The 243,793-nt window shown below is 41.7% G+C and overlaps 3 protein-coding genes across 4 annotated transcripts; 1 reads left to right on the top strand and 2 right to left on the bottom strand.

Moving 5' to 3' along the window:
- Nucleotides 1–12,589: 12,589 nt before the first annotated feature.
- BMP10 (bone morphogenetic protein 10) lies at nt 12,590–65,491 on the top strand. Its single transcript, XM_007970391.3, has 2 exons — nt 12,590–22,090; nt 26,548–65,491. Exons 1-2 carry the CDS (start codon nt 21,757–21,759, stop codon nt 27,486–27,488), a joined length of 1,275 nt encoding a protein of 424 aa, XP_007968582.2. The 5' UTR covers nt 12,590–21,756; the 3' UTR covers nt 27,489–65,491.
- A 111-nt stretch (nt 65,492–65,602) lies between these two features.
- ARHGAP25 (Rho GTPase activating protein 25) lies at nt 65,603–157,562 on the bottom strand. 2 transcript variants are annotated; one of them, XM_073023047.1, is made up of 11 exons: nt 156,801–157,562; nt 117,033–117,232; nt 110,138–110,225; nt 103,903–104,019; nt 84,627–84,834; nt 78,701–78,833; nt 75,765–75,838; nt 74,123–74,244; nt 72,806–73,002; nt 68,947–69,479; nt 65,603–66,450 (listed from the first exon to the last, which is right to left on the bottom strand). In XM_073023047.1, exons 2-11 carry the CDS (start codon nt 117,213–117,215, stop codon nt 66,243–66,245), a joined length of 1,863 nt encoding a protein of 620 aa, XP_072879148.1. In that variant the 5' UTR covers nt 117,216–117,232; nt 156,801–157,562; the 3' UTR covers nt 65,603–66,242. The 2 variants fall into 2 exon arrangements, with proteins under 2 accessions (XP_072879148.1, XP_007968584.3); XM_007970393.3 differs by having other exon boundaries at nt 157,083–157,562.
- A 73,574-nt stretch (nt 157,563–231,136) lies between these two features.
- On the bottom strand, nt 231,137–240,737 carry PROKR1 (prokineticin receptor 1). The gene is made up of 2 exons (XM_007970395.3): nt 240,245–240,737; nt 231,137–231,833 (listed from the first exon to the last, which is right to left on the bottom strand). The coding sequence occupies exons 1-2, from the start codon at nt 240,727–240,729 to the stop codon at nt 231,137–231,139; spliced, it is 1,182 nt and encodes a 393-aa protein (XP_007968586.2). The 5' UTR covers nt 240,730–240,737.
- Nucleotides 240,738–243,793: the final 3,056 nt, after the last annotated feature.

Raw genomic sequence — 243,793 nt, 5'->3', positions numbered from 1 at the left:
AATCCAACAATGTATCAAAAAGATAATCCACCATGACCAAGTGGGTTTCAAACAAGAGATGCAGGGATGGTTTAATATACACAAGTCAGTAAATGTGATACACCACATAAACAGAATTTAAACAAAAATCACATGATCATCTCAACAGATGCAGAAAAAGCGTAAGACAAAATCTGGCATCCCTTTACAATTAAACTCTCTGCCAAATAGGCATACAAGGGACATATCTTAATGTAATAAAAGACATCTATGACAAACCCACAGCCAACATAATACTGAAAGAGGAAAAGTTGAAAGCATTCCCTCCGAGAACTGGAACAAGACAAGGATGCCCATTTTTACCACTCCTCTTCAACATAGTACTGCAAGTCCTAGCCAGAGCAGTCAGACAAGAGAAAGAAATAAACGGCATCCAAATCCGTAAACAGGAAGTTAAACTGTCACTGTTTGCTGACGACATGATCATTTACCTTGGAAACACTAAGGACTCCTCCAGAAAGCTCCTAGAACTGATAAAATAATTCAGCAAAGTTTCCAGATACAAGATTAATGTACACAAATCAGTAGCTCTTCTATATACCAACAACGACCAAGCAAAGAATCAAACCCTTTTATAATAGCTGCAAAAAAAAAAAAATAAATAAAATACTTAGGAATATACCTAACCAAGGAATTGAAATACCTCTATGAGGAAAACTGTGAAACACTGCTGAAAGAAATCATAGATGACACGAACAAATGGAAACACATAACATGCTCATGGGTGGGTAGAATCAATATTTTGAAAATGACCATGCTGCCAAAAGCAGTCTACAAATTCAATGCAATCCCCATCCAAATACCACTATCATTCTTCACAGAATTAGAAAAAAACATTCTAAAATTCATACGGAACCAATAAAGAGCCCGCATAGCCAAAGCAATACTAACCAAAAAGAACAAATCTGGAGGCATCACACTACCTGATTTCAAACTACACTCTAAGGCCATAGTCACCAAAACAGCATGGTACTGGTATAAAAATAGGCTCATAGATCAATGGAACATAATAGAGAACCCAGAAATAAATCCAAATGCTTACATCCAACTGATCCTTGACAAAGCAAACAAAAACGTAAAGTGGAGAAAGGACACCATTTTCAACAAATGGTGCTGGGATAATTGACTAGCCACATGTAGGAGAATGAAACTGGATCCTCATCTCTTACATCACACAACAATCAACTGAAGATGGATTAAGGACTTAAACCTAAAACCTGAAACTGTAAAAATTCTAGAAGATAGCGTTGGAAAAACCCTTCTAGACATTGGCTTAGGCAAGGATTTCATGACCAAGAACCCAAAAGCAACTGCAATAAAAACAAAGGTAAATAGCTGGGACCTAATTAATTAATTGCTTTTGCATGGCAAGAGGAACAGTCAGCAGAGTAAACAGGCAACCCACAGAGTGGGAGAAAATCTTCATGATCTATATGTCTGACAAAGGATTAATATCCAGAATCTACAATGAACTCAAACAATTAATATCCAGAATCTACAATGAACTCAAACAAATCAGTAAGAAATAAACAAACAATCCCATCCAAAAGTGGACTAAAGACATGAATAGACTATTCTGAAAATAAGATATGCAAATGGCCAACAAACATAAAAAATGCTCAGAATCACTAATGATCAGGGAATGCAAATCAAAACCACAATGTGATACCATCTTACTCCTGCAAGAATGGCCATAATCAAAAAAAGAAAAAAAAATACCAAACCGGTAGATGTTGGCATGGATGTAGTGAACAGGGAACACTTCTACACTGCTGGCGGAAATGTACAGTCACTATGGAAAACAGTGTGGAGATTCCTTAAAGAGCTAAAAGTAGGTCTACCATTTGATCCAGCAATCCCACTACTGGGTATCTACCCAGAGGAAAAAAGTCATTATTAGAAAAAGATACTTGCACATGCATGTTTATAGCAGCACAATTCACAACTGCAAAACTGTGGAACCAACCCAAATGTCCATCAATCAACGAGTGATAAAGAAACTGTGAGGTATATATATATGATGGAATACTATGTAGCCACAAAAAGGAATGAATTGACAGCATTTGCAGTGACCTGGATGACATTGGAGTCTATTATTCTAAGTGAAGTAATTCAGATATGGAAAACCAAACATCGTATGTTCTCATTGATATGTGGGAGCTAAACTGTGAGGTTGCAAAGGCATAAGAATGATACAATGGACTTCAGGGACTTGGGGGAAAGAGTGGGAGTCGGGTGAGGGATAAAAGACTACAAATACGGTGCAGTGTATACTGCTCAGGTGATGGGTCCACCAAAATCTCACCAATCACCACTAAAGAAGCTGCTCATGTAACCAAATACCTCCTGTACCCCAATAACCTATGGAAAAAAATGACAGAAGCAATCTGTGAATAAGAACCCTGTGAAAATCTCTCTTTGTGATTTGTTCCTCAACCTTCAGGGGACAGTGGGGAGTTCGGACAGTGGGGAGTATGGGAATCAGTTCGCGGTTCCAATCTTGGCTGCATAACCCATTCGTGGAGGGCCATGGCACAAATCATTTACCTGCCGAATGTCAGCCCTCTTGCAAGTCAAACCTGATAATCCCTGGCTCTTCTTAGAGTTGGACGGCTCATTCCCACAGCACTCTGTACGTTCTTCACATTGTTCCTCTTGCTTTCCTTCAGGGCAAAGATCAGGCCTCACTCACCGTTTCCCGTGTGCCAGTCCAGGTCTAGCAAATATGGGCATCGAATAGGCCTTTGTGGGTAAACGGATGCATGACTAAGTGGGTTTCTGCTTGTCAGGTCTCCCTCCCTCTTTGGAAGCATGCGCCCTTAGCACATATTACAGTTCACTCTCAGATTGCATTGCCAAGAAGTCATGCTTATTAGGACCGCTGGTGCACTGGAAGGGCTTACATCCCCCCGCCCTCATAAAAATCCCCGATTCCCAGATAAGGTGAGGAAGTGGCTGCCGCAGGAATTTGATCTGAGATAACCCGTTCCACCACGCTTGGCGGACTGTGGTGTGCATCTGCAATGCGCGGCCACTTGTTGCACGAGGCAGCGGCCGCCACAGGCTCTAAAGGAATGTGTGTCCAATATTGGGTGCTGAAAGGCTGGAAGGAGAAGCAGATCTCAGGACGTGTCAGGGCGGCTGATTCGCTGTGATGGAAAGGGTGTGATCTTCCCTGGGTAGCAAGAGGGGGACAGGGTCGTGGGGAAGAATGTGGAGGGGATTAGAAGGGCTTGCTTCCATTTTCTAACATTTCGTATCTATTTCCCTTTAATCTTTTGACCTGGCCTTTTCTAAACTAAAAGGGGACAACGCCTCTTGTGCTCATTTATGGAGTTTATAAAGAGCCCATCCCCTTGGAGATGAGGAAACATGTAAGACAGCAGTCGCAGCAGCCCAGATTCTTCAGCTTCACAGTGGTGGTGACGGGGGCAGCAAATTTGCACAAGAGCCAACTGGTTGACCCCTATTCTTGGAGGAAGAAGGGATAATTGACACTTTCCAAAAATACCTTGACAGACATCCCATCCGTTTAACTGGATAATTTATTATTGGAAAGATCTCCGGATTTATGACCAAGGATCTGGGTGTCTACTCCAGCTTTGCCACTTACTGGTTCTGTCAGGGAAAAGAAGACTCGCCGTGAGCCTTAGCGTCTCCATCTGTACAGTTAACATCCTACTATCGTGCAGCTCCAATATGAAAGTGGCTTTATAAAAGGCAAAGAGCTACAAATATGCAAAAATAGTTATTATTATGGACTTCTTCTCTTTTAAAACACACACGTTCCTTGGAGGATAAAACCTACTCTCATTCACTCCTTACTGTTAATTGCTTTCTTAAAACTCCTAACTGTAACTAGTGGAAAAATGAGATTTTTTTTTCCGCTGAGCTCACACCACAAGCTGATGGGGGAGGGGTTTTGGAGTGGGGCAGTTGCAAGGAAGGTGTTATAGAGAGATTTGCTATTGGATGCTAGTGTGGTATGGTGGAAATGCTATGGACTCACCCAGAGTTGTGTTCAGATCTTAGTTCTGTTAGATTCTGACTATGTCAGAATCACTAAACATCCTCAGGCCTAAGGTTTTTCATTTTTCCTAAGGGAAAAGTCATTAAACATCCTCAGGCCTAAGGTTTTTCATTAACAATAAAATGATGCAGGGCTTCAGTAAATGATCTGTCAGCACTAATATACTTGGATTTTGTGCTTAGGTTGTGACAGTAAAATACACGTTGGAAAATCCACTACTGTCTAGTTTATGATACACTATTATCTGGAATTATTACCTAAAAATAGTTAAGAATGTTGCCCGTGAAGTGATAATTCAGGCCTGAGCTAGGGACAGATAATTTCTGTCATTTGTAGAATCCCCAGCACAAAGTGCAGTACCTGGGGCACAGTAGGTGTTTATGTGTCATACAGACTATTTACACAGTGCAAACCCTTATTTTAATGGAAGGAAGTCAACTCTTGCACCACCGACAGTGTTTTTAGTTAATTCAGTCCGGTTTTCAGGGATTGCCCCTGCTAATTCTTCTTTTTGTAGATACAAAGGAGTATTTTAATAATAATAAAAAAATTTGAATATCTAACAATAAGAGATTCACTAAGCAAGTCTAGGGATATGCAAATAACTAGAATGTTATGCAACCGTTTAATGAAGATTACATAAATTTACATTGGCATAAAAAGATATTTGGGTTATATTGGTAAATTTAAAATGTAGTTGACTAAACAGCTCCCAAAGCATGGGAAAAAGTCCAGAAGGTTACACATCAAAATGCTTAAAGAAGTTATATATATATATTCATGGAAAGATTAAAGGTTTTCAAAATGAATTTTTTCTTCTTCTTTTCTTCTGTTATTTTTAAAATCTTAATTGAGATATAATTTGCATACCCTACAACACACCATTTAAAATGTATAATTTAATACTTTTAGTATATTCCCAGGGTTGTGCAACCATCATCATAGTCAATTTTAGAACGTTTTCATTACCACAAAAAGAAACTTCATACCACTTAGCAATCAACCCCTGCCCCACCTCCCCCACAGCATCCCGTTGGCAACCTTCAATCTACTTTCGGTCTCTATAGATTTGCAAACGTCCTCCTAATTTATGTTTTACATTCAAATTTACAACAATCAAGTTTCATTTTCAGTAGACTTTGCCAGAGAGCCCATCCAGTGATCGTGCACCAAAACGACTATCACTTCACTGTCTCCTCTGGACCAAAACCAGGGAGCAGAGTCACATCTACAATTAAGGGTGGTTTTTAGACCTGGTAGTAATGTTGCTTAGTGTATGGGTTGAGGTGTGGGGATCCCAAATTTCTTTTCACTTCTCATGGTGCTCTCATCCCTAACTGGAGAGACAGTTTTGTACCTTATAGCTCCTTTTATTTCTAATCGAAGATATCTTTTCATTTTTTGAAGAGAGGCAGAGATATAAGGGAAATCCTCACCCTTAACACCCATTGCCATGTTATGATTTTCACAGCTTTGTTTTTCATCAAGAATCACTGGTTTGAAGTCAGATGGTTTATATATGACAGATCTAGTTCCCAAACTCAACCAGGCCAGCTCATAAATACTTACTATTCATGTTTTTAAAATGATTCTGTCAACTTGCTCTTAGGTATCAGAAATGAAATTTTATAGCCAATGAAAATGGAGTGATTAAAAATAGTTGCCTGTTTCCCGAAGTCCAAATATCTCACACATATGAATTCATTATTCTAATAATCATTTACTAGCTCCTATGTAGACAGCCTCAAGTTTAGTGCTTAATTACACAAAGTATGATCCTGGCTTACATAAACATATAATTTGGAGGCTTGGTTGCAGTCTTTGGACACTATGGTTCTTTTCTCATTTACACTGTAAAGGAGATTTATGATGACAATCAACATAAACCCATCTAGAAAATAAAGCATATGTTAAGTTGATCCATGTGAAGTTATCAATATTCTACCATTTTTGACATCCAAAAATGGCAATTTCAGAAGTTTCAGTCCAATAAAAAAAAAACTTGCACTAAATAATGATAGAGATTACTTATAATTTTTCAGCAGTTGGACCTAAAATATGTTATAATCACTATTTGATTTGGTCTCACAACAACCCCATGAGGCAGGAAATATTCTGATCTCCATTTTTTGGAAAACAGAGTCTCAGAAAGATTCAGTCACCGTTTGAGTTCATATGGTCAATAAGTGGTCTTATTGTGTGTTATATCAAAAGGTTTGTGTGATGCGAAAAGACCGTGCTCTTAAATATTGTATTAAATAAAGCATCAAAAGGAGTTGGAGAGAAAATAAGGGCTACGAAGAAGTCCTTATTCAAGTTTCTAGCACACAGTATATGCTTAATAAATGTTAGCAGCATATATGAGCAAGAAAGCAGAGAAAGGAATGGTTAATGCTAATAAAAGCCCGATGAAATCCTTCCCATATCCTTTCTTGTATTCCAAAGGGTACAGAACAATCTCCCTCATGCAGTAACATCTCCCAGCGGGCCCCATCTCCACCCCTTTTGTCAGTTATCTCTGATCCCTGTCAAGAATTTTCAACCTATTGGACAAGAATCTCATTTCCACATTAAACTCCTGCCTTTCCAATGGTGGCCCAAACAAGTCCTAGATTTCCAATCATAAACCAATTAGGAGATAAGATATAAACTCAAGAAAATTGAATAGCAGTATGGAACATCAGGAGAAGACATGTATATGAAATATGAGTGGGTCCTGCCCTCATACACTCCCGTCAGAATGCTACTGCATCGGTGATTCAGGCAGTCTTTGGGCAGAGGCAATCTGCCTGGTAGGATGCTTCTGAGTTTACTAACAACAGTCACCAACTGGGAAAATACCAACGTGTGAACCACTTGATTCCATCTTGTGACGAATACTCTTCCCCAAAGTTCTGTCATTCTAATCCGCCACGCTGTAAGTTTTGCTTGCAAAATGTGTGCTGGCAGCGGCTTCTGCAGCTATTTCAGAATCCTGACATCTATCGATGCCCTTTGGGCAATGGAATGATACAAGTCGTTCTCATAAGTCATTGGTATCAAAGGGCAATGCTAAGTTTTTACAGAACATTTTGGGAAGAGCATCATGAAGACACCCATAAATGCTATCGGGCACTGCCTGCAGCATGAGCAGACCGTTCGGTGAGAGGCGAGATAGAGAGGAGCGTGACAGGGGGTGAGCATGTGCAGCATGACTAAAATTAGTTTCCAATCTGAGATCTTCATTTCTGCCATCTCTGGAACAGCCATCATCATCCACATTTTTCCCCATACATGGCCCATTCCGAAATAATCCTCATTCAGAGGTCTAAATGTCAACTGCTCTTGAAAAAGGTTCTGAAATGATGATGATGAATGAATGTGTAACATTTCAAGCAGATACTCTGTGGAATCTTATCACCACTGCCAGAAAGCAGCCAGCAAGAGAACCATGGCCATATACTGAAGCACAGCCTGGTTTCTGGCCTTGTAAAGCGATGTCTCGAATGTGTATCTGCAGGTTGATACCTCATCTCATTGACAGCTTTCCGTCCTGACCTGAAGTTCTCCAGGTTTCCCAGTGTTGCATGTAGGTAGCCCCATTCCCCAGGACGGTCAGAGATTGGACTGTTTAACCCAAGGGGAAAAACTGTCTCCTGGAGACACAGAGCACAACGCTCTTCATCTGTTGTACAGACCCAAGGATTTCCCCCAAAGTTCTACTGGAGAAAGGCAAGGATTTCCCCCAAAATTCTACTGCAGACAAGAGAAGTCATTGTATATTTAAGGCCTTACAAAGTCTTACGTTACAATTATAAGAGGATACAGTCTAGAAGTTATACTAAATGACTCAAAAAATGACTGATGTGATAACACTCTGAGATTCATTTGAAGAATTTGAAGGAAGTTTTAAAAGAAAATGTGAAAGTAGAAAAATTCTGATTTTTAATTTTATTTTATATAACATCAAAAATATATGTGTAGTAAAATTATTAAGTAAAATAAATAAACATTTGACTCTTTCATCTACATCCTTAAATGGGATATATATATATATGTGTGTGTGTGTGTATATATATATATATATATATAATTCCACAAAATCTCTCTCTTTTTTTAATCTTTTATTGGGAAAATGAGGGAATCATCTTATTTGGGGGTATATATGGAACTTAAGAAATATTTGTAGAGTAGTATAGGGAAGAGTCAGGTGTCATTTATATGAGAGAGAATTGGATGTTTTGGTGTCTCATTTTGCCTGATTATAGATTTTAATTTTAAAAATACTGTCAGCAAAAATTCTATAGAATATTAAAAACTGCATTAAATGTCTGAAATTATTAAAACCATTAACCAACCTACTAAGTCTAATGTTCTGATGCTACCCAGCATGTTTTCCATTTGAAAATAATCCCTTGCCTATTTCCTCATTTGCTTTAGCTTAGACCTAGTTTAATTGTAAGACCTTAGCCCCAATTCTCATGACAACTGGAAGAGGTATTTGACAAGCGTGTTATCTAGGAAGAATCATTTCAGCATTTGGGGTTTGGTTTCCCAATTTATATAAAAGATGATTTTTGTCTGCCTCACCTATTCTTTTGATTACTGTGAGGGTCAGATGACATGAACGTGAACTCTTCAAAGAGTGGTGTACTAACCAAGATTTCTTTCCATATGTGTGTGTGTGTGTGTGTGTATAATATATACATATATATTAAACATATAAAACATATAACATACATTTTAATAACCTGAAACACTCCAAGCATATATTTAGAAAGGGAGGGAGAGAAGGTGGAAGGAAGGAGGTAAGGGAAGAAAGGAGAAAGAAAGGGAGAAAGGAAAGGAGAATAGGAGGAAGAGAGGACACAGCAAATAAACTATTCATAATCCCATATTATCGAGGTTGTAAATTCCCATACTCTTTCTCCTTTACCGTGTCTTTGTTGACTATGGTCATTTCATTCACATCCACATATCCATGAGAGGACAGGCTGCAGGATATCTCAGATTTCTTCTGCTTTTGCAAGGTGCAGTTTTTTATTAACCTTATTTTATAGTGTTTTCCTTTGGCAAACACAGGTGCAAAAGGAATGGGGATTTAGCTGGAGTTCAGGATTCGAACTTCTCTTCTACAGTGTATTTTTTTTTGAGAAAATATAATAAGCTTTATTTATAATATTTAACAATGATATTTAAGTGATAATGTTTAAAATTTCTATATAAGAGACTCAGCATGTTTCAAATATACAACCTTATTTGATCCTCAGTAATCTCTGTTAGTTTCTAGCTGTTACATTCCACAGCGGCATTGGTATTGTATGCTTCAACCTTATTGTCGTTAAAATATACTTTTGTGAACTTGCCTGAGAATCCAACCACCAGTATAATAACGTAATGAGAAAATGTGTTCTGAGTTCCAAACAGCTGGCTAACAAATGAGTACCCAGAAGTCAAAAGTTGTATGGCATTTTCTAATAGCTACATTAGCCAACATAAATCAATTGACCTATTCCAATGAATAGAATTCTTTCATTAAATGCAAATTAGCTGTGTATTCATTTAATTGTTTAAATGACTTTTTCTAAGCAGTTTTCAAGAGCATCTGAATCACTTACAGATGAGTGCACGATAAAAGACACAGTAGATACTAAATTGCAAAACCAGATGCCATTTAAAAGGAGAATAAACAATTTAAAAGCCTGGAGCTGAATGAATGTGCACATTCATAATAATGATTATTAGAACTAAAGCTTTTTATGCCAATCACTGTTATCCCCACTTCTCATAATAACGATTATTAGAACTAAGGTATTTTATGCCAACCACTGTTATCCCCACTTCATAGATGATAAAAATACAAGTTTTGAGGGGTTAAGAAAAACCACCTAATCAGAGCAAGGTTCAAGTTTTCTGACCACAGAGTAACACTGTGAAGAGTAGAAAACCCTAGGTTAGATTGTGTCTGATTCTGACCGTACATTTTAAATGATATTTTTGGGTTATGAAGGTGAAAAGATAAATATTCAAAGTTTAAAAAAATTTTCCTGAGAATAAAAAGAATAGAAATTTCTCTACAGATTTCATTCACAGCTGAAGTGGGAACACCACTTTGCTGCGTGGATAATAAGTATTGAAGTTGCTGTAAAGGAGACCCCCCAAAGATTGACAGCCTGTTGAGAGCCCTGTGGGTGAAGTTACCTTCCTTGGAACATGGAAACAAGTGGACTGTGTGTGCACAGTAAGAGAGTTTACGGGCTTGGTCGATGATGGCACAGGGTTGACAGAGGGTCCTGGAGAGGAACAGATGGAAGAAGTCTGAGAAGTGCCAGTTAAAAAAGAGGGGAGACAACGTTAAAACATTTGGCCAAGGAACCTGAGACCTTCATTACTCTAGAAAAACTCTTGAGTGGGTGACACTGGAACCTGGCATCTTCTACAGTAACAATTCAGCAATGAAAGAACTCTTTTCTACAGAGAAATTGATCTCTCATTGGCTCTATACCAAGAAAAGAGTAGCAAGTAGCAAAGGAAATAAAGCAGGAACCAATCTTTACATTTTCCCTGCAAGAACCACTGTCTGTCCAAGGCCCCCTCTCTCTGGTCCTCGGTAGCCTCCTTCCCAGCTGTCCTCCCCCTCTTCTCACCATTTAACTCACTGTAAGGACCTTGTCATCTGGGAACTTGACTGCTTCCAGTGCTACAGATCATCTATTTTCTTCCTTCAGATGCTCAGCTTATGGACAAGCAGCTCACAGCACTTGCTATCGTCCCTTTGATCCTTTAGGCACAGTTTATTTTACTACTCAGTTTTACAATATTTCTTCAGTGTTGCTGAAATTCAAAGTAGAATTGACTTCAATAATTATGGAAATGACTCTAGTCCTTGTATAGACTGGTTAAGATTCTTAAAGAGTTGCTTAAAATTTATGCAATGTTTCACTGAATTTTAAGGGGGAAATGATATGTTTTAGTGCTATTTATAAATGTTGGGATTTATACATGTCTTGAACTGTATCACTAAGTAAAAATTTTGGTGCTAATAATAAAGTATAAATATATATGGTATATTGTTACTATTAAAACTCTATACTAATTTCTCTCTAGAACTTTTATTTTCAGCATATTTATCTCCTTCACATATTGACCTAGCTGTTCCATTTTCAATTCAAACATGCTAAGCCAAAAATTTCCTCCAACCACCTCTTAGACCACCACTTTTCAAATTTTTATATTTTAAATGAAAAGTAAATTAAAAGCTATGTTTTTACGCATTTCTAATCCATTTACTCACCCTCTCCTTAGCAACTTGGCCTCTGGAGTCAGACTTCCTGGGTTAAAATCCCAGATCTACTATTTAGTAAGTGTTCTGCAACGTGTATATTATTTTATTTCCTTGAGCCTCGGTTTCCTTAGGTGTGAAATACTGTTTGACTTACTGAATTGTGAGAATTAAAATACAATTTTTAGGCACATAGTAATTTATTTTTGCTGCTATCATTACTATAATTATCATCATTATTACTGTTACCTCTACCCCATTCTTGCTTTTTTTTTTTTTTTTTTTTTTGCTTTGTTTTGTTTTGTTACAAGGTCTCACTGTCTTCTGGGCCGGAGTGCAGTGGCGCGGTCACAGCTCACAGTGGCCTCAACCTCCTGTGCCCAAGCAATCCTCCCACCTCAGCCTCTCAAGTAGCTGGGACCACAGGCATGTGGCACAATGCCTGGCTAATTTGTGTGTGTGTGTGTGTCGACAGAGTCTCACTATGTTGTCCAGGCTGGGCACTTTTTTTTTTCAACCAAATGACTTTGCCTTTTAATTCACAGAGGAAATTGAGAATGTTAAGAATGATGTTTCTCAACTTCTTCCTCTACCACTTCATCTATCTTTTCTTCTCTTCCGCAATTACAGACAAAGGTGCTCCCCTTCTTCCGGCTTATCCTCTTCCCCCAACTGTATTCTCTCTGCCATGTCTTCACTCTATCAAATCAGGCCCTCTTGGGGAAGTAGAGTATGTTTAACTGAAAGACTGGGCTTAGGGATTGAACAGAGCTGGTGTCGATCTTGGATCTTCCTCTTTCTGGCTCTCTGACCAGCACCCTCATTTGTAAAACAGAGATGATGATAGCACCTATGTTGTAGGGTTTAGGGGAGAATTGGATGAGATAATGACCATAAAGAATGGGGCTTAGTGCCTGGCATAGAGTAGGACTTGAATAAATGGTAGCTTTTTATTGTTATTTTGGTTAGTATTGTAGACCCTTCCTTGCTAGCCTAGTGCCACTGTGCTTTACACAGGGTAGGTGCTTAATAAACATTTGTTCTAGTGGTGGTGAAGGATGAATTATTAGCCATGATAAGTTGCCCCTGGCTGGGGCTCAAGATTCCTGGCTCCTCTCAGAGCTGCCTGATATCACCACCACAAGTTCCAGAGAATAGTATTTATGTAGAAAGGGGACACTCCAGAAAAAGTCATTTTATTTCTATGAGGATTTTGCCCCAAACCCAATATGGTCTCCTGATGAGGAACTAGACTTTTTCTTTGGCTATAAGCAGATTCAAAGTGTAGAACCCAAGGACAGCAGCTGTTTACTTATCTCTTTTCTCTAGGACAATACTCCAATCCATTTAATAAGAAAGACAACTTTAAAGTAAGCACAGTAAGAAAAAAAGAAACAGTACAAAGAAGTTCCTCTTAAAGGCTTTGGGGCAGGACCATTGGGATGGGGAAGGGATGAGCCTTCTTAACTGAAGGATGCCCTGACCATCTTTGTTTCATCAGCCACTTGGAGGATCAGGATTCCCATGGGTCAAGTCCTGGCCAGTATTCCCCACTGTCCCAAAAAGAAATAGCCAGAGAAAGAACCTTGATATTTTCAAAGGGAGGATGGTGAGTGGGTGTGGAGTGGGGCAGAAGATGGATGGCAAGAGGCAAGAGATGCAAGTTCCTTAGGGATGAGAATGCACCTGCAGTTTTGGGGAAGATTGTGACATTTAGGAAGGCTAATATCCTGTATTTAAATGTAGATTCCCTTGGTTATAGTTAAGCTTAATTCTCTGTGGAGTACCTTGGAAAACTGAAAGCAGACAAATATGCCATAGTGCCATTTGCAAAGGTGCACTTTTGTTTATTGATTTGTTGAGCATGTGCTATGTCTCAAGCCTTAGTTTGCAGGGATACATGAGTGGAACACAGCCCCTGCCCTTAAGTTGTCCATGGTATTTGAGAAGACGGACATTCTAACCTTATCTCAGGGAAGCTGATAAAACTCAGAAGTATGTCAACCATGCAACAGAGAATGACCATTCTTGTGCCTGGAATAACAGCTTGGGGATGCAGATTTTGGAATTCTTTTTATCACAGGTTTGGTCATTTGGCTTTATTACAAAATTCACTTGGGTGTTTTATCTTAGCTAGGGCGATGATTGCTGTGTGACAAGAATGGTACAATAGAATCAAGGTAACTGCAAAAATCTTCTGGAAAAAAAACTCTACATTTTCTGAGAATTCAGCTATCCAAGTTCCATTTAGCTGTCTGGTTGGCTATTTAAAGAATTCTGTTGTTATCCTTCACTAGAATCCCTTTTAGGTGCTGTTATCCTAACTGCACAAAATCCCCAGGGATAATTAACCAATGAATCCTAAACAAATAGGCCTGACAGATAATTCACTAATTTTGGAGGGCATGTGAAGGGCCACATAAACGGCTTTGGTTCCCTGGACTTCCACACAATGTAAATTGCACCAGAACAAGCTTAATTGATGGCACTTATCTAAAGTTCACTTTGTCATTTTCCAGTCATATATTCACAATGCTTTGTAAGGTTTTCTTAAGCAAAATTGCAGTCTTATGACATCATATGATTAGAATGGGACTTGACTCTTGTAATCTGACTTTTTCCCATTGAATGGAAGAAAGAAAAAGAGATTTTCTTGGGGGATAACTTAGCCTTTTAAGGCAGACGTGACCATCTCTTTCTTTTTAGGAACCAGAAGGCTGTTTCTGTAAATAGATTTACCAACATTACCTAAAGCTGAAGATGGCCCATGGCTTCAAGTTTTTTTCCCTTTCTTCTACTCATGGCATTTAAGGAAGATGTGTCACATGTAGACACTGGTTTCACAAAGAAATGTATGATGCCCAGCAACAGGGCTGTCACGACACACTTAAGCTATCACTCTGATGCAGAAGATCTTCTCCAAGAAACCCTTTTGGCGTGCAACTTTCTGAACTTGTCAAGTGAAAGTCAGCAGAAAAGTGGCTGCCCATTGATAAGACAGGTCCCAGTTATTTCTCCCTCCTTCCTTCCCTCTTCCTGCAGCATGTCAAAGGCCAGCCCGGCTGAACTCTGACAGTCCTTTCATATTTGCAAGTTGATAATTCTAAGGTATAGGGTTTGACTTAGTGGGTCATGAAACTGGGGAGGAAGGGGTTACTTCTGTAACATTCCACACGGCCTACAGTCTCAGACTGGCACAGACATTTGCAGACTGATTTGACTGAGATGAATCTTTTTTATAAAAACACATTTATTTTTCTTTCAGGTGTATTCATCTTCATGTAGTAGTCACTTTCCAAGTTCATTACCATGAGTGTGATTTGCCTTGACCTTCCAGCTCTCTAGACACTGTCCTGGGGGTGATCATTTGAAGAGGGGATGTGTGTTTTTTCTTTGAAATGTATGTACGCTGAGTTCTACTGACAAGGTAATTTTATTTTCTTAATGAAAAAAAAAAAGAACAAAAAAGAAAAGGGACTCATGTGTTGCCTATTCTTCTGGGGAAATAGGACAGAACACTTGAAATTGGATCTGTCCTAGGAAATCTCAAAACGTTAGAGAGTTCGTTCAACTTTCAGGGAAACCACTGTTAATAGCTAGTACAGAGAGGCCCACCAACACACCCAAATTATGTGACAATCGTAATATGGTCAAGGATTATGCCATGCCTATTCACCTTCTCAGAGTCCAACCCAATGGACTGTAAGTCTAACAAACGCTATTTAGAGAACTAGGAATGAGTGATGGCAAGAATATGAATTTGGATCCCCAAGTTTCCCCAGCAGTGCGAATTGAGGCAACTCATTTAATCCTTTGTACTTCAGTTTCATCTGTAAAATGGAGAAACAAATGCCTTCTTACACAGTGAAGCGCAGACAGTGAGTGTGAAAGGCAGACACATGGTGCAATTCACTGTAGGGCCCTGGGGTTAGTCCTCTCTCCTAGTCCACACGAACATGCTAGGAAAAGCCGATATTCCAAGGAACATGGCTTTTGATGGCTGTTCATGGGAGTGAAATCAAACAATATGAAATCTGTTAATTTCTTTGCTGAAATAATTGCACTTATTCACATCTCTTACTTTTTCCTCTAGGCTGCTTTCCAGATCTGAGTGTCTTGTGAGGCGTGAATGGCAGCTTATCTTGCTGAGAGTGTGGAATAAACCCTTAGCAGCCTCTGGTGTTAAAGGGCTTGACTTATCTCGGTGTGGTGGCAGAGTGCCCTGGCTGGGTTTACTTCTTTGTCTTTGCACTCTGTGTTGTTGCTTAGCACAGCTGTCAAACACCTCTAGTGATTCTAAGAGCACACTGACGGACAGTCGATTCCACTCCGGGATATCCTAGGTCAGTGGGCATTTTCATTTTTAGCATTTACTTCTTAAGAAGCACGTGCAAAAAAGATTTTGTTAGCTTTAAGAACTATGAATATATTACTTAAAATACAGATAATATAATCATAATCTTGTCTGTACCATGTAAAAGTTGCCTCACTCTGTGCTTTAAATGTGTTTCTGAAAGGAGGGTAAGTGAAATGATCATGATTTAAAATGTAATTAGAAGCTGGGTGTGGTGGCTCACGCCTATAATCCCACCTTTGGGAGGCTGAGGTGGGCGGATCACTTGAGGTCAGGAGCTCGAGACCAGCCTAGCCAACATGCTGAAACCCTGTCTCTACCAAAAAGTACAAAAATTAGCAGGGCATGGTGGCACATGACTGTAGTCCCAGCTACTTGGGTGGCTGAGATGCGAGGATGATTTGAACCCAGGAAATGGAGGTTGCAGTGAGCTGAGATAGCACCACTGCACTCCAGCCTGGATGACAGACTGAGACCCTGCCTCAAAAAAAAAAAAAAAAAAAGTAATTGGAGAACTCACTATTTCAGGAAACTCTTGGTGAAGTTTTTTGTGAAGCTAGTAATAATATTATTTTTGCTACCTTGGAATTTGATAGATAATATCAGTGTACCTACTTTTTCTAATGTGCACTGTCCTTTTCTCTCTCTCTCTCTCTTTTTTTTTTTTCTGTGTGTGTGTGTGTAAATGGAGATAGGATAATCATTTATTTCCTTGTTAACCTCTATGGTTGGAGATAGTACATGCGGTACCTATTCTCAGGCAAAAGAAACACTTCTCCCAGGATTTCTCCAAGACAAAGTTTCAAAGTTATTCTTTCATATGAAGTCCCAAATCTATCTGGATTTGATTTTTGCATAAAGTACAAAGTAGTCAATTGATATTTCCCATAAATGATCCCCACATTATTCATGAAATCATCTTTTTCCCACTGATATGCAATGTCAGGTATTCTATGTCAATTTTTTGTATTTATGTGAGTCCTTTTCCAGGTTCTTTTTTATTTTATTGATCTATTCCTACATCGAAGCCACACTATCTTGATCATTACTGATTTTTAATAGATTTTAATATTTGGTAAGAAAATTCTCCTATTAATTCTTCTCTAAGAGTACCCTTACTTAATTTTAATCCTTTGTTCCTTCATATAGCTTTTAGAATCATCTTTTCAAGTTCTATAAAAAGTCCTGTTAGGATTGTGATTGACATTGTATTGAATTTATATATTGACTAGGGGATTTTTTACATCTTTATTATATTGTCTTCTTATCCATTGAGTTGGAATATTGTTACATTCATGCAAGTCTCCTTTCCTGTCCTTCAATAAATGTTTTTGCTCTTGGACACCGTGCTTTACATGGGCTGAGTCATTTCATATAGTGTGTGGGAGCCAACACAATACTAAAACAGTGTTTCCCAGCCCAAACTATGCCTTTTCTCAAGGTGATAATCTACATGCTCTGTTGCATCTCTCAGGAATGAGTCGCAGAGAACAGCAGAAGAGAGAGCCTCCAAGGCTCAACCACAGTCCCTAGAGTCAACCAGCACAAGCATTCGCAAGGATGTGGAACAACACAAACTCTTGCTGGGAGACACAGGATTGGGAAAACCATTTTTGAAAACAATTTGGCATTATGTAAAATTGTTGGAGTCTTTTCTGACTACCAACCAGTAATTCTGTTCTGATATTTACTCTTACTAAATAAAGTCTAGACTTGCACTATCCAAAATGGTGGTTACTAGCTACTTGTGGCTATTTAAATATATATATAAATTAATTAAAATTAAAAGAAATTTAAAAATTCAGTTCCTCAGTTGTACTATCCACATTAAAATGCTCAATATCCACATGGAGTTCCAGTGGCTGCTGCATTGGACAACTTAAATAGTGGATATTTCTTTTATAATAGAATGTTCCATTGGATTACGTCTCCTAGAGAATCTCTCTCTCTTTTGTTTTTTTTTTTGTTTGTTTGTTTTTTTTTGAGATGGAATCTCACTCTGTTGCACAGGTTGGAGTACAGTAGCATGATCTTGGCTCACTGCAACCTCCGCCTCCCGGGTTCAAGTGATTTTCCTGTCTCAGCCTCCTGAGTCACTGGGATTACAAGCATGCGCCACCACACCTGGCTAATTTTTGTGTTTTAGTAGAGACGGGGTTTCACTATGTTGGTCAGGTTGGTCTTGGACTCCTGACTTCATGATCCGTCCACCTCGGTCTCCCAAAGTGCTGGTATTAGGCGTGACCCACCGTGCCTGGCCGAGAATCTCTTAACTAGAAAATAACAGTAAGATTATTCACTGTAGTACCGTATATAATGAGAAAAAAAGAAACAATGTCTCTATCAACAGTATAATGTACAAATAAATTTTTATGTATTTATAAAGCTGACCACTATTCAGTGAAAATCAATGAACTCCACTACACGCATCAACACGTGTGCATTGGAAAAATCCTGTGGAGTGCAAAAAAGTAAGTCTTGGAAAAAAACATATAACATGACTCAATTCATATATAAGTTAAATGGGCAAAACCTGTCATATAGCTTGTTAAATTTTTTTTTTTATTATTATCACACCTGATCCTGAGATGGTAGCAGGAGTAATGTAATGCTTCTGAAGTGAGATCCAAGGTAGAGAGGGTTCCAGGAAACTAGAGTCATGTTCAAAGACCTCCTGACTTCATTGGCCTACTTTTCATTCAGGATAATTTTATTGGTTGCATTTATTGAGGGGCTGTGCACTACTCACAGGAAACAGCAGAATTCACCAGGATGCTGTCCAGTGACTCTGACCATGTCTGGATCCCAGATTCCTTTGAGAATCCAATGAAGTTCAATGTTAGATTCTTTACGTTTGTACAGTTATGGAACTAGTTTTAAAAACTGGCCCAGAACTTTGCAAATCAGAGGTTCTGGAGCATTTTGCAGTGTGGTTGAAAATCATGATGTGTAGTTAATATTTTGCTTTCCACATGTATGGGTTCTTTTAAAACATCTAAACATACCTTTTACATATTTGGCTCACGAAACTGTAATCCCCGTCCACTCTGAATGAACCGTAACACATTCCAAATGAGAAGGATACAAAATAATGAGATAAGTGCAAAAGAATAGAAGGAATTGCATCCAGAAAGATCAAAATAGGGGTAGGAATGTAGAGACATTTGGATCTTTTAGGGTCAGATGAGAGTCATCAGAAAAAGCCTCTAGACAAAAACATGGGGATAAAGAGACTCTGCAGCTAAGATGTGAGATGTCCCAGGCCTGGAAGTGGGAGGGAGCTTATGTCCCCTTCCTCCAAGCATGAAGCCAGCCTCCTTCCTTGTCCACCCAGCACAGGTATGAGTTTAAGAACCTTCACCAAGCATGCGTCTCAAGACACTCCGATATCTTGAGATATCTGAGATATGGCTATAGTCATTTTCCTACTGTATCTCTTAATCATCCCTAAATATAAACATGGATCCAAATATTTAACCCTATAGTTTTTCTAACACCAAGTACAGGGAAGCCAGTGAAGTCTCTGTTAATACTTTTATGCCCAAGAATGTAAAGAACTAGAACTCTGCAACATGGGATGCATCTCTCTCCCTGTGACCTTTGAAACCAGTGTGCTCAGGGGTTACAAGTACCACCACTTACACTGCTGTCCTGTGGCAGTTACACGCACATGCCTGCCATTCAGAGTTTTGGAGTGTGCGCTGACATCTGTGTGTGTGTGAAGATAAATGGGTGCTTGTTTGGATGCAGGACATGATACAGGGCATTGCTGGTATGCTGTCAGAAACCTCATGTTAAAACGAGCCACCCGAAGGACGGCTTCTGGCCCTTGGAGTCACTCACTCACTTGTGGGACTGTGTCTCCAGTCTACAATTGTCTTTTTACTATGGGAGCAGAAAGTTTGAATCAAAAGAGAACATTGAATCAAAATCAACAACTGTTAAAAAAAATGGACAATTAACAACTGCTAAACAAAATATGGTTCCTTCTATGGTAATTTTAAAAAATGACTGTAATATTGTACACATTTTAGGAGGAAAAAGAATCAAAAGATGACTAGAAACCTAAGTGAGCCTGGAGAAAAAGCTAAGTGGAGACATTGTAGCTAGTCGATGAGAATGAACATAGGAAAATTTAACTTAGAAACTGAGAAAGGATTCCAGTGAACCAAATATCTCGACACAGCCCTCGGAACACAGCACCAGGACGCGTGAGTAATGGCGTGCGCTGAGCAAGTCAGAAAGATGCCGGGACTACCGCCTCAGTGGGAAAAACATCCCCTGGGCTTGTCCGCAGGGCCTCTCTGGCTGCACCACGGCTGCTACTGTCACTAGTTAGGATGGAAAATGTGATGAAACTGATTTGTCTTTCCTAATCTGGACACACACTCGATTCTACCATCTTTATTTTCAGGACCAAGGCATTTGGCGTTTTTCGTGTGCATGGTAATGTTGTTTGCCAAGTATATTAGTCAGGGTTCTCTAGAGGGACAGAACTAACAGGGGATGGAGATATATATATGAGTTTGTTTATTAAGTATTAATTCACGCCATCACAAGGTCCCACAATAGGCCATCTGCAAGCTGAGGGGCAAGGAGAGCCAGTCCAAGTCCCCAGACTGAAGAACTTGGAGTCCCATGTTCAAGGGCAGGAAGCATCCAGCATGGGAGAAAGGTATAGGCTGCGACTCTAGGTCAGTCTAGTCTTTTCACGTTTTTCTGCCTGCTTTATATTCTAGCCATGCTGGCAGCTGATTAGATGGTGCCTACCTAGATTAAGGGTGGGTTTGCCTTTCCCAGCCCACTGACTCAAATGTTAATCTCGTTTGGCAACACCTTCACAGACACACCCAGGATCAATACTTTGCATCCTGCAATCCAATCACGTTGACACTCAGTATTAACCATCACACCAAACTTTTGCTGGAGCCTCTTGATGACAATTTTGATTGAGTCAGAAGGATGAATTTGGCAGAGATGCTGGTCATATTAACGATTCATTGCACAGGTGGAGGACCTGAGGTCCATATCCAACTACAAATTTCTGCCTGCCTCCTGCCTCCAGGATGATCTGGGGATGTGCTGGCCTCTCAGCATTATTGCCCATGCCCTAGTCTGGTGGAATTGTGTTTAAAAGTGTGACGGTTTTATTCTTCATAAGAATCAGACTGCCTTGGTTCAAATCGTGACTCCATCACTTTGCAGGTTTGTGGCCTCTGGCAAGCTATGGAACTTCACTGACCCATATATGTGATAGAGATAATGATAGGGTTATTACAGGAGCACACCTGATGATAGATGTAAAGCACTCAGTACAATGCCTGTTTGTAGGAAGCATCTAATACATTTTAGTTGCCGCTATAACTAAGCACTTGCCTCTTTTTCACATGCCATTTTAGCCAGATCAAATAGGTAGGAAAAAAGGCTATCAATCATGAAGTTTATACTTTCCTGTTTCTAAAAAGGTACACTTCTAAAAACTTATATAATCCATTTATAGCTATTAACTTAAACTTGGAAAGTTTGGATACTTGGTCTGTCTTCAGAAGTGTTTATCTGAGGATGTAAGCCCTACCACTCAAATTACTATGTATCACCACTGATGTGCATTATGTTGATTCTTATACCTATTATATGCATGTGTGAAACTAAGCCCCATAAAAACAGAATTGAGGCATTCCTGCTGAAAGGAAGTGAATTGAAGGGAAGAGAAGCAGAGCCTTTGCAAAGAGAAAATTGTCCTATCTCTCAACCAGTGTCAGAATGTGGAAATGTTTACAAAATGCTCATTAAAAGAAATAGGGATTGCAAGATAGAAACAAATTCTGGTGCACAAGTTTACACTAGAGAGATAAGAAAGGCTAGGCCCCTATAGGGGATTTTGTTATCCAATTACTGCAACCTGACTTTTAGGGGGAGAGGAAGAGTGGTAGGGGGAGGGAGAGAGAGAGGAAGAGTTTCCAAACTTGTCTCCAGTGACAGGAGACATTTACGCTCCACAAGATAAAACTGCCACTTAGAGCCCAGGAGAGCTAAACCTTCCTGGCTTGGCCTAGGGGCTCGAGCGGAGTCATGGGCTCTCTGGTCCTCACACTGTGTGCTCTTTTCTGCCTGGCAGCTCACTTGGTTTCTGGGAGCCCCATCATGAGCCTAGAGCAGTCTCCTCTGGAAGAAGATATGCCCCTTTTTGATGATGTTTTCTCAGAGCAAGATGGTGTCGACTTTAACACACTGCTCCAGAGCATGAAGGATGAGTTTCTCAAGACACTAAACCTCTCTGACATCCCCACGCAGGATTCAGCCAAGGTGGACCCACCAGAGTACATGTTGGAACTCTACAACAAATTTGCAACGGATCGGACCTCCATGCCCTCTGCCAACATCATTAGGAGTTTCAAGAATGAAGGTAAGTTTTTGCTGATGAAATTTGGCTTGGATTTTTTTCAAGACATGATAAGTAAATTTACAATGCATGGGAATGATATAGGTAAGGCTAAATACATCTATACAAGGTTGTTAAATACATACGGATACACAAAAACAAGGCACATTTTGGTCTATACCATTTATATAGTCATTTCAGAACCTCAATAAATACTTACAAACATCTTTTAATCCAAAGTCACAAAATATCTATCAATTTGACATCATCTTTGGGTCCTGTTAAAAATGTTAATTTGAACAGCAAGTAACACAAAGAATTAATGTTGGTCTACTGCTGTATCTTTGTCATTTTCCAAATAGGCCTTGATTGCCATTTGGGCTTTGAATTAACTAAAAAATTTCTCAACGTCTACTTAGAATACCAAGGGTAAAATCAGTCAAAAAACATCAAGTTGTGATTTGTGTTTTGTTCAAACTTTTGATAAGTTTTTATTTTGTGACCTTATTTAAGAACTATTCAAACAGGATGGAAATATATTTTAAAGATTCTTCCTAAGGCTGTGTTGTTTGATGTGTCATGTACATCCTTAAAGCACTGTTTACAGTTTCCAGGAAGTGTGGATGGCCCATTAATCATCCAGCTCATCATTTCCGTCTTTATAAAGAGCAACGTACAAGCTTTGAATTACTGGTGGGAAAAGTGTGTTTTCTTCTCCTCAGTCTTTAAATTTGGTAACTAAATCTAATGAGCTAGCAAGTTATTTATTTTCTATTTTTTTATTTTTTGCTTAATATGGTCCTGGTAGGAAAAAAAAAACCCTGATATCTAAATATCCATGGTAGAAGCTGACAGTTCAAATGAACTAATTTAATATTTGCCAATTATGTTTTTATAGTCACTAAACAGGTATAAAAGAAGCTTCCCATCAATGTTGGCCAGATGTTCTCGAAAGAAGAAAGGTAATAGTGAAGAAAAAGCTCAGGGCTTGGAATTTTAAGGACTGGTTGGCTTGTAATGTAGTGGTTGTAAATAATTAGCTGATGACTCAGAGCCTCAATTTCCTCATCTGTAAAGTGGGGGTAATAATACCTAGTAACATAGTTGAGTGACTCAAAAGAGGTTACAGATAAGAAAGCACTCCATTTACTATGAAGTGCTGATCCAACTTCAGTGATTACTAATGAGTTACTTAATATTCTAGGTGCTGGAATAAATGTTGAGTAGGTATTCCTTAGTCTCTAAGATATTATCTGCCTTTAAAATTGAGTTGGCTGACAAAATTTCTATTTCATAACATCTTTCTCATGGAAATGGCAAGATGAGATTACAGATTCCTTTCGGAGGGGAGTCTGAATTGAAAATGAACAACCTCCTCCTGTAAGAACCCTCCCTAATACTTCTCAGCACTGAGCCCTAAGTGTCTGGCTGCGGGTGCCGGTGAGAAAATGTTGTTTGCATCCCCCGGAAAAGTAGAAATGTTTTCCGTTCTCACTTCTCTCATAGAGTATCTGGATGATCCAGGTCAGGATGTGGAGTTTACTGTGCTTATTATTACTGGAGATTATTGAAGGCAGGAACACACATCTCTCAGTAAACAACCCAGCCGCCAGCACCTCGGCCCGTCTGCAGGAAATGTGCAGCCTGAGGACAGAAATCGCACAGGGCACGCCCTGTTGGCTACTATTGCCTCTCTTCTGACTCTTTGGATCTGCTTAGTGCAGCTCCCTAGGAGACAAAGACCAAAAAAAACTCCAAACCTACATCATCTTGGGAAAAAAAGTGCCACCTCCAAGGTGAAAAAAGCATGCCCTCAATTCCTAGCACTGCTCCTTTATCACCTTGTCAGGGGAAGTCAGTTCTCTGCATCGAGGCTTGATTTCTTCTGGTGCAAAATGAGCAGAGAATCAATACCTGCATTATGGGGTCATTGTGAGAACCAGAGAAGATCATGGTTGCAAAGCATCTGGAAAGAGAAATTTGTCAACAAACATTAGTTCTCTTGCCCTGAAATGTAACTCTTAAGTCTATTGCTTACTGCATTTGCACATGCACAGAACTTCACAGCGAACTTACTTTTTCAAAACAGTCTTATTGAGGTATATTTGACTTACAAAAATATTGGTGTATAAAAGTATAATTTCATATATTTAAAGTGTATAATTTGAAAGGTTTTGACATAGGTAACATTCATTGAAACCATCACCACAATGAAGATCATGAATATCTCCATTAACACCAAAAGCTTCCTTCTATGCTTTGTAATGCCTTCTTCCCACTACAGCCAGCTCTTATTTTATACTTTTCTCCTGGGTAGAGCAGCCAGGCTACTCCTCCATGTTCCCTGTCCATGGGGAGTCAAGTCTCCTCCTTTCTAAGAGTGGGAGAATAATTCCCAAGCCCAACCCAGGAGCTTGATGATCGATTAAGGTCATATGTCACACCTATAAATCAATTTAGTCTGATGCCTAGAATCATCAACTAATCAATATTTTTAAAGCACTACCTCTGTTTAAGCCATCATAGTAGGACAGAGACATACAAGGGAGTTTTGAGCCATTCAAACCAGGAGGATGGCAATCTAGTTGGGAAAATTCATTCATAAAAAGATGGCTGAAATATAAGGACGTAAATGACAAAGATCAAAGGAGATGTAAAGTGCTCAAGTGATTTCAGAGGGGAGGGGAGGGAACTTTCAGATAAAGAAGTAAGGGAGCCTTTTACAGGAGATGTCAGAGCTGGATAGGTGGAGGTGAGGTGAAAGGGCTTTCCAAGGGTCAGAAGAACAAGTGAAAATGTGAAAATTACGGAGGAAAAAGAGTGTTTTGGCAGGTGGTAAAGATATCAATGTAGTTGAGACAGAAGGGTTTACAAATCCATTCAATTGTTCACAAATATTATTGAGTAATCACAGTGTTCCGTGCACTGTCGAGGATGTAAGGAAGCTATGTCTGATCAGGAGGCTAAGACCCCTGTATAGCTGGTCTTGAAAGCCATGCCAGGGAGTTTAAATTCATTCTGTAGGTCAGCATTTCCCATTGGCAGTGTGTAAGATGATTTTAGATGGTTCCCATAGAAAGCTATGAATCATGTGAAATAATTGTAAATTTTATTAATATGGATTTTTAGCAAACATACATAAATATCACTTCAAATCTCTCCTTTCATGAATGATGTTGCTTAGGAACATCATTCTAAAGTCTAAAATAGATAACAAGTGTAAAATAATTAAATCAAGTTAAAGAAAAATATTAAAAGATTATAATCTGGAACAGGGACTCACTGAGATCACGAATTAAGTATATACTTGGAGAAATGTTGCCAATGATGAGGGAGAACCCCCAGTTGGTGGTCCTTAGCATCTTCAGTGCCATGGAGCCCTTTGATAATCTGATGGCAAATGCCTTCAGGGCTTCCTTGTAGACTCATTACTTGAGGCAAGTGTGAAGGAGATTTGGGCTAACTGTAAAATATTCAGATAGGAAGTCAATATGATAGTATTTGGAGGTGTCCTTCTAAGACTAAAGGACTTTTACAGAGTTGATTCATAAACATTACTGAGTGAGTTATATGTGCCATGCTCCATGCTAGGTGCTAGGGGTACAAGACTAAGGCAACCAATCTAGTCCCAGGATTCACTTTCTCCCATTACTCTTTATAGAGGACCATATGACCAAAAGTCAATTGCTGTGACCCTCTTGGTTTATGGCTGTCTTATTGACCTTGTCAGGCTTTGTTGCCTAGAACAGAAGTCAGCAAGTTTCTTCTGTAAAGGTCCAGACAGATAATAACGATTTTAAGCTTTGCAGGCTGTATATTCTCTGTTGCGTCTATTTAACTCTGCCATTATAGTGCAAAAGCAGCCACAGACAATACAAAAACAATGGATGAGGCTGTGTTCCAATAAAACTTTATTTCCCAAAGCAGGTAGCAGGCCCATTTTGGCCCATAGGCTATAATTTACCAACCTCTGATCTAAATGGAGGTCTTTTAGGAAGAACAGTGCCCAGCCAACTGTGTGGGGATCTCCACCCACTACAAACACAAATATTAAAAAACCATGAAGTCCTCATCCCTGAAAAGCTTCAAGAAAAGAATAATCACATGTCCCATTTGATGGCTCTTTGTTGGTCAGGAAATTTGGGGACTTGCCCACATAATCTCCAAGTTCCCTCCCAGTTCTGTAATTCTGTGTCTGATGAGCTATTCAAGCAAGGCTGGCTGAGTTTTATCCCATCCATTAGACCCCCATTTTCCATTTTAGTCTTGGCAACTGAACTCTTTTGGGCATCCTACCGCTGACCTTTCGGGATTTCCTGTGTCACAGAATGCTGACATTGTGTTTGTCCTCATTGATCTTCTCCCTTCATTCTTTCTGCATTAGGCTTTATGCATGGGAAGGCCTTCTTATTACATAAATAAGCATCTGTTTTTCCCTGAGACCCACTGCAAACCTGATTTTTGCAAATTTCTTTTTTCAGATCTGTTTTCCCAGCCAGTCAGTTTTAACGGACTCCGAAAATACCCCCTCCTCTTCAATGTGTCCATTCCTCACCATGAAGAGGTCATCATGGCTGAACTTAGGCTGTACACACTGGTGCAAAGGGATCGTATGATATACGATGGAGTAGACCGGAAAATTACCATTTTTGAAGTGCTGGAGAGCAAAGGGGATAATGAGGGAGAAAGAAACATGCTGGTCTTGGTGTCAGGGGAGATCTATGGAACCAACAGTGAGTGGGAGACTTTTGATGTCACAGATGCCATCAGACATTGGCAAAAGTCAGGCTCATCCACCCACCAGCTGGAGGTTCACATTGAGAGCAAACACGATGAAGCTGAGGATGCCAGCAGTGGACGACTGGAAATAGACACCAGTGCCCAGAATAAGCATAACCCTTTGCTCATAGTGTTTTCTGATGACCAAAGCAGTGACAAGGAGAGGAAGGAGGAACTAAATGAAATGATTTCCCATGAGCAACTTCCGGAGCTAGACAACTTGGGCCTGGATGGCTTTTCTGGTGGACCTGGGGAAGAGGCTTTGTTGCAGATGAGATCAAACATCATCTACGACTCCACTGCCCGAATCAGAAGGAATGCCAAAGGAAACTACTGTAAGAGGACCCCGCTCTACATCGACTTCAAGGAGATTGGGTGGGACTCCTGGATCATCGCTCCGCCTGGATACGAAGCCTATGAATGTCGTGGTGTTTGTAACTATCCCCTGGCAGAACATCTCACACCCACAAAGCATGCAATTATCCAGGCCTTGGTCCACCTCAAGAATTCCCAGAAAGCTTCCAAAGCCTGCTGTGTGCCCACAAAGCTAGAGCCCATCTCCATCCTCTATTTAGACAAAGGCGTCGTCACCTACAAGTTTAAATACGAAGGCATGGCCGTCTCCGAATGTGGCTGTAGATAGAAGAAGAGTCCTGTGGGCTTATTTAATAACTGTAAATGTGTATATTTGGTGTTCCTATTTAATGAGATTATTTAATAAGGGTGTACAGTAATAGAGGCTTGCTGCCTTCAGGAAATGGGACAGGTCGGTTTGTTGTAGGAAATGCATATTTTCCTCTCCAGTTAAGTCCCTTTCAATCTGTTTTCTCTTTGGACTTGCCATTTCCTGGCAATGCCACCTCCACGTTGATTTGAAAACAACTCCTAGGCAAAATACAGTGTCAAAAGACACATACTTGTGTATGTATATTTGTACATACATGAACTTACAGAAATCTTTTGGTTCTATGCAGGCAGATTATACTCATCTACATGCATGATTCACTCAAAAGTGTGCATATTAAAGGCCAATGGTATGTTCTCTGTTACCTCTTCTCTGAGTAGGATTTAAGTCAAGATAATTTGCATCAGGGTTTTAATCATCCTAGGAAGTATTACAATTCCTAAATACTCTGGAAATGTAAGTGTAGCTTTTGTCAGTTGAGTTTCTGTGGTTGCTCAGAGAGGCGGGGCCTGGCAAAGGATGCTTGAAAGGAAGGGTTAATTGATACAGAAACCAAATGGACTCAAGAGGTCTTAGAGGTACAACAAGAAAAACTGAACCCGTTGGGGACCAGTGTGCTCCAGAGGGCAGCTCCTGGTCAAGGCAGGAAAACAGAAGAAACCAGCATGAAATCTGTTCCTGAGACAATAGGAAAGCAAGGCCATGAGTACTGGCTGTTGCTGCTGCAGAGAGTAGAGGGGTCGAGAGGGCACTTGAAGGGGAGAAAGGGAGAAAGGGAAGAGGATATTCCTGCTATCCTCAGAGGCTATCCTCAGATGTGTCTGTAAAATCATAAGCGATTCTATTTAAAGAATTAAATCTTTTGGACAAAATAGAAGTATCAAAGACTAACAGGAGGAAAATCAGAAGGGATCTGTGTGTTAGAAGAAAGGATGTTAATATCTTTCTTCACCTATTAATGCTGTTCCCTTGTCTCCACACCCCTGCTTTCCTCTGCTCCATCTTCTTTCTTCCCTCTTTCTTCTTTGCTCTAGTGCCTCATGCCTTCCGCCCATCCCTGTGTCCCTGCTCTTCCCTGGCCTTCATGACGCATGCTGTGAACTGGAAAGGGACACCTAAGTGCCTTTGCTCTCAGGGTGAAAGGAGTTAGTGTTCTAATTTCTAAATCTTGCCCTGATATTTAATTTGATTTTATTTTAATAATATCCTTTATCAAATGTTGAATACTTAGGTATAAGAAAAAAAGAAAACCAGAATAAGTAAGTATAAGAAAAAGAAAATCAGAGTCCAAATGAACGGATTTCAATAAACGAATTTATGGATAGACACAACCAAATGACTCAAAAGCCAAGCCTGAATTTGGAAATTATGTTTGCTTCATGGTAGAAACTCAGTAACTTTCTCATCTTCTCATCTTACCATCTTCCCATTTTGTAACTGGCCAGGACTGAAAGTGGTGGGGAAGTGTTCTGCACAGTAAGGGTCCCGTGGGTTTTCCTGGCCGGTGGCAGGCTCCAGTCTTAACCCCTACCATTTCCCTCTACCTGGCAAGCATATCCTGGATTTTGTGCAGGAGGAACCAGAGCAGAGCAGTTTCCACACTGTTCCAGCATCTCCAGGCAGGGAACATGGACGGTTCCTGTTAGAACCAGGAATGTGGTTTCCAGTACATCGTCCCCCATTCACTGCTACTTATCTTAAGGAATGCTTTTTAAGAGGTCTGACACTTTTTTCTTTTTTTTACCCTGGAAAACAATCAGCTGCCTTTTACGAATCTCTTAAGATTATAAACTCAAACTGCGCTAGACAACAGAGGCAAGGAAAACCATTTTGAAGAACTTTTGCCCAATTTGAACCTCAGCTCGCTAGATCTATTGTCCGCTGGGTGAATCCTGGGGAATTCATTGCTCCTGGAAGAGTGGTATTTTGACCATCAGTGGGTATACGGTGATTGATATTTTGAGAAAGCCACGCAACTCAGAATCACTATTTGTGGAACAGCCTCCATATAACATGATGTGTGTATGTGTGTGATGTATAGTTGGCTTTGAACAACCACACTTAACACCCTCAGTGGAACATGGTACATCCTTCATACTCCATGGTACACAATATATACTCACATACTCCAAGGTACTTCTTATCCTTTCTAAAGGACACAGTAATAGATATACAGTAAAACCTCAGCTGACTAGGATAGTCCTGGTTAGATAAAAATTAAGCAAAATTTTCTTTATGTCTAATACATATGACAGTGGTGTGCTGGTAAATCCCTTACAACCAGCAATCCAGGGGGAGAAAAAGCCCTGATTTGTGGATTTCAATGCTGTAAATGCTCCTACATGGTCTATCTTGAGCTACCAAGGTGACGTCAACTGGCTTGCAAAACGTCTAAAACCTAAGTCAGCTCTTGGGAGCTGTGCACTGGCACTGGCACACCGCTGACATTTAGTATTCCGCTGACATTAGCACACTGCTGACATTAGCACCCTGATACTAGAATGTTAAGGATGTGCCAGCCCTGCTTTCCACTGTGTGCACTGCTGGCTCTGGGCTTCTGGAGAAATCTTGTCTCGAGCACTTATAGTCACTCTTCTGTTAAAGAGATATGAAAATATAGGCTGTTGGCAATTAGGCTGCATAGCCCAGTTTCTCTTTTTGGCTGTCCGGATGTAAACCTGCATTTCTACGATTTTTCTGCTTCGCTGTGGAAAGGGAGTGCAGAGAGCAACATACTGGCTTTTCAAATGTTGCTAGTTGTATTTTTTTGGCTTTCTTTTTATGAGAAAGTGAAAACACACAGCCCGTAGAGTTCTCCCAACTCCTACCGGATGCCTGGCAGCACACTGGCGTCATCTCCAACTCCTGCATTGACAGGAAGTCAGAACATTGTCAGATCCTTCAAAAGGTAGAATCTCAGTAATGTTTCTCTGGTCATAGACCTTCTGCTAGGTCCCATGCTAGTTTTTTTTTCCCTTTTATGGCAGAATTATCATCACCGAAGTTGATATAGCTAAACAACTCTTGAGGAGAATTACAGCAGAGGGACTTGGGCAGCCCACAGCCAAAATATTCATGTAAGAGTTTCTAGGCTTCCCACTATTTATTGATTGATATATTTATTTTTGTAAAATATTGTAGAATACCAAATATTTTATTTTTATGTCTGTGATTCCCTTTTGGATAAAGAGTCTTCTGGGCTTCAGAATATGGCTCACATATAATATATGGCCTGTATTTCCATCTCTCTCTTTTTGCATCAGAATGTTCTATTGGTTTAAGGAATCTTCCACAGCTTGCCATAATTTTGTATTTTTGTGTCTTGTAGGCGTGCTGTGCCTCCAAGCATGCTTTGTAGTATATTTTCTGATTTGTAAATAGTACAGTTTTAACTGAAGTGTAGATGTTCCAGGAAATATTTAACAAATACATTGTCATGCAGTTTCATAAAGTGATGTTGTCAGTTTATCATGAAAGGCAAATATTGTCAGGCTGTGAGAGAATGTGATTGCTATTCAGTAAATGGAGACGCTATTTAAATGAATCTTTTCATCCCGCAAAGCTGGTACTTCTCCTCTGGAATTTACCTATTGCCTTCACTGACCCAGAAATTCAGAGATGTGATTGGTCAAATTCATTTGTAATTGAACCAATTACTTTGTAAATGTTAAAGATGTTAGCTTAGTGGTTTCCAAAAGAGTCAGCCCCAAAGTGCCCAATTCTTTCCTGATGTGTAAATTTTGGTCTGGGGAATTAATGACAAAAACTTTTTTTTTCCAGAACTGTTACTGAATGTTTCAGTATTTGTTATGATTTACAGTCTTCAAGTAAAAGATATTCTCATGTAAGAGAATTTTATGTATTCTTCTTACTTGATTCATCAACAGATTATGAAGCCCAGCAGTGTTCCGGCAAAACCTTTATAACTTGTCTAGAACACAGAAGGGGTGTTGTCCTTTTTAAGGACTGTAGATCTTTTCAGAGTACTGTGGGTCATTCTTAACCCTCTGCAGTTCTGCAAGCTCACATATGGTGCAAGAGGAAATGCTGGTATGACTCTGTGCATTTTCTTGCCCCCAAACAAGAATAGTTGATTTCATATGTTAAATGGAAGGTAGATGTGACTATGCAAAAGAAGTATGCAGGGGTGTTTCTGCATGTGGAACATTTTTCATAAGTTAAAAACCCATCATGGAATAACTGTTTGTTGTGATCAGCATGTTTTTATCACACACGAGCACTGGTTTTGTGAGCACCTGGCTTGGTAGTGATAGGGCGGCCAATGTGCCAGCACCTGTCTACTGAGCATTCGTGGACATTGGAAATCAGTGAACGCCACAGACACACCGAATCAGCTGGTGCACGGTCATGTTCTCAGGTAAAACCTGTTCATTATCCATGTCCAGATTTGTATAGTTATCACTAGACTAAAATGAAGATGGAAATAAATATTTTACCCTGTGTTCATGAACCAAATGTGTACATTCAGAGTCTTTTTAAGTAAAATAAAAAAAATTATTTTGGTGATAATTATTTGCAGCTTATTTTTCCTTGAGGTGAGATATTTAGTTTTGCACACACCCCACTTTTTCCTGTTTCTATTTGATAACATGTCCAGAGGGAACAAAACTAATTGCTATATTAATAGAGAATGGTCTGAAGAAAGCATAAGTTATTTTGGGCTTGTAACTGCCCTCAGTAGAGAGTGGGATGTTGTGGCTCCATGGTTCTCCCACTTTATATGACTTTGTGTAATTCCCATTAATGCCACAGGCATTCATAGAAAATACAATTGGTTCCCTTTTGTCAGTAGCTGGGAAATATTTCTTCTTCGAACACCAAAGGAGGCAGATTAGAGGTAACAGTCCTGGCCAACAGAGAAACCCTGCTGCTTGTTCAAGAAGGAAATTCATTCTTATGGCAGAATGTGGAATTTGAAGGGCAGAGGGACAGCCCCAGGTAGAATAAAATCTCTTCCATCAGAAAATCATCCTGCATCTCATTTTTGAGGGGAAGCCTCCAGTGTCTCAGCTGGCAGTCTGAATCTGGCAAGTGTGTTGGAGGGAAGCAAGCCCTCAGCCCTGGATGAGCACTGATAAGGTGAGACAGGGCTCTCCCATGGAGGAAAGGGAGCTGACAGCCCAAGATGGCGCTGAGCCCAGGACTGGACTAAACAGGCCTGAAAAGCCAGTCCTGTAACTTGATTTTGAATTCTTTAGCAACCTATTCATTTTCTTCTTTAAATAAGCCCATTTATGAAAGTCTGTCACAATGTGGGGTCTGGAACCCATCTCTGCAATTGGTTTGACCTGAGCACAGCTATGCTGGACCAGCCGCCTTGTTCTGGGATTTCTTTCCTACTGATACAGCCTGGAATTGCACTGGGCAGACACACAGCCTCAAGTTATTTGGGGGGTAGTTTGTTTACAAAGTAAGACAAAAAATTATTTTCAAAGCTCGCATTACACATTTGCAGTATGTTACAGGTTCTAATAGTACTCCTGATGTGAACTGAGCTTTGTGGTGTGGGGAAATCATGCCACGAGATCGCTGTGTGTGACTCTAGTCACATGAATGAGAACCCACTTTCATATAGAAGTGACTATTTGTAAATAAGGGGCCTATTTGGAGAAGGTGAGAGCTTGTTAACTTGGGTGGTTATAAATGGATTATGTGATTATCTCCGACTCACTCTCCTGAACTGTCAGTTTACAAGAAACAGTTCCTGCCCTCTCTTAACCTTCCTCAGACCATTCACACAGATCTAAAGTAGCTCATCTCGTTCCAAGAAAGAAAGCCCAGAAATACATGGACACCGCAATACATTTTTACCCTTCAATGTGATTCTGAGAATCTTATTAAAAATTTAGGCACTCAGTTCAAATTAAGATTGATGGGAGGTGTGAATTACACTGTCAACTCAAGATTTGCTAGAAAGTTTTCACACACAAATCACTGAGCCCACTTCCTTGCACAGCATGAGAATGGTTTTAGAAAATTTAGTTCTAACTCTTTATTAGTATCTCTGCCTAAAATGCGTACCATAACCTTACTAATTATGAGGAAACATCAGGTGAACCTATTTTAAGAAGATTCTGCACTCTTAAAAAGTCAATGAAAGGCAAAGACAGTTTGAGAAACTGTTATAGATTAAAACAGACTACAGAAGCCTGACAACTAAGTGCAGTATGTGGTCCTGAATTGGGTCCTAGACAACTCAAAAACTGGCCAAAAGCACATTATCTTTTTGTTAAGTTCACTGCTGCCACAGCTGGTAGAGTCCAACTTCATCCATTGTATACTCTCAAATGGCATTCATTTGTAAAAATCTTCTGCAAGGTTATTGCTCTTTTTCTGAAGCTGTGAGAAGCTGTACAGGAGTAACTAGGCTGTTGCTTAATGCCATGTCCAAGAAGCAGGAAGACAACATTAAAAATGAAACCTTTCTCTGCCCAGTAGCCAAACTCGATGCAAGGAACAGAGCTGAAGGGAAAGTGTTCATCACATGGCAAACCTGACGTTAATAAATGAGCTGCAATAAAACATTTTCCTGAAATAACCAAGCTCAACATGCTTTTCAGGCAATAAGCCATCTGTTTCAAGTGTTTAGAAAGTGGATCTCCAATCACTGGTAATTTAAACTTCCTTATACCCCAGTTCAATGTTTGATAAGGAAAGAGTGCTAACAGGATGGGAACGGAGTTACTATATTAAGAAACCCAGCAAGAACAAAAACCAGCCCCCTGCAGCTATTTTGTTTATGCTCCAGACCCATCTGTTTTAATTAACATAATATTTACATGAGACCAGATCCTGTTACATCTTTTGCTGCAAATATCGTATGTTTTATTCTTTGTTGTTGTTGTTGTTGTTCTTGCTTTTAAAGAGACCCTGCAAAAGCACAGTTGCAGACTACGCCGGAAAGAGGTGTACGCCGTGGAATTACACCTACATTCTAGCTCCCTAGGACCAGGCTCACCTGCTTTGTGCAGTTTGGGGTCAGATATCAGGTTGCCAGATGAAATACAGGATGCCCAATTAAATATGAATCTAAGATCAAACCATGAGTAGTTTGTTTAGTATGTCTGTCTTAAATATTGCACAGAACATACTTATACTAAATAACGTTTGTTGACTACCTGAAATTCAAATTTTGTTGGATGTTTTTATCTGCTAAATCCGGCTTAAATCAGGTATTGCTCAGAAGATTACATGAGTGGAAAGAGCCACAGAAAGATGAAGTAGTTTGCCTTTTCATGCCTAGAAGGGCTATTCAGAAGATGACTAATCACAAAGCATTAGTTTGTTTACACTAAACAAATTATTCTAGTAAGGTTCATCACTGAGATTTGAAGTGGAAATCCACTTGACCATGTCTGCCAATGCCAGAAACAGTAGTAACACCCCAGAATCATCATTCCCAGTTTTATACGTGAAGAAACTGAGTCACAGTGAAGGAGGCATACTCTTAGAGGTCATTCAACGAGCCAGAAGCAGAACTGGGATTGCGAACCCAAGCAGCTCACTTCCAGTAGCCAAGCCCTTTCCTGCTCTGCCACGCTGCCTTCTACTTAAAACCACGAAAGTAGTGAACTTTCATATCCATTTTCCTACAAAATCTGTCAACAAACTGGAAACCCCCAAGCTTTAGCAAGACGACACTGAATGGACCTCATACCTCAGGATCCAGGCTGCCTACCATCCTTCCATCACTCCCCTGGGGCTCCTTCCTGTCTCTTGCTTTCCTTCCCTCTTTGGAGCTGTTCTTCACTACTACATCTTTGAGAGTTTTCTCCCTTCAATACAGGTGCTTCCTTTTCCTGACCTTTCTCAGTATATGGGTTCCATAGGTTAAGAGCTCACTGAGCATTCTGCAGAGATAGGCATGGAGTGATGACAAGGACAGAGCAGAGTCACATGCACAGGTTGGATAACCCTATAGAGACCCTGGGGCACTCATTTGGTCTCTGAGTCCTCTCGGCTCATCATCAGAATTGCCCAGACATTTCTCTAAAGGCTGGGAGCCTAGAAGGTGTTGGGTATGAGACCAGGATGCTAAGCCCACAGCCCAAGGAGGAATCAGGCTGACACTGCTGGCTGATCTCATGCCCCAAAGATTCTGCCAGGGTCCTGGCTAGCTGTGTCTTTGCAGGATTTTCCCCTCCCACTCTTATGAAATCTATCTGTCAACTAACTGGAAACTCCCAACTCTTAGTGAGGAGATACGACGTGAACCTGAGAGGTTTTTCTTTCCTCCTCGACTCCCACTGGGGAAGAGGCATGTTTCCCCAGAACTTCAGAAGATTCCCAACTGAACTAACCGACCTTTTCACTACCTTTCCCGGGAGTCTCTCCAACACCAAGTCCTGAAAACCCTACCCTCAAAGATTCTCTTTTTTTATGTGGACTTCACCTATTTTAGATTTTGCTATATTCACTAAAAGTGAAATTCCTGGAGAAAAGGCTATGCACATTTAAAATACACGATTCTGAGAGATACTACCAAAAACGACTCTCCAAAACTTTACATCAAATTATAATCCATCAGCTGTGTATAAGAGGGTTATTTCTATAGTTTCCAATATTCAATACTATTGCTTTTCTCAATGGACCCCGTTATGGATTGAATTGTGTCCCCCAGAAAGATATGTTGAAGCCCTAACCCCACATACCTTAGGAATAGGATCTTCATAGAGGTAATCAAGTTAAAATGACATCCTTAGGGTAGACTGTAACTCAATATGACTGTTGTCCGTATAGGAAGGGCAAATTTGGACACAGAGACAGTCATAACACAGGGAGAATGCCATTGAACATGAAGGTAAGGATTGCAGTGATGCTCCTACAAGTCAAAGAACACCAGAGATTGCCAGTAAATCACCAGAAACTATGGGCAAAGCATAGAACAGATTCCCCCTCACGACTATTAGAAGGAACCAACCCAGGCTACACCTTGATCTTGGACTTCTAGCTTCTGAAACTGAGAGATGAATAAATTTCTGTTGTGTAGACCAATTTGTGATACATTGTTACAGCAGGCCTAGAAAATTACTACAGATGCTAAGTACAATAATTCCTTGTTATACATTTATTTCTTTAATGATTTAAATTGGCTTAAAATTAAAATTTATTTCTTTAATGATTGGTGAGTTTGAACATATTTTGACGTATTTCCTGACCAGTTTTCTTTATTCCGTAAGTAAGCTTTTCCTTTTACCAAGTGTTCACATTTTTCTAGTTAATTTATTGGAATTCTGTATATTATATGCAATTAATCTTTTGTTATATTCTATGAATAGTTTTCCCAGTTTGTTGCTCTTTTAACTTTTTAAAAATGTTACATTTTGTTGTTAAAAAAGTTTACATTTTTATTTGGTCAAATCTGTCAGTCTTTTCCTTTGTGGCTTCTTCACTTACGTGCATCATACTTAGAAGTGGTTTCTCCATCTCAAAATTATTACAAGGTTTTGTTGGCAAAATAACCGTCATTTTTGGCCTGGCCTAATGAAACTGCCAAGGGAAAGAGAAAAGGTAGAGGGAAAGGAAAGTGTTTTCTATTTCTGTCTCTTCCTTGGACTATCCTAGACCAAGTTTACATCATCTGAGCCTGGAAGAAGCTTAAAGCCTTCCTTTCTCTTGGGAGAGTTCTTGGAAAACCTCTCAATCTGCAGTTCCTGTGCCTTGAGGGCTGGGTGCTTATTCCTTCAAAGTCCAGAGAACCTGCAGACCAGCCAGGCTCCTCTGTGCTAATGTCCCCTTATGCCTCCAGGCAGTCTTATCGGATGGTGCCACGATATCATTATCTATCACTGTGTAACAAACCACATCCAAACAGTGCTTTAGACAATAACAATCATTTATTTTGCTCATGAATCTGAGGGTTGATTCAGATGGGCTTAAGGAGAAGATTCTCCCTTGAGATCTCATATCATCTGATGGTAACAGGGACGTCATCATTTTGAAGGCACCTGGGTTGGGGCTTCTTAGGTCTCTCTGTCTGTTCCCTCCATGCTGTCTTTCTACATGTCTACCTCAGGGTAACCAGACTTTCTGTTCAGGGGGGAGAGAGAGAGAGAGAGAGAGAGAGAGAGAGAGAGAGAGAGAGAGAGATATTGCCTTTTATGACCTAACCTTGAGAGGCATGCGGTGATACTTTCTCCTCACCCCATATGGTAGGAGTGAGTCACAAGACCAGCTTATAATCAAGGGGAGGAGAATTAGACTCCACCTCCTGATGGGAGGTGTCCTGATGAATTTTCAGATATCTTTAAAAACTCTCACAGATAAATTGTAAGACTCCTCCAAATGGATTGTCTCTCTTCTGTGCACTGCCTGTGCGGGGTCTATAAGAAATACCCCTGTCTTCCTTGCCTTGATGAACCCTAAGGGTGCAAGTTAGCCCCTTCTCAACAATAGCTTCTCGGCTCCTCCACAGACCAGGCTGCCAGGCTCTCTCTTGACTTCAGATTTCTGGGTGGGCTCAGACTTGAGTCCTCCCTGTCCCCCACCCCCAAATGTAGAAACACCTATCAAGTTATCCCAAGGGTACCATTTGAACAACTCTTCCTGTACCTGAAGTGAAGGACAGACATTCCTCCTTCCCTCCCATAAATCCCAACTATCAGAACTTGGCTAAGTAAATTAAGATTCAGCCAGAAATGAGTGTGTTGACTAAAATCAAGTTTTGAAGAATACTTTTAGGCATGGCAAATATTCCTTAATGGGATAACAATTTTTCTTAAGTCAAATCATGACAGGTTTTTAAAACTTGGTGCCCCAAGGTGGCTAAATGATGTATTTAAACTAGAGTTAAAGGCCCCTTTCAGTTCTTTTGGTTTACTAGTGTATTTTAAAGCTATATTTGGAATTCTTGCACTTTGAGCAGAGGAATCACAGAAAAATTAAGTAACTTAACTGAAGTCATTTTATCAGTCAGCAAAAGGATTGTCCACAAGATCTAGGTGTCTCAATTTCTACTATTAAGACTCAACCTTTCGTAATGAAGATGTTTTCAGTGAATTTTTTTCTGACATTTACCTCAATGCTCTTTTTTTGTTTCAATGAGGCAGAAAATAAATAACAAAGAAAAAATTTCAGATTCTATTAGACAATATTCTGCATGTTCTGAACTTTCAGGAATATACTTGAACAAAAGCCAGATTTTAATAAATAAATGCTGCCAAGAAATATGATTGAATAAGTTGAGATCCACGTGATGCAGCAGAGTGTTATTAGCTTGAGGAGTTGCAAAGTGAGAAGCAAAGTGCTTTTGATGCATGCCAGGGCATGGTGTTGAAAAGCTGCGTGTGGAGTTCAGTAAAGGGTGAAGGCAGTGCGGATTTACACGGCAAGTACAGTAACCGAGTCCCATGATCTATCACCTTTAGGTTTGTTGTTTTTTTGCCATGACAACTGCTTATCTTTGGTAGATGTTTTTGGATCCACAGCTGTCACTTGAGGAAGTGACTTTCCTTAACTGGCTTGACAAACAAAGACCAAACACGAAAATTCAGCACCAGAACGAGAGATTTCCATATGGGGGTTATTATGAGATTTGTTAGTTCTGCTCTTTTCATGGGTACACAACTGATACAGAAAAAGACACAGTGGCAAATACTGGTTACTCTGATATTCACCAAAAAGATGCAGTTAATCAACCACCTACAGCTAATTTGAATCCTTTAGAGCTATTACTAGTGCTATTACTGATGTGACAACTTAAAATCAGTAATAGGAAGATTGGAATGTTTGCCTGTAACTCTTGTGCTCCAGGCAAATTAAACCAACCTGAAGTTGCAATGCCAGATTATAGACTATTCTGTCATCTCATCCTGTATGGCCATCTTGCTGTCCACCAGAACAGCCCTAGTTCCTGTCTTCTTCTCAGACAATCCAAGGATCCCAGGATTCTCTTTGAGCTCCCTAGAACAGAATGGCAACCCCAGGGCCAAGCAAGTAACATAAAAAAGGAAAATCGCCCAGGGACCATTGGACAGCTCAGGACTCAGCTGTTGGGAGCAGCAGCTATGCAGCTCCAGACAATTGTTACCATAATGGAGTTTAGACCTGTGTGTGCCAGATATTCCAATTTTTAAGATAAATTGGAAATATGGAACTTAAAAGTTTTTGAATTTTTCCATCTGGTTACAGAAACTGTTTATATTCTTGGAAGTATAAATAATGCACATTTCTGAGTCAAATTTGGTTCCAAAGCTATCTCTTTATCCTCTCTGGCCTTGAGGTTAGTACAAATACTGGGAGAATCACATTCCTCTTGACTGAGACTATGGCCTTTCCCACAAAGCCCATAGTCCTGCCAATAATGCCCATAATTGGAACTGTTCCTTTTTGGCTCAGCCTTCCATTCGATGTGCAGCTACCTTTCTTGGTTAAGACTGATCAAAAGTTGGGTTGGGTGCTTCTTTCTTTCCTCATTCTGGGGGGATGTATCTCTGTTTCCTGTTGACACAGAGCCAACAGCATCCTTGAAGTTCTCAAAGAACTGCCCTTGATCCTAACATTGTTCCTATAGCCCAACATTAGAATGGGACTTTCTTGAACAAAGATGCACTCTGTTTCAATGGTTTTCAAGCTAGTTTGTGCATCAGAATTTTCTGAAGAATAAGTTAAAAAACAGATTCCCTGGTCTCACCCAGGAGAATGAGATTTAGTCAAATGGGTATGATATAGAGCAGCAGTTCCCAAATGTTTTATTCTCAGAAGCTCTTTATCCCCTTAAAAATCACTGACTCCAAAGGGCTTGTGTTTATGTGGGTTGTATCTATTGATATTTACCGTATTAGGAATTAAAACTGAAAATTAAAATATATATGTATTAATTCATTCTAAAACTAACAAACTCATCGGACATTAATATAAATAACAGTTTTGTGAAAAATAAATATGTTTTTCAAAACAAAATTAGTTTCATGAGAAGACTGGCATTGCTTTACATTTTTGTAAATCTCATCAGTGTCTGACTTAATATAAAACATCTGGGGGCCAGGCGCCGTGGCTCATGCCTGTAATCCCAGCACCTTGGGAGGCTGAGGTGAGCAGATCATGAGGTCAGGAGTTTGAGACCAGCCTGGCCAGCATGGTGAAACCTTGTCTCTACTAAAAATACAAAAAATTAGCCAGGCATGGTGGTGCATGCTTGTAGGCCCAGTTACTCGGGAGACTGAGGCAGGAGAATTGCTTGAACCCAGGAGGCGAATGTTGCAGTGAGCTGAGATCATGCCACTGCACTCCAGCCTGTGCAACAGAGCGAGACTCTATCACCAAAAAAAAAAAAAAAAAAAAAAAGACACCTGGATTCCCCTATCTGCTTTGCATTCAATCCATTGTAATATGTCATTTTGGTTGAGGTATGTGAAAAACACTTGGCTTCACACAGATTTGTAGTTGAAAAAGGAAAACATATTTTAATCGTCTGTTCAGATCTTTTGCCTATTCTTCGACACTACGCCAAAACGTAATGAATGGTAGTTTCTTCAATGTTACTTACAAGGGAAAATCTTAAATCTTTTAGTAAACTCTTTGTATTTAGTTATATTAAAAGCCATTTGTCTTGTACTTTTAATGGATCTTTTACCCAAGTATAATTCTGTAACATGATATATTTGTTATTTGGAGACTATTTGTCATCAGACCTTCTAAATGTTGACATATTTCATTAAACAATATATTCACATATTATGTGGCTTCTGGAAAACTGTTGTACACTCAGTGAGAGAATGATATTGATACAAACAAATAATGTCCTGGTGTTATTATGTAAATAGTTTTGACCTCTATGGACTTTCTGGTCCACAGAGCCTTCTCTAGGAAAAAACAACAGCAACAGCAACAACACAGTTCTTTCCTAGAGATGTATAAAACTAGATTCAGCTTCAGGCTGTGCTATTAACTAGCTAAGAGACCTTAAGAAAGATTCTTTATCTTTCTATGACTAATTTTCTCAACTGTAAAATAAAAGTGTTGAACCTCAGTTGGTGTTTATTAAGGGAGTACAACTAGCAATTGAGGCTGAAAAAGTTGCTGTTGTGAGGGACTGTCCCTCACGTTGCATTATATATATTAGTCCTGGCCTCCCTAAATATGAGTAGCACCATACTCCACCCTCAGCCATTGTAAAAACCCAGAGCCCTCGAGAGAACCCTTTGGGGGGAGCTATTGCCACTAGTTGAGACCTATTGTACAAAAGGAATTTTAAGTTTCTTTTCAATTCTGAAGCCAATTCTATTAAAATAGGGTAAATGACTACTTTTGAAACTATTGAATACACTTTGAATTTCTCTTTTGCCGTGTGTGTGTGTGTGTGTGTGTGTGTGTGTGTGTGTGTGTACATCTACTTAGGTATTATAGATGTCCTTAAATATGTTTGATTAGACTAATGTTTGTGACCACATGGAGAAATTAGAAGAGCTGGGGTTTGGAACAGGGAAAACAAAACAGACATAGGAAACAACTCTCACATTTTCCTGGCCACCTTCTTGCAAATTAAGAATTCTTGAAATCTTTACTAGTTGATAGTGCTTTGCACATTCCCTTGTTCAGCTGACCAGAGGTGCAGAAAGGAAGAACTAAGGTCTCCCTAGCCCACCAAGCTTCAGGAAACCTGGATGGTCATGAGCTGGTCCCTCAGCCCTGGTTCCTCCTGCTCCTGAAGGGGTTGTGTAGCTCAGAGGGTAAAAGCCTGAGCTGGACCCAGCCTGCCTGGGTTTGAATTCCAGCTTTGCCCCTTCCTGGCTACATTTCCTTAGAATGTCACTTCCCGTTTCTGTGTCTGAGTTCCCTCATTTACCTACTGAAAAGAACAAAAGCACTGGCCTTATGAGTTACTATGAAGATTAAATGTGTTGATGCATTCAAGGTACTTGGAACAATGTGTGTCAATGGGTAAGGAAGCAATAAATGTCAACGAATAGCATTCCTAAGTGAAGGTGGGAAGCCCTGCCCCCCTCCACTGAAAACCCTGGTTCACCTTTCCCTGGTACGTATTTCACTTCTTTTCCCATAAGGCTGAATATGAGGTTGATTTTTACTTTACTCTTATATGTACGCATGAGATGCGGGGAAGCATCATTTTACAATCCTGCAGGGCTTCAGCAAAGAGTTCTCAGGGAGCCCTCCTGAAGCCATTCCCAGTGAAGGCAAAGACATTTCCCAAAGCCTAGTAGCGTCCAACAGAGCTGGCACACCAGAAATTTGGAAGGTTGGAACACACATTATTAAATGTGGTTTGTCTGAAATGTTCTCCTCTGGCAATGAGTGCCCCACAGTAAAAGGCCAAAATGAAATTCCCAAGATTTTTAGTTTGGCAATAACCAGTGAGAAAATAATTCATAATTAAAAAAATAAGACCATCCTTGACAAGACTCTTCCACAGGAAGCATTCGAAAAAATTTGGAGGTGAATCCTGGAGAAGTGCTGCCTCTTCTAAATGTGGTAGTTCCCACAAATGTCATATCTTCTGTCTTGTCGTAAAAAAAAAAAAAAGATTGCTTTACATTTGTGCATTCTGCCCTTTGCAGAACCTCCTTCTGAGCTCCAAAGAATTTTCACTTTCACATCACCAGAAAAATGAGGGTGGTAGGAAGATAAGAAAGCAAAGGCTCCTACTTCTTGAGTTAATTGTGGACCTATTTGTGACTTGGCTTCCGGCTGACTCACAGACTCTGAGAGAAGAATTCCAACAAATGTGTATAGTCCATCAGCAGTGCAGAGATAAGCGGAGGTGACCTCATGGCAAAGCTTCCGTATGTTTGTGTGTCTCTGAATAAACACTCTCCAGTGGGCCTTCTTGGTCTGAGTTTCTCATTTTTCTTCCTAAGTGTTTCTGACACTTGCTGCTCTTTCCTTAAGATTCTACTAATGACTGATTTAGGGGCTTAATGTACTTGGCAAGATGGCTTTAGGGTTGCTTCCAACCATGTGAGTGTACACATTTATATATGTGTAGAACTGGAAATGGCTTCAGAATTCATCTAGTTCAGCCCTCTTATTTTCAGAAACCAGAGAAGCTAAATGAACTTCTGAGATCAGAAAACACTTTCAGGCAGGACTAGGTTGAGAACTCACAAACCATAACCCTTTCCGTGACTTACTCTAAGGTTCTTGAAATTGGGGTCCATGTGCTCCCCTGGATTGGCCATGTATACAAAGCACACAAAAATAACAGGACACAATTGGAGGCATGTTCTTAACAGCTTCCATTTTATACTAAGGCCAGTGCTCAGATAATTTTCATATCACACGTAGCATTGATTCCCTAGCTCCCAGAACAGTACCTGGCATAGTAGGTAATCAATACATATTTATTGAATGAATGAATAAACGAGTGATAAAAATAAAATATGATGATTTCATCAAAGACTTTAGCTTGCAATGGGATATTCTGCCATTAGAGATATTAGCAGATATATTTGAGAAAATCATGATGGTGCTAAAACAAGGGGTCTCCAAGAAGCAGCTATACTGTGGCCATGTGCCTCATTTGAAAATCTCTCTACACATTTCCAAGAACCAATATATTCTGAAATTGGATAAATAGTAAAATTGCATCTTCTGTTTCTCTCTCTGGAACACAATTCCTCCCCTTCCCATCCATTGTGGACATTCCCTACTTGCATAATCTTTTCTTTTTTAAATTATTTTATTTTATTTTTCCATCAATTATTGGGATACAAGAGGCATTTGGTTACATGAGTAAGTTCTTTAGTGGTGATTTGTGAGATTTTGGTGTACCCATCACCCAAGCAGTATACACTGCACTATATTGATAGACTTTTATCCCTCACCCTCTCCCTTTCCTCCCCCAAACCTCCAAAGTCCATTGTATCATTCTTATGCCTTCACATCCTCATAGCTTAGCTCCCACATATCAGTGAGAATATATGCTGTTTTGTTATCCATACCTGAGTTACTTCACTTAGAATAATAGTCTCCAGTCTCATCCGGGTCACTGCAAATGCTGATAATTCATTCTTTTTTAACTACTTGCATAATCCTTTCTTATCACTTCCACAGGGAAGCCTTCCTTGAACCCCTAGACTAGGTTAAGTCTTCCAGGTATATGCTCCACTGGACCCTGACTTTCTTCTTCATAACACTCAACACACTTGATTAATATCTGTCTTCCCAGCTAGACTGTAAGTTTCCTTCATGAGGCATAGCACATGCTGTTCTCATGCATTGCCTGATATCCCTATGGTCTTGACCAGGACCTGAAATATGGTAGGTACTCAATGAATAGCATTTAATAAAACAGAATTTAATCTCCTGAGCTATTACAGTAGCAATTGGAGGGACCTGATGGATCCTGCTGCGGTCTGCAAACAATGGTGCTCTGCCTGCCGGAGTATCAGCAGCTCACTTCATACCAGATACTAGACAATATCTCTCACTGCCTTATTTCCAGGAGCTAAAACAGCTACAGGTCCCTGAGTCTTCTGATCAGTGACCACTCACTGTCACTCAGGTTTTTTGTCCACCTCCTTCCACCAGAGTCACTGTTTTCCAGAGTTGTCCTGTTTCCTTGTTCAGAGCTATTGGAGGTAGGAAGTTCATCAGGGAAGTTGATACTGGTCTGAGTAAATATAAATGCTTGAGGTTGGCAGAGGATGGGTTAGAGATATTTTCAGAAATAGAATTGCCTGAGCTTGGTGAGAAAACAGATGTGACAAAAACAGAGTGGAGGGCATGGAAAAATCCAGATGATTCTGTGTTTTCTAGCAACAGTGACTGGTTGAACGGCGACATATTACCTAAGAATTGCAAAGGAGAGGAGCATGACTGAGGGGAAAAACCAAAGATTCTAGTTTGAAAATACTGAGTGTGAGATGTCCACTCCCATGGTGGATGTGTCCGGCAGTTAGAAATATGAATATGCAGATGGGAGAAAGGTCAGAGATGAAGACCCATACTGGGAAGATGGTAGCTGGCCGTGGTCTGCCAGTCACCACCAGAAGACTGCCCTCTTCACAGGACTACCCATCTCTCTACCCAAGATCCTACTGAATCTACCCTTTCTCTGAGTAAGTGGCCAGCATAGCTGTTGCCTTTGGATCACCATGACAAAGTGGCAGTGGCTGTGGCAGCCACCATGGGAGACATGGGTCAAGGCACTAGGATTGTCCCAGCCCTGGTTGAATGTTCACCCCTGGGCATGATCTCAGAGGAGGCAGGGAAGTCTTGTGAGCACTGTGGGTCTTGGCTCCACTGGGGATGCTTTGGGAGATAGAACATATCAGTAGAAGTCTAAGAGAAATATGTGGGAGTTTGAAAATCTTGACAGAAAAATAGAAACTTGGGAACAATTTTGTGGAAACATATGTCAAACCTATGGGTAGACCTGTGATGTTGGGTACAGGCAGACAGGAATAGATTTATTCAGTCATCATTTTGCAAGTTTCTCCTCTTCTGGCTCTCTCTTCACTCTCACTGACTGTACCAGTCATTTGACTTAAAAAGACTTGGTCCCTTGACCAGTCTCTTGATTTTTATCCTAATTTATCAGCCCCTCCTAGTTTCACTCCCATGTCTATCTGTCATGGATCCACTATCCATCAGTCTATCCACTCTCTGGCTTGTGTTCTCAAGTCTCCTTGTCCTTTCAGCTCATCCACAAAGCAAAACTCCAAGCCTGGATTTGTATTACTTCCTGCCGTCTTCACTCCTGTTCTGGGACTGCTTTGGGGGAAACCATGTAGCCAAGAGATTGATGCAGATTCTTTCTAGTTTCATAGTGTCCAGACCACAGACTGCCTAACAACACTTCCAAGTGTCACCACTGGTCTCCATGCTCCATTTGGTTAAAGAGTATTCTAGACTCCAAACTCTCTTTCCTTGCTCTGCGCCCCTGTCCTTCCCATGGATCTCAGCTACCACTTTAGCTTCACCCATAAACATGAGCTGCGTTTGTCTATACTGCATACAACACAGGTGTGCACACCTCAGAGTGAATGTGAAATGGCTGCACATAAGACTCCAGATTGCTACAGCAAGGGGTGATGAGGCAGAATCAAAAATAATTAAGATAAAAGTAAAAAATAGTAGCTAACACTTACTAAGCTCTTACTAAGTCCCAGGCAGTGTTCCAAGGATGTCACCTCATTTAATCCTCATGACAACATTGTGAAGTGGGTAAAAACAGATCCCTGTTTACTCATGCTTCTTTGCTAAGAGAACCACAATTTCGTTCACACCCATGGTGTGGCTCATAATTGACCTGAATGCACCACTGTGTTCTGCCCATCTTTGCCAGATAGGCACATCCTTAGCTGCCTGTCCAGCAAGGGATGGCCACGTGGCTATGTTCTGAGCAACGGGAGGTCAGTGGAAGCTTTCTGGGATGCTTATTTTTGCAGATGAAAGAACAGTGCCTCAAAAAGTAGAAGGCACTTGTCCTCTACTCCTTGACTTTGAAAGTGGTCAAATGGCCTGGGACTGTGGGGGTCACCTTAGAAATATGAGGTGACCAGCATGACCAGCATGAGACAAGCCAGGGACAAAGGATGGTGGAGGGAGAGCTGAAGAAGAGGAGTCTGTGCCTCTAAGACATTGTGGAGCTGCCCTTCCGCATCTGTACCTCCTATTTTCAGATTTCTCATTAGGAGAGAGAGTTGCCCATCTGTACTGCCTGGTTCACATTTAGTTCAGTGTCCTATTATTTGCAGTCAAACATTCTTTACTGAATCAGGTCATTACCATCATTAGCCCCCTTTTGTTGAAGCAACTAAGACTTGAAGAAGGTAAGTGACTTTGCCAAGGCTGGTCCGTGGAGAGGGAGTCTCACATGAAACACACACAGCCTGATTCTAAGGCCTGCTTTCTGGGTTCTGTCTCTGCCTGCCAGGTTCCAGGTAGTAAACTTTGGTGATGTACAGCTGGATGATGGGCAAAGGAAGACAGAACCAGATAGAGGGGAGTAACACAGAGAGGACAAAGTAAGAGAAGCTAGACCTATGTAAGAGAAACGGCAGGGAGACCAAGATTAAACACACAAATCAACAGAACATCTGGGGTGAGGGTGGAGAAAATGACTTTGACACTCCAGTGAGAGTGGTATGTAAAGGGGCTAAGGAAAGTTCCAGCTGAGAGTGTTTCAAAAGACACAAGTAAAATACAAGAATCCATCTCTTAAAAAAAAAAAAAGTTCTGATCTCTCTGTGCTGTCTTTGATACTATACAATGACTAGGGGAGTTACACAGAATGGCCCACGTGGGCCCAGAGCTATAGGTTATTATGAAATAATAAATACCTCATAGCTTCCGTACAACAGGTGAACCTTTCTTAGGTTACACCGTATACTTCAGCATTCCTAGTCTGACTGTGTAACTCTTCCAACTGCCACCCTGTGAAGCTGAATGAAGAGACGACAATGGAGTCAAAGAAAGAAAGAGATGAGAAACAGCTGCCACCAGGTGAATTTGCCGGATATTTATTAAAGGATAGGCAAGTTCTTCAATTCTTGAGTTGCACCAATGTGCTCAGCAGCAAATTTTTAAAAGTTTGGACTGGAGCTAAGAGCATACAATTGTTAAAAGCAATATTCATAGCTGTGAACTTTGAGCAATTAGTATAAAATCTTGCCACCTTTCATTTCAATCCTATCTTTTCTAACCTATTCTGGGACCTGGTTCCATTTAGCCAGATTGATTATGGGCTTCTGAATTATTGATGGCTCCACTTCGCACGTGCTCCCTCCTCTGCTCTGAACCATTTTCCTCACTCCTCAGAATCATCTCCTGACCAGTTCCCACTCACCATAGTACTGCTCAAGTGCCATCTTTTCCACGTAGCTCCCCCTACATTTGGTACTGAGTGGTCCTTTTTTGTGTTCTGATAGTAACCTGTACATGCCCCTATTACAGCACTGGTTTCATTGATCTGGAAGTATCTACTTACAAGGACTGTGTTTTAAATAATTTAATCCCCATACCTACTAGGAACATTGCCTCTGCCATTCCCTCTGCCAAAATATTCTTCTTAGGGCTCTTGTTCTCATTCTCTAGCAAAGCTCCTTATTTATTTCTTAGTAGTATTAATCACAATCTATAGGTCTTTTATTTATTTGCTTTCTCATATCTGTCTGCCACTCTAGAAGAACCATTGTGTGAAGGCAATGACTATTGCTTTCTTGTCTCTATCATAGAACCTGACATTCACTAGGTGCTCTAAAAATATTTGTTATAAGAAATAATATGTCTGACACAAAATAGTAAGATCTAGTACCTAAAATTGAACCTGGGGCTGCTTTACTGCATATGTTTCCAAAAGCTAATTATCTCTATATTTGGTTGTTGAAAATTGTTATTTTATGAGGACATATATTATTAATACAATACATGCAAAAAACAAAATGTGTAGGTAGAAACCATACAAAAGGATTTTTTTTCCCCTGTGGGATAGTGTCTCCTTGTGACAAGGACTTCGTCCTTCTCTGGAGACTGTTGGTTCTTTACGAACTTTAGCCAACACATATTCGCTTTTAAAACTGTTCCTTTTGAAACTGCTGGTAGCACTCTTCAACATTCCCTTGCAAGTAGTAACAGGGCAGGGGCCAGACCAGAAGGGCCTGCCCTGTAGCCAGTGTTGGATACACGTGACATTAGCTCCAGCCCAGAATTCTGGTCTCTATCACTTGTTATCAACTCAACTTACTTATTCAGGTGAGGTGATAAATTCAGAAAATACTGTCTCCTCCACAATTCATGCAAAAAAGAGAAATTCTGGGGTCTGCAAAAGTTCATAGAAAATGTATATTATGAAAAAACTATACATGGATTTCAGAAATTTTTCTGCACCAAAATAAACTCATACTAACTTATTATAATATGTATGAACAGCATCTAGCTTGAGTCAATAAGAAGGATACGACATCAGTTTGAAAAGAGCCCCTATCAGAGCAACACGAATTCTGATAAAATTGAAGCAAAGACTAATATTGAATTTATGAAGCTTGGGTGGCAGAATGGTGAAGTCATTAATGCATTACAAAACATTTATGAGGACAACACCCAAAGAAATCAGCAGTTTACAGATAGATAACTCATTTTAAGAAGAAACAAGATGACGTTCAAGATGACGACCACAGCAGAGATCATCCACATCAATTTGCAAGGAAAAAATTTCAACTTGTTTGTGCCCTAACTGAAAAGGACAGAAGATGAACAGCACACACAATAAGCAACATCACAGACATCTTAATTTGTTCAGCATACGTAATTCTGACTGGAAAATTAAAGCTCATCAAATGTTCCTTTTGATGGGTGCCAAAACCATTGCACCCAGATCAGCTGCAGACAAGAGTAGAAATTTCCATGGAAACTAAGTAAGTGGGATCAAAATCCTGAAGCACTTCTCTGAAGAATTTAACAGTAGATGAAACATGGCTTTATCAGTATGACCCTGCAGACAAAGCACAACCAAAGTAATGGCTACCAAGAGGTGAAAGTGGTCCAGTCAAAGCAAAAGTGGACCATTCAAGAGCAAAGGTCATGGCAACAGTTTTTGGGAATGCTCAAGGCATTTTGCTTGCTGACTTTCTGAAGAGCCAGAGAGTAATAAAATCTGCTTATTATGAAAGTATTTTGAGAGAGCCAAAGCATTAGCAGAAAAATATCAGGGAAATCTTCAACCAGAGAGTCTTTCTCCACCAGGACAATGCTCCTGCTCATTCCTTTCACACAACAATGGCAATTTTGCAAGAGTTTCAGTGAGATTTGGCATTCATCTTACTGTCTTGATTTGGCTCTTCCTGACTTCCTTTTATCTTCTAATTAAAAAAAAAATCTTTAAAGGGTAGCCATTTTTCTTTAGTTAATAATGTAAAAAAGACTGCAACGACAAGGTTAAATTCCCAGGACCCTCAGTTCTTTAGGGATGGACTAACTAAATGGCTGGTACCATGACTTACAAAAGTGTCTTGAACTTGATGGAGTCCATGTTGAGAAATAAAGATTATCTTTTCCATGTTATCTTTTAACGTCATTTTTTTCATGAACTTTTAGAAGTCTCCTTGTATTGTTTGTCACCATAACATAGAGAAGATATGATCTTCTTTTTCTTTGTATTAGTTTTCCTTGCATATCTGACCTTCAGTGTACCTTCAGTACAGGTGATTGCAGAAGAGAAAGTCAAATTGGGTAGGGGCACCGAGAATGCCTGATCCACTGTTCACCTGGCCACCCCATCACTTGAACACTATCACTCTCCAAGAGCAATTACATCTCTACTTAGAACAAGTACCCTAAATCTCAGAGGCCCAACTTCCCCCCATGGGTACACTTCTGTAAAAAGAGCTACTGACTCTTCAGAAGAGAAGTTTGGCTGTCCGTCCCTTTGCATTTCTTGAAACTTCCAGCTCACTCAGAACTGGAGCACACTGAACTACACAAAACACCCCAGAATGTAATGAGCCTTCTCTACCCCTAATTTTCACATCAGTAACAAGTCATTTCTGTCTAGTAACCAAGTAATTACTAGTAACCAAGTAGCTTCTCATATTTTGCAGGCATTATTAGCATGGAGCATGGTCAATTCAAAACCTGTTTTTCCCACCAGTAGCAGTGAGACTTTGGGCTAGTCATGTGACCTTGCCAAACCTTTATTTGCTTGTTTACTTATTTCATGAAATAGGAGTCATCATCCTAAAAACACCTACTTCTTTAAGATTTTACTCTCATTTAATAAACTCGCCCAAGTAAACTGCTTATACAATGTCTGGCAGGTTGTTAAAGCTTAAACTTTAGCAATAGTAATAAAGATATGATTTGTTAAAATTACAACTAATCATAACGGATTATTAAAATGTATCATCATCATGAAGAGAATGGTTGTTAGAATTAAAGCAATTAAAACAAGCCTCCTTTGACTCTCGTGTTAAAAATAAATAAATAACTACAAGCTTAGACCACCTTATTGAAGTGGGGAGAAAAGAGGGTAAAAAGCCAAGCCCAAGGCCTGGCTAATACAACGTATTCAGCAAACAGTAAATGATAAGTCTTCAAAAAGAGAGCTCAGTGGTAGAGCTCTCCTCTCCTCTGTGAGGAAAAGCAAAGATCCAGTGATGTTTTTTCTCTAAGGGTGCATTTTGGTTTATTCTGAATTATAATATTTTGTGGGTAAAGTGATCAAGGACATAATTAAGGGCAAGGGATCTTGAGTCCATCAATCAATCAACAAGTATTGACTAGGCCAGAAGCTCCCAAACCTCAGTTCAAGGTGCCCTTAGTTTCTCAGTGAATATTTCACAGTGCCCCTGGGCCAAAAGAAATACCTAACTGCGCCATTTATTAGGTAAATCCCACACGATTTGCTAAGCATTTCTGTCTCAATGACTTAGTAGTGGTTTGAAAAAGAATACACATAAATAGGAAGAAAAACAATACTCCTTTTTTGTCATTTGTAAATAACCACAATTACTAATGGGATATGTGCTTTTATTGGGTACTGCCTGGTTTCTTCAACCTTGGAATCAGATTGGACACCACCAGGCTCCTTTGCTGTTTCACATTCATTTCTGTGAGACGCTTGCATTTTATCACAGCAACAACCGGAGGCCCAGTTTCAAAAGCCTTGACACAATTGACAGGAATGTGGATGAACTGATGTTGAAGTTACAAACTACCTGAAACTGGTCATCTGCTCTGCATCCCCAAGATATTGAGGATCGCTGTGCTTTTACTTAAAAAATGTAAAATATCATGGTGCCCTTCTGAGTTTGCTGCAGCTCCTGGTATGGGGTACCTCGACACATAGTTTGAGAATCACCAGGCTGTCAATTTTTGTGTACCAAGAATTCTGCTAGGCATGTGGTCTAATGCAGTGAAGCAGAAGGACACAGTCTGTTCTCCATGAGTCTAACAGGTTAGTGGATGAGACCAATATTAATAAAATAATCGTACCAATAAATTCATTATCACAAACTATGATAAATGCAGGGAACTTAAGCCAGGGTGTTGCCAGATGGGCCTTTTCTTAGGCCTCAGAGAAGAATCTATCTTCATTTGGTTCTCAGAAGGTGTTTCTTTTGGCAGAAGCAAACCTATGATTGTACTCAACACCATCCTTCCTAAAATAATGACTTGGATAGAGAAGAAAACTGGTAGGTACAGAACCGTGGAATTAAAACTAACAATGTTTGTCTTAATAAGATGATCTCTGCTCACTACAACCTCCACCTCCCGTGTTCCAATGATTCTCCTGCCTCAGCCTCCCGAGTAGCTGGGAATACAGGTGCAGCCAGCACCATGTCCAGCTAATTTTCGTATTTGTAGTGGAGACGGAGTTTCACCATGTTGGCCAGGCTGGTCTCAAACTCCTGACCTCAAGTGACCCGCCTAACTCGGCCTCCCAATGTGCTGGGATTACAGGTGTGAGCCACCATGCCCAGTCCAACACCTGGGGCTTTTAGGATGGATGCCTTTTGTCCAGGTCCCAGGCTGCTTACAACCTGGAAGCAGGCTTCCTGGCTTCTTGAACCTCTGTCCCTTGGGGCCCCACCTTCATCTCTAGAGCCCTGTTTTTCAAACTCACACTGGGGCTCAAGAGGTAGGGAAAGGTCCTAGGCCTCTCTTGCCAAACTAGTTGTGTGGAGTAACCGGACTCTGGAAAGATAATATTGCAGGGGAGAGTTTTGACCTCAGTCTCTTATCCCCTAGTCCCAGGCTCCATCCCCACCTTGTATTCTACCCCATCCTTGGGTTGATGGAGTGGCATGAACCTACAGCTCCCACTGGTGGCAGGGAGTGGGCCACCAACATTTTCTGCCTGTTCATTTGTTTCTTCACTTCCACATACCAGATCAACAGCCAGGCTTATGGTATACCAGAAGTATCCCAAAATGCTATCTCCACATTGCAGGGGCATTTCTCCATACACTGGAAATTTTCCACAGACTTGCAGGGAGCCACGGAAGCCTCCAGGCCTTAGGAACATCTTTTCCTTGTTGGCACCCACAGCCTCAGTTAGCAGGAAGGAAGTTTAAAGCTGGATAGGAAGACTGGGAAGGTCTGGAGTTGGCTTAGAAAAGCTCCACAGCAAGAATTAAGAAAAGCATGCTCTTCTTTTCCCATCCTCAGTGATGCTTCCTTAGTGTCAGAATGGTGAGACTAGGGGAGCCCAACATGAAGGGGCAGGAGAGGCCGCTCAGCCTTCCTGGAGTGTGTGCTGCAGATCCACCTGGAGCCCAGGTGCAATGGGCCCCTGTGCTAGGCCCCTCGTGGTCCAGTCCAGGTCCTGGGAGAATTGAACTGTCATTGGGAGCAAAATAATTACAGTAACAAGGAATGTGCTTGTCTGGCATATCTCTGCAAACTCATCATAGTAACAGCTGGATGAGTGTAGAATCAGGCAGTCAGGGCTGCCGGGTTGACTTAAATACTGCCTCATCACACCCAACTCATACAAATATTGTTGTTAATAATAATAGCTGAATAAATAATCTCATAATTAACAATTACAAAGAAAAGCCAGGTTTTCCGACCCTGATCCAGAGCCTTTCTCATGACATCCATGGGTTAGCAAGACTTTTGAGTTCGGATCTTATTTATCTTCTGTGATAGAAAATTTAAAACAAAATGAAACAACCACCTGTGGTTTCTAGTTATGAAGACACTAAGATGTTTACTCAGCTGCAGGGGAGATTCTAAAAGATTCTGAAAGTTCTGCCTTTTCACTAGAGAAATAAGTGACAGTCTTAAAAGGGTTACTGTTATGGGCTGAACTGTGTTACCCAAAAATTCATATGTTGAAGTCCTAACCCCCAATACCTCAGAATGTGACTGTATTTAGACATAGAGTCTTCAGAGACAATTAAGGTAAAATGTGGTCATGATCTCATTAGTGAGCTCCAATCCAGTATGACTGGTGCCCTTACAAGAAGAGATTGGGATTCAGATGTACATAGTGATTTGACCATGTGAACACACAGGCAGAGGTCAACTATGCTTCTTCTGCAAGCCAAGGAGAGAGGCCTCAGAAGAAACCAATCCTGCTAACACCCTGATCTCAGACTTCTAGCCTTAGAATCACAAGGAAATAAATTTCTATTGTTCAAGCCACGGAATCTGTGATACTTCATTATGACAGTCCTAGAAAACTAATCCCCTGAGGTTGAGAGTTTTTCTGAAAATTTTAATGATGATACAGAATGCAACCTGATACCAATAGAGTAGAACTGGGTTTCCAACTCAGGTAATTCCTACTCCAGAGTCTTCACATAAATCGAAAATATTAATCGTTCACTACCTTGAACTTTTTTGAAACAATGGCTTTTAAAGGGCTGTTAAAGAACACTTTGGAGGAAGTTTTTTTTTAGTGAAGACTGCTTTCCAATTGCGTTAAGGGCCACTCCACGCCTACGTCCTGGTGCAGTAAGCTTCCGGCAGAGGGCGCACATCTGGACTCTGCCTTGACTCCAGGTGCTTCCTCCAAAACTGAGTGCTGGTGTGAACATGGGTCCTGAAAGGCAAAATGGAAGGTCCAGGTTCTCAGGCCGCCACGATTTGTGTCAGCTCATTGCTGCACCGGAAGCTCGGAATGTGCACATTGGGTCAAGGGCTTGAGACTTCCCATAGTGGCTTTGTGTGGTCACAGACCATTTTCTCAAGTCTGTGTCAGAGGGCCAGAGGCTCTCGCTGTGGCATGAGCCCTCACCCTCGAACTCCACTACTCAGATGAGCTGGGAAGAATTTCCACCCTTCCTAGTGGCAAGTCTCACTGTGAGAGCAGAGTGCCACCAGGAAAACAGGACAGAAAGCCTACTTTAAGGAGAATCCTTATACTGGGGGTTATGAAGTGCAATATACCTTATCTTAATGCTAACACTGGTACCATGTAGCCCACGCTTGTCTAACCTGCAGCCCACGGGCTGTCTATAGCCCAGAATGGCTTTGAATGTGGCCTATCACAAATTTGTAAACTTTCTTAAAACATTATGATATATATATTTTTTTCTCATTAGCTATCGTCAGTGTTAGTGTATTTTATGTTTGACTCAAGACAATTCTTCTTTTCCAATGTGGCCCAGGGAAGCCAAAAGATTGGACACCCCTGATGTAGCCCTTTCATCCATACTAGCCTATTTTGTTCTAAAGACGGTCTTGTGCAGTAAGCATGCCAGGCCTCCCCACTACCACAGTTTGCAGGCAAGGAATGTAATATCTCATAGGATGGCCCTAACTGGCACCTACATTGCTAGCCAAAGAATGGCACAAAGACGTGTACAGAAGAGACAACCTTAAGCAGCTGACTGCTGGCTCCTGCAACAGTGTTGTCATGACATTTGTCCTAGGGTCCCAAGGAAAGAATACAGATCTGCAGCTGAGGAACAGGTTGAGTTGACAAAGCAGCTCCCACAGTAACACAAGGACAAAGGGTGTATGTAGATGTGCACATGTGGTAGCAGGTTCTACTAAAGGAACCTGGACCGACCATTCTGTAAGTACCCACTACACTCAGGGAAGGTATCTGAGCTTGTATTGTTGGCAGGCAAAGGTTTATAAGGCAGAGAGCAGTGTGGTAGTTCTATGAGATGTATAGTACACCTGGAAGTAGACAATTAAAAACCTGGAACAGTTCTCACAAGGTAATACAGTGTTTAAACTTAACCAGCACCACCCTCCACCTAGAGTAGACAAAGGAAGTCATTTTAGAACTGGAAGTCTGACCTTATAAATTTGCAGCCTACTGAATCTGTCCACTACTAAATCTTTCTGATGTTGACTTCTTTATCTACAAAAATATCTTCTCATCTAGTATTAGTAATAAAAACAATAATAGTAGTTTCATATACTAATCAAGAGATTTTTTTAGGTGGGCGTCTTTGAAATCTCTGGGAAGCTAAGACTCCCCTAAACTCCTATGTCTCTCAGTTTTTACTTAGGTTCCGTTAACAACTGTGGCACACCTAAACTTCCTCATTGTCAATGTGCTACGCTGCCATTTCTACTCTACTGAGACTATCTGTTGGAGAGTCAATCAGCTGCCTCTCTGGCTCCTCGGTGCGAGCTGAAAATAGTGCCTACTCTGGACCGATGCGGCCTTGCAGGCTTAGGAAGCTGACTGTGCTTTGGCAGGGAAGAAAAGGCACCCTTTCCCTGGCTGAACCATCAGGGTGAAAGGCTTCAAGAAGAGACTGCAGGCTGGCCTGGAGCTGCTTTGTTTCTTTTTTTTTTTTTTTTTTTGACAGAGTCTCACTCTGTTGCTCAGGCTGGAGTACAGCGGCACAATCTTGGCTCACTGCAAACTTCGCCTGCCAGGTTCAAGTGATTCTCCTGCCTCAGCCTCCTGAGTAGTTGGGATTACAGACATGTGCCACCATGCCCAGCTAATTTTTGTATTTTTAGTAGAGATGGGGTTTCACCATGTTGGCTGGTCTCAAACTCCTGACCTCAAGTGATCCGCCCGTCTTGGCCTCCCAAAGTGCTGGGATTACAGGCGTGAGCCACCGCGCCCGGCAGGAGCAGCTCATTGTCCCTAGCCTTACAGCTGTACCTGGGACCTAGAGGCCCTCATTCCCATGAAATTCCACATGACGCACTCCCTCTGCCTCCAGCTTCCCTCTGATTCTCTCTGTGGGGTTTCTAACGTCTGGGCCACTCTACCTCACTGCTGGCAGTGCCCTTCAGTTGAGTGGTCCAGGAAGTGCCTCTGCCTTACCTGGTATGCTCTGCATAGCTCTCTTTTGCTGCCAGGTGGGAATTTCAATTCTGCTCTTGCCTCTCTCTTCATTTCACTGTGATTTCCAGTAAATCTCCATATTTCAAGTTGGCCGAGCTTTGCTATCAATATGTGCACGCAGACTAATTTCTCAAAAAGCCAATTTGTCAGATGAGCAATTTACTCAATTACTGGAGATTTTTTTGAAGTGTTAACTTCGCCCTAAATCTGCCCCAGCTCAGAAGCTTTCAGAAAAATGTTTCCTCTGGGCACAAGACAGTTTGCAGAGTCACTGTGTTGCCAAAAGCAGGAGTAAAAGCAGAAGCAAGTGACTTTGTTGTAAAAAGGGAATCTAGCGCTAAAGTTTTTGTTCAAATTAACTCAGTTCATACAAATAAAGCACTTAGAGCAGTCTGGCAGGCAATAGTCAGCCCCCAATAAATGTCCGTGATTATTACTATTATTAGTACTATAATAATTATTACTTTTAATTTAATGTATGCATTTAAATTCTATGAATCAAACTATACACTAGATGAAAAATAAAAATAACAATTTAAATGAGGATGCCAGGGAAAGGAAATAGCAATCCTAGTGGTCTGTATTCTTATTCTCATCATTTACAGTACTTTATAACTACACTTACACCTTAGTGACCAGGGTGTACACATAAAGCTATAAATTGGGAGGACTTATATACAATTTCTGATGATTTTCAAGGATAATTTTGACCACAAGGGATTTTTATCTATCGACTTATAAATTAGACTCCCAATATGATGTGGTTGCCCTGACTTCTGAACCTTTGAGGGGAAGAGGGTTTTAAAAACTTATTTGAGCATGGAATCCATTGTTCAAAGAGTATATCTTGTAAAGAAAAGGCTTCCAAGGAGAAGCCTTGGGAAGCACTTCTGTAATGAATTACATTGAGATCTTCAGAGGATAGAAACTTAATCTCGAGTTAGAGATGTGCTGTCATTACCAAAACCACATATGGAGTACCTCTCCCCAGTCAGACAAGAACCAAAGGCAACTGACGTGACTGCTCTCTCCTTGGAAGGATGGCAGGAGCCATGGCACTGTGCACTCAAGCTTCAGGGAGCTTCAGACCCTCCTGCCTGTTACTGTACCCATGCCTGGGCTCTTTACTATGTAAATGTGTTTTGAAACAACTCTCACTATAGAAATGAAAAGCCTGAAGCTTTCTCAGCCAAAAAGGTTCAACTGATGATACTCTACAAAGAATAAATAGATCAATCTAATTGAACTGACCAAACCAGTCAATTTTTCTAATAGAGTAAATAGGATCAAATAGGTAGGAAGAATATGAGCCATATCTTATGGCTCATACTGGGTGGGGTGGCCCAGAGGTTAGAAGATTTAACTGATGATACTCTACAAAGAATGAATAGATCAATCTAACGGAACCAACCAAACCAGTCGATTTTTCTAACAGAGTAAGTAGTATCAAATAGGTAGGAAGAATATGAGTCATAATCCTCAATGTGAATGTGGACTAGTTATTATTTTTATGGTCATTACTTAGGCACAGGTTGAGTGTTTCCTTTGACACTCAAGTCACTGTGGTTGGATGACCCAATACTAGAATCGGATAGATGTGGTTTTGATGCTTGCTTCTGTCACTTATATTTTTTCAGTTCTAAGTAGCCATCAATTTGTAAGATGTTCCATTTTAAATGCACCAATCAACTGTAAAATACATACTGAATTTCAAAAGTATTGGAATGCAAAAAAAATGTCTTTTAGAAATAGGATATGAACTGTGAGCCTGAGCAGATTACTTAACCTCTTTAAGCCTCGGTTTTCTCATCTGTAAAATGGGGATGATACTAGCTGCTACATCATAGTTTTCTGTGAAAATTAATTAAGACATTGCAGGTAAAGCCGAAAACACCATGCTTAGGGAATTGAAAGCACTCAATATTTACATTTTTAAAAAACATGGCTTTAGTCAAGCATAACTCTTCTAAAATACCATTAACTGTAGGAGGAAGAATCAGTGTTGTAACATTTTGCTACACCTTGAGTGCAGTCTAGGTATACTAAGTAAAGACATCATTGGCAACACACTACCAAGATTATCTAGGTATCAACTATCTCAAGATAGGCATAGCAACTGCTGGATGCCATATGATTTCCATGTATTTTATTTCTCCAGTAGCACTCACATTCTTTGGGAGTTGTATTCTAATACTTTCAGAAGAGCCAAGGGAACACACCAGAGTGACTGCTTGAGTAAATAAGTAGCATAAACAGCAAGCCAAACCATTGATGTACACATCATTGGGCCCGATACTAGGAAATCCCACATGAGAAACTTGAAAGTGAAAGCTGGAATTCTGAGGATATTGGTTTTGCTTAATAAAAAGCATTTCAACAGGTGAGTCAACTTAGTATTGCGGAGTGTGGTTTTGGCTTTTTCCGATTGGGGCTGGTTTTTCATTAAAGGCAATATCTAGCACTGAATAGAAATAGACACAGTACCTAGTCCCAGCCACTTGCTTCCTGGTGAGTCAGTTCAAGTTCTCACAATTGTGTCTGTGTCCAGCCCCAGAGCAGCTAAGCTGGGTTATGTTCTCACCCAGATCTTTCCTTAAAAGAGAACTGACAGGGAAACCACTGCCCTCTTTCACATCCAGGGAAGGAGCAACTTCTAAGAGAAATAGGGTTTTGTATCCTCGCCAAAGTGTCAGCAATGATCAAACGTGAAAAACAGAGGGCAAATCTGTGTTCGTGCATCATTAGGTGGGTGTTGTTTCTAAAGTTGTCACACGGTAACACTTCCTCTGCTCGCTGACCCACCAGGAGTGTTTTGGAAACAGACCGTGTGAAATGGGCTGAAGACACCCCAGTGCTCTCCTCTCAGTAGCTGTGAGCCCCCAGTCAGGATGGGTTATTTTAGCCTTTAAACGTCCACAGGGCCAGAGCCTATATTTAACTGATGACACATCTTACGAGGGGGAAGGGATGGGGAATGCGTGACCCTGTTTCCTCCCACCAACACCAGCCCATTCACACAGGGCCTCTGGAAGGTCTCACCGGCAGTACTCCTTGAAACTTACCCAATATGCCCCACTCAAGGGCCCTCCCAGGCTTGTGGGAACAGAAAAGATTTCTTGAAATGGAAAGGAGGGTTGCAAATGAGTGAGGAAATTCAGCATGGAGATATGAGAGGCTCACTTCTTAGCCACACGGAACCAGGGACTCCGAGGCAACCCTGTTCCCAGAGTTCTTTCGAGGGCAGAGCTAATGACATGGGACCCAGAATTGACTCCAGGAAAGGGCTTGGTGATGTGTGGTCTCCCAGACAGCCTCAGAGCAAGCAGGTGGATTTGACTTGGGCAGTGGGGAAGGCAACAGCCTCTAGATATGTTTCCATCTTGATGCTGAGTCAGACAAGGCAGTTAGTGGTTCTTTCCAGAACCCCTGCCGGCCTTCTCTTTTTTTCAAAAAAAAAATTCTTTGCAAATTTTGCTTTAGTGCATTTCTGCCAAGGGGTCATTTTCTATGTTGTACTTCCTCCCTGTGTGAGGGCAAGGATAATATAGCCTTGTGTAGATTGTACATATGCTTCAGTTCCTAGCTATGCCACATTGAGACCTCAATAAAAGAGGTTTGATTGCAATCAGAGAAGAGTTGATTTGAGATTTAAAGGAAATGACATGGGTACAGTGCTCACCAGAAAGTATTAAAATGGCATTTGTTGCTTATTATTGGTAGTTATTGTCATGATATTGCTACTGATGCTGAACCAGGACCCAAGACCCAGGGTGAGGTTTAGCATGGGCTGGCCTCAGCAGAACTGAGAGGACATCAATAAAGGGGAGAACAGAGAGAAGGAAGGAGGACAAGTGCCAATTTTGAGCAGGTATCAGGTGTGTGTGTGTGGGGGGGCAGACCATTTCTCCATCCACCCTGAGAATGAGTCCCCCTTTCCCTTTTTAAGGCCTGATTTTTGCACCCTCCCCTATCTCAGGCGACCAGGGCCCCACACTGCAATACTCCTAGGCGACATCCATACTGTTTTTTGGTTTTTTTTTTTTTTGAGATGGAGTCTCGCACTGTCACCCAGGCTGGAGTGCAATGGCAAGATCTCGGCTCACTGCAACCTCCGGCTCCTAGGTTCACGAGATTCTCCTGCTTCAGCCTCCCGAGTAACTGGGATTACAGGCACACACCACCACACCCGGCTAATTTTTTGTATTTTTAGTAGAGACAGGGTTTCATTATATTGGCCAGACTGGCCTCGAACTCCTGACCTCGTGATCTGCCTGCCTTGGCGTCCCAAAGTGCTGGGATTACAGGTGTGAGCCACCGTACCTGGCTGACATCCATACTCTTGATCTGTTCTTCCACCCACAGTACAACTTATCTGGCCAGGCTCTCATTCCTTCATTACACAGCTTTCTGCTAGGAATCAGATAACTACTATAAGGATGATACTAATGATTAATGGAAGCTTCATGGAGCCTCCCAGAAAGATCACGTTTGTGGTTAATATTCCAAAGGCTACTGGTAGGGATTTCTCAATCTAACTTGAGTCTGAAAGGGAGATGATTTTCATCAGAGCTATTCTCAGGACTCTTTAAATCAGGCCCTTAAGCTCTTATCTTCTTTGCCTGTGTATAGAGTCAACCCTTAAAGCAAGTAAACAGTGTCCCCATATATTTAGGAATTCTCAAAATCCTTGGATTTGTTCATACTAAGCTACCATTATACTGATTTTTTAAAAACATCTTTGGGCTCACTTTTCTCCATCTGCAAAATGGATATATAACATAAATCCATTCTGTATCTTTAATCGTGTCTTATCCTAGATGAATAAACATATGAAAAATCAGCCTGTAAATCAGAGAATGTAGCTGTGTTAACTGGAGATGGGAAAGGGGAACAGGTAGAATTTATATTATCATTAGTCATGACTAAAGTCAAACTTAGCAGTTTTAAAATTATTTAACCATCCTGATTGCATATGGGAATCAAATGGGAATTTTTCTTTTCAGTACCAATTCTTAGGCCCCATCCCCAAAGATTCTGATTCAATCGTCATGATGTAAGATCTGAGCATCAGAATTTGTTTAAAGTTCCTAAGGTAATTCTCTTGGGCCACCAAGACTAAGAACCAGTGTTTTACACTAGTATTGGGAATACACAGTAGGTGAAAAACTGGCATCATATTAGATGGGTCTTGGTTGTGATCATGAGCTGAGGAGAGCTCTATATTCTGGAAGTACTCAGCAAAGGGGTTCAATGGGGTTCACACCATGGTTGCAGTTTAGGGGAAAGAACCCTTGGAGAGAAAGCAAGAATCACAAGAATCACTGAATCATGGGTTAGAGGAGCCCTCCAAAATCTCCTCCTTCAATCCTCTTCCTAATTTCTGTGTGAGCACTGGCCATTTAATTTATGTTTCTGGCCCTCGGTTCCCCTGTCCATTAAATAAACAGGTTGAATTAAATACAATCGGAGCGTTTTCCAGTTTTTATCCTGTGATTCTAAGAGAGTTTCCAGCATCAGAAGGAAAACAAGCTACAGTGACACAGCTGTGTTGATATTCTCTGCTTATTCCCAGTTGCCCTGGGACATCGTCTGAGCCACAGGCCCCCTGGCTCCAGCTTCTCCGCTGCCGCCAGCCAGATACCAGCCTGAGCTTCTGAGTGGCAGCTGGAGCTCCACCCTCAGGTCCTCCCTCCCAGCCTTCTCTGGCAGGATGAAAGGTTTTGTGTAATTCTTGTAAATGCAGCCTATTTTAATTGCAGAAGCAGCCTCCAAGTGTTTTTTCTGCTCTCCGGCAAGCACGTGACCTGACCACTGCTGCTATCTGGAAAGGAAGTGGTGGAATGTGGAAGTTTACAGGGCGTTCGTGTACACACATCTTCTGGTCCAGAGCCTGTGGAATCCAGCCAGCTGTTGCTGTGCCACTGTGTTCTCTGGCCTCCTCTCAGTGGCCTTGGGCAGCCTGGGAGTCTCCTGCTTCGTGCTTTTCTGAAGGGACAGGCCTTTGAGCAGAGTTTTAGGAAGTTGGTCAAAACAGCAACAACAACAAAATGTTTATAGTTTACATCCTATGCAGCTGTCTCTGCACTAAGAGTGCCACACGTGGTCTCTCCAGACTGCAGGCTCTGACCAGAATCCACTGGAAGGGGAATCATCCCAGCCAATAGCCTAGTACAAATTGTCCTATCCAGTGTACAGACTTACTGGAAAAGCATCACATCTGCCCCAAACTTAAGATAAGAGTACCCTGATAAGGGACAGGCTTGAGGCTCTGACAGAAAAGGAGTTTGGGAGGGAAGAGGGCAACAGGTTTTCAAATGCACATTGAAGACCTTTCTAGGTTCTCAGCCCATGAGCAAAGAGGAGAGTGGGTAACATAGAGGTGAGGGTGTGGCTGGGAAAAAGGCAAATTTGATGGAGTCCTTTCCATGGAAGGGCTCTGAAAGTACAGGTAGTTGCTGCAGAGTCCAACAGCACACCCAACACAGGTCAATCTCCAGGTATTGCCTTCTAGAACCTGGCCCTTTGGTCCATCTGAGGCCTGGAGCTACCCGGTCACACAATCACATGCATGCCTTTTGAGGGCATTAAAACAGACTCCAGATCTTCTTTTCTGGCCCTCAGGGGTCAGCCTTTTCCAGCAGGATGAAGAGGTTTGTGTGACCCTTGCACTCATAAGGTCCCAGGGTCCTAAAACACCCCGTTTCTCGTCTTCTCCTTGTATGCAAGGTGGCACAGGAGCAAATAGTGGCAACTGAAGCGAGCCAGACTCTGCTCTTGATTGTGAAGAGGGATTGACACTTGCAGGTTGTCTAGTGCTTCTGAGGCCAACATCTGCTTTGTTGCCTCATAATACTGGTGGAAAAAAATAGAAAGAGAGACATTGCCAGATCAGGAGGTAGTTGGAATTCAAACGTGGCACTTCCACTCAGCATGAACTCTGGCTTCCGGACCCAGCAAGGTCCAATGACATGGGCCTCAAAACAGACTTGAGAGCCTCCGCTTTGTACCTTCAGACAAATGTTTCCTTTGGAAATTGTGACAGCAGCCACTTCCATATCCAACTCTGTTTTAGCTCCCAAAGAGTCAGTGTGAGGAATCCGTGGGAGAACACAAGGAGATGTGCCTGGCAGAAATGCAGGCGCTCACTAACGTCAATCAGGTGGTCAGTAAGTGTTTCCGTGTTTGCTATTCCGTGTTTGCTATACCTACAGCTCAGGAATCCTAACACTTTATTGCTTTTCTTACGAATGTTGTAGATGAATTTCCCCTCAATCTTCTGCAAGCAAGCCTAGATGGGAATGCTGTAAGAGTTGCCCACCCTCTCCATCAATCTGGTCCTCAAAGGGGCTGGTGTTGGTGAAGCAGGCCTTGAGTAGTGGGACCAAGAAACACTGATGCTCCTGTCTGTACTTTCACTCTGTGGGTAATAAGTCATGGCCATAGGAAGGCAGGACTAACCAGAATGAAGAAGACAGAAAAAGGAATGACAGAGGAGGCCCACGTGCTGGGGAAGGCTAAACTCTCACTGAGGCAACCATAGATTCCAAAACACTAATTAAGCCATGGGGCTTCAAGAGTTCAAGCACATTTATGGGAGCAATGGGATGAAAGACGTAAATCTGATACAGGTAATACCTGCTGGGCAACTGGGTCAGGGGTCTCCAGACCTGAAAGCACACTTGGGAATATCTATTGATCTTTGTTTTTATCTCATTATTATTCAATTCCTGTTCTGTGTGTTTTATAATATATATTATGGAGTACTATAGTAGTACATGTATATAATTTATAAATAAATATATTGGGGGAGTGTATGCTCAAACATTTTCTGTTGATGAGGTACCCAGTCAAAAGAGCTTGGAGACCATCTAATTAGAATGGTAACAACAAAAAAGGACTCAACCAACCTACCTAGAGGTCCGGGGCCTGACCAGGGCCTCTGCCAGGCTGGCTTGACATAGAAGGGGAAGAATCAACTGTCTGCTGGGAAAGCCCCACTCCCACCATCATCCAGTGCCTGTTGTCCCTTTGAAGGGTAAAATCATTTGCATTTTGGTGAAACAGGAAGAAAGAAACTATTATCATGACAATTAATGTCCAAACCCACAACAAATCGTATCATAGTAGGAAGCCTTTGTTCCCAGGCCCTCCATCCACAATTAAAAAGCAAGTAGGGACTAGATTGTATCTTCTCATGTAATCCCCACAGCAATTGTGTGAAATACAGAAGAAATGGGGGCTCAGGAAGTATAGAAACACCTGTCCCTGAAAGGCAAGTCGGGACTGAAATGCAGTCCATGCCCTGCTCAGCAAGCCATCTACTCCAGGGGAGCAGTGTCTTGTGCTAATTCTCACAAAGGTGCTGTACGGATTAGCAATAGCCTTGCTTTTTAATTTTTGCTTTATTTGAATATAATTTTCTCATCAATTTTGCTTGTATAAATACAGTTTGTTGCTTGTTCTGGTTTAGCCTAATAATAAGTTGGAGAAGACCTGGAGAACGGGCATCATGGTGGGGTGGAAAAATGGGGTTCTCGCTTCAGCAGATGTAGCCCCTCAAACACAGCACTCCGTGGATGAGGACTCAAAAGATGAATGTCATTTTCTGCCCCTGTGTCTCAGAGATGCCCTGAGGCTGTCTGACAAGGTGAGCTGTTCCACACAAAAAACAAAGAATTAATCACACCTCAGCTCAGCCTGTGTTGGGGCCAGTCTATTGCCTGGGTCCTGAAATGTGCTGCCTTGAATGTCTTCGTTGGACATGGTCATGCCTGAGACCCGGAGTGGAATAACAAAATCCATTTGAATACAGCGATGGATGGTCAGAGATGTCCACACACATCTCTGTTCACCCTCACCTTCCTGCAAACTCTATTCATTTATTTATGGAGAAATTTAATGTTTCCCTCAAAATATCCTTTCCCTCTCAGAGAGTAATTTTGTATCCCCGTCATCAGGTAGCACTGAGAAAGGGGTCAGAGTTAGGCCTCTCTCGGGCTGTCCTTGCAGTACTCCTGGGATCCTTAAGCCTCGGTCTTGGGTTCCTTCATGGATTTGACAAATTCCTTGACTTCTTCTTCCAAGACCTTGTTCCTCTTCTCAACATCCTCCCGGGAGCGCTCCATGTTGCGGAGGCTGATCTCTAGGGCTGCAAACTTCTTCTTTTCATTCTCCAGTTCTTCATTGAGCCTCACCACCTTAGCCCAAACGTCATAATTCTCCTTCTCAAGGCTACAGGGAAGGAAAGAAAAGAATGAAAGAATATGGCAATTCATTCTAGGCTCTTCCTTCCCCCTTGCTCACAACCTGCTGTTCATTTTACTTTTCAAATCACAAGACCCTTATCCAACCTCTCAGCTATGTCCCGATGATGAAGATGTCCCAGGAAACCTGAATCCCCACAGCACTTCTGAGCCCCTCCTTTGTTATTTAACACCATCTTGTGACATCTATTGTGTGTGTTTTTTTTTTTTTTTCATGTCATTTTGTTTTGTATCTTCAACCGGATAACAAAGTCTTTGAAAGAAGAGACCAGCTCTAATAGATCTACATATTTACTCCCATAGCACCTTGTATCAATCCTGGAAGCCCCATCCATATTCCAGATCTCTCACACCTCTTTTTCATGAGTGCCTCCTCATCCTGTGTCAATGGAGAGCACAGACCAGCACCCTGTCTTATTAAGGATCTCCTGGGGACCAAGATTTGGAGAAACAGAGAGAACTGCCCTTTGGGGAGCCGTGATCCTGGCAGTCTCACCCTCTCTTCTGAATCCCACGCCAGGTGAAAAATCTGCAGGATTCCTGAATTGCCAGGATTTTCATCGTTACTGGCCAAAATCCTAATGTAGTGGCCCCCTGCCAGGCTGTGCTGAATTAACTCTTAGCAATGAGTATACATATGCTGATTGTGTGACTGGAAATCTGTTTCAGAATTTTATTCTGTAGAGTGTGCCTCCCTTCTCCCCAAATGGCCTGCCCACTTGCACAAGGGAGACTTGAGCTTCCATGTGAGCCCAAAACTTGGGTTCTACCTTCAAGGGCTTTGGTCTATTCTGTGGGTAACAATCCATCTTCACAACTTTGCCTACCCCCGCCTATCTCTTCTTAAAGCTAAATTGGTCTCATTCCTTCTGACCCTCTCATTACAAATCTACTTTTCTTCTCCAAGTTCTCTGTACCCCTCTGGTTCTGGAAGAAATTCCAAGTAAGACACTGTGCTAGATCCTGACCATGGGTTCCAGTGGGAGGTGGAATCTGTGTGGGCTCAGGAGCCTGGGATGGGAGGCTTCCTCGACTGGTGGATTCAGAGGACTCTGTTCCATTCAGAAGGGGCAGCCACCTCTGTGGCAGCCAGTTCTTTTCCTACCCTGTTGAAGATATTCATGTTTGAGTGCAGCATGAGTTTTCTATGGGACTGCTTTGATCACTGCCGAGATGTCACAGAAGTCTTTAATTCTACAAATGATTGGTTTCAGGTTCTTAGATAAACAAGCTACATTTTGCTTCTGGATGGCAGCTCTCTGTGTGGAACAATGAATGAAGGCTCACAGAAGTCTTCCCTTCAGATACCCGAGTCTGCACGGACTAAGACGTAACCATAAATCTAAGAGCCCACGAATTCACATTTCACTGCCTCATGACTAGTGCTGATATGGGCACAGCTGGATCAAGGTTTTCTCTCCTGAAAACAAATTTGCTGGCCAATCAGTAGTGTGAAAAATATTTCAAGAAAATACTCTACTTACCCAAGAGAACAAATTGTGTGCACGGATCTTGGGAATTTGCATGTGACAGAGGCAATAGCTGCCTAACTGGCCTCCCACCTCTGTTTGCCCCCTGCAGCCTGTGCTCAGTGGGAAGCCAGTGAGCCAATGAAGCATAAACCAGGTTGAAACCACCCAGACTCAGGCTTTCCAGTGGCTGACAAATCCCTACTGCGTCCTGGCCTCCTGTACTTCTCTACCCTCATCTGCTAATCACTCTTCCTGGCCTCAGGCGGCTTCCGTTCTTCCTGGGTGGGACCATGGGGGCCTGCTCCTTTCTCACAGCCTCAGCACTGGCCATAGTCATCTCCCATCTACGCACCTGACTTGCTCCTCATCTCCTTCAGGCCTTCACTCACCTGCTGCCTTCTCAGGGAGGCCTTCCCTGATCCCCCTATTTTACATCGGAACCCGTTCCTTGAACTTTCCAATCTCCTGACCCACTTTATTTTTCTCCACAGCACTTGCCATCAGCTGACATAACATATATTTTATTATATATTTGTATTGTCCATCTGTCCCCACTAGAAGAAGTTCTGTAAGTGCAGGGACTTTTGTCTCTTTTGTTCAGTGCTATACCCTAACAACTAGAATGTGCCTGGCACAGAGGAGGGGCTCGAGGAATGTTTGCAGAATCCACGAATGACCTTAACATAAAAAAAATTATTTCCTTTAAATTAATTAAAGCATGTTGATTCTTAAAGAACCACTGTTTGGAGATTATTGATTAAGCTACTTAAGCTAGATATTGACGTTTCCTAAATCTAGTCTAAAGTTTAGAGTGTTCACCAATTTAGTCATCTCGTTGTTCCCTTTACTCTTTCCTTCCTAGACCTGCTATAGATTACTGTCTTCCCCAAACTGAAGCTCTATGATGTGATTTCTCTGGTGGGTGGGAACAATCCCTCTTATCTCCAAAGATGGAAGCCAAGTGCCTCTCAGTGCCCCTCTGTCTGACTTACTTTTTAATCTGTTCCTCATACATTTGCTTCTGTGTTTCTATTTCCTTTTGTAGCTCTTGGACTGTCCTCTGCAAAGAATCAAGTTCCTCTTCTCCAGAGTTCTTTTTTCCAGGCCCAGTTTCAGAGTTTGGACTGGCAAGAGTATCTCCCTTGGAGTCACAGGCTTGGGAAGAGAGTGCACTGGCTTCCTCCCGAGGGGACCCTGGCAGGGAAGGGACGTTATCGTAGGTGGAAGTCCGCTGGGAGTCAGAAAGTTGGCGCAAGTCTTGAGACATCGTTCTCCTGTGCCCTTCCCCTGCCTTAGCCTCTGAGGAAGGCGACCAGAATTCATTTTTAAAGATCTCCATTTTGCTGCTGTTGGCACCTTGAAAAGCTGATGTCAAGAAACATTTCCGGTTAGGGAGAGTTTGAGTCCTTTTACGAGGCTGCATCTTCCAATCTCCTGGCTTCTCCCTGGGTACTTTGCTGCTGTCCTCCGGAAATCCATCGCTCGGCTGCTGTCCAGTAGGGCTGGTTGTATCAGAGTCGCTTGTCTAGAAAAGAAACAGACATGGATGTCACATGGGGTTTTCACCTCTGTGTATCATGCTCCCAAGGTAAGGATTAGAGACCTCAAAACAAATGTTCCCTGGGAGCATACTATGAAATTCTTAATGTATCACATTAGTTGATTATCTGCACTGGCATTTTTTTCCAAAAGGATATTGCACTAAAGGAACCATGTTCTAGAGACGAAGTGCTCACCAAACTCAAGTGTTTGTTTGTGGTTAAAGAGTCCTAAAGTAGGATCCTTATGTAATCTTAGAATGGGTGGTCTCTGTAACTATGACTGAAAACCCGGAAGCCATAAAAGATTGATAAATTTGACCTTTTGATTTCCATGACCTAAAAAATTAAAAAGAACAAAAATAAAAACAAAGTAACAAATCACCACATACCAAACCAAAAAAAAAAAAAAAACTGGCAAAAAGTATTTGCTATGCATATCAGACAATTGGTTACTCTCCTTAATAGATAAACTTCATAAAAGTTGTGACGGAAGAGATCAACAAGCAATATAATTATGGGCAAAGGGCAAGATCAGGCAGTTCACAGAGGAAAAAATGAAGCTAGTCCTTGTACATAAGAAAAGATGTTCAGCCTCTCTAATAATAAGAGAAACTCAAATTAAAATTAAAATTACTGAAATGCCAGTTCTCACTTATTAGATGAGCAAGCCCCCAAAATTTGACAACACACTCTGTTGGTGAAACTGTAGGAAAACAGCTCTTTCATGCATTGCTTCTGGAAGTGTAAAAAGACACAAACTCCAATAATTTCTTTCAAAATCACACAATCAAATCTATTTACCTTCTGACCCATCAAGCCCACTTCTGAAAATTTATTTGAGAAATACATCTGCCTGAGTACAAAAGGAGGTCCCAAGGTTATTCATTATAGCTTTGTTTGTAGTATGAAGAACTGAAAGGCTGGGTGCAGTGGCTGACGCCTGTAATCCCAGCACTTTGGGAGGCTGAGGAGGGTGGATCGCTTGAGCTCAGGAGTTTGAGGCCAGTCTGGGTAACATGGTGAAACCCTGTCTCTACAAAAAATATGCCAAAAAAATTAGCCCAGCATGGTAGTATGCACCTGTAGTCCCAGCTACTTGGGAAACTAAGGCCGAAGGATTGCCTCAGCAGGAGGTCAAAGCTGCAGTAAATTGTGATCATACCACTGCACTCCAGCTTAGGCAATAAAGTGAGACCCTGTCTCAAAAAAAAAAAAAAAAAAAAAAGAAAAAGAAAAAGAAAAAGAAAAGAAAAGAACCGAAGGCAGTCTGTTCATCTATAGGGACTGGTACATCTACAGAATGGGACACTATACACCTCCCGAAAACATGAGGTCATATGAGGTAGCTGTCTATGTATTGACATGAAAAAGTCTCCAGGATACACTGCTAAGTACAAAAATGCAAGATACAGAGTTGTGTGTAAGACTGTGTGTATGGTAGGCCGGGCGCGGTGGCTCACGCCTGTAATCCCAGCACTTTGGGAGGCCGAGGGGGGCGGATCACAAGGTCAGGAGATCGAGACCATGGTGAAACCCCGTCTCTACTAAAAAATAGAAAAAATTAGCCGGGCGCAGTGGCGGGCGCCTGTAGTCCCAGCTACTCGGGAGGCTGAGGTAGGAGAATGGCGTGAACCCGGGAGGCGGAGCTTGCAGTGAGCCGAGATTGCGCCACTGCACTCCAGCCTGGGCGACAGAGCGAGACTACGTCTCAAAAAAAAAAAAAAAAAAAAAAGAGTGTGTGTATGACTGTATGTGTATGCGTGTGACTGTAGAGAGAGAGAGAATTATAATACATTTTGTGTAAAAAAAGAGGTAAATCATTTACACTCATGTCGTCTTATATTTTCATAAAGGAACGTTGGAAGGATAAATAAGAAACTAAGGCAGAGAGGGATGGGGTGGGTGGGAGGGAGCAGAACTTCTCAACGTATACCTTTTCCTATCTTTTTGATTACTTGAACTATGTGCATACATTATATATTTTTTAATGAAATTATAAAGAAAAAGGAGACAGAATATGAGACCTAAACGTAAAATCAATCATTTTTTGGCCTTTTGGCTAAGATCAAGTGAGACCTAAACATAAAATCAGACAATCGGGTTCAAGCCCGCCCTTTACCTTTGTAGCCAATCACTTGCTTCAGAAACCCCACCTGGAGTTAGAGGCACCTGGGTCCTGAAGGGAGAACTGGATCTGAGTCCTCCTCTATAACAAGCTAGTGCTACTACATTGGGCCAGCTGCTCAACCTCTCTGAGTTTCTGCTCCTCAATAACACAATATGAATGACAAATTCTGCCTTACAATGTTATGTAACATGAGGACTCTAGAGGTGAGCAGCGTAAATTTCCCAGCATAGTGCCTACCCACAGAAATCAATAAATGGCAGAAACCTATTAAATGAGGACAATAATAGCTATTCTCAAGGACTGTGGGATGATCTTGTTACATGAAGTATGAGCGTTTTTAAATTTTATTTTAGTTTTAGAGTGTTAGTAGAATGCATTGCATCCAGAAAGACCTATCCTAAGAAAAATCACAACTACCACCTACTACCTGCCTTTTAAACAAATCTTCAGGGTTAACAGTACTGTAGGTAACTTGAATCATCTGGTCAACTAGAAATCTGAAATCCATTTTTTGGCCACACATAAAGATCAAGCTACTACATAAAGTCCACATGTTCTTTGTAAAACTATTTGTTCCTATAAATATATAAAAATATTTGACCTTTGTAAATTATTGCCCTCACATAGTCTACATTTCAGAGTCAGCAGAGCTTTTGGACATTGGGAACGTGAGTTTCAACCCTTCAGCACAAACGTGGGGGCTGACATGGCTGAGACGGCTTATCGAGGAATGAGAAATATTACACAAACACATCACATACTCTGAGAAAGGAATCACGTTTCATGGGTTAGCAGGAAGCCAGTTTTCTCTGGACATTCACCCGGAATTTTCAACAATTCCCACCAAAACATTTACAATGTGGTATACATTTTTTCCCATTGAACTTCTCTGGACTGATTTGAGCCTCTCTATTAGAGTGGGCTTCAGTGAGGACCCTCATTGCTCAGTCATTGGGCGACTGGCACACTTGTCACTCACCCCCCTCAAAGATGCCAGTAGAAACTAGATTTGAAAAGAGGCCAGGCTTTCAAGGTGTGTTCAGATGAGTCTGTACCAGCTGTGCCCACTGACATTGCATCACCTAAAACTCCCCAAATTGCCATCCCAGAGCGGACCTTACGTGGGATGGCCTGGACTAAAGGAAGAACCCAATGGAAGCAGAAAGGTTCTCGGTGCCTTACCATGCTACTGAAGCTGTCTGTCCTAGAAATTCGGAGGTCTTCAGTGGCATCCCAGCCCACAGAGCTTCGGGCCACTGGAGCTTTCTTGGGGTCGTTTTTCTGGGCAGGGGGTGATAGGGGTATATCCTTGGACTTGGGGAAGAGGACTTCATGGTCTCTGATCATCATAGTCATCACTCTTTGGATCTGAGGAGTCCCTGAAAGAAAGAAGAAAAAGATCTATAGTGTAGTGTAGGAGGCAGGTAGTCAGTCCTCAAGGACCCCTACCCGTGGATGTCTCCAAACTCGGTTCTAAAACTACAAGGCCCAGAAGGGTCTCATTTTTCTCCTCAAAAGACCCTTTTTAATTGCTTGGAGTTGGAGATTATGTTGAAAGGGGATGGAATAGAAGGACATGGGAGTAGAATGAAAGAGGGAGCTGTTTCAGAGGGAGCCAATAGTCCACTGGATTAGTTTTTGATCAGGAAAGTAGGCAATAAAACAGCAGAGAAAATAAAGACATCTTTCTCTCCTGATGTGGTCCTCAATATGATCTATGGTTTCTTATCAGACACACAGCAAATATGTGCCAGGTTTTCTGCCCCCACGCCCATGGCAGATATCGGTACTCTGTGTCAGGACACAGCTTCAGAAGCCTGCACAGCACAGCTTTATAAGCAGCCTTTTTGTGGGCTGGCTCATAAAATGAAACCTGGCTGGGCACGGTGGCTCACACCTGTAATCTCAGCACTTTGGGAGGCCAAGGCGGGAAGATCACTTGAGGTCAGGAGCTTGAAACCAGCCTGGCCAACATGGTGAAACTCTGTCTCTACTAAAATTACAAAAATTATCTGGGTGTGGGGGTGTATGCTTGTAGTCCCAGCTACTCGAGAGGCTGAGGCAGGAGAATCACTTGAACCCAGGAGGCAGAGGTTATAGTGAGCTAAGGTCGCACCACTGCACTCCAGCCTACGCAACAGAGTGAGGCTCCAACTCAATAAATAAATAAAAATAAAATAAAATGAAACCTGCTTGCTCAATCTGGCTTAGGGTATGTAAAAGTAATAAAAGACTAAGAAACACTGGCTAGCTATTTTTGTGCTAGTCTACTGTACTGTGGGACTGTTGGGCAAACCCTTGACCTCTGTCCTTTGTTGTGATCTGAAAAATAGACACAATTCCTGCCCTGCCTACCTCACAAGGCTATTGCATGATTCAGATGAGATAGATAACCGGCTGAAAATGCTTGGCAAACTGCAGAGCAGTGCACAAATATCAGGGGGAGTGTTGTAATTGTTACTTCCTGTGTACCTGCTTTCACTATGGGACCAGCCATACCTCTCATGATCACGGCAGGGTCTTCGACCTTCGACCTGATGAGATTCACACCAATCACAGTAGCCAGGTTGTCCACGCTCATCTTGTTAACAGCACAGTTCAGCTGTATTTCATGTAGAAACCTGCAGGCAGCCAAGAAATCCCATGGTAGAAAGCAGGAAGTAGCCAGGAGGAAGCACTACAGGGTTCCAGCGAGAACTCAGGGATGGATCTAACGCTTTCCTCCCAGTCTCAGGAATGAGACCAGCCTGCTCTGCCCACAAGAATTTAGCCTCATCCTGAAAGACCCAAGACCAAGGAAGGAAGAGAAACCAGGGGGGTCCTGCCCAGCTGCTGGGGTGGGGGTTGTGGGAGGTGGGTGGAATCACATAAGCAAGAGACAAGATCCACTTCCAGGACCTCAGAGTGGACTAGAAAAGGTAAAATGGGTATCTGACCATACCCATGTCTTGCCCCGATAGGCTTATCTCCCAGCTCTCAGCACCCATCCCACCCAAGTCTCCAGAGAGGAAAACTTTATTGGTAAGAAGATTTCAGGGCCAGGGAATCCATGGTGCCTCCTTGTTCTCATCCTCTGATTGGAGCACAAGCATTGCTAATTCTCAGCAGGTGCTCCATAACTGATACTGAATTTTTGCTAAAATTCTACCCCTTTTGAGGCACAAAGCTCTCAGATTCACTGTAAAAATAGGGAATTTCTAAATACACTCTCTAAAAGCCATTTAAAAATGGATAGAATGAAGCAACACAATTTCAAATACAGAGCAATTATTAAATAAATGGTGATGTGTCCAAATGATGAAACATTATGAAATATTACAAAGTTATTCATAATCCAATTTTATGACATAGAGAAATGCTCATAATAAAACATTAAACCAAAAAAGCAGGATACAATCCTTTATATAATTTTGATTTAGAATAAAATATTATTCCCCTATATTTATATTAAGGTGTGAAAAGATCTATCATGGAGAGAAAACACCCAGAAGGGAAAATGCCTGAGTGTTAACAGTACTTATTGCTGGTGAAGGGATCATGGGTCCTTTTTATTTCTCGTTTACCGTTTGCTGTATCTTCCTGGTTTCCAAGTCAAGCAAGTATGACTTTTATTATCTAGGAACTACAACAAATTACTTTTTAAAAATAAAAGACAAAATTCAGATCAGTCTGAGATGAAGATCCCAGTTCCCAGTCCAGCCCAGCCAGATCTGGGTCAATCCACAGCTAGAGTTGCCACAGGGGTGGTGCACAGCAGGTCCCAAGAAAGGGCTGAAGGAAAATAACCAGGGTGGCCCAGAATGAATGTCTCCCTGGAGCTAAGCTATGGCTCAGAGTCACAAAGATGGGAGATCATTCTAGAATCATTATAAGGATTCTGGGTTCTCTTGCATGTCCCAGGACTCTGAGCAGTGCTGAGGCAGGCCTAAAGGGGGGAGCACGTTCATTTTTTGGGTCAACCAGGTTTTCAGAATCCTTGAAATTATACAGGAAGCTACTTCAGTGCTACATGAATACAGCTGATCTTCCAAAGTGCTGGACCAGAATCTCTGTGTTCACAGAGGTGGTCCCTCCTCTTCTAACTAGGAGCTTCTTTCTGATGGGGTTGAAAACTGTAGAGTTGATACCAGGGGCCTCTCACCTGCAGATGTAGCTCAGGAGACTATAGTTGTCACGAGGAAGGATAGAGAGCTGCTTCATCAACTCCTGCTGAGCCTGGGAAGAGATTTACACCAGTAAATCATTTACCAGTAAATGAGCCTGCCCACATGCCAGCAAGGAGACCCTGGAACAGAATTGGTATATCTGTGAAGAAACAACACTTTGGCAGTCATTCGTGTCCCTGTAGTTTTGTGGGTTTTTTTAAAAAAAGGAAATAACTCCAAATTCTCTTATAATTTTTTTAAAAGGGTCATAGTTTTTGTTATGTATACTTTTTACTTATCTGTAACTATGACACTGCACCCCACCTTTGACTGTGAGCTACTCTAAGGAAGGACTGTTGAACAACTCATACGTTAATTGTTTGCTTAAGAATGCTTGAGAGGTAACAATCCAATAAAGAATAAGACCACAATAAGATATCTCAGAATCACTTTAAGACTGGTGAGAAATGGAGGATTCTTCTGAGAAGGATTTCAAGCACTATGGCCTAGCTGAGACCTGCTGGCTCACAGAGACAGGCAGACCAGGCTGGAGGACGGTGCAAGGTCACACTGTTCAAGCTCTGCAATGGATGGCCATGGATGTCAGACAAGGTCTACCAGGAATGCACGAGCCAAAGAGAAGAGGGACAGCGAGCTTTTCCGTGTTCTTTTCAACCACAGCTGCCTGTAGGGTCTGTAGTCACCATATGCAACATGGTGCTTGTGAGAGTACACAATTCACTAGCCGGACATGGTGACGTGCACCTGTAATCCAAGCTACTCGGGAGGCTGAGGCAGGAGAATCGCTTGAAACCAGAAGGCAGAGATTGCAGTGACCAGAGAACGCGCCACCGCACTCCAGCCTGGGTGAAAGAGCAAAACTCCATCTCAAAAAATAAAAATAAAAAAATAGAGAGAGTACACAATTCACATGTGGTATGCAGGCACTCCTCAAACCTGAGCGGTTCTCCTGCAGAAAATGCACCCTCCAGCCTTGTCAGCCTACACGGAGCAGCTTCTGTAGATGTTGACCTTCTTAGCGTAGCGTCAGCTTCATGCTAAGATCCCTTCGTCAGTTGAGTCAAGTAAATTCATTGCAAAGGTTGCTACAGGCTCACCCCTCCTAGCTGCCACCTCTGCCATGTTTTCACCAGTGAGAAGGACCTTGGTCCCTGTGTGTAGATATGCATTGCCACAGATGTGGAAACTCTCAAAGATACTGAGGTTGAGAAAAGCTGGGAGATGCAAGTCTAAAGTGAGTGCAGGGGTGGGAATCTTACTGTCAGAACGGCATCTAGGTGCTTCCTTTGCTTTCCCCAGAACCCAGGGGTGAGATGCAATCTGAAACATTTATCTTTTTAGCTGCCTTTTAAACATTATTCCATAAAATTTTATTACTTTCACAATAGTGAGCAGATACACCAGTATAAGTTAAGACTTCTCATATCCCCTTCTCCCTCCCCCAATAAAATTCTTAAGTTACGCACAAAATATCGTGCCTCAGATCCATGCAATCTAATTTTTGTTTGGAAAAGAGCTACAAAACCTGTATCATGTTAGCCACATCATTATTGTTCTCTTCCTTTCCTGAAATATAAAGTCAGCTTTTCTCTTATGTCAGGATCTATTCAAATCATGATGCTCCCCCCATCCTCAGTCAGGGATGGAAGTTCTCACAGCTGTGTTTTCTTACAGGGCTAGGGTGCTATTTCTTCATTCATTTTAAATAAATATATTCTATGAAGCAGGCTGTCTCATACATTCTGAAGTATGGAAGATAATAAATCTTCCCTGATATTGAAAAAAATGTTAAAGTCACCCACCAGTATCATATCCCTGGGTCCTCAAAACAATCCTAGGCATGGTATGATATTATCATGAAAATTATCTAAGTTTGTGCTGTTCAATATAGCAGTTACTTGCCACATGTAGCTACTTAAATTTAAATCAAAATTAAATAAAATTAGGAATTTGGCTTCCCAGGTGCAGTAACCACATTTTAGATGCCCAATAGCCATGTGTGGCTGGTGGTTACCATACTGAAAGGTGCAGATATATAAAAGTTCCATTACCATAGAAAGTTCTATTGGTCAAAGTAAATAAACTGAGTCTTATGAAAGATGTATAATCTGTATAATGGAAAAATCAAAGTTAAATCTAGGTCTTCATTATAGATTTTTCTGTGCACCACTTTGCCAGAGACGGCTTTTAACACAGTCATTGATAGAAGCATAAACTTCTTCATGGATCACTTGGATTTGAAAATCTTGTTTAAAAATCATTGAGGTTTATTGTTGTTGGTTGGGTTTCATCAGTTTCTTTGGTTGGTTGGTTGATTACAATAACATGACTACAGTGTGATCCCTGTTGACTACAAGGCCTCTCTAGAAATAACATACAGGATCAAAAATCCTGCTGTTGAACTTGTGCACTCTCACAAGCATATTGCAGATGGTGGTTACAGACCCTACATGGCTAAAAAGAACAACAATCAAAAAACCTTCCCTATCCTTCTTCTCCCTGGGACATGCATTCCTTGGATGACCACACCTGACACTCAAGTTGCTGTGGAGCTTGAACTATGTGACCTCGCACCTGCCTTCCAGCCTGTCGTTGTGTCCCAGCAAGTCTCAGCAAGGCCATTGGGCTTAAAACCCTCCTCCGATGTATCCTCCTTTTCTCCCTACTTTTAATGTGACTCAGCAGTATTTGATTATGGTCCAATTCTTTACTGGATTATTACATCTCATGAAGGCTGTGGTTTGCCAGTCATCATGATTAAGTTCATATGCCTTTTGTTGCTGAGGAAGTTGCATTTTGACTATCTTACCAAAAAGTATGGGCCCCTTGACCCACTGTTGCCTACTGGAATAGTGTCCAGAAAACCAATCACTTTCTTCTAAAGCAGGACAACTAACTCTAAGATGCAAACCTTTGCCTCGTCCGCATTCGTGAGCTGTCCACAGAGCAGGAACCCTTCGTACTGGCTCCAGGGAACCACGGGCTCTGGGAGGTCTCGTAGGTAGAGCTTTAGCAGGGAAGCCACAGTGTGCACATCTGTGTCTCTGGAAGAAAAGAAGCAATGCTCTTTGAAACCTCTTTGAAAGAAAAACTTTAGGATGTTCGTCACTTCCATCCTAATGATTCAGTGACTAGAACCATAAATTACAAAGGGAAATTTTGCAGAGGAGTAGAGTCTGATAAAGAAGAATCAGACCAAAACATCGTTGCTAATTCACCCTTCTGGAACAACAATGCTGAATACATGTTCCTCTATCTCTTCCACCCAACTACCTCAAAGGTAAGTTCAAGGTCTACATTTTTACCAAACCTTCCTTAATGATTTTCATCTTTATTGCTTTCTTCTTTCTTCAAGTCATTTTAATGCCTCTCAATTAGCACTGTCTAATTAGTCTCTAATATTGCTTATGTTAGCTCCTTTATATCCTTGGTCCATTCATCTCTTTAATCTTCCAGAGTGCTTAAAATAGTTCTGAGGTTCACTCACGTATTTGCTCAATAATTCACTCAATCAATAAGCATTGAGAAAACCTATTAGGTGCAAGATACTGCAAGATACTTGTCAAGCACTGGGATTTCAGTCGCCAATCCCAAAGACATCAGTAGCCATCCAGTCCAGGGATGGAGCCCTGGCCCCACCGAGTCACAAAGCTGTGGAGTCTCAAGCATTATAAGGTCCTTACAATACTGTGTGGTTAATGCCATGATATGGGAAGCCCAAGACTCAGGATCCTATGGAAGTGTGGAAAAAGAACACCCAAGGCAGAGATGGGAACACGTAGATGACTTCTCAGATGAAAGAGTACCTCAGATGAGCTCTGAAAGGCAGTGAGGAGTTAGGGCATGAGGCAGGCAGCATGTGTGTCAGCCTGGAGCATGAGGAGAGGAGGCCTCGCCATGGGCCTGACTGACTGAAAGAGGCGTGGCTCTTCAGTTCGGCTTCTCCATTTACAGGAGGGCTTGGTAAGTCATGGGCCAGGAGCCAAATCTGTCCCACTACCTCTATTTGTACAGCCTGGGAGCTAAGAATTATTTTTACATTTTTAAATAGCTGGGGGAAAAAAACACTCACAAGAAGAAGAGTGTGTCATGATGTAAAAATTATAGGAAATTCAGATGTCAGCATCCGTAAGTAAAATTATAGAATAACACCACCACAGTTGTTCATTTATGTACTGAGCGGAGTATTATAGTTGCGGTAAAGACCATCTGGTCTGCAAAGCCTAAATATTTAATATGTGGCCCATTAAGAAAAGTTTGTTGACCCCAGGCTTACAAGGCGGTTGCATTGATTCTGCAATGCTGCAAGAGAAAATAAGATTTACTACCATATTCCTGAAGCTGATTATTGAAGAAATGTTTGTTTATTTCATATTGATAAAACCTGGCATTCTTAGGTAGCAGCCCTGGTAGCATCGTGAAAAGCTGTGATGTGGCAAGAGGTCCAGAATAACCTTGGAATGTCCTTGATTTCAGTGATGAGAAATATAGAATAGGCTGGAGGACATGTCTCCCGGTCCTAGGAGGGAGGGGAGGGGTGGATCTGGACAAGAGGAGGAGAAGGGAGGCATCTGAGGCAACAGAAGCAAGAATACTGGGCTTGATTGTAAAGCTCTGTCTTGGTGCTCTGTGTGCATTTTATTTTGGTTTTGCCAGCCAGTTGTTGGAGCTGTCTTCTGAAAAGGCTCCCCTCTTTGCAGCCTGTGAACTGTACCTCAATAGGAGAACACGGGCTGGCACAGAGCCCGCTCTATGCTCCATGGCTGACCTCAGGAAATCTGGGGTTGGAACCGTTCATTTAACATGGGGATTCTAGAGAATCCTTCCCTGCTGAGTCACTGCCCAAAAATACCCGAGGCAAAGCCAGGCTAGGAAAAGTACTTTTGTCAAAATATGTTATGAGAAGTTCCTGAGAAAGTGGCAACAAGACAGTCAGCTGACAATTTGCAGGAGCAGAATTCTCCCAAAGTCCAAAAGTTGCATCCTCCTCAAGTCCCTACACTGCAGTCCATCCATTTGTCTCTATCAGCATCCTGGGACTCCCATTTGATTGGAACCTCTCCTTCACCCCCATCCAACCAGTCTTCCAAATCCCTTCAAACCTATTCTCCTAAAGTCACATTGATCCTTGTAAGCCCCTCCCCTCCTTTCACTGCCCTATGCCTCCAGATTCTATGCTCTGCCCACTCTAGGGCACAGCCCTGAACACCAAAACACACCAATGGAATGAGTGAAGAAAACAGAGTTTGAAATGGAAAAAAACAGCATAAATGGTAAGTCAAGAAACTGGATCCTGGCTGGGAACAGTGGCTTACGTCTGTAGTCCCAGCACTTTGGGAGGCTGAGGCGGGTGGATCACTTGAGGTCGGGAGTTCAAGACCAGCCTGGCCAACATGGCAAAACGCTGTCTCTACTAAAAATAGAAAAATTAGCTGGCCCTGGTGGCAGGTGCCTGTAATCCCAGCTACTCAGGAGGCTGAGGCAGGAGAATAACTTGAACCAAGGAGGCAGAGGTTGCAGTGAGCCAAGATCACACCACTGCACTCTAGCCTGGGTGACAAAGTGAGACTTGATCTCAGAAAAAAAAAAAAAAAAAAAAAAGAAACTGAATCTTTTGAAGAGAGACAACAACAATAAAAAAGACACCTAGACAGTTTAATCAGGAGAAATTTAGACAGCAAAAACATCCATCATTAGAAAAGAGAAAGGGGTTATAAATACAGCTACAGCATGGATACTTCAAAGTAATAATAAAAGAACACAATTAGCTGTATAAATCATCTTATAACACTGAAACTTACAGAAAGCTTCCCAGTTCATTTCACCAAAAATAAACCTGACAAGCCATGCCCACTGCTGGGCCTAGCTAACTCCTCATTCTTGTTTATTGGGTCTCAGCTTAAATGTCATTTTCTTGGGGACCTCCCTAAATACACCAGACCATGTGAAAAGCCCCTGTTCTAAGTTTTCATAGTATTGAGTTTCCTTTTTAGCACTCAACACCATGGAACTTATACAATTATTTCCATAAATTTTTGTTTTACTGTGAGCACCCCATTGTACTAGGGCTAATTCAGACGTCTATTTTATGGTCTAAATTTGTAACATTATTTTTTCGGAGTTTGCTGTTCCTCTAACCCAACAGAACACCCTTAAATTATTCTTTTTTTTTTTTTTTTAAATCAAGGGCTAAGAGCAGGTCAGGAGCCAGGTGGCTTCTGGGTTCAACAACTGATGCACTAGGGATTACCCAAGACTCCTCAGATGGTTCTGCCAGCCCTTCCCTGGAGGCACTGATGCTTGTAATGTGGCATGTCTGTTGGTGCATTTCTCACAGACACATAGGGGTGAGAAGTGTGTTGGCTTTGTAGCCAGGCAGTGTCCATCCTGGTAGAAACTTGGCAAGGAGATTTTAAAGTTCACATTTTTGTGTCTAAGGAGACCAGATAGACCTGCACTAGTCTCACCAAACAGCTCCTTTGCTCACCTTCATTCTAGTGAGGTAATGGGGGCATCTTGGGGTAGAACCCAGCACATAACCAATGCAGAGGATCTGGGTGAGTTCCCACAGCCGTGAAGTTGGGGACACCAGGAGGGGGCTCCTTGCTCTCCAAATACCCCTTGTTCCACCCACTGACTCCTACAATTCCTTTTATAGGAGGCAGAAAAAGTTACAACCGTAGCTTCTCTCTCCCGGTCTGCTCGTGACTCTGAAAACCCTCCCTTTCCCCCTTTCCTGCCCTCTTTCCACCTCCTTTCACACTGCTCCTCTTCTGAACTCCCACACACAATTCAGGTTAACACTGTCTCAAGGCTGGTCTCTTCCTCTCCCACTCCCAGGCCAGAGTCACTCTCAGGAAATCATCTAACACTGGTCACTTTCACTTCAGAGTTAATTTGCCAGTTTTGTTGACCTCTCTTGAGTTACTGGCTTTGTCAATTCTATGATTCCAAAGTCAGGCTGATCCCTGTAAGCCCTCCCCTCCTTCCCCTGTCCTATGCATCTGGCATTCTATGCTCTGTCCCTGCAGGGCACAGCCCTCAACACCAAAACACACCATGGAATGAGAAGTGGGGGAGTATAAAAGGGGGTGGAGAGAGGGCAGGAAAAGGGGAAAAAGAGGGTTTTCAGAATCATGAGTGGAATAGGAGAGAGAAGACCTGGTCTCTCCTAAATATGCTCAAATGCAACTAAATAATAAGAATCAAATAAGAGCCAGTCACACCTTCCAAATCAGACTTGTCCTCTCAAGGGTTTTGTGGACCTAAGAGTTGCCCCTGCGAAGCCCCTGAAAAGCCCCCAGTGACCCTTCCTATTTCTGGATGTGTAAACTCTACCCCTCACTTCTAGGTGTGGAGACGTCACAAGGTAAGGTAATTTTCCTACTTCCAGCCCCAAATATTTCAAAATAATCAAAAATTTGCACACCAACACCCACGCCTACTCTATAGTGCACAGGCTAGAGCCTAAGGCAGTTATTCGGCAAATCCTAGCCATCACCTCTATTCCTTTTGGCACATTGTATGGCGTTGCTCTAGCAACAACCCACCTGTATCTTTCACCAGGCCAAGGCTAACTAAAAACATAAAAAGAAACTGAATATAAAGGTGGTGAGCACAATGGAACAAGCGCCTGATATCAAAACGCAGTTGACGGTGGTGCTGAAAGTCCCCATGTTTGATGTCCATAATGGGCTGTTGTTCCAATAAGAACCCCATTTCTTGCTTCCTAGGGTGCTAAAATATAGCACCTGTGGGAAATTAGCTTATTACTTATTAAGTGTAGGAAAGACACCCCTGTGGTTGTCCAAACTACAACTGTGGCCATAAGCATAGAGAGAAACAGATAGATCTCAGAGAAGCTTTGGAGGAGAAACGGGCAGCGTTGGTGGTTAGAGTGAGGGGTGAGGGAGCTTCTACACAAGATGACACTTAGGTCTTCACAATTTTCTCAGAATCAACCCAACCCCATTGTCCAAAATAAGCTTGGCAACTTTCGTTTTTGGAAACTGGATAGAGTTCAGGCCCATCTTACTAAAGCTTGGTTTATGGGCTGCTAATTTGGAAATAGTAGTCAAACTTATGCCAGCAGGACAAGTTCACGCAGGCAACTGGGGAGGAGACTGCACAACATCAGGTGGGGATTTTACTAGCTGAGTGTGGCAGAGAAGGGAACCTCAGCTGAGTGACTGGAGAAGGTGGGGAGGAAGCGGGTGGTGGCAGGAAATGTCACTATGCCTGATATGCCCCAAACAGGGCTGGGAGACCTCCACACAGAAGACCTAGGAACGCCAGGATGCCAAGATATCAGGATATGCTCCTGCAAAAGGGCTCAGAACTGAGTCAGAATCACGTGGTACTGTGATCTTGGAAACTAACAAGAAGTCCTGGTTATGGCCACTTCTGGAACGCTAACGAAAGTCGCTGGTGACCTTGGATATAGATCTGGTGCATTCTCCACCACACAGAGTGTTTGTACAGCCAGCTCCGCTCTTCCATGTTCCTCATCTGTCCTGAAAGGTGGGCCTCAGGCCAGGTCCCATCTTTCTCCCCTCTGCACGACCCCTTCTCCTGTGCCCTAAACATCACCTGAATCTGCCCAGCAGGATTCCAGTTCTGGTTCACATGATCTGTCACATAAACTATCTGCATACTCTCCTGTGCTCCAGTCTCCCAAAATACCAATCATGAGCAAAACAAAGGCTCTTTCTGTTGCAAGCCAGGGCTCTTAGAAGTGTCTATGCAAGTCCCATAGCTCAATCGGAATGGAGAGGCCCTCCCAGCCAAGCCAGGCAGAGGGGAGGGCAGAGGTGGGACACTGCAGCAGGGCAATGTACCTGTCAAAGGAGGGCCGCTCCCCAGCATCAAAGGCATCTCTCAGCTGCTTCACCAGGTTGTCCTGCCCAGGCAGACGGAAGATGCCCTCTTCACTCCGGCCATGCTCCAGGATGAACTCTGCACATTTCTCCACCAGGATGGGCACCAGATGGGGGCCGAATTTCTGTTCATAGGCCACAGTCTCATCCAAGCGCTGGCCAAACACCGCTGAGGAGAGAGCAAACAGAACCAGCCCGTCATTCTGTGCTTCCTTGGATGAACTATTTCTTGACTTTCTGTGTCACCTGTGACTTCACAGGTTTTATTGCAATGATACTAGACAAAATGTGGGAGACAAATCACTCATAATATTTCCTGAAACTATAAATACGGGCCTGTAAATTTGAGGCAGTCTTTGTCAGTCTTTTTATATTGACCCACATTTCTTACATATTTAAAATAACGACTGGCTTTTACTGAATACTTTGCTGGGAATTGCACACTTTTTGTCCTTTAATCTTGACAGCAACTCTATGAGGTGGTATTAATGTCACATTCACCTTACTGTTAAAGACACTGATCCTTAGACACTTGCCAAGGTCAAGCAGCTCACAGCATGGCACAGTTGGGATTCAGGCCTAGGCAGTGAACTCCCAGCAATGTGCCTTAACCACGGCAGCAAGCAGGCCGTTTTGTGTCCACTTGCGTCAGAGAGTAGTAAAGCATAACACAGTAAGGCATCCCCCCTTAGCCACAGTCAACTGCAGTCTGAAAATATTAAATGCAAAATTCCAGAAACAAACAATTCATAAGTTTTAAATTGCACGTCATTCTGAGTAGCATGATGAAATTTCTCGCGGTCCCGCTCAGTCCAGCCTGAGATGTGAATCATCTCTTTGTTTAGTGTATCCACTTTGCATACACTGCTTGCTCAGGAGTCACATAGTAGTTGTCTCAGTTATACTTAGTAGTTGTCTCAGTTATAAGACTGAAAAGACACAGCGTATATAGGGCTCAGTACTATCTGAGATCTCAGGCATCCACTGCGGTCTGGAAACATATCCCCCAAGGATAAAGAGGGCCTACTGTAGTCTATCACATAGATGTCTCATAGCACTAAACCACTGTGGAATTTAAAATAATTTCGGTTGTTTACTATGTCCTAATTATAAACATTGCCACAGCAGACATGTTCATTCACCTGGCAGAGATCCTGGAATGTATGCAGTTCAATGCATAATTTCTAATTAATTAACATTTGGATGCATGAACAAAAGCGTTTCATTCTTTTGAACTATTTCCTCAGGACAAATTCCCATGTGTAGAATTACTGGGTCAAGAGGTTTGAACATTTTTATAACTTGATGGTATGCAAATTGCTTTCCAAAAATATTTTCCCAAATTACCCTGCCTCCAGCAAAGCAAGTGTGGGCCAGTTCCACCCCAGCTCTGTCCGAGTGGAGAAAATTTGCTCCACAGTTTCCCCGCCCCAGCAGTGAGGACACGAGTTTACAAATCAGGACCACCAATGTCTACCCATTCCCCCACCAGGCTTCCATGCCCTGGAGGTTCAGAAGACAGGCCGTAGCTTCTGTCCTGTCCTGCTTGACTTTCCCTCTGCCATAATCAGGGCTCTGCTGCACCCGGCACTTCAATCCCTAGGACATCCGTTTGCAAAGTCACTTGACTCTCCCCATGATTCTCTCTCTCAAGTTGGTCCTCTCCATCCCATCTCGAGTTCCTGTGGATTCCACCTGTATAGAGCTGTACCAGGCTCTTGACCTGCATGTTCTTTTCCGCTCCCACCCACTACCCAGGCTAGGCCAGCCTCCTCTCTCACCTGTAACTGCTGCAGTCTCTTCTCTCTCTCATGTTCGAAACCCTCCTGCTGCTTGCCTTTCTAAAGCACCGCTCTGCTTGAGTGCCCTTCTCTTGGTTTTCAGTAGTCATCTGCTTCTCCCCCAATTGCCTCCGTGATGTTTTTCAAATAGACACGTAAAGCCCTGGCAGTTTGTCAGGGCCTTCTCTTTCATCACATCAGGTGTTGGGAGGCGAGAGTGGAATCTAGACGGAGCTGAATAGGGGGCCTCTGTGTTCCCCACTACCACCAAATCTGCTTGGCTGTTGTTCGTTTCACTTATTGCACTGCAGTGAGACTGTGATTAAATACTTCTGTGGCTAAAGTTTGAGAATCAAGGCTGGCATTCCTCAAGGCTTGGCACCCACCTGCTTTCCTGGCCTGATGTCCTGCCATGCCCCGAGAGGCATCTCACCCTGACGTTTCCAAAACATAATGCTCTGCAGTCTCCATGTCCTTGAACAGTCTCTTCTCCCTGTCCAGTCTGCTCTCCCCCTTTCCTGGTGGCGCCAATTCTCTTTGTCCTCCTTGGCCCCTCTCAAATACCATCATATCTGCCATGCCTTACTGACACCTAGATGGAGAGACTACATCCTACTCTGTGCACCATATTGCTTCTTGACTATCCCAATCCTTTCCATACTCTGTGAGCATGATTTGTATGTACCTGTGTCGTCTGCATGATTGTAAGCCCCCCACTACTGGGAATAAGAGGAAGGGCTGTTTTCATCCCCAATGTCTAGCATAACCCCTGGCAAAAGGTAGACAGTCAATGACTTTTGCTGAAGGATTTAATGAATCAATGTGTCTTTAAGCAAGTATTTTCCATGACTAATGGTTATTCGGCATTTCTTTAGTTTAAACATTAATAGGAATCTCCTAGTATATGAATTCAGCTTCACACTAGCATGCATTGAGTGCCCTGCCATGTGCCAGCACCAGGCTCCGTGGAATAGGTTGTACATACAAGGGGCATGGAAGACCTGGTTCATGCTTTTAATGAGTTTGCCATCAAGTTATGAAAATAACATAACAGATGGACTGTCTGCCTTTGAGGGGTCACACAAAACTTAGTGAGAAACAATTAGAAAATTTCAATAGCCATATGGAATTAGGTTTCTATTTGTCTGTAAAAGGAGCTGGACACATCCTTTCACCAAATTGATAGGACATGACTGAAATAATCTGACTTAAAACAGACCACATAGCATCTGGAAAGTTCTCTTTGAGAGGTCCAGAGAGGGGCCCTTCAATGGCAGAGGCAGATGTCTCCTGGAGCAGTTGAAACTCAGGCTCCAGAGGTCCACTGACTTGATGGGGAAAGATAGCACAAACACAGTGTAAGGATGTGCACAGAGAAGTCAAAGCTTTCAGACTCAAGCTCCATTTCTGAGGTCTTATAGCAGATGCTCCACCTTGCAGGTGATTTGGAGCCAAGCTCCTTCTTACGCCTTAATGTGTGTCTAGTCCTCTAGCTTTTCTCCTCATCCCAGTCTATCAGCCTTGTCCTGCCTTCATCCTCTATTCCTCTCACGCCTCAAATGCAGCCCTTTTGATATTAATCTCACTCATACATTTTTTCTTCAACATCCCCACCCTGCTGCTTCCTACTACCCTCTGCATGCCTTCATCAGGCCATTGAGAGCTACAAGAGACCACACATAACATATTGTGGAAATTTATCCTTCTAATCTCTGCAAGACATTGGTTCCAAATTTTCACCACTCCTCTTGAGCTCCCCACCCATTCCCTCCCTTCTCTGTCTCAACAGGTGATCTTGGCTCCTCTTTCCTTCCATTACCAAACGGAGGGTTATGAGTGAACTCCCTCATCTCCAGTCCCTGCCTTTCCCATCCTTTCTCCTCTGTGTTCCTGTTTTCTCCCAGAGGAAGAAAAGGGCCCTATCTTTCATCTAGGATGATGCCTTCCTGAACTGTGGGTTCCATTCCTTCCACCTCTTCCAGTACTTACTCTTTCTCTTTGTATCTTAAAATTTTCTCTTTCAATTGAAAGATCCCTCGTGAGTCTAGGTCTTTGCCATTTATGAAAGAATAATCTCCCACCTCAGCTCTCATGCAAACAACCAACATTTGCTTTCCTTCTCTTTACCATATACTTGTAAAAAATTGTGTCTACTTCTAGAGAGATGTCTGCCCCACTTCCTCACTTATCACTCACTACTCAGCCTCTCAACCCATCACAATCTTGTTTCATTAGCCTGCACTTCTTCACTAAATCTGCTCACTAAGATTTCTAGTGCTCTCCTAATGTTCATTCCACACCCTACTTACTGATCTTCTCGGAAGACTGATGTTACTTCTCCTTCCTCTTCAATACTTTCTCCCTACATTGCAATAAATCCAACCATTCTTGTTCTATTCTCATGTCACTGATGACTCCTTTCAGTGTCTTTGACTGTGCTCCATCTTCCACCTGCTCCTTTGGTGCATCATTTCCTGGGATACCAACTCAAGCTTCTTTTCTTCTCACTCTAGTATTCTCCTTAGGAAAGTGCATATGATTTCACACATTTAGATATCACCTATAAACTTATAACTTATTAATCTGCATATCTGGTCCAGATCTCTCTCTCTCTCTCTCTATACATATATATACACACACACACACACACAATATACATATGTGTATATATGGATATATGTGTGTGTATATATATATATACACACACACACGGATAGATATAATTTATGAAAGAATAATCCTCCACCTCGGCTCTCATGCAAATGATCAACATTTGCTTTCCTCTCTTTACTATTATACTCATAGAAAAATGTGTTTTATTTTATCTTTATATATGTAGCTATATCATATCTATTTCCATCTTTTCTCTCTCTCTCTCTTTTTCTCTCTCTCTTTCTCCTCTATAACCATAAGTTCAATGACTAATGGCAATTCTCCCAGTATCTTCTCTAATCTCACTATCATCCCATCCCTAAATCACTGCTTCTCCTGTAGCCTTCCTCAAAGGCAATAGCATTCATTCCATCACTCAAGCACCAGGTACTCTCCTAGGCACTGAAAATGCAAAGCCATTAATACAAGGTACCTGAACTTAACTAATCCAATTAGCAAAACTGTGAGCATTAGAATTATCTGCAACACTCTTCACTCTCTCCAAATAGGTTGGTACATTCTTCTTCTTTTTTTTTTTTTTCTTTTGAGATGGAGTCTCGCTCTGTTGCCAGGATGGAGTGCAGTGGCGCAATCTTGGCTCACTGCAACCTCCTTCTCCCGGGTTCAAGCAATTCTCCTGCCTAAGCCTCCCAAGTAGCTGGGACTACAGGCGCCTGCCACCATGCCCAGCTGATTTTTCGTAGTTTTAATACAGATGGGGTTTCACTGTGTTAGCCAGGAAGGTCTCAATTTCCTGACGTCGTGATCCACCCACCTCGGCTTCCCAAAGTGCTGGGATTACAGGCATGAGCCACCGCACCCAGTCTAGAATGGTACATTCTAAATATGCTTTAAACAAGCTCCCTATTCTCACTGCTGTTGCCTATATCATTATAATGGTTTCTTTTGCAACTCCATTTCTTGCAAATTCCTTCCACCAGAATTCACAAAGTCATTCAACAAATGTAGGCTGAGCATTTGCTGTGGGCCAGGCTCTTTGATAGCTAGAGAGTATGATAGGATGAATGAAAAATGGTCTTTGCTTTTAAAAATTCTCAAGAGAATGCCCTTCCTCCTACTCTCCACCTGGAAACCCAGTCTTCTGAATTTGGATGTCTTCTCAGAGAAAACTGGTCACTCTTTCCTCTACTCATAGAGCTCCCTGTGTGTTTCTTGATGTTATCATTTCTCATGTAATTTTATGATGATTCTTTTAAACATCCCTCTCTTCCACTGGACTGTGGACCCCTCAAAGGCAGACACTCTATCTGGCTCAGCATCTATTTTCAGAACCTGGTATATGATGGACCTCAGAGAGCTGTCACTACCTGCTGCCTACATTCCTCCCATTCTCTGGCCCTTTTCTGCACTCAGTACTTCCCCAAACCTACTCTTGTCAAGGAGACCAATGGCCTTTACATTTTAAAATCTGAGGTGAAATTTTCTGTCTTCATCTTAACTGCTCTATCAGCAGCATGTGACACAGCAAGTCACCCCCTCCTTCTTGGGACACTTTCTCACGTGGCCTTTGGTACACCAGTCTCTCTTGGTTCTCCATGTGTCTCATCAGATGCTTTTAGCCTCCTCTGAGGATTCTTCCTTTTCTTGCTGTCCTCTAAATGTTGGAGGGTCCCAGGGCCTCGCTTCCTCATCTGCACACTTTCTCATAGTCTCACCACTTTAAATATCACCCATATGATGAAGACTTTGAACTTGTCACCTGCAGCCTAGAAATCAGTCAAAGCTATTCTCTCAACAAGAACCAACCACTGGATGCTCTGGAGACATCAGGACCAACAGTGTCACTTCTTACATGAGAGAAAAATCCTTTTTCTTTCTTTTTTTTTTTTTTTAGCTTGGCTAGGTCAGGTTTTGTCACTCTTAATCTCAGATCACATGAGGAGTTTGGAATCAGAAACATCCCTGGAACTCCAAAGACCTGGTCCTGAGTCCTACCAATGTCTGAACTCTGGGTCCTAATTGTCACCCCTTTGGCCATTAGCAGAGCAGTTCCATCTTAATAGGTATAAATGTTCATTAATTTATTATAATAATTGTATGTAATATAATTACCAAAATGTAATTATAATATATGTAATATGATAATTATAACTATTAACCAATGTAATTAATTACATTAATTTTATGCTGAGAACTGATCCCTGATACTTTCACATGTGTTATCTCATTTAGTCCTCATGAGAACTCTACAAAGTAAGTATTACTGTTCCATTTCACAGATAACAAAACTGAGATTTGAATCAGGAATTTTTCTGGGGTCATATTTACCCTGTGATTCTATATTCAGGGCTTTAATTCCTTTTAAAGTTTAAAGCTAATGGAATAAAAGTTCAGAGAGCATAAAGTCTCAAGGGGAGTCCTCTAATGCCAGACTATGCCAGCCCATGCCAGCCCCACCTCCCCTCAGACCATGTTCACCTCGTCTCCAGTCCCCAGACCTAAAATTTTGGACCCCATCCTGAGCAATCACAGAAGGGTGAGACCTTACTACCACACTAGTAATTGCCCTGGCTCTTCCCACAGTCCATCCTCACCCCTTACCCCTCAACCCCTTCCTTAGATTTGCTGGAAAACTCCAGGAAACTGGGTTGGTTTGGGAAAGTGAAAATAGAAAGAGCAACTGTCACCTCCCTCCCCAGCTTGGTCCTCCTTTGTCATCACTCAAACACTCCTAGGATCAAGACAAGAGCCCCTCCCCACCCTGCCTCTAGCCCAGCCCAGGCCTGCGGGAGAGTACCCCACCCCCATACACACTGCACCTGCCCTCCCGGCACTGATACCTGCTTCCCAGGGGCTCAGTTCCAGAAGCACTCCCCACCCCTGACAGGAGAGGGAAGAGGCTCTGGGAAATGAGTCTTTTAGTGGAACAAGTGAACCACAAAATAAAAAAGAAATACCTTTCTTTCGGAGCTTGGGGGTTTTACTCCTGAAATCCCAGCAAACAAGCAGTGCCAGGGCAGGAAAGCCACAGCCCAGTTCCCACCGCGGCATCCTGGGGATATGAGGCATGGCGGGCCGAAGACTCACGCTTCTGAGGAGCCAGCCTCAGGCCTTCCCTCCTCCCCAGACTGGAAGAACCCTCTTCTCTCACTTCCAGATCACCACATGCTTGCAAATACTGCTCAGGTTCTGACTCCAAAAAGGAAACCATGGGATCTGTCTGCACCTGCCCCAGCCCTCCCGGCCCTCCTTTCCCCCGCACTTCCCCTCCCCACTCACCTTTACACACAGGACTCTCCAGCTTTTAAACAGTGAACATAAAGCTGTCAAGGCCCGCAATAAAAATAAGTGCCTCCTTTTACTTAGCAGCTAATTGTCAACTGCCATTCAGGGGATACCTCCAAGGTGGGTTAAAAAAAATCCCATGCAGGAACCCTTACCAGCATTGTTCCATATATCAAAGTGTCTGGCAGAAACACAGAATTTCACTTAGCGTTTATGAAGCCAGCCCACCATTCCCTGGAAATGCTTTCAGAGTTGCACATGGCTCCGTGGGGGCCTTCAGAGATAATGATCTTGAAGGCTGGTTGTTGGGTAGACTGAGATGATTTTGTCCTCCTGATGAGTACATATAGTAAATAGTGCAGCAACCCTATCAGACATGCCCAGGAGAAGGCAAATGGGCTCTCAGCATTATGGGGAAACGGTCAAGATTGTCAGGAAGGGCCCTGGGGCTGTCTCATGCTGCCAACCCAGTGTTTATTCTCCATTCATTCATAGGCCAGGAATCGCGGACTCGTCTGACTCCACATTCTCTCTGCATGTCATATTCACTCCCACACCCTGGCAATGTTACCTCCAAAACATTGTACAAACCTGTTTGCTTTTCTGCATCTCCACTGCCACCACCAGTGTCCAACCCACCATCTGTCCTTTCTGCCTGGGCAATGGCTTGAGTTTCATGTCTGGTCTCCTGCTTTCATTCTGATCTGCCACCTCCAGCCCAATCCATTTTCCATACAGCAACTAGAATGATCTTTTAAATAGAATCTGATTTTTTTCACCTTCTTGCTTGAAAGCCCCAGTGACTACCTATTAGCTGTTAGGATGAAGACAAACATCCTTAACAAAGCGATCTCCGCTTTTATTACCCTCCCCTTACTCCAGAGCCTGTTCTTCTTTCTGTCACAGGACCTTTGCACATGCTATTCCCTGTGACTAAGACACCATTCTGCTTCCCCCTTCTCTGTCTAGTTAGCTTCTGCTGGCCTTACAGAGTTAAGCTTAATCATCACCATTTCAAGGAAGCCTTCCCTGACCTACTTGACAAAGATATTTTTTCTCCATATGGCGTCATGTGTTTTTCCCACATGGCTCTTTTCACAGTTGTAACTATGTTTTCCCTTGGCTCTTTAAAAGTAATTGCTGTGTCTTCTCCTAGCTTGTGAGCTCCTTGAGAGAAAAGATTTTGGCTTTTTTTCTCTCCTCTCTCTCTCTCTTTCTCACTGTGGTGCCCCAGTGTTAGCACAGATCTGGGGACATGGCACATATTAAAGAAAGAGTTGTTGACCAAATGAAAAAATAAGCATCTGTCTGTTGTTAGGAGCTGGGGGTAGGGGAGATGAGGGAATTCATGGAAATAAGTAAACATCATCTCTTTTAATATCGAATGTAGCTGGTGAGAAAGACCAGAACACGTGGAATGACAATGACTGCACACCCCTCCAGGCTAAATTGTGCTATGGATTGTGAAATCATCCTCAGAAGGGTGAAGAGAACTTAAAAGAATGAAAGGAGAAAAGAAATCCAAGGTACATAACAATTCAGTATTTACATACTGTATACCTCCTGTTGGCAAACACACAATGATGCTTAAAACACAAGATCTTCTTTTTCAAGATGGCTGACTACGAGCATTTCCAGTAATCTCATCCACTTAGAGGAACCAAGCTAGTGTGCTGTCTCATGCTGCCAACCCAGTGTTTATTCTCCATTCATTCATGGGCCAGGAATCACGGACTCATCTGACTCCACACTTATTTAAATGCAGTGTTCAAGAAGGAACTTGGGAGTTCAGCAAAAAAGTGAGAGGCAGCTTTGAAATCCAGGAAGAAGGAAAACAGGAAGGCTGTGTGGCAGAGGCCAGCTGGGAAAGGGGAGTGAATCCCCCAAATGGGAAAGGGTGAGTGAGTGCCTTTCTGCCGTCCACTTTCCCCCTGGGGAATGATACAATCCAGGCTGTAGGAGAGCACCTTGACTCTCCCACACCACGAATCTAACTTGGGGAGTGGCAAGAAGACTATGATGAGGAACTGCTCCAGGGAATGTCCTACACCCTTTTTGAAACCTAACTGACTGCTGTGGGACAACATTCTGGATCCGAGCTCTGACAGACTGTGCATGGGGGAACGTGGGTGGTGCTTGCAGGACTGGGGCTTGAGTGGGGGATGAACCCCTGCAGCCAATTCTGAGAAGCAAGTGTGGAGTGGGCTCCAGTCACTGGCATTGGAACTGGGCACACCACCATCCCAGGTCCTAAGCAAAAGGAGAGTTGTTGTGGAGGCTTGGTCTTCAGCTGAGTGGCATCTCCTAAGGCCTAGGGCTGAGTTGTGGACTAGATGCAGCCTGCCAGGACTGACTGGGTGGCCAAGTTGGCTGCCATAGCCAGGATGGAGGAGGGAACTCTGCTGGGACTGGGGTGTGAGACGAACACAAGTCTCATTCCTGTGGGCCAAACAGTGGCCACTGAGACAGCCCTATCCTCCCTATCCTAAGACTTCAGGACAGCAAAGGTTGCCCCTCGCCAAGCATTTCACAAGGGGCCTAAGGACTTCCTCTACCCCCTAATCAAGGCTGGTGCATGTATATGCCATTGGAGGGCCTAAGTACAAGCTTGCTTGGTCCAGTTCTGCCCAACTTTGTCCCCTACTCTAAGACAGAGTGTGGGATCCAGGCTCCTGGATGTTCCACCACCCAACTACCACCTGGGCTACCCAAATACCTCTCCTGGGGAACAGAGGTCAGCCATAAATCTCCATGCTACCCCCACAACTGGTTCTTACCTGCAAACACTATCTACTAGCCTGGAGGCTGGCCCACAGAGCCCATTGAAACAACTGCTAACACAAAAGCACAGAGCTTGAGAACTAGAAGAACACTTCATGACCACGGCTACTCCCACTGCCCCCATCATCCTCACTGCCCAAAAGGTCAAAAGCCCACTCACCTGCCCTGTATACCACTACTACAATCAGCATCCAAAAAAGCCACCCACAGGCCCAAAAATCGGCCTGCCTGGAACTGGCAGTACAGGTGCCAGCATATGCTGCCTGAGGTCACAAGGAGAAACACACTTGGCCCACCACTGCTACCACGGAAATCTGAAAAAGTAACCAATAACTGCATCCTAACACACTAAGGAATCCAGATACCACTAAGGCTATTTATGACCAAGGAAATCATACAGCGTCTTCACCATTGCACACACTAAGAAGCAAAGCCAAACGGCCCTACCCAACCAACATCATAGTCACATCTTCAAGAAAAAATGTCCCCACCCCATAATGAATGTAAATTCAAAAATAAGAGGAAGTGACTATTGCTTCAGATGTGCAGAAATCAATGTAACAATGCAGGAAGCACGAAAAAGCAATGTAATACGACACCCTCAAAGGAAGACAATAATTCTCTAGCAATAGCTCCTAACCAAAAAAAACTCCTCAAAAATGCCAGATAAAGAATTTAAAATATTGATTTTAAGGAAGCCTAATTAGATGCATGAGAAATCTAAAATCAATACAAAGGAATCAGAAAATCAATTCAGGATATGAATGATAAATTTACCAAGAAGATAGATACCTTTTTAAAAATCCAAACAGGAATTCTGGAACAAAAATACCTTTATTGAAGGAATTACAGAAAACATTCAAAAGCTACAACAGTAGACTAGACCAAGCAAAAGGCAGAATTTCTGAACTCGAATACAAGTATTTTTAAATAACTCAGCCAGGCAAAAATAAAGAAAAAAGAATTAAAACGAATGAACAAAGTGAGTCATTTGGATCTACATAAACCAAGTGATATAACAATTCTAAATACATATGCACTCAACACTGGAGCACCCAGATGCATGCAACAAATATTACTGACCTAAAACTGAAAAACAGATTGACAGCAACACAATAATAGTGGGGACTCAACACCCCATTCTCAGCATTACCCAGATCATCTAGACTGAAAGTCAATTAAAAAGTCTTAAATTAGACTTTACACCAAATGGGACAAATAGACATTTACAGAACATTCTATACAACAATTGCAAAATATACATTCTTCTCAACAACACAGGGAACATTCTCCAAAACAGGCCATAGTCAGGCCACAGAACAAGTCTTGGCAAATTTTTAAAAACTGAAATCATATCAAGAATCTTCTCAGACCACAGTGGAATAAAACTAGAAATCAATACCAAGAGGAACTTCAAAAACTATACAAATACATGGAAGCTAAACAACATGCTACTGAATGATCATTGGGTCAATGAAGAAATTAAGATAGAAATCTAAAAATTTTTTAAACAAATGAAAATACAAAAACATACCAAAACTTGTAAGCTACAGCAAAAGCAGTGCAAAGAGGGATGTTAATAGCATTAAATGCCTGCATCAAAAAGTAGAAAGAGTACAAATTAACAACCTAATTTCAAACCTCAAGAAACTAGAAACTAAACAACAGACCAAACTCAAAATTAGCAGAAGAAAAGAAATAACAAAGATCAGAGCAGAACTAAATGAAATAGAAACCAAAGAAACAATACAAGGGATCAACAAAATGAAAAGTTGGCTTTTCAAAAAGATAAACAAAATTGTTAAACTTCTAGTTAGACTAACTAAGAAAAAAAGAGATCCAAACAAACAAAATCAGAAATGAAAAAGGAGACATTACAACTAATACCATCGAAATACAAAAGATCATCAGAGATTATTATTAACCAGATGTCCACAAACTAGACAACCTAGAGGAAATGAATAAATTCCTAGAAACATATACTTCCCAAGATTGAAGCAGGAAGAAATAGAAAGTCTGAAGAGACCAACAATGAGTAGTGAGATTGAATCAGTAATAATAAATCTTCCAAAAAAGAAAAACCCAGAACCAGATGGATTTACAGTTGAATTCTACCAAACATAAAAAGACAATCTAATACCAACCCTCCTGAAACTGTTCCAAAAAACCGAGAAGGAGAGAATTCTCCCTAACACACTCTACAGGGTCAGTATCACTCTGATACCAAAACCAGACAAGGACATAACAACAACCAAAAAGAAAACTACAGACCAATATCCCTGATGAATATAGACTCAAAAATCCTCAACAAAATACTAACAAACCAAATCTAACAGCACATCAAAAAAATAATATACCATGATCAAATAAGTTTTATATCAGGAATGTAAGGATGATTCAATATACACAAATCAATAAATGTGATACATCACGCAAACAGAATTAAGGTAAAAACTATATGATCATCTCAACAGACACAGAGAAAGCATACGATTAAATTCAGCATCTGTTCAGAATAAAAACTCTCAACAAACTAGGCATCGGAGGAACGTGCCTCAAAATAATATAGGTCACATGCAACAAATGCACAGCCAACATCATACTAAATGGGAGAAAGTCGAAAGTATTCCCTCTAAGAACTGGAACAAAAGAGGGATGCCAACTTTCACCATTCCTACTCAATAGAGTACTGCAAGTCCTACCCAGAGTAATTAAGCAAGAGAAAGGAATAAGTGGCATCCAGATTGAAAAAGAGGAGGTCAAATTATCCCTACTTGCTGATGATGTGATCTTATATCTAGAAAAACCTAAAGACTCCACCAAAAAACTCTTAGATTTGATAAATGCATTCAGTAAAGTTTCAGGATACAAAATCAACATACAAAAATCAGTAGCATTTCTATACAGCAATAACGATCTAGCTGAAAACAAAATCTAGAAGGCATTCTGATTTACAATAGCTATAAAAAATAAAATCCCTAGGAATATATTTAACCAAGGAGTTGAAAGATCTCTACAAGGAAAACTGCAAAATACTCACAAAGGAAATTGTAAATGACACAAACAAATAAAAAAATTCCATGCTCATGCATTGGAAAAATCAGTATCATTAAAATAATCATACTACCCAAAGCAATCTACAGATTCAATGCAATTCCTATCGAAATACCAATGTCATTTCTTCACAGAACTAGAAAAAAGATCCTAAAATTTATATTTAACTAAAAAAGGGCTCAAATAACCAAAGCAACCCTAAGCAAAAAGAACAAGGCTGGAGGCATCATATTACTTGACTTCAAATTATACTACAAGGCTGTGGTAACCAAAACAGCATGTCACTGGTATAAAAACAGACACATAGATCAATGGAACAGAATAGAGAACCCAGAAATAAAGCCACATATGTATAATCAACTGATCTTTGACGAAGTCTATAAGAACACACCCTGGAGAAAAGACACCCTTTTCAATAAGTGGTGCTGGGAAAATCCGATTGCCAAGTGCTGACGAATGAAACTGGAGCCCTGTCTCTCACCGTATACAAAAATAAGTTCAAGATGATGAAAAACTTAAATGTAAGATCTGAAACTATAAAAATGCTAGAATAAAACCAAGGGAAAACTCTTCTGGACATTGGTCTAGGCAAAGAATTCATGACTAAGGCCTCAAAAGCACAGGCCACGCAAATAAAATTAGATAGATAGGACTTAATTAAGCTACAAAGCTTCTGTACAGCAAAAGAATCAACAGAGTGAACAGACAATCTACTAAATGGGAGAAAATAGCTGCAAAGTATGCATATGATAAAGAACTAATATCTAGAATTTACAAGGAGCTCAAATAACTCAACAATAATAAAACCAAATAATCCCATTAAAAAGTGGGTGAAGAACATGAGCAGACATTTTGCAAAAGAAGACATACAAATGGCCAACATACATATGAAAAAAATCCTCAACATTAATAATCATCAGAGAAATGCAAATAAAACCCACAATGAGGTAGCATCTTACACCAGTCTGAATGGCAATTATCAAAAAGTAAAAAAATAACAGATGTCAGTCAAGATGCAGAGAAAAGGGAACATATACACTGTTGGTGGGAATGTAAATTAGTTCAACCTCTATGGAAAACAGTATGGAGATTTCTCAGTAAACTAAAAATAAAACTATCATTTGATCCAGCAATCCCACTACTGGATATATACCCTAAGGAAAGAAAATCATTATAACAAAGAGATACCTTCACTTGTATGTTTCTCACATCATTATTACAATAGCAAAGATATGGAATCAACCTAACTGTCCATCAACAGATGATTGGATAAATAAAATATGGTATATATACACAATGGAATACTTACTGTTCAGCCAAATAATAGTAAATATGACATTTCAAAGAATGAAATCATGTCTTTTGCAGTAACATCAATGGAACTAGAAGTCATTTTTAAGTGAAATAAGGCAGACACAAGAAGACAGATATCACACGTTCTGACTTATAAGTGGGAGCTAAGTAACGTGTACACACAGACATAGAGTATGGAATTACGGACAACAGAAGCTCAGAAGGATGAGAGGATGGAAGGGGCTGTATGATGAGAAATTACTTAATAGGTACAATATGTGTTATCTGGATGATGGGTACCCTAAAAGACCTGGCCACTACTACACACTCTATGCATGTAACAAAATTGCACCTGTACTCCATAAATTTATACTAATAATAATAATAATTCGAAAAACACAGGACCTGTTTCAGGACGTTAAAACTGGGTTGGGTAGAGGAGAAAATTTAATGCATTGTTCCCTGGCTCAGCAATAGCCTGAGCAAAACCTCAGATGACTCATCTCCAGAGGAACAGGACAAAAGCAGGTCTGGACAGAGTGACGATTTGCAATTTGGATTCCTTGCTCCCTGGAGAGGGGACAAGGACCAGGTTTCAGTGTGGAGATCCAGAGAAGGCATGCCTGTCTTACTAAAAGGAGGGAGTAGTTTAGAGGAAATGGGCAAGAGTAAGTTGAGAATGAGTTTTCAGAAGTCACAAGCCCTTAGGAAAGGGTGGCAAGAAATTAACCCACTGAGAAGAAAAAGGCTGAAACACCAGTGTGCTGCCCTCTAAGGTGAGAGGAACACTCAGAGCCAGCTACAGGCAGGAGGAGCCCTGAGGAAGAAGTTGGGAATGCCACGAAGACCATGTAGACCATCTCTCCAGTCAAGGGAGAAAAGAAGCCCAAAAGGGGATGCAAGCCAGAAGAGGTATCAGCTCTGCACAACTGTTACCAGAGTAATTTCTAAAATTTAAAATTGGGATTCATTCCCTAGGGTGTACAGATGGGCTACAGGTGTCTGAAAATATTTTGCTGTCGAAAGCAAAATTGTTTGTGTCTAGGTATTTTTCTGGGGAGAGTTTCTACAGCTTTCATCAGATTCTCCAAGGGGGGTCTTTGCACCATAAAGAGCTTCACCAAGACTCACCACTGACATACTTGGAGAAAGACAGTATAATTCCAGAGGGTACAACCCATTTACTGAATAACTTCTCAGATAAGTTGATCATCATCTAACAGAGGAGAGCTTACTGAGGGAGCAGAACATAGTCTGCTATGGGAAAATGACGTCATTCTTTCACCTATTAGATTAATAAATCTTTATTGAGCACTGTTTAGATTCTGGGATACGGTACTGTACAAAAAAAGAGAAAAACAATTCCTGCCAAGTAGTTTGAAGCTCTCCTTCCAGTGAGGGGAGTCTAGCTAGGAACAAAACAAATGAGTAAAATATTTAGCACATTAGAAGAGGGTATGTGCCAAGGAGCAAAGCAAGGCAGAACTGAGGGGTAAGGAAGGGATTCAGTGTTAAACAGAATGATAGAGGAAGGCTTAATGAGGTGATGTTTGAGCAAAGACTTGAAGACAGTAAAGGACCAAGCCATGCAGCTTCCTGGGGAAAGAGGATTTCAGGCAAAGGAAACAGCAAGTGCAAGGACCTGAAGGCAGGAACACGGGTAGGATGTTTGAGGGGGCTGGTGAAGCTAGAGTGAAATGAGCATAAAAGAAGGTTCTAGAAAACAAGGTCACAGGGGAAATGCGGGAGTGGGGGCAGCGGGCAGACTGTACACTATAAGATCATTATAAGGCTTTGACTTTTACTGTGAGTGAGAAAGGAAGCTATTGGAGAATGCTGAACTGAGAGGAATCTTGATATGACAGGTTTAACAGGCTCACTCTGGCCGCTCTGTTGAAAACATTTTGTAAGAAGTTGGGAGTGAACATGGGGAGATGAGTTTCAAGGCTAGTGCTGTAATTTGACAAGAAAGGATTCCATCTCCGTCAGGTTGGTAGTGATGAAGGTGATGGGAAGGGAGCAGGCTCTGGGTGGAAAAAGCCATAGATAATTTCACAAAGGGCTAGAAAGAGGTGGCAGCAACATGTCTCAGTGACTTCACAGTATTTGGGAGGCATGTCTTTCCCATCTAGTCAACCCATGTTAGAGGTTCTTTCCAAGTGGCAATGTGCTGTGGCAAAGGAGCGGACCCATGGGACAGGTCGTTTGTCCCTTTAAGACCAACATCCATAATTTACAAATAGTAAGAACACATTTCTGATTTGCCCAGTGGCCTCAAATGAGACTCTATACTGTCTTAAAAATGCCCTCACGTTCTGGGATCTATGATTTTGGTTAGTAACTTTAAACACGGCTGGGCACAGTGGCTCATGCCTATAATCCCAGCACTTTGGGAAGCCGAGGTGGGTGGATCGCCTAAGGTCGGGAGTTCGAGGCCAGCCTAGCCAAAACAAGGTGAAACTCCATCTTTACTAAATATACAAAAATTAGCTGAGTGTGGTGGCACATGCCTGTAATCCCAGCAGCTCAGAAGGCTGAGGTAGGAGAATCGCTCAAACCCAGGAGGCGGGGAGGTTGCAGTGAGCCGAGATCATGCCACTGCACTCCAGTCTGGGAGACAGAATGAGACTCCATCTCAATAATAATAATAATAATAATAATAATAATAATAATAATAATCTGAGATGCTGCATCAGAGGCAACACTGTTCTTTGAAAAGTAAGTGGTGTTGCACTCTGATTTCCCCTTCTCTGGACTTTCCACCGCCTACAGGACTTATGCTTGACTTGCTCCTCAGGTGGTGGTCTTGGGGTGCGGCGAGGGTGAAATCCCCATGTGTATCATGACAGAGTACAGCAGTTCACTATAGCAAGGCTCAGTCAAGCATCACCGTAGTCACAGAACCTAGTGAAAGTACCCGGATACCATTTTGACTCAGAGAGCAGGTGCATGATTAGGCAACATCCACTACCCTTGTCTATGCAGATAGCTTAAAACACTGGACTGGAGAAAACAGAAAAGGGTGGCTCACAGTCTCATAATCCAGCACAATAAGGATGGTCACAGCTAAGATTTTCCAGCATGTTGGCTAATTACGTACCTGCAGGTCATGTGCTCCCAGAGAAACAGACAGCGTAAAATCAATGCTAATGTCCCCTTTCTTGGTCCCAGACTCTTATAAAACCTCTTGGTAGCTCCTGCTCTTGGTTTCTTTGAGAAGCTAATGTGTTTAACCAGCAAATCTCTCTTGGTTGTTTAACATCATTGGATACAATTTCTATTTGTAACCAAATAAACTCTGACATGTATCAATTAACATTCCATAGCAACTTGGGGAAAATGATTAAGCCATAAAATCAAAGGTACTAAATTGCATATAAATTTTAAGTGTGTCATTCTGAAAAAAGTGTGTAGATGTAAAGAGCAGATGAAAGCAAAACACAAAAATGCCTCTGGTGGAGTATTTTTTCTTTACTCTCCACAAAATTATTGTGGTATTCTTGAAATTTCTGAAATAAGCTGTTGGCCAATGAAATAAATATTTAATATTCAAACTATGAAAGCCTCCCTAAATGATTTCCAAAATAACAGAACACACAGTCAATACATAATTATATATTTAAGGTTATCTGGAGTTGACACAAGTAGGCGTGCTCCTAAAAAGTTGAAGGAAAACGTTAACTTGAGAACTGTCAGTTTTTTTCATATTTTTGTAAAAGGAGGGAAACATACTAGATTCATATGTTTGTTAATTTCAGATGGTTTTTGCATCTGTTTTCTTTAGTCAGGACCCTCCTCAAATGTGGAAACATCACCAGGATTCCCAGAGACCTCTAATTCTTGAGTTGTGAAACCCAGGAAAGTGTTGAATGCTGAATTCACTGTACACCTGCAAGACTTGAGACACAATTCCTGAACCTTTCCCCAGTCTGATCATCCTTCTTTTGGACAGCAGCTTTATTTTCCTGCACTGACTTACGCAGCCTAACTTACGCTTTCAGCATAGCTCTTGCCATCAGTTCCCAGAACCAGGCTGACTCGTGGTGCTGCGTGAGCCAGTGCTGCTGGGGACGCAGGGTCAGCTCATCCAACCCATTCATTTTACAGATGAGAGTACTTTGACCCAGAGAGGAGAAAGGACTACCTCCAGATATCATACACATTTACTCAGTACAAAAGACTTGCCTTCTGTCCAGTTAATTTGGAGATGGCTCTTTGAGATGACCCGGGTGGTGCAGTGGGTGGGAAGCTAGAAGCTCTGAGCCCACTTTTCCTCCACATTTGACAGAGGACTTGGCCGTGGGCATGCGATAACTGTTTTCTGGTTGTCTTCCTTGAGCACTGCTCAAGGAACTATCACATCTGGAGCTACTTCCTACTCCCTGAGATGTCATAAGCACCTGCCCAGGAAAGCCTGCAGGGGTCCTTACCTCCACAGGGTGTGCCAGCAACTCTCCTGAGGAATTTAACCCACTCCTCCATCTCTGCCTGGGAGCTGGCCATGAGGACATAGGAGTCCTGTCCCATGCGATTCTGGTCCCATGAGGCTGGAGGAAGAAGCAGCACTTGTGAAGGTCTTAGAGTGATAAAGGTATGAGAGCAAGGGGAAGGGAAGGGAACAAGACCTAAATTGATTTCTTGGTTCAGTGAATCACTACCAGCCAAACAACACAAATGTGTTGTCTAATTATCCTCAGTGGACCTGGATATCCGGGCACTCTTACTGTTTTTGCTGAAGCTCTAACTCTACAGACAAATCATTAAACACAGTGGTTTGCAATTGGCGTAGCTGGGGCTGAGGGCTGCTTTCATTAAGAGGACAGAAGTCATTTCCTGCCAAAAGGAAAAGGAAGTTCGTGGTGCAGTTTCAGCATGGAGGAGACAATTCAGCCCATAAAAGTTAGAAGACCTTAGATCATCACGCCAGTCACGGATACTTTCCTAAGCTAGCCTTGAGCTCAGTTGCGGGGGTAGGGTAGGAGATGACAACCTCCGGTGGGAGTGACAGTGAGTACATGTGTGCTTTTTTCACAAAATTCGTGCTTGGTGTTCATATTTCTGCTCTCCTGACCACACAAGACCTTGCAAATGTAGGTTCTCAATACTCAGTTAATGGATACATGAAACTTGTTAGAACTTTCTTTATCATTTTCACTTCAAATCTAAGATTATAGATAGGTGTAGTGTTTCTTCGGTTGGTGTTCTCAAACGGACAAAAAAGATGGGAGAAGGCCGGGCGCGGTGGCTCACGCCTGTAATCCCAGCACTTTGGGAGGCCGAGGCGGGCGGATCACAAGGTCAGGAGATCGAGACCATGGTGAAACCCCGTCTCTACTAAAAATAGAAAAAATTAGCCGGCGCAGTGGCGGGCGCCTGTAGTCCCAGCTACTCGGGAGGCTGAGGCAGGAGAATGGCGTGAACCCGGGAGGCGGAGCTTGCAGTGAGCCGAGATTGCGCCACTGCACTCCAGCCTGGGCGACAGAGCGAGACTCCGTCTCAAAAAAAAAAAAAAAAAAAGATGGGAGAAATTGAAGGCAACAGAGAGAGAAGGAGATGAAGGGAAAGAATGTGGGAAAGTGAAAACTAGGGAGAAAGAAGCAAGAGAGGGAAAAGAAGAGTATCAAATACAGGTCTTAGACCATGAAGTTAGTTAGTCAGATCTGAGACTTGAACTCTAACTTCATCCATGGACCTGCTTGCAAATGGAAATCCTCAAAGTTGGGATTTTCTTTAGTTGGTTAAAATAAAAAGGTCTTAGCAGGGACAAGAAAATAATAGTGATCCCTTTCAATTATGGGATACTATTAAATTTCAAAGTGCCTTTGTAAGCATCAACCCACTCTTCTCACAATGGCAGGCCATCTCCCTCAGAGAGCTTGTTCTAGCTGAGTAGTTGTGCCTAAACCTGTATTTCCCTGCAGGGCAGGAAAAGACGTTGAAATCCCCTTTGGTTCTGGTCTCTTGGACCTATCTTAACATCACTGAGCCTCACCTTCCTTCACCCTTTGGGATAACCTGATTCTGAATCCATCTTGTCATTGGGTCATCAGCTTTTCTGACTGGAAGGCTCAGTCCATTAAAACCCTGGCATTGAGAGTATCCTGAGAACTGGGTGTTTTCAGAAGTAAAATGGTAAGTTAAAAATACTCAGGGAAGAATGAAAAGACCCTCTAGGAATTGCAATATCCCTTTGAAATAGAATAAGGAGTTAGTATTATTTCCATTTTATAGATAATAGAACTGAATCCCAGGGATGCAAAAGCACCAGTCCATCAGTATCCAGTGAGTTGCTGCCAAATGCAGGGCAAGTCCGTCGGTCTCCTTACTCCCATGAAAGATTCCACTGGCCCATATCGCTTCTAAATTTGACCTTGGACAAAATTTATCTGGTGTCTTTCCCCCCCCTCTCTCCACCATGCCTCAACTCCAGTCTACTATGTTGTTAAAACATGCCTTCTCAGTTTCCCCTGAGTCCTGGGAGGTCCTTTTGTTCTGTCATGAGCAACCCCACTGGGAAACACCCAGGTCTCAAGATGTTCCTGAATGAAGAGGACTTCCATGGACTAATTCTTCTGGTTAGGAGAGCTGATGACCTGAAGACAGGATGATTGAGAATCACGTTGTACCAAAGGGTGAAATAATGTGAAGCTTGATGATATTAAGATAGGTCCAAGAGATAAGAACCAAAGGGGGTTGGAAAGGTTTCTGTTGTATTTGGGCATAATTGGGGTGCTAGGACAGACTTTCATTAAGAGGAATTGACTGACATTAATACAAAGCTCATGAACAGCAACTCTGACCTCAGGCACAATTTATCTGACTTAAACACAACTTGTTCGACATGTGTTACCCTTTGGGCTGTTTCTCTTGTTGGAAATGGACATCTCTTCTTTTCTTAATCTGCCTGAGGAACTCCTGTCCATTCTTTAAAACCCAACTCAAATGTTACCTTTTTTAGGGACCTTTCTTCCCCCTACTCCAAGTTGAGTGGGGAGTCCTTATTCTATTATCCCTTAATATCTTGTTCTTACCTCCGTCACTGCAGTAGCTAAATTGTCTTGAGCAATAGTTTCCTTACAGGTGCAATGGAGATATTATTTAATATGTCCAAAACTGATGCCCTTACCTCCCATACCCTGAAAAAACTTGCTACATGCACAAATCTCAGCAAATCCATATTTTCCACTGTTTAGGCCAAAACTTTGGAGTCAATGTTGATTTCTTTTTCCCATATCCAATTAATTAGCAAATGAAGCCCTCCCTACCTTCAAAATGTGATCAGAAATTGCCTACTTCACAGCCCCTTCATCATTGCTATCTCTGACTTGGATTCTTGCAAAAGCCTCCTCACTGACCTCCTTGCTCTACCCTTGCCCCCACTACTTACTTTTATTTTCAATTCAAAAGAATTTTAAAACATGAGTTATGTCATGTCACACCTCTGCTCAAAACGTTCCAGTGGCTTCCCATCCTTCTAGCAGAAGAGCTAAAGTTCTCACATTGCCTACAAGTGTCTATGAAATCTGTGCCCACCCCTGAGCAAATGTCCTATTTTTGTCTCTTGCCATCACTTCACTCTAACCACACTGGCCTCCTTGACCTTCCTTGAACATATGAAATAGACTCAGAGACTTTGCACTGTCAATTTCCACTTCCTGGAATGCTCTTCCTCCAGCTGTGCTCTTAGCTGACTCCCTCATTGCCTTCAGATCTGTGCCTAAAGGTTACCTTCTTAATGACACAAACTCTGCCGGCTCTGTTCACAATAACCAGTCAACCGTCTCAGCCAGCACCTTCTCTCTCTTTGGTTTAATTTTCCCCATAATTGTTATCCTATCGGAAAAACTACATAATTTGCCCATATATTTGGTTTGCTGCTAGTCTCTTCCCACATAAGGTGTATGCAGGCTGCTTAGTTCTTTGCCACATTCCCAGTCCTGCAATAGTACTTGGCTCATAGGAGATGCTCAATGAATTTGTTGTATAAATGAGTGACAACAGATCATAAAGTGGTATGAGAACTAAATAACATATGCAACAGAAGGAGCAACCTCTTATCCCTGATGATTCCCTGGGGTGGGAGGAGAATAGATAGTTATTCTATGAAAGGTCAGTAGCGAGAGGGAAGCCTACCCTAAATTGTTGCCTGCCTTCAATTAAAAAAAAAAAAAAAAAAACTAGCATGACTACAATTAAAAGTTTCTGTGTGGTGTTTGTGCAAATAAAACTGGTGATCACAGAGAGAGGATCCTATCTAGGAAGCCCATTTCTTATACCAGCATTAGCTGCGGAGAATCATCTTGCAAAAGAGGATGATAAAAAGAGGAACTCAAAATTCTCTGTTATAACATGAAGGATGTCTCACTTTAGGGTTGGGTGGAACCTTGGAAGATGATGGTATCTTTATGAAAATGGTTTCCTATCTTATTATTACTTTAGAATTATTTGTCCTTATGAGATGTGTGTGAGGTGTGTGTGTGTGTGTAAGAGAGAGAGAGAGGCCGGGTGCGGTGGCTCACGCTTGTAAACCCAACACTCTGGGAGGCTGAGGCAGGCGGATCACAAGGTCAGGAGATGGAGACCATCCTGGCTAACACGGCGAAACCCCGTATCTACTAAAAATACAAAAATTTATCCGGGCGTGGCAGTGTGCGCCTGTAGTCCCAGCTGCTGGGGAGGCTGAGGCAGGAGCATGGCATGAACCCAGGAGGCGGACCTCGCAGTGAGCCAAGATTGCACCACTGCACTCCGGCCTGGGCGACAGAGCAATACTCTGTTTAAAAAAAAAAAAAAAAGAGAGAGAGAGAGATAGAGAGAGAGAAAAACAGAATCTGAGAATTCCTCTAGCAGGCCAGGAGACTGTTGCAAACATGAATGATAATGACAGAACAAATCTTCCTCCTGCACTGGTATAGCAATTTGAAGAGTAGGTATTTTTGGTGCAAAGCCCACAGTGAATCTTCAGCTGGATCTCTCAGTAGGGTTACTCTAGATTGAAAACCCAGGCTTTAGGACACACATGTTACCATGGATGGCTGTGTCCCATGAATTGCACTGGGAGAGGCATCCTAAGAACAGAATAACCTTTGTGGAAAGGGAGAGAGATATTGCTAGTGAGGAGAGACTGAAAAAGCAGGCTTTCCTGCTTTTCCTCTGAAGAGAAAGAGAGGAAGATAGACCTTCAGATTAAAAAGCAAGGGAGGATGGGAACAGTGTCTCACATCTGTAATCCAAGCACTTCAGGAGGCTGAAACAGGTGAATTGCCTGAGGTCAGGAGTTTGAGAGCAGCCTGGCCAACATGTGAAACCCTGTCTCTACTAAAAATACAAAAATTAACTGGGCATAATGGCATGCACCTCTAGTTCCAGCTACTCGGGAGGCTGAGGCAGGATAATTGCTTGAACTGGGGAGGCAGAGGCTGCAGTGAGCCCAGATCGCACCACTGCCCTCCAGCCAGGGCAACAGAGCAAGACTCTGTCCCCACTTCAAAAAAACAAAAGCAAAAACAAAACAAAACAAAAAAAGACAAGCAAGACAGTGCCCATGAGGGGACCATCTAGGAACTTAAAAATTTTTTTATTTGTATTCTATAAATGGTCATAGCCAAGTTTAGGATTTTTTTTCTGCATTATAATTATCTCTAGATTATTCCCAAATATCAAACACTGATATGACATGCACTGTATCAAATGCTTCACATTGATTTCCTTATTTAATCCTCACTATCATCATTATTATCCCCATTTTATAGACAAAAAATCAGAGGCAAGGAGAAATTAAGTAACCTCTTACACAAATAGTAAGTGCCAGGGTCAGGGCAGGCTGGCTCCAGACTGGACACTTCTAACCTCTATGCTATGCTGCCTTCTCCATCAACTTTCTTAAGCACACAGTCACCTTGTGTGAGTGGGAAGGAGAGGGGGAAGAAAAGAGGCACTCAGGGGCCGCGTGGCCACCCCTGCTGTGGCCAGTACAATAGTAGCAGCAAGGCTACACAGTCAGATTAACCTCTAGTCCCAGAGCCTCTGGCAGGGCTAGCGCTAGCATAGGAGCAAGAGACAGGGAGAAGGATGGAAGCATCTCAGCATGGCAGATTCAGGAGCATGACCCAAACTCCCCTTGTTCCAAATGCATTCGAGGAAGGAAACTCTTGATTTGAAAGAGGCACCCTCCAAGGTGCCAATCATGTGTGCAATGGTGAGATGCAATGGGTGGAACCATCTGAGGCTGCTGACTTTTTATAATTTTTGACCCTTCGAAATGGCAATTTCACATGGTTCCATTTACATTTTAACTGTTAAATTTAATGACCTACTCACCTTCTAGACTGAGTTCATTTTAGTGAGTACAGAAGGTGCACTTTTCATGTCAGTGGCTCAGTGCCTTGTACAGTACCTGGCTCCTAGCACACACTCATGAAATGCTTACAGAGTTGAACAAAATGCTCACCTACTTATTTCATGGGCATTATTCAAGCACTTGATACTAGTTAATAAACTGCAATAGCTTCATTAACTGTATACAGAACCACTGTGGGTTCTCAATAGGCTGGTTGGTTAGTTAGTTGAATGAGTCTCCAAATATAGCTTTGACTTCTAGAATCCAGAAGTAAAATGGGAATTTTACTTCTGCATTGCACCTCTGTCCTACCTGTTGTGGCCTACCTGGAATGATTTCAAAGACAAACTTCCCAGCTTCTTCTGGGTTTATGGCGATCTCCTTGATTGTACTTCCTGGTAGATGCATGCAGCCCTGAAAGATGAAAAGTCAGGCCTTAAGGATAAGCAGCAATTTAACGCCTATAAACTAAAATTGAGTTGGAGAACAGATAGGATAATGATAGGATGGGGTGGAGAGCAGGAGGGTAGGGACATGGGAAGCTAGCCTCCCAGTTTTAATGGGGCCCCTTCTGCTGCTCAGGCCTCGGGCAAATTAAAGGGCAGCTATTCCAGAGCAAACCAGATGCCCAGAGAAAGACAAGGTTCTGATATAAGAATAAGCTAAGAGAGTTCCATCACCAGTACTTGCCTCTTCCCACTTTTCCAAGGACACAACTGCATGGTCAAACGAGACACTTGGTCTTTGTGAAGGCAACACTGAGGCTGGGGAGACCATACTGCCTGCCAGGCTGCCAGAGGGGTTCAGGGAGGACTGAACCACTCAGGTCACCATTTGAGGGGATGGGGTATTGAGTAGCAGGTGCCTGCATCTTCACTAACCACCTCTAATGTATTATTCATTTAGTCCTTCCAGCAGGCCTCCAAGCAAAGCATCATTATGCACATTTTATAGGTGAGGAAAAGAGATCAGAAAGCTTCTGTAATCTACCCAAAGTTATAGAGCTAGTAAGTGCCAGAATAGTAGTTGATCTCAGAAGTCAGTCCAAAGCCAGCGCTCTTCACCATCAAAGCTGAGGTGGTGGGAAATGGTCCCACCACCAAGCCCAGATCTATGAAGGGTGACTGAGGGTTTAATAGGATTTGTGACCTCTTATACACGGATATATTATCAGAAAAACAAGCCACTTCCACCATGTGTGTGCATGGTGCTTTATCACTTACAGTGCATTTCACTTGGGATATTTTTTTTTTTTTTTTGAGATGGAGTCTCGCTCTGTTGCCCAGGCTGGAGTGCAGTGGCATGATCTCAGCTCACTGCAACCTCTGCCTCCTGGTTCAAGTGATTCTCCTGTATCAGTCTCTCGAGTATCCAGCACTACAGGCGCCTGCCACCATGTCTGGCTAATTTTTTGTATTTTTTTTAGTGGAGACAGGGTTTCACAGTGTTAGCCAGGATGGTCTCGATCTCCTGACCTCGTGATCCGCCCACCTCAGCCTCCCAAATTTCTGGGATTACAGGCGTGAGCCACCTCGCCGGGCCCACTTGAGATAATTCATTAGACCCCCACAACAGCTCCATATCCAGAGCACAGCAAGATTTATCACTGCCACTTTGCAGATGAGGAAATTGACACTTTGAACGTCTAAATGACTGCACAAAGTGAGATAGTTAATGTGCACTGGATCTAGTTATTCAAAATTTATACCTCACTGGCTGTTGAAGGTAGCAGGCCTGGTTCTGAGTTGAGTAAACACACGTCTTTATTTCAAAACAAAGTACGGATGGAGACGATTGGTGGCAGAGAACACTATAAAGGCAAAAGAGTCTTAAGGATATCTCAGAAGTAAGATCCACTCAGGAGCCTAAGAGAATAAATGTTTCTTGAGGATCTAGAAATAAAAATGCCTAAGACTGAGAGAGAACAAGACAAAAAGGAAGAGGAGGAGGAGGGGAAGGAACAGAAAGGGCAGGAGAAGGAAGAAGAGAAAGAACAAATGGGAGGAGAATGAGGATGAAAGACAAGGAAGGGGAGAAGGGAGAAGGGGAAGGAGGAGAAGAAAAAGCAAATCGGTCTAGAAAATGAAATTCTGCAATTCCTCTACATTCCTCTAATTTTATTATTTAAAAATAACCTCCACCTACATGGTCCTCACCATCTTTAATAAATCACATCAATGCCTTCAGAAAAAACGACCCTGAGGTTGTGCTGCTGAGCTACTTTGGATGAGTTATGGTGCCAGAATAAAAGGCCTTGTTGCTTTTAGACAGGATAGAGCACTGTCTGGTAAGGAGAGAAGGAAAGGGCAATCGCAGAGGTGTCTGCCTCCCCTAAGTACCCCTCTAAACTGTCATTTGGTACCCAAAATCATTTCATCAGAAATCGTAACAATAAAATACTAAAAATATACATGCCATGTATTGAGCAGTCCCAAAGTGTCTGACTCTATGCTAATTGCCCTGAATATATCAGCACATCTAATCTTCATAAGAAGTCTAGGAGGGAAGGACTGTTATTCTCCCCCATTGGAGAAAGGAAGAAGCAAAGGTCAAAGAAGTTAATTAGCTGACCCAGGATCACAAAAGCTAGATAATACGAAATCTATGATTCCAGCCTCAGTCAGTGTGATTCCAGAATTACAAATAAGGCTTCACTTACAAGTCCCACTTGCTGAGAGAAGTAACAATCAGAGTTAAACATGTTCACACCACGGTGTAAATGACTAATTCCTCGCACTCAGCATGAGAGTGTTGAACTTCATAAATGGCAAGAGGAAGGCAAGTAAGAGGAAGAGACACCAGTAGGGGTGAAGATGGGGACACTAATGGGGAAGGAAGAATTGTTCGAGGAAGAGAAGGGCCCAAGTTGCCCAGAGCCACTTTCATGTACTTAGCAAGTTGACTGGGGTGGACTCAGTATAAAGATGGAAGGACAGAAAGGTTTATGCAGGAGGCCACAAGTGTTTCAGCAGTAAAGCAATGGAGACAGCTATGGCAGTGAGGTGCCAGAATATCTAGAGTTCTCTAGCTATAACTTTTAAATCTATTATAAATTCAGGTAGAACTACATTTTAGCCCAACTCCTTGTTAAAGCATTTTTCAAAATGTTTATATTGACTCATGAGAACTTAACTGTTACATTTTAAGCCACTTAAATACAGCTATTACTAAAATTTAAATTCTATAAGCTTACAATGAAATATTTTCTACTAAAAAGGTGAAGATACTTAAATTTTACAACTTTCTTATTCTTTACTATATTTTGCTATCATTTCTGCTGTTGTGGTTACTTCCATCTATTCTATCTGTGTGGTGGAAATCCTATACAATGTGGTTCTATAGTATGTCTCTTCTCAACTCTGAGTTCAGTGATATCACGTTGGTAGCTTGCATCAGTCATGATGGGAGCATCTGCTGCACAGAAATTAGCAAATGTTGCACTTCAATCAACTCTCCCATCAGAGGGCCCATTGTTAACTATTTACCGGCACGCCGCTGATAGACAACCACTTGTGGCGATGCCTCAGAAAACAGACAGATGAGACAATGGGACCACGGGTCTACCCTACTACTAGGATTGTCTGAGACCATCATTGTAACAGAAACTTGAGGGCAATAACCTGAGATTCTGTTCGAAACAATTTCCCTGACAAAGAACTTTCTAGAATGGTTTATATAAAGCTAGTTGATGGACTTACACAGCCTTATACTGTTAAAACCAGACAGGATCTTTCTGAGAACTCAAAGAAAAAATGCACAGACTGCCTTCTATGGGGCCACAGGATTCCCCAAAAGCACATACAGGAAAGTCTATCATACACAGTTCCATAATTTATTTACATTCTCCTTTGTCAGACGCTAGGTCCAATGTTTCTCATTATAAATAGCATTTAATATTCTTATTATTTCTTTTGGAACTTCACAGACCCAGAATCACTGTGTCTAAGGGTATGACAATTTTTTGTGTTTAGTAAATCTGGCCAAATGACTTTCTAGAAAGGTTGTACCAACCGACCCACACATCACCAGTGTAAGTGAGGGCCCTTACGCCTGATGCTTCCAAGATTATTGTGATGTTTCTGTTTTTTGATATCTTGGGGGATAGGATGTTTGTGTACATTCTTTTTAAATTTACAACTATTACACTTAAATTTAAAAAAAATTTTAAAGAAACTTTAAAAATTGTATGTGTAACCCCAGGATTCAGAGATAATCACCGTTAATACTTCGGTGTATGTCTTTCTAGACCTTTTTCTATAAATACAGATTCATGATATTTTTTCCAAGAATGGGATTAGTATACACATCACCTTCTGTTGTAAAGTGCTTTTCAAAGACAATATTATGGACATCTTTCTATCTCAAAAAGTATTAATTAGGAGCATCAATGTCTGAATTGTATTTTATTGTATAGATATGTAAGTGTAGCCTAATATAAGTTAGCCCCTACCACTGGGCATTGTTGTCATATCACTAATATAAACAATGCTGTGGGGAATCTACTTAATTATTGCTTGTGATAATAGTACAGACATCAGCCCAAATTCCTAACAGTGGAAAATTAATTAAATAAATTATAGAGCATTCATATAATAGATTGTTTTGACATAACTAAGAATTATATTATAGAGTCATATTTAGTGTTGGGGCCAATATTCATGAAGTATTTTTAATTTTTTCATCAAATAATATTTATTATACTCATTTTGCATTTATAATAGATGAGTTCCTAAATACATACGTATAGGGAAGGTTGAAAGTAGAGATGTAGGTGGCTATTTCTTACTGATGGGATTGTGAATAGTTTTTAAAGCTTTTGTAATGAAACTATACATATCAACATGCAGTAAAATACACTATTCTTTCTAAGAAATTATTATTTTATTCCTAAAGGTTTTATTTTTCTATTTTTCATATCTGAAATGAGTGTTGGATTTTTATCAACGCATTTTTCAGCCATCTATTGAAGGGTTGTGTGGTTTTGCTTACTTGACCTATTGATCTGATGTATTACATCAATAGATCTCCTCAAAATAAATTATCCTTGTCATCCTAGAAGTGTTACCTAATTATCTCAGGCTAATTTAGTCCTGAGAAGGCTTTGGGTTTCTTCCTCCCAGAAGTAAAGAGGAGAAGCAAGAGCCTTCAGATATTTATTTTACCCTTTGATATGAGTTTATGTTTTTACAAAACAGTTTTTTACACCTGCTTTATATCATTTGATCCTGTGACAAATGCAGGCCAGGTAGTATTGTCTGACTTTATAAAAGAATAAAGAGGGGTTCAGAAAAATTAAATAATTACAGGGCCAAACAGTGGTGGAGCCAGGAAAAGAACACGTCCTTTGATATAAAGTGCGTCTCACCCTCTACACTTCATGGAAACACACTCAGCTGCCCCTTTCATTGATGTGGGGTGGCCACACCTTACTGCCGTCTCCCTTACACTCTGCAGATAGGAAGACTTCCTCCATCGCCTTAAGACATCAACTGCCATCTTAGCCTGGAATTGCTTGGCTTTAATAAGGTCTGGGGTGTTTATAAAGAGAAGGAAGCCTGGTTACCATGGACAGAACACTAGGCAAGAGCCCAGTCTGTGGTGGGATCCCTGTGATCCTCCTCTGGCCTCTGCAGTGACAGACACTCAGAATTCAGAGCCCTTAGGTGGAGGAACTGGTTAACCGAGTCCTGCTGATGTGTAATGGATTCTCAAGCCTGCCCTTAAAGAAAACTGTCCTCTTCCAAAATGACCTTTTCACTTTGGTCCCATCCACCCCCAATATCTACATACTTCTTGTCCTCATCTTTCTCGGGATTTTGTTCTGACTCCAGAAGGTTCTAGAGTCGGTCTTCCCGAATAAGCTCCTTCTGGCCAAGCCCATACTTCCATCTCCACAGACATGAGTTCTAGGTGGGTGACCAGCTGTGCTGGATGCCCTGAGACATCCAGTTTGCACCTGGGATCCTGGCGTAATTGTTCAGAGCATCATCTTTTATTCTCGCACACCACAATGGCCAGGAAAGCAATGAGGTTGGCCAAAGAGACCTAGGCCCAAGATTTAGGATTAAAGCCCATTCTCACAGCCTTATCCACGGCATCAGGAAATCCTGTTTGCTCTACTTTCAAAGTATATCCAGAAGCTGACCATTTTCCTCCAGCCCATAACTCCCACTGAGCCCCTAAACATCATAACCCCTTACCTAGATTACTTGAGTCTTCCCCCTGCTCTATTTTTGAGCACAGTAGCTAGAGCTGTCTTTTTACAAATTAAACCAAAAACTGTCACTCTCTGCTCAGAGCCCTGCAACGCCTCCCTGTGGCCCTCAGTGTGAATGCTCAGGTCCTTACAGTGGCTTGCAGTGCCCCAGCAGTCTGTGCCCCTGACCCCTGACTGCCCTCTTGCTTCTCAGACCTCATCCCCTCTGATTCCTACCTGCTAGTTCTGCTCCCACCACAGTGCCCTCCTTGCAATTCCCCATCCAGGCCAGGCATGCTCCCTTTGGGGCCTTAGCACCAGCTGTTCTCTCTCTGCCTGGAACACTCTTTCCCCCAGAGATCTACCCAGCTTATTCCCTCTCCTCTGTAGTTTTGATCCCAGTGTCACCTGCTTCATGAGGTCATTTGACCATCCTTTTAAAAATTACATCTTCCCTTAACTATCGACACCTGCTAGCTCATCCTATTTTTTCCTCACAGAACTAATCTTTTTCCTAACAAATTACATACTTTTCTTATTTGTTATGCTTATGTGTCTTTTCCTCCATATTCTAAGTTGTGTGTGGTAGAGATTTTTATCTGTTTTGCTCATAGTTTATTTCAAGTACCTAGAACAGTGTCTGGCATATAATAAATGCTCAGTAAATACTTACTGAACAAACAAATCAATGAGTCCCACAATCGGTTTTCCTGAACCCAAATCCACTTTCTCTGAACCCTTGACTGAGTGTCACCACCATCACTGCCCTGTTGCCGGTCTTGACCTAGAGCCACGTGTAGGAAACTCCACAATGCCCATCCTGGGACTTCCTAGAGGACCACGCTGTCATCTTTGCAACTCAGTTTATGTATCTAGAAAATGGTGTAAAGGAAAAAGCAATTTCCTTTCCAATGGGTGTGTCTGGTCCTATTAAGAAGGCCCCTGTGAGTTTAAATGCAGTCCCAGCGGACTCCAGGCCCGCCTCCTCTGTGCCTTATGAACGGGACAAACAGCCTGGCTGGTACCTGGGGCTTCGTGTCCTCTTCATCCTTGTAGTAGTAGAGCTGCTGTGCCCTCAGCACAAAGTACCTCTGCTGCCAGTTCTTCACGATGGACCTCTGCTTCTTCAGCCAGCCCATCTTGATGGGCCTCTCCAGCGGGTTGGGGGTGGACGATGGATGGAAGGCCGCCATCTGCTCGCCAGTCATCACACTCCTTGACCGAGCTATAGAGAGGAAAAGACAGGCCGACTGACTGAGGGACATGGGGCAGTGAGCAAAGAGTGGGCGGAGAGGAGGGAGGAACCCCAGAGGGGCCGAGAAGCGAGGGGGGCACGACAGCCAGGTTCAGTTCAGGGGTCCGGATCTGAGCCAGAGAAAGTCCCCCCTGAGCCAGAGAAGCAGCCGAGGGGCCAGCTCCCGGTCAGGGCCAGGCCAAGAACAAAACCCAGGCGGCGGCCAGTGGCCTGGTGCACAGGCAGTCCGGCACCGCGGCGGGCCCCGTCATTCTGCAAAGCGAAAGGTTGGCTGGAGCCTTCTGAAGAGGAAGTGGCCACAGCATCTGACAAAAGGTGCTTCCTTTTTCCTGCGTGGGAGTCAGTATCTGACAAGAGAGAGGAGAAAATAATGCCTCACTCTGAAGGCTCGGGGTGAGTCCCACGCAGCTGCAGAGGCCGCCGGAAGCTGCCCGGGCACTCTTCCACAGCGGCCGGCTAGAGGAGGGGCCACACGCCACAAGCTGTGCTAGCTCCCACCTCGCTGTCCAATGCAGGCCTCCTCCAGCGGACCCCACTCAAACCCCAGCCCCCGGCCACAGGGCCAGCCTGCAGGGAGTTGGCACCTTCTGAATTCTCCTGCCCAGTGCCATTCTGTCCCCTGTCCACGGAGAGTATCCCAGCCCTTTATGCTGTACAAGCAGCTCGCTGCTGCTGCCTTCCCATTACCTTTACAGTTAGATTGTCACTGCCAATAGAACTCAGAAGCAGGATTTGAAGACAGAGCCCCTTGAACCTGCTGCATGGTATAATTGGCTTTTATTTTCACACAGGAAGTCTGCTTGTCATTTGATTAAGTCCAGCCTGTACCTCCACATCTTGTCTCCATGGGAACTCCCACCCAGGGCCACTCTCTCCTTTCCTTCCCTACGCAGCACTCCATCGATCATCCTGGTCCCCATTCAACACTTCCTTCTGAGCCCCACCTTCCTTCTTTCCAAGCCAGTTCAACGATGCCCTTGTCTCCTTGGGCTGTGCTGCCCTCCACACTTGCTAATACCCAGTGTCTGCACCCCTCTCCTTCTGCCAAGTGTTGCTGGAGGAAGGCTCCATCTTCCAACCCCCTTTTTCAGGTTTTGTCCGTCGGTCCCTGGACCACTCACGACACAGCTAAACTAAGCCATCAACTCTACTCTCACCCCATTTCATTTCACCTGATTGGAGACTAGTTCTACCTTTCCTGACTTTTTGACAGTGGATAAATTATGCTTCTCTGAGCCTCGGCTTCCTCACTTGCTAAATTAGGATAATAATACTTCCTAGTTTATGGAATTGTTGTAGAGATTAAACAAACGTATGCAAACCACTTAGCACAGTCCCTGGTCAAAGGTAAGTACATGCTACTCTTACTATTTTTATCAACAGATGACTTTACTTCCTACTAGAAGGATGGGGGTCATCACTGAGAGCTTCTTCAACTTCCCTCTTCACTTGAAAATGTCATTCCATCATCAAGCTTCCTCTCTTTCTTCTTTCCTATCTTTAATGCATTAAATTGCCAACACCTCCTCATTGATTTTGAAAAATATATTCAGCGGGTACATATGCTGGTTTGTTACATGAGTCCATTGCATAATCTGGTGGGGATTGGGTTTCTAGTGTACCCATCGCCCAAATATTGAACATTGTAACCAACAGGTAATTTTTCAGTCCTCACCTCCCTCCTGCCTTCCCCACTTTTGGAGTCCTCAATGCCTATTATTCCCATCTTTATGTCCATGTATACCTATTGTTTAGCTCCCACTTATAAATAAGAACATGGGATATTTGATTTTCTGTTTCTGAGTTAGTTAGGATAAATAGCCTCCAGCTCCATCCATGTTGCTGCAAAGGACAGAATTTCATTCTTTCTGATTCCATTATTTCTATCTCTTTCTACACCTGTGATTCTCAGTCTTTATAGTCATGGCATACTTTCAAACACCAGAGTTTTATATGGTATTACAGAGTCTTTCTGTAGCTATCTCCAATTGTATCTAGAGTTATCACCCTATTTCCACATTTCGCCCTTCTGTCCAATATTGCTGTCTGAACAGGACTCCACTGTAACTGGGCTCCCTTGACCCTCACAAGGGGTCTGAGTTCCCGTAATATACCCTTATACCTGTTTCCATCTGGCAGTCACTTCTTACCTCCCACCAGCGACCTGGTAAGGTCATACTAGGTTGTATCCCAGGTTGCAAGACGTATTTGATTCAGCATCCCATTGGACAGACATCGTCATAAGAGTGCTTATACTCAGATGTAGAAAAGGTAATTTGATATTTTGATGACAATTTGGTAGCTTGCTTACAAAGGATTTGCTTTATATCAGGGTGTCTTAGCAGCCCAGTTAAGAACTTTATCTGAGATCTTGCTCCTCAGTTACTTGCTATCTTCAAGGCCTTCTATCTGTAATTAAAGAGCAGCCACTGTGGGCTGATCACTTGCTCTAAGGCTGTGGAAATGATCCCAAGGGAACTACAGAAAGATTTTGGCAGAATTCAATGTGGAGGAGGAAATTTGATGGACTGTATACAGCTCTGTATCTCTGTAAGTAAGAGACTGTACCTTGCAAGGACTCTTATCTGTCCTAGAAAGAGGGCAGACAGTAGGCAAAAATGAAAAAGGTAGTTTACACGCAAAACTTTTGGAGAAAATCAAAGAGTGATTTATTCCAGCAGATGCAGAGGCATTCTCCCCCACCTCAGTAGCCTCAGTGAAGTCCATCCCAGTGTGGCTTTTGTGATCATCCAACTGAAGCAACATCAGATATGAGAGGGAGGACCCCCCTCTAGCAGTGGCATATGAGGAACCTGGCTTCTGTGGTGATGCTATAAAATGGAGCCAACTCAGGAGTGGGAGAAAACAGGTAGGTGCCACATGGTGGCTAGAAGGACTCAGGCCCCTTGGGCCACCCCCAGAGGCCCACAGACATCGTTAGGACCACAGTGGGGGTTAGGTGAAACTGAAAGTCTCCAACAGCATTGAAGAAGTGGGAGGGGGTTAGGAGAAGAAAAAAAGATACTGCAGATTGGAGGGAATTCACTCAGCATAGAAGAAATTAGTTGCTGGTATTTTGTTCATAGTTTTGTGAAATGTTTCATGCTTTGTTGTGGCAAAAACAGCTATAACAAAAACAAACAAACAAAAAACCCTCCTAGGAGCACGTGTGCATTGCAAGAATGACCTGGCAAAGGCAGGAATAAGTGCAAGGATCTTATGTTCCCAGACCTGGCCAAGAAAACCTTTGATGCCCTTGTGGCAGAAGGCAACCACCTTGTCTGCCTACATCTGATCAAGGCTCTGCCTGGTCATGTTTTATATCCATAAATGATACCACTCACTCTACATCCAACCAGTGTTTCTTTAGTGCCTGTTAACATCCCACTACTTGATATAACTATGGGCAATGGGCCACCTGTTACAAGTTAGAGAGTGGGGATAGCTCAGTACAAACTTCCACACTGCTGGAATTAGGCCCAAACCCTGGGGGTAGGGAGACAGCTGGGGTCTCAGATGAGCTAGGGATTAAGCAGGGGCACTTTCCATCCCATGTGCAGAGCCATCTCCCTCCTTAGCCCACAGTGTTGCTCACCAGCCAGGCCTAGCATGAGATGATTAAAATAGCTGAGAAGAAAGTCTGGGGGCCTTGAGTTTGTCTTGGTTTTGATTAACTTTTCTTGTTAGGTTCTTTGAACAGTCTCTCTTCTTTGTGGGTGTGACTTGTTCCGGATAAAGTAAACAAAGAGATCTGTTACTATTAATGGAGCTGTTTCTCATAATGAAAATAATAACCATGATAAGCTTCACTTGTGAGCCAGTCATTGTACCCCAAGTGCACGTTCCCAGCCCTTCAGGAAGGAGGCCTGAACCAGGCTGAGGGTTGGAGAGGGGGCTGCAGGCAGACCAGGGCGGCAGGGGGGAAGGTGGGAAGGCAGTTGCTCAGTGTTTACTGAACACCCCGGGGCGAGTGAGAAATGAGGACCTCAATGAGGTTAGAAACCTCACCTTACTCTAATAGAGAGAGGATGAGAAAGCCCCTAGCACTGCACTGTCTAGTATAGTAGCCACTAGTCATGAGTGGCTGTGTACATTTAAATGAATTAAATAGGTTACATTAAGTTAAAATTGAGTTCCTCTGTCATACTAACCATGTTTTAAGGACTTGGTAAGCCTGTGTGTTTTTTGGCTACATTACTGGACACACGGATAGAGAATATTTTCATTATCACAGACAGTTCTGCCGGTCAGCACTTGCCAGAACCTGAGTGCTATCATTACAAAGCGTGGGATGGAAATGGGCCATAAAGGTGAGGCAGCATTTTATCAAATAGAGAAATCAAGCTGGAGGGCCCAGAGAAGAAGATGCTTTAGGTGACAGAGTGAGGCATTCAACCTTGATTAGAGAGGTGGTAGGGAGCTACTTCATATTCCTGAGCAAGGGACGCCCCTGATAAAATATAGTTGTATGACTGGACTGTTCGTGTTGAATTTTAGTCTGCAGGTGAGAGACAGTACTGGAAAGGAAAGAAGAGAAATAGAAGAAGTGCCACATGCCTAGGGATGTTGTTTCTGCAGTAGAAGTTAGCTGCTTTTTGCCCCAAGATGGGGCAAGGGAAAATTAGAGAAGGAAGTATGAACAGAGAAGTCAGCTGAGAAACGTTATCACTTCCTTTCTTCATCTTCTGCCACTGAACCCTCAAAATAATCTGCTCTCAATTCTGACTCAGTCTAGATTCTACTTTGGATGGCTGTAAATGTGTGGGCGAGGTGTGAATAGTTCTTTCAGAGCTGGGGAAACAATTTCAGGTATTTTCTCAGTATGTTGATATGAGCCGTGCATTAGTTTGGGAACCATGTTTAAATGGATTTGAAAAGGGAGTAGAATTTGCATGGCTTCCCCCAGCCCTCTCTTCTGAGCTGTAGACCCATCCATCCAGTTTCCTAACCCACCTCCGTGAGAATGTCAAGCTCATCATGCTTACCACCTCATCAAACTTACTACCTTTCCCCTTCTCACCTCTACCATTCCTCTTGCGAACACTGACACACACGCCCAAACCTGCTTTACCTCCGTTGGTCTCTCTGATGTACTTGAGTGACATTCTCCCAGCCAACCAATCAACACAGAAGGCTGCCTGTTCCTTATATTCAGCACAGACAGCATTGCTTATGATGTGAGCCTTCTAAAACAGAGTTCCAATCATGTTACTTTCCTGCCTAAAAGCCTCTGATGACCCCCAACACCTCCCTCCTAAAAGATGAAGGCTAAACTACCACGGAGTTGGAGTCCTTCGTGGCTTTTTCTGCTGCGTTTCCTGCTCTTTCTCCATACCCATCCTGCACTTCACCCAGGACAGCATGCTATTCTCTTTGCGGGAATGTCCTCCCCACCCGCCCCCACCTACATCCAATTTGACCTCTTGGAAAACTCTTACTTGTCCTTCAAGAATCCCTTCAGGCCCCACTTGCTGTGAGAAGCCTTCCCGGCCCTGCCAGACTTAGTTGCTCCCTGGCTCTGGACCCTTGTCACTGGGGACACATGTGCATTGTAGCCTTCATCACCTTGCTTGGTACTTTTTTCTTCCCCCGTCTTCCCTCTCCACTTCCACTCTAAGAAGAAAGGGGTACTGCCTTGATGTTTGGCCTTGCTCATCCTTGTATCCTGAACCTAACACAGTGCCTGACAGAGAGAAGGAAGGAGAAAGTAGCAGAAGTGCACAGGCTTCTACATACACAGCCTTGGGTAAGCCATATTCTGTCTCTGAGGGCCAGTTTCCTCCTCTGTTAAACTGTGATAATAACATATATCTAGTGAGGTGATAAATCCATAGGGATTAGTAAGGATAAGTGGACAGGTCCCAGCCAGTGCCTGCTTCTTAAAACATGGACATTAAATGAAAGCTATTATTATTAACATTATTATTATAGTATGGACTCAATTTTATTCTAAATGAGAGAAAAGAAATAAAATATTAAGGAAGGGAGGGATGAAAAGAGGGAGAGAGATTGAACAGAGGGAGATTAGCTGGACATTGCGCAATATCCCAGGTGCAAAGTCAGAAGCCTGGATTAGGGTGGAAGAGGAAACAGTACGAGAGGCTAATACTGAGAGGACTCAGCCACCTGCTGAACAAGGAGGAGCAGGAGACAAAGATATTTGTGAGGTCTGGGGTTTGAGTGGCTCAGGTAAGGCAACTTTCCCCATTCATTCATTCAAGATTGAGGACTTGACATGCACCAGAACCATTTCGGGTCCTGAGGATATGATATCAATCAGATACGGCCCTGACGGATCTGGGAGACCCATTCATGGAAGCAAGGAAGGAAATCAGAGAACAAGGCCAGTTTGAACAGTCGGGTGAGTCCAGGTCTGGACATGATAAAGTGTGAGCGGGGACTGAGAGCTTCAAGCTTCCCAAGAGTTTTGGTTTTGATAAGTAAGGCTTATGAATTAAGAAAGAGATTAGGGGGAGAAAAGAGGTGCAAGTGAAAGCCAGGAGATTTGAGTGACATGAAAATCTCAGACCAGAAGAGTTATTTGCATAGATGTTCAGAAACCAAAGAAAAGACAGCATAGAGGAAACCAGCACAGAGGGAAGCATTTCTAACTTGAGGCTATGGGGATAAACCGAGATGTAAGACAGAAAAGGGTGCTCTTTTCCTTGGGATTTTTAGTAAAACTCCACACCTCCTAGAAAAGCATCTGGCAATTGAAGCATCTTGATAAATATTTGCTGAGTTAATAAAATAAATGTTTTAGAACGAAATGTGAGCCACCATGCAGGCATTTTGTATTTGCAAGAAATATTGGCCAATTTACCTATTGGCGGGATTTCTGGATATATTCACTGTACTTACTTGAGCAGAGTGGCTGATGGAAGATATAATCCCTGATCTAACAATAATGAATATCAATAGTTACTTATGTATTGAGTACTTACCATGAGCCAGTCACAGTGCAAGCACTTTATACAGCTGTGTCATTTAATGCTCATGCTCTTTAAGGTAAGCACCATATTTTCACCCTCATTTTTCAGACAAGGAACCAAAGCTCGCAGAGGTGAAATGATCTGCCCCAGTTAATAACTAGAAATCTGTTTTCAAAGCCCGAGATCCATACCTAAGCCATAGCCCAGAAAGGAGCATGTATTCTTGTGGTAAAGAGAGGCATCCACATTGGAGGTGGAATCCATGTCTAGTAATTCACAGGGTTAAAGAACCCAAAGTGTGCCGGGCGCGGTGGCTCACGCCTGTAATCCCAGCACTTTGGGAGGCCGAGGCGGGCGGATCACGAGGTCAGGAGATCGAGACCATCCTGGCTAACACGGTGAAACCCCGTCTCTACTAAAATAAAAAAATTAGCCGGGCGCGGTGGCGGGTGCCTGTAGTCCCAGCTACTCGGGAGGCTGAGGCAGGAGAATGGCGCGAACCCGGGAGGCAGAGCTTGCAGTGAGCCGAGATCGTGCCACTGCACTCCAACCTGGGCGACAGAGTGAAGACTCCGCCTCAAAAAAAAAAAAAAAAAAAAAAAAAGAACCCAAAGTGAAGTGGGCAGGAGAGACCATGCCACCCTTCACTGAACTGGGAACAAAGCCACTGTTCCTAACCTATCATGTGAAGCAGCTGCCTCAGCCCCACCCATTTTGCCTCTAGAATGTGCACAAACAATTTTGTGCTATTTCCGCCAGTGTATGCTCTGCAAGGCTCAGTAGGCCTTGAAAAAACAGTGACAGATAAATGGTACTGAAACCTCAAGCCCACCACTGAGGCTGTGCTGACGCTCCAACAGGAAAATGGACATATTAGGTAATCCTACCTACCAGCTGCTACCCAAGCTCATGTGAAGAGATCTAGGGATTCTGAGCAAGGCCCGGTGTGGCCGAAGCATGGGAGGAAGAGAGACCGAGCTAAGCTGCTGTGGGCCGGCAGTCAGGCCCACACCACAGCTGAGGAGGGAGCCTGCTGGGGAGCTCTCTGAAACAGCAGACCTGGCATCACTACCACCTGAAAATGATAAACAGATTCCTACATTCCTGCCCACACCCTGCACACATACACACATGAAACGCCCCTACCACATTCACACACACGTACATGCAGACCCCTCACCTATCCTGTTGTCAGACTGTGGGATGATGGCCCTCAGTTTCCATCCAGAATGAAATTAGGATGCTTGACTTCAGAAACTTCAGGCTCATTTTCTGTATCCCTTTTCTGTCTTCAAAGCCAACGGCCCCCCATCGAAAAGCGCCCATCATTCTTTTGAGTTTCATTGTTAACTTTAGTATGAAAAGCATTGCCCCTTCAAAAGGCATCTTAATATGAGATTGATAACAGCAAAGAAGCCTTCTCTCTGTACCCTGAAATGAAATCACACGGGTATTCCCAGGGCACTCACCCTTGAGACAAATTTGTATAACCTAATTCATAGAAATATCTAAAAGTCATTCCCTAAATGCCTGCCTCAATACTCTGGAATTGGGCAGATTTAATTTTCCCATGTTCTATGGATTCTAGAAAAGGCCTTTATTGTTTGACAAGTGACTATGTCAACCTAAAGGAAAAAATTCTGCTTTGGAAAGGGGCTTGGCACCAATAGCTATGTCTTCTGCAGGAAGAGGTAAAAAATGCTGTCTTGGTAGCAATGTGAGACTGAGAGGGGGACATTATCTCTGTGTGTGTGAGAGAGAGAGAAAGAGAGAGGGAGAGAGAATGACAGAGAGTGAGAGAAAGGGAGAGAGAGAGGAGTACTGGCTTTCTGTTTCTTCTTTCTCATCAGCAACTCTGGCAACCTGAGCCAGGAACAAATGTCGCAAGGTTTTTCTGTACTCCAGCAAATTTGTTTGACCTAGGATGCCTCTCCAGGGCCACCCCTCCAGTGTTCATGTTTTGTGGCTTTCGTGTTTCTTAGGAATTTAGAGTGCAGTTGCCTCTTGTGGATCTGCATGTCTCCATCAGTTGCAACACCTTACCCGGCCCTCTCTGCCTATCTCTGCATAACAGGAAGCCACGTGTAATAACAAGAAGTTTGCGGAATCATGAATGTTTCCTACTGAACACTGCCCCAGAGCTGCCTCTTCCTCAGCACAAGGCAAAGTGGAGATTTGGCAATCAGAGGGCAGATTTCTCTGGGGTGACACTGTAGCTGCTTAACTGCATATGCAAGCTACCTGCTTTCCCAGGCATGAGTGTAAAGGAAGAACAATTCTCATCAGGTAAGATTGCAGGATAATTAGTGCAGTAAGCTCTGCCCAGCACGCTGCTGATGTGTTAAATTAGGAATAGCAATCGAAGTACAGACCCCTCCATTGTCAAAGCTAGTCATTTATTTTAGGTAAGAGGTTTGGGTTCACTGGTCACTAGCATTCATAAATAAATAAGTGCGTTAGGATGCTTGAAATATTTGTATTGCATAAGCATGGATGAATTACACGGCCTGAGTAATTCACAGGAAGGACCCTTCCAGAACAATGCTCAAGTACTGGCAACTACCATCAAGCACTGGCCCTCAAGGAGGCCACAAGCCCTTACAGCCTAACAGGCGTCACTACAGTCAGTTTCTGGGGCCTGTACAGCTCTTAGGGAACAGTGATTTTAAACTTTAACTCTACTGAGAGTTAAAGTGATCAATGAACAATACTAGCAGTGGGGTGGGCCCAGGAAACAAGCCGTAATGTGTTTCTCCTATTCTACAACCTGATAAAAAGATTCCATTAAAAACGGAGACAATTTGATCATGGATAGAGGATAGATGATATCAATGAATTATTGATTAGTTTTGTTAGGCGTGATCAGGACAATGTGGTTAGAAAATAAAATTTCCATATTTTTAAAGGATGCATACTTAAGCATGGGGAAAATGTGTCTGGGATTTGTTTTAAAATATCTTAGCATAAAAGGGAATAAAAGAAAAAGAAAAGGATAGATAAAACAATGTGACAAAATCTTGTGTTGCATTTCAGTAGTGGTTCTCCATGGGGGTTCATTATATTTTCTCTGTTGATGTTTGGAATGTTGATATAATAAACGGCTTTTTTCAAGATTCTATTAGGCTTAAAAATAAATTCAATAGGCTTGTTGGTTTTTTTTACATGTCAACTATTGCTCTAAACTTCAACTTGTCCATTTTCCAAGGTCTGCATTTCAGACCTGTTACTCCTCAGAGCACAGCAGAATGACACTGCACAGATGTTACACCACTCACATACACATTCCCTCCCAGACAGATCCGCCTCCATCCCCCTGCACTGTCAGTTTATCAGCTGATGAATGGGAAGAACCGAAGGACTTACTGAGGCAGCCAGTATGGATAGTGTCTCCTGTAAAGTCAGCTATTACCCCAACACTTACTGGCAGAGAGGGAGAAAGGGCTCCCTCCGGGTGGTCTGCAAGGGAACTTAGGAAGGAATGACCACCTAGAATTCTACGTGACCTCATGGCAAGAGCTTCCATTTCCAAATTTCCATTAAAATGACAAAGGGACTAGTTCAGTAATAATAAGGGGAAATCTAAAATGAAAGTAAAAGTAAAGAAGGATGCTATCTGCATGTCATTTGGGGGGAGAGGGATTTCTGCAAGATGTAGGATAGGCAAGGCTAAACTGAAGACAGCTGTTGGTCCCACAACTCAATGCATATGGAACTGCCTGCCCCAGAGGGAGTGGAAAGGGCCCAAGAAAAACCTGCACTAACAACGCCTGGAGAGGAACAGCAGCAGCATGGAAGCAGGGAACAGAGGGAGACCTGAGAGCTACTTCCAAGTGTGCACAGAGACCTGGCTGGGGCATGTTATTTCCAGTTTACCCTGGGTGCCCAAAGTCAGGCCAGACAAAAAGTAACTGCTCTGTCCTGTTGGCTCCTCAACCAGGTCACAATAGCAGTGAGAACAGAGGGTGCCTTTCCAACTAACCTGGAGCTACACAAGAAGAAAAACAAGAAGAAAACGAACTTTTCCTTCAACAGAGAGAGGAGCTTTTTTAACCCCTTAACTAGATGCATCTTAAAAAGTTACACATAAGCTTGCCATAGCACCCAGCAATTCCACTGCTGGGAATCTATTCAGGGGGTGTGAAGGCACATGTCCATAACAGTTTTTGTATGTGAATGTTTCTAGCAGTATTATAGATGATGGTCAAAACTGAAAACAATCCAGAAGCCATCAACAGGTAACTGGATAAACAAAATTGGGAAAGCCAAATAAAGCAATACTACTCAGCAACACCAAGGAGCAAAGGACTGATTCATGCCACACAATGAACCTCGAAAACATTCAGCTAAGTGAAAGAACCCAAATGCAACAGACAACAAATTATATGAGTCCACGCATAAGAAATATCCAGAAAAGGCAATTCTATAGAGTCAGTGGTTGCCAGGACTGAAGGTGAGAGCAGGGATTGATTGCAAAACAGCTGGAGAGAACATTTTGGGGTAATAAAAATGTCCTAAAACTGGATTGTGATAATCATCACACAACTTTATAATTTACTAAAAATCATTGAATCATACACTTACAATGAAGGAATTTTATGGCATATAAATTATACCTCAATAAAGTTTTTAAAAGAAAGATTAGAAACTAAATAATATATATAACTGCCATACACACAAAAAAGACCACCATGGAAACAGTGACGAGTAGAACAGTCTCTGCATAGAAAAAATGAGAAAAATTTTCTACACCTTTTACACAGTGAAACATGCCAGAAACATGCCGGTTAGAGATTTTTGCCTGTTTTGCCACTCAAATGTCTAGAATATTCCAGGAATGCAAAAATACCTCAATATTTAAAAAACTAGTAAATGGTTCAGCCCATCAATAATTTAAAAAGTTGTATGTCTTCAAAGATTATGAACTTGCTTTTGATAAATTCAACATTAGTTTATATTAAATGTTAGCTATAAAGAACAAAAGATCACATTCTTAGGTGTTAAAGAGTATTTCAAACCAAAAAAAGGGGAGGGGAGAATTGAAGGAATGCTCTATATTGCTGAAAATTCAACTACAGAAAATTGGAAGAATTAAACATTTTCAGGATTCAGGCCAAATATTTGCTTGGTGTTTTAACTGTATATGAAAAAATGATGAAGTACAGAGGAGAATCTTCAAAGAAACAGAAAATGACACAGCAGAAAATTTCTGATGCTTCTACTGTGTCATATAATTAAGAGCTGTGAAGTTTATGAAAATTTTCACTGCTGTGACACTTTGCAATTTTGTTAAAGATGTTTTAGAGTTTGATAAAGAAAGCATTCTAAAATTCATGAAAGATGAAAAAATACAAAACAACCAACATCACTGTCTTGGTTACAGCTAGTGACTCGTGAAAAAGTATCGAGATTTTACTTTTTCATAAAATTGTATTATTTACCAGCATTTCTATCAACTTTGGGCTACACTTCATGGTACTTGAGTAACGCTTTGCAGAATGCAGTATTTTCCCCGTGATTCAGCCACTGACATCTGGCAGTTCTGTTTCCTCTTCAAAGCTGTCAAACATTATCAGCTGCCTGAAAAATGCTTTAGGGGGTTTCCCTTTTATCACCCAAGGTCCTCACAAAAATGTCAGGACTTATTTTGTATGTATCTGTGAGCAACTGTAGTGTTTCTGTCTGACCTGGGCTCTCTTGGCCCACACACTAGCCTCTGCTTGACATTTCTTTTTGGCTGGCCACTCCTTCACAGTTCTTACGGAAGAACTAGAAGAATACCACTTTTGTTTCTTTTTGCTTTTTCTGTTTGTTTTTAGCCAATAGTAACTGAACGATCAACTAAGCTTTTGTGCAGAGGTTAAAGAAGCAGGGACCAGAGATGCACCAACAGGAGGTAAAAGAAGGAGAACCATGAGGGGGTGACTCAACAGGCTAACACCAGGACCCCAGGATGCAGTCCCAATTCCAAATCCCTCTGACTTAGCACATCTAATAGCAAACGAGATCTTTTGAAGGTGAAAGCTGAGTTGTAATATTTGACTTGGGCTATTTTTCTCCAATTATAACTTGTGTGATTTATTTTTCCCAATTATTGTTATTGCAGTAAAACACACATAAAATTTACTATCTTAACTATTTTTGAGTGTATAGTTCAGTAGTATTAAGTAGATTCACATTATTGCACAACCATCACCATCCATTTTCAGAACTCTTTTCATCTTGAAAAACTGAAATTCTGTACCCGTTAAAGAGTTAACTCCCTTTTCCTTCTTCCCCTATCCCCTGGTAACCACTATTCTATTTTCTGTCTCTAAGAATTTGTCTACTCTAAGCACCCCATGTAAGTGGAATTATACAGTATTTGTCTTTTTTGAAGCGGCTTATTTCACTTAGCATAATGTCCTCAAGATTCATCCATGTTATAGCATATTGCAGAATGTCCTTCTTTTTAAGGCTGAATAATATTCTATTGAATGTATATACAATAGATATTTTGTTTGTCAATTCATTTGTCAATGGACACCTAGGTTGCCTCCATGTTTTAGTTATTACAGATGATGTTGCTATGAACGTGATGTACAAATATCTCTTCAAGACTCTGTTTTCAATTCTTTGAGAATATGTTTAGATGTGGAATTGTGGGATCAGGTAGTAATTCTATTTTTAATTTTTTGAGGAACTGCTATACTGTTTTCTGTAGTAGCCGTAACATTTAACATTTTCACCAACAGTGCAAAAGGGTTTCAATATCTCCACATCCTTACCAACATTTGTTATCTTTCGGTTTTTTAATAGCAGCCATCATAAAGGGTGTGAGTTGCTGTCTCACTGTAGTTTGGGTTGCATTTCCCTAATGATTACTAATATTGATAGCATTATTTATTTATTGTCCATTTGCATATCTTCTTTGGAGAAATGTCTATTCAAGTCTTTTGCCCATTTTTGAACTGAGTTTTTTTGTGAGGTATTTTTTTTGTAGAGTTTAGGAGCTCCTTATATATTCTGGATATTAATCCCTTGTTAGATATATGATTTGCAAATATTTTCTCCTATTCTGTTGATTTTTTACTCTGTTTGTAGTATCTTTTGATACATAATTTTTTTAATTTTCAGAAATCTAATTTGACTATTTTTTCTTCTGTTACCTGTGCCTTTGGTGTTGAAGCCAATAAATCATTGCCAAATTCAATGTTGTTAAGTTTTTGCCCTACGTCTTCTAAGAGTTTTACGGTTTTGGGTCTTAAATTTAGTTCATGGGTCCACTTTGAGTTAATTTTTGTATATGGCATGAGTTAAAGGCTTAACTTTATTATTTTGCATGTGGATATCCAGTTTTCCTAGCACCATTTTTGAAAAAATAATATTTTCCCCATTAAATTATCTTGGCACCCTTGTTGAAAATTATTTGACCATACACATATATGTGAGGGTTTATTTCTAGACACTCTATTCTATTCCATTCATCTGTTTCTGTCTTTATGCCATTACTACACTGTTTTGGTTTACTCTAAGTTTTATAAGTAATCATATAATTTTTGAAATCAGGAAATGTGAGTTATCCAGCAATGTTCTTTTTCAAAATTTTTTTGCTATTCAGGATTCCTTGAGATTCCATATGAACTTTAGGATGAGTTTTTCTATTTCTACAAAAAAAAAGTCATTGGGGTTTTGATAGGAATTGCATTAAATCTGTAGGTTGGTTTGGATACTATTAAGTCTTCCAACCTAGGGAGCCTGGGATGTCTTCCCATTATTCTATTCTTCTTTAATTTCTTTCAGAAATGTTTTATAGTTTTTGCAGTTTTGTAGTGCAAGTATTTCACCTCCTGGTTAAGTTAATTCCTAATTAATTTATTCTTTTTGATGGTATTGTAAATGAAACTGTTCTCTTAATTTTCTTTTCAGATTGATCACTATTAGTGTATAGAAGTGCAACTGATTTTTGAGCTTTGACTTTGTATCCTGCTACTTTGCTGGGTTTATTAGTTCTGACAGCTTTTTGGTCAAATCCTTATGATTTTCTACATATAAGATTATATTATCTCTAAACAGAGGTAGGTGTACTTTTTCATTTCTAATGTGGATGCTTTTTATTTCTCTCCTTTACCTAGTTGCTCTGTCTAGGGCTTCAAGTATTACACTGCATAGAAGTTGCAAAAGTGGGCATCCTTGCCCTGTTCCTGATCTCAGAGTAAAAGCTTCGAGTATTTCAACATAGAGTATGATGTTCACTGTGGGTTATTTAAATATGACTTTTATTATATTGAGGTAGAGTCCTTCTATTCTTGGTTTATTGAGTGTTTTTTGTCATGAAAGAATGTTGAATCTTGTCAAACACATGACTATCATTTGAGATGATCATATGTTTTTCCCCTTCATTCTGTTAATGAGATGTATTAATGAAATTGATTGATTTTTCTATGTTGGATCACCCTTGCATTCCAAGAATAAATCCCATTTGGTCTTGATGTATAATCTTTAAACATGCAGTTGCAGTCAGTTTTCTATTGTAGCATTTTGTTGAGGATTTTCGCATCAATGTTATAAGGGATATTGGTCTGCAGTTTTCTTGTAATGTTGTCTGGCTTTAATATCACGGTAATGTAGAATGAGTTAGGAAGTTTCCCCTGTTTTTCAATTATTTTGAAAAGTTTCAAAGAGACTGGTGTTAGTTCTTCTTTAGAAATGTTGTTGTCTGGCTTTAATATCAAGGTAATGTAGAATGAGTTAGGAAGTTTCCCATGTGTTTCTTTTGACAAGTTTCAAAGAGACTGATACTAGTTCTTCTTTAGATGTTTGGTAGAACACACTGGTGAAGACATCAGGTCTTTACTTCATTAGGAGATTTTTTATTATTGACTGAATTGCCATGGTTAGAGGTATATTCAGATTTTATTCTTTTCTAAATGAAAACTATTATTTTACTTTAGGCTTAATAGGTTTTGACTTTCTAAGAATTTTTCCATTCAATCTAGGTTATCAAACTTGTTGGTGTACAATTGTTTATAGTACTTTTACAATTCTTTTTATTTCTGTAGAATAGGTGGTAATACCCTCATTTTCATTTCTGAATTTAGTAATTTGAATCTTCTTTTTTTTTTCCATTATCTACCTAAAGCTTTGTAAATTTTGTTGACTTTTTTGAAGAGGCAGGTTTTGATTTTGTTAACTTTCTCTATTATTTTTATATTCTACATTTCATTTATCTCTGTTCTGATCTTTATTATTTCCTTCCTTCTGCTAGCTTTGGGTTAGTTTTTCCTTTCTTTTTCTAGTTTCTTAAATTATGAAGTTCAGTGTTGATTTGGGATCTTTCTTCTTTTTAATGTAAGTATTTAAATCTATCAATTTCCCTCTTACTCCTGTTTTCTCTGTTTTCCATAGTTCTGACATGTAGTGTTTTTTTTTATTCACTTCTTTTTTTTTTTAAATTTATTTATTATTATTATACTTCAAGTTGTAGGGTACATGTGCACAACGTGCAGGTTTGTTACATATGTATACTTGTGCCATGTTGGTGTGCTGCACCCATCAACTCGTCATTTACATCAGGTATAACTCCCAATGCAATCCCTCCCCCCTCCCCCCTCCCCATGATAGGCCCCGGTGTGTGATGTTCCCCTTCCCGAGTCCAAGTGACCTCATTGTTCAGTTCCCACCTATGAGTGAGAACATGCGGTGTTTGGTTTTCTGTTCTTGTGATAGTTTGCTAAGAATGATGGTTTCCAGCTGCATCCATGTCCCTACAAAGGACACAAACTCATCCTTTTTTATGGCTGCATAGTATTCCATGGTGTATATGTGCCACATTTTCTTAATCCAATCTGTCACTGATGGACATTTGGGTTGATTCCAAGTCTTTGCTATTGTGAATAGTGCTGCAATAAACATACGTGTGCATGTGTCTTTATAGCAGCATAATTTATAATCCTTTGGGTATATACCCAGTAATGGGATGGCTGGGTCATATGGTACATCTAGTTCTAGAAAACACCAAAAGCAATGGCAGCAAAAGCCAAAATTGACAAATGGGGTCTCATTAAACTAAAGAGCTTCTGCACAGCAAAAGAAACTACCATCAGAGTGAACAGGCAACCTACAGAATGGGAGAAAATTTTTGCAATCTACTCATCTGACAAAGGGCTAATATCCAGAACCTACAAAGAACTCAAACAAATTTACAAGAAAAAAACAAACAACCCCATCAAAAAGTGGGCAAAGGATATGAACAGACATTTCTCAAAAGAAGACATTCATACAGCCAACAGACACATGAAAAAATGCTCATCATCACTGGCCATCAGAGAAATGCAAATCAAAACCACAATGAGATACCATCTCACACCAGTTAGAATGGCGATCATTCAAAAGTCAGGAAACAACAGGTGCTGGAGAGGATGTGGAGAAATAGGGACACTTTTACACTGTTGGTGGGATTGTAAACTAGTTCAACCATTTTTTATTCACTTCTAAGTATTTTCTAACCATCCTTGTGATTTCTTCCTTGATCTATTGTTTAATAGTGTATTGTTTAACTTCCACAATTTTGAGAATTTTCTAGTTCTCCTTCTCTTATTAATTTCTAACTTTATCCCATTGTGGCTGGAGAAGATACCCTGTATGATACCTACCTTTTAAAATCTATTGAGACTTAAACTGTGTCCTAATATATGGTCTATCCTAGAAAATATTCATGTGCACTTGACAAGAATGTGTATTTTGTTGTTGGATGGAGTGTTCTGTATACGTCTCTTAAATCTAGTTGGTTTATTGTGTTGTTCAAGTCCTCTATTTCTTCACTTATCTTCTGTCTGGTTGTTCTATTCATCATTGGAGTGGAGTATTAATGTCTCCAACATTATTATAGAACTGTCAATTTCCCCCTTCAATTTTATCAGTGCTTTCTTTATATATTTTTATGGTCTGTTATCAGATGTGTAAATGTTTATTATTGTTATATCTTCCCACTGTACTGAGCAATCTATTAATGTATAATGTTTTTCTTTGTTTCTTGTAGCATTTTTTAAATTTAAAATTCATTTTGTTTGATATTAGTATAGTCACTCATTCTCTTTTGGTTACTATTTGCATGAAATATCCTTTTCTATCTTCACTTTCAATCTATTTGTATCTTTGGATCTAAAGTGAGTCTCTTGTAGACAGCATATAGTTGGGCTGTTTTCTTATCCATTCTGCCAATCTATGTCTTTTTAATGGTGAGCTTAGTCTAAATTACATTTAATGTAATTACTGACAAAGAGCAACTTACTTCTGTAATTTGCTATTTATTTTCTACATACCTTACAGCTTTTTTGGCCTCCATTCCCTGCATTACTATCTTCTTTTGTCTTAGTTGATTTTTTTGTAGTGAAAGGTTTAACTTTCTTCCTTCGTGTGTGTGTACATATATATTATTTAGCTATTTTCTTTTGTTTACAATTGGGATTACATTTAATATCCTAAAGTGATGATATTCTACTTCAAATTTATATAAACTTAACTTTAATAACATACAAATACTCTGCTCCTTTAACATTTCTGCACCCCACACCTTTAAGTTGTAAATGTCTCAAAATTACACCTTTATACACTAATAATTTTTCATGTCTCCACAATTGTATAGTAAACAAAATGTGAAATTACAAACCAGACTGACAATAATGCTAGCTTCCAGACTAATGATTGTTTTTAAAATGATTTGACCCTTAAATCATGCAGAAAACCAAAGGTGGAGTTAAATACCATCATCATAGTAATTCTGACTTTTATAATTGTAGATGTATTTACCTTTGCTAAGATGTTTTTTTTCCTTCGTATGGCATCAATATGTAAGTGCCCTTGTGTATCAACCTGCAGGAAGGACTCCCTTTAGCATTTACTGCAAAGACAGGTAAAAACTCCTTCAGCTTCTGTTTATCTGAGAATGTCTTAATTTCTCCCTCACTTTTGGAGAATATTTTTTCTGGGTATAAAATTTCTAGTTGACAGCCAAAAAACAAGCACTTTAAGTATATCAGATCACTACCTTCTGGCCTTCAAAGTTTCTGATGATAAATTTGCTCATAATCTTATTGAAAATCCCTTGTATGAGACAAATCAGCTTTCCTTCACTGCTTTCAAAATTCCCTCTTTGTCTTTGACTTTTGATGGTTTGATTATAATGTGTCTCGATGTGGGTCTCTTTGAGTTCATCAGCTGTCATTGAACTTCTTGGATGTTTATATTCATGTCTTTCATCAAATTTGGGAAGTTTTCCATCATTATTTCTTCAAATATTCTCTTTTTGGTTTCTTTCTTATATTTTTTATCTCTTTTTTGATATTTTCATTTAATGCATACATCATTTTCTTGACTTTCTCCATATTTTCCTTCAGTTTTTTAAGCATCTTTAAGATTTTTTAAAAAGTCTTTGTCTAGTAGATGTGCCACCAGGTCTTTATCAGGAACAGTTTCTGTTGGTCTTTGTTTTTTTCCCTTGAGAGGGCCATACCTTTTGGTTTCTTTTTACGTCTCATAATTTTTTTGCTAAAAACTGGATATCTGAATCTAATGATATGGTAACTCTGGAAATCAGATTGTCTCCCTTCCTTAAGGATTTGCTGGATTTTGTTTGTTTGTTGTAATTGTAGATTGCCAAGGATCAGCCCGAGCTGCAAACTTGGAGTCTTCTTAGGTCTTTTCTGAGCCTGCACCTTCCCCTGGGCAAGTACAATGTCTTTCCAACTTACCCCATATATGTGCTTGTTTTTGAATATCTTAGTCTTCAATGTCTGGCTCCCAAAAAGGGAAAAGGAGAAAAATGAAGGAGACACGGGAAAAGGCACATGCTCTTTAAATCCCCTGGAAGTTACCATGTGTTGCCATTTCTTTGTCTGTACCTCTGTTATCAGAGGCAGGAATCAGTGATCACAACATAGATCCCTGTTATTAGTAGGACAGGGTTCATTTTTCCCATTCTGGCTCCTGCACGTTGAGCACAAGCTGCTACTGGAATGTATGCACATCTGGAAAGCCTGCCACAAGGCTGGGGTAGATGATGTGTAGCCACTATTGTGTTAAGAGCTGAAACTCACTGAAATTAAGTACAACTCACTGTCCAAGCCTCCTTCTGGAAGCTGCCAGTTTTGATTAGACACCAGGGTTCCAAAATAGATACATCAGACAGACTTGGAAAGAGTAATTGTTGTCTAGGTAGGGGGACAGATTCGGCCATCTTCACATAATTCTCTATGGGCTATGCTTTAAGGGTATAATTTCATTAAATTTAATGCATATACCAAATAGTGATTCATCAAACATAAAATAACATGTTTTATAATAAGCTGGTTTAGGGCACATTAAGAAAATAAATAGTAAATATCTTAATGTATAATTGTAGAAACTAAAGAAAGAGAGTTGCTCTGTGTGCTCAAGAATGAAATCAAATTTTTCCTCTTTCAACTTTTTAACTCAATCATTACCCCCACTCCTCTTTCTTGGCATTTTCTTATTGTATCAACTGTGAAACAAGCCTACTTAAAATCAGACCCAAGAGAGGTAGGTAGAAGTTGTACTCAGACTCAAGAAAAAGCATGCAAAAATTTCTGTTCCTTTTAATATATGAAAAGATGTTTCAAAATACAAATAGATAAACATAGCTAATTAATTGACTTTAACATTAAATTCAACTAATATGTAGCATTTATTATGTTATACCTGGAATTGATGGATTGGCGGGGGGTGAGTTTTCAGAATGCCATTTTGAAATAACTTGCATAATTTTGAAAAAGAGAATCCAGTATGATACTTTTTTTTTTTTTTTTTTTAGAGTGTTCTGCCATAAAAATAGCACTGGTCATTACAATCTTCCAGCACTTTTCTCTGAGTGATAAAAGATATTTTGGAAAAGGTGACTTTTATGATCTTTGGGAGGAGGCCTGGAAAAGGAGGGTTGAGAGTTCAGAGTAACACAGGAAATCTGTGTTTATAATGCTTAAGTGTGTGGGTGTGTTCCTGTGGGCAGTGCTGGAGAGAAAAAATAAAAGAAAACGCATGCAAACCATTGAAGGCAGGAGTTGAACAAAAGACTCAAAGAGTCTGTAATATTTATGAAATGTATTCAATATTTACAGAATATACTGGATTGAGGTTATCAAAAACAACTCTTGACACCAAAAGCACAATCCATAAAAGAAAAACGTGATATTTGATTTCATCAAAATTAAAACTAAGATAATGAAAAGCAAGCCCTAAGAGAGTGAAAAGCAAGTCACAGGTTGGGAGAAAATATTTGCAGATCATGTGTCTGAAAAAGGACAAAACTCAACAATAAGAAAAAAAGGAAATTTTTTAATGAGCAAAATATTTGATCTGAGACTTTACCAAGTGAAATGATGCCAAACAGCATTAGTCATTAAGAAAATGTAAATTGAAATCACAATGAGATACTACTACAAATATATTAGAATAATTAACATAAATTTTTAAAAAACTAACAATATCAAGGATCAGTGAGAATTAGAAACAGCTGAAATTTCTGTTAAGTGGCCAGTAGGAACATAAAATGACACAGCCCCTTTGGGAAACAATTTGGTAGCTTCTCATAAAGTTAAATATATACCTATCATATGATCCAGCAGTAGCACTCCTCAATATTTACCCAAAAGAGATAAAACATTATGCTCACACAAACTTATAAGCAAATATTTACAGCAGTTTATTCATAATGTCTAAAAATTAGAGGCAATCCCAATATCTTTCAAGTGATGAATAGATACATTCATACAATAGAATACCACTCAAAAATAAAAAGGACAAAACTATCTATACAATTAATAATATGGATGAATCTCAAATGCATTATGTTGAATAAAAGCAACCAGGTTTCAAAAAACACACATTATAGTTTCATTTATATGACATTTCGAAAAAAGCAAAAGCATGGAAATAGCAGATGAGTGGCTGTCCAAGGTTTGGATTGGGTGAGAGGGCTGATTAGAAATAGATGGGAGGAGGAAATTTTTTATAGTGATGGAACTCTTGATTGTGGTGGTTGTTACGTGGCTGTATGTATTTAACAAAACCCATCTAATTGCAGATCAAAATGAATACATTTTACTGGATGACAATTTAGAAACATTGTTTTCATTTGCTCACATTTGTTGTACATTTGTTACACAGAGCTGACATTCTCACCTCCTCCTGACCTTCAAATGTTTCCACAGATAAGGCAAGTTGCGAATGAAAAAAATAAAGCGGGATGTTTACTATTCCATAGTGACTTGTTGAGGTAAGTAACCTGAAAAAGCATGGGAATGTGGGAAAGACTACATTCAAGAGCAACATCAAGCTAAATCTACCCCAGTGATCAGGGAGTAGCATTTCAGAGTGGACTGATAGCACCCCTTCATTTAGCTTGCTCTTTTCGCAGGTGCTAGGGAAAGCCATGTGATGCCAACAAGCCCACACTGCTTCAACTTCCTGTGAAGAAAGCCCTACCATGATCCCCACCCACATTAGTTATTTTGGTGTCCTGAACAAATAAGAAAATGTAGCCAGTAGTGTTTTCCTTCCATAATTCAAGTAGTACTGGGTTTTGATATAAAGGAAAGCAAGATGCTGGGCAAGTTGGTGTGGTTAAAGACCCTGCACAGGAGTTCTCTTGTGGAAAGTAGCAGAAAGTCCACTAATGTTCAGGAGCTCTGGGATCTAGTCTTGATTCTGCCATACAGCAACTTGCTGTGTTACTATATGAGCATTTCACATAATTTCTCTAGGTCTTTATTTTCCCATTGTCGTACTTAATATCTTGGTTGCAAGAAACAGATACCAAGTCAAGTTGGTTTAACCTAGATACAGATAAATAGAAAGATAGATAGCTAATAGTTCTCAACTGGGCGGTGGTTTTATCACCCACCCATCCACCCCAAGTGGACATTTGGCTATGTCTGGAGGTATTTTTGGTTTTCATATCTGGGAGGATTGATACTATCATCAATTGAGTAAAGTCCAGGGACTACCCTACAATGGATAGGATGGCCCCCAACAATAAAGAATTATCTGGATCAAAATAGTGATGAGGTTGGGAAACCCTGATATCTATGTATGTGTATATGTATGTATGTATGTATGTATGTATCTCTTTGTATATATACTATGTATAAATTATTTATGTCTGTAATTTTTAAAGCATAGTATATTATTTCACAAAATCTAGGGAAATTTAGGGGGTTGGAAATCATGGCGCAGGAAGAGTAGAAATCAAGGCAGATTTTGCAGGTTTTGAGTTCTCAACAGAGTTCAAAGGCCTTCCTCTTAGTACCCTCTGATTTCCAGGACTCACTTACAAATGCCTATTCTCTGTGAACCTCAGACTGAGGGGAAATGAGAAAGACACAGCTGTTCATTCTGCTCTAGTTGGCTATGTCCAAGGGGGAGTGTTCAAGCCAAAGTTCAAGCCAGTGGCCATCCTTGGAGACTGGGTCAGGAGCCCTTAGAGAGGTGGAGTTGGGGAAACAGCCCTAAAGAGGCCCATTACATTTATCTGTAAGGTACCAATAATGCCACTGCTCCTCTGGAAACCTACTATCAAATAAAAGGCTGTGGGCCCCAGGGGAACTTGGAAACAGAAATGGCAGGTGTCTCCTTTAAATGGAATTCATAATATTTCTCTTTTTTTTTTCTATCTTGAAGAACAGATTTCATTTTTTACACTTCTATAGAACAAATGGAACCATGACTTATCTTCCACAATTTCCATAGCTGATTTCATGAACTTTAACAAGTTTTCTTTATTTATAGCAGTCCCAAACTTTATTCCCTTAGAGATGTCAGGACGTGGAGGGTAATTTTGCTGCCTGCCCTCTACGCTTTAAAGACTAAGTGAATTCAAAGAACAGTAAATCCCTGCCCCAGCACAATAAATGGAGTCCAGAAGGACTTTACGTGGGGTCTCAAATTCAATCAACTATTCATGGTCGCGTTATTTTGAAGCTAATGAAATGGCTGCCAGGAACCTGCACTGCTTGCCGGTGGGTAGCGCCAAACGAAGCCCATCCCAAACTTGACTGAGTTTGCCGCCATCTAGTGGCCACTCCCAGCGTTAGTTTACACCTCGCAATGAACAGGATGCGGGCCTGTGGCTGGCCAGGACCAGCGTTCAGCGGGCAATTCTAGGAATTTCCAGGTTAGTTGCCGCTCTTGGATTGGTCCAGACCAGGAAGACTAATTATTACAGGATTACTTAATAAGGAGCTTTTCTGTACTTGGAAATATAAAGCAATGGTTTTAATCTTTGTGAGATTACAGGCCCCTTTGAGAATCTGCCTATATGCATATAATTTTTCATACAATTTCTAGAGGATTATGGGCTTACTAAAGCCAATCCATGGACACAAAGGGAAAGACACTGAATATAAACCTGATACATATGTTAGCTTGGTGTAATTGTAAGCCATTCTGAAGTCGTTTGGAACAGAAAGGGAAAATGGCAAGGGCAGGTGTGAGAAAAGGAGGAAATCTACTGCTAACTGGAGAATAGTAAGAGTCTTACTGTCCTCTAAAATGTGGCAAATGTCCATGGCTCTTTAGTTGTATTTATACATGTCATGCCATGTATCTCCACCTTAGCTTTCCACCCTTAAAATTGGTTCGTTTTTTACATGCCTGAGTTTTTCTTGGGCCTTCCTGTTCTCCTCTGGTTTCCATCCAAAGTTGCTGGTGGACCAACAATAGGTTTGGGTTGGGAGTGAGAAGACTTCCTGGGATTAGGCTAGCACCCCCAATTGGCCGGGTGAGTTAGCAAGCCTTGCACCCTCCCTGGCTCAGCGTGAGGACGAGCATCCTTTAACCCCTCTTAGGATGGAATGAGACACTGTGTACAAGTGAAAGATACTGAAACAGTCAGAAGCAGTACACAATTTTTGGAGTCTGCAATGTCATTCCAAAAACAAGTCCTTCTAAGATAGTCCATAGGTAATTCAGGCTTAAAGCGGGTGAAATAAATGTCAGCTGGAATTGTTGGGAGAGAAAGGATGTATTGTTCTATTTTCCATGGGCCTGTTGACAAGCGGCATTAATAACTATTACTAGCGCCTCCTCTCCACTACTCACATTATAAGCAAGAAGCTTTCATCTTTGGTTTCAGTAACCCCCTAACACATCACTTTACCTCATGGACTGTTACTTTACTCAAAGCTGAACTCTGGAATATTAAATAATGTCTTAATGTATATTTTTAGAAAAGAAAATTTTGCAAAACTCAAAACCACTACGATAAAGTAACACAACTGCAAACATTTTGTGAATGTGTTGCCATTGTGCTATTTCTCTGGGTCTTAGCAACACTTATGGCAGCAGATCACAAACTTTGCTGCATATCCAGTCACTTGGGAGCTTAGAAAAGTTCGAATACCTAGACCACAGCCCTTGTTACTTAAATCAGTGTCTCTGGAGTGGAACCTGGGTCTGGAAAAGTTTTTGAAACCTCACCAGGACAGCCACATTTGGTAACCACTAACTTAGCGGAGGAGTTGAGAATGTTCAGCTGAAGCACTGAGGCTGCCTTTGCATGATTCCCTTTGGCCCCAGGGTGACTGCTCTGATCAATAAAACTATCAACACTCGCAAGCACTGGGGTGCTCACAGAGAAGAAATTAAAGGCCATGAAAACTGCAAGATGGGAAATGGTTAAGAGGCTTATAGTGGAATCTGGGCTTGAAAGGGAGGTAAGAGAAGTGGATGAATGTGAAATCCAGGTAGGAGGTGGACAGGACTGACGGTGCGGTCAGTTGGGGTAGGGGGAAGTCATGAGGCCACGGGACGGCTCAAAGGTGACCTAGTTCCTGGGAAACAAGGTGGCAGAATGTCCATCAGCTACGTACTTTGCAGAGCCCAGTGCAAAATGAAAATGTAGAGCCCCTTGTTCAAAAATCATTAAGAATTTTAGGATGGTCACAACAAAACATCAGATTCAGCATGGAGCCCTTCCAAGCATAGGGCCCAATGCAATTGGTCCTCTTTTCCACCCACACCATCTTCCGCTTGTTCCTCCTCCTTCTTCCTTCCATCTGCCTCTCCCTCACCCCTGTATGCTGGTGTCTCTCCCTTTCTCTCTAAGCTTCTCTGTCTTTCTTTCTTCCTCTCCTTTGCCCATCCTCACCTCTAATCACAGTTACCCACTTAACCTAACTGCCCACACTACAAAACTGAGGTTTAACTTTCATGTTTGGATTCCTGAGTAGGGCTGCTTTTCCTGGGGCCGCTGAGTCTGAAGGATTTCTTTGCCCGCACTTGAGTTTCAGTCATCAAGAAGACTTTGATTATAGGAGCAAGACATACCCCTTGTAGCTCTGTTCAGCAGTCTAAGCCTTAATGACTTAAGCCCTGACCGCCCTCGGGGATAGCTAAATGCTCAGTTACCCATATGCTGTTCCAAATGAGCTCCAGAAACCGAAAGCCCCACTTCCCTCTCCATAAAAAAGTCAGAAATATCTCTCTGGACCAAACTGTTGTTCAATCACTAATAAGGACAGGAAAAAAGAAATGCTTTGGACTCATTTTAACTTACTTAATTTCACTGGGCTGGAGAAAAGTTAACAGGCCACAGACAGGCTATTCCACAAGAATCTCTTTGATACCTGTAATGTGCTGGAAACCGTCCTTGGCAGTGATTATCTAAAAGTGCATGAAACAGGCAAAGCCTTGCCTTCAGAAGCTTACGATCTAGTGCAAACATGCAAAGGAATGAGATTGTTTCAGGCACAAATAACAGAATAAAGAAAAAATGTAAGATAATAGGATAAAGAGAGATTGGAGTTGCAGGGGCTAATTATAGCTAATTATACTAGATGCTAGGGTCAGGAAAGACGTCTTTGAAGAGATAATGTTTGAACTAAAACTGGATGGAGTGGAGGAAAGGCCATGGTAAGATCTGGGAAGCACATTTCAGGAAGAACAGCAGACAGGCCTTGAGATGGTGTCTATGAGCACTGGGTGTTCAGAAAACTGTTAACAGAAGGAGAGTGTGGCTGGGACACAGAGTGGGAAGAGCAGAGGACTAAAGGTGGGTGGACAGAGAGAGGCAGGGGCCTGATCCCATGGGCAGGGATCATGAGTTTGAATTTAATCCTAAGTATACTGAAAATTTTAATGAGGAACTGACATATATGATTTCCACTTTTAAAAGATGTTGAGTCTGGCCACCATGCAGAAAATACATGGTCCAGGACAAGAGTGGAGGCAGGAAGCCAAGTCAGCTAACTATTTCCTAGACCAGGCAAGAAATGGTGGTGTTTACAGCATTGGAGATAATGGAAATAGTCAGATTAAGGACATAAATTGGTGGTGAATCCAAAAGTCTTTTCTGGTGGATTAGATCTGGAGTGGAAGGGGAAAACATGAATGGAAGATGACTCTAGGTTTTTAGCCTGAGCAGCTCTGTGAATAGTAGAGCCTTTTGCAAAGGGCAGGTGAACTGGGTGTGGAGGAGTGGGAAGAGGGATGATTCAGAATTCTGTGCTGGACACACTGGGGGAGCGAAGCCTGTGAGATATTCAGGTGGAGATGTGGGGCCATCCAGAATCCAGAAAAGAAGTTGGAGCTAATGTATGAAAGTTAGGGTAAGATTTAAAGCCATGGAAAGAGCTTTAAAGGTTTTAAGGTTGGATAAGAGGACAGGTGGACTGAACCCTGGAACCGGGGCCAGTTTCACAGAAAACCTATACAGTCATAAAGGGCTCCATGCTTAGATGGTCCCTGCACATGGTTTAATGATTTGCTGTCACTATCTTGAAATTCTTAATAATTTTTGATCAAGGGATCCCACGCTTTCATTTTGTACTGGGCTCCACAAATGATGTGGCCAGTCCTGCTTGGGACACTTCATTGTGAAGAGATCTGGTAGAGAAGACGACTTCGTGAAAGCAGACTCAGAAAGAATAACGAGGTAAGGGAAAGCCAGGCGGCCTGGTGTCAAGGAAGTCTACAAATGTTTTTTTCAAGGAGAAAATGCCTGACTGTGTCAAATGCTGCAGGACAGTTGAGTAAGACGAGGACAGAGGATTCACTCTTGGCTTAGCAAGGTGTGGATTGTTAGGGACTTTGATTGGAACCTTCCTAGCGGAGTAGCATGCACCAGTGCTTAACCGGGCTGACCGCTGAGTAAGAAGGAATCAGATCTATCACTTATATTTGAAAGCCTGTGTCAAGAAGATGTCTACATGGGGGTACCTGTCTTTTTTTTTTTTTTTTTTTTTTTTTTTGAGATGGAGTTTTGCTCTTGTTGCCCAGGCTGGAGTACAGTGGCCCAATCTCAGCTCACCACAACCTCTGCCTCCCAAGTTCAAGCAATTCTCCTGCCTCAGCCTCCCGAGTAGCTGGGATTGCAGGCATGCATCACCATGTCCAGGTAACTTTTTGTATTTTTAGTAGAGACAGGGTTTCTCTGTGTTGCTCAGTCTGGTCTCGAACTCCCAACCTCAGGTGATCCGCCTGCCTTGGCCTCCCAAAGTGCTGGGATTACAGGTGTGCGTCACCGCGTCTGGCCCCGGGGAGGTCCCTGTCTTTAAACCTATGCCCCTTCTCCCTCCATCTCCAGCTCCATTTTTCACAGTCAGGGGCCTCACACACATGGATGTGGACATCCCAGCCCAGACATCCGAACTTTGTTCTGGGCCTCGCTGCAATCAACCGTCTGCAGAAAAACCATGGGGAGGATCTAGGAAAACACTCTTGCAGCTCCTGGCCATCTACGTAGGGAATTTCACAATCTCAGATGCTCTAGAAGGCAGGCAGGGCTCAGGGTCTAGGTGGGCATGTCCCCTTAACCAGACTCTTTGCACTGTGGGGAGGAAGGAGTACAGATGGTGCAAGAAAAGAGCAGGACCCTCTAGAATACATGTCTCCAATGGAGGCCCCTGTTGTCCAGGCCTATGGGCTATACTGGAGATGATGTGGGTAGATGAAAGCTTTTCGTGGTAGGAAAATTGAGTAATTCTCACTTAGTTGTATATATTTTTCTCTATGAATGTTATCAGCGAGAGTGACGGCAGAAGGAAGTGTTAAGGCCTTGAGGGGAAAATTTAAAAGTAGGCATAAAGGTTTTGGGGAAAATGAAAGTGAATTTACTAGGTATGTGCTATAGTTTAAATGATGGCGTCTCCTCCAAAATTCATGATGAAACTTCATCTCCAATGCAACAGTAGTAAGAGGTGTGGCCCTTGGGAGGTGATTAGGTCATGGCAGCTCTGCTCTGATGGATGGCATTAGGATCCTCATAAAAGGGCTTGAGGGAGTGCATTCACCCTCTTCTGCCCTTCCCTCATGTGAGGTCACAGCACTCCTCCCTTTTGCCCTTCCATCCCTTTCTGCCATGTGAGACCACCGAGACAGCATCATCTACAAGGAATGAGCCTTCACCAGACACTGCTCTTGAAAGCACCTTGATCTTGGACTTACCAGCCTCCAGAACTGTAATAAATAAATGTCTGTTCTGTATAAATTATCCAGTCTCAAGCATTTAGTTACAGCAGCACTAGTGGACTAAGACAGTAGGTGTGGTAAGTTGGTCTGGCTGTGTCGAATGCCCACCTCAGATGACTGGTCATAAATTCAAAGTGAATCCAGGCAGCTCAGGGATGATTTTCTCCAGTGATGTTCAGCTGTCCAGGTACAGGCACTGAGAAGATGGATTATTGGGTTTAAATAGGGTTAGGGGTTATGATGAGGAGAAATGGCCAGATAATTTAAGGCTGCATGTTCAGTAGTAGATTTAATGCTAGTTATGAATCTGTGGTAAGGAGGACCTAATGGTGACTGATAGTGAAAAAATGGGACCAATGGAATGGTGGCTCACTGAGGTAATGTCAGAGAATTGCTGGAGTGGGTGAGCTGGGCACATAGGATGTGGTGGGCACAGAGTCTGAAAGTGAGATTTCAGAGGTGGTACAATTACGGGGGTGACGTGGTTTATTTATGACTATGAGTGGCTGAGCTGGTTGGAGGAAGTATTATCTAACAACTCTGTAAAGGAGGTGGAACTACCGGCCCCATTTTTCAGACGAGAAAACTGAGACACGGAGACATTAAAGTGACTTGCCCACAGTCAAAGAAATGAGGAAAGGTTGAGCTGGAAATCAAACCCAAGCTCATCTGCCTTTAGAGGCCTCATTCTCAAAGACTGCCTCCTACACTCAGGTATGGCTTCGTGGTTAAGTCAAGTGTCCTTTTCTGTTTTTCTTTCAGGAAATAATTTTTATCTGGAATCTTACTTTTTATCTGTGAAGACACAAAGTTACTACATTATCAATCACTTTCATTACCATGCTGGGCATTTCAGGCCACAGAAGAATGAGATTGGGATAATTTTGTGCTGGCCAGAAAACCGGTTAAATCCAGGGTTTTCTGGGGAGAAATAACGAAAATAGACCACATTTATTGGTGGAAATGCAACTGCATTGTCCGCGGGCACTCTCTACTGGCTCTAAACCAGAATGACAATGTGGGATTAGAAGCTTGATTTGTGGCTTTTTGGAAGGAGCATATAGACTTGAATGAACATGTAATAACTTGCCCCTTGTAGATATCTAGGGGCTATGGCTAAAGTGGGGCAAGAAAAGCTTTTGTTACAGAACAAACCCTGTGTCAGCTTTTTAAATGTCACAGTCACAGTCACGCTGCATATGTCTAATTCCCTTTAGTGGGCCAGCCCTGCTTCCTCAGAGTGTCTCTAATGAGACTGTCAGAATCCTAATCTTTTCCATCTTCTTACATTCTGAGCCTAGTAAAATGTCCAGCACATAGTAAGTGTCCAATAAATATGTGTCAATCAGAATAGAAGAAAAATGAGCAAAACAGTACAGTGTCACAGAAGAGAGAGGGGACTAATTACAACTGGGTAATTCAGGGAGCCTTCCCAGGAGGAGCTGGGTGCTGGCCATGGTAATGGGGAGGGAGGGGTAGAGTTGGAAAAAAAAAAAAATCCAGAAAGCAGAATAGCAAACTTAGGGGCCCGACATAGAACCCACAAAGGTAGAAATTTTTGTGTGATTCTAGAAAGAAGTACCTTGCAATACACTGACAGATGTGGCTCCTGATCTTTCTGGAGAAAATGTGAGCAAGACTAACAGATTTCATAAAAACAGATGGAGGAAGCTAGCATGACAGTTTCAAGGAGGCTGAAAAATGAATTTGGAAGGACTTCTAACCATGAGTACTAAAAAGAAAGAACAATGACTCCAGGTTTAAAGATATTTTCTCCTAAATCAATTTTTGCCATAAATTGTGTGTCTTCTCAGGAAATTCAGTTCAAGAAACATACAGAGCACCTATCACAATTACAGCTTTGTTTCCCTGGGCCTAGAGAGCTGATTCTAGGTTTACTTTCCTGGTTTTCACACTGAGTTCCATGTCCCAGGAACAGCCTGAGTCCCAGACAAATCAGGCCAGCTGTCACTCTACCTGGGAAGGAGAATGCGGACCGCTCAGAGGAAGAAGATCAGTGCCAAAATCAAGATCAAACAGGTTGGTCTCAGGACAGAGCACAAGGGCTGGGCTGAGAATGGACTGGATACATCTGCTATCATCTTTACTCTGAGTTGTCTGCATACGAAAATTCCTTACCCACTAGTAAAGAGGATTTCTGGTTTCTGAATGACCAGGTGCATGGAATCAAATGCAGAATGACCATCAAAGGGGAAGAATGCATGCACAAGAATCCTTGGGTAGCATCAGCAGAATTGAGGACAAGAAAGACGGGAGCCTCATTTTGAAGGTCCTGCTCTTCCCCCCACAATTATATCTACAAATAATGATCTGAAAGAGACTGGTAGGCCAGGTACAGGCCGCTTACAGCTAATAGGAAAAACTGCTCTGCCACTGCTGTAACCCACATGTAAGTGATCACAAGCAGTTAAACACTGAGCCCCTGAAGCCCAAACAACTTCCAACCTCACTTCAGTGGCCAGAGGTACACATGACAGTAGGAGATGGTCGACAGCTCTGGAGGAGGAAGCACTAAGTCATGAAGGAGGGTCTTCCACACAGCAAACAACCTAGAGTCACTTTGCCTGCCCAAAGCAAGGAAAGTTTGAGGAACTGCTCCTGTCATAGCACAGAGACAATGACATTTCTACAGCAGGCATTCTGCAGGAAACTTACCAGAAGCTATCATTATCTTTATTAGAAAGTCACAACTCAGGCATTTTACTGATTTGGAAAAGAACTGGCAAAAACAGACAAACAAAACAAAGCAAAAAGGAAGAAAACAAGAATAGCCATGCAGACAAAATTGACCCAAGTCATGCAAATTGAGAAGGAAGTGAATATATGGTATTTGGAAGCATAAAGAGTAAGAAACAGAACATGAGCAGTCAACTGCAGATCAGTATGTGTGCCATGAGCCTGGAACAGACACTGGGCAGGAAAGGAGGTATCTGCAGATGTTGTAAAGACCGTATGTCTAAAGAAAAGAATGAAGAACTAAACATAACCAAGACAAACAAAACGCTGGCACTGCTGGCTGTGGTTTTCACCAATAACTTGATTCAAAGGAGTTGATATCAGATCTCCATTATAGCTGATGTCCACTACAATAATGATAAAATGATAATTACTAGTGTTTATAATTCACTTACTAGATACCAGCTCTTATGCTAAAGTTTGACATAGATCATCTTCTCTTATCCTCACAATAACTGCATGAGTTAGCACTAGGATTACACTCATTTTACATTTGGAAAACCTGAGGACCAATGTCACACAATGACCGACTGATGATACTGGGATTCAAATTCAGACAATCTGGTCCCAAAGCCAGCTTTTTAACCACTGTGTGATAGCTGGCTCATTCCATTATGGTTAGTTTACACTTTGCCAGAAAATTCTTTTTGTAAACTTCATAAAATTATTTTAAAATATTAAAAAGTATTCACATCAGACTCAGGAACTCTATTTTGTACTGCTTCCTCTTTCACTTTGAAACTCCAAACCAACAAGGAAGCAAATGGTTCAGCCACCATAGGCCAAAATTCCAGCAGTGGGGTACGGCCAGAGCTGAGATCCATGTGTGCATGTTTTGGGGGTGGATAGGTAGTATGGTGTGGAAAGGAGACAGTGCAGCAGCTGTCGCCTTAGTTAGTCACAGCTTAAGGAGAATAGATGGTGGTAGCAAAGTTGAGCATCACTTTTAGAAAGGTGGAGGGGTGGTGAGGGGTGCTCACAGCATGAGAGGCACAGCAGGGCAATGCTGCTTAAGTACCTATCACATACAGGTGAGCAAATACATGTTTTATGATGAGTAAATCAATGAGTGAACGAAATGAAATGACTGGTCTGAATGTCCTGAAGATTCCATAATTTTATGTAACTCTAGGGAAAGAATATGAGTGGTTATGGGATTGCATTTTACTTTATGAACTAAAAGAAATAACTTCTAACATTTTAATATTCCTTGAACCCTTCTTAGATAAATTGCAATGCTCAGTCACTATTAAAAAGTATAATATCTGAAGCTGAGTGTGGTGGCTCATGCCTGTAATCCCAGCACTTTGGGAGGCTGAGGCAGGAGGACTGCTTGGGCCCAGGAGTTCTGGACCAGCCTGGGCAACATAGTGAGACTCCCCCATCTGTATTTTTAAATAATAAAATTTTTAAAGTATAAAAATTATTTGTAATTAACACATAAACTCTGATCAAAGACAAAGACTAAAACTATGCTAATCAAATGGGGCGTTAGAAGTTGTGACTGAGCTTCCTGGAAGCCAAGACAAAGAGGAGAACACAGCAAGTTGCACTCGTGTCTTACTAGAAAGGAGGAAGCACTGCAGTCCCTCAAAGAAGACAAAGTTATTTTCTGAGCACTGAATTACCAAGCAACTTTCTCACATAGAGTTATACATAGAAGCCGCTGGCATTGTCCATTCTTCCTTCTCATGTTTCCAGTACAATTAGGAGCAGATTTCATGAAATCATTACTTGCAGGAAAGCTATAAACTGAGGATCTAACATTAAAAGACAACTCAGTGAACCCTATTCTGTGAGCGTAGCAAGATAATGTGATCCAAGTACAGCTTCTAGTCTGATCTGAGGTTGGAAATGAGACTGTCTATAAAGAAAGGAAACAGATGTTTGCTGAGCACCTAACATATGTCATATGCATGAAATATTTTCTTCTTCTCAGCATATGTGTTACTAGTCTCATTTGTAGAAGCTAAGCAACTTGCCCCAGATTCACTGCTGTTTAAAGCAGAGTCCCAAGCTCATGCACACTTTCCTACATCATACGTCCTCCTTTCTTTCACAATTTTATCAGGAAGAGTCAATGGACAATTTAGCCCCTTTCTTCAGGCAATTTGAGGTTATTCTCCCCAGTGAGGGCCTAGAGTGCTGGTGTTACATACCTTATTAAGAACAAATTTTGTTCAAAATCCAAAGGATCAGTTAGTTGTGGGGTTGACTCATATCTCCATGTTCAGAAATGTTCATGGGTCTTATCTCAAAGGAAGTCCATAGTATTGAGAGCTGTAAACTTCTCTGTTTAAATGGCCTGGGAAAGGATTATTATACTCTTTTCAGTGATCAGAAGAACTAGAGACTCCCCATGGACAAGATGTTTACACTGCGACCAAAGCATGGGTAGGAACTGGGTGGTGGTAAGGGAGACCCAGATGGAGAGAGGGCTCCAGGCAGATGAGAAAGAGCTGGAAGCTGCAGAAGGGAGGACATGGCTGAAGTCTCCGGTATGCAGCAGGGGAAGGGAAGGTGACAAGAGAGAGGTGGGCGGGTAAGCAGGGCCAGATCATATAGACTCCATTTAATTCCTTCATGCAGAGGGTCTGTACATAGTATAAAGCCTTCTGCTTCTCCAAAAAAGCACACACAATGTGCAGGAAAATCACTGTGAGAAAGACGGCAAGTCTGGGTGCCCTCAAGAACATCTGCACCTAGATCTTAAGAAAGGTGAATGGCAGTGATGGGAACAGGGGTGTGGGGTCAGAATTCCTCTTAGGCACTATCTGGGGCTCCCATAGTTGTTCTCATCACAGCACCTCTCTCACCACTTTGCAGTTGTCTCTGCCCCAATGAACAGTACGCCCTGCAGGACTATCTTCATATTTCATATTTAGCTCAGCTTCCTGGCAGCCAAGACAAAGAGAACACAGTAAGTTGCACTCCTGTCTTACTAGAAATGAGGAAGCACTGCAGTCCCTCAAAGAAGACAAAGTTATATTCTAGATCTGGCAGGCCTATGGGTATCATTTTTTTTTCTTTGCAAAGTGACTTTTGGTTTTTAAACAAGCTTTCAAAGAGAAAAAGGATGATGAGTAAACCCTAACGCAAGAAATGTCAATTATTTTCTCTCTTTGTAACTTTTGTATCTCAGTTCCTGTCTGGGGACTCTACAAAATTTCCATGCCATCCTCTGTGACAGAGTCCCCACAATCTGCCTGTGCCTCGCTGTGGCTCTCCGTCATGCTCTTCTAGGTACTGTTTGGTCTCATTTGCTGTGGCCACAAGTGGGACTTTGCTTCTACTCTTTCCTCCCTCCCATTTCTTGTATCTTAACACAAGTTCAGACCACTCGACCTGGGTGCACCTTCATGCAAGATTCTTTCCTCAAGCTGCCTTGTGTGTGATAGGACCTTTTTCATCAACTTATTTCTTTCAGTTGGTCCGAGCATCTTTCCAACACCTCCACAGTGGGCCTTACTCAAAAGGACCACATTCCAGCTGGTGGAGTCCCCATAGAGTTCTCCCATTGGATGATATGAAGATGCTTCATAACTGTGAGGTGTGAGACAGGGAGATGGCAGCACTACCATTAATGAAGTGACTTATAGTGATGTACACCCACGCCAGGGCCATTGGGCATCTTAACCCTGGCCTAGTTTCAGACACATAGGCACCAAGAATCACCGAGTTAGCCTCTGCCAATCCAAGTGCACAGTCTCAGACAAAGTACAGAATCTAAGTTGACCTCGTCTGGCATGTATAGAGAGAATTTTGTGCATGAGTGGGTATAAAACCAGGTCCTATCGTCCCATCACCACTTAGGTTGGTCCCCACTCTGCTGCTGCTGCAGAAGGCCCAGAGGTGACATCAGTCCATTTTCTTCAAATAGCCAGAAGGCTGTTGGCCTGGGCAGCAGGAAGCATGCACTTCGTGGAGAGAATTTAATTTATGCCTAAATGTTAAGTCAACAGCAACATACAGACAGACATTTTTACTTAAACAACCAATAGCAATGTAACCTCTGCATAAAAACAGAGTGGGCCCTGGAAGGAGCAGCTCCCTTGTGTAGCTGTTCAGTGTCTAAGGAAGGCCGTGTTCATATTCTTTTTTTTTTTTTTTTTTTTTTTTTTCCTTGAGACGGAGTCTTGCTCTATCACCCAAGATGGAGTGCAGTGGCATGATCGTGGCTCACTACAACCTCTGCCTCCCAGGTTCAAGCAATTCTCCTGCCTCAGCCTCCCAAGTAGCTGGGATTACAGGTGCCCACTACCATGCCCAGCTAATTGTTTGTATTTGTAGCAGCAACTCTACTTGCATGTGTGGGGATCTTTACCAGTTGGGGGCTACTCATGGAAAGCAAAGACTTTGGGCACAGCAAACAGACCACATTCAGTCCATAACCCAGGCTGGTCTGCTTAGCATATGGTAAGTTTGGTAATGAATTGTAAAGAAAGCTCTCACCACTTTCTGATGTTCAGAAAGCTGAACGTCAAACAAGCACAAATCAGTTCACCATGGGCTATATAGTTTCAGGATTCCCCAACCTGGGGAACCTGCATTTCAGTGTTCAAATAAGGCACAAAATGTGCTCAAGTAGACTGGCCTGGTCATTGGGAAGCCATGTAACTCTTTCAAGAAAGCCCTGTAACCTGGGACTGGAGGTCCAGAAAGTCTGGACCTGTCCTCCAGTGATGACAATTCAGTTAAAAAGTTACATAAATTAACAAGCAAAATATTTGAGTAACTGCGTGAAGGCAGTGAAAAGCTGTCATAATTCTAAAATTGAAGATGATAAAGGATCAAAGGAAGAAGTGTGTGCTCTTGGCTCCACCTCAAGTCAAGACTGTTTTGCTCCGCATTTTCCTTTTTCTTCCAACCCCTATTCCCACCAGGACCAATAGGTCAGATGCAGGAAGGTCTGTGACTTTTTTTCATCACTGCATGAAAATCTGTCAGACTCACGGTAGTGGACTCAGGTGAGTCTGCCATCCAGCAAGACCCTCTTCAGCTCTGAGATGGAAGTACAGTAGAGAGTCCCGCCCCTCGCTCTCAGAGACTTTCACTTTCACGCCAGCTCACAAGATTCTGCAGAAACTGGAAGCATAGCTCATCAAAAAAACCTAGGGCCCCTTTCCTGGGTCACATTCTGTGGCAGTGTCTTCTATTTCACCAAGTGCCCATTCTAGTGTCCTTCCTAAGCTATGGCCTGGCTCCCTGAGGACAGATCTCAATAACAACCTCCAAAAAATTGAGCTACAGAGTGAATCATGAGTTAATATTTGGGTTCTAGTCCCAAGTGACCTGATATTCCACCCTTTTGGTGATTATCTACTACAGGAGTTCTCAATTAGAGAAGATTTTACCCTCACCCCCATCCCCAAGGAACACTTGGCTATATGTAAAGAGAGTTTTATTTGTCACGGTAGTGGTAGGGGGGTGTTACCATCTCCTAGTAGGTAGAGGCCAAGGATTCTGCTAAACATCCTATAATCCACAGGACAGGCCCCACAACAAAAAACTATCCAACCCAAAATGTTAATCATATCTAGGTTGAGAAAACATTAAAACCACAGATTGTCAGCTTTCCTGACATAACTCCCAGTTCCACAGGTCTTCCCAATAGAGGTAAGTTTCTTTGACATATTGGTAAGCCAGTTCCTATAGTTACACCTGGACACAGGATGCTGGAGAGGGGATTGGAAGTCCTGTGACTGAGTCAAGGGCTCTCCCCCATCAGAGGACTCAGCTTATGATCTGAATTCTAGTTCATGTGACACTTATAAATGCACCCTACTGTAGCCCAGTCCTTCAGGGTAACAAACTTGTAGATAGCATGGGTAATGACAAGGGCTCCTCTGTATTTCATTATGTCTTTATTATTATTTTTTCATTAAGTAATACTAAATAACATCATCTCCTTGTTTTTGTTGGCTGAAACATTCATTCAGCCAACAAGTATTTATTGTGTGTCCAGTTAAGTCCAAGCACTGTGCTCTGTACTAAATGGGTGATAACTGTCTGCTGGGGCTAGTGAACACAGACCACAGTACCTACAGCAGGAGTTCTTCCTTGGGTGAGGATGAAAGTGGGGGGTGCTTGTTGAAATGCAGGATCCTGGGCCTTCCTCCAGAGATTCTGATTTTGTAAGGATGGTGCCAAGAAATCTGCATTTTTAGCCAGCACTTGATGTGAGTCTGATATAGGTTATCTATGGGACCATGCTTTAAGAAACGTGGGTAAAAATCATGAAATTCACTCAATCAAATCCCAGACCTGAGTATACGCAGTCTTGAGCTGTAGTGTGGTAATTTCCTATATCTGTGAAAAAAAAATCATTTAACTATTAATTGTCTCAACTTTCTCATTTTTTAAAACAAAGGAGTGTAAGACCCTAATAACCTGTGTTCAAACACAGGTGGAGAGAGGGCAAAATGACCTTATTTATGTAGAAGCAGGACACTTTCAAAGGAACAGAACCGTATAATTTGTATGACATACATTGAGCATTAGCCAAATACATTGGTATCAATGATAGTTAGGAGGAAAATCTCTTGCTTATGTAAGAGGTACGAACACCATCTTTTCTCTGAACTGACCTCAGCATACAATCATTCATAGCTTGATTAGGGAACGCTAATCTCCCCTGGTTATCAAGATAAATGGCTTCTCTGATTACTCTGTTTTCTTTCAAATCCTTTCTCAGACCTACATCATTAATGCTCCGCTTGTGACTTTTCAATGGAGCACTTATTTTAGTAGCACACTTAACCCCTTTAGAGGTTCAAATCTAAACTTGTTCAAGCAGAATTCCTCCAAGCTGTTAGAAACACCTTAATATTTATCTATGTCTAATATCAAGGAAGTTATCTCATATATGGCCGAGATACATAAATGTAGGCAATAGTTTTCAGCCCAATTGCTCTGCCGTGAATTACTGTGACCAATTTAGCAATAGAAGAAATCAATATAAAGAACTTCACAACGAATATATAGACTAAACTTAATGTATCACTATCATCATTAGAAGGACAGGGTAAGGATTGAAGGACAGACTATCTCAGAAAATATGCCAGTCTCCCTTAAAATAATAATAAATACATCTCTTTTCCAACTCATCTAAGAATTCCCTCCCATTCTGTTCCTTTAATTGTATCTTTATTACATAAGGTCTTTATTATACTTTAGTACTTTTTTATGTTCCTGTCTTGTTTTTGTTGTCTACCTTTTGCTACAAATAATACACCTTGACTCCTGGGCTCACAAAACAGAACACCCATTGAATTTACTTACAGATTGAGCACCTCAAAAGACTCTAGTCTTTGTGCTCCTGTTCAGAACCATTCAAAATATGGATGAGTTTCCAAACAGGAAGGAAATGGAATATGCTAAAAAAAACTCACAGTTTTGTGTGTAATCTGTAGCCTTAAATCATCCGAAGTACCCCAGATCCTGTACACCAAGGAGTTCCATCCCACCGTTTTGTCCAAATGAAAGAGAAACCCCTCCCAGCATTTTAGAACTTGGACCTGGCATGCCAACTTAAATGCAAATGGTCCCTCAAACTCAGATTTGCTGCGAGATCCATTTTTAAGTAGACTATGCTCCCTGCAGACCAACATGCAAATGGTGCTCGCGTATACGTAAGAATCACAGAGGCAACAAAGAAAAGACACCAACCATACCTATTTTCGCAGCCTCCACTTTCAGGTTGAAATCCCAGTTCCTTGGCAATTTTAGGGACATTTTGCTTCCAGTTTAAGTGAGTAGTTAGTGAAGCGGTGAGTCTGTCACAGTTTGCGCCCTTCTTGTCTTTTCACTCTTTTCCTCTGTTTTTGTGTCTGTTTTTGTTCCTCCTTATGATTGCTTCACAAGCAATCTTAGGCTTGAGATTGATTTGCCAATGTGTCTCCTCCTTTCTCTTAGATGAAAGGTCCATCCATCTGTCACTGGAGGATGGCACCCAAACTCCCCCAGCCTCCACCCTCAGTCCCACAGGGGCTGGCACCCTGCTTTTCTTGCTTTCAGTTTTACCAGAAATATCCCAATTGACACTTCCCTCTGCGTCATGGGAAGCAAAGCTCCTTTTCGAAAGAATCTCAGGCCTCACTGAGTTGAGGTCGTGATAAACAACTGCTGCCTCTCGGTTTTGTGTGTGTGTGTGTGTGTGTGTGTTTTTAACTGCCTGCTTCCTTGCATTTGAGGAAGTGGGTGGCCGTTCAGTAAAGATGATACATTATGAGCACTCTTTCTTGAGAAAATGGTTTTTGGAAATGCTTGAAAAACCAGAATGGTTGCTTCTGTTATAAAAGGCTACAGTTTTAATTAAAAGAAAATGTCCAAACTCCCATCATCTACTTCAACTCTAAGCTCTCCTCTTCCTCACCTAATGGATCAAGCATCCAAAAATGGTCAGAAAAACAACCAGCATTCCCCCAAAGTTACCTTCTTTTAAATTCTTCCTGCTCTAAGGACCATGTCGCAAGCTCTCCAGCTGCTCAGGATAAAGTTTGCAAGTGATCTCAGCCTGATGTAGGGAGGGTTTTGATGTATTTGGCTTTAATGAATCAACTGAAGCTAGGTCGACCCACTCACATATCATAAGGGTTCTTTGGCATTGTACACAGGGTGTGGGCTTTAGAATCAGGTGTGTGGGCTTCCATTTGCTAGCTCTTCAACTTTTTAACAAGCAACTGAATCTTTCCAGACCTTAATGTCCTCATCAGTAAAATGGGGTTGATAATAACCACAGCTCAAAGGGTTTTTGCAAAGGCATCTAGTGCAGAGCTTGACACAGAGTGGTTTCACCACAAACATTAGTTCAACCTTTATTCTCTTCTATTTAGTTCAGTTATGTGACAAGCTTTCATGTTTAACTGGGTCAGCCTAACCTAGTGATTAAGCATTTGGGCCCTGGAAACAGATCACTGGTAGTCAAATCCTGGCTTTCTTGCTGTGGGACTATGGACAAGTTTCTTGACCACTTTGTGCTTCAGTTCTTATCTGTAGATGGGGCAAATAATAGGGCTTACTTCACAGGCTGTTGTGAAGCTTTAGTAGAAAAGCCAGTACAAAGTGCTCAGAATAGTCACTGTTAGCCAGCATCTAAGCTGCACACCTTGCTCCATTCATTCAACTCTCCTAGATGACTCTGTTATACTTTCTTCTTCACCTGCCACTTGCTTACTGTTGCTGACGACCTGGGTTCCCGTTTCATTGAGAAAATCGATGTAACTGCAAGAGAATGTCCCCAAGTTTCCCTCACTCTATCTGCTCACCTACCTGCATGCAAGCTGTATCCCTAATCTTATTCTTGGTACAATGGGTGAACTGGCTGTTACTGCTCTCCCATCCCTGTTGCATCAATTTCTTCTTTCTCTTGGATCCTTCTTGTCAGCGTTCAAACTTATTATTTTTTATCCCACATAAAAACTCTCTGGATGCCACCACCCCCTTGGGCTAGAGTCCCTTTTCTCTCCTTCATTTCTGAACCAAGCTTTAGTAAGAACTGTCTAACTTGCAAATATATCTCCTCTTATTCTCTCCTGAATCCCTTAGCTGATGTTTTTGCCCCTATGACCCCACAAAATATATTCTTATCAAGGATACCTATGACATCCCTGTCACTAAACTCACAGGTCAGTGCTTCATATTCATCTCGCAGGCCCATCTGCAGTGTCGGACACTTTTGATAGCTCTCTCCAACTCTGAGCCCTCTGTCCTTGGGGCTCCCACGGCCCACGGTTGGCCTGCATGTCTGCCTGCCTTTCTGGCTTTTCCGTGTCTGTTTTCTTGCTGATTCCTTCTCATCTCTCTGACCTCTGAATATTGGAGGAAACCAACACTTGACTGGACTCCTTTTCCATCCACACTCACACCTTAGTGAGCTCGTCTGTCTCAAGGCTTTAAATGCCACATATTTGCAGATGATTCCAAAGTGTATTTCCAGCTCAAACCCCCTGAACTCCGAATCACATGGATCTCTGCTTAGATCTATAGTAGCCATCTCAAACTAAATGTGTCCAAACTGTATATCCAGAGAAGGAGGCTGAAGGAACAGTAGTGACCTGGGATGTACTCCTCTCTTCAAGAATGAAAGGAGCATGAAAGGAACGTAAGAAAGAAGAACTTGTAAGTGCATTTAACGCCTCTGCGCACATCCTGTCTGCTGGCATTCCATTGGCCAACACAGGTCACATGGCCAAGCACAAAGTCAGTGAGGCCGGAAGTACACCCAGTCCTCAGCGGGAGTAGGGAGGGAGAAGGGCCGGAGGGGTGGGAGAAGGGCCGGAGTGTTTGCTGATCAAGACTCCACCACACCCACCCAGTCTACCCAGCTACCCTCCAGCCTCCCCGGGGAGCTGGATTCAACTGAACTTGACTCAGCCACTTGGAGACTTTGCACTACTGCCTGCCTAACCCAAACACCACTGCTCTTTTTCGTATCCCGACTTCATGAAGCGGGTGTGGGAGGGGCAGCTGTCCGATCAGGCCCAGCAGCATCTCCACGGGGGAATTCGACACCATCTAAAATTTCAGTCCTGGGACCTTTAAACTCAGGAACTTTGAAAATATTTTGAAGGTGGCATTAAGAAACACGCAGGGAACTTCCTTTACTTTTCAGGGTAGGTTCCTGTCAGTCTTGGAAAAACTCATGACCCATGGGGGAAGTTAGTTGTGCATATGCGGAAAGGCAATCAGATGAAAAGCACACTCCGTGCAAGGGCCCAGCACAGCAGCCTTCCCCCACCACAGAGCTCTCTCTCGGTCAGTCGACTAGGTACTGTTGCTCCCTCTCTCTGATCTTCACAAATAGAAGAGCCAGATAGATGCCTCGCCTGGTCCCCAAGTTTGAATTAGCATCTGCAGTAGCGCAAGCAAACATTCATCCATCTGTTGTATTGGTTTGTTGAATGCTGAGCGGTTTTATTAAGGACCAAATTTTTGCTGGACATCGGAGGAATGTTCATGAACAAGCAGACCTGGTTTCTGCTTCCCCACCTCACCGCCCTGCCACCGGCTGTTGTCTCTTACAGTCTGTTGGAGGAGAAGAACAATTAAGTGAACAATTAAATACAATGTGAGAGAGCTATGCTGGGGAAAGTGTAGGGAGCTAGGGGGGTGCATATGGAAGGGGCCTAACTGGACTTGGGGACTGAAGGAAGGCTTCCTGGAAGAAGTGTCTTTTAAAGTAAGGCTTGACAAATGAGTTAGGGAGGCAAGAGGGTTGGAAAAAGGATTTCAGACAAAACAAACAATATGAATGAGGCACGGAGACAAGAAAGCTCTTCAGGTTGCTCCTAAGAAGGATGAAAGGGGTGGGGTTGAGGAGAAGCGAAGCTAGAGAGACAGTCAGGGCTGAGTGGGGCTGGATCACACAGGGAACGTAAACCTTGACAAAGAGTTCTGACTTTACCCTGGGGAAAACAGAGGTCACTGGGGAGTTTTCAGCAGGGTAGGGATTGAGGAGGCTGTGGCAGATATCTAAGGGAGAGGGAGAGTGAGGGAGAGAGGTCGGCAGCATGGGCATGGAAAAAAGGGAAAACAACACAGGAGTCATGTCAGTGGCAGAATTGATAGCCAAAGGAGAATTATTATGGCAGAGAAAAGAGACTCCCACGATCCTGGCTTGTCACTGGAAGGGTGTAGCTCCAATCACAGAGATGATGCACACACAAAAACAGTGAGGATTAGTACTGAGGAACCGGGAGAAAACGTTGGGCTTAGTTTGGGGCATGTTGATTTAGGGATCCAAGGGGCACTTGAGTGCAGGTCTTCTGCACTCAAGGCTCATGTGAACCTAGAGCTCAGACAGACTCATTCATTCATTCACTCGTTTACTCCGTAAACATTTATACAGGCCGGTGTTGGATGCTGATTGAACAAGAAGGATGATTAAGAACCTGGCCTTATCCTCAAATGAGTCATGAGAGAGAAGTGTAAACATAATAGGAATGCCGTGCAAGATACGAAAATAGTGTATACACAGGGTAAAGTGAGAGCAGGAGATGGTTAGCTCTGCTTGGGCGGCTTCCCAGGAAAGGTGACCCAGGAGAGAATAGTCAGGAAGCCAGGCGGGGGAGTGAGAGGAGAACGCTCCAGGCAAATGAAATGGCAGATCGTTGTTAAAACACAAATACGGCTCCCATTTAGGGAAGTATCACAAATGATGTATGGCCCCCTAAGAAGCCCCATACCCGCTAGTAGAAGTTACAGGGGCTGCTGGGGCCAGGGTCTCATGCACTTGCTGAAGCGTTGGACTCTAGCCTGAGGAGAACTTTTTTTTTGAGACAGGGTCTCACTCTGTCAACCAGGCTGGAGTGCAGTGGCACAATCATGGCTCACTGCAGCCTCAACCTCCTGGGCTTAAGCCATCCTCCCGCCTTGGCCTATGGAGCAGGTGGGACTACAAGCGCTCACTACCATGCCTGGCTAATTTTTTAAAAACTCATTTTGTAGAGATAGGGGTCTCACTATGTTGCCCAAGCTGGTCTCAAACTCCTGGGTTCAAGTGATCTTTCTACCTTGGCCTCCAAAGTGCTGAGATGACAGACATGATCCACTGTGTCCGGCCTGGAGAACTCTTGAAACGTCTTTCATTATTATTTTTACCATTACAGAAGTCCGTGCAAAATCACCATACAAGTTTTTTAAAAGCAAAAAGAAAATAAAAATCATTGTTACCACTCAATGTGTGATAAGAACTTTTCCCATTCTTGGTTTCCTATTTCTCTCTCACTTTCTACTCATCTGTACATGTGATGTATGTATGCATGTACTGTAAATATTTTAAATGGTGCATATGCTGTTTTATAAACTGTTATCGTCCCTTGACAAAAAACAAAAAGCCATGAAAAAGAATTTGTCATTAAGCATTTTTCCAAAACATCATCAGTAGCCTCATGATTTTTAATTATATGATGAGAGCAAAATTAATTTAACAAATGCCTGTGTCATTGAGCATTGGAGATATGTATAAATTTTCATAATATTCTTATAGCTAAATATCTGGATAAATCTAGTCCTTTTCTCCCCTCAGGGGGAATTCTTAGAGATATAAATGCTGGGAAAGTGAATAAGATTCTACTAAGGTTTGCTATGTGCTCTCAAATTGCTAAATCACTGAATTGTACACTTCGATGGGTGAATTGCATGGTGTGTGAATTATGTATCAATAAAGCTTGTAAAAAAACAAGCAGTCAGGTGAAGAACAAACATGAGAAAGTTCTACGATTCATGTTTCCATTAACAATATATGTAGAGCCCAGTTCCCTCAGCACCTCAGTCACAGTTGGCATTATCATTGCTTTTATTATAAATCATTTTCAGCTGAATAAGAAAATCTTTTTTATTAAATAGTGAAACTAAAGTTATTTTTTAATGTGCTTTATTGGTCATTTGTAAGGGTCGAATGTGTCTAGGTGTCGATGTGTCTGAGTGATTTTGCAAGGAGTCAGTGCAGGGGGAGTTTCTTCTATCTTTGTTTCTGATTTTCAGCCCACTGGCTCTAGGATCTTCTTCAGGAGCATCAGTTATCTGCATGTTAGCTCTCCACTTTGTCACTTCCTTGTCTTTCATTTTGTCATCTCTGTTACTGTCATCTTCATTTGAAGATAGTTTCTCATGTTTGTACTTCACCTGGCTGCTTGTTTTTTACTAGCTTTTTTGATACATAATTCACATACTATGCAATTCATCCATCAAAGTGTACAATTCGGTGATTTAGTATATTCACAGAGTTGTGCAATGATTGCCATAATCAACTGTAGAATATTTTCATTTTCCACAAAAGAAACTCCATACCCATTAGCAGACCCTTCTTATTTTCCCCAGCGCTGGGCAACCACTTTACGTCTCTACAGATTTGTCTATAGACAAAGGTGTCTATTCTGGACATTTCACATAATGAAATCATATACCGTAATTCGCGGTCTTTTGTGAAGGGCTTCTTTCCCTTTGCATGTTTTGAAGTTTCATTCATATTGCAGCATGTATCAGAACTTTATTTCTTTTCATGACCAGATAATATTCCATTGTGTGGATAGATCAAATGTTGTTTATCTGTTCATTTAATTGATGGACATTTGCATTGTTTCCACCTTTTGGCTATTAAGAAAAATGATGCTATGAACATTTGTGCTCAAGTTTTTAAAATTTTGTGTATTCATTTATTTATTTATTTACTTGTTTTTATAAAGATGGGAGTCTCACTATGTTGCCCAGGTTAGTCTCAAACTTCTGGGCTCAAGTGATTCTCCTGCCTCAGCCTCTCAAAGTGCTGGAATTACAGGTGTGAGCCACCATGCCTGGCCTTGTGCACAAGTTTTATAAACTGTTTTATAAACTGTTATCTTTTCCTGACAAAATGGCATTATCATTGTCTTTATTGAAAATTATTTTCAATTGAACAAGCAAATAATTTTTTTATTAAAAAATCATCTCTCTTGGATATGGACACAGCAGTGGAATTTCTGGGTTATATGGTGACTTTATGAATTTAAACTTTTGAGGAACTCCCAAAATGTTTTACAAAGTAGCTGCACCATTTTACATTTCCACCAGAAATGTGTGAGGGTTTCGTTTTTTCCACGTATTCCCCGACACTTGCTATCATCAGTCTTTTTTATTTTAGCCATTCTAGTGAATGCTTAGGATGAAATGTTATTATCTCATTGGGGTTTTGACTTGCATTTTCCTGATGACTAATGATGTTAAGCATCTTTTCACTTGCTTATTGGCTGGTTTGGTTTTCCAAAGCAGAATTCCTGCTTCGTGAAACATCCAATGATGTAGTCCCACTGAACCTGCATTTCCTCAAGACCACATCCAGCTAGAACTCAAGCCTTCAACTTTGACTGAAACTCTCCTACTTTTGTCTTATTTCCATTTAATCCTGCTAATGTACATTGTACTCAGTATCATTTCAAATTTCCAGCAGACTTTTTTCTATGTACTTCAGCTGCATTTCTCCTACCCCTTGCCTAGTTCTCTAGAACTTTTAGGCGATGCTGTGCATGAAAAGGCAGTCACATCTTTCTGGGAGTAATTAGATCTGCTGGAGAGCGTCACTTGTCACCAGATCTCTCCCTCTCCTTCTCCGTCGAGCACTCCAGGTTGTGGTTGTCACCGTCATCCCTCATCACCATGATGGTTGTAGCTGTTGTTTTCTGCAGGGATTTAAAATGATGCCTGGGCAGGGGATGGAGCAATCCTATTCCAGCTGCCTCACTGATGAGCATCAGAGAAATGGATGGAGGGAGAAGCAGGGATCCGTTTTCTGAACTTGACACAGTTTGGGTCAGAGTGAAGAACAGACTCCAGGAGAGTCAGAATGTGAGGGTCGACCTTTGTCAGGAGGTCCCTGGCCATGGCACAAAGCTGGGGAAGGTTTCTGTGAACATAGTTCTTTGTGCAGTAGGGCGATGCCCTGTTATTCAGCAGATGGAAGCTCCACAGAGGCAGACCCTCTGAGGCAGATCAAGTGCCCTAAATTGGCACAAACCTTTACATTCCTGGGGGACTGTGCCAGGTGCTATTGCAGTCCCACTTGTATTGTTATTTTCCTTCTAATAGATTTAAGAAGAAAAGCATAATACTTTTTGTACCCACATCTTATCCAAAAGTCAGGAGAAAAAAAGGTGGCCTGAAGTCAAGCAGGTTGGGAGGAAACACATTTCTTTGTGGCCGTGAGTCAGCCAGTTTCACTCGCTTGTATTTCCCACCTGGCTCGTGCAGGCATTTGAATGTGGGCCTCCGTGTTGCAGGTGCACTCAACCAGTAACCACGCTTTTAGCAAATACTAAGTGCATAGGCCGGATGGCTGCATCTTGTGGTCTTGACTGACAGATGCCTCAGCTTGTGTATCCTGGCATGTAGCATTTGGAGACACCAAATGTAAAGCTCTTCTTCATTTGGATTTTAATAGTCTGTATCTTTTTAAAAGCTATATTTACAAGGCACAAAATCAAGGTTTCATTCCCATTCCCTTAGGTATATGGGAAAAAAACAAACAAACAAACAAAGAAAAAGAAAAGAAAGAAAGATTTGTGCAATGGGACTACGACTTGCTGCAAGCTCGGCAGAGGCAGACCTGGCAGAGGAAGAGATTTCTGGGCTCTGAACACTCTGTGTGAGCCCAGTCGACGCGGTGCAGGCTCCTGGGCTCAGACCACAGAGCCTTGTTCCTCCCAGCCCTGAGCAGTGAGTTGAAGGCACCCCCTCTCGTCACTGATGTCACCTTTGCCAAGGTCCCTGGCATTGGATCTGATGTCTGGCCACAGTTTGATAGTCTATTGATCTTTATTTTTTCTAAGTATCCCATAGCCAAAAAAAAATTGTCCCACAGCCAAAAAATTTATATCTGGAGGCCTGAAGGCCAAGACTGGCATTATTGTTGCTGGGGCTCTACCTGGAAGAAGGCTGCTCTGTGAATCAGGAGATCAGGAAGGGAAATGTCTATTTAAACGGGAAATTCGTTACCAACGGATTATAAAAGAACCTCATGTTTTCCAATAGGAAGGAGCACACTGAACAAATCAGGAGCAAATGTCCCTCACATAACACCTCCTTTTGGCCATTGTTCTGGATTACATTACATTAGTTTGAGCCACGTGAAGCTGCCAATATTTGACAGCTTTTGACTGGCCAGAACAATTTCATATATTTCCACATAATAGGCCCACTCTGCCTCCTGCCACTCATTCATTCAACAAGTACAAAATGAACCGCTCACCTCTTAGGGATCAGGCAGTGCTCTAGGTGCTGAGAACACAGCCAACAACAAGACAGATGAAAATGCCTGCTTTTGCGGAGCTTGTTCTAACAAGGAAAGAAACCAGAAAATAAATAAGTGAAATAAATGTAATGTGTTAGATGGTGTTAAGTACTATGGAGAAAAAGAGAACATGCTATGGGAAGGGGTGAAAGAAATGTCAGATTGAGGGGAGAGGGGAGGGAGATTGCAGTTTTAAGTAGTTGGACAGTGAAGGTGACATTTCACAGAGTAAGTGACATTTGAGTAAAGACCTGAGCCAGGTTGAGAATGAGCCAGGTAAACCTATGTGGAAGAACCTTCCAGCAGGTGTGAGTGAAAAAGCTCTGCCAGAGGTGAGAGTAAGCCTAGCAATTCAAGAGACAGCAGGGAGGTCCTGTGTTCATAGCAAAAGGAGGAAGGGGAAGATAACAAGAGACAGGTCAACAAGGTAATAGGGAACGAATTGTATGGGGCTTCATAGGACCTTGCTGGGACCTTGGCTTTTGCTTAGAGTGAGATTTATAGCAGAGGAGTGCCTTGATTTGATGTATACTTTTAAATAATCAGGCTGGGCATGGTGGCTTATGCCTGTAATCCCAGCACTTTAGGAGACTGAGGCAGGAGGATCACTTGAGCCCAGGAATTCTAAACAGCTTTGTCAACATAGTTGAGGCCCCATCTCTAAAAGAAAAGAAAAGAAAAATATTGGCCAAGTAGGATGGCACACACCTGTAATCACAGCTACTCAGGAGGCTGAGATGGGAGGAATGCGTGAGTCCAAGAGTTTGAGGCTTCAGTGAACCACATTGCACCACTGCACTCCAGCCTCGGTGGCAGACAGAGACTCTGTTTCAATGATAATAATAATAATAAACTAATAAAAGATCACTGTGGCTTCTGCGTTGAGAATAGACTGAGAGGTGGTAGGGCAAGGGCAAAAGCAGAGGCCTTAGAGCTGACTGCAATGTTTCAGCTCACTGTGCATGGTTGTGCAGGTGATGCAGTGAGCAAGGCACCAGCCTCATGGATAGGTGGAGCTGGAGTCTAGTCAGGGCACCGAGCACCAGCCCAGAGTCTAACTGTGGAGCTTCGGCCTTCCAAGGAAGGAGTATCGTTCTCTACTCAAAGGCTCTGCCACCCGTTCAGCCATGGGGGTGGTGTTTTTCTAAATTTTACAAAAGAAACACAATATAGACCAGCAAAGGCTCTGCTGGTAGCCAGGGAGGTGGTGAGAAGTGGCTGATATTTCGTGTATATCCTGGATCAATCCTGTCTGCTCTCCCAACAGGTTGGATGACAGACATGACAGAATGAGAGAAGTCAAGGGAAATGACAAGGTCAAGCATGGCCTGAGAAAATGGGAGGGAGAAGGTCCCATTTACTGAGATGGGAAAGACAGGGAAGGAGCGGGCTGGACAGAGGCTGGAGATTGGCCCACATTAGGCCAAAGATGCCCAGTAAACATCTCCAAATGGAGATCCTACTGCCACCCAGTAGGCAGCTGGATCTGAGTCTGGTGTTTAGGGCAGAGGTCCATTGGAGCGTAGTTAAATAATGTCAAGAGACTTCTTTCCTCGAACTTAAATATTTTTTGTCACTCAGAGTGGCTCAGGAAGAACATCAGTAAATGCAACTGGTAATGGCCTGAGGGTCAGCAGGTGGCTACGGCCCCATCCTCTTAGCATCCCACAGAGGTCATGCACTGCAGAGCTTCCCCAGTGAGGCAGCTGCCTGCCGTTGCAGGAGGGGCAGGTTTTGCTCAGGATAAATAAACGTTATAGATTTAGGTGTCAGGTAGTCTAAGCTTAAGGACCAGATGTTTAGAGAGTTGGAGGAAAAGGTCAGCTCCCTAACACCTGGAGAGTTCGAGGCCCAGTCCAGTGTGAAGTGCAGAGAGTTTGGGGCCCATTCCAGGAGGGACTGAGCCTTTCTCCCTGGAAGAAAAGAAGCCACCCTTCCAGGTCAGAAATATACAAGATGATCGTTAAAATAAAGTATACAATTCAAAATAAAACAAGGAATTAATTTTTGATTGCTAGTTCTGATGAGTTTGGACCAATTTCGTAAAAGGCGTCACCAACCTTTATCTCTTATGCAAAAAAGCCTTGTTTAGAAAATTTGAAGTAGCCAGTGCAATTAAAACTTGTGACCATTTTTATTTGAAACATAACTATTTCCAATGTTAATCAAGTTGGCATTAGTTGAAGTTACCCCAAGAAGTTTCATGTGTAGCTCCAGGTACATAAGGAGGGAAAAAGCAATGAGGATATTATACTACAGTAAGGCTTTGGAGTCTGGGGGCGCCTTGAGTGTTCTGCATTCAGACACATCTGTGAGTACAGATGGATTTCAATCCACAAAGCACTGCATGGTGACATGCTGAGGGTGGTAACCAATTCTGGACCACAAACGTGCGGTGTGGTTTAAGGAGCCCCTCCTTGCCTGCCCAGTGGCCCAGTACCTGTGCAAACAATGGCACACCCACTTTGATCAGCTTAGACACACCAGGTGAAAGGAAGTTGTGTTGTGGGAAGGGGTAGGTAGGAAAGGGGAGAGTTATAATCCTGACACCCAGATGAAAATCTATTTCACTTTTGAAAGATAATTTTGGTCAAGCAGAGGAATCTACTGGGATCACCTTCAAATGTCCCAAAACATCTAGGGTAGAGAAAGTCTATTAGAAAATAGCTTACAAATTTTAAAAGTACACAGACTTTTGCCCACCTTGCTGTAGGACTTTGGGAATCAGGGAGGTGAAGAAAAGGCAAAACACAGACAGTGGCCATTATGCATCCAGTACTTGTGCTTTTGGATGATACCAACAACAAAGTGATTATGCTACATAATGGCTCCATAATTAAGAGGAAGTTAATCTTCGTACAAAGTAAAGTTTCCAGAGCAAATATAGGAGCTTTTTTTTTTTTTCCTGACTGAAATGCTTCTATGTCTGCGATTCCTGTTTTTTCCCAGTTTCATCCCTCTGCTCCACTAAACCCTTAAGACACAGTTTATCATGGAAGCCCATTAGAGCGGCATCTCTCAAGCCACTTCCTACCAAGGGACAGCATTTCTGTCTAACTCCTGTAATTTTAAAGATGGAGACCTTCCCTAACTGGTGTGTGATTTCTAGAAAAGAACCCTGATCAGTCAGCTGATAGCGCACAGGAAGTTGCTCTGGCTTTTTACCAAAACCTTCAATTTGGTCTTTATATAACACTAAAGATTCCTTTTCAAAAGAAGCATGGACTTTAGATAGTGAACACGACAGGTCACTGGACAAACCTGGACATAGACATACCTTATTCTGAGTTTGGGAATAAAGCAGGTGATTATGATGGTGGCATGAGCCAGGTTCCAAGAGAAGGTCAGAGGCTGGGACCCATGGGGTTCTGGGTGCCAACCCCTGCTCTGTCATTACTCACTGTGATTTCTGAACCCCAGACTTCTCATCTACATGGATAGAGTGATCATATCTACTGTGAGGTATTCTTATAAAAAGTAGGTTTCATGTATATGTAAAGTGCCTGGGTCATAGCAGGCACTTGTTAAACAGTAGTGTTAATAATCATTAAGTTACCTTAAAACTATCTAATGACAAAGTTGTGGTAGGCTGAATAATGGCCCCCGAGGATATCCACATCCTAATCCCTAGAACGTGAGAATGGGTTCCTTTACATGTATATAGGGGGGGAAAAAAAAGCTATTTTTTTTCCTTTACATTTTCAACACTTTGCAGCTGGTCACCAAAATGGTGGGGGGATGGGGGTGGTTGGGGGCGTTGTTCTTGTTTTTGTTGTTTGTTCATTTGTTTTGTATGTGTTTGTGGGGTTGGGTTTTGTTTGTTTGTTTGTTTTTGGGTTTTTTTTTTTGCCGTATTGACCAATTCCCTGACACCAGCTGGGTGTCCTACAATTCAACTTGTTTCTGACACTATCTACCTGGAGTTAGCGTCAGGTCCCACAGGCAAAGGGCTCAGTCTTTCAAGACTGCCCCGACTTCAGACACCAGTCAAAAGTCCAGGGTTCTCACTTGTGCTTCTAACAGACCGGCCATAAACTGGGGCTCCTATGACCCTCTCCTTGGGGTTGATAATTTTCTAGAATAGTTTAAAAAACTCAGGGAGAGTTATTGTGTTTGCCATTTTCTTTTATAATTAAGGACATAAAGAGGTACGTAGGATGAGGTCTGGAAGGGCTCCGAGTGCAGAAGCTTCTATCCCCGTGGAGTTGGGGTGCACTACACTTCTGCTACATGGATGTGTTTACCAACCCCAGAGCTCTCCAAATCCCATACTTCAGGGATTTTTTTTTTTTTTTTTTTTTTTGAAGGCTTCATCATGTAGGCTTGATCTATTACTAACTCAATCTCTAGCTCCTCTGTCCTGCCCAGAGAATGAGGGTTGGGAATTAAAAGTGCTAAGCTTCTAATCAAGGCTTTGTCTTTCTGATGATAAGCCCCCATCCTAAAGCTATCCAAGGCCTCATCAAAAGTTGCTTCATTTGAATAAAAGACACTCTTATCACCCAGAAAATACCAAGAAATTTAGGAGCTCTGTGTCAGGAACTGGACTCAAAAGACCAAATGTTAGAACAAATGATGCTGCTAGTACCCGTACCTCTTAGGGAATCTATGTCAGGAACCAGGGTCAGAGACAAACATCTCTATCTGTGTATCTATATATGTGTCTATGTATCTACCTATCTGTCTAGGCATCTATCTATCTATACACACACACACACAGACATATATGTATTTCTTATTATTTCACAACATGGTAAAAGTACTTTGCAGATGGGATTAAGTCAAGGATATTGAGACGGGGATGCCATGCTGGATTATCCAAGTGTGCCCTTATAAGAGGGAGGCAAGAAGAGATTTGACTGTAGAAGTAGAAAATGTGAGTACAAAACAAAGGTCAGAAAGGTGCAAAAAAGGGGCCATGAGGCAAGGAATGCTGGAAGCCTCTAGGAGCTGGGAAAGGTAAGAAAATGATTCTCCCCTTAGATCCTCCAGAAAAAGAAAATGTGATGTGATACTACTGGTCGCTGGATCAGACTTTGAGTAGCCAGGCTCTAGAGGTCCACTTTGAGGGGACACATTTGATTGGCAAAGAAGAGACTTTTTTTTTTTTTTTTAACAAATCTGCCCTTAACTAAGTTCCCAATTCTCTGTAACCCTTCATAACACTCTTTGATGAGTGCATAGTAGCTGCTGAGTGTTCACAGCTGGTAGCACACCATTTACTTCTACTCCCACCAAGTGAATTATCTGTTGCCCAGCTAATGCATTCCAAGGTGATATGAACTGTACTTACTGTTCTAATTATATGATAAAGTGGGTTACTTAAACCAATGAAATAGCACAAAGAAAAAACAGGGCTCTATGAATATTAAGTTAATGGCTTTGGAAAGGAAGAATAAATTTATATTGGCATAAAATATTTCAGTTCACATGTGGGTAAGTGGAAGGGGGACTCATAAAAACCTCTACACTTGGAATGCCTTAAAATACGTCTTAGCTTTCACTCCCACTTTAAAGAAAGCAGAACTTTTCTGCCACTGCTTTATGGACGGTGTTTATACAAAGAAAAGCCATAGGAATATGCATCTGCTTTTTAAGTTGGAATGTGAAAGGCCCAGTGACTGCTGTCACTCAATAGCGGTGATGATAGATTTGCTCGCAGCTCAGACCTTTGGCTTCACATAGGCAAGACTGCAGTTTTTACCTAACACTCTTGTCAAGACTTAACTCCACAAACCTGTCAGAAGCTGTGATTAATTTTTCATCTTTTGCAGAGGAAGTGTCTAAAGCTTAAAAAGAAAAGAGTGAATTGACTCAGTTCAAGAGCCAGTAAAAGCCTCAACATCCTGACCCTGGGCCAGATCACGATGCTCCTGCCATACTGTGCCTTTAACATAGGGGTCCCTGATTCACACAGCAATGAACCTAAGGTTTAATGTATTCAGTCACGTGCCACATAATGACATTTCTGTTGATGACAGATCCCATATACAATAGTGGTTTCATAAGATTATAATACTGTATTTTACTGTACCTTTCCTATGTTTAGATATGTTTAGATGCACAAATACTTACCATTGTGTTACAATTGCCTACAGTACAGTAACATGCTATACAGATTTGTAGTCTAGGAGCAACAGCCTGTACCATATGGCCTAGGTGTGTACCACCTAGTTTTGTGTAAGTGTATTCTATGATGTATTCTATGTGTAAGTGTAAGTGTATTCTATGATACTGCCAAAAATATTGAATGTCACATTCTGACATTTAAAGAGATAGAATCTACATGAATCGTTCAACCAGGATCAAAGAGCAAAGAGAAAGACCAGCTGTGGCAAAACCACGTCACAATGAAGGAAGTTTGGTTGAGAAAACTTACACAGTAGAATAAGGAGGCCTATCTGAGATGACCCTAAGATCCCACGGTGGTTTCTCACCAGTGTAAGTGCTACCTCAAGGTAACATCATGTGGTTGAAGGTTTGAATAAAACTATGTATATACATTCTCAATCTGCTTGTGCTGGACAACTGAAACTTCAGTTTCACAGACTTATGAAGGCAAAGGGACCCATATTCTTCATCTTCTTAGAGGGAAAGATGTCCACCCAAGCTCCAGGGTAGGACAGACGTAATCTAGGGCAAACTCAGGAGCTCTGAGAGCCCCTCCCCATCAAGTGGACTCACCGCAGTGTCCCCATCTACCTTGAATGGTCTACACTTTGGAAGGAGTCACAAAATGAAGAGTTAAGAATCATTTCCATAGCATTAGCGTATGTTCCAAGAGGGTTACATGGATGTCCCAGAATTAACCTTGCTGGGCAGCTCTCCTCCTCCACTATTTCATTTCTTTCTTTCTTCTTTTGAAAAGGGACGATGATAACCAAGTCTCAGAAGCAAACAATGAAACAATCTGGGCCTTCAAATTCAAGTTGACAAGCCAAACACTCCTTTATCTCTCTGTTCTCCCCAAATCCCACCTACATGGCAGTAAGGAAGATAGGAGGAATGGTGGGCACAGGAAAGGATGGGCAGGCCAAGGATTTTCATTAACTTCTGGAAGCCCGTCAGTGGGTGGAATTACACTCAGGAAGTAACATTAGCAGAAGGAACAACAGCTCGGAACACGGCCCAGAGAAGAGTGAGGGCAGGGTGCCGGAAGGGCTCCGGACTCAGAAATGGCAGGTGTGAAAACTACTGAAAATACCCATGGAATAAAGAGTGAGGTAGGTTCATTTCTCCTCCCGTCCCCGCTCACCTGTTCATGTAATAGTGGCTTTTATGGCCCAGCCTACCCAGAGAGCTGTTCTTGACAGCCACTTATCTGTATGTCTGGGAGGAGGTACAGTTCCAGAATGGACCTGTTTCTGGGCGCCTGACTACTAAACCAAATTCAACATGTTCTGAACTTTAAAAAATAATACATATCATACAAGAAGTCCATAGTAGGATGACTCCAAGATGGTTACTCTTGGGGCTCTGGCATTCATTCATCAGGCATCCAGGGTCTTCCCTTGTTCACCTCCTCAGTGTGTCCACAAGATGGCAGTAGCAGCCCCGTGCCGCTATCCTACACGGGAAAGCACCCAGTGCAAGGCCTCTTACCCTTCCCAAGCATCTTTTTCAAGAGCACGACCTCCTCCCAGAAGCCCCTAAAAAAGCCTCGCATTGCACTACGTTAACCAGAGCAGGGTCACGTGCCCACCCCAAACCAACCACTGGAAGAAGAAATGAGTTTTGTCTCTTTGTTGTTGGTGGTGATGGTGTTTGGTTGTTTGATTGGCTGTCTTAGAACCAGGCTTCTCAAACTTGAGCAGGCATCAAAATCGCCTGGAGAATTTGTTAAAATACACATGGGTTGCTGGGCGCCACTTCCAAAGGTTCTGATTCCATAAGTCCGGGGTAGGGCCCAAGAATTTGCATTTCTACCAACTTTTCAGGCAGTGCTGAGGGTTCCAGTTCAAGAACCACTGGATTTGAGGAAGCAACCAACAGTGAAAAGGCCCATCCTCCCCAGGCACTTTAGGAGTGGTTCTAGCCTGACTTCCTGCTCACAAGGTTCAAGATAAGCCTTCCAGCGCACAAGCCCCACCCTCATGCTCAGGGCTAGTCATGCCTCTCAGTCAGGGAAGTCATGACTCTAACCACCAGAAGAGCTAAAAGCAGAAATGCCCAAAAGTGGCAACCTCAGGGGAGTGCTGGGAGAGAAGAAGGGGAGGAAGAGAAGTGAGACATTTTATTATTGGCGTATGCCCATCTGAACCCATTGTATTTTTCTCTTCTTCTGTATTACTGATTTAATAAAAAATACTTTTTAGTGCACATTTTTTTTCTACTAAAGAATATTCTCGACTTTTTGCCCTTCTCCAATCAGGCATTTCTGTGTATCAAGATGAAGGTTGTGCCTGCTCCTGAATGACTACTGGGTAAATAACGAAATTAAGGCAGAAATAAATAAGTTCTTTGAAACCAAAGAGAACAAAGACACAAATTGCCAGAATCTCTGGAACACGGATAAAGTAGTGTTTAGAGGGAAATTTATAGCACTAAATACCCACAGGAGAAAACAAGAAAGATCTGAAATTGACACCCGAACATCACAATTAAAAGAACTAGAGAAGCAAGAACAAAAAAATTCAAAAACTAGCCGAAGACAAGAAATAACCAAGATCAGAGCAGAAGAAAGAGATAGATACATGAAAAACCCTTCAAAAAATCAGTGAATCCAGGAGCTGGTTTTTGGAAAAGATTAACAAAATAGGTAGACCACTAGCCAGACAAATAAAGAATAAAAGAGAGAAGAATCAAATAGATGCAATAGAAAATGATAAAGGGGATATCACCACCGATCCCATAGAAATACAAACTACCATCAGAGAATACTATAAACACCTCTACGCAAATAAACTAGAAAATTTAGAAGAAATGGATAAATTCCTGGACACATACACCATCCCAAGAGTAAACCAGGATGAAGTCAAATCCCTGAATAAAACAATAAGTTCTGAAATTGAGGCAGTAATTAATAGCCTACCTAACAAAAAAAAAGCCAAGGACCAGATGGATTCACAGCCGAATTCTACCAGAGGTACGAAGAGGAGCTGGTACCATTCCTTCTGAAATTATTTCAAACAATACAAAAAGAGGGACTCCTCCTTAACTCATTTGATGAGGCCAGCATCATCCTGATACCAAAACCTGGCAGAGACACAACAAAAAAAGAAAATTTCAGGCCAATATCCCTGATGAACATCAGTGCAAAAATCCTCAATAAAATACTGGCAAACCGAATCCAGCAGCTCATCAAAAAACTTATCCACCACGATCAAGTTGGCTTCATCCCTGGGATGCAAGGCTGGTTCAACATAAACAAATCAATAAACATAATCCATCACTTAAACAGAACCAATGACAAAAACCACATGACTATCTCAATAGATGCAGAAAAGGCCTTCAATAAAATTCAACAGCCCTTCATGCTAAAAACTCTCAATAAACTAGGTATTGATAGAATGTATCTCCAAATAATAAGAACTATTTATGACAAATCCACAGCCAATATCATACTGAATGGGCAAAAGCTAGAAGCATTCCCTTTGAAAACCAGCACAAAACAAGGATATCCTCTCTCACCACTCCGATTCAACGTAGTATTGGAAGTTCTGGCCAGGGCAATCAGGCAAGAGAAAAAAATAAAGCGTATTCAAATAGGAAGAGAGGAAGCCAAATTGTGTCTGTTTGCAAATGACATGATTGCATATTTAGAAAACCCCATCATCTCAGCCCCAAATCTCCTTAAGCTGATAAGCAACTTCAGCAAAGTCTCAGGATATAAAATCCATGTGCAAAAATCACAAGCATTCCTATACACCAGTGACAGACAGAGGACCTAATCATGAGTGAACTCCCATTCACAATTGCTACAAAGAGAAAAAAATACCCGGGAATACAACTTACAAGGGATGTGAAGGATTTCTTCAAGGAAAACTACAAACCACTGCTCAAGGAAATAAAAGAGGACCCAAACAAATGGAAGAACATTCTGTACTCATGGATAGGAAGAATCAATATCGTGAAAATGGCCTTACTGTCCAAAGTAATTTATAGATTCAATGCCATCCCTATCAAGCTACCATTGCCTTTCTTTACAGAATTAGAAAAAACTCCTTTAAATTTCATATGGAACCAAAAAAGAGCCTGTATAGCCCAGACAATCCTAAGCAAAAAGAACAAAGCTGAAGGCATCACACTACCTGGCTTTAAATTATACTACAAGGCTACAGCAACCAAAACAGCATGGTACTGGTACCAAAACAGATATATAGACCAATGCAACAGAACAGAGGCCTCAGGAATAAGGCTACACACCTACAACCATCTGATCTTTGACAAACCTGACAAAAACAAGAAATCGGGAGAGGATTCCCTATTTAATAAATGGTGTTGGGAAAACTGGCCAGCCATATGCAGAAAACTGAAACTGGACCCCTTCCTTACACTTCATACAAAAATTAACTCAAGATGGATTAAAAACTTAAAATAAGACCTAAAACCATAAAAACCCTAGTAGAAAACCTAGGCGATACCATTCAGGACATAGGCGTGGGCAAAGACTTCATGACTAAAATACCAAACGCAATGGCAACAAAAGCCAAAATAGACAGATGGGATCTAATTAAACTAAAGAGCTTCTGTACAGAGAAATAAACTATCATCAAAGTGATTAGGCAACCTACAAAATGGGACAAAATTTTTACAATCTATCCATCTGACAAAGGGATAATATCCAAAATCTATGAGGAACTTAAACAAATTTATAAGGAAAGAAACCCATCAAAAAGTGGGTGAAGAATATGAACAGACATTTATCCAAAGAAGACATTTATGTGGCCAACAAACATATGAAAAGAAGCTCATCATCACTGGCCATTAGATAAATGCAAATCAAAGCCACATCTGATGCCAGTTAGAATGGTGATCATTAAAAAGTCAGGAAACAACAGGTACTGGAGAGGATGTGGAGAAATAGGAAGGCTTTTACACTGTTGGTGGGAGTGTAAATTAGTTCAATCATTGTGGAAGACAGTGTGGAAATTCCTCAAGGATCTAGAACCAGAAACACCATTTGACCCAGCCATCCCATTACTAGGTATATACCCAAAGGATTATAAATCAGCCTACTGTAAAGACACATGCACACATATGTTTATTGCAGCACTATTCACAGTACCAAAGACTTGGAACCAACCCGAATGCACAATGATAGACTGGATAAAGAAATGTGGCACATATATACCATGGAATACTATTCATCCGTAAAAAAGGATGAGTTCATATCCTTTGAAGAGACATGGATGAAGCTGGAAACCATCATTCTCAGCAAACTAACACAGTAACAGAAAACCAAACGCTGCATGTTCTTGCTCATAAATGGGAGTTGAACAATAAGAACACATGTACACAGGGAGAGGAACATCACACACAGGGGCTTGTCAGGGTGTGGAGGGTTAGGGGAGGGATAGCGTTAGGAGAAATACCTAATGTAAATGACGGGTTGATGGGTGCAGCAAACCACCATGGCACATGTATACCTATGTAACAAACCTGCACGTTCTGCACATGTATCCCAGAAATTAAAGTATTAAAAAAAAAAAAAAAGATGGAGGTTGTGAATGGAGCTTAATGGAGGTGGAAATAGCTATTCTTTCAAGAATACTAATAATTCATGCCATTGCACTCCAGCCTGGGTGACAGAGCGAGACTCCATCTCAAAATAAAAATAAATACTCATAATTGAGTTAAAATCATCATAATGAGGTTGGCAAAATATCAACCTGTGGCTTGCACCAAAATTTATCTTAGCAAAGTCACTCTTCCCCTTTGGAAATATTTTGAGAAGGACTTAGGGGAAAAGTTCACCTACATTCCTCCCCCATCCACCACAACCAGCACCATGGATGTTCATGAAGGTCAGTACCGAGGCTGAAGAGAAAGGAGCTGAATGTACTACAAATAAAAGGAGAAGACGTTGGATTTCCTCAGCAAATCCAGCAGAGAAAAGAAGGTAAGTTAAATGGGTGCCATTGAGAGGGATGGGGCCACATTCTGTAGGAATGATTTTGTGGTGGTGGAAACTAAAAAGGCCAAGTTCAAGTTTGACATAGGATGACCTAGACAACCAGGGAGGAAGTGGAAATCCAAGGAGGCAGAAAAGACTCTGAGAACCATTTAAGGTGAGTCCACACTAGAGAGATGTAGCAGAAATCTTGGTTTTCACTTTCCATAGGCCCCCTTGTTAGAGAGTTGAAGCCAATTTTACCTCCATCTCAAGCGGCAGGCAGCCCGCTAGCTGACTCCCAGTTATATAGGAACTAGAAAAAGCCACCAAGTTTATGTCAGGGATCAAATATTTGAGCCTTGTGAAATCGCCAGATGACTGAGGACTCTGACCTTCTGAGAAAGGGCTGTCACTCATCTGCTACAGAGACATATTTATGGAGGGAGATGGAGCAGGGGGGTTCCAGCAGTGTCCAGAGCCACTTAGGCTGGAAGTCACTGTAGACCAAAAGCTGAGTGTGTCCTTCAGCCGGAACAACTTTGAGAGCTCCTAGGCTAGTGCTTACCTATGGAAGAAGTCAGAAAAGCCAAGTCTGAATCATTGCAGGAGACTCTGTAAGTAAATAAATAAAAGCTCTATAGTTATTTTTAGCCTGATTAAGTCCATAATCATTATTTCATTCACATCTGAAGAATAAAGACTGATTCAAATAATACTTATGTTCCATTTGCTTCTAGTTATCATCCCCCACTAATGCCCAGGAAATAATCTGAAGGTCTTCCATTAGTGCAAAATTATTGTTATTAGTCTATTTGCTTGGAGATTTAATGGATTCTGTTCATCAACGAATTTCTTCGAGAATTCAAATTTATGTTCTTTTTAGAAAGCATTTCTTTTTCTCTTTACAATTGCAATTCTGGGTTGAAGTATCATTTTTTTTCCTTCCCTTTTTGGCCATTTTTTTTTAATTTGTAAATTACCTAATTGGTCCATTTGCTGACCTAACATAAAATCAACCGTATGCTATCTGCCCTGGGTAATTGGCTGCTTCCTTTACGAAGAGCTTGTCATAAGACTCTTCTACAAAGCATCTCTCTGAAGGGTTAATACTATTACCTTAAGGAAAGCCATTCTTTATTAGAACAAAAAACTTGAGGAGAAATGTATTGGCAAAATAGTCTCAAAATCCAAAATACGATTGGGTTCTGCCCTCTTTGCCTGCACCCCAGGAGGATCATAAAGCAGTGCAGATGTCCACATGGGCTGGCCTGTGTTGCATTTGTCCTCTTAGTACTCAGAGACAAAGACCACATGGCTGGCTCGGGGAGGCACGGTGGGACTGAGACACAAGGCACACTCACTTGCCAAATTATGAGGTGTTTGGATCTTGGTTTAATATGTTCCAGATCATAATCTGGTAGAGAAAAGTCTGTTTTTCCACATCGGGTAACCACTGGGAATAGTTGACAAGAGGAAAAAACTCTTGTTTCTTAGCTCCCTCTGCTGGCCTTTCAGAAAACCACCTGTCCCCTCAGGATCCCATCCTGAGTTTTGTACACATCGAGGGCCAGCTTCCGGCCAAATATGAGCTGATAGGAAAGTCCGGTCCACATCAACTAGGAAGACAGGTCTTAGCTTCTCAAGGAAGCTGGTGATCCAAAAGATGAGAATGGAAGAGGGGCCTCCCTGCGGCAAGTCCAAATTCAAACACAGATTCTCCAGCCCACCCCACAAAGAAATAAGACTGAGGTGACACCCAGGCATGTTTACTCTGGTCCTGAAGCTATGTGTTATGTTTAATGCAAACTCTGACTGCCATAGTTTAAACCTATATCACTTATTCGAGCTTAGTAGGGAAAGAAATGGAGAACAGTTGATCAACCTGACTCAATATACTTGGCTATTTAAATGGCACCTATAGCTTTGCTTCCTTGAGTGAACAACAAAAAAAATGTTATTAATTATATTATCGTTTCTTCATGGTTCCTATCCTCCTGAAAGATTTTCAGGAACCAATAACAGCAGTTCCGAGAGATTTTCAGCAATATGCCCAAATTTCCAAAGACCTTGCACCTTTTTCATCTTGAGCTTTCTTATTTCTTGTCCCTAAAGATTTTCCTAGTTTCACAGCACTCTTTCTGAAGCTGGTGAGCAGCCAGCTACCCAGTCACCCAGTGACAAAATCGCATCTGAACTTTGTACACATGGAGGGCCACTTTCTTGCCAAATGTGAGCTGGTAGGAAAGTCCGGTCCACATCAACTGGGAAGACAGGTCTTAGCCTTTCCCAACAACTCCCAGCCTGTCCCAACAACTCCCAATCTGTTCACAGCCATTCATTGTGCGTGATGGCCGGGAAGCCAGGGCACAGTGCTGAGTGACACACAGAGCACACTGAGCCCATAGTCCCGAGGCCTGTGGATCAAACCTACCCCCGGCAAAAGAAGAGGTTTTGTCATGTCGATTCAGAGACTAAAAGGTTGGTTTTCATTGGCCAGGGCATTATTTACACCCAAATTCTATTTACCCTAGTTAGAGCTCCCCAAGAAAAATGATTTCAAGGCTCTCAGCTATGTCCATGGCCTTGGCCAGGTAGATGCCTTACAAATGTATGGTCTCGGTTATTTCCTACCAAGGGAAATAGTTCAAAATTTGTCCAAATAGTCATGGGTCAGTCAAAGCACACATAGGACAAGGGAACAAAAGATTTATATGGTTTTTTTCTATCTAGGAAAATATTATAAACACATAATATAATACCTTCCTACAACCCTTCATTCTTTACAAAGCATGTTAATACTGTTTTACAATCAACTGTCACACTACAAAACCATGCTGATGTGTTACACTGGTTTGTTATAATTTGTTACTGTGTGTCTGTGTCTACATATGGACACATATACATATATTTATACATATGCCTATAATTTTCAAATAGGGGAGTTTTTTGAAAAATGAATTTGTATTTGTATTAGTCTGTTCTCACAGACTAATAAAGACATACCTGAGACTGAGTAATTTAAACAGGAAAGAGGTTTAATGGACTCACAGTTCCACATGGCTAGGGAGGCCTCACAATCATGGCAGAAGGTGAAAGAGAAGCAAAGACATGTCCTACATGGCAACAGGCAAGAGGGCATGTGCAGGGGAACGGCCCTTTATAAAACCATCAGATCTCATGAGACTTTTTCACTTTTAGATGAATAGCATGGGGAAAACCTGCCCCCATGATTTCATTACCACCCACAGGGTCCCTCTCATGACACGTGGGGATTATGGGAGCCACAATTCAAGATGAGATTTGGGTGGGACCACAGTCAAACCATATCAGCGTTTTTAAGGTAAGTTCCTTGATTATTGAAAATAATGTTTCATTTTTGGTAAATATTAATTCAAAATATCTGTAAGGATTCAATTAATGACACAATGCACAAACACAAATTTAATCCCCTGTGAGTAGCCATCTGAAAAATACTAATGGCAACATATTGAGATGATGTACCTTCATTAAGTGGAAGAAGGCTAGGTGTGGTGGCTCACGCCTGTAATCCCAGCACTTTGGGAGGCTGAGGCAGTCCGATCATTTGAGGTCAGGAGTTGAACACCAGCCTGGCCAACATGGTAAAACCCTGTCTCTACTAAAAATACAAAAATTAGCTGAATGTGGTGGTGCACACCTGTAGTCCCAGCTACTCTGGAGGCTAAGGCAGAAAAACAGCTTGAGTCTGGAAGGCAGAGGTCACAGTGGGCCGAGATCACGCCACTGCACTCCAGACTGGGTGACAGAGCAAGACTCCATCTAAAAACAAAACAAACAAACAAAAAAACAAGTGGAAGACAGAATCCTAAGTTAAATATAAGTAAAGCTCTCTGGGATTTTCAGAAGCATGGCTCTTTTTAAAAAATACCTTTATTGCCGGGTACAGTGGCTCACACCTATAATCCCAGCACTTTGGGAGGCCGAGACAGGTGGATTTCTTGAGCCCATGAATTTGAAACCAGCCTGAGCAACATGGCAAAACTCTGTCTCTACAAAAAAGGAATACAAAAATTAACCAGGCATGGTGGCACACACCTGTAGTCCCAGCTGATTGGGAGGCTGAGGCGGGAGAATTGCTTGAGCCAAGGAGGCGGAGGCTGCAATGAGCCAATATCACACCACTGCACTCCAGCCTGGGTGACAGAGAAAGACTCTGTCTCACTAAATAAATTATCATAGATATAATAAATGTTCACCATGCACCAGAGGTAGGAGACTCTCCTTTATAATGTCAACGATGTTTGGCACATCATCTGTGACTCTCCCAGGTGAAAATTGATACATACCCTCAAGTATGCACTGGTGATGCTCTATATTTGCTCATTTGAATGCTCATTCTTGCACTCACTTCATATTTCACTCACAACAGCTAAAAAGGCAAAGCAAAGGATGCAACATACAAAGCTGTTAAAATGCAAGCACACTGGATACTAAGAAGGAGTTCAGGAGAGACACTATGGATCATTTCCTTTGCCCTTCCTGTAGCACAGAGCGGGAGCTGGGTAAGGAAAGAGGCTAAATCCCCAAATGTTTAGGGCTTAATTGGCAATTAATGCAAACTTATTTTCTAGTCTTCTTCACAGCCATTTCATTTTGGATTTTAACAGTACCTTCCCTGGCTTTCTACATTCATTCATTCAACAAATGTCTGTGAAGTATCACTATGTTCTAAGTGCTACTTTCAGTATTGGAGATAAAGCAATGAACAAAGCCACTGCCTTCATGGAGCTCAAGTTCCTTAGGGGAATATATAAAATAGTTCATATAATGAAGGCTCACCTAAGGGTAAAGAGAGCTATGGGTGAGTGTGATGGGAAGGTCTCTTGGAAGAGGTGACTGGGCAGAGGAGCCCAAGGGAACTGATATGAAGGAGCAAGTGGTGTGAAGATGTGGAGGAAGGGTACTTCAGAACAGAAAACACTGACATGAAGACCTTGAGGTCCTTACTGAACACCTTCTAGGTTTCAGGTATTGTATTAGAACTAGATACATAGTTCTAGCATGGGGAAAACATAATGGTAGAAAACATGGGAATGAACTCCTACTGTCATGCACTTATAAACTTTGTGGGGAAGAGTCCAACAGGTGGATCTGAGGGTGGGAATGGAGCTGACTTAGTTAAAATGGCAAAGAGAAGGGTAAGCTCAGAGTTCTTGGAAGATCGGTTGATGTGCTCTAGGAAGAGAGAAGAAGGTGGATATGGTTTGGCTCGGTGTCCCCACCCAAATCTCATGTCGAATTGTAATCCCCATGTGTCAGGGTAGGGATGTGGTGGGAGCCAATTGGATCATGGGATCGGATTTCCCCCTTGCTGTTCTCATGATAGTGAGTGAGTTTTCTCAATATCTGATAGTTTAAAAGTGTGTGGCTTTTTTCGCTCTCTCTCTCTCTCTCTCCTGCCACCTTGTGAAGAAGGTGCTTGCTTCTCCTTTGACTTCCACCATGATGGTAAGTTTCCTGAGGCCTCCCCAGCCATGCAGAACTGTGAGTCAATTAAACCTCTTTGCTTTATAAATTACCCACACTTATCGCAGTGTGAAAATGGACCAATAGAAAAGGCCAGCAATGCTAGACTTCAGCTGGCTAAAGGGAATACAGGTTGAGATGGATTTGTAGGGGTGGGCAAATATCAGATCATTTAGGGCTTCCTAGGTGATTAGGAGTTTGAAGTTTATTTAAAGTGTATTGTATAGCCAGGAGGGGGTTTAAGCAGAGAGTAGCATTACCTAATTTGTATGTTCGAAAGATTACCCTGATTGGTGTGAAGGGAATACACTGGAAGAAGAGAAGAAGAGCTACAAAAAGTCCACTGAGGAATCTACTGTAGTAACTCAGGGGAGAGATCCTGGAGGCTGGGACCACAGTGGCAGCAATAGGAATAGAGGGACAGATTCCAGATCTATTTTTGGAAATAGGAGTCATAGGTCTTGCTGTTGGACTAAAAGATAAAGATGAGGAAGAAAGAGAATAAGATGCTTGCCCCTTTCTTACAGTGGGCAGTAAGTGTTTAATGCCATTTACTGAGAGGATGAAGACTGGGAAGAGGAACACATTTGTGGGGGAGGGGTGGAGGTCCAGAGTTGCAACCTGGACTTTTCAGTTTGAAAAGTCCATAAGGTCATTGATGGAATATCAAGTAGGCAAATTGTACATGTCGCTTCTTTAAAAGGAAGTTGTTAAGTTTGGATGTTTGGTAACTTCTAAAGCTACCTACTTAATATGAGCATTCAGGACTATCCTTCAGGTTGATCAAGAGGCTAAGCTTCACCAGTGTCTGACTTTGCTTGGCCGGTATCGTGCAGGGATGCTGATACTAAATGGATTGGCACACAGAGAAAAGGAATAGCCTTCCAACAACTAAATTAGTTGCACTTGGTGTGACAGGTCCCTTAGACACAGAATCTGAAAGAAGATTAGTGACAAAATGAAACATCTATGAAAGTCTACTTACAATAAATACATATAAATCAGAGTCTAGGTGATTCTGTGCCTATTCACAGCATCAAGACAATTAACATGTGTAAACAATAATACAAGTGGAAAAATTGATAAATAGGTGGATGGATAAATGGATGGATGGATGGATGGATGGTTTATATTGAAGTCAAGAAGATTTAAGAAGAAAAATGTTCCAGATTTTCTATTGAAAATAGAATACAGGCATAATCCATGTGATCTTCAAACTTTGCCTTAAAATCTATGGCAGATGCTGTGTGTTGACTATCTAACCTCTTAATCCTCCTTTCTTCTTTCCTAACAGAACCCTAATTATATGCAGTTTACCATCCCTTCTACAGCCTATCATGCATTTCAGGGAAAACTGCTCCTACCACAAACCTCAGGGAATATACCCTGGTTCTAGTAATTCAGTTACAGTAATCTCATTTCTTGGACTTGTTATTGGTTTAGAGACGGGCATGTGACTCAATTCTGGCCAAAGGTACCCAATTAGAAGCCTTCTGGAAATATTTTGAAAGCATTTCCTCAACTTTAAGAAGACAATGCAGAAAGAAACCATCTAGATACAATCCCTGGAACTGCTGCAGCCTCTTGCAAGCATGAAAGGTCTGGTCTGAGAAAATCTGACACAATGAGAATGAGGAAAGCAGAGTGAAAAGATGGTCTGCCAACTCAGCGTGGGGCCAAAACAACTCCATGGAGGCACAACTCAAAACCGTCTTGCCTCATGACCACAGACTTCTTCAGGTGTCCCAGAGCTTGCCTGTTGGCAGTAAGTCAAGAGAGACAGTGTGACTGGTCTCGTATTTATGCATGTGCAACTCAGACAGATGGGTGAATTAATCCCCTGTGGGGCAGAAATTTTCGCGGAGGGAGACAGAAATCAGCTAATAAATTATTCCTTTCTACCTCAACTCGAAAGTTCTGAGCAATAATCATGTGTATGGCTTCTTGAAAGAGAGTTTCATGTTATCAAGCAATCAGTCAGCTTGATTGCAAGTAATGGCTACCGAGGTAATGCACCCTCATTTTGACTCTCCTTTCCTGTCTCACTAGCTTCATTCTTATTCCCTGGAATCCCTAGTAAAATATTGACACATAAGTCTCTGCCAAAGGCTCCTCTTTAGGGAAACCAGGCTAAGACATGAGTCAGTTTCTTTCCTCTGACTTGTAGCTACCTTGACTAATTTATCATCTTTCTATTCATCAATCACAACTACTTAGCTTCTATCCGCAGGCTTATCTCTGAAACTGGACTTGGCTTTCTTTAAGAGACAGCTCTAAGTCAGTACTCAGGGACTTAATAGAGGACTTCTTTAATTTCTGTTAGCAGTGTTTTATAGATTTCTTTACACAGGTCTTACGCATTTTAAAATATTTTATGTTTTAGGCTATTATAAGGGGTATTTTTTTTTTTTCGAGTTTCAATTCCCAATTTTTTTTTTTTTTTAGATGGAGTCTCGCTCTGTTGCCAGGATGGAGTACAGTGGCACGATCTCGGCTCACTGCACCCTCTGCCCCCCAGGTTCTAGCAATTCTCCTGCCTCGGCCTCCAGAGTAGCTGGGACTACAGGCACGTCCACCACACCCAGCTAATGTTTTGTATTTTTTTAGTAGAGACGGGGTTTCACCATGTTAGCCAGGATGGTCTCGATCTCCTGACCTCGTGATCCACCCGCCTTGGTCTCCCAAAGTGCTGGGATTACAGGCGTGAGTCACCGCACCCGGCCTTGTTTCTTTTTTTTTTTTAATATATTTTTCTTTTTTGAGACAGCGTCTGGCTCAGCTCCCCAGACTGGATTACAGTGGTACCACCTCAGCTCACTGCAACTTCTGCATCCCAGGCTCAAGAGATCCTTTCACCCCAGCCTCCCATGTAGCTGGGACTACAGGCATGTGCTACCACGCCCAGCTAATTTTTGTATTTTTTTTGTAGAGATAGGGTTTCACCATGTTGCCCAGGCTACTGGGCTCAAGCGATCTGCCTGCCTTGGCCTGCCAAAGTGCTGGAATTACAGGCTTGAGCCACTGTGCCCAGCCAATTTCCAATTTTTCATTGCTGGACTTGGCTGTGCAAGTATAACTTTTATATATTATGGGATATATATGCAATATCTATGCAAGTATAACTTTTATATATTAACCACGTATCCTGAGACCTTGCTAAACTCATTTATTAATTCTGCTAACATTTTGTAGGTTCCTTAGGATTTTCTACACAGATGATCACATCCGAGAATAAAAATGCCTTTTGCCTTCCCCTTTCTAAACTTTACACTTTTTATTTCTTTTCTTTGACTATTGCACTGGCTCAGACCTCCAGGACAATGTGAAATTGTGGCAAAATTCACTGGGCAGCAGTGGTTCACACCTGTAATCCCAGCGCTTTGGGAGATTAAGCCAGGAGGATCACTTGAGTTCAGGAGTTTGAGAACAGCCTGGGCAGCATAGTGAGACTCTGTCTCTTTCTACATATATTTTTAAAAAGTGGTGAAATTGGACATCCCTGCCTTCTTCCCAGTCATAAGGGAAAAACATTCGAATTTTCATCACAATTTAGACATAGTTTTTGTTTGTTTGTTTTTGCAAATGCCTTATATCAAGTTGAGAAACTTTCCTTCTGGCCTGGTTTTCTTACATCTTTGATCATGAATGAACGTTGAATTTTGTCAAATGCCTTTTTGGCATCTATCGAGATGATCATGCAATTTTTCTTTTCTATTCCGTCGACAGAGTGAGTTGTATTGATTTAGTTTTGAATGCTAAACCACCTTTGTGCTCTTGAGATAAACTCCATTTGATTATGATATATTTCCCTTATTATTTATTGTTGGATTTGATTTGCTAATATTTTACTAAAGATTTTGTGTCTAACTTCATGAGGGTTATAGTCTGTACTGTATACCGGCCCCATGTAACTTGGGAACTATTTGCTTCTCTAATACTTTCAGGAAAAGTTTGTACAAGATTTGTATTATTTTTCCCTTAGATGCTTGATAGAATTTGCCAATAAACTTACCTATGCCTGGAGTTTGCTTTGTGAGAAAGTGTTTAACTACAGATTTAGTTTATTTAATAGATATATATGGGCTAATCAGATGACCTATGTCTTCTTAAGTGAACTTTGCTAGTTTACCTAGTCTCTTTTTTTTTTTGATCAGTCTAGCTAGAGTTTTTTAATTTTATTGATCTTTTCAGATAATGAACTTTTTATTACATTTTTGTTGATTTTTCTTCTTTTGTGCTTCTGTTTTCTGCTCTTATTTTTATCATTTCCTACTCTTCATTATTTTTACTATTATTACATTTACTCTTCTTTTTCTGGTTTCTTATAATGGAGAGTTAAATAAGTGACTTAAGACCTTTTATTCTTTTTCTGATATAAGATATTAATGCTATAAGTTTCCCTCTAAGCACTACTTGAAATCTAGCTTGCAAATTTTGATATGTTGCATTTTCGTTTCCATGTCATTCAAAACATGTTCTAATTTCACTTTTGATTTCTTCTTTGACCCATGAATTAAAGTGTGTTGTTTCATCTTCAATTATTTGAGGATGTTTCAGACACATTTCTATTTTAAAAAAATAATTTCGACTTGTAGATTTAGTGGATACATGTGCACATTTGTTCCATGAGTATAGTGCATGATGCTGAGGTTTGGGATATGAATAATCCCTTCATCCAAGCAGTAAGCATAGTATCCAACACTCAGTTTTTCACCGCTTGCCCCTCCCACTCCCTGCCCCTTCTAGTAGTCCCCAGGGTCTGTTGCTGCCATCTTCATGTCCATGAATACTCAATGTTTAGCTCCCACTTATAAGCACAGACATGTAGTATTTGATTTTCTGTTCCTGCGTTAATTCATTTAGGATAATGGCCTCCAGCTGTATCCATATTGCTGCAGAAGACATGATTTCATTCTTTTTCATGGCTGGGCAGTGTTCTGTGGTGTATATGTACCACATTTTCTTTATCCAATTCACCATTGATGGATACCTAGGTTGATTCCATATCTTTGCCATTGTGAATAGTGTTGCAATGAACATAAAAATGTGTGTCTTTTTGGTAGAACAATTTATTTTCTTTTGAATATGTACTCAGTAATGGGATTGCTGGGTTGAATGGTAGTTCTGTTTTAAGTTATCTGAGAAATCTCTAAACTGCTTTCCATAGTGGCTGAGCTAAATTTACATTTCCACCAACAGTGTATAAATGTTCGCTTTTCTCTGCAGCCTCACCAGCATCTGTTGTGACTTTTAAGTAATAGCCATTGTGATTTGTGTGAGATTGTATCTCACTGTGGTTTTGGTTTGCATTTATCTGATGATTAGTGATGTTGAGCATTTTGTCATGTTTATCAGCCGCTTGTCCGTCATCTTTGGAGAAATGTCTGTTTATACATTTTGCCCATTTTTTAATGGGGTTGTCTTTTACTTGTTCAATTGTTTAAGTTCCTTATAAATTTTGGATATTAAAACTTTAATGGATGCATATGTTCGAGGAGTATATGTTATATAATTTGAATCATTTAAAAATTATTGTGAATATTGCCTATCTCTTGATAAATGATGTATGTGCATTTGAAAGGAATATGTATTCTACTGTTGTAAGTGGATTTTTCTATAATTGTAAATTAGATAAAACTGGTTGATGGCTTTGTTCAGATTTCTATATCCTTACTTACTTTTCCTCTACTGGTGTTACTTGTTTCTAAGGGTAAAGTATTAAAACCTTTAGCTGTAATTTTGAATTTGCCTTTATCTGTTTTCTGTTTTATCAGGTTGGGTTTTTAAAAATTATATTTTGAAATTCTGTTATTAGAGTCTTTGTTCCTTTTTTCCTATATCTTAAAATTAGTTTGCTATTTTTATAAATCTATTTTATTTTACTTATTGGATTATTAGCTATAACTTTATTTATTTATTTATTTATTGGTGAGTAGTTGTTATAGGACTGCAGTACTTATTCTTAAACTTATCACTGTCTACCTTTAGGTAATATTATAGCACTTTACAAGTAGCATAAACTCCTTTCAACAGTATACTCTTATTTTCCCTTGCTCTGTCACTGTGCTATCACTGTTATACATTTTAATGTATATATATTATAAACACAACAAAAAGTTATGATTTTTGCTTTAAGCAGTCCATTATCTTTTCAAGAAATTTAGAGGAATAAAAGTCATTTACTATTTCCTACCATTTTTGCCATTTCTATCACCCTTCAATCCTCTGTGTATGTCCAAATTTTATTTCCATCTAGTATTAGATTCTGCTACTCCCCTCCAAAAATTTTTTTTTAACCTCTCTCATAGTGCTGATGTGCTGGCAATGAGTTTTCTCTATTTTATTAATTTTGAAAAAATTTTGACCACTATCTCTTCCAATAGTTCTCCTGCTGTATTGTCTTTCTCTTCTCCTTAGCAGACTGCCTTTGTTAGATGTTTGATATTGTTCAGAAATCTTGAGTTCTTTAATTGTTTATTTTCTGTTGCTTTATTTTGTTTGTGTTTTAGTTTGAGTAATTTCTAATGACTTATCTTCAAATTTACTGGTTATTTTCTCTCCTGCTTCTCTATGATAGTCTAACCAAAAGAATGATATTTCTTTAGCCTCACATGGATTTTAAAATCTATAACATTTGATGTGACACCTCTATATTGAGACAGGGTCTTGCTCGGTCACCCAGGCTGGAGTGCAGTGGTGTGAACATAGCTCACTGCAGCCTCAATCTCCTGGGCTCAATCAATCCTCCGGCCTCAGCTTCCTGATGAGCTGGGACTATAGGCACATGCCACTATGCCTGGCTAATTTTTTAAAAAATTATTTGTAGAAATGGGGTTTTGCCATGTCGCTCAGGCTTCTCTCAAGCTCCAAGGCTCAAGTGATCCTCCTGCCTCATCCTCCCAACATGCTGGAATTACAGGCATGAGCCACTGTACCCAGCTGACACTTTTTTATAGTTTTATTTTTTTCCGCTGAAATTTCTCCTCTGTTTATACAAGTTGACCACCTTTTTTACTATATTGTTTATTATACTAATCATAGTTATTTTAAATTCTTTGGCTGATAGTTTCAACATCTTGGCCACTTCTGAGTCTTGTTCTGTTCTCTTTATCTCTTGATAATATGTTTTTGCTTTTTTTCTCTGTCTTATAATATTTAATTGAATGCCAAACAATGAATGTAAAAGAATGGTAGAGAGTAAATTAAATAATGTTTATGTTGGAAAATTGACACAGTTATTTTTTCAGACCAAGTGTGTTTGTGTGTATGTGTGTGTGCATGTGTGCAAAAGAGTGAGTTGATCTAGCCAATAATTGAGCTTAGTTTGGGTTTTCTTTTTCTTTTCCTTTTTTGGTACTATAGTTTTAGTGTGCCACTGCACTGGCTTCTTATTCCTTCATTGGTAGGTTGTTGCTACCTTGTGGTAAACAGTCTTGAGTTCCAGATCGTTTTTGTTAATAATGCCACTCTGCCTTCAGTTTTTAGCCAGGCCTGGCCTCTTGTGTCACAGAGGTGGTCTCTGTACTCACTTTCATTCAGTGGTAGTTGCTGGTTCCTCAGTTGAGGCTCATGGAGGCAGCAGGGGAGGTTTCTCTGTTCTGCTTCAGCCTCAGTTTTAGGCAGTCTCTGTCTTCCTGAATGACAGAATATGGTTGTCTCTTTGTTTCTGTCCTCCTCCAGTGCCAGATAACCTTTGTCTTATACGAAGTGCAGGGCCTAACACACAGGTAGGTTTCCTGCTACTCCTCCTTATAGTAACAAAACTCTGGTTTGTATTGGCAGGAAGGTTTTGAGCAAACCAGTTTCTTGCCTCTCCTTCAGTGGTAGCATACTTCAGTTTTTGTATCAGTGCATGATGTCACACCAAGCAAATTTTCTGTTCCTTCCCCAGGAGGAGAAAGATTTTCTTCCTAGTGTCCAGGCAAGGTGGAAGAGCAGGAGCTTTTTTTATCCTCTTCAGCAACAGCCAACTTGGGCCTGGGACGAGATAGCAAGTCAGGGGATGTGGGGAAGAAGAGGAAAGTAGGTGGGAGTAATAGGGATGGGGGAGATGCAACTCTGGTAGCTGATGACTTCACCTCACATCAAATGAAGTGAAGTCCAGGATGTAGGCAGTTTTCTTTCCCTCCCTATTCCCAGATGCAGATGGGTTTTTTTCTTACTGTGAAAGCATACAGGTATCTTGACTCTCTGAGTGGCAGATAATTACCACCTTGTATTCATACAGGGCCAAGAGCTTAGATAACCTTCACTAGGTACTCTTGCCTTACCCTCAAGCCTTGGCAAACTCTACACACCTGCACCATTAAAATAGGCTGTCTCACTAAGGTTAAATAAAGCAATGCTCTGCCTTCTTTTCTCAGCTCTCATGTCCTTTCCACCACCTGTTTAACACTATGTTTTTGCATTTTTATTGGTGGTATCATTTTTTTAAACGATCCACAAGTGTAGTTCTGAAATGCTACCTATCATTCCTAAGAACAAGAAGACTGTAATTGTGAGAAAATATTTCAAATGGTCCATTTTCAAGGCATGATAAATCTAAGGACTGGCAGCCAGCCTGTGGATAACAAATTGCATAGCTCAAGCTCCTAGAAAGTCATGATAAGTGAATAGAATGTAGAGGAGTGGTCAGCCCATAAAAGGGAAGAAAGTTTCGTTATTGGGAAGTTGAAACTCAAGCAGGGAAGGGGACCAGGGTATAATCTCATAAGAGGAATCATAAAACTTAGGCGGCATCCAGGAAGATTGTAACCCCATAGTACTCAACCAGTGACGAAATGGTGGAGAGACTTGTGTGCTAGGAGATAAATTACCTGCTGTAGCTGCCCCCAGTGTGTCTGCCTACCAGACACTCCATCTTGCAAGACCGCTATTAAAAGTCTCACTTTCGCTGTTCTTCGTGCCTCTGGGTCCATTCTCTGAGTTTGGACGGGTGAGCATGTTTCTCACAGTAATGAAACCACCTTGGCAAAAATTATAACAGAAAATTTTGACAGTGAGAAAGCTCTGACGTATCTGATTCCATCTTGCTTCTAACCTCCAAGATGTCCTTGTTCATTCCTGAGCATAGGCTGAACTAATTTAGGAGAAACTTAGCTTATAGTTTAACTTTGAATCAAAGATGATAATAGCCCTTTCCCAAAACAAACCCCTTTCTTGCTAGGGGACCAGACTGCCGTTGTGGGGACTGACAAATTAGCCACAAGATTAGAAATTATGGTTTAGTAGTCATACAGCAGGAGGTGCCAAGATCCTGAATCTCCCCATGTTGCTCCTGGGGATAACCTCACTCTTGTTAAACCTAAGACCAGTGCTTGAGGGATTTTGTGGACCCATACTCTATGGTTCAGCTTAGCACCACCCAGATCCATAAGCCGGTTCATCTGTGGTCTTGTGGCCCCACCCGGGAACTGATTCAGTGCAAGAGGACAGCTTCTACTCCAAGTGGTTTCATCTCTGATCCAACCGATCAGCGCTCTCCCCTTTCTGACCCCTACCACCAAATTGTTCTTACAAACCCGTATTCCCAAGTTTTCAGGGAGACTTGTTTGAGTAATAATACAACTCCAGTTTTCTGTACGGCCAACTCTGTGTGGATTAAATGCTTTTTCTATTGCAATTCCCCTATCTTGCTAAATCAGCTCTGTCTAGGCAGCAGGTCAAGACCCACTGGGTAAGTTACAGTAATGTGCCTTGTAGAGAAAATATGTGTTAAATAAGCTTTGTTTGAGCATGAGTTACAGTGCTGTTGACCATGAATTTAATGTTAAAATCAACAATATATATTAAATAAGATGCCTTTAAATAGAAACATATATAAAATAAGGTTATATATTGATCAGTTGACAAACATGTTATAGCCAGAGACTCATAGGAACCTAACTCTATATTTTCTCTAGGACCAATGGTTCTTTATTCACTAATTCAGTGTTTACAGTGACTTTATAGAACATAATTACCATGAATAATGAGAATTATCTATATATGTGTATGTATATTGAAGGAAATTAAAATATTGTACCTCAAAATATATTTCTTTGACTTGTTTTGAAATGGCTGCCACTTGGCCATCCTGACAGGAGTGGCCTTGCAAAGCTATCTCAAATGGGGAAGGTCTGCATCTGTAAAGAATCTTCATTAAGGCAGCCACGCCCCTCCCCTTTCTATTTCTTTCCCCATACCCAGCAGAGATTGAGAGTCTGACACCATTTACCAGCTATTCTCTCTGAGACAGCCTTCATCTACATAACAAGGCCACCTTTGCTAGCCAAGCTTCTTCCCCTGTCTCTCAAAATCTGTTTTAGCAGAATCTAAGCCCGCATTCTTTCTGTAGCCTCAAAATGGGTTCTCCTTGCCTACTGTCCAGATAAAGCCAATTTATCAAGACAGGAGAATTGCAATAGCAAAAGAGTTTAATTCATGCAGAGCCAGTAGAATGGAAGACCAGAGTTTTATTACTCAAATCAGTCTCCTCAAAAATTTGGAGACTGGAATTTTTTAAATAATAACTTGGTGTTTAGGGGGCCAGGGAATGGAGAGTGCTGATTAGCCAGGTCAAAGATTAAATTGTAGGGGGTCAATAAGGGTTCTTCTGGCTGTCTTCTGTTTCTAAGTGGTATAACAGAACTGACTGAGCCAGATAACCAGTCTGGGTGGAACCAGCTATTGCATCAGAATGCGGGGTCTGAAAAATATCTCAAACACCAATGTTAGGTTTTACAATAGCTATGTTATCCTTAGGAGCAATTTGGGGAGTTTCAGAATCTTGTGACCTCTAGCTGCATGACTCCTAGCATGACAGTTTAGTATTCTGGGAGCCCAGGCACAAAAGAGTATGTATTCATTCATGCTGGGTGGAAGGAAGTGGTAGGAAACCTTTGGCCTTTAAGAATTCCTTAAAGTTTCAGTTTTCTTTTTATTTGCCTTCAAGGTTCCTATCACTTCCTTCCATGCTCTCCCCATGCTAAAACCCGATTTGTATATCTTATCTCTCCTCACTAGGGCCTGTAACCCTTTCAAATTCATGTCACCTAATCATTTTACAACCTTTGCTCTTGATGGACTCAAAAATTCTGTAGATTATCTGACTTTTTCTCACTATTAGTAAAGTGACATTCCCTTTCTGCTTTCTATATTCTAAACAGAAGAAAAACTTTTACACTGATGTTTTACTGTTATTGGATTCTGAATTCCCCAAGGACCTCAATCAAGGTGACCTGCTACCTAAACATAAAACCCAGTAACCAATATTCTAAATGTGTTCATACTTCTAATATCCTGTATCTTCACATTTTAGCTTTAAGCTATTCTATTATTAATTTCAGTTAAATTGTATATAAAAAACACATAGCCTGGCTCTTACCTGCCTACACTGTTACTCTAGTCTAAGTATTTCTGGAGTAATAGTGTGAGCAGGTAAGAGCAGGTAGTATTCATGGGCTGTGTACATAGGGAAGTTTCACTCTCATGGTATCTGCATAGTTCCATAGACACTGCCATTGGCTGTGTCTTCCTTCAAATCTCCACTGCACACAGTGTAACTGCCCAGTGGGGTACTCCTTGCCCGCTGTCCAGATGCAACCAAGTTATCAAGATGGAGGAGGGAATTGCAGAAGAGAAAGAGTTTAATTTCTGAACAGGAGACTGGAGTTTTGTAACTCAAATCAGTGTCTCTGAAAATTCTGAGGCTAGGGTTTCTCAAGGAGAGTTTGGTGGGCAGGGAAATGCGTGCCGCTGATTGGTTGAGGATGCAATCTTAGGGGTGTGGAAAACAGTCCCTGTGCACTGAGTCAGGTTCTGTGTGGGGCCACAGACCCGTTGAATCAAGAGTATCTGGTTTGGATGGGGCCATCTGGTCATCAGAAATGCAAAACCCTGAAAAGACATCTCAAAAGGCCAGTAGGTTCTGTAACAATGATGTTATCTGCAGGAGTGATTAGGGAAGCTGCAAATCTTGTGACTTGTGGAAAAATGGCTGGTAATCATTTATGCCTACATCTTAGCAGAATTCAACCTCGTCTCATTCTCCTAACCTGGTGGTCTTTCATTAGTTTTGCTCTGGTGGTTTAGTTTTGGGGAAGGGCAATTATCATTTGAACTATAAACTAAATTTCTCCCAAAGTTAGCCCAAGCCCAGGAATGACCAAGGGAAGTTTGGAGGTTAAGCGCAAGATAGGGGTTGGTTAGATCAGGTCTATTTCACTGTCATAGTTTTCTCACTGATATAATGTCTGCAAAGGCAATTTCGACAGCAGTTTCCTGACTTGTCACCATCACACTGCCAAGAAGATCCTGCCTCTGCTCCAGCACAGCTCATCCGGGTTGGCCATCTCTGCTGCCCTGGGCTATCCTGCTGCAAACAGTGAGCGAGCCACAGGGCACCCATCTGCGCAATGTTCTGAAGAGGAATGATTTAGAATGGCTCACTCCATTTTGTGTTATGTGCTGAGTGAGGAATCCCAAACCAGGATTGCTGGATCCTGGTGTATTACAGAATGTCCAGTTTTCCCCCATAGACATGTGGGGGATCTTCAATCTTATCCCCCCATAGACATGTGGGGATCTAAACTGTGGGAAGATTTAAGGAATAATCATTATGTTCTCTGAATCCCTAATCCCCCTGGGAAATAACGTCTTTTCACTGGTTCAGACTCTATGCTTGGCTCCTTGTTGCCTCAGGCTGCGACTTCACACAGCAGAGTGAAGCAGGCCATCTCGTCAGCCCACCAGAAATACCAAGTTACTTCGGAACTCCAGCCATGTGCACAGCTTGAATCCCACACAGGGGCACACAGCACAGATTAGAAGACTCCTTTGTCCCCAGTGCAAATAGCCATCTGTCAAATCTGTTCACCAATTAACCAAATATGTCTGAACTCTTCGCAGTAGGCTGTGCCTCCAGTTGCAATTTCCATATTGAAAATATGTTTTTCATTAGCAAAGGTGCTTTTCCCCCAAAGGAACTTAGAAAAATGCAAAGCATCTTCAAACATTCACAGTGCCATTGGAATTGTTGCATTTTAATCGTACAAACTGACATTTATAGGTTCTTAACTTTGGGAGCAGTGGAGGGCCATATGTATCCAATGTCAAGAACAGAAAAGTTCCAACAATTTAACTAAGAAATCATTTTTTTGGAAGTAATTTAATGAACCTGGAGAGAAAATAAAAACATTTTTACAACATATATTATTTTTTATGGGTACAATGTTAAATATGAAAACTAAAGAAACAACAAAGACACTCAAACGTGAAAATGAGTATGAGCTTCATAATGTGCACACTGTAACAGATTTCACAAGATTTCAAGTTCTCACACCTGATTGCTTTTATAGGTCATGAAAAAGAAAAGATGTAGTAATATGTATGTTATCTCATGTCACTGAGATTGAGGATCAGAATTTAAAACCCTTTTAAAATGCCTCCCTTAAGTTTACAACTTAGCAATACAGAAAAATTAATACTTGTTATTCATTTGATTATTCCCCCACCTCCTGTATATGCTGCACATTTTAATTGGCCCAGTTGCAGATATGCCTCCCTTCTCACCACCTCCCTTCCCATACCAGCATCTCTTCTCTTCTTCTCTTCTACTTCAGATTCCTGCTACTGTCCCACATATACATTTGAATGAGCCTTTTGAATGGCATGAGTTATTTATATCTCAGTGTGCATTTTTGCCAGAGTCATCTCCCTCAGGGATACTTGGATTCTAAAGCTTTATTTCCAACTGGGTACCAAAACATCTTCTTTTAAATGAATATCCAATATCAGCTGTCCTGGAGATACATGTAAACTTGATTCAAAACTTCCAATCCCATAGCCTTAAAATCCAAAGGCCTCCTTATGATTTTTGTGCATTTCCAGGAGTTATTCTCCTGGTATTCTCCACTAATGGCTCCTGAATCTGCATGTGCTGTCTCTGTCGTGCATTCACTTGGACTCAGAAGTCAGCACCATTTTTTTTTTTAGTTTAATAGGATTTTCTGAATATGTGGAGTTACATTGAACAGCGCATGTCCCTCTACCATCTCACATGTTCCATTCTACCTTTTTCCTTCTTTCAACAGGAGTTGGGAAAGCTGTTAGAAGACAGCCAATTTTAATAGCTGAGTGAGGACTAGAGTTCCAGCCATCTTCGAAGCCCCACCAGGAGAGGAGTTGAGTGAGGGGGGGTACCAGTGGCAATGGCATGGTGGTGGTTCTCGGAAAAGGACTATACCTCTGAAGTGCTGTCAGCAGCAAAAAGGGTAGTGTTACTGCAGCAGGAAGGAGCAACTAAAATAGTCAATTCACCCAGCTCCCAAAGATGAGAGACTTGGAAGGATGAGATGAAGTCAGCCCACACTGGCACTGGTCACACATCTCACTGTTTATTGGAAGAAGTGCACCTTCTCTCTTACTGCAGGATTTTGGCATAGGTGCAAAGATAGCTTCACTGTTTTTATTTTTGAAGAACATGAATATTATAATTGCCTCTCCTCTGTGGCATAAACTCTAAATAATGCCTCCTGACTTAAAGAAAAACAGACAACTTAACAGTTATTAAAAACAATTTAAGATGATTCAAATATGTTCCATCTCTTAAGGATTCACCTACTCAACCCATAGTCAAATGTCTTCTCCTGTCTTCTAGCTCATCCTTTCTCAATATATTCTATGTAGATGGAAGTGACTTGTGACTATTCTTTTTTGCATTCTCAACTCCTGACTTAAAACTCCCTGAAACCTATCCTACTGGGTTCTTCTGGACTCCATCTCATTCCTAGATTTATTGTAATTTTTCTTTCATTTCTAGTATAAATTCTCTAGCTAACACTTCTCCTCTTGTCCAATAAAACTAGACCTCATAATAATAAAAACGACCACCAGAGAGAGAAGAATAGAGGAGAGAGAAGGAAGGTAGGAAGGATAGGATGGTGTAAGGGAAGTACCAAGTTAACATTGCTAGAATTTCCAGAATGTTCTTTATGGGCAAAGGGAGGGTTGGAGATTATGAGTGCTTATGCATTATTTGATTGTGTCTGTATTGTTCAAGGGAAATGAAATTTCTTAGAAAAATTCGAAATATTTTTTGATAGAGAGGAAACTTTTCCATCACCTTTAATCTAGGTAAGGAGCTTCACTGAAAAAATAAAAATATAACAGAGACTTACAGTAGGATTTTCTGAGGTTGGCACTAACAGATGTCTGTGGCTTCTGTCCACTAGAGCTATTTGAGCAGACCCTTTCTGCCAGAAGAGACCACTGTAATGAAAGCGTTAGTTAGTCCTCTTGGAATTATGTGGACTAAAGTGAAATTATTGAGCAAGGGGTCTAGGGACTTTGAGTGAATGATGACTCCAAGGAGGGTCTGGCCTCCTGTCATTTGCTTTTTGACTCTCAAATTCTGGTAGCATATTTATGCAACTGTCCACAGCTACTATTCCCTCCTGGATAGGAATTTTGCATGCCAGGTACCGGTGAAAAATGAGGATGAGACCTCTGGCCCCAGCTATTGGCAGAGAGTCAGGCTCATTGGTGTACTCCTGCAGGCTAGAGCATTACTGAGAGCTCACAGGCCAGGTGCCGAGAGAACATCCCCCCCAGCAGCACATTTGTCAGAAAGCTGTTCTCACCCGGACACCTGAATCCATTACAGGCTTTCCCCAAACCCAGCAACATTGGAGCACTGACTTCTCTCTACAAATACTCTACTCTTGGAGATCTCAGTCTAGTGAACAAAACTTTTTCTCCATGCACAGTCCAGGCCAGGTGTGTTGGAACATAAGCCCCTGTCAAACACCTCATGGTACCTCCATCTGCAGAAGAGAAGCATGTTTTCCTAACCTTCCACTGGTAATCACTATGTTTTGGGATGCATGGTTTTTCATTTTAAACATTGATGTCAATTTCAAACAAGTTATATTCCTATCATACTCCTAACAAACCATATTTTAAATTAACGTGCAATATTCAGATTTTAAAGCAAAAGTGCAAGCTAAAACATTAACCTGTTAATTGGTTAATAGGTATAAGACCTACTGACACCTTTGAATCAAAAGTTATCCTGTATTATGCTTCATTTTGCAACGATAGTAGGAGGTAACAAACATTGACTATTTCCTGGGTGTCAGGTACATAGTACATTATTTCATCTAATCCATGGTCAACTCCTCTTTGGCTCTCAGTACTGAGGATGAGTTCTGGGTCCAGTGAACAGAGACAGCATAGAAGACACAAAGTAACCACAGGCCTTTTTCCAGTTCAGTTGGTAATACACCTCTTCGTTATGAGAGTTAATGCAAATGAGTACAGTCTAAATGAAGCCCCGCTGAATTACTCAGAAAGGGGTAGGCAATGCAAGATTTCCAGAGAAGTCTTGCAGAGAGAAACAGGAGAGCCCTGGGTGGTAATAGCTATCTCATTTCCTGCTGGCACTTTCTCGCCACACCACACCACTTCTCTGTTTTTCTGCTTTATCAATCAGTAAAATGAGAGCCTCAAGACAATAAGGCCCACGGCCCAGAGATCATGATTAATTGCAAGATTCAAAATCAGCTGCAAGAGAACTAAGCTGTCACACGGGTTTCTAAAGAATATTTGCCTCTTTCACTAAAAGGAGAATGAAGATTGCTTAACCTCTCTGTGAAATGAGCTTCAGTCCCTCTTCCATGAATGACTGGCTAAACTTCATTTTCTCTAAGACCCTCTAGTATTCAGTTCTCTTCCCACCTGCTTGGCCTAATCCTGGATGAGAGGCAATGATTGGCAGCAGGGAAAGAAGATACGTAATTTAGTTTCTGAGGAACAAGGCTTCTGGAAAGCTTTGTAATTAACCTATTTTCCCCATAACTGATTCTCTGTTGCCCTAGGACCCTGACAATAAGCCATACCCATGATTTATATTCTTACCTTCTTTGCAGTAAAGGAAAGAATAATGAACCAAGAGTTGCAAGACCAGATTTTTATCCCAAATCTCAAATAACTCTGTAATATTTGCATAAATGGTTAACCACCCTGGAGTGCTTTCTTAATTGAAAATTAACGGGGATCCAGGTGTGGTGGTGCATACCTATAGTCTGTAAACCAAAAATAAAATTCTAAGACCCCCAAGACCCCCCAACCATCTGAATGGGCCTCTTCTCTTGGTCAAGGGCATTCCAAAGTTAACCTGAAAAACTAGTTCAGTCCATGATGGGAAGGGGTGTTGGACATGCCCCATTATACCCTCCTCCCTTTTGGAATTACTTATAGAAAAGACTTTTTGAATCTGACAAGAAACATTTGCAATCTATTCTCTCTAAAGCCTGCTACCTAGAGGCTTTGCTTGTGTAATAAAACCTTAATCTCCACAACCCCTTATCTTAACCCCGACGTTCTTTCTAAGTCTTTAGGTAATAACTCTTTCAATCAATTGCCAATCAGAAAATCTTTGCTTGTGTAATAAAACCTTAATCTCCACAACCCCTTATCTTAACCCCGACGTTCTTTCTAAGTCTTTAGGTAATAACTCTTTCAATCAATTGCCAATCAGAAAATCTTTGCATCTACCTATGACCTGAAAGCCCCCAGCTTCCATGTAACCTGCCTTTCCGAACCAAACCAATGTACATGTTACGTGTATTGATTGATGCCTTATGTCTCCCTAAAATGTGTGAAACCAAGTTGTGGCCCAACCACCTTGGACACATATTCTCAGGATCTCCTGAGGGCTGCATCATGGGCTACAGGTCACTCATACCTGACTCAGAATACGTTTTTTCTTTTTTTTCCCCAAATATTTTACAGAGCTGGACTCTTTTCATTGACAAGTCCCAGCTGTGCGTGAGGCTGAGGTGGTGAGATCGCTTGAACCAGGAGTTCAAGGCTGCAGTGAGCTGTGATCATGCCATTGCACTCCAGCTTGGGCAATGGAGTGCCCTGTCCAAAAAAAGAAAGAAAGAAGGAAAGAAGGAAAGAAGGAAAGAAAGAAAGAAAGAAAGAAAAAAAGAAAGAAAGAAAGAAAGAAAGAAAGAAAGAAAGAAAGAAAGAAAGAAAGAGAAAGAAAGAAAGAAAGAGAAAGAGAGAGAGAGAAAGAAAGAAAAGAAAGAAAGAAAGAAAGAGAAAGAAAGAAAGAAAGAAAGAAAGAAAGAAAGAAAGAAAGAAAGAAAGAAAGAAAGAAAGAAAGAAAGAAAGAAAGAAAGAAAGAAAATAAAAAGGAAAAGGGATTGAACCAGGTGGTCTCTAAGGACCCTTCCAACTGAAACTCAGCAGTGCACATAATGTGGAATAAAGGCATTTTCATCATCTAAAGTTCCGAAGCATTGAACTCAGCAGTGACCCAGCACGCACAGCAAATTGCCCTTGGAGTAAAAATTGCTTCCTGGAAGTGTTATTGATAAGCACTTACTTTTCATACCAGGTTTCTATTTCCTACAAGAATAACTCAGTCCCTTATTTAGAATGTGATGCCAATTTCACTACAGTTACAATGTTGATTTGAGTGTAAAATTTCATGGAAAACACATTTATTCTAATTACTGATTTTTGCTCTGCCCAGTAGCTAAGAAATGAATGAATACATGATCTCTCCTTCAATAGCCGCAGGTTTTTTAAATTAAGAAGGAGAAAATAAGAGCTCAAAAATACTTTTGAGTAAATGAATAGTAAAACATGTAATACTTTCCAAACAATTTATTTTCTGCCATTTATGTTCCACATGAAAGCAACTAAATTCATGGTTATTGCACCTTATCATAGTCCAGAAACTATAATAATAGGTCCTGGAGATATGGAAATTAAGAGATTATTATTTAGTTTGAAAAGAGAAAATAGAGTAAATGGTGAAGGGTAAGTATATTAGTCCGTTTTCATACTGCTGATAAAGACATACCCAAGATTGGGTAATTTATAAAGAAAAAGAGGTTTAATGGACTCACAGTTCCATGTGGCTGGGAAGGCCTCACAATCATGGCAGAAGGCAAAAGACATGTCTTACATGGTGGCAGACAAGAGAGAATTGAGAGCCAAGAGAAAGGGGTTTCCTCTTATAAAACCATCAGATCTCGTGAGACTTAATCACTACTATGAGAATAATATGTGGCAAACCGCCCCCATGATTTAATGAACTCCCACTGGGTCCTTCCCATAACACATGGGAATTACGGGAGCTGCAATTCAATATGGGATTTGGGTGGGGACACAGCCAAACCATATCAATAAGGTAGTCATATTCAGCTTCACTTTAAAATTGATGACAAAAATGTGGTTAGGTTTTAATGGAAAGTTCACATTTTTCTAGCAAATACACAGTAATTAAGATTCTTTCCTGCATGTGTGGTGGGCCAGAGGCAGAACACAGATGGACAGATATGTGCCCATTCCTGTTTGACAGCCCAAATGGAACATTGGATCTATTTGGGAGGACTGTTTCAATGGGAGACTATAAAGAAGGACCACAGAAATCAGCATCTTGTGAGAGGGGGGTTGTACCATTTTGTGTTCCCACTAGCAACGTATGAGAGTTGCAGTCTTCTCCACATTCTTGCTAATATAGTATTGCCAATACTTTTTAAATTTTAGACATTCCAGTTGGTGGAAATTGCCATCTCATTGTGGTTTTACTTTGCGTTTCTCTAATAACTAATGATGTTGAGAACCTTTTCTTTTTTTTTTTTTTCTTTTCTTTTTTTAGTGTGAAAACATTAAGCAATTTTATTCCTTCTCCCATGGACCTTTAAACCAACATTTCTGGATTTACTCTTTTCTCCATATCTGGATGAAACATCAGGCATGTCCTGTTGGCTTTCTGAGTACTCTAGAAATAATCACATAGGCCCTTTTGTATGGCATGTAAAAATCCAGTTCTGTCTAATAGATTCTTAACCAGTCAAGTTCCATCTAAGTGGAATGTTTCTCTCCTACCCCAGCTTGCTCTGTTTCCATTCAGAAGCCTCTCTGTGGGAGGGCCTGCTTCCTTCCCTGGACCTTTGCACTTCCCATACCAGGGGCTGTGGACTGAATGTTAGTGCCCCCAACAAAATTCTTACGTTGAAACCTAAGGCCCAAGGTGATGGCATGAAGAAGTGTGGTCTTTGAGAGGTGGTAGGATTATGAGGGCAGCCTTCATGAACGGCATTAGTGCCCTTATAAAAGAGGCTTGAGGGAGCCTGTTTCCCCTTCTGCCACTTAAGGACACATGGAAGGTGCTATCTATGAGACACAGGTCCTCACCAGACACTGAATCTGACAGTGCATTGGTCTTGAACTTCCCAGTCTTCAGAACTGTGAGTTTCATTTATAAACTAGGCAGTCTAAGGTACTTTGTTATAGCAGACTGAATAGACTAAGACACCGGACTAAGTTCTGCTCATCTTTAAGTCATCACACACAGGGGCCTGCTGGGAGATGGGGGGAAAGGGGAGGGAGAGCATTAGGACAAATACCTAATACAGGCGGGACTTAAAACCTAGATGATGGGTTGATAGGTGCAGCAAACCACGATGGGACATGTATACGTATGCAGCAAACCTGCACGTTCAGCACATGTATCCCAGAACTTCAAGTAAAATAAAATTTAAAAAAAAGAATACCAACAAAACAAATATATTCTCTGCCCTTGTGGAGATTATAGTATAATGAGAGAGAACCTTTTCATGTGCTTATTAGCCATTCATACATTTTCTTTTGTGAGATATTTGTTCAAGGCTTTTGCCACTTTTTATTGGGTCGGGATTTCATTGTTAATTTTTAGTAATTCTTTATTCTGGATTAAAGTTCTTGTTAGATATACGTATTACAAATTTTTCCTCCTGGTTTGTGGCTTGCCTACTTATTTTCTTACTGGTGTCTTCATATGAGCCAAAATTTTCCATTTTGATTAATTCTAATCTATAAAATTTTTATTTTATGTGTTTATGTTCTGTCCAATAAATCTATTTCTGCCCCTAAGGTTGTGAAGATACACTCCCATGTTTTCTTCTACAAGCCCTTTAGTTCTTGTTTATATTTTTAAATCTTTGATCCATCTGAAATTAATTTTGGTGTATGTATAGAGAGAAGGTTTGAGGTTCTTTTCTTGCCGTTTAGCTATTCAGTTGTTCCAGGACCATTTGTTGGAAAACAACCAACAAACAAACAGAAGTTGCTTTTTCTCATTGAATCGTTTTGGCGCCTTTGTCAAAAATTCGTTGCCCATATATGGGCGGGTCTGATTCCAGACCTTCGTTTCTGGTCCTTTGATGAAGTTGTCTGTCCTACGCCAATACCACACCATATTGATTACCATAGTTTTACGGTAAGTTTTGAAATGAAGTAGTAGGTGTCCTCCAGCTCTGTTCTTCTTTTTGTGTTTCTAGATCCTTCACATTTTACATACATCTCAGAATCAGCACATCAATTTCTACAGAAAAAAGCTTGCTGGAATTTTAATTGGAACTTTGTTAAATCTATAAATTTGGGAAGAATAAGTATCATGACAAAACTGAGTCTTCCATTCCACAAACACTGGAAGGTTGACTGGATGATCCACTTAATTTTTTAAAAAATAATTCAATGTCTTCTTTAATTTAATAACAACAGGATTTGGAGTTTCAAGTACAGAGGTCTTGCACATCTTTCTTTCCTAAGTAATAAACGGGCTTTGATATTACTGTAAATAGTATTGCTTTAAAATTTTATTTTCCAGCCGGATACAGTGGCTCATGGCTGTAATCCCAGCACTTTCGGAGACCAAGGTGGGAGGATCTTTTGAGGCCAGGAATTCAAGACAAGCCTGGTCCATAGAGTGAGACCCCCCTCTCTACAAAAGAAATATTGATAAATTAGCTGGATGTGGTGGCAGGCACCTATAGTCGCAGCTACTTGGGAGACTGAGACGGGAAGATTGCTTGAACTCAGGAGGTTGAGGCTGCAGTAAGCAGTGATGCAGGTAAGCACTACTGCACTCAAACCTGGGAAACAGAGCAAAACCTGTTCTTAAAAAACAGAAAAAATTATTTTCCAATTGCTTGTTGTTGTTATGTAGACATGCAACTGATTTTTATGTATTAACAAATACCTTGCATCCTTGCTAAATTGAATTAATTCTAACAGATTGTTTGGAGATGACTTGTCACTTTCTAGAAACAAAATGATGGAATCACAAAAAGATGATAGTTTTACTTCTTCTCCAATCTTTATGCCTTTTTAAAATAATGTTATTGCCTTATTAAACTAGCAGAACTGCTAGCATAATGTTGAATGGAAGTGGTAAGAGCAGGCAGCTTTGTCATGATCCAGATTTAAAGGAAAAACATTTATATCTTACCTAGGTTTTTAGTAGGCACTCTTCATCAGGTTAAGGATGCTCACTTCACTTACTTCAATTACTAATAGTTTGTTGAACATCTTTATCAATAGTTGATGTTAGATTTTTGTTAAATGTTTTATCTTTATCTCTTGAAATGAACATAAGATTTTTATTATTTATTCTATTAATGTGGTGAATTATGCTGGTTGTTTTCCAAGTGTTTTGCCAATCTTGAAACCCCAGGCTAAATGTCATTGTTGTGATTTTACCTATGCATATACATGCACACACACATATATACATACACATACATATTACTGGATTACATGTAATACATACATACATTCAAATATGTTTCAATACAATTGAATATATTACTGTATCCAGTATCCTTAGATCTTACGAAGAAATTTTTCATCTAAATTAAGAATATTAGTCTATAATTTTCTTTCATTGTAATACTGTCAGGTTTTGGCATCAATGTTATGCTAGCCTTATAAAACTATTTTAGAGACCGAGATTTTGTTCCTGCTATTGGTGGTGGTTGTTTTTATGAGGCGGGGGTGGTGAATGAGAGTTTTGATTGCAAACCTAGTGTTCTAAATAGATATAAAGTTATTAAGATTTTCAACTGGGCGTAGTGGTTCACACCTGTAATCCTAGCACTTTGGAAGGCTGAGGCAGGAGGATCACTTGAGCCTAGGAGTTCAAGACTGGCTTGGGCAACATAGTGAGACTGCTTCTCTACAAAAAAAATTTTTTAATTAGCCAGGTGTGGTGGTGCATGCCTGTAGTCCCAGCTACTCAGGAGGCTGAGGTGGGAGGTTTGCTTGAACCCAAGAGGTGAAGGCTATGGTAGGCTATAATCTTACCACTGCACTCTAGCCTGGACAACAGAGAATATCACTGTCTCAGACAAAAAGAAAGAAGAAGAAAAGAAAAGAAAAGAAAAGAAAAGAAAAGAAAAGAGGAAGGAAGGAAGAAAGGAAAGGGAAGGGAAGGGAAGGAAAGGAAAGGAAAGGAAAGGAAAGGAAAGGAGAGGAGAGGAGAGGAGAGGAGAGGAGAGGAGAGGAGAGGAGAGGAAAGGAAAGGAAAAGAAAGGAAAGGAAAGAAGGAAAGGAAGGAAAGTTACTAAGATTTTCCATTTTTTTGTGTGTGTAAGTTTGTTAAGTTGTATCTTTCTAGAAATTCATTCATTTTATATGAATTTTAAATTTTATTAGCATAAAATTGTTCATATTACCTCCTCTTTTTAATAAATACAGAATCTTCACTGATATCTCTTCTTTCAATCCTGGTATAGGTTATTTGTATTTTTATTCTCTGTCTTGCTGAGGATGTATCAATTTATTAATCTTTTCAAGGAACGAACTTCAAATTTGTCTATTTTTCAGCCTTCTTTGTATTTTAAAATTTCTGTTTTTATCTTTATTATTTACTTTCTTCTACTTCCTTTAGATTTACTTTTCTCTTTCATTTCTGGAGTATTCATGTGAAAACTTAGGTCATATAAGCATTTAAAACTATAAATTTTTTCTAAAAACTGCTGTAGCTGGATCCCACAAATACTGATTTTATTATCATCCAGTTCAAAATATTTTTTCCTTATAATTTCTTCCTTGAATCATTGTGTTATTTTTAAATGTCCTGCTTAATTTCTAAACTCTGAAGAATTCTTTTAGCTATATAATTGATACTGATTTATAATCCAATCACATTTGTCAGAGAACATACTCTGTCTGATGTCAATTCTTTGATATTTATTAAAACTTGTTTTATGACCCAGCCTATAATCTATCTTGGAAAATCAATGTATATTTTGTGGTTGTTGGATACTTTAGCTTTTTAAATATATTGGCATAAAGTTGTTCATGATAATGTCTTATGATTTTTAAAATAGCTACTCTATTTGTACTTATATTGTACTTTCATAATTTTTTTTCTGCCTTTTCTTCTTGTTTCCTCTGTCAATTTTGAGAGGTATTTCCCTCTTCTACCAGTCTTTTTAAAGAACAAACGTCACTGGTTTTATTGACCATCCAAATTTTAATTTTTATTGTTTTCTGTGTTATTAATTTCTGATTTCTGAATCTTTGTTTACTAGGCTGTGGCCTACCTTCCACCATGAGAGACTAAGTTCTACGTGGGAAAGGAAGGGACTTTTTCTCTCTAAATAAATATTTAAATAAATGAATACATGAATCAACGAATGTTTATGTGCTGCTTCCAGCACAGCTGAACAGCCTGGTGTATGTTAGTACACAGGATCCATTTGTTTAATTCTTAACTCCTTCCTTCTTGGTAACATTTATTGCCTCCTCTTCTTTCACACAGCATCTGTTTGCTAGTGTTCCAGTACTTAATCATTGGCCATCTCTTCTTTCTATACTTACGTTCTAGACAATCTCATGTGATCCAATGGCATTAAATGTTGTCTAGACATTGATGACTCGATTTCTAGTACCTGTTTTTCTCAAGATTTCCAGAATGGTATATCTGAGTACCTTCTCAATTCCTTCATTCTAACTTAACACTTAAACTTACTCTTTTTAAATATCTTACTACGCTCCCAAAACCTAGTTATCCTCAGCACTCTCAATACATGAAATGTTATCACTCTTTGCCCCGTTTTTCAGGAAAAACCTTGGAAGCACCCCAACACTTCTGTCTTCCTATATTTAATACTGGTAAAGTCCTATTAGAATCAAATTCAAAATATAGCCTGAATCCATCCACTTTTCCTATTTAAATAGTCCTCTCAAATAGATTCAATATCCCATTTGGGCTGTCAAACACATATGGGCACATACCTGTGCATGTGTGTTCTGCCCCTGGCCCACCACACATGCAGGAAAGAGCATCTTAATTACTGTGGATTTGCTAGAAAAATGTGAACTTTCCATTAAAACCTAAATACATTTATGGCATGAATTTTAAAGTGAAGCTGAATATGACTACCTTACAGATACGGTTTGGTTGTGTCCCCATCCAAATCTCATCTTGAATTGTAGTTCCTATAATTCCCACATGTCATGGGAGGGACACAGTGGGAGGTAATTGAATCATGGGGGGCAAGTCTTTCCAGTGCTGTTCTTATGAAAAGTGAATAAATCTCAGGAGATCTGATGGTTTCTAAAAGAGGAGTTTCCCTGCACATGCTCTCTTTGCTTGCTGCCATGTAAGACATTCCTTTGCTCTTCCTTCATCTTCCGCCATGATTGTGAGGCCTCCCCAACCATGTGGAATTGTGAGCCCATTAAACCTCTTTCCTTTATAAACTACCCAGTCTTTGGTATGTCTTTATTAGCAGTGTGAGAACAGACTAATACACTTGCCTAGTACACATTTATATCTCACCTGGACTAGTGTTTCCTAACTGGCCTCCTTCTCCCACCCCTGCAACCACAGTCTATTCTACACATGATAGGGGGAGTGCACATATTAAAGGCACTTTGTACTGATTACTCCTCCATTCAAAATTCCCCTATGGCTTCCCCAACACTTAGAATAAAATACAAAGTCCTTCCATGGATTACATGGTCCTGTGTAATTTGGTTTCTAGCTCCCCAGTTTGTATCACTAATTTTCCTCCATTCCATTCACTCTGCACCACCTACCCTGGCCTTCTCACTATTCCTTAAACACTCCTGTCTTTTTCCCATTTCAGGGCATTTGCACTTTTTCTTCAACCTGGAGTTTTCTGCTCAGATATAACAACAGCTTTTTCCTTTACCTTATTGAGGTGTCTGCTCACATGCCAGCTCTTTCAAGAAAACTAAATCTAAAATAGCCATCAGTCTAAAATAACCATCATCCCCAATTGCTGTTGGCCTTTTAAATATTTTTTCATATTCTACAGTATATATTCATTTGTTTATTCCCTGTCTATCCCTACAAGGATATAAACTCCATGAAGCCAAAGTTTTTTCTGATTTTCCCCCCACCAGACTTCTAGTGTTTAGAGCACTGCTTGCCACATAGTAGCCCTTTAATAAGTATTTGTTAAGTGAATGCAAGAAGTAACAACTTTGAACTTCCACTGCAACCCTAACTGAATGGGAATACAATTTTTCTAAAATCCTGCTACCAATTAGTTATGTAATCTTCAGCAAATTCCTAGAGCCAAACTTTCTTTTCTATAAAACAAAGAGGTTAGATTAAATAATTGCTACTTTGTCTTCCAGCTTGTATATGTTCAGTTTATAAACCCTAAAAGTTCTGTAGAAAAATAGAGAATGCAGAAATAAAGCTGTACGCCTACGGCCATCAAATCTTTGACAAAGTTGACCAAAATAAGCACTGGGGAAAGGATCCTCTATTCAATAAATAGTGCTGGAATAGCTTGCTAGCCATATGCAGAAGAATGAAACTGGACCCTTACCTTTCACTATATACAAAAATTAACCCAAGATGGATTAAAGACTTAGTGTAACACCTCAAATTATAAGAATCCTAGAATAAGGCCAGGCATAGTGGCTCACACCTGTAATCCCAGCACTTTGAGAGGCCAAGTGGGTAGATCCTTTGAAGCCAAGAGTTCAAGACCGGCCTGGGCAACATGGCAAATCTCTGTCTTTACAAGAAATACAAAAATTAGCCAGGCATAGTGGCAGGCACCTGTAGTCCCAGCTACACAGGAGGCTGAGGTGGAAGAATCACCTGAGCCCAGGAAGGTTGAGGCTGCAGTGAGTCAAGATTGTGCCACTGTACTACAGCTTGGGTGACAGAGTGAGACCTGTTTTAGCAACAACAACAAAAATTCTAAAACCTAGGAAATGCCATTCTCAACATGGACCTTGGGGAATAATTTATGACTAAGTCCTCGAAAGCAGCTGTAAGGAAAAGAAAAGATGACAATTAAACTGACGTGCTTCTGCACAGCAAAGAAGACTACCAACAGAGCAAACAGACAACCTACATAATAGGAGAAAATATTCACAAAGTATGCATCTGACAAAGGTCTAATATCCGGAATCTGTAAGGAACTAAAAAAAATTCAACAGGCTGAAAACAACTCCATTAAAAATGGGCAAAAGACATGAACGAACACTTCTCAAAAGAAGACATATAAGCAGCCAACAAATATATGAAAACATCCTTATCATCACTAATCATCAGAGAAATGTATACGAAAACCACAATGAGATACTATCTCACACCAGTAAGAATACCTATTATTAAAAAGTCAAAAAACAACAGATGTTGGTGAGGCTGAGAGAAAAGGGAATGCTTATACACTGTTGTTGGAAATGTAAATTGGTTCAGCCACTGTGGAAAGCAGTTTGGAGATTTCTTAAAGAACTTAAAATAGAACTATCATTTGACCCAGCAATCTCATTACAGGGTATATATTTAAAAGAAAAGAAATCATTCAACCAGAAAGACACATGCACTAGTAAGTTCATTGCAACACTATTTACAATAGCAAAGATATGGAATTAACTTAGGTGCCCATCAATGGGGGACTAGATAAAGAAAATATGGTACATATACACCATGAAATACTATGCAGCCATACAAAAGTACAAAATCATGTCCTTTGCAGCAACATGGATGCACCTGGAGGTCATTATCATAAGTGAATCAACACAGGAATAAAAAACCAAATACTGCATGTTTTTATTGACAAGTGGGAGCTAAACATTGGATGCTCATGGACATAAAGATGGCAATAATAGAAACTGGAGACAACTAGAGTAGGAAACGAAGGGAAGAAGGGTTGAAAAACTAACTGTTGGGTACTATGCTCATTATGTGGGTGATGGGATTATTCATACCCCAAATTTCTGTATCACACAATATACTCAGGTAACAAATCCACACATGTACCTTCTGAATCTAAAATAAAAGTTGAAAAAGAAAAAAAAAGTTCTGTAAAAGCTTTGATTGAGGTATTTTTAGGTGGGAGCATCAATACTAGACTGAGTAGCAAGGGTATAACCTGGGTTTGAGGGAGGCTCTATGACAATTGCTGAAATGGAAGCCCAGATCTACTGGGGATTTGGTTTCTTACAGCTCATCATGTATCAGGAATGGCTCTGCCCAGGGTCACACCAGGTGTACTTGGGCTGGCAGGTAGATACTGATAAGATGCCAAGCCTTGTAGTCATCTATTGTTCTAAATTGCAACAAAATCAAGAGTTAAGCCTTCTGACACATATTCTTGCAAAGTCTTCTCTTTCATAATTAGGATATTCACAACCAAAAATTATAAAAGCTCATAGCAGACAAAACCTTCCAAATAATTTGTTCTGGCCTATCCTGCTCTAACATTTCTCTTCTCCTCTTAATTGGCTTCATTTGATCCTGGCCCTAGTTAGGTTCTCACTGAGGCCATTTCTCCCCAACTCACTCCCTATATTTCATCACATTGCTTTATCTTATACATGTTGTCTCATAGCCTAGTTGTATTTTCCTGAGAGAAAATATCCATCGCGTTATTCAAAAATACAGGAAAATTTTACTGTTTTATGAAAATTTATTAGAATGAGGAGCCTCCCTTGGGCATTAGCCCACTGTGAGGGAAAGTTAAGACGTCTAGTTGCTCCCCCAAGTACACACCATGGCTCCATAGGTGAAGACTCAAAGACAATGAAGAATCACAACTTAACCTGCTCTCTGGGGCTTTACTGAGGCTGGGGGCCAGAGTAGACTCTTTGTCCTTGGCCATTGAGATTGAGAAGAAAACCTGCCCAACTTTATCAGATCAGGTCTCCTGAGGCTTCTGAGGGGTAGAGTGAAGTAGTAGGATGAGTTTTTGGCCACAAATCAAAGACCCCAATCTCCACTCCATGTTATTTCCAACCATCTGTGTGACCTTCCTGGACCTCAGACTTCAAACTTTTAAAATTAGGGGCTGAACATCCAGTTACACATGACAGATTAAAGACTCACGTGAGTCTCTAATGTTTCCTAAACCTCATGAAAATGACTGCAAAGAGATTTTGTTTAACAAAGAAAATAAAAGCAGGAATGGAAATAAGGTAATGAAATTTAGAAGCTGGAAAGCAAATGAACTTAGTTGTCCAAGAAGGCTGAGTCCCGAAAATCAGTGGGGAAAGCTGAGAAGCAGCCATGTTTGAACCATTGAAGCCCCCAGTGGTCCAGGAATCAGTAGGACGTGGCATCTTCGGAAGTGAGGTTAAAGATGAGGTTGAAAGCAGGGAGATGAAAAGAAAGTCTGTTGGAAAAAATTTTGACTCCAGATCTCTTCCGATCATTACTGATCTGGAAGTCTGCTCTGACCTATTAAGATAAAACTAGAAGGCTATTCTTTGAAGAGGATTAAACAGAGGTATTGAAGATTTGGGCCTTAAAACACAGAAGGGGTACCATCAGAAAATAGGGGATTGACGTTAAAGTTTACAACCTGAATGTAGAGAACCCAAAAAGAACACTGGGAGATCCTTCTCTGTATTGTACCAGCCCAAGAGAAAAGAACTGAAGATAAATCCTGTTCCCAAAAGATCTAGCCCAGCTACAGACCCTAGTATCATGTCCATAGTGAACAAGCCTTCTCTTTATGCCCAGAGCTCCAAGACAGCCTATTAGTGCCTCATTCTTAAATAGGAATGAAGAGTCAAGAATAACCAGGCAACCTGAGGAAAGCATCTAATGTAAGAGATAGACCAAAGCAAATAGAAAAAAGTAAGAGTTAATTCTTATTAAGCATATACTGTGAGCTAGGTACTATTCTAAGTACTTTACGTATATTTACACACTTAATCTTCACAATCACCATTTAAGTAAATACTATTATTATGTCCATGGAAAAGGTGAAGGAACTGAGGCATGGAGACATTAAGTAACTTGCCCAAGGTCACACCGTAAGCTGAGAAGCTGTTATTCTAAGCTGGCAATCTGTCACCTGTCTATGTCCTTAACCACTAAGCCTAGAAAATGATAATAATTAATAAAATACAACACACTTGCTAGCAATAGAGACAATTCAAAGAAAAGAGAAGTTCACAAAGTAACAATAATATCCTCTGAAAGATAAGAGAAAAAAATGTATCTAAGATACAAGAAAAGAATGCTATAAAAAATTGAATATTTGGAGCACTAATAGAGTCTTAGCAATTGAAAGTATAGAAACAGAAGCGAAAAACTTGATGGAATGGAAGGCTTCCAGAAATTAAAGTCAGTCATAGGTGGTCTCCCAGCTTCCAACTTTGCCCACTCCCCTCCCTTCCCCAACGACTTTCATGGCAATGGACCAAGTGCTTAATTTTAAACCCTAATTTAGAGCCAAGTCAATTCCTTGTTTAAAACTCTCTGGCAAACTCCCCTCACATTTAGGGAAAAAATTTACACTCTACCATGACCTGTGAGGGATTGGGTGATCTGCAGTCTGGCCTCGTCTTCAATGTCAGCCCCACTCATGCCCTCTTTACTCCAGCCACACTAGCCTCTTACTGTTCCTCATCTCTCCAAGCTTCCCCTGTCTTGGGACTCTGGACTTGCAAGTTCCACTGCTTGGAAAGTTCTCCCAGATATTTGCAGGGCTGGCTTCTTTATCTTGTCAGAGGCATTTGAACCAGCGTGACTCCATCTTGAATAGGGGCTGAGTAAAATAAGGCTGAGACCTACTGGGCTGCATTGCCAGGAGGTTAGGCATTGCTAGTCACAAAATGAAATAGGAGGTCAACCAAAGATACAGGTCACAAAGACCCTGCTGGTAAAACAGGATGCAGTAAAGAAACCAGCCAAAACCCACCAAAACCAAGATGGTGATGAAAGTGACCTCTGTCATCCTCACTGCTCAGTTCATTATACGCTAATTATGATGTATTAGCATGCTAAGAGACATCCCACCAGCGCCATGACATGACCGTTTACAAATGCCATGGCAATGTCTGGAAGTTCCCCATTATGCTCTAAAAAGGAGAGGGATTCTCAGTTCCAGGAAATACCCCCCTTTTCCTGGAAACCTCATGAATAACCCACCCCTCACTTAGCATATAATCAAGAAATAACTACAAGTATACTCGGTCAAGAAGCCCATGCCACTGCTTTGCCCGTGGAGCAGCCGTTCCTTATTCCTTTACTTTCTTAATAAACTTGCTTTCACTTTACTCTAGGGACTTGCCCTGTATTCTTTCTTGTGTGAAGTTCAATAACCCTCTCTTGGGGTCTGGATCGGGACCCTTTCCGGTAACAGTCTCAGTGTTCAAGAAACCAAGCTATTCCTGACCTCTCAATCAAAACTACCTCCAATTCCTTTCTGCCTCATTCCTTCGATTGTCACCTCCTGGCCCTTTACTCTGCTCTCCTTTTTTTCATAATACTTACTACTATCAGAAATTATGTTTACGAAATACTCTTTTTTGGTTTTTTGTTTTTTTTGTTTGATTGATTGATCTAGACTGTAAGTTCCATGAGGGCTGAAACTTTGTCTTGTTCTTTGCTGAATTCCCAACACCTATGTGGTACTGGTACGTAGTAGCATTAAATAATTCTTTGTTAAATAAATAGGGAATGAATAATTTTGGGTGAAAAGAATAATACCAACTTCACTGGTTGTTTAAAAAAAAAAATCCTGAATTTTCAATCTAAAAAATAATAAAGGTTGTACAAAGTAAAACAAACTGGTTTCATTTTTGTTCCACCCATAAGCCCTGGAGTATCAGCAAGCATAGTATCTGGGCTAAGCAGTATGCTCTGACATTTCTTAGTCCCAGAGATGACTCCCTTCTGGCCAAGCCTCAAGCACAGATGGGGAGGAAAACAGCATTTCTATTAAGTATGTAAACAAGCCAGCAGGATGCCTAGGTTTGTTATCTGCATGAATAAAATGCTTCCACTGGGGCACTGCGAAGGGAAAAGGATTCTCAGTCCCCAGAGAGCTAAATTCTCCAGGAAAGTGATTCTTGACTGATGGTTTAGAGAGAATTGTTTGGAGGAAGCTCAGTAATGCCCATCTACCTTTCACAGCTGTGCAGGTTTCTCTCAGCTCCATGCCAGAATGTGAGGTGGGATAGGTTTTCTTTAAACCATAGGGAGGGATTTCCGAGAAGACCATTTACACTGTCAGCTCCTATGGAATTCCCCACTTATAAGAGGGATGTAGAGAAACAAACGAGGAGAAATCCAGTGGTAATACAAGAAGTTCATCTTACCCTAAACAATAACCTCACTTCCCAAAAATGCCTTGTCTCCCAGGGAAGGACTTGGCAGGTATCTTCAGCATAACAGCGTAGGGTTGGCAACTGGAGCCTCTGTGTGTGTGTGTGTGTGTGTGTGTGTGTGTGTGTGTGTGCGCGTGTGCGCGCATGCACTCCCATGTGTGTATGTATTTATATGTATATGTAATACTCACTCATTGTTCATTACCTGACTGCTGATTCTTCAGACCAAGACTAATGTGGTTTTCGTAATGTAATTAGCTATATCTTTAGTGAGACTGTGTCCCTGTAGTGAGAAAGGACCCCCTCCCCGACCACAGGCACACCCCAAATGTGGATTGTGAACAATCCTTGAAAAGAAGTGTTTGTTTTTAGTAGATGTGTGTGTATATTTCTGCCCAAGTATTTACTCAGTGAAGGTCACATTATCGAGACCATGCATTAGGGCCAACTACTCCTCACTTCACACTGGATGAAGGAAGGAATTAGGTTTCATGGGCATAAGTCTATCCAAGGTGGGCTACTAGTGTCCCACCCATTAAATACTGAACATATTCAGATTTTGAGAATAGTAAACCACTATGAGTGAATAAGAGATTCACTCATAGTAAGCCATTACGAGTGAATAAAAGATGGGGAAATCCTATCAAAGGAAATGCACGCAGCCTCATCCTTGACTGAAGGAAGAAGGGTTTTCTCCTCTCTCCTATGTTGGGGAATTTTGGAAGAGGTAGACAAGCTCCTACACCATGCAGTTGGTGGGAGCCCCCACGTGGAGGGGCACAGCCCCCAGACTCCAGCAACAGCTGGAGTGAGCTGACCAGCTGAACTGATGGGCAAAGATCAAAAAGGAATGTGTGAGACTTAGACCTTCAGAAGCCTCGGCAGTAGTTGGAAAGATGATCGTGCCAGAACTTCCTGCTGTAATATAGACAGATAGGACTTAAGTAACGCAATATCACTGTACTCTACCCTACCGGGGTAGGCTGAGGCGAGTGGTGTACTTACTTGGTTTGGTGATGTCTCCATGGATACGCTGATTGACTCCTGAGAAGATTTCATGTGAAGACCCAACCTCTTCCTAGCAGTCAAAAAGTTCTTTTAGATCGGGCGCGGTGGCTCACGCCTGTGTTCCCAGCACTTTGGGAGGCCGAGGCAGGCGGGTCACCTGAGGTCAGGAGTTCGACAGCAGCCTGGCCAACATGGTGAAACCCCGTCTCTACTAAAAGTACAAAAATTAGCCGGGTGTGATGGCGGGCGCTTGTAATCCCAGCTACTCAGGAGGCTGAGGCAGGAGAATTGTTTGAACCTGGGAGGCGGAGGTTGCAGTGAGCTGAGATCGCGCCACTGTACTCCAGCCTGGGCAACAAGAGCAAAACTCCATCTCAAAAAAAAAGAAAAGAAAAGAAAAGAAAAGAAAAAAAGTTATTTTAAATGTCTGAACATACAGCTGGAATGAGGAATGCTTTCTTTTGCAAACTGCTATTTTGAGACTCTAGATATTTTTTTCTTTGCAGGTTCCAAAAATAATGACACTAATGCCTGTGCTAATTCAAGGATTCTATATGTTTCTGTGTATGTCCGGATGAAGATGACCTTCTTTGTCCCATATTTTTACAATGCTGTTAAAAAGCAAAATGTGCTCATTAGTGTGTTTACTGTTTATTGATGTTCAAACTGTTCTTCCTTGAAATTCATGGAAGACGTTGCTTGACCCACTTCATAAATAAAAAGGTCAGAGAGCTATAGGACTACATTTTAATGCCTCATAAGAACTGTTTTAACCCCAAGTTTCTCCAAGCCTACTCCTAATCATCTTTTCGTTTTAACTTTCTGGTATTGACATTTCAGAGAGTTCAGTTTTGAAACAGCATCATAGGTACCTGCTTCTCTACTACCCATAGCCTCAGAACTCCCATCTTAGTGGCCAGTTTGGGGGTCTTTTCTAATTATCAGTGCATGGAAGCTGACAACTCCATTGGATCTATCTGTCCCACCTGTTGCCTTTTTGCTTTAGGGCAAAGGGCAAAAGCTCAGAAATGTTGTGCACTTAGTTAATTCTCATTACAATGAGCCTATGTCCTCAAACACTCCTCTGTACATTAGCAGACATAGAGGGGTCAAAGGAAAGACCACACAAGGTTTTCCATCTCAGTGTCATTTAGAGGTATTCTTTCCAATCCTTGGTTTCATCTCTTTCAGTACAAAAAAAAAAAAAAGAGAGAGACCCTAGAAGCTAAAAAGTAGTGTAGCCTAGTGACCTCATGTTCTGAAACCAAAACAGCCTGCTTCTGAACTGTAGGCTAACCACTTACTGGACAAGTGACTCTCAGGAACACTAGTACCACCCAGTCACAAGATTATAAGGATTAAATAAAATTATGCTTGTAAAGTACTTAATAGAGTGCACAGAGACACTGGATTAACTCAAATTGATAGTGTAATATATTGTTATATCCCATATTACAATAGTCAAAATGAGTATTTAGGTAGATCTTATCCTCAAAAAGAAAAACTTGCCTATGATAAAGAGAATGCACCTTAAGATCAGGTTAAAATAAAAAAAAAAAAAGTCCTCAAAGGTGTGGTAAACTAAACATGTTTAGATTCTCTTTTTATTAAGGTCCTAATATGCTGGAGAATACTGATATCCCATCCATGTAGTTTGACAATGCAATCTTTGTTGAAAAGATGGTGATTATGTCGAAGACAAAACGTAGTCAGAGCTAACTGATACTGAGTTATTCTGGGTGTCCAGTTAAGGGTACTTTTCCTAGAGTAGCAACTAGGAAGAGAACTCCATGGACAGTGACCTAAACCAGATGAAAGCTTATTGATATGTCACTTAGGAGAAGTGAAGATAATCAGTCCAGTGTTGGCATGGACACCACAGGTTATCATGGGCCCATTATCTTTTCTGCTCTCTGGACCACCATGCCTACAATGCAAGACTGATTTTTATCATCCAAGATGGCTCCTGGAGCTTCAGCCATTGCATCGCATTTTAAACAGCAGAATTTTGGAAGGGAAAGAGAAAGCATTTCTCATTTTAGAGAAGCAAGTTCCATACTTTCTTAAGTTTCCTCTTAGGTTTTACTGATAGGCACTTAGTCACATGATCATTCTTAGCACAAAGGAGTCTGAGAAATACAATTTTATACTGAAGTATAATTTTGATTTCTTTTTTTGGTATAAATGTAAGGGATACAAGTGCAGTTTCGCTACATGGATATATTGTGTAGTGGTGAAATCTGGCCTTTTGGTGTAACCATGACTCAAATAATGCACATGGGACCTATTAAGTCATTTATTATCCCTCACCTCCCTCCCAACCTCCCATCTTTCCAAGTCTCCAATGTCTATTATTCCACATTGTATGTCCATGTGTACACATTATTTAGCTCCCACTTATAAGTAAGAACATGCAGTATTTGACTCTCGGTTTCTGAATTACTTTACTTAAGATAATGACTTCCAGTTTCATCCATGTTGCTGCAAAACATGTGATTACATTCTTTTCTATGGCTGAACAATATTCTTATGTAGTATATTCCTATGTACTACAAAGAAAACGTAGTCCTACGTACTACATTTTCTTTCTCCAACCATCTGTTGGTGAATACTTAGGTAGATTCCATATCTTTACTATTGTGAATAGTGCTGTGAGAAACATGAGTGCAGGTATCTTTTTGGTATAGTGATTTCTTTTCCTTTGGGTAGATACTCAGTAGTGGGATTGCTAGAGCAAATGATAGTTCTATTTGTAGTTCTTTGAGGAATTTCCATACTGTTTTCCATAGAGGTTGTACTAATTTACATTCCGAGTAACAGTATATAAGTGCTTCCTTTTCTCTGCATCCTCACCAATATCTGTTTGTTTTTTACATTTTAATAATAGCCATTCTGACTGGTATAAGATGATATCTCATTGTGGCTTTTATTTGCAATATCCCAATGATTAGAAATGTGAGCACTTTTTTATATGCTTGTTGGTCATTTTTTTGTCTTCTTTTGAAAAATATCTATTCCTGTCTTTTGTCCACTTTTTAATAGGGTTATTTGTTTTTTGTTGTTGTTGAGTTGTTTGAGTTCCTTGTAAATTCTGGATATTAGCTCTCTGTTGAATTTACAGTTTGCAAGTATTTTCTCTCATTTTGCAGGTTGTCTGTTCACTCTACTGATTATTTCTTTTGCTGTGCAGGAGACATGTAGTTTAATTAAGTCCCATTTGTCTGTTTATTAGTTTTGTGGCCTGTGCTTTTGAGGTCTTAGTCATGATTTTTGTGCCTAGACCAACGTCCAAAAGAGTTTTCTCTAGATTTTCTTTTAGAATTTTTCTAGTATCAGATCTTACATTTAAGTCTTTAACCCATCTTCAGTTGATTTTTGTATATGGTGAGAGATAAGGGTCCAGTTTCATTCTTCCGCACATCACAATCCAATTTTGCCAGTACCATTTGTTGAAAAGGGTGTTGTTTCCCCAGTGTATGTCTTTGTTGACTTTGTCAAAGGTGAGTTGGCTGTAGATATGTGGGTTATCTGTGTTTATTTCTGTATTCTGTATTCTGTTCTATTGATCTATGTGTCTTTTTTTAATACCAGTATCATGCTTTTTGGGTTACGATAGTGTTACAGTATAATTTGAGGTTGGATAATATGATGCCTTCAGCTTTGTTATTCTTGCTTAGGATTGCTTTGGCTATTTGAGCTCTTTTTTGGTTCCATATAAACTTTAGGATTGTATTTTCTAATTTTTTGAAAAGTAGCATTGGTATTTTGACATTTTGATTCTTTTACACAGTAAAAAGAGAATACTGGAAAGTAAATTAAAGTTAAACTTCCCAGTCACACTAAATTCATTTTCTTAATTGGAATAATCTGAATTTTCTCTTTCCCTTCCCATTCCTGGTTCCTATTTCTCCTCTTATTTGTAAAATGGCTATTTTAATTTTCTCTATAGATTCTGTCTTTTCAGTTTCTTATCCATTCCAAATATTTCAATTACTGAGTTTATGCAAGGGAAGGATTATGTTAAGGCAGCTAGTCTGTGGTCAGTTTTTATTCATTAACAGAGGAATTCTCTTAAGATGAGAAGGCAAATAACCCAGTCGAATCTCCTTGGAAACCTGTTGGTCACTCCATCTCCTGAAATAGATTAATGGTTTGATATGACAAGAGTCTTTATCTGCATACAGATAATCCACATAGCAAAATATCCCCATTCAGGATTACTTATGTAAAATAAAACTAGAATCAATGGATTCATGACTTATGAGTGCTTTTTAAAAAGTCACAAAATCCCTATAATGATCTGTGTTTAAAGGGGAGAAAAGGAAATGTTTCATAACCTAAATATTCCCCACCTAGTGAGGTGACTGAAAATTACATTTAGAGACCTCATCATTTGTTTTGGGCCAAGGACCATGTCGAATGTGAGAAAGGAGGATCTATGGGGCCACTGAATTATCCCCAGACCATTCTTACTTTACCCAACTTCTTAATTTCTTTAGACTTGACATTATTAGTGAAGTCTGATACTGAGTAAGAGCTCTAATTTGTGAGTCTAATTTGACAGTCTTGTCTTGGTAATAGTTCAAAGTGAATGGTAGTCAAGTCTCTCTAATTTCCAATTTTCTCCTAAACTCGCAATTGGTATTTCTAACAACTTGCTGGATATATCTAATTATTTTATCGGTACCTCAAAATCAACATATATAATAATAAACATCTTATCTGCCTCCTAAGCCAGTTCCTGCTCCAGAATTGCCAGTCATCTAACCTCCAGATATCACCATCATCCCCTCCTACTCTTCCTTCCTTATCTCCAGTAACACTTTAAGATTTTCACTCCATTCATATCTTCCTTTGTAGTTTTACTACCTCCTAATTGGTCTCTCTGATCCCATTCTTTCTGGCCACTAATCCTTCTAACATATTAATCTTCCTATAGTTATCTTCTATACACACACACACACAATGGTCTTCTAGGGAAATATAGAGAAAGAGATATATCATTAAACCTTATGGAGTAAGCAACAATAAGTTATATAAGTAGACAGCTAGAGGTGATAGATAAAATCCAAGGCTGTTCTCAAATTAAGGAAGGAGCACAAACTCATACATATATGATGGAAAATGGTTCCAACTCCACCCTTTAAAAGTGGTACCATGAGGCAAGGCAGTAGATAAAATTCTGAAAAAAAATCATGCAAATACCCCTCACTGTGATGGAATCACACTGATTGTGGGAGGTAGACATCTTAGAGGAACAAACTAAAGGTTCCCTTATGGATTAAAAGCTTCTTCCCACCACCACGGGTGATGACATACCAGAAATGGGAGAAATTGCCAGAATTTGCCATTTTGTTTTTCACTGACCGGAAAGAAGACAAGAAAACGTTTGAAAAAATAACCACCCAAAGCTAATGTTTCTAAAAAGAAAAAATGATTTTGAGACAGGAATAATACAGAGTGGTTGCAGGAGAACAGAAAATTCCAGGCGGCAGTTTCACATGTCTAGCAAAAGGAAACTGTTGAAATAGCCACAGAAGCTAGGGGCTGATAAATCCCTAAAAAACAGGGTGTGAACCAAGCTGCCTAAGACAGACTGGACCCAACATGGTGCTGGATTTGACCTAGGTTTCACCTAGGACCTCATTATATGCTCGTTAACATACTCAATCACACACTCAACAGCACCATGACAGTTCCAGGAACACCGTATTTGGTGTAAAAATGGGTGGCACCACAGTTCATAGAAATCTTCACTTTTTTCCATGAGTTTTCATGAATATTCCACCCCTTGGTTAGAGAAACCTGTAAAGGTAGCAGCCTCAAATCCCTCGTGCATGACTCTTAAGTATGCCTGCTCTCCCCTTTCTCAAGTGTGTATTTTTCACTTTGCAATAAATCTCCATACTTTCACTATTTTCTGACTTATCCTTGAATTCCTTCTCATGATGGTATAAAGAGCCTGTACACCAGCTGGGGTCAAGGTGTCACCTGTGTTCAGGAAACCCCTGCTGGTATTAATTCAGCAAAATTGAAAGAGAAAACTAAGGCAAGAACTTGATTTTGGCTTTTCTGGGGTGAGTGACCCATAAGAGATATGCGTGGGGAGCTCCAGATCACCCTCTTCTACTGCAATGTATAGTACTATGACCAGCACTACACCAGTCAGGGAACTATCAGGAAACACAGGGAATGGGGAGACTTTAATAAAAGACAGGTTTGCAATGGTATGGCCAGAGCTAAGATGAACCAGCAAGAGACAGGAGAGTGCCTTGAGGTCATTAAAAAGGGAGCCTACTGGCCCTAGGCCTGAGAGCAAAGGGGAGGAACAGCTACCAGGACCCCAAGAGACCAACAGCTATAGCAGATAGCTGCCCAATAGTGGTAGGGGGCTGCCAGCCCTCACGACCTGGAAAGTTGGGACTCAATTGAACAAATCCTCACCTCAATCTGCTTTATCCTCTAATGTCCCATTGGTGTCTGCCATTGACCTAATCCAGAAAGAAACTAGAAGGAAACATTGCTCAATGGTATAGTCCAAAAGTCAGTCTCTAGGTAATACAGCAAGATAGAGAGGAGATCTAGACAGGCAAGAGTAAAATACTTTACCCAGAAGCCTTCTGATTTTCTCAACAAATGAGTGGGAGAGTATAAAAAGAAGATAAAACTAAGAATAACTCATCTAGAGCAGGTTATCACTGATGGAAGTGAAGGCTCAGTAGTTCTGAGTTGGAAAAATAATCCAAAACCCTGGGCATCACTCCCAAAGACGGGATATGCAGCACCAGCAAAACTGAATTCCAGAATACAACTTTTAATAAAGTAACACAATGAAGACACAGCCCACCAACCGTGGCTACAAAGAGTTCTCTCACCCCCATCCCCAGCAGTATGAAATGTGGAGCACCAACTCTCTAACTGAAGCTATAAACAGAGGAAGCAACCAGATAAAGAGGAAGTAGAATAAGGGAAATTCAGCCACCCTGATTTGGTCAACACACTGGGGAACAGAGCTGGGTCTGTCCAAGATGAATAAAATAAAAATAATTACAACAGGAAAGCTATGCATAATTATGACAAAGGAAAAGAAATCAAACAATAAGAGAGGCAAAAAGGAACAGAGAGAAAAATGAACAGCTACCCTGGAAGAAAAAAAATCATGGAAAACAAAAGGAAATAATAAACAAATGAAAATGTTTCAACTCTTAAATACATAAAGAGAATATGGAAAGCATGAATTAAGCAATACATATATCAAATATAATGGAATAAAAAGGGCTATGTCAGAGTTAAAGAGACTCTACATGTCCAACCAAAGGTAAAACTCTGCTCAAAGGAAAACTCACTCCCTTAATTGCTTAAGATACAAGAAAAAACAAAATAAGTCTATCACTCTACTCAAGAATATGTGAAAAGGCCAACAAAATCGACATGAGGCCAGCAGAAGCAAAATAATTCATGTAAGAACAAAAAGCAATAAGTAAGAGGGTAAAGCAATAGTCTTGGTAAGTAAATCTGCAATGCTGCTTTTACAGGATGTTTCTTTGTGCTTCCCAGCAACCAAAATACCCTCTCTTCTTAAGAGCAATCATTCAGGGACATAAGCTGGAATCGTGTCATTCATCTTTGTAACATCTGAGCCTAGGACAAGAAATATCTGTTAAATAATTGTGTGAAAGAGTCCTGGAACGCCAGTTCATTAGGAGAAACCTTCCCTGGCTTCTTGGATGAATCTTTGTCATGCAGATCAGAACTGGGGCCATTGAGATGGCAGAGAGATAGAAAGTCAGTGAGCCACAAGGCCCACTGAGGCATCTTTACAAGAAAAGTGTCCGGTAAAGATCTATTGATTTAATTCCATCTAAATTTGTGGGCCTCCTCTTTCCTGCCATCTCGATTTCTCCCAATGCTCACTCCAGTGTTTTGGCCTCCCCCAAGGCAGGTGTTCTGAACCAGTTCAGGGGACTGTGAACTTGGATGGGAAAAAAAATGTATTGCTATTCTCACTAACCTGTAATTGAACTTTACATTTCCTGCCATTATGAAGCAGGCAACAAACCATGCTAGAATTAGCAGTCCCTGAGACTGTCGCCAAGAGATATTTTACATCTCATCGGAGTTTGGAGAGAGGTCTCAAAATATCATTTACATTCATTGCTATTTCAAAATCATGGTAGTTTTTAGCCTGATGCTAAATATTATTATGTAAGACATTGAAGATTTAATACAAAGAAATGAAATATAAATATTTATATAATTATACCACAAACTTAAACTAATTTGAGAATTGCATTTTAATAGAATTGATTTCTTCTGTATTCCTATGTATTTTATTGAATACAGTTGAAAGCATTATTTTGGGAAGAAGCTATAAATTTCACTGGATGCCAGAAGCTCCCAAGACGCTTAAAAGTTAAGGACCTTTGCATTGCGGTCAGTTGTTACGGGTCAACGAAACTTCTCAGAGAAGGAAAAATAAAGATGGGAGTGGTGTTATTCTCAGTTTTTGAGAAAATCTGGTTAATTTAGATGTCGATTTATCACTTAATGATTGAACTTAAGGAGAAAGGTGTTTATTTGGTTTACTAGAAAGCCTAAAGTAGGGCTAAAAACATCATATAAAGGCTGCAGCACAGAGTGATTAAAAGGCTGAGCTCTGGAGTTGAACTACTGGGCTTCAAGTTTCAGCGCACTTATGTGACCTTGAGCAACTTCTGTGAGTTAAGGCTGTTTCCTCATCTGTAGAGTGGGAGTGATACTTGCCCCTGACTCAGAGGACGGTATGAGGACTGACTGAGACAATTCCTGTAACATGCTTAGCCCAGCCCAATACATGGCAGATTCTCCTTGCTGTTAGTATTACAGTCAGCCAAATTTGTTTCCAACAACCTTTCCCTTCATATTCTTTTTTTTCCTAATTATGAAATGCCTCCCTCACCCCATCACACAGACCTATTTCATACAGCCAGTTTCTCTCTGCCCTTGGCCCTCCTGCCTCTATCCCATCAAAACCCACTCTCAAGTAAGGCTCTGGTATTCCTCTCTTATGTCTCTGTGTTTTCCAGTTTTTGAACTGCCTCTACCAGGGGTGGCAATTCCATCACTGTGTGAGAGGTCCTCCCCTCCAGGGAAGAGCAATTTCAGCCTCCAAAAGCAGATAAAAGACGTTTTTCAGGCTGGGCTCAATGGCTCACGCCTGTAATCCCAGCACTTTGGGAGGCCAAGGCAGGTGGATCACTTGAGGTCAGGAGTTCAGGACCAGCCTGGACAACATGGTGGAACCCAGTTTCTACTAAAAATACAAAAATTAGTTGGGTGTGGTGGCGTGTGTCTGTAATCCCAGCTACTCAGGAGGCTGAAGCAGGAGGATCACTTGAACCTGGGAGGAGAAGGTTGCAGTGAGCAGGGATCACACCACTGCACACCAGCCTGGGCAACAGAGTGAGACTTTGTCTCAAAAAAAGAAAAAAAAGAAGAAGAAGAAAGAAGAAATAAATGTTTCTCTTGCCAGGTGGAATGCTCGTCTTTTGCTTCTCTGCACCTGTGCTTCTGTCCAGCTCAAGTCTCACCTCCTTCCAAAAGCCTCCCCGCTTCTCTTGTCCTCACCAGCAGGGGCAGGAGGTGGCCCTCAATGTGACTAAACTCTGAGCACACAGGGTCTGCCCACTCCTCTGGACGTTCAGCCAAGTGTGGCTTCTTTTTTTTTGAGACAGAGTCTCACTCTGTCATCAGGCTGGAGTGCAGTGGTGAGATCTTGGCTCACTGCAACCTCTGCCTCCCGAGTTCAAGCGATTCTCCTGCCTCAGTAGCTGGGGTTAGAGGTGTGCACCACATGCCCAGCTAATTTTTGTATTTTTAGTAGAGATGGGGTTTCACCATCTTGGCCAGGATGGTCTCGATCCCTGGACCTCTTGATCTGCCCGCTTCGTCCTCCCAAAGTGCTGGGATTACAGACGTGAGCCACCACGTCCAGCCAAGTGTGACTTCTTTATTTCTCTCTGATTTCCTGGGGAGGGCAGCTGTTCTCACGAACAGGGGCCTAGTGTCATTCCTTTTAGATTCCCAGGAATGCCCAACTAGGCAAGGTAAAGAAAGGGTATCTGTAAACATTTTTTAGCAGTTCTTCCTTAAAATCTCCTGGTCTCCATGCCTGTGCTGTGAGTTCCCAGGGGTAGAATGAGCTAAACTTGGCATGCAAAAGAACTAGGAATGTCTCTGCTAAACTTCTTAAGTAAGGGATCTCCAGAGAAGGCCAGACAGGGGTTGAACAGTCACCTCAAGGGTTCTTGAAAAGGATGCTGCCCTTTCTAAGACTCTGATGCTCCCTGCATCCAGGAATGCTGTGGTAGAAGAGCCCTGGACTCTGCTTCAGGAGCCTTGGGGTCTGACCCTGGCTCTCATAGTGACCAGATGCGTGACCATAAACAAATATCTTCCCCATTCTGGACTTCAGTTTTATCAGCTGTGAAATGAGTGATTTGAATTTGATATTCTCACTTCGACTGTAGGAAAGAGAATTGGACTCCTTGTTTGTAGATATAGTCCAAAATATATCATATATTTTTCAAGAATAAGACTCATATTTATAATTTTCTGGTCATCTCACAAATTCTTTGGCATTCCTTTTCATAAGGAGCCTGGAACTTGTTTTACGCTTCAGGGATTGCTGGAGTGATCACCACATTGCCGTGTTCAGTGTCATTCCAATTATTTTTTAAATTGTACTCAGTAGACGAAATCTCCAAAAGCTTTACTGTAAATCTGCCCTTATACTTTAGTTATGGAAACAGTTTGATTTTATAAAATCACATCTTTATCCTTCCGTATAAGACAATGTACTTATCTGTTTGCATACTGAAAGTATTCAGAGAACAGAATGGACACACATAGAACAAGTGTCATTTTGTGGGGCTTACCACCAGTTTTTGGAGAAGCCATCAGTCGGGCAGCTAGTTGGATGAAATCTGAACGTGGCATGGTATAACATAGGTTTGTCTCTTGCTCACTTTGCGTGTGTGGATATTAAGCCTGTTCAGGTTTAGCCTTAGCTTATGTAATAGACATAAACAGGTCCTCAGATTTCAAGTCTTGGCACTCAGATACTAAAAAGTATTAATGGTTTTACCAGAGCAGACTTCTAGGAAGCGGATCTATAAATCAGTTAAATCTCTTTAGGATGGAGAGGGGAAGTTTGCAGCATGAGTTAGCACTGATGTCACAAATCATATGATCATGGAAACTATTTAGTGTTCACTTAAAGAACCATGTCACTACAACTAGGAAAAGGATAGGAAAGGAGGTAGAACATACAGGACATGACGCTCCATGATTTTCTACATATGCAGGTATTTTCATTTCACTTGATAACAACACAACACTCTCATTCACTATAAAATTACAAGCAGGCACTAATATTTGGAAGCATTACAGATAGTTGAGTGAAAAATTGATACATTTTAGGCTGAAAAGCAGAGGGGGATTTGGTTGTCGCATATAAAAACCTCCTGTTTAATACAATCAACTTTTGTTTAGCATTCTTAATGAAAGGGATGGACATAATGCAATAAATTATATCATTTTTAACTTTTTAATCCAAAAGCTAACCTTCCAGATTTTAGAATGCAATATATGATTTTATATAAAAAACAAAAATGGCCTTCCAATGCATATTTGGTTTAGGATAATATTTTTTAATTTTATTCTCCAAGAGCATTATGATTAAATTGTAGGGTAAGTCTATTGGGTGATAAGTGGGAAGAAATAAATAGATTTTTGTATTGTGTCTTTCAGGGAAATAAAGTAACTATACAAAATAAACTTTGCTGCCCAAAATAAGGAGTTGACTATATTTGGAGGGGAACATGTCACACATGCCACTTAAAAAACCTTGTAGGTGTGCTGCTCTAGAGTTAAATAAGAAAAAGACAAGTCCATGCTGTAGCTCTACACACTCGTGAGAAGAAAACCAGACTGAGAAACAACGATCCCATTGCCCAGATTCATGCTGGCTGCGAACAGGCATGGGAAGATGATCAGCACATCCAGGATCACAAAGATACTCCGATTCTGGAGTTTCCAAAACCCTAAACTCATCTTCTAACCGGAGACTCGCCACCCTTTCCTTTATGCATCTATGAGCAAATCTCATGACCTTGTTTGCACAGCCATGTTATTAGGCACATAATGCATACAGCACTGTTAAGAAGCGCAAAGGAATAATTTACACAAAGAAAAATAAAAGTGGAGACGCCCAGGTTTCTGGATACACAAGCGAAGGTAAGAGGTTTTTCTTGTCCAGGCGCACTACACACAGTTCCTAGTCCATCCTTTTGACAACTTGTGTGGTTGAAGGCATCTCCCACATATTGTCTCATTGGCTTCTCATAGCCACTCGGTCAGAAGGTATCACAGGTGTTACCTTTGTCCCCTCGGAGAGGCTTTGCCCAGGGCTACACAGTTGACAGACTCAAGTCTGTCTCTCAGATCTTCCAGCTCCAAAATACCAAACTCCAAAACTCAAAACATCAAACAAAGGAGGCAGGTTAGAAAGTGGGATGAGTCTTCAACAACCTGTGGGGTCACTGAAGCTCACTGCTTGGTCTAACACTACCCGTCTGTATGTCCCCTTCTTTCCTGGGTGCTCAGGGCGGCACAGACTTCTGGAAGATGCATCTGACCTGCATCCTCTGCCACTGAATCACATGACTTCATTCCCACTGAGGACTAGAAATGTGTGGCTTATCCCTCCTAAGAGGAACCCTATTTTAGAAGCAAAGCAAGTCTTAATCCAAAGGAACAAAGACTAGGATGGATTCAGGGGCCAGTAATAAGGATATCTTGCCCTCAAATCATATCGATGAGGATACCTTACCATGCTCTCTGGTTAGGAGGGAACTCTTCATCACTCACATTTGAGAGCTGGTGAAAACAGAAAAATGAATGAAGGCCATATCCAGGTGGTACTGTGTCCATTTTCAAAGATTCTATGCTTCATAAGCATGGAGGCATGAGAGGGAAGGGAAGGACTTAGGGGAAGTGTAATTGGTCCAAACGAAATAACAGGTGGGAACAGTGTCATCTGTATACCCGGAGAGCCTGATCCCCTGCCGCACCTGAACCACACTGAGCCCCGCATGTTTCCAGTTTTGCCTTCCTGTTTCGACTCTCCTCCACTTGCATCTCCCTCCTCACTGAAGGCAAAAAGTCCATGGAGCTGGGAGACATGCCTACCCTGAATCCAGGCTTCCCCCTTTAGACTTACTCCAGGTACCCAGAACCCCGTAATTCCCTGCCTAAATGGCATCCAGGGTCTATATGTCTTCTTCCCCAAGCCAGTCCTTCTGATGAAGAGCCTTACCACCTATGTGCAGACCTCTGGGCCTGAGGGTGGCCATAGAGCAGTGTGGGAGGAAGAGTTTGCACAGAACTTGACCATGAATACTGGGATGTCCATGCACATGCATGCAAGGCCCCTCGCCATGAGAGATGAGAGGAGAAGGGCTGCACAAGGAGCTTAGAGTCTCTTTCATATTCTTGCTCCAGTCTTGCAAATGTTAGGCATGAACTCCAGCTGAAGAATATTCCCAGAGATGGGCCAGATCGGTGTGTGATGAGTAGGTGGATGGCCCAGAGATACCCTCACACTGCGAACACATGTACTGCAATCCTAGATACCTACTCCAGTTCTTTTGTGGAAACTCCCTTATTTCTATCTACACCACAACATTTTCCTCTGTTTAATTCCAATTTCATTTTGCCAACTAATGTCATCAGCATATATAGGTCTTACTAGTACCTACTGGTGTGCAAATTAGACATTCAACAAATGCCACTATTGATAGTGTCTGGTCACATGCATTTTAGAAACTCTGAGCTCCTTGAAAACATGGTTCACAGAGTGGTCCATTTACTCTGCCCTCTGCCGCAAACAAAAAGTCCCAGGTTGATGTGCATCCAAGCACACTAGTCAGTGTCCGCAGGACCCTGACTTGTGCTTAAACTTTGCAAAGTCCAGGGGGTTATTTTAGTCTGATGCAGTCCACCTCTTCAGTGGCAGGCATCCCGATTGTCTTGAGGTCCAGGTCTGCACTGGACTTACCGCCATTGTAAGAAGCCTTCCAGTGGAGCAGCATGATCTTTTTGAAGTACTTGACGGTATTGTTCTTGACTGTCACGAAGCACAGGGTGTTGATCATGCTGTTGCTCATGGCGATGCACTCGACGATGTAGAAGGCAGTGAGGTAGTGCTTCTCCTTCACGAACACGGTGGGGAAGAAGTCGCGCACGATGGTGAAGCCGTAGAAGGGCGCCCAGCACAGCACGTAGGCGGTGAGGATGCACATAAGCACCAGGACCGTCTTCCTGCGGCAGCGCAGCCTCTTGCGGATCTGCTCGGTCTGGAATCCAGGGACCGCCTTGAACCAGAGCTCCCGGGAGATCCTGGCATAGCACAGGGTCATGGTGAACACGGGGCCCACGAACTCAATGCCAAAGATAAAGAGGAAGTAGGACTTGTAGTACAGCTGCTGGTCAACAGGCCAGATCTGGCCGCAGAAGATCTTTTCCTGGCTCCTGACAATGACGAGGACCGTCTCGGTGGTGAAGTAGGCGGAAGGGATGGCGATCAGGATGGACACCGTCCACACCAAGGCAATCAGGCCAGTGGCTGTTTGGCACTTCATCCGTGGTCTCAGGGGGTGGACAATAGCCAGATACCTAGGACAAGAACACAAGTGGAGGCAGCCACTGTGAGAAAGAAGTGCTGGATAATTTTTTTTTTTTTTTTGAAACAGAGTTTTGCTCTGTCACCCAGGCTGGAGTGCAGTGAGTGCAGTGGCATGATCATAGCTCACTGCAGCCTGGAACTCCTAGGCCCAAGCAATCCTCCCACCTCAGCCTCCCAAGTAGCTGGGACTAGAGGTGCAATGCACCACCCGCGCTAATTTTTTTTCATTATTTTTTGTAGAGGCAGAGTCTCCGTATGCTGCCCAGGCTAGTCTCAAACCCCTGGGCTCAAGCGAATCTGCTATTTCATTTTGCAACAGTCTAAGGAGCAACCGAATGGTATGTGTGGAGGAAACTCCCAGTGGTACGTGGGCTTCTGCAAAAGGCCAACTTGAAGCAAACCCCAGGGTCATCTCTAATTAGCTGTGCAACCTCAGCCAAGTTTTGTTGATGCACTCTGACCCTTAGTTTTCCTTATCTGCAAAAGTTTTGTTGGCTGTTAAATATTAAATGTGATAATGTATGCACTGTGCCTGGCACAGTTTTAAACCTAATATGTACTCAAAATGATAACAATTAGTATTAAATATAATAATTCCTCCCATCGGTTTCTAGCCTGGCACTGTTCCCAGCTCCTTCCTGTTCTTGGGCTGTTCATTCTAATTACCTCTCAGTTTAGAGCTAAAAGGGCAAGATAATTCAAAGAGTTGGGAGAATCTGCCCTTTCCAATGGAAACAGTGGGCAAAGGTTTTTCTTCATTCCACATTCTAAAAATTGTTGCTTTGCATGCAGGGGAAGAAAAGCTTGTGGCCTTGTGTCTCATTTTCAGGTGGAAAAATGGAAGGCAGTGAGAGATGAATGACTTTCTCAAGGTCACAGACCACAGGACCCTTCCTTGATAGAAAACATTTAACCCTACCTCACAGAGTTGATGTGAAAATCAATTGAGAATATACACGAATGTATTTTTTTTTAACCGCAAAGCATCAGACAGTGAAAAGACACTGCTTTTGTCCTTTAAAAAAAAAAAAGAAAGAAAGAAAACCCACATTGCTGTTACCACAGTGGTCCAGAAACAGAGAGAGCCCTTTCTAGGGGGGATGTGAGTCATTGTGCGGCGTGAGAGCTGATAGCCTCTTTCCCAGAGAGAATGCACACAGCTTATGCAGAGAGCTCTGGTTTCCTGGAAGACATCCTGTGGCTGGCAGGGGGTGGAAGTTGGGGAAAGAGAGAGATGGGGAGTGAAGTGGGAGGGGACTGATTGGTCAACACTAGAAACAAACACGGTCTCACGTGTCCAGAACTTATCCCAGGTAGAGCCCAGAGCAAATGTGACCAGGGCCTGAAGGAAGGCCAAACCAGCTCTGTTTCCTTTGAAACCAATCCTTATGAAGTCATCTTTCTTGGAATTTTGATTTGAAGAGAGGTTCATTCTTACTTATTTTTTTTTTCCTGATTGTATTTCTGCTCTTTCTGTCCCTCCCTCACAGCCTGGGCACTCAAGCCTATTGAGCATCCTTTAGAGAGTTCACAGGAGTAAGCCTCCAGCTCTCTTCTAGCCCCCAGAGGTTAGATGAAGTAGGATGGGTTGTGCCCACTCTGGACACCTGCTGACTGCCATCCCTGGCACTCTAGCCAATCTCCCAAGTGCCAGAAGTAAAAAGGGAAATGTCTGCAGGGTGTTGGCAATGCCATTGTCAATGCTCGAGAGTGAGCCCTTCATTAAGACCGCAGTGCTCCTGATGTAACCAGAGCCTCAAACTAGCCCTGACTCACAATGACAATGGAGAGTTTAGACCTTCTGCTCTCATTGGCTCCATTGTTCTCTGCCTACCCCGCCACATTCTGCTGATTACTCTGACAAAGAAATTTCCTATTTCATATTTATTCCCTATAAGAATTTTCACCACATAATTCCATTCCTTTTCCCGATAGTAGCTACCTAAGCCTTTATGATGCTTCAGAGTGTGTTTTCAATAAACATATGGGAGAGAACACCGACCTAAGACTCAGAAGACCACAAGTCTAATCCCAGGTTTGCCAGAAAGCTGCTCTGTGAATCTGAGTCATTTTTCTTATCCCTATAGGTTCACTTCCCTCATCTATAAAATAGGAATATTACCTAGATACTATGAGGCTCCAATGAGACACTGCACATAGCAACAGTAAGCTATTAATATACAAGGAATTACTAACATTTTAAAATGTATTTTTTCCCAGAGCTATTCTGTATACACAGCAATTTTCCTTTACCTGTTATTGGCAAATACTCGATTTGCGAGTCCTCTCCTACTTTCTATTTTATAGGATAAACTCTATATATCAAAACTAATCTTCAGGGTAATCTGTGACTACCTATCAGATAGTTATTTCATTCTGAGTCTCTCTGACATCACCCCAACTCCATCCCCAGGATTAGTGCCATGAGCTGTGCGGGAGGCATTCCTGATATATTTACAAACAGGCAAATTGTGGAAAACTGTTTCAAGGATTTCCATCAGCATTGTCAATGCTAGAACCAGAACTCCAGACCTCTAGCATTAGTAATGTTATGTTTGCTTATGTTTATAAAGAAGTTTACAATTTACAGCGCATTTTCAAATCCACTTTTTCACTAGATAATTCCAACCCTATTAAATAAGTAAGACAGTGACGATGTCCACTTTATAGATGAGAAAACAGGCTTGGGGAAGTTAACCTGCCAAAAAGCCACACAACTAGGTATCAACAGAACAATGACTCAGACCCACATCTTTCTGCAAATCCAGTGGCCTCTCTGATTGCTTTTTACCTCCTCCTTTTTTCAGCCAAGAGCAAAGGATGCCCCCTCCTCTTGCCTTCCTGGCATCCCAGCAGCCCTTCTCCTCTTTCCTCTCCATCACAGTTGGTTTCTAACTATTGGTGTTCCAAAAAGGGGTCTGACATGCAGCAGCCGCTTTTCTCTGCTTATGAGTATGTCCTTGGCTTGCCCTGTGTGTCTGCCACTACAGTGGCTTAGGTCCAGATTCACGTAGAGCTAACAGTTCCCAGAGAACAAGGAATAAAGGCTGCTAGACAAAGAGATGGTCCAGGCAATAATTGTGATAACAATGGGCTGGAAAAGAAGTATTTGGGCTCTGTCTCTCTTCCCAGGACCAAGTCCCGGATCAAATCATGGTAACAGTGGTCCCAGCAGCTACTAGGCTAGTCATGGGATGGGCAGAGATAACGCAACCCAATCCTCAGGTCAGTGGCCCTGACCAATGAGCTCACCAGGAGGCTTCTGTGCTTCGTAAGGTTGGGTGAGATTACTCAGGCCTTAGCTTCATCAAGACAGAAGACGAGAGCTTCTTCACAGGTACATAGACTGGCCAGTTTCCTCAGCATTCTGGGTAAAAGAGAAGTTCCCTGGAGCCCCCACATGCTGTGGGATCTTAATGTCTACACATTAAAAGGAAACCCAGACCTGAGGCTTGGGCAGAGGTCTCTCATGATGCATTTTTTTTTTTTTTTAAGACAGGGTATCGCTCTGTCACCCAAGCTGGCTGGAGTGCAGTGACATAACAGCTCACTGCAGCCTCTATCTCCTGGGCCCAGTGGTTCCTCCCACCCCAGCCTCCTGAGTAGCTGGGACTACAGGCACATGCCACCATGCCTGGTAAATTCACAGACAGTAAAAGGTTATAAAAGAAGTAAGACACAATCACAGCTCTTGAGGGGCTGACCATCTGGAGTTGCAGGTAGGATGGGACCAGGGAGAACTAGCACTTACAGACCCTGTTAAATTCGCATTAGTCACTGTTAATCCTATTAAATCCACATTAGTTTTTTTTTGTAGAGACAGGATCTCTCTGTGTTGCCCAGGCTGATCTCGAACCCTGAGCTCAAGGGATCTACCTGCCTAGGGTTCCCAAAGTGCTAGGATTACGGGCATGAGCCACCGCAGCTGGCCTCATGATCTTTTTTAGTTTCCTGATTCCCTCAGGTCTGACTCCCTCTGCCTAGCTGTTAAGACCTTTTGGAATAGATCCTATTCTTTCTGATCTCTACTGTCTTTCTGTTTCTTACCCACGCCCGACATCCCTCTCTAAGGTACCTCAAACTCACCTCAGGCATTCCCACCTCTAGGCTTTTCCAAACACTGTTTTACTCACTTTCTTGGGAAAACTTGTCTCTCCTTTGTCGATCTTCATTTGTTGAAGGACACTTAGAAGTCCACCTCCTGCATGAAGCCTCCTCTGACTACTCTGGTACATAATGATCTCACTCTTCTCTAAATTTTACTTCAAATTTATCCTTTACTTATTCTTTAACTGTTTTGTAAGTGCTGGTTCTCCCTGGTCCCATCCTACCTGCAACTCCAGATGGTCAGTCTCTCAAGAGCTGTGATTGTGTCTTACTTCTTTTATAACCTTTTGCCGTCTGTGAATTCTGGGCACCTAATAGGGTTTTTGTGCAATTTCACCCTCATCGAGTGCCTGGCACTGGGTGAATAGACATGTAAAAAGCTGGCTGGACACAGTGGTTCACACCTGTAATCCCAACACTTTGGGAGGTAGGGGCACAAGAATCACTTGAGACTAGTTCAAGACTAGCCTGGGCAGCATAGCAAGATCCCATCTCTAAAAAATTTTTTTTTAAATATAAAAAGCCATGGTGACAGTTCTTACAAAGATTGCAACATTTTTTGGGGAAACAGGACATAAATGTGTTTAACCATGAGACCGGAAAGCAGTCTGGGGCTAGATAATAAAAGTTTAGAAGAACAGATGAAAGGGTTTGAGCCATACTTTGTAGACAATGGAGTTATTAGAGGTCTTTTAAGCAAGAGAGGGGAGACATGTACAAGACAGAAGATTAATTTGGCTGCAGCCTTGCTTACTTCCCTCGGGCCACATGCGGCCTTCTCTCTGTTTCTCTGTTCATAGAACCCATCTGGTTTGTTCCTGCCTCTGGAGCTTTGCACTTACAATCCCCCTTGTCTGGGATGCTTGCTCCCTGTCTTCCCAAGGCAGGCTGTTTCCCCCTGTATCATTCATAAGCCAGTTCAAAGGCCACTCCTCGGAGACCCTTCTCTTGACTACTCACCTAGAATAGGCCCCACCTAGAGTCACTCTCAACATTTTACGTGTGTGCTTGCTTTTTGTTCAGAGTATTTCTTGCTTCTGAAATGACCTTCCTCTTTTGTTTGCCTGACTGGATCTCTCTCCATCCCTTGGGTATAAGCTCCAGGAAAGCAAGGAGTTTTTTTGTCTTGTTCACTGTCGTATCTCCAGTGCTTGCAATAGCATCTGTCACATCATAGTTACTCTATAAAAATGCATTGTTTAAATGAATGAATGAATGAAAGCTTCGGATGGATTGTCAGGGGAGTAGAGTTGACAGATGGGGAGATCCAAGAAACACTGAAGGCAGGAAGATCAAGAGGAGACTAGGATACCAGCCCTAATGAATAAATGGGTATTGCCAAGACCTGGAAGTTGAATGAATACTGGTGAAGAAGGGAGAGCAGCCGGGGCAAAAGAGACTTTCTTCTAGGCTAGATGCCTGGGAGAACAATGGAACCAATAATATAAATAAATACAAGCAGGTAGATGATAAATAGTTTTGTTCTAGCATTTTGTAGAAATCTTGTATTTTTTAAAAACCGCATAATTAAAACAATAATTTCAATGAAAACAAAGGGGTTAGTGTATCAGAAATGTTCATTAGTTTATCTGCTTTTTTGCTGTAGACATTCCTATAAGGGTTAATTTAAGAATTAAGAATTATCACATCCACTGTTTATTTATTGCTTACTGCTTTAAATATTGTTCTAAGCAATTAAATATATCATTTCATTTAATCCTCAAAGCAACCCAATACAATAGGCTTTCTTTTTATCCTCATTTTATAGGCGATAAAACGGAGGCAGAGAGAGGCCAAATAACTAACAGAAGACCCAACACACAATACAGCCAGAATTTAAACCCAGGCAGAATAACTGCTAACATGGCTACAGAAGTTTCATTAAACAAAAATAAAGGCATTTTTACAACTAAGTGTATTTGTTACAAACCAAGATAAAAATTAGTTGCTCCCAACTGATCAAATCCTGAACAACACATGAAACCAGAGAAAAATTAATGATTCCTAGACCACAATTAGATGGTAACAACACATACACACAAAAATAATTGAAGAAAAGATCACAAACATCAATAAAAGAATGGGCATTGGAGCAGCCGTTCATCCGCCAAGACCACTGGGCAGCCCCGTGAAGGCCCACGACGCTTTCCTCGAGGTCTGGGTACAAGCTTCCCATCATAACCCCACTCAACCATAGCAGCCCCCACAGTGCGAAGCATTTTTTCTAATTCATCTTTCTTATTGTATCTAATTTCCGTTGTGTAAACACACCGCAAGAGAAAAGCTTGCAGTATTTCAGACAAGCTCGGTTTGGTATGAAAGGAGGTTATGAGCTTGAAGAATTTCAGTAGATGGAGACTGATTGGTTGACATCGATATCACTCTTACATGTTCCAAATAACCCAATGCCCCTTAGTGTATCCTGGCTTCCTTTCCCCTTGAAGCTACTTCCTCTTACCATTGTTACTCCGTACAAGTGGTAAAATGGATCTCATCCAGGGAGTAGGGTCCCACTCCACAGGAGGCACCCTACCCCACTTTTAGTAGCTGAGCACATGTAGTTTCTTGCTAGTATGAAACTTCAGGAATGACTCTGTATGCTTTGTCCTGTTCATGGGCTAAGAGAGAAGGTGGCGGCTTCTATTTTCAGAAAAGTTCAGAGAAAAAGTCCCTGGAGCTCTTCCTTGGCAGCTCTGAAGGGAACCTAGGAGGCAGATACTCTACTTGACTGCTCTCCTCCTGCTCCTTCTGTGGGTTCACCTGGGGTCCTTGCCCAGGTAAATGAAAAGCCGCAGGACTCTGTGATTCAGTGGAGGGAATGTGGCCAAGGAGAAGTAGCGTTCTGCAAGGATCTACGGGGACAGACCAAGGGCTATGTAAGCTGCTAACTCCCGATGTCCTTCCCTGGAGAAGGGAGGCAGAGGTTCCACCCCTCGGCGGTTTTACAGACAGAGGCTCCTTGGCAATCCCCTTTTCTCAGGTTAGCCTTTTCGGTCATCTCACCCCTGCTTGCCGTGCCTGTGGTCTCAGAAAACAAGCTCTCTTAGCTGTGCTCCTCCCTGGAACACCGTCCTGACTGTGAGGGCCAGGTCAAACTCCCTCAGATCCCCGAGGCCAGAGAACAGGGAGAGCATGTATGCCTCAGGCTCTCTGGGTTAAGGGACAGAGACAGGCTGTTCAGATCCAAGTACACAGAGGCCTGATTTGATCCTCAGGGTAATTGTCTCTAGACTGTAACCAGGTGGTTTGTAATGACAGTCCAACTGTGGGCAGAGGAGCTAGCAAAGATTGTCCCCCAAGGAACAAAGACCAGCCTGGCCCATTAGCACAAGTTTACACTAAAGGAAGAGACTAAGTTGAAGGAAGACATGCAGGGGCTGCTCTTCCTGATTTTATTTGTGATCACCAGAAACAGTTCTTCTGCACTATCTGTGCAAATGGACTAAAAGGTACAAAGTGATTAATGCAACAACAAAAAGTAAATAAGCATATGTTCTCTTTTTCTTTTCAAAACAAATCCTTCAATCTTTTTTATTTATTTATTTATTTTTTAGAGACAAGGTCTCCCTCTGTCACCCAGGCTGGAGTGCAGTGGCATGAACATAGCTCACTGCAGCCTGGAACTCCTGGGCTCAAGTCGTCCTCCTGCCTCAGCCTCCCAACTAGCTAGGATTATAGGCACTCACCACCACACCCAGCTAATTTTTTTATTTTTTCAAAATATGAGGTCTGGATATGTTACCCATGCTGGTCTCGAACTCCTGGCCTCAAATGCTTCTCCTGCCTCGGCCTCCCAAAGTGCTGGGATTATAGGCTTGAACTATTGACCACAGCCAGCCACAAATTCTTGAATCTTATTTAAAAACAGATGATGCTAGAAGGTCATATGTTAGTAGAGGAAGTCTTGATGAGATAGAAACCTCCTTCAAGATTTCCAAGTTGACTCAAGAGGTAACTGCCTGGAGCTTAAAGTGTTCCTCAATATCTCCTCTTACCTGTCTACTCTAGACCTTGAAAGGTATAACATCTAGGAAAACATCCATAGCAGGGGAGATCAAAAGCTTCCCATCACCCAACTCTAGAGGGCTCTGCTGCCTTCTGTCTGAACAAAGCTGGAAAAGGAGAACTCTTCTCACTGTCAGTCAATGGGCAAGCTCTTGAGTCCCCCATGCATCTACATCTAGGGTGAATAGAGACACCTCTCATCAATCTGCAACTGCAGTACAGGAGGGGGCAATTCCAATGCTCCTTCCTCCCTGACCGCCTTTGTTGCCCCCACTGCTGCTGCACTCACCTGTCAATGGCAATGGCCAGCAGGGCATTGGTGGAGACATAGAGAGAGACAGTGCGCAGGTAGTTGACAGAGGTGCACAGGACATGGCCGTGCTCCCAGGAAAGCTGGCGCACCACATAGTAGTCCATCTCAAAGGGGCAGCAGACAATGGCCACCAGGAAATCCGAGATGGCCAGGTTGGCGATGAGCAGGTTGGTGAGATTGCGCAGTTTCTTGTAGCGGACCAGAGCAGCGATAAAGATGAAGTTGCCAATGCCACAGACCAGCATGATGCCCACCAGGGCCATCCCAATGACAATCTTGGCAGCAAAGAACGTCCGGGAATTGGTCACATCCTCATCTTCATCCAAAGGCATATCATAGTCACCATAGCTGAAGTTGAATGGGAAGGAAGCGGCATGGGCTCCATGAGGGTTGAGCGCAGAAAGGAAGCTGGTGGAGGTGTTGGTGGCATTGTCATCCATGAACCCCATGGTGGTCTCCATCTGGCCAGGTGGTGCTGTGAGCAACACTGCTCAGAATTCCCTGGGGCAATGTCTGCAAGGCTGATATCACCCTTCTCTGCTATCAGCCAGCTCTCCATTAATGAGTCAGAATGTCTCTGCCAGCATCTTTGGGGTATGGTGTCCGAGCTCCATTCTAAACCTTTGAAAGACATACAAACAGTTGGCTACATGTCGGAGTAAAGCTGGCCACATTTAAAACCACCCCGTAACCTAGGCAGACCTATTAGCTACCTGCCCAGAGTGAATATAGGGTGATGGAGTAGAAATAAAGGAACCAATGGGAGAAAAATGAAGGAAAACCACATGCATTGAGCATAGGGAAGGGTGGATTGCTATAGAGACAATCAAGCACTGGCTCAGTTGATTTCTATTCCACTGAAGACTCAGAAATGTTGCACCTTTTCTCAAGGACAAAAGTTGGGAGTGTGGGGAGGCTGAAGAGTAAGAAATTACTTTAAATGCTCTTTAAGAGGGAGGGCTTTCAGACAAGCCTGTCTGCCCTCCTTGCTCTTCTGGCAAAACATGGCTCTAAAATCATGAGCCATAGAACAGCCACCTTCCTCTCTCTTTGCTGGACTTCATGTTCCCACATCAGAACCTGCTGTGACCCTAGAAACTGGAAACAGCATTTATGAAGGTCTGTCCCCAGGCAGAAGCTGTAGGGTAAAGTCACAACCTGTGACTAACCAAGGAATGAGAATGGGGACTCTAGAGCAAAATTTTTCCTTGGCTGGTTGAGTGTCCAGAGGTAAATAGCTTAAACACTCAGAGGTTCAACATCTGCCAGGCAGGAGATCAATAATGTCTGCACAGCCTGCAGCTCCCTGGAGGAGAGTGTTACACCCTAGAACTGCAAGGAGTTACTACTGAGCTCTCAGGCCTCCTCCGTCAGCTGCAAGGAAGGGGAGCGAAATCCTGATACAGGGACTCCACCACACCACATAATGGGGCAGCGGTGAGGGGTCTGGGGGAGTGTCAACTGCCCTGGTGGGGACAGGGAGGCAGCCAGAGTCCCCCTATCCCCTGCCCTCTCCCTGCAGTCCCTCCCAAACCCTGAAGACATCAGACCAGCGAGTGGGACATAGAAGGAGGGCTGAGATCTGGAGAGCACCCTAAAACAAATGTCAGGAGAACAGAGGGAAGAATGCAAGCCTGAGTTTCCTGGGAAAGGGAGATGAGGAAGATGCCCAGGACCCGACCTCCCCACCCTCAGGAAAGGCTGCTCTCCATATTCCTCCAAGTTAAAACATCTGGAGCCTGTCTTCTTGGGGCCAGGGTTAAAGTCCCTCTGTGCCCCAGCGAGGCTCAGCCTGCTGCTGCCTCTCCTTGCCTCTCTTTCCCAACTCCTTCCCCTGATTTTTTCCTTCCTCTGAGTTCTCAATTCTGTTTGGCTCAGCCCTTGCCCTCTGCCCCTGTCAGGGAGGAGAAGCAAAACTCAGCCGCAAAGAAGGAGGTGGGCAGGCTTGGAGCCCAGGCGGGACAGGCCCCACTCCTTGCAGGCCCCGTGGGTCACAGGGGCATGCCACTCCTGGAGGGGTACCCCTACAAGCATGCTACCTGAAGGCTCAAAGTATTGTTTAAAAGCAAAGAATATAGAAACTTCGGGGGTGGAGAAGAGGGCGTCACGAGATTAAGGATGAATGTCCAGCCGTCTTTTCTCCTTTATTCTCACCGTTCAGAGAGGAACCCCAGTCCTACCCCCACCTGGTGACCTCTCGATCTCTGGGAGCCTCTCTCACAAACCCCTGCTGACAAGTCCCCCGCCTGCTCCCAACTTTCTCCCTGGAGCCTGGGTGGCTTCCCCTAAGGACAGAGGAGGGGAAGCCTGGCTCTCCTGAAGAAACGCACAGGAATGAATCCCTTGCAAAGCCCCCTCTTCACTCAGAAGCCCCCGCACCCCACAGCTGCAGCCGGTGGAGCGCGGGGTCCCTGGAGCATCCTCCCCGGGAGGGCGGGCTCTGTACCTGCGGCATCACGGAGCCCAGCGGGCAGGGTCCGGGTTTCTTATTCCGGGGCCGTAACAGGAGACGCTTCTTCCAGAAGCCGGCAGGCGGAGGGCAGGTCCCCGCTCCCTTCCTCCTCTGCTCGGGGCTCTCCCGGCTCTGGCTGGGGAGTTAAGCTCCCGCCGCCGCTGCAGATCCCCCGGCCCGGCCCGCCCCGGACTGCCTGTCCCCGCCTCCGGTGGCCGTGGGGCGCCGAGGTGCGGGCTCCAGGCGAGGCGTGTCGGGGGTCGCCCGGGCCAGCGGGGCTTCGGAGGCCGGGATGGCCCTGGACGGGAGTGTCCGGAGCGCCCAGGCTGCCGCTCGCGATGAGGACGCGCGGGAGGGAGCCGGGCCAGGCGGGCGGCGCGTTGCCCGGCTCAGGCTTCGAAACGGCCGCCCGGGGCGGGAACGGGGCCGCTGGGTCTCCGGGCAGGGTTCTGCGTCAACCCCGAGCCGGGGGCACCCATGCGGGGCGGCTGTGCCCGCCTCGGGGCACCGGGCTCCTCGGCAGCTCACCTTGGCAGCCCAGCGCCGTCTGAGTGGGCGGATACGGCCCCACTCAGCCGCGAGCTTGCAAAGGACCGAGGAGCCTCCCCCGCTGTCCACACACCTCCTCAGGGGACACGCAGGGGCCAGCCCCCACCTGGTCCCCTGGGCCAGCCTGACTGGACACCAAGGCAATCTTCGTTGCCAGCTGCCCTACCTCTCCGTAAAAGAGGCTCAGAGAAGTGCTTTCTAGAGAGCAAACAAGGGGGCGGGGTAGCACACTGGAGAGAGGAAGGACCCCCACCCAGGGATGTCTGCTCAGAAGACTGGGACGGACAGCGCTGACTTACAGAGCACAGTTTACCTTTACAAGCCCATAGATTCCTCAAAAAATGAGGCATACAGTCCCGCAATCCCACTCCAAGGTATGTAACCCCAAACTATTGAAAGCAGGGACACACATACACCGATGTTCATGGCAGCACTATTCACAGTAACCAAAAGACAGAAACAACCCAAATGTCCATCAGCTAAGTGGATGAACAAAATACATATAGTATATGCACGCAATAGAA

The sequence above is a fragment of the Chlorocebus sabaeus genome, chromosome 14 (assembly GCF_047675955.1).
Source record: "Chlorocebus sabaeus isolate Y175 chromosome 14, mChlSab1.0.hap1, whole genome shotgun sequence".
Taxonomy (NCBI): domain Eukaryota; kingdom Metazoa; phylum Chordata; class Mammalia; order Primates; family Cercopithecidae; genus Chlorocebus; species Chlorocebus sabaeus.
This window is presented reverse-complemented; position numbering and strand designations above follow the sequence as displayed.

Coding starts and splice junctions, on each gene's coding strand:
- BMP10 (XM_007970391.3), top strand. CDS start 21,757: ATGGGCTCTCTGGTCCTCACACTGTGTGCTCTTTTCTGCCTGGCAGCT. Junction 22,091..26,547: donor TAGGAGTTTCAAGAATGAAG/GTAAGTTTTTGC, acceptor TTCTTTTTTCAG/ATCTGTTTTCCCAGCCAGTC.
- ARHGAP25 (XM_007970393.3), bottom strand. CDS start 157,143: ATGTCCCTAAAATTGCCAAGGAACTGGGATTTCAACCTGAAAGTGGAG. Junction 110,226..117,032: donor AAGAGGACACGAAGCCCCAG/GTACCAGCCAGG, acceptor TTCATCTTTCAG/GGCTGCATGCATCTACCAGG. Junction 84,835..103,902: donor TGCTGGCACACCCTGTGGAG/GTAAGGACCCCT, acceptor CTCTCTCCTCAG/CGGTGTTTGGCCAGCGCTTG.
- PROKR1 (XM_007970395.3), bottom strand. CDS start 240,729: ATGGAGACCACCATGGGGTTCATGGATGACAATGCCACCAACACCTCC. Junction 231,834..240,244: donor CTGGCCATTGCCATTGACAG/GTGAGTGCAGCA, acceptor TTCTTGTCCTAG/GTATCTGGCTATTGTCCACC.